The 287,726-nt window shown below is 43.6% G+C and overlaps 3 protein-coding genes across 12 annotated transcripts; 1 reads left to right on the forward strand and 2 right to left on the reverse strand.

Moving 5' to 3' along the window:
- Positions 1–5,732: 5,732 nt before the first annotated feature.
- RPP21 (ribonuclease P/MRP subunit p21) lies at positions 5,733–66,605 on the reverse strand. Of its 6 annotated transcripts, none has more exons than XM_033941331.1 (6): positions 66,456–66,605; positions 65,500–65,577; positions 53,767–53,867; positions 37,834–37,916; positions 27,820–27,951; positions 5,733–6,506 (listed from the first exon to the last, which is right to left on the reverse strand). In XM_033941331.1, the coding sequence occupies exons 2-6, from the start codon at positions 65,554–65,556 to the stop codon at positions 6,439–6,441; spliced, it is 441 nt and encodes a 146-aa protein (XP_033797222.1). In that variant the 5' UTR covers positions 65,557–65,577; positions 66,456–66,605; the 3' UTR covers positions 5,733–6,438. The 6 variants fall into 6 exon arrangements, with proteins under 6 accessions (XP_033797222.1, XP_033797227.1, XP_033797226.1 ...); XM_033941336.1 differs by lacking the exon at positions 66,456–66,605 and adding an exon at positions 66,239–66,363; XM_033941335.1 differs by lacking the exon at positions 66,456–66,605 and adding an exon at positions 66,225–66,361.
- On the forward strand, positions 66,025–192,528 carry ZBTB11 (zinc finger and BTB domain containing 11). 5 transcript variants are annotated; one of them, XR_004539163.1, is made up of 11 exons: positions 66,025–66,490; positions 77,475–77,713; positions 83,490–83,721; positions 124,687–125,450; positions 130,369–130,539; positions 132,956–133,195; positions 133,778–133,922; positions 141,949–142,066; positions 154,937–155,133; positions 174,837–175,012; positions 191,885–192,021. XR_004539163.1 is itself a non-coding variant. In XM_033941326.1 (11 exons), the coding sequence occupies exons 1-11, from the start codon at positions 66,181–66,183 to the stop codon at positions 192,391–192,393; spliced, it is 3,063 nt and encodes a 1,020-aa protein (XP_033797217.1). In that variant the 5' UTR covers positions 66,025–66,180; the 3' UTR covers positions 192,394–192,528. The 5 variants fall into 5 exon arrangements, 4 of the variants coding, with proteins under 4 accessions (XP_033797217.1, XP_033797218.1, XP_033797220.1 ...); XM_033941326.1 differs by having other exon boundaries at positions 154,937–155,095; positions 191,885–192,528; XM_033941327.1 differs by having other exon boundaries at positions 124,966–125,450; positions 154,937–155,095; positions 191,885–192,528.
- Positions 192,529–223,339: 30,811 nt separating this feature from the next.
- PCNP (PEST proteolytic signal containing nuclear protein) lies at positions 223,340–270,800 on the reverse strand. The gene is made up of 5 exons (XM_033941760.1): positions 270,665–270,800; positions 264,443–264,654; positions 255,606–255,677; positions 245,777–245,832; positions 223,340–224,062 (listed from the first exon to the last, which is right to left on the reverse strand). Exons 1-5 carry the CDS (start codon positions 270,717–270,719, stop codon positions 223,930–223,932), a joined length of 528 nt encoding a protein of 175 aa, XP_033797651.1. The 5' UTR covers positions 270,720–270,800; the 3' UTR covers positions 223,340–223,929.
- Between the last annotated feature and the right edge of the window lie 16,926 nt (positions 270,801–287,726).

The raw sequence follows: 287,726 nt of genomic DNA on the forward strand, positions 1-287,726 counted from the left end.
AACATACAATTTATTTGTCCCCAGATCAATTTCCAAAAATTATTAATAAGAGGACAATAAAATAATAAATGATCTAGGGTTCCAGCCTCAAGATGACAATGCCAACATCTATTAGACTTGGAGCAATCCAATTTTTGTAAACGAACAGGGGTCCAGAGTGCTCTATGCAATAGGAAAAACCATGTTTGCCTCATAGACGCAGACAATGTACATCTTATCCTCCAAGACCAAATACGTGGCCATTGAGATGTGCATAACAATATTAACATAAAAATAATTTCAATATAGTGCAAAAGAAAGGTAGCAATGATAATTGAGTTTTCTAGTGCAAATGTGTCTAGTGGTCCTGAATGTTAGGGTTAGGTATCTGAACCTACAAGTTGCTCAGAAGTGTTTCTGCTGTGCTTTGTGCTGTTATTATTTTCAGATATTTTTTCGAAGTGTTTGGAGGTTCTCTGCCTGGGAGAAGACGCAGACTCACACTGAGGAAGTCTGCTGCTAGCAGAATCAGCCCTTGGGACTAACAAGCTGCTATCATTGCTCCATTCCTATGGAATAGTATGCCCTTACACCTTTGAGAAGATTCCTCTTACAAAATTTAAATTAAATTTATAAAACATTTCTGTTTAAGGATGCTTTTGACTGCTAATATCACTCTAAGCTCTTATCGGACAGGATTTTAATACCTTCTCTCTTTTGTTTCTCTTTTAATATCTTTTCTATTGAATATTGTATTTCTCTCATTATGATTATCTTTTAATTTTATAATTTTAGGGTTTTTTTTAATTATGTACACCACTTAAGACAATTAAGCTTGAAATTTTAATAAACTTGAAACTTAGTAATTTTTTTAGTTCAGGGTCCATACCCTGTATCGATGGCTTGCATCCCTGATTTATCTTGAGTGGAGGCTATTTGGCTCTGTCACAGCTTGGCCAGGATTAATAGTGGGCCAGCTGTGTGGTCATCTCCCCTTCAGCCGGAAGTTTACCAGTGGTTGAGGCTCAGTCTGTGAGGCAGAATTTTTCTTCTGTTTATCCCAACTACATTCCTAAGCTGCAGCAGGCAGACACATGCTAATTAGTAAGGCTACTATAGCCTATGGGGAAAATTGGTTGGATGGAGGATCTCCAAAACTGATATTTAAAGGTTCCTGCAGCCAGAGCCAAGGTCTCTCACCTCAAAAACCCCTTTCCCTGCAATTTCTATACTGTAGGGAAGTTCCCACAGGCTATTTTTGGTGAGATTTTACTTGCGGTGGTCATCTTGGATTTTTTTTTTTCTTCTAAAGCCCCAGGCTGCCTCAAACCTGAGTAAGAAGTCCTGAGGCATCCATCCTTGTTGATTTTAAGTAAAATTGAGGGGTTTGAGGCAGACTGGCTTTAGAAGAAGAGAAAAAAAAAAAAAAGATTGTTTAAAATCCAAGATGACCACTGCCAGTAAAATCTCTCCAAAAACAGCCTATGGGGACTTTCCTGAAGTATAGAAATTGCAGGGAAGAGCCGAAGAGGGTCCATGTCTTGTGTGCAGTTGAACGTATGGGGAAGGGGCAGGAGCCAGGGGCTTAGCATCATCTCAAGTCCTGCAGGGCTGAGGAGGCATGTTCCCAAGGGAATAGACCCTTTCCAGCGCTCTCTGAAGGTGCATTAGCCATGCACAGTGGCAGTGGAGCCCAGGAGGACTGGTGTCCATGCTAGGATTCTTCAGAACCCCCCCTGATGTGGAATGTCTATTTAAAGTGCCAAGAGCCTTCAGCATCTGTGTTCAGCGCGATGGAGGTAGTGGCACAGGAGAACATCCTCAATTTGCACCGCTGACCAGATGAGAACACGGAACTGGTATAGGAGGTTCAGTTTGACAGAATGGGAGGATGGAAAGTCTAATTCCATGTCCTTATTGTCCCAAGATGCAGTTTACTGGCAGAGTCTGGTTCTCTGCAAGAGAACAGTAGTGGCCCTGGACCAAAGTGAAGGCCCATGATGCGCTGGCTGTTTAAAGCCTCTGCACACTCACATTTTTTCTACCTCACGATGAGAACTGAAGCTGGACGTTCTTCAATCCCCCTCATTGCAGTGTTCAATTATGAGTATCTCAGTTGCTTTGACATTCTTGTCCTCTCATCCAGATATCACTAAACTATTGATGGACCATTGGGAGTCTAGAATGGTCCTTTTGAGTGGCTAAGACTTGCTCCAAATTTCTAACAGCTTTTCAGTCGGTGAATTCTCTGGTGGTGCAGGTCACCAAAGAAGCCACCCCGTCTAGTGAAGGTGGTGTGATGTTAAAGGATACTAAGGACCATAGAGAGGAAGTAGTCCTCAAGAAGCAAGCTGAAGCTTTGGCTTCCTTTGTGGCACATGCTTGCCACACCCATCTGTCTCAAATCTCAGCCTCGGAGGACAACTCTGATAATATCATACATAGTGTCCACTATATAATTCATCCTAGATAAGAGCATACCTGTCTGTCTTTAGTCCCAGACTCTGAGGGCAACAAAGATCCAACTGTTCCTATCTGGGATGAATTATTTAGTGAACACTGATATCATCAGCATTATGAGCAAGGTGTTAGCCTATGCTATCTCTGCCCAGTGGATGTTCTGGATCAGACAACAGGCAGGAGATTCAGCCTCTAAAGCAGGCTTCCCTTTCAAGGGCATATGCTATTTGGCAAGGATCTGGATGGCCAGTTACAGACTGCTGCCTAAGGCCTTGCTGAACAGCAGACCTTGGACAGCTTGGGGTAGGGATGTGGGAATTTTCAAGACTCTCAAAGATTCTATACTTATGCAGGAGGTCAAGTGGCACAGAGCTCCTTACAGGGGTCATGGCAGGGATTCAGCGGGGGCAGGAGACAGCAAGCTTCTGACTCTAATCCCTCCCTGACCTCCAAGAAATCACAATGGTGCTAAGCCTCCCCCAGATAGGGGGGGGGTAGGCTGTCAGCCTTTTGGTCAGTCTAGGCTCAGGCATAGACAGTTTGATCCTAGAAGTTGTTTGAGAAGGTGAAATCAAGCTGTGCCCTGTTGTAGATTCTGTAGCCAGCCAGCCTGAGCGAGCCCTCAGCGTCCAGTCAATGGTACAAAGGCTACTGGAGCTTAGTACCATACAGCCGGTACTGGACAAGGAATCTGGCTTGGGCAGACACTCCATATAATTTCAGTACCATGGGATGTGGTCCAGGTGGTTTATCACTCTAGCTTATCACCAAGATTTTTCAATTCCTCTACATCACCCTTCTTGAAAACCATTCTCAATTTAGGTAGATCTCTTACATATTCTTCCATAAAGACCAAAGAAAAGAATTCATTCAGTCTCTCTGCTATGGCTTTATCCTCCCTGAACACCCCTTTTGCTTCTTCTATAGCTTCTCTTACAGGTTTTTGTCTTTCTGATGTTTCTATGAGTTTTTGCCTCTTTAGTAAGTTTCTTTTCATATTCTTTTTTAGCTTTGTATCTAACTTACCCTTACTTATGTCTCTTAGTTTGGCTTCGCTCTGTCATGGCCCAAAATTAGATCAGTTACCCACACTCATTCCACTACCTTCTGATCCCACACTGCAGATCGAATTCTCAAGCAAAGTTTTGGGCATTATTATTGACTACACTTTCCTTTAATGATCATCTCCACTCTCTGGTAAAAAAAATGTTTTTTTTAGTCTTCACATGTTGAGGAAAGTGAGATCCTGCTTCTGCCAACAACATTTTGCTGTCTTTGTATTACAATCGATCATTCTTTCCAGACTGGACTATTGTAATTCCATCTATTTCTAACCAAGAAAAATCTTCAAAGACTTCAGCGGATCCAGAACACTGCAAATAGGTTGATCTTCGCATAAAGCAAATTCAATCATGTTTCCCCGCTTCTGTCAAAACGTCACTGGCGTCCGGTGATTTCTAGGATTCACTTTTAAATGTACCTGCCTAATTTTCAAGCTCCGACATGGCATTCTTCCTCCCCTAATCCCACTATCCTGGAATTCTTCGAGACTGACACTACCAGATCTGCCCACATACTCAAACTATCTTTCCCCTTGTTAAAAGGTGTCATGTATGCAGGTAAATTAGGGAAATCCCTTTTCTTAAAATTCACTGAGCTTTGGAATAACTTCCCTGCCCCGCTGCAGAACCTAGACTCATTCCAATTATTCCAAAAGCATCTGAAAACCTTGCTTTTCTCCAAAATGTAAAGCTACCTATCCTCTTCAAAACCTCTAATTTATTATTATGTCCTTCCCTCATTTATTGAATTACCTGTAAACCGTGTCGAGCTCTATTTTTAAAATGGAGATGATGTGGTATACAAACTTAAAGTTTAGTTTAAGTTTTTTAATTTGGATTCTTTTTTCATTCTTCAAAGGATGTTTTTCTTATCTCAACCTCTTTCACTTCAACTTTTAGGCATACCAGTTCTCGTGTTCTTTTCTTTCCACCTTTGTTAATACATGCTGGCAATGTAGACTGAGATAGGGTAGGTACTTGGATGGTGTGCAAAGCAAGAAGTTGGAAAAAGCTCTTTACTTTTCCTGTTGTGGCTAGTGAGCAGGATTTTGTGGACTTCAATCATATCACCCCGTAGCCATCTCTTTTCCAACCTAAAGAGCCTTAACATTTTTAATCTTTCCTCAAATAAGAATTCCATCCCCTTTATCATCTTGGTTGCTCTTTGAACATTTTCTATAGTACTGCTATATCTTTTTTGAGATAAGGTGAACAGAATTGAACAAAATCTTCAAGGTGAGTTTGCACGCTGGAGCAATAGAGGCATTATAACATTTTTAATCTTATTTACCATCCATTTTCTAATAATTCCTAGCATCTTGTTTGCTTTTTTGGTTACTGCTGCACATTGGGTGGATAATATCAGTGTATTGGCTACAATAACACCCAGGTCTTTTTCTTGGATGCTGACCCTGAAGGAGGACCCTAGCATCTGTTAACTGATTTCAGATATTCTTCCCAATGTGCATCATTTTGCATTTGTTCACATTAAATTTCATCTGCCATTTGAACACCCAGTCTTCCACTTTCCTAAGGTCTGCCTGCAATTTTTCAGTCTGCATGCATTTTAACAACTTTGAACAGTTAGTGTCATCTGCAAATTTAATCACCTCACTTCTTCCAATTTCCAGATCATTTAAAAATAAGTTAAATAGCACCTGTCAGAACAGATCCCTGCGGCACTCCCATTACCCAACTCCCTTGAGAAAAATGGCCATTTAACCTTACCCTCTGTCCAATAACCAATTCCTAATCCACAAGTAAACATTGCCTCCTATCCCATGACTCTAATTTTCTTAGGCGCTTCTGAGGAACTTTGTCAAAAGCTTTCTGAAAATCTAGATACACTATGTCAGGGATCTCAAAGTCCCTCCTTGAGGGCCGCAATCCAGTCGGGTTTTCAAGATTTCCCCAATGAATATGCATTGAAAGCAGTGCATGCACATAGATCTCATGCATATTCATTGGGGAAATCCTGAAAACCCGACTGGATTGCAGCCCTCAAAGAGGGACTTTGAGACCCCTGCACTATGTGAACTGGTTCACCTTTCAAAAAGTCAAGCAAATTGGTGAGACAAGACCTCCCTGAACGTATGCTGACTCTCTCCCTTTAACCCCCCCCCCTTTTTTTTACAAAAGCATAGCATGGTTTTTAGCAGCAGCAGCAGTAACAGCTCAGACACTGAGGAAGCCTATAAGCATCAGAGCTATTACTGCCACTAGACTTTTGTAAAAAAAGGGGGGGGGGGGGGGCAGGAGTCATCATGTCTGTCTGCGTGTTCTACAATTTTATGTTTTTATAATTGTTGCTACTATTTTACTTGGCACTGAAATCAGGCTTACCGGTCTGTAATTTCCTAGATCGCCCCTGGAACCTTTTTAAAATTGGTGTAACATTGGCCATCCTCCAATCTTCAAGTACTATAGCTGATTTTAGGAGGTCAGCAATTTATGTCTTTTTCTACTCCCACCACAGCCAAGTTTCACTTAAACTTTAATAAAAAAATATTAAGAGCATTTTATTTTGTAAAACTGATACAAAACTAACCCCCTCCTTTACAAAGCCTCACTAGCATTGTTAGCGCTGGCCGCAGCAGTAACAGTTCAGATGCTGATAGGAATTCTATGAGTGTCAGAGCTGTTACCGGAGCAGCCAACACTAAAAATGCTAGCACCGTTTTGTAAAGGAGAGGGTAAACACCAAATATATAAAACCAAATAACAATGTAACAAAAGAAATATGGAGAACTATATAAACTTTCCATCTAATGTGCATTTTGAAGCCCAGAATTCTCAGAAAACAGTTTTGGGAGTGTATTATATTACTTTTAGCTCAAATTGCAGTAGTGACTACCATGCAGCTGGATTAAAAGCATTCAGTCTGAGATGCATCGTCTCATTTTATGCAGAAAAAGGCTTTATCTGTCTTCAGTCTTGATTATTTGGTATCAGACTTTACATTCTTCTTTTCTTTTTGTTGGGTTTGCTGGACATTAGGGCTCTGTGCTATAGAAAAGCAAAGCATACACTAAAGTTACAACTACAAAATCAAAGGTATTCCTTACATAAATAAAAATGATACCTTCAATAACATCCAACAAGGGAAACATCAAGTAAGATCATCCTTGCTTCAGTATGAGTTTGTAAAATAACTATGCCTACATAGCTTGTTCACTATTTCCTCCTATGGACTTCTCAGTTTCAAGTTTCTTTTCCAAAGAAAAAAAGGCATGTTTCTTGTGTAGTCTCTTGTTTGAAGTACTAGGAGATCTGTCTCTATACAAATTAGGTTAAATGATTTTTTTTTCCAAACATAAATGGAAAAAAATAAAATAAGGCACTCTGTTCATTAAAGATATTCAACTTCATTTAAAAGATCACCTGAATCTATTTTTTTTCTCCTTCTACAATAGTGGTGTTACTCCTTTGATTCTACAGGTGCCCAAAAAGGGATCAGTTGGTTTAAATCGTGGTGGAAAAACTTCAAAATACAGCATACTAGTTTCCAAAATACAACATAAAAGTAAAGCATTTGCTTATCTATTGAATGAAGAGTCAGCACACAAGTGGTAGGTAGATGATATCTTACTGGACTAACCATATATTTGGAACTAGGTTTTTGAAAAAAAAAATCACAAAAAAAACCCACCCCAAACAGGGGTGAATGAAAATGAAAATAAAAATGAAATGAAAATAATTGATCAAGATAATAGTAGATCTGTATGGAGATTTGATAAAACATTGCTTACGGATCCAAATTTCATTGAGGAAATTCAGTTAAAAATAAATTATTTTCAAATTAATAATATGGAAGAAATCTCCATTGAGACTATATGGGATGCTTTTAAGGCAACCATGAGAGGCCAAATTATTTCATTTTCAGCATATATTAAGAAGCAAGTTAAAAAACAATTTTCCAGTTTGGAAAAAGACATTAAGGCATTAGAATCAAAACTGATTGATAACTGGGATTTTCCAACATTACAGGCTCTCTTGAAGACTAAAGGTAAATATAATGAGATTTCTTCTAAATTGATAAGGAAAGACTTATTTTCTCAACAAGCTTTGTATTATGGAAATTCAAATAAGGCAGGAAGATTATTGGCAAATTAAAAGCAAAAAAAAAAATAATAATAATAGCAGTAAATGATGAGAAATACCTATTCTCATATTGGACCGATTCTAAAACCATTTTTAAATTTTTATAAAGACCTGTATCCTGAGCCTTATTTAGATAAAGAAACGGATGGTTTAGAACTTTTAAAATTAATTAAGGGACCAAAAATTCCTGAGCATATAAAAGAAAGTTTAGAAAAGCCAATATCACTAAAAGAGTTGCAAACTGCGTTGAAGTCCCTTAGAGTTGGATCTGCTCCAGGTGGTGATGGCTTTACAGTAGTATAAATAATTTCAAAATACCCTATTACCTTATTTGTTAAATTTATATCAGGTCCATCTAACTAATGGTTGCATCACAGGTACTATGGCAGAATCTGTTACTATAGTTTTGCTGAAGCCAAATAAAGATCCCACATTGGTTTCAAATTACAGGCCTATTTCATTAATTAATGTAGATGGCAAACTTCTAGCTAAAACACTGGCTTTACGCTTGGCCAAAGCTCTCCCTTTTATTATTGGTATGCACCAAACAGGATTTGTTGCTCAGACATTCCTCTAACACCAGATTGGCTTTTCATATGTTAAATTTAACAAAAGCCATGAATGATCCAGCCTTTTCTGTATCCTTAGACACAGAGAAGGCCTTTGATTAGGTAGAATGGGCCTTATGTATCAAGCAATGGAATAGCTTGGTATAGGTTCAGGATTTATACAAATGATCCAAACATTATATAGCTCCCCTGTGCTAGATTATATATTAATAATAATTTCTCAGAGCGTTTTAGTCTGCAGAGGGGGGTTAGACAAGGCTGTCCTTTGTCTCATTTGCTTTTTGATTTTGTATTAGAACCCTTGTTATTAGCTATTCAGCAAGTGAAGGAGATACAGGGTATTCCTTATTCAGATCGGGAATATAAAGTTTCTGCTTATGCAGATGATATATTGCTTCATTTGAGAAATCCGGAAACAACCATTCCAAGCTTACTAGAATTGATAAAAAATTTGGAAAATTTTCAGGATACAAGATAAAATTGGAGTAAATCAGAAGTTCTTCCACTTAATGTCCATTGTACAAAAGGCTTATTTGAAACATTCCCCGTTTTATGGAAAGAGAAAGAAATAAAATATTTAGGAATTTGGATAAAAAACACGTTGGAAGAAACAATGAAAGTGAATGAAAGATTTTTAATACAGAAGGTAACAGAAATGTGTGAGCAATGGAATCCTTTACATCTTTCTTGGTGGGGGAGAGTTCAAACTACTAAAATGATGATTTTGCCTGTGGTTTGTTATTAAATGGGTATGTTACCAGTTTTTTCTCAGGGGTCCTTTTATAAAAAGTTAAATTGTATTCTTACAAAATTTATTTGGCTGGGTAAAAAGGCTAGAATTGCTTTAGTATCTCTACAAAAACTGATTACAGAGGGAGGGGTAAATTTTCCCAACTTTTATATGTATCAATCCTATATTATGCGCCAGGGTATGTATTGGATCCTCCCAGAGCCTGTTGATAATATCCCGGATTGGTTATGGTTGGAATAGTGCCTCATCTTTCCTCTGCGATTATGCCATGTACTTAGTATCAAAATGCCTAGATTATATAAAGAAAATAGATTATTTGTAGACACATGGAAAACAATAAGATATGTGAACAATTTTAACACCTATTCCAATTAACAAATCAAACTATATGGCTGAACTCCAAGATTCAAATTGGCGGATTTAAAGTCATCTGGAAGCATTGGATGATTGCAGGAATACGTGTATTAGAACAGTGTTCTTCAACCACCGGTCCATGGACCAGTGCCGGTCCACAGAAATTTCCTGCCGGTCCACAGGGCCAGCACATGCATTCGGCCCAAAACAGTATTCTTCAACCGCTGGTCCACGGTGCGATCGATGCGTGTTATCTTCGAGCCAGCTCCCTCTTTCTAACACAAAGCCATTACACAAAGTCATTACACAAAGCCACGGGCAGTGGCTCCAACGGGCATCCTGCGCCTGAACCGGAAGCCTTCTCTCTGACGTTGCAATGTCAGAGGGAAGGTTTCCAGATGAGGCACGGGACGTACAAGGTGCAATTAGTACTATTATGGGGGCAGGGTCTGGGGTGGAGATTGGGTAGAGATGGGGGGGTCTGGCCCATAACTTAGCCCAGTGTTCTTCAACCGCTGGTCCATGGACCGATGCCGGTCCACAGAATAATTATTTTATTTCTGCTGGTCCATAGATGTAAAAAGGTTGAAAAACACTGTATTAGAAGATGTTATTTCTAATGGTAAACTGCTTGAATTTTCACAGTTGCAACATAATTATGGCCTTAATAAATCACAAAATTTTAGATGGGGTTTCCTAAATTAATATCTGGATTTATGAATAAAAAAACAAAGACTGGTCTTCGGGACATTTGGAGTATTGAGATTAAGCATCAAATTACTGCGTCTCAATGGCCACGAATTTCAAGATGTGTGGGGGCCATTAACAAATTATTGCAATGAATAGGTATCATTTTCCCTGATTAGTACAAATGAAATAATGGGGGGGGGGAGGGAAAGGGATAAATTCTATTTAATAAGAAGAATTGAAGAATTTCAAGTGATGTATTTAAGTTGAAATAGTGTTATTTTTTGATGCAGTTGATGTAAGTTATAAAAATGAATAAAGAATTATAAAAACAAACCCAAAGATACTTACCGGTAGCATATATTCTCAGAGGAATATATATTCTCAAATATGGGCAATATCAACAGAACCTTGCACAGACATTACCACGGGAACTGTCACTTTATTTTCTCTGAGGACAAGCAGGCATAATATTCTCACATCACAAATAGGTACTACACATGCTCCAGAGCATCATTTAAATATCCTCAGGGCATCAATGCACAGGAGGAAGGTCTCTCAGCTGAAAGGAAGCTCTGGAATGAGAGGGCATAAGATGAAGTTAAAAAGGGTCAGACTCAAAAGTAATCAAAGGAACTACTACTTTTCGGAAAGGGTGGTGGATGTGTGGAACGATGTCCCGAATAAGGTAGTGAGACTTCAAGGGCTGTATCTGAATTCAAGAAAGTGTAAGACAGGCATGTGGAATCTCTTGTGGGGGAGGAAGATTTAGAATTGTAGGATATGCGGAATATAATTTATTTATTTATTTTTTTTAAGATATTGAGTGTAATATAAATGAGCAGACTGGAGAGCCTCTATCTGCTCTCATTTTCTATGTAGGACTCCCAAGCTGCCAAAATCATGACTCTAGACAAGGATAATGGATAAACAAACATGAGACTGGTGAAACCCAAGTGGATTGGAGGAAATGTTGGCGCTCAGGAAGTAAAAAGCTACTTGTCCAAACCAACTGTCTCTTCTGGAGTTTTGTTCCAAACAGTAGTAGTGAGAAGTAAAAGGTCTGGATTGAAGACCAAGTAGCCAATTTGCAAATGTCCTTAATAGATACAGAATAGAAATTACTTACTGAGGCAGACATAGCTTAGACCAGTGTTTTTCAACCTTTTTTGGGCAAAGGCACACTTGTTTCATGAAAAAAATCACGAGGCACACCACCATTAGAAAATGTTAAAAAATTTAACTCTGTGCCTATATTGACTATATATAAAGTAATTCTCTTGAATAGGAATCAAATAAACACAAAGAAAGTATTTTATAATGCTGCCACCGCCAACAACACCGTTGGCGGCGGTGGCACTCAAGTGGCTAAAGAGCCGCAGTTTGCCGGCCTAGGGACAACACTGGAGGGTGACCAGCTGTGCACCCCCTTGGGACGTAAACCCGGGGTGGGGCAGACTGCCCCCCCCCCCACCCTGGTATGCCACTATCTGTACCTCACTCCCTCCCTATGACCAAAAATTCTCCTTTCTTCTATTCCCCGTGTACACAACCATCTCTTTCCCTCCCTTCCTCTCTCCAAAGTCCATGCCTTCTGTGTCCAAACACTCATTCCCTCCCCCACCTCAGCATCTCTTTCCCTCCCTTCCTCTCTCCCAAGTCCATTTCTTCTGTGTCCAAACACTCATTCCCTCCCCCACCTCAGCATCTCTTTCCCTCCCTTCCTCTCTCCCAAGTCCATTTCTTCTGTGTCCAAAAACGCATTCCCTCCCCCACCTCAGCATCTCTTTCCCTCCCTTCCTCTCTCCCAAGTCCATTTCTTCTGTGTCCAAAAACGCATTCTCTCCCCCACCTCAGCATCTCTTTCCCTCCCTTCCTCTCTCCCTCCCTTCCTCTCTCCCAAGTCCATTTCTTCTGAGTCCAAAAACGCATTCCCTCCCCCACCTCAGCATCTCTTTCCCTCCCTTCCTCTCTCCCTCCCTTCCTCTCTCCCAAGTCCATTTCTTCTGTGTCCAAAAACGCATTCCCTCCCCCACCTCAGCATCTCTTTCCCTCCCTTCCTCTCTCCCAAGTCCATGCCTTCTGTGTCCAAAAACCCATTCCCTCCCCCACCTCAGCATCTCTTTCCCTCCCTTCCTCTCTCCCAAGTCCATGCCTTCTGTGTCCAAAAACCCATTCCCTCCCCCACCTCAGCATCTCTTTCCCTCCCTTCCTCTCTCCCAAGTTCATGCCTTGTGTCCAAAACGCACTCCCTCCCCCCTTTTGTGTTCCGTGTTTGCCTACCAGCCCATCTTTGCAACTTTCTCAGCAAAACGAAGCTCAAGCCGCGAGGTTTGTCTTCTGCTTCCTGTCTGCCCTGCCGCACACAAATAGCCGAACGGAAGTATTCTCTGACGTCAGCGCTGACGTCGGAGGGCAGGCTTTGCTTAAGCCCTCCCTCCGACGTCAGCGCTGACATCGGGGAACGCTTGCGATCGGCTATATGTTAGCTGCAGGGCAGGCAGGAACAGAAGACGAGCCTCGCGGCTCGAGTTGTATTGAACTCCGCGGGTCCCCCGTCCAGCTCTCTCCTGTCCACGTGGAGAGGACCGCCCCTCTCCCTAGACTGGTGGTACTGCCCTGATGGCGGCCCTGACCGTACGGCACACCAGGCAACATCTCGCGGCACACTAGTGTGCCGCAGAACAGCGGTTGAAAAACACTGGCTTAGACACTGTGGGCTGTTACATGGCCCTGTAACATAAGCCCTGACTGAATATACATCAGGGAGATACTATCCACCAGCCAAGTGGAGATGGTTCTCTTGGTAACAAGAACTCAGAGTCTGTCAGGGTCAAAAGCTACAAAGAGCTGAGAGGAGCTTCTGATGTTTAGTCTGGTTTAGGTAATAGGTCAGAGCAAGTTTTGAATCCACAGAGTGAAGAGCTGCCGCCCCAGGTTTCAAATGCAGTTTTTGAAACAAAAAAAAAACAAAACCCAAAACAGGCAGTACTATGGACTGGTTAAGGTGGAATTCTGAGATGATTTTGGGCACAAATTTTGGATGAGTTTGGAGCACTACTTTGTCATGGTAAAGTCTTGTGAAGGATCAGACACAAGTGCTTTAAAGTTCACTCATATGGTGTGCAGACGTGAAAGCAACGAGGAAAATGATGCTCCAAGTGAGAAGTTTGAGAGAGCAAGTTGTAAGTGGCTCAAAGGGAGACTTCATAAAAGTAGATAGTATCATATTAAGATCCCAGGCAACAGATGGAAGCTTGCACCGAGAAGGGGCCTGAGGCTCTGATTGGCCCATGTTGTTTAAGGCTCCTTCTTAAGGCTCTGGCCCAGATGCATAAGGCCCCACCCATAGGAAGGGCCTTAAACAACTTGGGCCAATCAGAGCCTCAGGCCCCTCCTCAGTGCATCTCAGGATGCACTGGGGAGGAGAAGGCTCGCCATTTTGAAGACGCAGGCCAGCTGGCCGGAGGGAATAGGCATGTCAGCTAGGCATCTCTCCCACTGCAGAGGGGAGTTGGTTGGCAGCATCTCTCCCGCTGTTGGGAGAAGTGTCAGTTGGGCAGGAGAGATTGGGCATCATTCCCGCTGTTGTTGTTAGGGGGTTCATTTATTCTGCGCATGTGCCCATCACTATCACCAGCGATGGGCACATGCAAATTTAGCGAGTCTTCACTATTCTCCGCCAACATCATTTGTATGAGCGTTTTTTGGAGAATGATTCGCTTTTTTAAAAATTGCTACTATAACAGCTGCGATAGCAGCCTGTTGGTTTTTTACACTTTTTTTTTTTTTTTTTTTAAATCTAGCCCTTAGATCTTTTAGCATTTGCAGGATATCAAACATTTTTTTAAAACCCCTATAAAAACAAAGAATTATGAAGGAAACTATGAAAAAGAACAGGAAGACACAAAAATTTTGGAAGGTTTGATGCACTTAAAGAGAAAACTGGACACTCAGCTTCTCAGTTCTGTAGAAAACGAAGAGCTGACGCCAGATAGGAAAGCACCGGCATGTGTGCAGTATGGGCACTGCCTAAAAATTTAAAGCAACAGTGCAATTGGTAGTAGAGAATGACATGGGGAAAAAATTTGTCCCCTCCCCGCGAGCTCGGTCCCCAACCCATCCCCGCAAATCATCTGATCCCATCCACACAAGCCTCAAATAGTTTTATACTGAACATATTTTATTAAAGTATAAAAAGAAACAATATTCTGTACAATTGTCATTTTATAAATCAAAGTTCTGGCTGCTGAACTAGAGAAAGATGTTCAGCTGACAGGGCTTTGTTTATAAATTTTTATCAACACAACTAATATACTACTTTATCCTAAAGCAAAAAAAAAAACAACCAAAGACGAATAGAAATAGAAATTTTCTACCTTTGTTGTCTGGTTTCTGCTTTCCTCATCTCCTCATTCAATTCCTTCCATCTGCTGTCTGCCTTCTCTCTCCCTCTTCCATTTGCTCTGTTACTGTGCCTCTCCCTTCCATCTCTCTCCTCCACCACCCCCTCCACTGGTCTGGCACCCATCTTCTCTCTGTCTTCTTCCCTTCTAGCGGCTTCTCCCCACTATCTCTTACCCATTTCACTTCAGCATCTATTCCTTTCCACTCCTCCCCTTCTTTAGCATCCTTCGCGCGGTCTAGCAGCCTCCTCCCTACCGATCGCTGCCGTCCATCCTGGCATCTACCTCCCTCCCTTTACCTTAGTTGCGCGTTTTAATTTTCTTTCTATAAAGCAGCTGGAGCCTTGAAGTTGCATGCATCTGCCGGCAGCTTTTCCTCTGACGCAACTTCCTGTTTCCAGTTGTGTCAGAGAACTTCAGCAGTCACATGCGACTACAAGGCTCCTGCTGCTTTGTAGAAATAAAGTTAAAACTGGCAACGAAGGTAAGGGGACGGGAGGGAGGGAGATGCCAGGAAGGGCAGCAGCGATCGGCAGGAAGAATGGATGGGGGAGGGGGCTTCCAGCGACGTCACCAACCGAGATGGAGGATTAGAGACTGAGCTCCGACTTCTCACAGTGTTTAGCCTCCATTTTCCCCCATCTAGCAGCGCGCATTGGGCCTTGGCTGAGTCCCGGAGAGTAGTGGGGCAAGCCACGATATCGCTAAGACAGCGAGGAAAAAATCTGAGGTGGGCAGAGCGTTGGAAGGCGGCGGCAAGAAAGGAGGAGTTGGGGCATGAGTCCGGCGAGAGCGCGTCTGAAGAGGATTCAGAACATGGAGCATCCCCGCGGCTACGACGGGCGGATCAAGCAGGGGCTATTATAAAAGCAGACCTGCAGAAATGGGCTGCTGATATCAAGCTGAAGGTTGTGGCTGTAAAAGGGAAGATCAAGGAGGCAGTTAAGGAGATCCAGCAGGACTTTGCTGACTTGCTTGGTCAGGTGGAGGACATGGAGAGGCGGACTGGTGAAAATGAAGAGGTGGTCCAGGCACTCTCAGACTCTGTAGGGGAAGCACAGAAAGACATTGGGGATTGCTATTCCTGGATTGAAGATCTGGAAAAATCGCTCCATGCGTAACAATGTGTGCATCCACGGTGTCCCAGATATAGAGAAATTCAGAGACGCCATGCAAATGGTGCAGGAGTTGTATCAGTATGTTTTGGGGGCGGAGGAAGAATTGGTGGCAGGGGTGGGGGCCTTGAAGATGGACAGGGTGCATCGGATCCTGGGGCCCAGAAAGTATGACCATCCTAGAGACATTATTGCCTGTATCCATCATTTCCTGGAAAAGGAGCGCCTGGTGCGGAAGGCGAGAGACATGGGGACTATCCAATGGAAAATTGACCAGGTCGAAATTTTTCAAGACATTTCAGCCATCACCCTATAGAAACTTAGGGAATTGAAGCTACTTTTGGAGGTGCTAAAGAAAGCTACTGTACGTTATTGCTGGCTGTTCCCTTCGGCCTTCTGGTCACTATCAATGGGGTGCATGGGAGAGTGACCAAGGTGGCAGAATTGAGAGCCTTACTGCAGAAGGAGGGTATGCTGGCGCCGGGAGAGTCTACGCCGGGGTTGCAGGCAAGGCAGCAGATGGAGTGGTTCCGGTGGAGGAAGAAGAACTCGAGGCGGTGAGTGAAGACCAGTGTGGGGCGGCTAGAAGCTGTGGCAATCTGGAGCGAGCGGGCCCCAGTGGTACCTGAAGGGCAGCCCGCCTGAGCACTGTTTATGATTATGTCCTGGCCGGGATCTGGACTGAGTTATGGACCTGTTGGAGTGTGTGGACGTCTGTATGGAGCTGCATATTTGGCAAGGAGGTGGCTGTTGGGGGGGGGGGGACAGTTTTTTAGAGAGTGTGTATTGGTGGTGTGCTTGTGGAGCTGATGGGTGGGTGGGGGGCTTGTGTGGTGACAAGGGTTGGGGGAGTCGCTTGAAGCCATGGTAGGAGGCGGGAGTGAGGGGCTGGGGTTTGTTGGGGGAGGGGAGGGAAGTGTGTGGGGGGGGTTGGAGGGCGGAGATGGCTGGGGAATTTAGTGGTACGCAACCAGGGTGGGGGACTTTTGGTTTTGAATGGGGGGGGGCTAATAACTTGAGATGTGGGAGTTTCAATCTGAAGGGCCTCAATATGCCGCTTATGCAACAATTGTTGTCGAAGGAGGTAAAGAGGCTCCGTTTTGATATTTGTTTTATCCAAGAAACGCATTTTATTAAGACGGGGGGAAAATTAGTTCAGTTCAGTTCAGAGAATATCCTGTCCAAGCTTGGGCATCTAATACAGTGGAAAAGAAGAAAGCAGGGGTGGGTATTTCATTTTCTAACCGTCTGAAGGTGGTACCAGACCGGGAATGGAGGGATGTAGGGGGAGGTGGTTAATCTGGACAGGGGAAGTGAATGGGGAACAGGTGACCCTAGTGAATTTTTATGCCCCAAATTCCCAACAGGGGAAGTTTTTTGATGTTTTGTTGGAAAAAATACTGTTAGTTAAGGTAGGCCACTTGGTGGTAGGAGGGCACTTTAATTTGGTGCTTCATCCGGGTTGGGATTATACAGGTAAGGGGGGGGAATCGCCTTAAGGGGGACCAGAAACATTTGATACGTTTTTTTGGATGTGCTTAATGTGGTGAATAGGTGGAAAATTCAGGTGGATGGGACGGGATTACACGTTCTACTCCCCTGTACATGATGTATATATGCGCATTGACATGTTGAACGTGGATAAGGGGGGGGGGGGAACTCGTAGATACCCGAATAGATACTATTGGATGGTCAGATCATGCTCCTATCTGGCTGGATTTGAGCTGGGGGGCTCCGCGGGTGGGTGACATCTATTGTAAATTGAATGATAGTTTGCTGGGAGACCCTCATATTGTCCAGAAGCTAGAACAAGGGATTTATGAATTTTTTTAACATAATAGCATTGATCAGTTTTCTCCAACAACGATTTGGGAGAGTCTTAAGGTAGTATTGAGGAAGAGAGAGGATCAGCGCTTATGGGAGACTTTGTCTAAACTAGTGGAACAGCATAAACGGGGACAAGGCAGCCCGCAGATTCGGTCACAGATCCGGGACAAGCGTATGGCTCTGGGAAAATTGGAAGATGAGGTTATTAAGTTTAATTTGGATAAGCTCCATCTCCAGTACTTTGAAACCGGAGACAGGGCTGGCAAGCTGTTGGCCCATAGAGTTAGGCAAACGCAAGCGAATATTATGTCCATCAAGGCTTGGGATGAATCCACTCTTTTGGATGAGGCTGGCATTCAAAAGCGGTTTCGGGAGTTTTACCAGGAGCTGTATACTCCGGAGCATCAGGGCTCTTGGGAAGCTATTTCTCACTACTTGCAGGCCTTGGGTCTGCAGTCTTTACCGGGCCAGGTTTTTCAGGGACTGGATCAGGACATCACGGTCGAGGAGATGTTGCAGGTAATTCGATCGTTGAAACAGGGTAAATCCCCCTTGCTGGCCAGGCTCTTTAATTCTCTCAAAGAGGGGGAGCAGCTGCCTTTTTATATGCGGCTTGCTGGGATTACAGTATTACACAAACCGGGGAAAGATGCTACCTTATGTGGCAGTTATAGACCCATTTCCCCTTTTAGGAATTGATACCAAGATCATGGCTCAGATCCTTGCGGATCAGCTAGCTATCCGCATGCCAATGCTTATCCACCCTGACCAAGTGGGATTTATTGGAGGGAGGCAAGTGGCGGACAGGATACGTTGGGTGCTGAATTTGGTGTGGCAGGCGAAGAGGTCAGGGCAATCTTGGGTGGCAGTTGCAGTGGACACGGAAAAGGCGTTCAATCGGATTGACTGGCATTTTATGGACGCTGTTCTGAGACAGATGGGTTTGGGTCTGCGCTTTATCTCTTGGATATTGACTTTTTATATCATAGCCCAAAGGCCTGCATCAAAATTAATGGGGCTTATTTGGCTCAATTTGAGCTAGGTAGGGGGACGTGGCAGGGATGCCCGCTGTCACCCTTGCTGTTTGCTTTGGTGATAAAACCTTTAGCGCAACAGATCCAGCTATTGCCTCGAGTATGGGGTCTGGTTATACAGGGGAAGGACCACCAATTGTCCTTATTCGCGGGTGACACTTTAGCTATAGTAGAGGGGACGGAGGGGTCCCTGGTGGGTCTTTAGGATCTTATGCTGGAGTATAGGCAGTTGTCTGGTTTTAAAGCTAATTTAACCAAAATGGAAATCCTGAATATCTCAGTGCCGGTTGGGGCTATTCCAGATATACAGCGCAGAGTTCCCTTTCGGTGGGTGCAGGGTCCCATTCGATATCTAGGGATTCAATTGGGGGAGGGGGGGATTGGGAATTCCCAGCTTAGAATGCTATTATCAGGCAGCGCAGCTTCGGGCAGTGGTGGATTGGCATGCCGACCCAGTTAAATTGTGGGTGACCGTGGAGCAAGGGCTCTTAGGGGGCACTAGAAGTATTAGTGTGTTTGTGTTATCTTCCGTGGGTGGGCTTGCAAGACCAGGAAATCCTTGCCATACCCAATCCATTCACTAAGGACAACCAGACCCTGTACTGGAACGGCACTTTATCGAAGCTTGTGGGCAAGGGTAGGGGAGTCCATTTCCTTCCGATCAGGCACACAGAAAATTTATTACCAGGTAGGGAGAGGGTCTTTTAGACGGGGACAGGATTAAGCCGTTCCTGGAGGTGCAAGCTCAATTCCAGCTGGAGCCGGGGGACTTGTTTCCCTATTTACAAGTGAAAGACTTTCTTATTCGGGCGATGGCGCCTATAGCTGTCCTCTGCTCCCCATTTGAATCCATGTTGGGGGCACCGATATGTAGGGGGTGTATTTCGGCTTTGTACCAACTGCTACACATTGACCCCTCCTAGAAGACCTCATACATGAGGGCGTGGGAAGAGGATCTGGGGATTGTTTACTCGGAGGAGGAATGGGAGCAGATTAACTGGAGAATACATCATGTAGCGCTGGCACCGCAGTTGGTGGAGAATGCCATTAAGCTCTTGGTGCGCTGGTATCTCACGCCTGCAGTGCTTAGTAAAATGTATACATCATAGAAACATAGAAGATGACGGCAGAAAAGGGCTACAGCCCATCAAGTACAGATCTGTGCTGGAGGGGGGATGGGAGGGCATGGTACCTTTTTTCATATGTGGTGGGAGTGCCCCAAAATTCAGAGTTTTGTGTCCAGGTATTTGAGTATGTCGGTCGCCTCCTCCAATGCCAAGTGGCTGTGCAAACGGCCACTGCTTTATTGGGAGTGCTACTGGGGGGGGGGGGTGGCTGAGGATCAGGACAAGTTAGCCCGCCTCGATTTCACAGCAGCCCGGCTCATCCTGGCCTATTAGAAGAGCCCTACAGTGCTTACTTTGTTGCTGATGAGAGAGAAACTGGGCTGGGTCTGTGAGAAGTATCGGCTGTCGGCCATGCTGATGAGGCATAGACAGCAATTTGAGGATATGTGGGGATGCTTTTTGGAGGTAGAGGGTGGGGACTAGTGGGGACTCTGGCTCTGGCATGGGGGGTGCTGTACTGGGTTGCACTTTGAGGTTTAGCTACTGATTTTTCTTTTCCTCTCCTTGGGGGGGCCCTAGGTTTTGGGGTGTTGGCTGTTTCCGTTCTCTTCTTGGGGAGGGGATGAGAAGGGGGAATTTGGTTGGGGGGATTGTTGATAACACTGCTTAACACTGCGTTGGCATTTTTGGGTTGTTGGCTGCCAAGGGTTGCCCCTGCGTAGGCATTGTATTGATGTTTTTCATGTTTGTGTTCAAGTGTTTTAAATAAACAATTACAAAAAAAAGAAGGGATGGGGGCTGCAGACCACACAGTGATCACGCGTGTTCCACGGGCGGTGAATGACCTTGTCCCCGTCGCAACCATTTTTTCCCCACTGTTTTGGCAGGTAGCAGCCACTATGTCATTTTCTACTTGGTAGTGTCCGTACAGGGTTCCTTGGATGATACCCACATGTGAGAATATTATACCTTAGCTGATAAGTTTTCTTAGTGTAGTGCCTATGGCAACTCATTGGGTTTGTTGATAAAAAGAACTATCAAATCTAAAATAGTTCTTGGTAAGCACTAGAGAAGCCAAATGCATGGCACTAGAGAAGCCCTTGCATAGCTTTCACCTGGGGTAAAAATCTTTCTGAATACCTAGTTTACTCTGATTTTCAAATAAAATCCCAGTACATCTGGGGCTCTGGTTACCATTCCCCTTGTTGCAAATGCTCTGTATGTGACATTTCTTTCTCAGGAAATCAGTGGGTTCATCCCACCACTAAGAAAACTTATCAGCTAAGGTCTAATACCACTTGTGAGTCCAGGTTTGTTGTCTATGTAATCTCCTGCCCTTGTGGACTAATATATGTCGGATGTATCACCCACAGCATTCAGACCAGGCTAATTGAACATCGTAGCTGCTTGAAAATGGGCAAGACTACCGTGCCTATGGTGGCTCACAACATGACTCACCAACATGTCTTTTCACAATTGGAATGGTGCATTCTGAAACAAATTCCCACAAGTTTTGATGGTGATAGACATACCTTTCTCAAGCGAGAAAACTTTTGGATTTATCTTAAATCATATGTTCCTATTGGTCTGAATGAAAATGTAGATAAATGCTTCACCAGCTAATTTTGTCATGTACGTTTGAGGTTTCCCTTTTTCCTTTTATTTTTATATTTTTTTCCTATCTTTTTCACTTTTTCTTTTTTGAAGCTCTGATGGCTAGTAGTTGAGATGTTGTTTTGTTTTGTTCTGATCAATACCTATTTGTCTTAGTTATCCCTTTTTGATTTTTCAGCGCATCATGCACCTCATTTTTTTCACGCTTTTGCATGGTCACGTCATTTCTGACGTTCCCCCGGACATTTAGGTGCGCTGCTCTCGCGGGATCTCCTAGACGTTCTTAATTTCCTGAGACGCCATCTCTATTTCCTATTCTCCAGCGGTTTGATTTTTACACTCTGCGGAAGTTTCGGCAGACAGGTCTTATCAGCCTCTGTCGCCGTGCTAAATTATCATTGGTAATCTCCACTCCTGACGACGATGGCGAAACGGAGCTCTGTCGAGTGGTGATCAACATTTTGTATGGCAATAGATGTTTTCAACAAACTTCAGCTAAGTACTTTTCAGTGAATTATAATTGCAGATGAATTTTTCTTAGTGAATCTCAATTGCAGATGAATTTATTCTTGAATTAAGTGGTGATTATTCCAAAAATCTACTGCCACTCGAAAAATTAAACTTTAATACAAACTTTAGCCAACCAATCATTTTCTAGTGAATCTCAATTGCGGATGAATTTATTCTTGAACTAAGTGGTGCTATTAATTGTAATAAAGAATGAATTTTACATAGGACATGCATTTTCTTTAATTCTATTTATGAACTATGGTTGGGTATATTTATTTATTTATTCACTTCTCTATGAATGTTGTATAAATTTGTTTAATGTGAGGGTTTAGGACAAATTTTTTTTACTACATCACCCTCTCTTTTTAACATCGTCAAACATATTTTGTGTCACCATGGTATTAATTTTTTGTGAGCACTTTGCACTTTACATCGCAATATATTTTTTTAAAAATTGTTATACTGTGATTTTGTGACGGGTCTTGGGAGTGTATTTATTGATCCTGTATTTTTTCCTTTTTGAATGTTTGATTATGTTTTAATGGAATTATGATTAGATTGATAATACCAAAAAGGACTAAATGATGTATGGGGCAGTTCTCATGTCCGGTGCTAGTCACCTATAAGTTACTACCCGAGCCCACATTCCCTCGTTTGTCCACTAAGGGCTCATACTGATGTCCATTATTTAAAGAGTTTCAGTAATCATTGTAGTTTTTCAATTCAAGGATTCTCCCCAAGGGATTAAGAGTGTTAGCCAATTGTACGTTGGAGTTGAGATTGGACTTATTGGCTTCTTTTTTTTTTAATTCTTTATTCATTTTTCCATCTTACAAGTGCACAATACTACATCATATTAACTTTTACATATCACTTGATATTCATACAATTATGATTTTACATACATAAAATTTATTCCCCCCATCCACACTTCCCACAAGTAATTTAATTCATCCTTTATATATTATATTTCAATCTATTAATCAGACCTTACCCTCCCCCTACATGTAAATGTACTTTCATTAGGAAAATGATGTCTATTCCTTGCAATCATTTGTTAATGGCCCCCAAATCTTTTTAAAATTATTATAATTCCCTTTTTGTATGGCAATTGATCTTTCCATTTTATAAATATGACATAATGAATTCCACCAAAATGTATAGCTAAGCCTATTGTAATTTTTCCAATTGTTGGTAATATGTTGTATGGCGACTCCTGTCATAATTAATAAAAGCTTGATGAAATTTGACTTTTTGCTCTCATTGACATCCCAAACAAAATTTTATCATATGATAAAGCAACATGGTTTTCTAGTAAACAATTAATTTGAGACCAAATTGATTTCCAAAAAACCATGATTCAGGGACAATAAAATATTAAATGATCCCAAGTCCCTGCTTCCAGATTACAATGCCAGCATCTATTAGACCTAGAGCTATCTAACTTTTGTAATCTAACAGGGGTCCAAAAAGCTCTATGTAACAAAAAGAACCAAGTTTGTCTCATAGATGCTGACACTGTACATCTCATTCTCCAAGACCAAATTCTTGGCCATTGAGACACAGAAATTTGATGCTTAATCTCAATGCTCCAAATATCTCTAAGACCATTCCTTGGTTTTTTATTCATATAATCAGATATCAATTTGTACCACTATGCGGCTTGGTGTCCCAAGAAATCCACCTGAAAGCATAAGAATTCCAGACTATACTGATTATTAAGAATTTTCCATTCAGGGAACCCCTCCTGAATAGCCTGCTTCAGTTGCAACCATTTAAAGCTTTGTGATTTATTAAGACCAAATTTATGTTGCAACTGTGAAAAATCAAGCAGTTTACCATTTGAAATAACATCATCTAAAGTCCAAATACCTGCAATAATCCAATGCTTCCAAAAGATTTTAAATCCGCCAATTTGAATCTTGGAGTTTACCCATAAAGATTGATTTGTAGATTTATGTAATGGATTAGGTGTTAAATTATTGACATAACGCAACGTTTTCTTTATATTTCCTAGGCATCTTTATACTAAGAACATGAGATAAATGTAAAGGAAACATGAGCCGCCATTCCAAATACAACCAATCTGGGACATTTTCCATGAGCACTGGGAGGACCCAATACATACCCTGGCGTAAAATATAGGCTTGATGATACCTATAGAAACGGTTATATTTTTTGTGCAGCTTACTGTTGACCATTCATCAAGGGTTTGGGGGTATTGTTAGATTCCATGTTAACTTACATGATGATTCCATATTAACAACATGATGAAAAAATATTTCTTTAAACTGAAACAATTAAGCTCTATCATTCCACCATTCTCATTTCATGGTTTTGACACAGTACAGTCATGTGAAAAAATTAGCCCATGAAATATTCAGTTCTTTCTTAAGAAATGTTCACATATCTATGTCAAATCTTTTTTTTTTTTTTATCTGGGAAAGAAAGTGATGTAATTGCAAGTAAACAACAAAAATTTTCCTTGATTTACCCATGAAACAAAAGATATCCACAAAAATGTGTATTCTAACTGAGGATAAATTAGGACACCCTACAACCTAATAGCTAGTATTATCTCCTTTGGCTGAAATAACTGCAGTGCTTCTTGTAGCCATCTACCAGTCTCTGACATCGGTCTGAGGAAAGTTTGGCCCACTCCTCAATGCAAAATTCTTTCAGCTATGAGATGTTTGAAGGGTTTCTTGCATTTACAGTCCATTTCAAACCACCCCAAAGCATCTCAATGGGATTAAGATCAGGGCTTCAACTTTAATTTTCTTACAGATGGTCTCACATGTTCCTCAAGCACCCTCTGATACATGGTAGAATTCATGGTGTATTCTATGATGGTGAGCTGTCCAGGTCCTGCTGCAGCAAAGCATTCCCAAACCATAACGCTTCCAGCTCCATGCTTCACAGTTGGTATGAGGTTCTTTTCCTGGAATGCTGTATTTGGTGTACGCCAAACACATCCTCTTTTCTGGTGTCCAAATATTTAAAGGAAATCTCTTTTCGTTTGTTAGTGCAGTCTTCTGTCTTAAGCATCCTCGACTACAGTAATATTATTTATTTAGGTACCTATAAGAAAATTCTCAAAAAATTGAGAGTGGTTCAAAATACTGCAGTTTGACTCATTTTTGGTTTTAAAAATTGGGAGCATATTACTCCTTTTTATCAGAACTAATCTGAATGTTTGGTCTGGAAAAATTATGCTAGAGGTTTCTTCTTATTTTGATTTTAGAAAATTGTTAAAGACACAACTATCTGATAAGTTTGTATCTTAAAGCATCGTGTTTCAATCTCTTAGAGTTTTTATATTTATAATTTGATGTATTTCCATTTGTATTGTAGTTATCTCTGTATGTTTCAGCTCCATTTGTTGTGAACCGCCTAGAACAGGGGTGTCCAATGTCGGTCCTCGAGGGCCGCAATCCAGTCGGGTTTTCAGGATTTCCTCAATGAATATGCATGAGATCTATTAGCATACAATGAAAGCAGTGCATGCAAATAGATTTCATGAATATTCATTGGGGAAATCTTGAAAACCCGACTGGACTGCGGCCCTCGAGGACCGACATTGGACACCCCTGGCCTAGAACCATCCTGGTATGGCGGTATATAAGATTAAAATTATTATTATTCTTCCAGAAGTCCTGGTGTTTGTCTACGTTCTCTCTGGCAAACTTCAGTCTGGCCCTGATGTTTCTCTTAGAGAGCAAAGGTTTCCTCCTTGTACACCTCCCATGCAAGTTAAATTTGTGCAGTCTCTTTCTGATTGTAGAGGCATGCACTTTTACATCAACAGTAGCAAGAGCCCACTGTAGGTCCTTTTGGAGACTTCTTTTAGCATCCTGAAGTCTGCTCTGGGGGTCAACTTGCTTGGACTGCCAGACCTGTGCATGTTGGCAGTTGTTTGGAAAATCCTCCACTTGTACACTATTTTCCGGACTGTGGAATGGCTATTGTCAAATTCTTTCGAGATCTTTTAAAATCCAGACTTTTAAGCTGCTACAATCTTCTTTCTGAAGGCCTCAGACAGCTTTTCATCTCACCATTTCACTCTCAACACAGCAGTCATGAGCATACCAAACTAAATGTCTGAGGTTTAAGTAGGGCAAACCTCCTTCAAAATGCTGAGTAACAATGTTCTAATCATGTGCACCTGATATGATACACCTGTGTGTGATTTGAGCCACTTTAAATAGGATATGTGGGGGTGTCCTAATTTATTCCTCCGTTAAAATACACATTTTTGTGGATATCTTTTATTTCACGAGTAAATCAAGGAAATTTTTTGTTGTTTACCTGCAATTACATCACTTTCTTTTCTAAATAAATAAAAACATAAGAAGTGCCTCCGCCGGGTCAGACCATAGGTCCATCCCGCCCAGCAGTCCGCTCCCGCGGCGGCCCAAACAGGTCCGACCTGTATGAATCACCAGAAGGGGCCCCCTTGCCACCTTGGTTTCCTATTGAGTCCTATCTTCCCATCGAAGTCCTAACCCTCCGGTCTTGCACATGCACGACCTGGTTGGGTTTCTATACTTATTACCTGGTTAGCTTTCTCAGTATCTCACGATCCCTTTATCCCTCAGGAATCCGTCCAGTCCCTGTTTGAATCCTTGTACCGTACTCTGCCTGATCACTTCCTCCGGTAGCGCATTCCAAGTGTCCACGACCCTTTGTGTGAAAAAAAACTTCCTTGCATTTGTTTTGAACCTATCTCCCTTCAGTTTCTCCGAATGCCCCCTCGTACCTGTTGTCCCCTTCAGCCTGAAGAATCTGTCCCTATCCACCCTCTCTATGCCCCTCATGATCTTGAAGGTCTCTATCATATCTCCCCTGAGCCTCCTTTTTTCCAGAGAGAAGAGCCCCAGCCTATCCAACCTCTCGACGTATGGGCAGTGTTCCAGCCCTCTTACCAATTTTGTTGCTCTCCTTTGGACTCTCTCAAGTACTGCCATGTCCTTCTTGAGGTACGGCGACCAATACTGAACGCAGTATTCCAGATGTGGACGCACCATCGCTCGATACAATGGCATGATGACTTCCCGCGTCCTGGTTGTTATGCCCCTCTTTATGATGCCCAGCATCCTGTTGGCTTTTTTTCGAGGCTGCTGCGCACTGTGCAGATGGCTTCAGTGATGCATCCACCAGCACACCCAAGTCTCTCTCAAGACTGCTGTCTCCCAACAATGCCCCCCCCCAATTTGTAGTTGAACAACGGGTTCTTTTTCCCTATATGCATGACCTTGCATTTTTCCACGTTAAAGCGCATTTGCCATTTGTTTGCCCAGTCTTCCAGCTTGTCTAGGTCCCTTTGCAGGTCCTCACACTCCTCCCTGGACCTAACTCTGCTGCACAGTTTGGTATCGTCTGCAAATTTTATAACCTCTCACTTTGCCTCCTTTTTCAGGTCATTGATAAATGTGTTGAAGAGTAACGGCCCCAGCACCGATCCCTGTGGCACACCGCTCGTGACTCCCCGCCAGTCAGAATATTGGCCCTTTACTCCGACCCTCTGCAGTCTACCCGACAACCAGTGCTCAATCCATCTGTGCACATCCCCTCCCACCCCGTGGTTTCACAGCTTCCTAAGCAGCCTTTCATGTGGCACCTTGTCGAAAGCCTTTTGAAAATAAAAAAAGATTTGACGTTGATATGTGAACATTTCTTAAGAACTGAATATGTAATGGAATGTTCTAATTTTTTCACATGACTATATCATCCTCTTACAGTTAGATTATTGTAACTCTCTATTTGAGGGAGTATCTGTACGCCTTTTAGGTAGACTTCAGTTGATACAAAATACAGATGCTAGAATGATATATGGTAGATTCAAGATTGAACAGGTTTCTCCTTTGTTGACAGAACTTCATTGGCTTCCTGTTCATAAGAGAATCCAGTTTAAGGTATCTTGTTTGATCTTCAAGGCTTTCCACAATTAAATTTTCCATCAGGCATTTTTGCCAGTAGGCAAATTCAATTTTGGACTTTGATACTTTCTCTCCACTAAATCTTTTTGCTTTAAAAAGATACTTAAACATTAATTCTTATTTATGGCGATTTCGATTTGGAATGATTTACCAGTGGAAATTCAGTTTGCAATCTTATTTTTTATTTCACCGTTATCTTAAGATTTTAATTAAAAGACCTAGAAAAATATAATGTTCATTTTTCAAAATGCTGTAAAAAGAAATTGTGAACCACTTCGGATCCTCATAAGAGGATAAAGACAGTATACAAATCTCACATATAGAACAGAATCTTAGTTCCATTACCTGATTTTGGCTGGTTCTCCAAAAGAGCCTCCAGCTGTTCAGCCCATAACTTATAGTTAGGATTATTCAGGAATCTTTTGGTTAAGCCACAGCTTAAGCATCTCACAACAGTTCGACGCTGTCCATAGTGTCCTTGAGTAAACATTAAAAATAAATTGCTATTGGAAAATGTCCTACAATATATCATATACCTATAACTGATAGCATTGATGAAGAGGTAACAACATGTTTCATAGGTTCCATTGCTCTAATGCAGTGTTTCTCAGGTCATAATGATTTTCAGGATATCAACAAATATGCATGAGAGAGATTTGCATACATAGAAACATAGAAGATGACAGCAGAAAAGGGCTACAGCCCATCAAGTCTGCCCACTCTGCTTACCCACCCCCTGTCCATGCCCTAATGACCCAATTTCCTTATCTTGAACCTCGTAGGGATCCCACATGGGTATCCCATTTATTCTTAAAGTCTGGCACACTGTCTGCCTCGATCATCTGCACTGGAAGCTTGTTCCAATGATCAACCACTCTCTCTGTGAAGAAATACTTTCTGGTGTAGCCATGAAATTTTCCACCCTTGAGTTTGAGCGGGTGCCATCTTCCACTTCGACACGTCCCATGAGGTACTTAAATGTTTCGATCATGTCTCCCCTCTCCCTATGTTCCTTGAGAGTGTAGAGCTGCAATTTGTTCAGTCTCTCTTCGTATGAGAGACCCTTGAGCCCCGAGATCATCCTGGTGGCCGTCCGCTGAACCGATTCAATTCTGCACACATCTTTACTGTAATGTGGCCTCCAGAATTGCACACAGTACTCCAGATGAGGTCTCACCATGGCCCTGTACAACGACATTATGACTTCAGACTTTCGGCTGACGAAACTTCTATTGATACAACCCAATATCTGCCTTGCCTTAGATGAAGCCTTCTCCACTTGATTGGCAGTTTTCATGTCTGCACTGATGATTACTCCTAAATCTCGTTCTGCTGAAGTCCTAGTTAAAGTTTCTCCGTTCAAGAAGTACGTCCTGCATGGATTTCCGCTTCCAAGGTGCATGACCTTACATTTCTTAGCATTGAAGCCTAGCTGCCAGGTTGAGGACCAATTTTCCAATGTAAGCAGGTCCTGCGTCATATAATTCTGTAAACTGCATTCCCTTACTATATTACATAGTTTGGCGTCAACGGCGAATAGTGTTATTTTACCTTGAAGCCCTTGAGTCAGATCCCCTATGAATATGTTGAAAAGGAGTGGACCCAGGACTGAGCCCTGCGGCACTCCACTGGTCACCTCCGATGTTTTAGAGAGGGTACCATTAACCACCACCCTCTGAAGTCTGCCACTCAGCCAATCATTGACCCATGCAGTTAGTGTCTCTCCTAACCCCATCGATTCCATCTTGCTTAGCAGCCTGCGGTGTGGGACACTGTCAAAAGCTTTACTGAAGTCCAGGTACACGACGTCCAAAGACTCTCCCAAGTCCAACTTTCTTGTTACCCAGTCAAAGAAGCTGATGAGATTGGATTGGCAGGACCTACTCTTGGTGAATCCATGCTGACTGGGATCCCGAAGATTCCCTTCATTCAAGATCGTGTCCAATTTGCTTGTAATTAGTGTTTCCATGAGTTTGCACACTATTGATGTGAGACTCACCGGTCTATAATTCGCAGCCTCTGCCCTGCAACCCTTTTTATGCAGAGGAACAACATAGCACAGTTACTTACCGTAACAGGTGTTATCCAGGGACAGAAGGCAGATATTCTTGACTGATGGGTGACGGCACCGACGGAGCCCCGGTACGGACACTTTTAGAGTGATTGCACTCTAAGAACTTGGAAAGTTCTAGAGGCCGCACCGCGCATGCGCGAGTGCCTTCCCGCCCGACACAGGCGCGCGGTCCCCAGTTATGATAAGCCAGCTAAGAAGCCAACCCGGGGAGGTGGGTGGGATGCAAGAATATCTGCCTGCTGTCCCTGGATAACACCTGTTACGGTAAGTAACTGCGCTTTATCCCAGGACAAGCAGGCAGCATATTCTTGACTGATGGGTGACCTTCAAGCTAACAAAAAGAGGGATGGAGGGAAGGTTGGCCATTATGAAAACAAATTTTGCAAAACAGATTGGCCGAAGTGACCATCCCGTCTGGAAAATGCATCCAGACAATAATGTGATGTAAAAGTATGAACTGAGGACCAAGTGGCAGCCTTGCAGATTTCCTCAATAGGTGTAGAACGGAGGAAAGCTACAGATGCTGCCATAGCTCTAACTCTATGGGCCGTGACGGAACCTCCCAGTGTCAGTCCGGACTGAGCAGAGCAGAAAGAAATGCACGCTGCCAACCAATTCGACAGCGTACGTTTAGAAACAGAATGACCCAATTTATTAGGATCAAAGGACAAAAAGAGTTGTGGCGCTGATCTGTGGGGCTTAGTACGATCCAAATAGTAAGCTAAAGCCCGCTTACAATCCAAAGTATGTAGAGCCTGTTCCCCAGAATGAGAATGAGGTTTCGGAAAGAAGACAGGCAGAACAATGGATTAGTTGAGATGGAATTCAGAGACAACCTTAGGGAGAAACTTTGGATGTGTACGCAGAACCACCTTGTCATGATGAAAGACCGTAAAAGGTGGATCTGCAACTAGTGCATGTAGCTCACTGACCCTCCTGGCAGAGGTAAGAGCAATAAGAAAAAGTACCTTCCAAGTGAGAAACTTGAAGGTGGCAGTCGCCAAAGGTTCAAACGGGGGCTTCATCAAAGCGGAGAGAACCACATTAAGATCCCAGATCACAGGAGGTGCTTTAAGGGGTGGTTTAACATTGAAAAGACCTCGCATGAATCTGGAAACCAGGGGATGAGCTGTAAGGAGTTTCCCATGGACTGGCTCATGAAAAGCAGCAATAGCACTGAGATGGACGCTGATGGAGGTAGATTTGAGGCCAGAGTCAGACAGAGAAAGCAGATAATCCAACAAGGTCTCCACTGAAAGAGATGTAGGATTATGATGATGAAGACGACACCACGAAGAAAACCTTGTCCACTTCTGATGATAACACTGCAGAGTGGCGGGTTTCCTGGAAGCATCCAGAATAGAACGAACGGGCTGAGAGAGAAGAGAGTTGTTTGAAGTCAGCCCGAGAGATACCAAGCTGTCAGGTGTAGAGATTGAAGGTTGGGATGCAGGAGGGTCTCCTGATGCTGCGAAAGCAGAGAAGGAAATAGAGGAAGTAGCAAAGGCTCTCTGGAACTGAGTTGAAGAAGAAGGGATAACCAATGTTGTCTGGGCCATCGTGGAGCAATCAGAATCATGGTGGCTCGTTCCTTCTTGAGTTTGAACAAGGTCCGCAACATGAGCGGCAGAGGAGGAAAAGCATACAGGAATAGATTGGACCAATTCAGAAGAAATGCATCCGCTGCCAGACGGTGAGGAGTATAGATTCTGGAGCAGAATTGGGGCAGTTGGTGATTGTGAGGAGCTGCAAAGAGGTCCACTTGAGGAGTGCCCCATTGATTGAAGATGGACTGTAGGGTTGAAGGATCGAGAGTCCATTCGTGAGGTTGGAGAATTCTGCTGTGCTTGTCCGCTAAAGAATTCTGCTCTCCTTGGATGTAGATCGCCTTCAGGAATAGGCTGCGAGCTGTGGCCCAAGTCCAGATTTTCTGGGATTCATGACACAAGAGGCGAGAGCCTGTTCCACCCTGTTTGTTGATGTAGTACATCGCAACCTGATTGTCTGTGCACAGCAGGAGAATTTGAGGAAAGAGAAGGTGTTGGAAGGCCTTGAGGGCGTAAAACATCGCTCTGAGTTCCAGGAAATTGATGTGATGCTTCTTTTCCTGGGCTGTCCAAAGGCCTTGAGTTTGAAACTCGTTCAAATGAGCTCCCCAGGCATAAGGGGATGCGTCGGTGGTGATGACTAGTTGATGAGGAGGTAGATGGAGCAGAAGACCTCTGGAGAGATTTGAGGATATCAACCACCATTGTAGAGACTGACGAAGAGATGATGTCACAGATATGTGTCGTGAGCAAGGATCCGTCGCTTGGGACCACTGGGTAGCAAGGGTCCATTGAGGAGTGCGCAGGTGAAGACGTGCGAGGGGTGTGACATGAACTGTGGAGGCCATGTGACCCAAGAGTATCATCATCTGTTTGGCAGAGATGGAACTCTGAAGAAGTACCTGCTGAGAGAGAAATTGGATAGTCTGAAGACGGTTGGCTGGTAGAAATGCTCTCATGAGGACTGTGTCCAGCACTGCTCCAATGAATTGAAGTCTTTGAGTGGGGATGAGATGAGATTTGGGAAGATTGATCTCGAACCCCAGAAGTTGTAGAAACAGGATGGTTTGGTTGGTGGCCAGGAGCACTGACTGAGATGAATTGGCCTTGATTAACCAATCGTCCAAGTAAGGAAAGACTTGAAGGTGGTGAGAGCGTAGAAAGGCAGCTACCACAATCAGACACTTGGTGAATACTCTTGGAGAGGAGGCAAGACCGAAGGGTAGTACCTTGTATTGGTAATGACAACGGTTGATCATGAAGCGGAGGTACTTTCTGGAAGTCAGATTGACCGGTATGTGAGTGTATGCCTCTTTGAGATCGAGGGAGCATAGCCATTCGTTTTGATTGAGAAGAGGATAAAGCGTGGCTAAAGATAGCATTTTGAATTTCTCTTTGACCAAGCATTTGTTGAGATCGCGAAGATCTAGAGTCGGTCTGAGGTCTCCTGTCTTTTTGGGGACCAGAAAGTAACGGGAGTAGAATCCCTGCCCCTTTTGATCTGGAGGAACTTCCTCTATAGCGTTCAGAAGGAGGAGGGATTGAACCTCCTGGAGAAGGAGGGAAGACTGAGGAGAGTTCAAAGCAGACTCTTTTGGTAGATTTGGGACCGGGAGGTTCTGAAAGTTGAGAGAGTAGCCGTGGTGGATGATTTTGAGGACCCATTGGTCCAAAGTGATAACTTCCCACCGGCTGAGGAAAAAGGAAAGACGACCTCCTATAGGTTGAGGTTGCAGGGAAGATGGTTGGACTCTGGCTATGCCCTGGAGAAGTAAGTCAAAAGGGCTGCGTGGATTTCTGTTGAGGAGGCGGCTTGGCAGGCTGTTGCTGTTGTGGTCTAGGTGTCTGCCGTTGCTGCTGACGCTGCCTTCTAGCTTGTTGTGGAGCTGACTGCAGAGGACGAGCTACATAACGGCGTTGGTAGGCCGATTGTTGTCTGAAAGGCCGTGCCGATGGTGGTTTCTTTTTTGTCTTGAGGAGAGTATCCCAGCGTGTTTCATGGGCGGAGAGCTTTTGGGTAGTTGAGTCCATAGACTCTCCAAACAGCTCATCCCCTAAGCACGGTGCATTAGCCAACCGGTCTTGATGGTTGACATCAAGCTCAGATACCCTCAGCCAGGCAAGGCGGCGCATGGCCACAGACATAGCTGTTGCTCTAGAGGTAAGTTCAAAAGTATCGTAAATAGATCTTACCATAAATTTTCTCAGCTGGAAAAGTGAAGAAGAACATTGGCGAAACGCCAGTCGTTTTCGCTCAGGAAGGTACTACTCAAAAGAAGCCATGGTGGTAAGGAGATGCTTTAAATAGAATGAAAAATGAAAAGCATAGTTGCCAGATCTATTGGCGAGCATTGCATTCTGGTAAAGACGCTTACCAAATTTATCCATGGCTTTACCTTCTCTGCCAGGAGGGACAGAAGCATAAACACTAGCTCCTGATGACTTTTTAAGTGTAGATTCCACAAGAAGGGACTCATGTAGAAGCTGGGGTTTGTCAAACCCTGGAATAGGGATGACTTTGTATAGAGAGTCCAATTTGCGGGGAGCTCCCGGAACAGTAAGAGGAGTCTCTAGATTTTTGTAAAATGTTTCCCTCAGGATGTCATGGAGAGGGAGTTTCAAAAATTCCTTTGGAGGCTGGTCGAAGTCAAGGGCATCAAGAAAGGCTTTAGACTTTTTAGACTCAGCCTCCAAAGGAATAGAAAGAGACTCACACATGTCTTTTAAAAAGGAAGAAAAAGACAAAGAGTCATGCTTGGAGGATGGGTCAGGAACAACAGGATCATCCCCATCCGAAGAACACTCACCCTCTGATAGAAAAGGTTCTTCGGAATCACCCCACAGATCAGGGTCCCTAATATGGGAACTACGGTCCCGAGACTCAGGGGTGGATGGTTCCAAGTGTCGAGACTTGCGCAGTGACTTACCCGACCTCATCGATGCGGTACCGGGAGAAGTCACCGGTCGCATCGGTGCCGAAGTTTGTACCGACTGGTGGTGGGATGTCGGCTCCGGTGCGAGGAGTGGCATCGATACCGATGAGGCCGAATGCACCGGTACCGAAACAGTAGATGCAGACAATACAGGCTGTTCCACTGCCGGTACCGGTGGCTCAGTACGGACCGGCACCGGGAGATTCGGAGCCAAGATAGCCGCAAGGAGCTGTTGTAATTGCTCCTTAAGCTGCACTTGGAGGATGGCCGCTATGCGATCATCTAATGAAGGCACCGGTACTGCCTTTTTCTTTTGCGGTACCTGCGGTGCTGCTCTACACCCCGGAGATGAGGAGCCCGATGTCGAGGGACTCACCTAAATAGGGGCGGAGCGCTTCCGCTGGCGCCTCACGGTCGGCAGGACTGGACTCGCTGCAATCGAGACCGGAGGACGCTCCAGCGGGGAAGGCTTCTTAGCCGGCTTACCTGGGTGTTGCGACGCCGGCGCGGTGTCACGCGGTGTCGATGATGTAGGTGCCGACTGTACCGGAGCTGATACCGGTGTCGATGTCGCGGGATCGGACATCTCGGTACTGAAAAGTAATCGTTGTTGAATTTCACGATTCTTTAAAATACGTTTTTTCAACGTGGCACAGCGGGTGCAGGTGGACGCCTGATGCTCCGGACCCAGGCACTGTAGACACCAGTTGTGCGGGTCCGTAAGGGAGATAGGCCGTGCACACCGCTGCACTTTTTGAACCCTGGCTGAGGGGGCATGAAAGGAAAAACGGCTTCCGCCAAATCGTAGGCCAAGGCCTCGATGGTGGCAGAAGGCCCCGCCGGGGAAAAACCAAAAATGAAGAAAAAAAACAAAAGTTTTTTTTTTTTACAAAAATAAAAGAAAAGAAAAGAGGCAATAGAGCCAAAGGGGTTTTCGCGAGCGGGAAGGCGTGGAGAAAAATTTTCAACGGCTGTTGAAAAACGCGTCTTCTTAGCTCCGCGGAAACTAAGAAACTGGAGACCGCGCGCCTGTGTCGGGCGGGAAGGCACTCGCGCATGCGCGGTGCGGCCTCTAGAACTTTCCAAGTTCTTAGAGTGCAATCACTCTAAAAGTGTCCGTACCGGGGCTCCGTCGGTGCCGTCACCCATCAGTCAAGAATATGCTGCCTGCTTGTCCTGGGATAATAGCTAATTTCCAGTCCAGGGGAACTTTCCCCTTCTTAGGGAGAGATTGAATAGCTCAGCCAATGGTTTCGCCAGGACATCGCTCAATTCTCTGAGCACTCTTGGGTGCAAATTGTCTGGTTCCATGGCTTTGTTCACCTTGAGTCTTGCCAGTTCACTGTAAACTTAATCTTTCACTGTAAACTTCACCTGCAAATCACTCTAATGCATATTTCAGGATAGAAACCCAAACATGCTAGGGGATTACTCCAAGAATGGCTTGAGAAAACACCACTTCAAAGGGCACATTTCTCAGGCTAGACCGAATACTGTTTTGTAACAGAAACAGGCAAATTTAAATAGGACTCTGGATTCCAATGGCAGCCAATGAAGTTTGTGGTAAAAAGGGGTGACATGTTCCCATTTTTTTAGGCCAAATATAAGGCGGACAGCGGTGTTCTGGATCATTCTGAGTCTTCTGATAGTTTTCTTCGTGGAGCTCAGGTAAATGATATTACAGTAGTCCAGTATGCTGAGAATGGAGGATTGTACTAGCAGGTGGAATGACGTGTCGTCAAAATATTTTTTTATGGTGCGTAGTTTCCAGAGCACCGAGATGCTTTTCCTAACTGTAATGTCAGTGTGTTTCTCCAGGGATAGGTGTTTGTCCAGTGTGACTCCCAATATTTTTAAGGTTTGTTCGAGGGGAAAGGTTGATCCTTTTACTTGAATTGTGGTGTCTTTGATTTTGTCTTTGGGACTAGCCAGGAAAAATTTTGTTTTGTCGGGGTTTAGTTTTAGTCTGTAGGATAGCATCCAAAGTTCTATCTGATTAAGTGTATTTGAAAGGGAGGTGAGGAATTCTGGTGTGAAACTGGATAGCGGGATGACTGTTGTGATGTCATCTGCGTAGATGAAAAATTTGAGCTTGAGGTTTTGCAGAAGGTTACCCAGGGAGGCAAGGTAGACATTAAACAGGGTGGGTGACAGGGGGGAGCCCTGCGGAACACCACAGGAGTTATCCCAGCTGTATGAAAAGGAGTCATTCTTAAATACTCGGTATGATCTGTTGTTGTGCTATAGTCTCCGAGGAAGAGGAGGAAGAATGACTCTTCGGCTTGGAGGCAGCGAGGCAAGCGTCTCATCAGATTTACTCGAGGACCCGCCGAACGAGGATGGCTTGATTATAGCTGAAGCCGAGGTCGAGGCAGAAGGGGGAACTCCTGTAAGCTTGACCGGATTCGAGGTTGAGGTCGAGACCGGGGCAAGTGGATCCATACCTCCGAAGAGTTTTTCCACCTGAACTCGACGATGTTTGCGGACACGAGGTTGAAGGGTAGCACAGTGAAAACACAACTCCGGACAATGGTCAGCTCCCAAACACTGAATACACCATCGATGTGGGTGAGTGAAGGAGATCGCATGCTGGCAATGGCTACACTTCTTGAAGCCTGTTACTGGCCGGGACATAAACGGGAAGACAGCTGCAGCTAAGTCGAAACCCGCCGGCTAGGCCGCGAGACAGGCCCCGCTGTGACTGAAAGAAAAAATAAGTCTCTCTCTCTTTTTTTTTTTTATGAAACGCGCAAGAAATACACAGAAACCCTGAAAAGAAAGAAACGCGAGCCGCGGTGAGAGAAGGCACGAAGTAGAACCGAGTCTAGCGCGAAGCATCGAAATAGGACTTCTCGGCTTTGTGGAAAACTGAGAACTGAGGAGACACGCCCTGCGCTGGGCAGGAAGGCACTAGTTAATGCGCGGTGCGGCAGTTGAGAACTTTCTGAAGTTCTACAAGCAAGTCTGCTTGCGAAGCTGTCCGCATCCGGGCTCTGTGGATGACATCACCCATATGTGAGAATATGCTGCCTGCTTGTTCTGGGATAATAATTATTTGTTGTGGCGAGTTGGTATTAAGGGTGTGATATACAATATAAGATAGTTTGAACATAATTCTAGCATTTGTGGGAAGCCAGTGTAGTATATAATAAGAGACAGAGTCATATTTTTTTAAGCCGAAGATCAATGTGATTGCTGTATTCTGAATCATTTGGAGTTTGTGCATTTGAGAAGAGGTTATGCCAGCACAGAGTGAGTTGCAATAGTCTAGTTGTGTTAGTACTAGCATTTGGACCAATATAGCAAAGTGATTGTTATAGAAGTAAGGTTTTATCAATTTTAGTTGTTTCAAACTGTTAGAAAGGTTTGTTTTTCAAAATTTGGAGAATTGGAGTTCCTAAGATAGTGTGGAGTCTAGCAGGATTCCAAGTACCTGAGGGTAATGACAGGCTTGTGGAGACAGACTGTGTGGCATTGTGGAACCAATATAATTTGGTTTTGGTGGTATTTAATTTTAGTTTGTTGGATAATGCCCAAAAGTAAAATTTTGTTAATGCCTTTAAAGACTTTTATGGAAACTTCCTTAACATCTGCATTGAGTGGAATTAAGAGAAAGATGTCTGCGTAGGATAGCAAGCATTCACTGCTGGTGAAGGAGAGGTGTGAAATGATTTTGTCACAACTAAAAGATTTAGGGCTCACTTGAGTTAAAGAGTGAAGCAGCTATGGTTCTTTAACAGGCAGTGATTTGAGAGAGGAGTGAGAAAAAATACAGAAAGGGCTGAATGATCAATTTTGAACTCACTTCTCTGTCGTATTGTTGCTGTGATTCCAGGAAGGAGAAGAGAGCAGCATCTCTTGCAAATTGTTCTTTTCACTGATGGATCTCTGCAGAAAAAATAAAGACAATTGATAGATAATTATGCCAATGCTTCAAAATCTTGTTGACAGCTATCTAATGCTGAAAGGTTGTTATGCAAACATGATCATTTTATTTGATACAGACACAAGAATATCTCTGCCTCTCCTTAAATATATTTGAGATGATGTTCTAATCTCGACTGGCATCAAATTACATAAAAGAACCCATTTTGGAAACAAGTGCAATAGTACCTTAAGTGCAGACTACACCATCTCATTATTTGAAATCCTGATGAAGTGATACACATAAAAAAAAAATGAATAAGATTTTACATCACAGCTTCTAGAGTATTTTATTGGAGAAGTTGACAATTAAAACATGTCAAAACAACTTTCAAAGAACCAAGAAAATGTGGCAGAAAGATACAGAAATATTTCCCATCATTTTGGGTGCCATAGACTACACCAAAAAAGGATTTTCAAACACACCTGGTTAAGTTACAACTTATAAACTCCAGAGGGTGGTTTTCTTTAGGATGATGCGAGTTTTACCACAAGAGTTAGCAGTAAATTTGAGAGACCAAAATCATACTCTACAAACCCTGATTAGGAGTGAGGTTCTTACAGTTATGGTATGTACAAAAATACACATCTGGAGTAACTGACCCAGAGAGAAACCAACAAATAAGGATATTATAGGCAAAAATTATATAAATGTTACACCTTTAAAAACCTCTGATCTTTACAATTTTGTGTACCCCAATCCCCAATTTTATCCACTAGGCAGGCAACAGTGAAATGAAATTCTAAAATACTAATAAAGCAAATTCCCATTTAAGAGTACCAAGTTTGAAAAGGACTCAAAATTTTCTGCCACTTGGCCACTTAGCTGTTGGTTACTCCTTCTTACAGACGAATCATAGCCTACCCAGCAGAAATTAGGTTCTTACCTGCTAATTTTCTCTCTTTTCCCCAGGTACGTTAGATAGATTGTGAGCCCACCGGGACAGAGAGGGAAAAATGCTTGAGTACCTGATTGTAAAAACCGCTTAGATAACCTTGATAGGCGGTATATAAAATCCTAATAAACTTGAAACTTGAAACTTTTTACTCAAGACTGGCACAAAAACTGATGGGTGGAGCAGCAGGTGGAGACACACAAACTTTTGGCTGTAGTATAAGAGGGATGTGCAATCCCCAAGTACAATCAGTCTGACGAATAGCCAAGTAGAACTAAGAAACTAAGAACTGTGAACTACAACAGCAACAACACACCCAGAAGGAAAATAGTAACTAATAGACATACTGTTGAACATTGAATAGAATAAGAACCTTCAAAAACATCCCCACAGCTTGCCAGCTACACCAAATCTCCCCTAACAACCCAGACAAAAAGAAACCGTACTCTTCGCACAAAACTCCGAATAAAAATGACATGGCAGGGTCTGTGCCAGACTGGAGGAACTAAAAGAAAAAAAATTAGCAGGTAAGAACCTAATTTCTCCTTCTTTATCGTCTCTCCAGAAACTGATGGGATGTACCAAAGGGCCACCACAAGAACATGCTCACTGAACACCGTGTCCCGACACACCTATAGTAGTGTCACACAAAAGAATGGAGAGAAGACCAAACCACACCTTTACAGATATTTACCGGAGGCATAAGAGAAGACTCAGCCCAAGAAGCCGCCTGACCCCAAGTGGAATGAGTTTTGAGAAATTCTGGAATAGGCTTCTTCTGAAGATAAGCAGAAGCGACAGCCTCCTTAATCCAGCGCGCAATGGTAGCCTTAGAAGCACTGTCCCCCTTACGAGGGTCAACCACGAGGACAAAAAGACAGACTAACAGAACTCCTGGGTCCGCTGAACAAAAGAGCAAAGGACCCAACAGACATCCAACTTGCGCAACTGCCTCTGATCCAAAGAGTCCTCCTGACTAGAGAATGACACGGGGAAAAAATTTGTCCCCGTCACCAGCCGACTATCCTCTGCACCGCCCCGTCACCGCCATTCCCTTCACCGCCCCGTCACCGCCACCGCCATCCCTTTCACCGCCCCGTCACCGCCACTGCCATCCCATTCACCGCCCCGTCACCGTCACCGCAGCATGCATAAAAGCCTCAAACAGGTATGATTTTATATACTTATCTTTATTAACGTATAAAGGAAACATTCTTTACAACTTTACAACTTAGTTAACTATACAAAAACAAAACACAACCTGTACTTTTTAATTGTCCTTATTTTTTAACCCGTATATGAACAACAAATCATCCACAATCTCTGGATTCAGTCTAGTTCTCCTTTCTTCCACTGTCCTTCCTGCAATAGAGAATGCCCTCTCTGAAGATGTGCTGGTAGCTGGAATGCACAGTATCCCTCGTGCAACTTTTGCTAATTTTGGCCAGCATTCTTGTTTATTTCTCCAAAATCTTAAAACATCAGCATCACTACTGTATATAATATTAATTCATTATGGCAACCACAAAATTAAAAGAAACACAAAGCACACTGTATGCAGAGAAAATATTAATTAATATTTGTTTCAAAGAGGTCAAGACAGATGACTAAAATATGCAATGTCACTTCAGAAACAACTATAGAAAAATAGACAAATATAATGCAAAATATAGATAACTGATATAAATTCTCAAAACTGACACATTTTGATCACTAAATTGAAAATAGTCATTTTTCATACAATTTTTCTATCACTAATCTTCCCCCACCTCATATATATTCCGCAGGTTTTCAAAGAGATCAAGGCAGATGATTTTATGCAATGTCACATCAGGAACAACTATACAAAAATAGACAAATATACCCCCCCTCCCCTTTTACTAAATCGCAATAGCGGTTTTTAGCGCAGGGAGATGCGCTGAATGCCCTGCACTGCTTTCAATGCTCATAGGCTCCATGTGCTAAAAACCGCTATTGCGATTTAGTAAAAGGGGGCCATAGTGCAAAATATAGACAGCAGATATAAATTCTCAAAACAGACACATTTTGATCACTAAACTGAAAATAAAATCATTTCTCCCACAAGTGGACATGCTCTATGGCTGCTTTAACTGTAAGGCGCCTGAATCTAAGGCTATATGCTACCATTCTGTAATGGAACCTGGGAGCCCATTCACTGCTATAGAATAGGCGTTCCCTGTACAGTCTCAGGGTGCCTACGAGGAAGAACCCACTTGGAAAATTGCCCCTTATTTTTTAAGGATTATAAAAATAGAAGCAATAATATGAAAAACAAAACCCAGCCTTAAAACAGGCTGAATTAATTTGTGAACCATTATTTAAAGGATACTCAGAAAAAATATTGTTTTCCCTTAACTTAAATGAAATAAACATATTCCTATCCATCATTTGACTATAGCTAAGGGCAAAAGAACCTCTTAGAGCTGCAGTGAAATAGAAAAGTGATTTTGTTTTACTGTAATCTCTGCATTAAGTAGATTTGCACACCCCAAGCTCCTTAAATCTTGATGCACTTCTAGCTTTTCCTGTATCAGACTTTGCAAGATTAATAAAATGGAGCATTCTTCTGCCTGCCAGTTAAAGGATGAAAAAAAAAAGCCTATAAAGTTCAAATCACAGCTTGACTAAACTTAAAGAAATTGAAGATTAAACTCAAACTTTTTTGATTTCATTCTTCCTGGCTGACCACAATAAACACCAAGGTTGGGGAAGGGGTAAAACGCGGACCTCACGGACCTGATGGACCTCGCGGACTTGACGGACCTCGCGGATCTAAACCTGTACCGCCTTAAAAATCTGAGGTCCATGTCGGTCCGTGTCCGTGGCGAGAGCAAGCAGAATCAGGTCCGACGTCCGTGCATTTTTTTTTTTTTTTCCTCAAATGGTATACCACTACACTTGCTGCTTTTACTTGCTTCGGGCCTTCCTCGTTGCCGGGACCTGCCTACTTTCTGTTTCCGCGAAGGCAGGACCCGGCAGCGAGGAAGGCCCGAAGCAAGTAAAAGCAGCAAGTTGTAAGCTTCCCTCCGGGGCTCTATTGTGTGCGTGCTGGCTTCCCTTCTCTTCCCTCCGAAACCAGAAGTAGCGTCCCAGAGGGGGGAGGGGGGGAAGAGAAGGGAAGCCGGCATGCACACGATAGAGCTCCGGCCCGGAGGGAAGCTTACAACTTGCTGCTTTTACTTGCTTCGGGCCTTCCTCGCTGCCGGGTCCTGCCTTCGCGGAAACAGAAAGTAGGCAGGATCCGGCAACGAGGAAGGCCCAAAGCAAGTAAAAGCATGCTGGCAAAAAAAGGCAGGCATCAAGCAAAATTTTCGGCGGCGAGTTAGCCCGGGAAGGAGCATCGGCGGCAGCAGCAGGATTAGCTGGGTGGTCATCTAAATCAGCCGGGGAGAACACTTACTTGTACCTGACGAAGTGAAACGAGTGAATCCAAGCGAGGCAGCGACTGCAAACAAAATTCAAATCCTGGGCTCGGCTCCGAAATCCAATCGCTACTGCTGCACTACAACCCATTAAATATCAGGTGTGGCAGTAGCGATTGGTCCTCTTCTTTGAGCAAAAAGAACCGACCAATGAAGAGCCTGTATATTAGGGGGCGGAGTCAATGCGGCAACGTGCAAGTCAGGTTGAGGAGACAAACCACGCGGAGACAAACATGGCCGCCGGAAAAAATCTGACACCCGGTCCCGAACCAAAGACTCACGGTGAAGACAAGGTAAATAGCGGTACATAGAAGGGGGTACATTTGCCTGCAGGGACAAATCTTTTCACCGTTTTTGCGTGCGGTGAAAACTTTTGACCCCGTGTCTGCGGCGATTTGGCTATGGAGTCTCCATAGCCCGCAGCCAAACCGCAGCCACGCCGCGGCTCCCTGCGGGGATCGCTCCCCGTGTCATTCTCTACTCCTGACTACCCAAGATTGGTTTACATGAAAAGACAAGACCACCTTCAGCAGAAAAGAAGGAACCGGCCGCAGCACAACCTGCTCCCTAGAGCACTGTTCTTCAACCGGTCCGCAGGAAATTTTTGCCGGTCCGCGCAGGGCCGGCGATATTGACTCAATTCAATTTCCTGCCGGTCCGTGCAGGGCCGGCAAGATCAACAGCTGAAGTACGCTGGGTCGGAGAGATCTTGGGGAGCCTCCGACAGTGGCTTTCTCCCCTCTCTGCAGCTCTCCTTTACTTCCCAGCGTAGCGATTCACGAAGGCAGCCTTGGGGCTTTTGCCGAGCCGTGGCTGCCTGATGATGCAACTTCCTCTTTTCTCAGAGGCGGTGCGACCCAACAAAGGACCCGAGGCTGCCTTCCTGAATTGCTGCACTCGGAAGTAAAGGAGAGCTGCAGAGGGGAGAAAGCCACTATTGGAGTCTGGGAAGCTGCTGGGCAAGGGGAAAAAAGGGACTGCTGCTACTGGAGAGGGAGAAGAGATGCTGCTGGGAGGGGAGGAGGGAAAGGAGTCTGGGAAGCTGCTGGGCAAGGGAAAAAAAGGGATAGCTGCTACTGGACCTGAAGGGAAGCTGCTGGGCAAGGGAAAAAAAGGGACAGCTGCTACTGGACCTGAAGGGAAGCTGCTGGGCAAGGGAAAAAAGGGACAACTGCTACTGGAGAGGGAGAAGAAGAGATGCTGCTGGGAGGGGAGGAAGGGAAGAGAGTTACTGTTGGACAGGAGGAGGAGGGAAGGGAGAATGAAAAAAGGAAGGAAACAGCTGGCAGGGAGATTAGAGGAGGGGAAGGGGGAGACAGGCATGAGAAAGTAGAGATTAATGATAGGAAAGGGTCAGCAAAAAAATAAGCAGAGAGGGACAACGATGGTAGATCTGGTGTAGGAGAGATAAAAATGAAGAGAGCACTGAAGCTGGAATGACTCATGTAAAAAGGAGAGAAGAGGGAGGATCTTCGGGCACCGGCACTGGTGCCAAGACGGGGTAAAGTTAGTGTCACTGATGTGCTCGGGGGGGTGGGGGGGGGAAGTAGGATCGCGGTGGAGGGGGGGGCAACGCGAGCGGGGGAGATGGCGGATCGCGGGGGCGCTCGTACAGCGAGGCAAGCTCGGTTTACGAGGCACCAAGTTTGCAAATGTTTTGCTCGTCTTGCAAAACACTCGCAAACTGGTGCACTCGTAAACCAAGGTACCACTGTATTTTGCAAGACAAGCAAAACATTTTATTAAATTTTTACTTGATATACAAGCAATGTCTTGCAATACAAGTACATACAATATACACACATCACAACTGAGCCGATGGTTCTTCTCTTTCTGACGCTGCAGGAGTGTAGTGACTGTTCCAAATGAACAAGGTCTTGCAATACGAGTACATATAGTATGTTGTATTAAAGTTTTTGGGTGGTGGAATGAATCGTCTGAGTTTCCATTATTTCTTATGGGGAAATTCACTTTGATATATGAGTGCTCTGGATTACAAGCTGCTTCTGGAACGAATTATGCTCGCAAACCAAGGTTTTACTGTACAAGAAAATTTAAACAATACTCTATATTCCAGATCTGCATACTAGATAATGACACGGGGAAAAAATTTGTCCCCTTCATTGCCAAGTCCCCGAGACCACCATCCCTGTCACCGCCCCCTGTCCCTGCGGCCACTGTCTCCGCGACTACTATCCCCACAGCATCCATACAAGCCTCGGTACTGCAATATTTCGCTTATTCCTTCCTTATAAAATCAAAGTTCTGGCTGCTAAACTAGAGAAAGAGATGCTTAGCTGGCAGGGCGAGATGATGCAAGAATGTAAAAGCAGTAACACAATTGTTATGGGAGACTTCAACTATCCCGGGATAGACTGGAGTCTTGGAATCTCACAATGCGCTAGGGAGACCGGATTCCTGGAGGCTATACAGGACTGCTTCATGGAGCAGCTTGTCAGAAAACCAACGAGAGGGAATGCCACTCTGGATCTAATCCTTAATGGGCTAAGAGGACCTGCAAAGGAAGTGGAAGTAGTGGGACCGTTGGAAAACAGCAATCACAATATGATCAAGTTCAAAGTTAAAGTAGGAATAACGAAGGGAAAGAGAACCACAGCGACAACTTTTAACTTCAAGAAAGGAAACTACGAAGCAATGAGAGTAATGCTAAGGAAGAAACTTAGGAACAGATCAAAGAAATCACAGACTATAGAGCAAGCCTGGTCATTATTCAAGGACATGGTAAGCGAGGCACAAAATCTGTATATCCCCAGATTTAGAAAAGGATGCACCTCGTGGTTAGAAGAGCAAAAAGAGAATATGAAGAGAGGCTAGCCAGGGAAGCATGAAATTTCAAACCGTTCTTCAAATATGTTAAAGGGAAGCAGCCGGCAAGGGAGGAGGTGGGACCGCTGGATGACGGAGATAGGAAAGGAGTGGTGAAGGAGGAAAAAGAAGTGGTGGATAGACTAAACATGTTCTTTTCGTCAGTATTTACAAAAGAGGACACATCCAACGTGCCAGAACCTGAAAAAATCTTCAAGGGAGATCAAGCAGAAAAAATGAACATCCATGGAACTAAGCCTTGAAGACGTATGCAAGCAGATAGATAGATTAAAAACTGACAAATCTCCGGGCCCGGACAGAATCCATCCTAGGGTATTGAAAGAACTAAAGGAGGAAATAGCGGAACTACTACAGCAGGTTTGCAATCTATCCCTGAAAACAGGCGTGATCCCGGAGGATTGGAAGATAGCTAATGTTATGCCCATCTTCAAAAAAGGATCGAGAGGCGACCCGGGGAACTACAGACCGGTAAGTTTGACTTCGGTTCCGGGGAAGATGGCAGAAGCGCTGATAAAAAACAGCATCGATGAGTATCTAGAAAGGAACAAACTGATGAAAACAAGCCAACAAACGGATGGACAAAGGGGACCCCATAGACATCGTATACTTGGATTTCCAAAAAGCCTTCGACAAGGTACCCCTTTGACAAGGTACTGCGGAAACTGAAGAACCATGGGGTGGAAGGAGACGTACATAGATGGATCGGAAATTGGTTGGCAGGTAGAAGGCAAAGGGTGGGAGTGAAGGGCCACTACTCTGAATGGAGGAGGGTCACGAGTGATGTTCCGCAGGGGTCGGTACTCGGACCGCTGCTGTTCAATGTATTTATAAATGATCTAGAAACAGGTACGAAGTGTGAAGTAATAAAATTTGCAGACGACACCAAACTATTTAGTGGAGTTAGGACTAAAGAGGACTGTGAAGATTTACAAAGGGACCTGAACAAACTAGGAGAGTGGGCGAAAAGATGGCAGTAGAAGTTTAATGTAGAGAAATGTAAAGTCTTGCATGTAGGAAACAGGAACCCGATGTACAGCTATACGATGGGAGGGCTGGTAATGGGTGAAAGTAGCCTAGAAAAGGACTTGGTGGTACTAGTGAACAAGACAATGAAGCCGTTGGCACAGTGCATAGCGGCCTCTAAGAAGGCGAACAGAATGCTAGGTATTATCAAGAAAGGTATTACAACCAGAACGAAAGAAGTTATCCTGCCGTTGTATCAGGCGATGGTGCATCCGCATCTGGAGTACTGCATCCAGTATTGGTCTCTGTACCTTAGGAAGGATATGGAGATACTTGAGACTTCAGAGGAAAGCGACGTGACTGATAAAAGGTATGGAAAACCTTTCATATGTTGAAAGATTAGAGAAACTGGGGCTCTTTTCCCTGGAAAAGCGGAGACTTAGAGGGGACATGATGGAGACCTATAAGATCATGAAGGGCATAGAGAAAGTGGAGAGGGACAATTTCGTCAGGAGGGACAGTTGTGTCAGTAGAAGCTTCCGCCCACACACACGCGACTGCAGGCAGGCAGGCTCAACAAGTTACTTTACTAACGTGCCGCAAAAGTAAGGGGGAGGGAGATAACATTCGGTAGGTAGGAAGGAGGGAGGGGGCCGCGCGCGATCTGTGACCGTGCACTTTCCCTCCTTAACTGCGTGGACAAAGCCATTCACCACTCCATGGGGCGGTGGATTGCCTTGTCCTGCAGTGAGCAATTCCTCCCCCCCCCCCACCGTTTCGGCGGGTTACCCATGGCTAGCCACGGGTAACAGCCACCTTGTCATTCTCTACTGCATACCACTGGCACCTGGGCCAGTCTAGAGCTAACAAGATCATGCGGCCAAGGTAACGAGCAATGCAGAGAACGACTCTGCCCATCGGCCACAGGGGAAATATGTACAGGAGGCTAGCACCAGAGCATCCAGCCCATCAGCCTGAAAATACCCTGCACCAACTGAAAAACCATGGTGCTTTGGTGTTGACACTCGTGGCCATCAGGTCCACGACAGGCTGGCTCCAAGCCTGCACAATCAACTCGAAGGCTGCGGACCCAAGACACCACTCATTGACTAATGAAGTTTGCCTGGATATTCTCCACTCCTGCAATGTGGGAAGCAGAGAGGTCCAGAAGATGAGCCTCTGCCCAAGCCATGAGCAGAGAAGCCAGACGACTCTTGGTTCCCGCTTGACAATTGACGTAAGCCACCGTTGTGGCATTGTCTGAGAGAACCCGAACCAACTTGCCAGTTAGCAACATCTGGAACGCTAGTAACCCTAACCAGATGGCTCTGGTCTCCAGAACATTGATAGACCAGGATGCCTTCTCCAGAGACCAGCTGCCCTGAGCTGAGCGACCGAGACACTGAACTCCCCAACTGAAGAAACTGGTGTCCGTGAGAAGTACTGTCCACTGAGGCTGATCCAGACTCACTCCCAGCACAAAATTGGAAGCCTGTAGCCACCAGTGGAGGCTGTGACAAACTAACCCCTGAAGAGGAATGGGAAAGTCCAGATCGTGCCATCTGAGGCGACCACTGCTGAAGAAGAGCATACTGAAGTGGGCGAATGTGAACCCGAGCCCACCTGACCACATCCAGGGAGGCCACCATCGACCCCAAGACCTGAAGAAAATCCTGCATTCAAGGACACCAACAATTCATCAGAAATCAAATCTGCAACTGCAACTTGCATACTCAGGCCTCTGGGAGGAATACTCTCCCCAAGCTGGTGTTGAAGAGAACCCTGAGGTACACCAGGCGCTGAGATAGTCAACCAGCTTTTGGACAAGTTGACCGCCCATCCCAATGACTGCAGGAACTCCACAATCCGAGTCATAACCCTGGAGCTCTCCTGAAAAGACTTTGCTCGAATCAACCAGTCATCCAGATAGGAATGAACCAGGATGCCCTCCTTGTGTAAGGCCTCCAGGGATCTTGACCCACCCTTGGTAAAACTCCCGCAACTGGGTACCCACCAGCACCAGGGAATGGGCCCACAAGGAGTCATTGGGCTGGGCGGGCGATGGAGGGGGTCTCTAGAGGAGTCACAACCCCCCACCTCCACACAGGCACCCCAACTGGAAGGAAAAGAATCCCCGACCAGGGCAGTATTGACAAAAATCACACAACTGCCCCCAGGCAACACCACCCCCCACACACAGGCGAGAATGGTCCTCAGGAAAATGAGTTAATCAAGAGTTAATCAAGGCCTGAACCAACTTGTAAAAATTTTCGCCAAAAAAATAAAGCACCCCAAAAGGGAAATTTAGTAAGCTTAGCCTTAGATGCCACATAACCCTGGAGCCACAGAGAACGGCGAGCTGAGACAACAATCCACCCTGGACTGAGCAAACAGCTGGTGACATACCTGTGCCATCAGATACAGCCAAGCCATAGTTCTGGCTATTTTAAGGGACCCTTCTGTAGCATCCCAATGCTCTGTGACCAATACATTGATATCAGGATGCCAAGGAAACTTAGAAGACTGAGCTCTCACCCCAACAAAACAGAGGAGGGAGCTTGGAGTCTAAGTTTAACTCCCATAGAGAATCAATAATAAGATCCAACAGAGACAAGGGTTTGAACAGTTGGAGGACCGTAGATCATTCTCTTGATCGAAGGCCACTACGGGGTCTAACGTACTTGAACCTATCTATAGCCCTGCATCTCCTGACAGGGAGGGCAAGCCCTGAGACAGCAAGGGCATAGTAAGAGACCATCCTCTGAATCTCCCTTGGAAAGGTCCTCTAGATCTTGGCCAGCAACAGTCAGTGAAGCAGACGTACCCTGGGTGCCCCTGCCCCCACTTGTGCCTTCAAAAGTGCTGCTAGACTTCCCTTTGGAAGTTCAGCTGTCCTGAAAGGCTCTTCACATCAAATTAACAAATTCTGGAGGAAATGCCGTACTAGGGACGGGGAAATTTGGGGGTGGGGAAATTAAATGTATACTATTTTTATTAGTTCATTATTATTATTTTCCAATGCTCAATATGACTTCCTTTTTTAAGGTTTGACACTTGTGCCAGAATAGTTTTACTAAATTTAAGAAGTAACCAATTCTAGAAGTGAATAATTAGATATTCACCCTCTTTCAAATGGTATAGAGGTTTAAAAAAGGGAAATGCGTTAATGAAGTCATTAGGTTCAATCTAACCATTTATTTCTGCATGAATTTAAACAAATAAAAAAAAAAAGAAAAAGATAAAGATAAATATAGCACATCCAGTCATACAAGAAATGGCTGTACAACACCTCTAATAATGTTTTGATCACTAGGTCCCTTCCTGAGATCTCACTTCCAGACCTCTTCCACATAATTTATGGAGAGGTGTTACTGAGCCTTGAAGGACACCTGTGTGATTGATCTTTATCTGCTTCTTTTTTATTTTGCTATAGTGCAAAGTAAGAACTAGGGCAAAACAGTATAGGTAAATTGCAGGTAATAATTAGCAAAGTATTAAAATATTTTATTTTTATTTGCTTATAATGTCATTTGAAAGCTGCTTGATTATAATACAACTTTAATTTAATTCTTTATAATGTGTGTGTCTGTGTATTGGGAGGGACAACACCTACGTGACACTAAAGTTAGAATAGGGTCATTAAATCCAATGGTGTACCATGTATATACGACAGCCAGTGCTGATAATTTTTTAACAACCCCCTCTATATAAAAAAATATATTTTTAGTAATAATCCATGAGTCACACAATAAGGGTGCATCTAGGAAAAGGCAGCATCTTAAACACTGCAGTGAGCACTAGAACACCAACACACGCATTGTAAAACTAAACAAACCAGATCCTATACAGTCAATTGATTCTGTAGTCGATGCTAACAGAAAGCCATGTCCTTTTCATACACACAGAACACAGATACACCCTCGCCCAATATGGAATAATCACAAACTAAAAATAGAAATATGTAGACAAAAGTTAAACTGAACCAAGAAACCAGACTCTGCATACAATGCAACACCACAGAAACAGTGACACATCCCCTAATACTGTGCAAAATATAAAGACAGTTGATGTAAATTTGAAAAAAAACTTCTACATAACAATCACCACTTTACAAATTAACAAATAGAAATAAAACAAATAATGAGAAATATGAAAATACCATTTGTTATGCCCATGGCTGGCCAGGGCATGGCAAGTAGTCACTTTGGATATTAGGTATGAATCTTCAAGTCTGCTTGCTTTTTAGCTGCAAGCCTTGCCTTACATCTGTGCCAAGCTCTTGTACTAGTCCATGTTTTACTGGGGAAGGGCCGAGGAAAGTTTCTTATGGTACTGCAATTAGGGAGGGCCTGAGTAGCATATTCCATCTGTGAAAGTTAGGAGATAAGGGAGACACCTGTTGTTACATAGAAACATACAAACATAGAAATAGACGGCAGATAAGGGCCACGGCCCATCTAGTCTGCCCACCCCAATGACCCTCCCCTACCTTTCTCTGTGAATAGATCCCACATATCTATCCCATTTGGCCTTAAAATGAGGCACGCTGCTGGCCTCAATAACCTGAAGTGGAAGACTATTCCAGCGATCAACCACCCTTTCAGTGAAAAAGAATTTCCTGGTGTCCCCGTGCAGTTTCCCGCCCCTGATCTTCCACGGATGCCCCCTTGTTGCCGCGGGACCCTTGAAAAAGAAGATATCTTCTTCCACCTCGATGCGGCCCGTGAGATACTTGAATGTCTCGATCATGTCACCCCTCTCTCTGCATTCCTCGAGTGAATACAGCTGCAACTTATCTAGCCGTTCCTCGTACGGGAGATCCTTGAGTCCCGAGACCATCCGGGTGGCCATTCTCTGGACCGACTCCAGTCTCAGCACATCCTTACGGTAATGCGGCCTCCAGAATTGCACAGTATTCCAGGTGGGGCCTCACCATGGATCTATACAATGGCATAATGACTTCAGGCTTACGGCTAACGAAACTCCTGGGTATGCAACCTATGATTTGCCTTGCCTTGGATGAAGCTTGCTCCACTTGATTGGCAGTCTTCATGTTCTCACTGACGATCACCCCTAAGTCTCGTTCTGCTTCAGTTCTTGTTAGGATCTCGCCAAGGGTGTAAGTCTTGCATGGATTTTGGCTGCCCAGGTGCATGACTTTGCATTTTTTGGCATTGAAGCTGAGTTGCCAGGACCTAGACCAGCGCTCCAGTAGGAGTAGGTCGTGTATCATGTTGTCGGACATTGAATTTATGTCTGTTGTGCTTTTGCCCACTACATTGCTTAGTTTGGCGTCATCGGCGAATAATGTTATTTTACCTCGCAACTCTTCTGCCAAGTCTCTTATAAAGATGTTGAATCGGATCGGGCCCAGGACCGAGCCCTGCAGCACTCCACTGATTACCTCCGTCATTTCGGAGGGGGTGCCGTTCACCACTACCCTCTGAAGCCTACCTCCAAGCCAGTTCCCAACCCATTTCATCAATGTGTCGCCCAATCCTATAGAACTCATCTTGCTCAGCAACCTGCGGTGTGGTACGCTATCGAATGCTTTACTGAAGTCCAGGTATACGATGTCCAAGGACTCCCCAACATCCAGCTTCCTCGTCACCCAGTCAAAGAAGCTGATCAGGATGGATTGGCAGGATCTCCCCTTAGTAAATCCATGTTACTGCAGAAGCAGCAGTGTTTGTGAGAAAGAGACAGCCTGGTATTCAGCACTTTCTGTGCTATAAAAAACTGAGAGTCACAGACTGGACTTTGAATCTTGCTGCGGCCTCGGGAGTGCCATGGGTTGGGTCTCTTCCCTTGATTGATTAGATTCCCAATCAGTATTGGAAGGAGGCGTGCCAATCATGGTGAAGTACTTTGTTTATCTGATCATTTCTTGTATATTATCCAATGTCTGTCTGCATTGCTTGGTATTATCTGATGTATTATTTGATGTATATTCAATAAAGTATCTTATTACTCTGGAGCTTTGGTGGAGGTTACTTCTATATACCCTTGCTAAATAAATACGTGGGCAATACACCATTTTATTGGACTAATCCATTTTTCAATTAGCTTTCAGAGGCCAAATCTTTCTTCAAGACAGTACAGTATACAGCTGTTATGGTATCCTGTCCTGACCTGAGGAAAGGGGTTTAGTCCCCCCAAAAAATTGCCTTATTTCCATTTCCTAATGATAAATTTTAATCAATACAGTTACAATACTACTTGATTCTACGTAAAGCAACAAAAATATTTTTTCTACCTTTTGTCGTTTCTGCTTTAGTCATTTTCTCTTCTTTCTATTCAGCATTTGTCCTCGCTCCCTTCCATGCAACATCTGTCCTCTCTCTTTGCCCCTTCCACCCAGCCTCTGCCCTCTCTCTACCCATTCCATCTACTGTCCACCCTCTCTCTGCCCCTTGCATCCGCTGTCCATCCTTTCTGCCTTTTCCATCCAGTGTCCGCCATCTCTCTGTTCCATATGGTATCTTCCCTCTTTCTATGTCCCTTCAATAAACTCTATATCCTGTGCCCTTTCTCTCCTTTGTACATGATTTATTTCAGCTTCACCCCCTCTCCATTTTTTTGCTCTGGCATCTCTCTCTTCTCCTTTCCTTCCTTCCCACTCCACCCCATGGTATGACATCTCTATCTCCTTCCCTTCTCTCCCCCCTCTCCAGTATCTGCCTCCTGTCTTTCCCCTTTGGTCCAGGCCTCTCTATTTCTCTCCGTCTTTCTTCTGTGAGGAGATCATGTTGATCTTGAACACTGAATAATTCTTCCACATTCTCCATATCACTGTACTGTAGTCTTTTCCAGCATACTGCTTTGGCACTATTACATGGGTAATAGCAAATTCATTATGCATCAGCTTTCCACAAGTCTCTATTTCTTGTGCTGTGTTTTCATATTCACATTGTCTTCCCAATCCTTCTATCCTTGGAAGTATTGTCTTCTGGATTTTCCCATTCTTGTCAAGAGCCTGCTGCAAGGTCTATTCTTGAGAAGCACACGCGAGAGTAACGCTTCTAGCTGGTGGTTCCTGTTAGTGGGAGAAGCTGGCACGGTCTGAACCCCAACAAGCTCCAAAAACACTTCTGCAGGCTGGCCTATCAGCCACACAGGCAGAGCTCTTAGCACTGAAAGCGATGAGAAAATCATTAAAATACCAAAAAAATAAATAAGCAGAACAGATCAGAAAGACTCCTTCTAGCTTGCATGCATAAGGAAAAAACTGAAGGGGGCAGCAGAGTCCTCTGGCAAAGTAGGAGGGATTCAACAACTGGAATGGATTCATTCTGCACGGTTCGTGGGCACTGGGATATTACCCGTCGATCCAGAATGACACCTATTGCACTATTGTTCTAGTAAGTAAGATTTGCTCCTTAATGCCACTGGCCTAACCGTCCCAACTGTTCCATGTATCACAGTCCTGCTAGTAGACAGTAAACAAATCTTCTTGCTAGGAATTTGTAAAATAAAGTGTATTAAAAAGGCACGCTTTCTATGTCTTCATTGCCTTTAGTTTGAAGAGAGGTGATCCAGTATAGAAGGAAAAAATACTTTAAATTTGTAAAAGGCTGAACTTTTCTTTGGGTTCTCTCCCCTTTTACAAAGAGATTTATTACCAAATAAAAACACTTTAAAAACAGTGAAAAAGTCAAAACTTACTGCCTTAGCACTAATCGCTTGCTGATGGTCTTCTGAGTATGACAGTAGAATCGAGCCAGTCCCACATTCTCTGGATTTTGGGCCAGAACACAGTGGGCAGCCTATTAAATAAAAGAAAAATCACTAGAAACAACTTCCATGTAAGGCCGAATAATTACTGAAAAATATCATCTTGGAAGCTGTACTGTAAATATTCAAAACAGCAAAGTAACAAAACCCTTTCAAAATATATAGCCAATATAAACCTAGAAAAGATGCTACTGAGAGATTGGCTAAAACACCTTAAACCTGAAAGTGGGAAGTCTGACAAAACAATTACTCAATGGGAAGAAACAGGGTTTAGAGTAATGGACATCAGTATGAACCCATCGCAGATCACGTAAACCTCTGGCTCAGGCAGAATCTCAAAGGTGACCAGCACCAGACATCAGTCTAAATGAGAGTTGCCTCGTACATCATATAGTCCATAACAAAATTCACCACCTGTGAAAATAATAACACTCCCAAAAGAAAAAATGTCAGACTTAGCACTCAGGAAGAAGGGAAATGAAGGCATATAAACAACATACATTCCCTAAAGACTAAACCAGTATAAAATAAATAAGGTAAAGTGTGTGGGGTGGGAATGAAAAAGAAAATTAATAAACTGATGAATTAATAGATTAATCACACATGATTTAGAATTTTTTAGTGAATAAATACATAAGAACATAAGAAGTTGCCTCCGCTGAGGCAGACCAGAGGTCCATCTTGCCCAGCGGTCCGCTCCCGCCTGAAAAGTGGTCCCTGAACACTGAATAATTCTTCCACATTCTCCATATCACTGTACTGTAGTCTGGTCCAGCATACTGCTTTGGCACTATTACATGGGTTATAGCACTTTTTCCCTTTCATTCAAGTATCCCCACTCTACCTGTACGCATCTTGAGCGCAGCACAGGCCGAAAGCCTCTTCCACACTCGCTCATAAATCTCTTACTCTCTGCAGGGGACATCAATTCAATACAGGTCTTCCCAATCAGCTCTCGGCCTATTCACGGGGATCATACCACAACCAATCATTTCTGTTCCTATCCTTCCTCCCCCTTCCTCTCTGCCCTTCTCATGCACCCTGTGGAATGCCAACTCTATCTCCAACAACCTTATCTTCATCCATGACCTCTTCATCTCTAGAATTCTCTGCCTGTTAGCACTAACTGAGACCTGGATCTTTCCCAAAGACTCTGCTTCAGCAGCTGCCCTATGTCATGGAGGGTAACTTTTCACACACACACCTCGCCCAGATGGTCATGGAGGTGCTGTTGGACTCTTACTCTCACCATCTTGTGAATATCAATCCCTTCTTCTCCAGTTGTGCTCCACCACCCCTACACACCAGAAAGGCTACTGCCTTGACCTCGTCTTCTCCTCCAACTGCTCTACCGGCAAATTCTGCACCTCGACCCTTTTCCGCTCCGACCATCATCTGCTAACCTTCACAACTCATCACCCTCTCCCCCAAACCCAACCAATCACTACCCATACATTTAAGAACCTTCAGGCTACTGACCCTGATGATCAGTCTCATCCCTCCTTTCAACTACTATGTTGCATAAGTCTGTCAATGAAGCTGTTCTCTCCTATAACTTCATTCTCTTTTCTGCTATTAATACCCTCACCCCTCCCATTTTAGATCCTGTTAAGATGTGCCAAACCCCAGCCCTAGCTGACCTCCAACATCCATTACCTATGCTCCTGTGCCCAAGCTGCTGAAGTCTTTGGCTTAAATCTCACACACATGCCGACTTCATACACTTCAAATTCATGCCGACATCCTTCCAATCTACCCTCATGCTTGCCAAACAAGAATACTACAACCATTTAACTAACTTAGTGCCAACCCTCACCGTCTCTGCCATACTCAACTCTCTACTCAAAGTAGCATAACATAACATGTTCCTTTCTTATCCAAAACTTATTGAAAAACTGTTTTTTCATCAAGTTACTGACTTTATAGAAAAAACCAATGCATTACACCCAAATCAAACAGGATTCTGCAAACGCCACTCCACTGAACTCTCGCTCATCAGCTTGACCACTAAAATTCTTTACCATCTCGACCATCATCAGTCTGTTCTGCTTATCTCCCTGGATCTTTCCTCAGCTTTTGACACAATTGATCACAAACTTCTTCTAGCTCGTCTTCATAAAATTAGTACCACTGACCAAGTCTTGAACTGGTTTTCATTCTTCTTTCTTGAACGCACATCTAAGGTTGTTTTCAACGCAACATCCTCCGAAACTTCCATGACCAAATATGGTATCCCACAGGGTTCTATACTTTCACCTTTACTTTTCAACATTGTCACAACACCTCTCTTAACACTGGGTCAGTCAATCGGCTTTACAATGTTCGCTTATGCTGACGACGTACAGCTTATCTATCCCACTGATTTGAATAACCTAGGTGAGGTAGCGATCATTAACCAAAAACTCAAAAAAAAACCCCAAATTTTGGCTGGATTCAAATATGCTGTCGCTAAACACTGACAAATCAAAAGTTATGACTTTCCCTTTTAAAGAAGAATTAGCTTCGTAGGCCCCATTGGAATTTAATGCTTTGCCCATTAAAACTGTATCTTCTCTAAAATTGTTAGGGGTCATTTTAGACAGCAAATTTTCTTATCACTTACATATTAGTACTGTGGTGCAGCGCTGTCTTCATCAGCTAAGAATGATTAGATCCCTCTCCAAACTTTTGGATGAAGCCTCCATGAACATCTTAAACCACTCCTTAGTTACTTCATGCATTGACTATTGTAATGCCCTCTTCAAAGGCATAACAACAAAAAAAAAGAAATAAGGGGACTGCAGGTTCTGCAAAATACAGCAGTAAATATAATCTTTAACACAAAGAATATATGATCATGTCTCTCCCCCTTCTGCACAAGGCGCACTGGTTACCCATCAAGCACCGAATCAGTTACAAAATCCTTCTTTTAACTTTTGGGTTGTGTTGGGTTTTTTTTTTTGGGGGGGGGGGGTTAAACCCCTAATCCCACCATCCCATCCCAACCAAATCCTACTCGTACCCTATTTCTAGACCCAGATCCGGCCTCCAGGCAAAAAAACCCAGAGGTCAGGTCCACTTCCAGATGTCAGGGTCGGAGAAGGTTAACCCTATCCCGGATTCTCCACAGCCTTATTAATTATCTACCCCATTTCTACTCCTTTTTTCCCCCTTGGATCTTACAAACATTGTCAAATTTATTATCAGTTCCTCTCACTGTTTGTATTAGTATTCTTAATCTACTTGACTCTATAGTCACTTTTTCGCTAAACAACTATTGAGGCAGAAATTACTTAATAATATTTATTTTCCTTCAATTTCTAGTCTTTATTATATATTAGTTCTTCTTAGTATTGAGCTAAACACATTTATACTGGCTGTCTTTGTAGTCTCTTCTTTTGATCCACTCTATGCCATCTCTGGCTTGACAGTCCTGCAGATATAAGTTGTAGTGACTCCTTTTGCTGCTTCTCAACCTCAGTGGGCCACAGTTTAGCCTGAATAAGTAGCTTTTAGGCCTCTAGGGCTGATGTAACTTTATGCTTTTTGCCTTCGAGCGTAAAAGAAATCCCAAAAAATAGTGTCATTTATAACGGATGTTATTTTGTTGTAGACATCTAGTTACTTCCCGGCAGTCTTGTCAGCGTTTCAAGGTCGCTGAAGAGATGTCTGCAAAGAGTTTCACTTTGGCATCATTCCACATCGGATGTCCAACTTTTCATGCCGTTTGTAGCACTCTCTCTTTCTTTGGATATCTTAAAAAGCACACTATTATATCCCTTCGTCTCTCAGGTTTACGTGGCCCCAGGGCTCGTTTTCCGTTTGTAGAAACTTATGACAAAGATTGTATAAAAGCCGACGAGTCTTTAAGTTCTTCTGATTCAGGAATTCCGCGAAATCTCAAGTTATTTCGTCTTGCTTCGTTTTCTCTATCTTCAACTTTAAGGAGTAATTCCTCTATTGACAAATCAATTTGTTTACAATAATTTTGGATTTCAGTTATCTCCTGTTCATGCACTATAACCCATTCTTCAAATTCCTGCATATTCTGAGACATTTCATCCATTTTTTTTTTAATATAAACCATCAATATTAATTTTTATACCTGAGGTAAATACTGCAAGTGAAAGTTTAATATCAGCCATCTAGTGTTGTAAGTCCCCTTTGCTAGCTCATACTGAGTCAGCTGGAGGCGAGTCTTTTTTTTTTTTTTTTTTATAATCTTTATTCATTTTCTTTTGTTACAACAAGTGTTTCAAATAAACTTATTAGCTGGAGGCGAGTCTAATGTCTCTAGTGTTTCTTTTACAAGTACATTTGGCTCAATTTTTTCTTGTGTTAAATTTTGTTTAGGAACTGGTACTTCCAGATTCACTAATTCTTCTGCCCGGTAAGCAAACATTTTAAGATCAGGTCTTCAAGTTTAAGTTTATTAAGATTTGTTATCTACGCAATATCATATATTTCAATGCGTATAACAATTTTTTTAAAAATAAAAATGGAGGAGGACAAAATAAGACATTGTATACAAATTATATACGTTCTAATACAAACTGGTACAAAAGGGAAGGGGGATGAACTACAATCTTTAAGGAAAGAAAAATAAACATTTAAGGAAGACACATATGGTGGGAGCACATAAGAAAATAAAGTAAAATAAGAAAATAAAGTAAAATAAAGAATAATTTGGTGACCTACTCATAAGATTCATTAAAGTCTAAAGATTTAGTACTTGGTAAGTTATGCTGTCTATGTTTTGAATGCGTCCTTGTACAGAAAGCTTTTTAAGGAGCACTTGAATTTTTCTAAAGAAGGTTCATTACGTAGGTATAGTGGTAAATTGTTCCAAAGCTGGAGTGCTATGACTGAGAAAATAGTAGATCTCCTGGTCCCTATTATTTTTAGAGAAGGAATAGTTAATAAATGTTGTTGTGTTGATCTGAATGCCCTAAATGAAGAATATGATATCAAAAGACGAGCCAAAAATATTGGCGCATGTGATTGTTGATTTTAAAAGTTAACAGTAAGATTTTTAAAAAGTTATTCTATGTCTGATTGAGACGCTCCTCTCCACAGCTTAACAGAGTCATGGTGCGGGCACCAGAAAAACAGCTTTGGCACAGCTAGGAATTAGTGGGGTAACAGGCTGATTTGCTCCTCAGCAGCGTGGAGTCCGGGTGAGTTTGAACGCTAATCGGCCATCCACTTCTGTTAGAAGTCACTCCTTCTTCTAACTTTCAAAACCCATCTAAGCAATTCACCAGAATTTATTGAAACTTCTCATTCCTTACAACCCCTCCTGATCTCTTCATTCTGCAGCACAAAACCTTCTAAATATTCCATCCTTAAAACATATCAACACTCTTCTCTATCCTCAACTACATACGGGAAAAAACTTCCTTAGGCCCTTTAAATGCAAAGTTAAAGACATTTTTATTCTTAGACGCTTTAGATTTATAACTGCTCTTGTAAGGGCAAAATCTCTTTCGTGTTCAGTTGTTCCCCATTCCCCATCATTTTTTCCTTTATTGGTTATTTTCTTTGCATATTGTAGTTCTGCCCTCTTTCCCTCTTGTTTTTGTTTGTCCAATGAATCTTGTTTGTTTGTTACTTAATATCCCCCCCCAGTAATGACATACAGTGGTGCACCGGTTTGCGAGTGTTTTGCAAGACGAGCAAAACATTCGCAAAATTGGTACCTCAGAAACCGAGCGTGCCTCGATTTACGAGGGCCCCACCGTGATCCGGCACCCCCCGCTCATGTCGCAACCCCCCCTCCGCCGTGATCCGGAATCCCCCAGGCACCCTCCCACCCACCCGATCACATTCCTTACCCCTATTTGGCACTGGCACCAGCGCACAGGATATGTGGGTGCCGGTGCCCGAAGATCTGCCTTCTTCTTTTTGCTGGGCCTTGAGCATCTGCGCATGCTCAAGGCCTTTGGGTTCCCATTTTCGGATCTCCGAGAATCTCGGAGAGAACGGGAACCTGAAGGCCTTGAGCATGCACAGATGCTCAAAGCCCAGCACAAAGAAGACGGTAGATCTTCGGGCACCGGCATGTCCTGTGTGTTGGTGCCGGTGCCAAATGGGGGTAAGGAATGTGATCGGGTGGATGCCTGGGAGATGCCGGATCGCGGCGGGGGAACGAATCAAGCGAGTTTCCCTTAAATCCTATGGGGAAACTCGCTTTGATATACGAGTACTTTGATTTACGAGCATGCTTCTGGAACGAATTATGCTCGTAAACCAAGGTTCCACTGTATTTTAATATTTAAATTGAACTATTGTACGTTGTATATGTTTTTATTGTACACTGGTTTGTATTTCTGATTAAGCGGTATAAGAAATTTTTAATAAACCTTGAAACATAACAAAATTTCTTATATACCAATAATACCTTGCTGTTCTGTGCTGTTAACCAAAATTAAAATACAAGGTAAACACAAATTAATTAAAATATTTACTAGTCTTCATAAATTTTCTAAATGCCAAATAAGAAATAGAGATAGAAAGATACATAATTTATTTATCCCATAATGCTGCTTGATACGCTAAGATCTTACAAAAAAAGCATTTATGCATACATCCTTTTACAGAAGAAAAATCAAAGAGCTGAAGATCACGTAGACAGTGTATGTAACGGTGGATCATCCTCCGTTGCCATCCCACTGTCTATCTGTGTACCTCAAGGCACCATCTTGGGCCCTCTCTTCTCTTCTCCATATATACCCGCTCTCTTGGTATACTGATCTCCTCTCAAGGTTTTCAATATCACCTCTGTACTGATGACTCTCAGATCTACCTCCCCATATCAGATATCTCTACAAGAATCTCAGTTTGCCTGTCCAAAATTGTTGCTTGGATGTCTCACACATCTAAAACTGAATATGGCTAAAACCAAACTCCTTATCTTTCCGCCTTAACCCCCCTCCCACCATTCTCTATTTCTGTGGACAACACTCTCCCCCTCCCTGTCTTGTCAGCTTGCAACATCGGGGTAATCTTTGACTCCTTTCTCTCTTTCTCTACTAAGATCCAACAAACCACTAAAACCTGTCACTTCCTCCTCAATAATATTACCAAAATCTGACCTCTCCTCTCCAAGCACACTACCAAAATCATCCATGCTCTCATCACTTCTCACTTAGACTGTTGCAACATACTTCTCTCAACTGTTGCAACATACTCAACTCTCTCTCCCGCCTTCACTGCGTTCAAAATGCTGCTACATGACTCATATTCCGCAAGAGCCGTCATGCTCACATTACCCCTCTCAAGTCACTTCATTGGCTCCCCATTCATTTCCAGATAGTTCAAACTCCTCTTACTGACTTACAAGTGCATTTACTCTGTAGCCCCTCAATATCTCTCCTCCCCACCCCCTTTGAACTCCTTTTGTTGGGTAAGTCCCTCTTGTCTGTACCCTTCTTCTCAACCACCAACTCTCCATCCCTTCTTTCTTGCCATGCCATATACCTGGAACAGGCTGCCAGAGTCAATATGTCATGCTCCATCTGTAGCAGTCTTCAAATCCAAGCTAAAAGTCCATTTTTTGAAGCTGCTTTCAACTTAAGTCAAGATACCTATACCCATCATATCATTCCTTCTACTAGAAGCTCCAGTCCCCAACTCTGAGATGTCCTGTCTGTCTGTCCAAATTAAACTGTAAGCTCTTCTGAGCAGGGACCATCTATTGAATGTTAAATGTATAGCACTGCATATGCCTTTCAGCACTATAAAAATGATAAATAGTAATAGTAGTAAGAAGTAAATGTTTACACTTTTATAAACAATCCAGCCAATGTTCTAAGTAATTTAAGTGAGAAAAGACTCCTGAGGCCACCTAATCACTAATATTCAGCAGCACTTAACCGGGTAGTGCCTGTTGCGCGTATACACCTCATGCTTTAAAAAAAAAAATGTTTTCTAAGTTTCTCCAAGGGGAACATGTTTGGAGTGGAGAGAAAGTGACAGCGCTTGCTTAGTACAGTAGGGGCTCATACAGTAACTTTTTTTAATAGCTGCATGCCAATGGCAAAATTAGCACACGAAACACACTAGAGAAGAAGCTTCAATATAATTACCACACATAACAAGCATCTGTAACTTAGTGAAAAAGCTCTCTGCCAACACACTCAAAGTGGAGAAAAAAAAAAAGACCCCAGCTACTTAGCATATTAGCATTAAGCTTTATAGGCAGCTGTAAATGCCATCATAGGTTCTGAAAACAAACTCCACTCATATTTCCAAACAAAGTCCAAAAAGCATAGGCAGAGAACTTTACTCACTAAATCCATAGGAAAAAAATAGATATTATAGAAACATGATTCACGTTGACTTTTTTTGTCTATCTTCAGTTGCCTCCAGGATTCTTCACAAGGTTCACGCAACTTGCCAAAATATCAATTCTCCAACAGAGAATCCCTGTTTTGTGTTAGCTGCATCAGAGAATTTAAATTCCTGTTCCATGACTACAAAAAGGAGAGTGACCAAAATTCATATAATATATAACATTATCATGCTCTGCCTTCAATACTCAGCTGTCAATCACTAATGAAAGGAGGGGAAAAAAGGGGAAAAACCAATCAACAAGACTTGACAAAAAAATTAAAATTATTAGATCACCCTTTAGATTATCAAGCTCTCAGAAAAAGACTGAACATTCAATGCATACATTTTAACCATTCAGATCCAGTGTCTAGTCGATAGATCCACTTTTGTTCACATTGTCTCAACAGCCTACTGAAGGTAAAATTTGCTCTAAAGCACAACGTAAATTCTCAAACGTGTGTAAAATCTGCTTGCAACATGCTACTTGCAGAGCTTCCATTTTACAAGCATTTAAAGAACAAGAATTGAGCAAAAAGAATACTCCACATGCTAGAAAAATGTAATAACTAATTTCGATCAGTTTGCTTTGAAAAAAAAGTTGTAAAAAAAATTTTCCTTTAACCCAGTAGTCTCAAACTCGCGGCCCGGGGGCTACATGCAGCCTGCCAGGTACTATTTTGAGGCCCTCAGTATTATAAAGAATGAGTCTTTATGAAAAACTTGTGTCTTAAGTGTCCGGCGGTTGTATTCTGGAACGTTGCCCACCTCACTGCTGTAACCTCATGCAAGCGCTTTCCTGCATCTGTACGCGATTGTCCTCTCCACTCCACTTTATAATCAAGTATAGGCGCAGGAAAGCGCTTGCGTGAAGTTATAGCAATGAGGCAGGCAACGTTCAAGAACGTAAGGTAACCACTGGAGGCAGTGCAGCTTGTGCGTGTGTCCTGTGCTGGAGGAGGTGACAGCTGAAGGCGGTTGTGGACGTGACCACCGGACACTTAAGGCACAAGTTTTCCCATAAAGAATCATTCTTTATAATACCGAGGGTCTCAATATAGTTGGTCCAAAATCTTCTCTTGCAGTTGATACTTTGATAGTTTTTCACTTTCTGCATGTTGCACTGCTTTCAGGTGTGTATAACTGAAATTATCAGAAGCTTCTGATAATTTCAGATAATCCACATTTTGGATTTGTAGGTACTTACCTCATGCAAAGTTGTCATTTCTTTAATAAGACATTAGCTATTTTTTCTGCGGCCCTCCAAGTACCTACAAATCCAAAATGTGGCCCAGCAAAGGGTTTGAGTTTAAGAATACTACTTTAACCAGTTCTACTTGCACATCCAAAAATGTTACCTCTGTAGCATCACTCTTCATCTCAAATGTAATTGCTGGATGACAATCAATTAAATAAAGCAAAAACTGCATGAGTCCTTTGTTCCTTTCCAGCTACAGAAGATGTCATCAATGAAACACAGCCAGCATCCCAAGGATTTAAAAAAAAAAAAAAAAAAACCCACAAACTAACCCAGAAGAGTAAACTCATTTCTCTTCAAATGCTGCCAAAGAGTTGCTATAGTGGGAGCAAAGGAAGCTCCCATAGCAATCCCAGATCGCTGCTGGAAAAACTTACCAGCAAAAATGAAATAATGTCAAGCAATTGACATAAAAACTCAGGAAAAAACTGCTGAGGACCTGGTAGCTGAACTAAAAAAATGAGAAATGCCTCTTTTTGGGACATGTTGTATAAAGCAGGGATGTCAAACTTAATCACATAAGGGGCCTAAATCTAAACCACAGGCTAAGTCGCGGGCCAAATTTTTAACAAAGATACTTAGGGGTTCTTTTATTAAGGTGCGCAAAATGCTAAGATGCACATAGGAATATAATGGATGCATTCGCATTTAGCATACACTAATCTTTAGCACGCGCTAAATCGTTTAGCGCACCTTAATAAAAGGAAGTATAGGGTTACAACCTACCCAACTCCACGCCGGCTCTATGGTATAAACAAAATAATTTTTTAAAAACAACTTTTCCTCTCGCTTTTAGGTCCTAGTTCACACTTGCTGTCTAACACCAGCTTCGACAGGATACACATTTCAAATCTGACATATTATAATCACAAAATAGAAAATAAAATTATTTTTTCTACCTTTTGTCTGGTCATTTTATTTTTCCATTATCTAGGTCCCAGTTTTGCTTTCTGCCTATCTTCTACTAAGACCAAAGGAACCTGGCAACTTAACCATGGGGATGATGCTGGAGGACCTTACCAGACTAGCACAAAACCAATCTCTTTTTAGATCTGTAATTCAAGTCGCTAGAACTTGAACACAAGTCAATGGCATTTAACTATAATAATTCAAGAACTTAAATTTCTATCAGTCAAAAAGTCAACAGATCTTCCCTGACTTGTAACATACAAAATAAGTTGAGCAATTTGATCAGAAGGATCACTATCAAGCTCCACTTAACTGTTAACATCCTGAAGTTGCCTATAAGGTTTTTGTAGATAATCCTTTTTATTCCAAACAACCACAGCTCCACCCTTATCAGCATGCCGAATCACAATTGAAGCATCAGCTCGTAATTACTCCAGAGCTTCTCTTTCTCCTTTAGTTAAATTAAATCAATGAGAATATCTCTATTGTTCAATTTCTTTAATGTCATGTAATGCCAAAGATCTAAAAGTAGAGAAGACCTGACCAAATTTTTTTGGGCTGACCATTAATTCAGAAAATGAGAAAATCAGCCATTTTCCAGCTGCGGGCCACAACTAGCCTTAGCACGTGGGAAAAACATACTTAAGTAGCACACCAAGGCCACATTTGTCATGATTTTAGAAAAAGGACCCCTAGATTTCCCAGCTTCCTTGTACCCCTCCTGATATTAACCATTCTCTCAATCCCTTTCTTCCCAATGCCCTTTCTGTCTCTAATTTAAATATATCTGAAACAGATACAAAACCATAAGAGAACTCAAAAAAGCAGGAATAAACACAGGAAATCCCTAGTGAGCAGTTGGTGAAAGGAAAGCAGAGAACCAGCTAAGGTCTGTGATGTTCTTCAAGCAATAAGGTGGGATGGACTAAATGGGCCTATTATCCTAAAAACAGATGGATAAGCCAATTGGTCTTTCGCTTCCATTGTCTACTTATAATTCAAATATCATAGCAAGCACAAACGGATTAAAATACCTGTACAATTAGACTTGAAGATAAGGTAGTAACCACTTAAAAGTCTCTGCACTATCTCACATATAATGATCTACAAACAAATTTATACTAACTTTTACTTATCAGAAAAAAAACCCCAAAAGCTTACCGTTTCTTAAATAGTACAGAAAATACCTGGTATAGAAAGTTGAGTCTCTGAAAAGCGTCTTTATCTTTAACGTGGGCCGTCATTCTTCTTTAAGTCGTATCAACCTATTAACAACAAATGCGCTATTTATCACAGGACTTGTGTTTGGTATATTTTCTCTGAATCTATTACTTATTTTTCGCATAAACAGTTTTCAAATTCATTTAAAAAGAAGTGAAAGGAGTAAACCCATGAGTAGAAACAAGGTTCAAAATAAATACTGTACTGTTCTTCACACAAACCCACTATCAATAATCAAGAGCGGGTCACTGAATCTAGAAAAAAAAAACTTTACTTAAACTATAAAGTCTGCAGCGCAGATCACAGCCCAGCCCGAATGCAATTTGGTAGACAACGACCTGCTTCAAGGTACAAAATACACGGTAGAACGAAAAAAGATAGCGTGAAACTTCTCTCTTTCAGACCTAAGACAATCCCAAACGACACATCGCTGAAGAAATAGCGGAAGCCCCGTCGCAGCGCGATAACGCCACTTCCGACTGTGCAGCAGCCATTTTGTCTTCCTGCAAGTCGGGCCCGCTCGCTGAGGAAGAGCAGTTCCCCCTCCTACTCGGGCCACGCAGAATTGCATTCGCTAAAACCGCCCGAGTTCTCTTGAGCACTTAACCTTAGGGTGGTAGCGGTAGCTTCCTTCCTCATTTTGGGACATGTCGAGCGAAGAGAGCTACCGCGCCATCCTGCGCTACCTTACCAACGAGCGCGAACCTTACGCGCCTGGCACGGAAGGCAACGCCAAGCGCAAGATCCGCAAAGCTGCCGCGTGCTACGTGGTGCGCAACGGCATCCTCTATTATCAGCGCCGTCAGCGCGATGGCAACCGCTTCGCCGAGTTAGAGGTAGTGCTGCAAAACGCTCGCCGGCGGGGGCTTATCGAGGCGGCGCACGTCGGGCCCGATGGCACCCACCAAACCCGCCATCAGACCTGGCACCAGCTCTCGCAGAAGTACTGGTGGAGAGGTGGGTGACAGAGGGCGACCCCGGTTCATGTCTGTGCTGCTTCCTCTGCTGCTGTGTTCCTCAGTGTGCCCGGAGGGACAGAATCTGACCGGGCACAGAGGGAGGGACACGGAAAAGGCCAGTAGCCGGCAGAGGGCGCACTCAACTACGTGTCTGCTCTGTCTTTTTACATGCTTGCATTCTCATATCTAGAAGAATACCGTTTACATTCGGTCCGCTGTGAGCTGGCTTAATTAAGAAAGGCTGATTTTAGTCCAGGCTGTCTGCCAGCTCTTGGACGTCTATAAAGAGCTGCTTTCTAATTAAAGGCATAAATAGGGTCTGCATTATTCTGCTCTCTAAAAGAAAGGGAATCAGTTGATACGCTTGTGTTGATTTTTTTATTTTTTTAATACACAATTTTTTTACATTCCCTGCAGAGTTATTAGTTGGCTTCTGTTTGTGCTGGGTAGTGAAATCTTGATTAGGTTTCTCTTTTGTTCCTGGCAGTTACAGGTGTTAACATTTTAAAATGATTGAGGGTGTCAATCACAATAAAATACAAATTTTCTCCCCCGTTTAATGACCGGGGGAATTTGCGACCAATGAAAGGTAAATCCTACTGCACAGGTTGATCCGGTCCTGGTATGCGGACACTTTTATTTCAGTTTTTCTTAGAAAAATCAGAACTGTGCTGCTACTATTGGAGCCAGCTCTGTAGGTGCTGAGAACCTCTAATATCAAATGGGGGAAAATTAAGGAATTAGAACTTGTATACATACTGCCTTTTTGTTGTTATACAGCCACACTCAAAGCGGTTATGAGGGGCGTTCAATATTTTATCTATCTCAATAGGAAAGAAAAGTGTGTGTGTGTGTGGGGGGGGGGTTAATTGTTTTATTTTTCAATATAATCCTCTGATAGCTCCATACAATTCATTCATCCACGTTTCCTGCAATGGCTTTAACCCCTTTGAAAATAATTTTGTTTGAACTTCAAACCAGGAAGTTACAACTTCCTTGACATCTTCATCACTTGAAAACTACTGTCTATGGAGAGATTTCTTCAAAAATTGGAACAGGAAATAATCCAAGTGAGCCAGGTCAGGACTGTCAGCTGCTGAAACCCACATTCTTGGATGGCAGCCTATGATTGTCATGACATGTGCACCGGCGCATTGTTGTGAAGAAGCAAAACACCTACTGTGAGTGTTCCACATCTTTTCTCCTTGATTGACTCCCGCAAAGCAATCATTGTGTTGGCGTTAACTCTGCCTGGTTATGGTTGTCTTGTGTTGCATGAACTCCAGAAGCAAAAGTTCTTCATCATCCCAGAAGATAGTTGCCATGGCTGTTCCTGCAGATTTTTCTGTTTTGAATATTTTTGGGGTGGGGAATGACTTTGCTTCCATTGCATTGACTCCATTTTGGACTCTGGATCTCTGTGATAGACCCAAGTTCATCTCCAGTCATCAAATGATGAAAAATATTCACTTGGTCTTCATGGAGCATCTCCCAAGTTCTCCTGACAGCATTGGAGCCTCATGGCCTTCTGACATGGTGTCGGCATTCTTGGAACCCAACTTGCACTAACTTTGGACATGCCCAACTTTTCATGAATTATTTTCCAAACTGTACTTGCTGAGATGCCAATTTCTTCAGCTATTCGGAAAACCTTAATTCATCTGTCTGACAAAATTAAATCCTCAACCTTCTTGTATATTTATGTAGAAGTTGCTTTCACAGACCATCTAGTCTAGTGTGAGGGTCAACAGGGGATAGCTCGACAGACCCGTTTTGCAGCTTCGAGTTTACGCCCAGTAGTGTCTACAGTGAACTATCCAAACTCAAGGTTCACAAAGCTATGGGGCCAGACAACATATACCCCAGAGTACTCAGGGAGTTAAGAGACACCTTGGCGAAACCACTATCAACACTCTTCATCTCTCCCTTTGCAAAGGAAAAGTCCCGCTAGACTGGAAAACGGCTAATGTCATTCCACTCCACAAAAAAGGAAGCAGGACGGAAGCTACGAACTACAGACCAGTGAGTCTCACATCAATAGTGAACAAACTAATGGAAACTCTAATCGAACACCAATTGGATATGGTCCTGAACGAGGGGAATCTGCGAGATCCCTGTCAACATGGGTTCACAAAGGGGAGGTCTTGTCAATCCAACCTGATCAGCTTCTTTGACTGGGTGACGAGGAAGCTGGATATTGGGGAGTCCCTGGACGTCGTGTACTTAGATTTCAGCAAAGCATTCGATAGCGTACCACACCGCAGGTTGTTGAGCAAGATGAGCTCTATAGGTTTGGGTGATACCTTGACTACATGGGTGGGGGACTGGCTAGGAGGTAGACTTCAGAGGGTGGTGGTGAATGGCTCCCCCTCCGAAACGACAGAGGTGATAAGTGGAGTACCGCAGGGCTCGGTCTTGGGCCCAATCTTATTCAACATCTTCATAAGGGACTTGGCTGAGGGGCTTCAGGGTTAATTAACGTTATTCGCCGATGACGCCAAATTATGCAATATAGTGGACAAGAACACAACAGGACCTGACAACAAATCCAAGACCGATAGTATGGCATACGACCTCCTCCTACTGGAGAATTGGTTAAATGCAAGGTCATGCACCTTGGCAACAAAAATCCATGTAAGACTTACACTCTTAATGGTGAGATCCTAGAGAGAACTGTAGCGGAACGAGACTTGGGGGTAATCATCGGTGAGGACATGAAGACTGTGACTCAGGTGGAGAAAGCTTCATCTAAAGCCAGACAAATCATGGGTTGCATACGCAGGAGTTTCGTTAGCCGTAAGCCCGAAGTCATAATGCCATTATATAGGTCCATGGTGAGACCCCATCTGGAATACTGTGTACAATTCTGGAGACCACATTACCGCAAAGATGTGCTGAGACTTGAATCGGTCCAGCGAATGGCCACACGGATGGTCACGGGGCTCAGGTATCTCCCGTATGAGGAACGGCTGAATAAATTGCAGCTCTACTCCCTAGAGGAATGCAGGGAGAGGGGGGACATGATCGAAACATTCAAATACCTCACGCGCCGTATCGAGGTGGGGGAGGATATCTTCTTCTTCAAGGAACCCACGTCAACACGAGGGCATCCATGGAAAATCAGGGGAGGGACATTGCATGGCGACACCAGGAAATACTTCTTCACCGAGAGGGTGGTGGATCGATGGAATGGTCTTCCAATACAGGTGATTGAGGCCAGCAGTGTGCCTGATTTTAAAGCTAAAGGTGGGATCTCTTCGCAAAGGGAGGTAGGGGAGGGTCATTGGTGTGGGCAGACTTGATGGGCCTTGGCCCTTATCTGCCGTCACTTTCTATGTTTCTATCTTCAATAGACTACCCCACTTAAACTGCTTACTCCAAAATTTTACTTTGTAGGATAATGGGACAGACTCACCATAAACTGCAGTCATATGTTCATGGATGTCCTTTGGCTCTTTCCTTTCTTTTGTGAGAAATTTTATCTCTAAACAGTGCTCCAAATCGAGCAGTTTCTTACTTGATTCACAAGAGGACTCTCCTGACATCTAGTCTTTTGGAATATTAGACTCACACTGAGCCACAACTGTACAAGAGTAACCTTGAGATATGTCACAACATACACTGACTTGTTTCAACATGCTTTCTATTTTCTTTCATACTTGGGTAGATAAATTATCCCAGGACAAGCAGGCAGCATATTCTTGACTGATGGGTGACGGCACCGACGGAGCCCCGGTACGGGCAATTTTAGAGTGATTGCACTCTAAGAACTTGGAAAGTTCTAGTAGGCCGCACCACGCACGCGCGAGTGCCTTCCCGCCCGACAGAGGCGCGCGGTCCCCAGTTTCTTAGTTTCCGCGGAGCTAAGAAGACGCGTTTCTTTCAACGGCTGTTGAAGACTTTTTTCATATCGCCTTCCCGCTCGCGTAAACCCTTAAGGAAATATTGTTTCCTTCATTTTCTTTTATTTTCTTTTCTTTAAAAAAAAAAACAACTTTGGGGTTTTTTTTTTTTTCACTTCTTTCAATTTCGCCCCAGCGGGGCCTGTTGCCACCATCGAGGCCTCGGCCTTCGATTTGGCAGAAGCCGTTTTTACCTTCATGCCCCCTCAACCCGGGTTTAAGAAGTGCCAGCGGTGTGCACGACCAATTTCACTCACTGACCCGCACAACTGGTGTCTACAGTGTCTTGGTCCTGACCATCGAGCGTCTACCTGTACCCGCTGTGCGACTTTAAAAAAGAGAACTCTGAAAAATCGGCAGATCCAGCAGCAATTATTGTTTGGTGCCGAGATGTCTGACTCTGCGGCACCGGCACCGACATCGGCCCCGTCTCAGTCGGCACCCAGCTCGTCGACACCGCGCCGGCGTCGCATCCCTCAGGTAAGCCGGCTAAGAAGCCTTCCCCGTTGGAGCGTCCTCCGGTCTCAGTAGCAGCGAGCCCAGTCCTGCCGACCTCGAGGCGCCCACGGAAGTGCTCCGCCCCAATAGAGGTGAGCCCCTCGACCTCGGGTTCCTCATCCTCGGGGTTTAGAGCGGCACCGCAGGTACCGCAGAAGAAAAAGGCGGTACCGGTGCCTTCGCTAGACGAGCGGATCGCCGCTGTCCTGCAGGTGCAGCTTAAGGAACAGTTGCAACAACTCCTTCCTGCACTTTTGGCACCGAGCCTTCCGGTCCCGGTCCGGTCTGAGCCACCGGTACCAACAGTGGAGCAGCCCCTTCTTTCGGCATCCACTTTGTCGGTACCGGTACATTCTGCTTCCTCGGTCTCCATGCCAGTCCTCGCACCGGAACCGAGAGCTCAACACCAGGCTGTTCAGACTTCGGCACCGATGCAGCCCTTAACGTCTCCCGGTACCGTGTCTATGAGGTCAGGTAAGTCGGCACGCAAATCCCGACACTTGGAACCCTCCACACCGGAATCTCGAGACCGCAGTTTTCAGGTTCGGGATCCTGATCTGTGGGGTGACTCAGAGGACCCTCTTCTCTCTGAAGGGGAATGTTCATCTGGTGATGAGGATCCTTCTGCTTTAGACACATCCTCTAAACCAGATGTAACCTCTTTCTCATCTTTTTTAAAAGAGATGTGTGACTCTCTCTATTCCCTTGGAGGCTGAGTCAAAGAAATCCAAAGCTTTTCTTGATGCACTGGATTTTGACCAACCTCCAAGGGAATATCTCAAATTACCTCTCCATGACATCTTGAGAGAGACATTTTACAAGAATTTAGAGACACCTTTGACCATCCCTGGAGCCCCCCGCAAGTTAGACTCCTTATATAAAGTCATCCCGATTCCTGGGTTTGACAAACCACAGCTCCCATATGAGTCTCTATTAGTGGAATCCACTCTAAAGAAATCCACGGGAGCTAGTGTATACGCCTCAGTCCCTCCTGGCAGAGAAGGTAAAGCCATGGACAAATTTGGCAAGAGGTTGTACCAGAATGCGATGTTAGCCAACAGGTCAGGGAATTACGCTTTCCACTTCTCATTCTATCTCAAGCATCTCATACAAAATCTGACTGCTTTTGAGAAGTACCTCCCTGACCGTAAAAAATCTGCCTTTCGCCAAACTTCTTCATCGCTCTTACAACTTCGAAAGTTCATGGTCAGGTCGATCTATGACACCTTTGAGCTGACCTCTCGGGCCACAGCTATGTCGGTGGCCATGCGCCGACTGGCATGGCTCAGAATGTCAGAACTTGATGTCAATCATCAGGATCGACTGGCTAATGCACCTTGCCTGGGGGATGAGCTGTTTGGAGAATCCATGGACTCCACTACTCAAAAGCTTTCGGCTCATGAAACTAGGTGGGATACTCTCCTCAAAACAAAAAAGAAGACCCCACCTACCAGGCCTTTTCGTCAGCAATCGGCCTACCAGCGTCGATTTGTGGCTTGTCCCTTGCCACCGGCAGCTCAACAACCCAGGCGTCAGAGGCAACAACAAAGGCAAAACACTAGACCTGCACAGCAGCAACAACAGGTGAAGCCTCCTCCTCCACAAAAACCTTCACAACCCTTTTGACTTGGTTCTCCAGGACATAGCCAGTATCCCTCCATCTGCCCATCTTCCGCTGCCTATAGGAGGACGCCTTACTCATTTCATAAGTCGTTGGGAAACCATCACCTCGGACCAGTGGGTCCTCAACATCATCCGCCACGGCTACTCTCTCAACTTTCAGACTCTTCCTGCCCAAGGTCTACCAAAAGAGTCTGCTTTGAACACTCCTCAGTCTTCCCTCCTTCTTCAAGAGGTTCAATCCCTCCTCCTTCTGAACGCCATAGAGGAAGTTCCTCTAGATCAAAAGGGGCAAGGATTCTACTCCCGTTATTTTCTAGTTCCCAAAAAGACAGGAGATCTCAGACCCATCCTAGATCTTCGCGATCTCAACAAATGCTTGGTCAAAGAGAAATTCAGAATGCTTTCTCTGGCCACTCTTTACCCTCTTCTCAATCAAGGTGACTGGCTATGTTCCCTCGATCTCAAAGAAGCATACACTCATATACCGGTCAATCTGGCCTCCAGACAGTACCTACGCTTCATGATCAATCGTTGTCATTACCAATACAAGGTGCTACCCTTCGGTCTTGCCTCCTCTCCAAGAGTGTTCACCAAATGTCTGATTGTGGTGGCTGCCTTTCTACGCTCTCACCACCTTCAGGTCTTTCCTTACCTGGACGACTGGTTAATCAAGGCCAATTCATCTCAGACTGTTCTCCTGGCCACCAACCAAACCATCCTGTTTCTTCAACTTCTGGGGTTCGAGATCAATCTACCCAAATCTCATCTCATCCCCACTCAGAGACTTCAATTCATCGGAGCCGTCTTGGACACAGTCCTCATTAGAGCGTTCCTGCCATCCAACCGTCTTCAAACGCTTCAATCTCTATGTCAGCAGGTGCTTCCACAACGTTCCATATCTGCCAAGCAAATGATGATACTCTTGGGTCACATGGCCTCCACAGTTCATGTCACACCCTTCGCACGTCTTCACCTGCGCACTCCTCAATGGACCCTAGCTACCCAGTGGTCCCAAGCGATGGATCCTTGCTCACGTCACATATCTGTGACATCATCTCTTCGTCAGTCTCTACAATGGTGGTTGATATCCTCAAATCTTTCCAGAGGTCTTCTCTTCCATCTACCTCCTCATCAACTTATCATCACCACCGATGCCTCCCCTTACGCCTGGGGAGCTCATTTGAACGAGTTCCAAACTCAAGGACTTTGGACAGCTCAGGAAATGAAGCATCACATCAATTTCCTGGAACTCAGAGCGATGTTTTATGCCCTCAAGGCCTTCCAACATCTTCTCTTTCCTCAAGTCCTCCTGCTGTGCACAGACAATCAAGTTGCGATGTACTACATCAACAAACAGGGTGGGACAGGCTCTCGCCTCTTGTGCCAGGAAGCCCAGAAGATCTGGACTTGGGCCACAGATCACCATCTATTCCTGAAAGCTATCTACATTCAGGGAGAACAGAATTCCTTAGCGGACAAACTCAGCAGAATTCTCCAGCCTCACGAGTGGACACTCTATCCTTTAACTCTGCAGTCCATCTTCGCTCAGTGGGGCACTCCTCAGATAGACCTCTTTGCAGCTCCTCACAATCACCAGCTGCCCCTATTCTGCTCCAGACTCTCCTCTCCTCACCGTCTGGCAGCGGATGCATTTCTCCTCGATTGGTCCAATCTGTTCCTGTACGCTTTCCCTCCTCTGCCTCTCATGTTAAGAACCTTGTTCAAGCTCAAGAGGGAACGAGCCACCATGATTCTGATTGCTCCACAATGGCCCAGGCAACATTGGTTCTCCCTTCTACTTCAACTCAGTTCCAGGGAACCCTTTCTTCTTCCACTGTTTCCTTCTCTGCTTACGCAACATCAGGAGACCCTTCTACATCCCAACCTCCAGTCTCTGCACCTGACAGCTTGGTATCTCTCGGGCTGACTTCTCATGATACTCTTTTGTCTCAGCCCGTTCGCTCCATTCTGGACGCATCCAGGAAACCGGCCACTCTGCAATGTTACCATCAGAAGTGGACTCGATTTTCTTCCTGGTGTCTTCTTCATCATTTTGATCCCACTTCCCTCGCAGTGGAGACGTTGTTGGATTATCTCCTTTCTTTGTCTGACTCTGGCCTCAAGTCTACTTCCATCAGAGTCCACCTCAGTGCTATTGCTGCTTTTCATGAGCCAGTTCATGGAAAACTCCTCTCAGCTCATCCCTTGGTGTCCAGATTCATGCGGGGTCTTTTCAATGTGAAACCACCTCTTAAAGCCCCTCCTGTAATCTGGGATCTCAATGTGGTTCTTTCCGCCTTAATGAAGCCTCCATTTGAACCTTTGGCTACCGCTCCTTTCAAGTTTCTCACTTGGAAAGTACTTTTCCTTATTGCTCTTACCTCTGCCAGGAGGGTCAGTGAGCTACATGCACTAGTTGCAGATCCACCTTTTACTGTCTTTCATCATGACAAGGTGGTTCTGCGTACACATCCAAAGTTTCTCCCTAAGGTTGTCTCTGAATTCCATCTCAACCAATCCATTGTTCTGCCTGTCTTCTTTCCAAAACCTCACTCTCATTCTGGAGAACAGGCTCTGCATACTTTGGACTGTAAGCGGGCTCTAGCTTACTATTTAGACCGTACTAAGCCCCACAGATCATCTCCCCAACTTTTTCTGTCCTTTGATCCAAATAAATTGGGACGTCCTGTTTCTAAACGTACGTTGTCTAATTGGCTTGCAGCGTGCATTTCATTCTGTTATGCTCAGACCGGGCTGACACTGGAAGGTTCTGTCACGGCCCACAGAGTTCGAGCTATGGCAGCATCTGTAGCTTTCCTCCGTTCCACTCCTATTGAGGAAATCTGCAAGGCTGCTACTTGGTCCTCAGTTCATACTTTTACATCTCACTATTGTCTGGATGCATTCTCCAGACGGGATGGACACTTCGGCCAATCTGTTTTGCAAAATTTGTTTTCCTAATGGCCAACCTTCCCTCCATCCCTCTTTTTGTTAGCTTGGAGATCACCCATCAGTCAAGAATATGCTGCCTGCTTGTCCTGGGATAAAGCACAATTACTTACCCTAACAGGTGTTATCCAGGGATAGCAGGCAGATATTCTTGTGTCCCACCCACCTCCCCGGGTTGGCTTCTTAGCTGGCTTATCCTAACTGGGGACCTCGCGCCTCTGTCGGGCGGGAAGGCACTTGCGCGAGCGCGGTGCGGCCTACTAGAACTTTCCAAGTTCTTAGAGTGCAATCACTCTAAAATTGTCCGTCAGTGCCGTCACCCATCAGTCAAGAATATCTGCCTGCTGTCCCTGGATAACACCTGTTACGGTAAGTAACTGTGCTTTATTGAACGCCCCCTCATTCAGTTACTTCATGTTCTGGGAGTAAGTACATAGCACAATGTCTTGCAAACTTTGTCGAGCTGCAGCACACTAAACGTAATGGCCACGGCTCGAGGCATCCGGAAGTGCACGGAAGTTGATGCGATGACATCACACACATGTGCAAAGGCCCTCCAGACAGGCTTTGATCCGCCAGTGGGGGGTGCTGGCATTGAAGATGCACTGGCACCAGCTGATTGCCTAGGGAATGTGCCTCTTGTCATGAGAGGTATGTCTTCTATGCAATCAGCCGGCGCCTCTCCCCAGCATCTCGCAGCACACCTGAAATTTCAGGAGGCACACAGTTTGCGATACAGTGAAATAGCAGGATCTGGAGAGTACCACTTTATTTCCCCAGGAGAAAGCAAGTATACTATATTAAAGGTATTTCTGTAGTGCATGAAGGGGATCTGGTCACATCTTGATTTTCTCTGATTAACCCCCTCCCCCTCCCTTTTTCAAAGCTGCTGCTGCTGTATCTTCACTGAAACCCATAGAGATTTAAAGGGCTTTTGCTGTGTGGTAGCCACTAGTATGGCTTTGTAAAGAGGAGTGGGGGTAAGTTCACTGCCTTGGAAGTTAGGTTAGCAAAAGTTGAAGGAGGTTTTTGTGCTGCTTAGAAAATAAAAGTTGTCAGGCAGCATGTTTGATATACGTTACTCATAAAAACAGAAAAGCAATTGGGAGTGTATACTCTTGAAGAAACTTCTTACAGAATCCATTAGTAATTTCTCTGTTGGTTTAGAAAAAAAGATGCTAGCGAGTTCTGACATTTTAGTTTGACAATGAACACCACTTTTAACTAGCATTTATTATAAATTATTTTTACATAACGTCATCTGCTTTATACTCGGTGGTGATTATTGTATCAGAAAATGTCAGCACAATAGCACTCACTGTTAGCACTGAAAATGTAAAGCCTTATTAAGAACTTAACAACTATAATAGAGTAGCTTTATGTAATATATATACTACTTTGGTTGTACAACTGAAAAGCGGCATATTAAGAATTTTTAAAAACCCAGAAACAAAATTAAGTTAGTTTGATATCTTTTAAAAAGCTGGGACTGTTCTAAGTGATTTTTTTTTTCTGTCAGACTTATGCATTAATCCCCAAATTTTATAAATGGTGGTTTGAATTGCATGTGCAGATTTGAGCATCCTCCCAATTTGTACACACAATTGAATAAAAGCCAATTAATTCTGATAATTGGCTTAAGCATTTAGCGTTAATTGTATTTACGTTAAAATGTGGACATTCACACATGGCATCAAAAAGGGGACACAGAAATGGGAAGGTCATGGGTGGATTGGGCTGTTCCTCAAAGTTACGTGCATAATTATAGAATAAAGGGCATCTGTGCCTAACTTTAGTCATGTGATTATGCACCATGATTTTGTTGGTCACACCTAAAGCTAGGCACTGCTCCTGGACATAAACACTATTCTACAAACACCTAACTTTAGGTGCCATTTATAGAATAGTTTTTAGGCATTTTTTTTCAGTGCAATATATAGAATTCAGTCCTAAATTAACATCTTGGTTAAAACCAGATAAGCAAACTTTGCTTTTGTTGCTTTTTATTAGGCATTTTAAAACAAGTGAAAAATTACATTAAAGAGTGCAACAAATGTCAAGAGAAGCTTGATCGCGCACGCTCTTTGACTGTTCCTGATGATATGTTGGAAGAGCTTGGACTAGAAACCAGATCACTTGATGATAGTAATGAAACTTGTGAGGAATCTAGCAACCCTGGATCTCTTCCCACACCATTTCCTAAACCACCTATCAAGATCCAGCCTGTAGCAAAACATGAAATCATATATGTAAGTTCAGTCTACATATGCTGTTTCAATTGACTTGTGTGTTTGATTTTGTCTTTTATAAGTTTGCCAAACCTAATAAAAGATTGTATGGTATAGATGAACAAAACTTGCATGTTTCCTGCTTAGTAAAGTACCAGCTGCTTTTGTGTGTATATATGTGTGTGTGTGTGTGTATTTGTGCTCTGTGAATCATAAAGTGAGGAGCGACGTAGTATGTTTTTGTTTTCACTTTGCACAGCGGAGCAGGTACAAACTTAACTACCTTTATGGGCAGACTGGATAAGCCATTTTATTTACTATGTTACAGTGGCCCTTATTTTAGAAGCTCTACTGACATTTAGACATTCAAATACCAATGTTCATATCGTGCTTTTATAAAGCTAAAACCACAATATGTCCATATATAAGGGAGTGTGTTTTGGGTAGGAATAAGGAGGGTACAAAATATGGACACCAACTCTGATTTCTAGTGCAATGTATCTAGTGGTCCTTAACCAAAGTGTTTTGCATCTGAACCTGCAAATTGCTTGCAGAAAACTGTCAATCATCTTTTCAACTCCACCTCCTTCCCAGTGAGCTGCTCCTGCTCCCCACCCCCACCCCCATTCGTTTTCTGCAAGCAAATTGCTCAGAAGTGTTCTGCTCTGCAGTTTTATTATTTTCAGGTATTTTTCCAAGTGTTCAATTGGAGGTGCGGTGCCCAGAAGTTTCCACTTGTTGGGACCTCTACCTGGGAGAAGATGCAGACTCACAGAAGTTTGCTGCTAGCAGAATCAGCTCTCGGAGACCCCTAGATAGCCAGCCTTCTTTTGTATTTTTGAAGCTCAGGGACCATCCCTTCATAGCTGCTCGCATCCCTGATTTATTCAGGAGCTTCAGCGCAGGCTGTTTGGCCCTTATCAGCTTAATAGTGGGCTGGCTGTGTGATTCTTCCACCCCTTCATGATGAGGTTTAGTCCAACCTCAGTCCAATTGGCAGCTTAAAGACCAAGTTCATCCAGTGAATCTGTGAAGCAGATTTTTTCTCCATTTGTTCCAGCTGAATTCCTGTGCTGAAGCAGGCAGGCATCACATGGCACAATGAGTAAGGGGTCATTCCATGTCAAGTGGTCCAGAACTCCCCACTCGACCATCTCCGAAATTGCTGAAATATTTTCAGGGATACGTTGGGACCTCTAATGAAGGTATTCAAAGGTTTGGGGCATGATCTCAACCAGGTCCAGAGTTAGGGGCCTCTTCACTTGGGCTTCCTTTTTTGTATCCGCGGAAGATGTCAAGCATGGACTCTCTTTGAAATTGGACCTTTTGACATGGAATTACCCTAAGGCTATTACCCTAAGGTTTCTACATCCAGAGCCTAGGGCTATTTTGTCCTACAGAGGAGTCTCCATGGGCCATTTTTGGTGTGATTTTGCTGGCGATGGCCATCTTGAATTTTAAACAATCTTTTTTTCTAATGCCTTCGTCTCCTTGATTTTACTTAAAACCAACAGGGATGACTGGATGGCCAGCCAAGGAGCGTCCCATGTCCCACTGAAGCAGAGTGCACATGGGGGTGGGGGTGGCAAGAGGCTTGGGGATCTCCAGAAGGTGCACTCCCAGGGGAAAAAAACATTTCCAGAGCCCTCTCCAAACACAGATGCGTGGGGGCTACAGAGCCTAGAAGAGCCAGCAGGAGGTCCCTGCCAGAGTCCTTGAGGCCCCCAGGACAAGGCTTCACCCCTAATTTTGTGAGCCTAGTATGGAATGCTTACTTGAACTGCTGAGGGTTCTCAGCATCTGCTTGCAGTGCACCAGAGGTGGTGGTGCAAGGGAGCTCTCCTCAGCATGCTACCCAGTCTGATGAAGACACAGGCTTGGACCAGGAGGAAGATGGAAAGATGCTGCAGTTGTCCCAGGATGATGTTTTGCTGGCAGCGTCTGGTTCTCTGCATGAGAGCGGCGATCAGAAAGAGGCAGTGGTCCTGGACCAGGGGGAACACCCCATGTTGTGCCTTTTTTTCAAAGCCTCTGTGCTCTTGACCATTATTTCCACCTCGCTGAGAAAACTGAAGCTGGAAGTTACTCCAGTTCCCTCATCTCAGTGCTCAGTTATGAGAGTTCTGTTGCTCTGACCGCATGCTTTCCCTCTCATCTGGGCATCACAAAGCTGGTAACGAACCACTTAGAGTCTCCAGAGGGGTCCCTGTGTGTGGCTGAGGCTATAGCCAAGCTTTACCCAATGGCTCTGGATTTCCAGGAGCTGTTTGTTCAGCTAAAGCTGGATTCGCTGGTAACACATCCCTGCCCAGTGAAGAAGGCTTGATGTTAAAGGATTCTGAGGACCGTAAAGTGGACTTGCTCCTTAAGAGGCAATTTGAAGCCTTGGCCCTAGGGATTGAGGCAGCAGCCGCAACTTCTTTTGTAGCATGTGCTTGCCACACCCAACTGACTCGAGCCTCAGACCCAGAGGCCGATGAGGATCCACAAATGCTCCTATCTGGCATGAATTATATATTGGACATTTTGTATAATATTTATTTATTCAATTTTCTATACCGTTTTCCCAGAAGAGCTCAGAACGATTTACATGAATTTGTTCAGGTACTCAAGCATTTTTCTCTGTCTGTCCCGTTGGGCTCACAATCTCTCTAATGTGCCTGGGGCAATGGGGGGATTCAGTGACATGCCCAGAGTCACAAGAAGCAGCATGGGCTTGAACTCACAACCCCAGGGTGCTGATCCTGTAGCTTTAACCACTGCACCATTAAGTTATGAGCAAGGTGTCAGCCTATGGGATATCTGCTTGACGGATGCTCTGGATCAGACAGTGGGCAGGAGATTTGTCCTCTAAAGCCACGCTGAGCAGGCTCCTTTTTCAAGGGCAAATGCTTCTTGGCAAGGATCTGGATGACATAATGGCAAGTGTTGCGGACCATCCTCCCAGGGCCTTATCAACAGCAGACCCCGGATGATTCGGAGTCTGGAACATAGCAGGTTTTGAGGCTTTCAAATAATCTGTCCTTATGCAACAGACCAAGCAATGCAGAGGTCCTTTTAAGAGATTACATTAGAGGTCCAGCAGAGGCATGAGACAGCAAACCTCGGGCTATCACTCCTCAGCCTCTAAGAAATCACGGTGAGGCATGAGACACGAGACACTGGTAACAATGAATTTCTAAGGAAATCATCTCGACCCTGAAGAAGAATCAAAACGTGGATAAATGTTGGAGGGGTGAAGCACTGCTTTAAAGATAAGTCACTTCAATAAGTAAACTAATTTATGGTCAAAGAGAAAGTAAATGTTGGCAGATGATAAGAAAATAAAATAAATGGATCAATGTAGATAAAGGCTGGAAGAACAGAAGTCATACACCCTGTCAGCCATCTGAAGATCCAATTAGAAAAAAGAATGAAACAAGCAATTTAAAATCTGTTTCAAGAAAAGTAGTTATATTGAATGCCTCATATTGATATTGCATCAAGGGCAAAGGAATAAGAAAATAAAGTATTGCTTTAAATGAAAAGTTACCTGAATCCCTACGGTGGGCTCCGTCTCTGGCAGTGCTCAAGGCCCAGTTAAAAGCCCACCTCTTTGAGAGTGCTTTCAACTCCTAACTCCTTTTATCTTGGGTTCTGCATCCCCAACCCTATGCCATGTTTGTCTGTTCAAGTTAGATTGTAAGCTCTTCTGAGCAAGAACTGTCTATAAATGTCAAAATGTACAGTGCTGCGTACGCCTTTCAGCACTATATAAGTGATAAGTAGTAGTAGTAGTAGGTGTTTGAGGATTGCGAGGTATACCTTATTGACATATGGTAAGAAGGGTTTCTGTTGTGGGCTTTGTGGAACTCAATTTCACAGTTTCAGTGGAGCCAAGTCTCTTCACTTCTCTGTGTAATGCAGTTGCTGGAGTGCTAGCATAATATATGGCCTTGGGTCTGTTCTTTAGCAGACAGAAAGACTGTCGGGCAGTAGGACTGGATGCGTTGTTTCAGCTTTGGTCTTCATGGGGGCTCCTGTGTGGGTTTCCATGGCCCCAACTAGGCAGTCATCCAGCGGATCGAGTGGCATGCCGGTCTTGTGGTGTTGGTGTCTCCAGATTGGCCATTCGAATTATGGTATAGAAATCTCATGTGACTACTAGTGGAGGATCCCCTGCCTGTTTGTGGAGATCTGTTAACTCAAGGTCCAGTGTGGATGGGAGGAACTGGCATGATTTTTGCTTCTGCCTTGGCTCTTGAAAGGACACAGCTGATTAAAAAAGGGTTGTTTCTACTCTTTCTTTTTTAAGAAGAGGTCAACTTTACTAATTTATGTGTGAGTTTGGCATATTTTTAAGAGCTGGTGTGCTGACCGTCGCCTTGCTCCCCTAAAAGGCTTCATTGCTGAATGGTTTGTATTTTATGCAGAGTGGTTTAGACAAGGGCTTGTCCCTGTCTTCTCTGAAGGTACAGTTAGCAATCTTGTCCTGGTTTTGGGTGTTTCTCCACGGTTGCCCACTAGTTTCCCCTATGAATGTTTGTTTCCTTTGTGGGGGTCTACCTTATTTGTTCCCTGGCCAAGCCCTCCATCTACCTTGGGACCTCAATGTGGTCTTATCAGTGTTGAATGTAGCCCCTTTCGAACCTTTACCCGGTGGTTCATTGAAGGATATCACCTTACAGATGGTCTATCTCATTGTTGCATCTCAGAATTGCAGGCACTTTTTTGTTGGGAAACTTTCTTGATGTACTTTAAGGAAAAGGTGACACTTTGGATGGTTCCTTCCTTTCTCCCCAAGATGGTGTCAACTTTCCATGTGAATCTGGCTTTTTCTCTTTCAGTCCTCGCTGATCGGTTGGGGTCAGAGGAGCAGAAGCATTTACATTGCTTGAATGTCCAGAGAATCCTCCGCCACTACTTGGCCTAGACCCAGAATTTCAGCATACAAACCACCTGTTTGTTTTAATAAGGAGTCTTTGTAAAGGCAAGCCAGCATCCAAGGCTACTATTGCTCGGTGGATTAAGGAGATGATGGCATCAGCTTATATGGTACGGGGCAAGGCAGTTCTGCCATTTTTAAGGGCTCATTCTACCAGAGCTCAGGTAGCTTCTTGGGCCGAGCACCATTTAGTTTTGCCTTGGAACATCTGTACTGCAGCAGTTTGGTCTTCACTTTATTCCTTTTTCTCATCATTACAGGCTGAATGTTTATGCCCCTGGTTTTGGAGGCAGGTTTGTACTTTGCAGAGTCATGCCCTTGATGGGCACTACTTTAGTACTGCTGGTCTAGAGGGACACTATGGAAGGAGAAATTAGGTTATACCTTCTAATTTTCTTTCCTTTAGACCCTCTAGACCAGCACAGAGGCCACCCTGTTCTTGAATCTCCTGTTTATTTTTCTCGTCTGTACCTCGGTTTGATCTGAACTATGAGGGGTTAGTTGGTAGGCCAGAGTTTAAAACAAACAGGTTGAATGATAATTTGGCCATGTGAGTTACAATGCTACTCTCCTACTTTGCTTCTGTACAGAGCACATCAAGTGATCTCTTATGTAGTCAGGGATTCCCTTTGAAGGATTGTCCAGACTATTCTGGAATTGGCCAGGTCAGGCAGCAGCATCTGCTTGGCTATTCATTGACTGGCTTCCTGCACATCCCATTTCTAGGTTAAGTTGAAGCTCAGTGGGTCTCAGTCTCCATCTTCTGGTAGGAGTGCATAATACCCATCAGTGCTGTTATAGAGGGTCTAAAGGGAAGCAAATTCATACATGCAAGCAAAATAATGCTTTGTGCTATTATATTTTTTAACCCAGGTTGATAGCAAAGGCATTGTGAAGCAATCTTCCACAAAGCATGCCCAGGCAGTCCTGAACCATCTGAATCTACAGAGGCTTTCAAGTCAGTTCTGCGATGTGACTCTGCTGATAGAGGGAGAAGAATTCAAAGCACATAAAGCGGTCCTTGCAGCCAATAGCGAGTACTTCAGGGAGCTATTCATTGAAAAGGGAGCTGTATCTAGTCATGAAGCTGTTGTGGATCTTTCAGGTAATTCAACCAAAGAAAGTTTGTACTTTGAGAATGACTAGAGACTTTGAGAATTCCATGTCAAAAGGGACAGAATGAACCAGATCTACACTATGAACCAAAAAAAACCCACCAATATGTTTTTTTGTCATATCTTCTACAGAACTCAGCCAATTCTTATGAAATTTAGTATGTCTTGTCCTGAATGAAGTTGATGAAAACTATTATAAATATTTTCCACCGCACCACAAACACTACCTTGTGAAAATGAATTGTGAACTGAATAAGAACACATCAAAAGGTTTTATGGCATATCTTGCAGAAAAATGTAATGTTAAAAAATAATGTTTTCAATTAAGCAGATATTCAGAGTGCCCTTCTCTTTGCACAAAGGCATGTCCTAAGCTTTGGCTGCCACTGATCTACGGACTTGTCAGTGGTGCTCTGCTTCATCTCAGCCCAAACAGAGATGAGGTGCTGTTTAAAGTCTTTGACATCAGGTATCGCTGTCTGGTAGATGCATTTCTGTATCAGCCCCCAGATTCAGTAGTCAACTGGGTTTAGGTCTGGTGAATATGCAGGCCAGAGGTCTGGAACAATGAAGTCTGGGGTCTCCAGATGTAGCAATTCTATGGTGTCCTTTACCCGATGTGCTGGGAAATTGTCCTTTTGGAAGATAAAGTAGTCTCCCGACATGCGATGAATCACTGGGAACAGCTTGTGTCACGAGGACATCCTGGTAGTATATACTGAAATAATCGATAAAGAACAGATCTGTGAATCCAAGTTTCAAGATTGTGACTGAGACCATGACTGACTGGCTGAAGGTTGGCCAGGTCCATAGTAGACATTTGACATTAATTTCACGCTTCAGTGTTGCTGAAGGCACGTACAGGCAATCATTCCGATGCTCCGGGTACTTGGTCAAAAGGTGCTTGCATCTTTTCAGGCATGTGACTTTGTGTAAAGTTAACTCTCGGGCATGAAGCTTTTTAAGACATTTTAATTTCAGATAGTCATGAATTATCCTAGCCACAATTGTCTGACTTATTCCTGCTTCTCTTGTTATTTGGTGAGTTGTTTGGTGTGTTTGTGGCGCATCCTCCTGGCTTAGTACAAGACCGCATAAAATGTCAATGTGCTCTTCTGTGCGAATCAAGCGCGGTCATCCACTTCCTGACTTATGATCCACAGTGCTCATTGCTTGGATCTTGCGTAGCCACACATCAAGGCTGTTTTTGTTCCAACCCTTCTGTCAGAATTCTTTCAACAATCGTTGACTGCTATAACCTTTATCAGAATTTGGTCTTCTGCAGTGAAAACCATTTTGATACAGAAACTGTTTACAAACTATCGTCTGCTTCTGCATGTATCCCATAGCAACAATTCATTTTCACAAGATAGTGTTGTGATGCAGTGGGAAATATTTACATCATTTATATCAACTTCATTCAGGACACAACACACTAATTTATTTATTTATTTATTTTTTATTAAACATATGTTTTATTGAAAGTGGAAAGAGTACAAAAATCTCAAACTGCACAGAACAATTGGCCGAGTTCTATGGAAGATACTACAAAAAAACATTTTGGTGTGGCTTTTCTTCGGTTCACAGTGTAGTGTAGCCTTATTGCATATGTGGAGATACTTTTGAAATTTCTTCTGAAGGTGACACCCTTAGTTGTATAGTGCCACCTAAAAATGCTAAACTACCTATATAGCATAACTGCTTGCAGTACAAGAAATTTATTATCTATTGTTGACGAATCGAGTTAGCAAGTACCGTATTTGCCGGCGTATAAGACGACCCCCCCCCCAACTTTTACAGTTAAAATATAGAGTTTGTTATATACTCGCCGTATAAGACTACCCCTTCTTCCGATTCGCGACCCCCCCCCCAAGCCGGCAAAAACAGCTTTGCACTGCAGGCCCAGCCGCCCAAGACGAGTCGGAGGCCCCTACCCGCCGCATCCTGCACGTGGGCAGACTCAGCACAAACGCTGCTGATGGCCCCAATCGACACGCTGACCTCCCCGCGCACGCTGACCATCTTCTCTCTGCCTGCACTTTCCCCGCGGCCCTCTTCGGCGACTCAGCAGGGGCAGCGATCAAGACAGGCTGCAAACGTCGGGACCTTCCCTCTCTGAGTCCCGCCTATTTTGTTTCAACTTCCTGTTTCCGCATAGGCGAGACTCATAGAGGGAATGACCGCCTGTCTTGATCGCCCGAGGCTGGGAGGAACAGAAGATTTCTGCAAACACCATCGGGGCAGAAAATTTAACGGGTCCATCTCGCCGGTCCTGTGCGGACCGGCACCGCGGACCGGCGGTTGAAGAACTGTGATGTAAACAGTACCCGGCGTATAAGACGACCCCCGACTTTGGGGAGGATTTTAAGGTACTGAAAAGTCGTCTTATACGCCGGCAAATACGGTATTTATTGAACTAAATGTAGTTGTTCCTGGAGAAACCACTACAGTGAAAGAGACAGCTATATTAGGCTTTAAAAGATAGGTTTTTCTATGCTTGCAAAATATAAGATATCTTATTGTTTTTCAAAAGTCACAAAGGCAACATTTTTACTATTATTACTGCTGTGCACAATTTCATGAGGCTTTTTGATCAGTGATTAATATGTTGCAAGGCTCCAGTCATGGATTTTCAATGACAATAAGCTTCCGAGGTCCTTTTCCTCCTGTATGCAAACAGCCGTTGATTATTGAAGGGTACTATTTTACTTAAGAATTTTTATGCCCAATCATTTTTACTAGAATTCATTGTTCCATCAATTTGTTAGTATTTTGTTCTGATAACTACATGTAGCACACTTTGAGCTCTCTATGGAAAAGCACAAAAAAAATTATGATGATTTCAAAAGGAAAGAAGGCTATATATATATCGCCATTTTCTATATCATCTAGTACAGAGATTCCATTTGAAACTCAAAATCGTGTCATAGAAACAGGATGTTCCCTATCCCCCTGTTAGTTTTTATTATTAGGAAAACTGTCCCCAAAATCTCATTAATCACCTTTTGTAAGCTATGGGACTCATAATCGAAAGAAAAATGTCCAAAAACTGGCCTAAGTGCCGATAATCAAACCAGGTTTTGGACATATTTCTAAACGACCTAGACCTTCATAGTGTCGCTGAACGACCATAGCTAAACGGGGTGTGTCAGGAGGAGTGTCGAGGGCGGGATTTGGGCGGGACATGGGCAGGCTTAGACTTAGTCGTACTGCATGTATAACCGAAAGTTATACAGCAGAGGATTGACGGAACTTGGACGTTGTGACTTAGACCATTTAAAACATGGTCTAAGTCGCAAAAACCCACCTAAAGTCACCAGATAAGCACTGCAAACACATAATACCGACCCCCACACAATACCCCAGTGATCACCGACCCCCCCCCCCCCCAACCTCATAAAAATCGCAATCACACCTTTGAAATTCAGCCTCCAGAACATCATCACCTGGCAGCCTGGCATAGGAAAGCCTAGTCGTCCTGCTCAGAGGCGGCTTAAGTCATCTTGGGGGTGGGATAGGGACCCATGGAGAGGAGGCCCCATGCCCGTAAGCCCTTGTAATCACTGCATTGTTACTGAAACATGTGCACTCCCCTATACACCCCCAAAACTCTTTTGTACTGGCATATAAGTGGCTCCTGCAGCCATAAGGGCTATTAGGGTGGTAGATAAGTGGGTCTAGGTGATTCTGGAGGTGGTTTGTGGGGCTCACCGTGACGTAAAAGGGAGCTGTAGTGAGATGATGACATGGCACCCTTTTTGTGAAGTTCACAGTAGTGCCCTATAAGGTACCCCACTATTTAGGTGCCATGTCTGGGTGTTCAGTCCATCACTTTGCAGACCCCTCCCATGTCCAACAGTGCTTATTCTAGGCGGTTTTGACTTGGACGAAAAGTTGGGTGAAAATGTGGTATAAAGATGGACGATTTAGAGGCTTGGACGATTAAATCAGCAGGACGTATAGTTAGACGATTTTCGAAACGAAAAAAAATTTGGACGTATTTTTTGAAAATGTGTCCTAAGCTGTTTTTTTACTTTGGACAACTTGTGACTTAGATATTCCTCTCGATTATGCCCCTCCACGTTCCCCCAGAGGTGACAAAGAAAACAGAAGTGTAACTTGGAATAATTAAATTGGTTTATTGTAAGAATTCAATAAAATTACAGAACAAAAATAATTTGGTACAAATGGTTAATATATAACTGGAGGCAAACATATATTTCAAAACCCGATCACATATCTAAACTTTCCTAAGCCCATTTGATCTTCTATCTTACTTAAATGTGTGTTCACATAATTTAAAAGTACACCATTTCCTCAATTCCAATCTCTAACTATAAACCTTTAAATTTAATTTAAAGGAAAATATATTACCCAAGTTTCTCACCCTGACTGTCTCTCAAAATTCACAGAAGCCTGCTCATAAGATGGAGGAGAAAAACAGCAGCCCCCCTTTCCCTTCACACAGGGCTTTTTTTTCATTTAAATCATATTTCAATAAAATACATATTGAACAAATACAAGAGTCTTGCACATTAAAATAAAAAGAAATTATCTTTTATAATAAAACCCTAAGCGCGCATGCACACTTAGGGTTTTGTGATCCCTGCAGCATGCTGTGTCCTTCCGTGGCCATATTCTATTTGGCAAATTGAATACGGCCATGGAAGGTCACAGTTTGTGGCGTGTGCACCATCTTGGAGCGGCTTGCGGCAGCCCCCCGAAAGCAAGAGGGCAGTGACCAGGTCGATGGCGTCCTGCAGCACGTCCCCTGCGGGGAGGCAGAGGGGCTCGCAGGTGTGCTGGATGAGGAGATCGGGTCGACCGTGAATTTCATTAAGTCCAGTCCACCCCCAGCGAGAGGTTGAGCACCACTTCAGCCTCGAGGCCCGAAAAGTGCAGGTCCAGGACGTTGCCGCCGCCCAGCAGTAAGGGGACGCAAAGGCAGACGAGGAGGAATAGCGGTAGCCGCTCTTCCAAGCTTCCAGTGCCTCATCCGGACAGGGGGAACAGGGAAGAGGTGCTGCTGGACAGGGGGCAGGTAAAAGGGAGAAGGGCTGCTGTTGAACAGGGGGAGCAGGCAAGGGATGGTGGTGGACAGTCGAGGAAAGAGAGAGACAGAAAGAAAGACAGACACAGGCTTAAAGACTAGTAAACAAATAAATCAACAGTTCCCTTCATTATATCAATACTCTTGTGTAGTCCTCATTATGGAGAGAGACAATTTCATAATCAGAAGGAATGATACTATGAGCAAAAAGTTTTATTAAGAAAAGTAGTGACATCCCCATTTATAATATGGACTTGCATACTAAGGCATGCTCTTGGAAATCTGTGGTTACCCCTTTCCCCTCTAAAACGAATTGTAACTGGGAGGGCTCATAAAATATATAGGAATTATGATCCAAATAGATATCGTAATTGAAATTTCACTCCAATGCTTTCATGCTATCTTTCATTTCCAAGAATCTTTTTCTTCTTGTCTGTGTAATTCTTGATACATCTGCAAACATTGAAATTTTACTATTCAGTAAATAAACTTCCTTCAGCCTAAATAAAAGGCGAAGAAGTGCTTCTTTATCTTGATGAAATACAAATGTTACAAGAAGCATTGAACACATTACATTAGTGACTTATATTCCGCCTTTACCTTGCAGTTCTAAGCGGATTACAGTATAAGACAGCTGGACATTTCCAGAAAGTTACAATTTAGGGGATGCTTACAGTTCTAAGCGAGATATAGTATAAGATAGCTGGGATTTTCTAGGAAGTTACAATTGGGGGATGCTTACATAATAGATGCAAGGAATTATAATTTAGGGGACGTTTACATAGTAGATGCAGGGGGATTACTGTATAGAGAAGGTTTAATAGAGGAGGCAGAGGAGAGAAGTTGGGGAAGGGAGGAGAATTGAGGAATACTAGTAGGGAGGAAGAGTTTAGGCTTGGTTACTTGTTAGGGTCGGTTGGGAGGTTGTATAATGATTTCCTCTTGAGAATTCACCAATATATTTGATATATCCAGTGGACCTGCTGTCATTGTCTGAGGAATAACCTCAGGATCAGAAGAGGAAGGCTTTTTTTGTGAAACTGGCAAAAAATAAATTTTATGTAGAGGAGGCAGTCCATTATTGGGATATTTGAAAACTTCTTTCAGAAACTTATAAAAAGTTTCTTTAGGTGTCATAGTCAGTGTCTTAGGGAAGTTTAACAATCTTAAATTCAATTTTTTAGTATAGTTCTCTAGATTTTCTATTTTTTTTTACATCAAAAGTTTGTCATGCAGAATAATTCCAGTAGTAGATTTTATTCCCTGCACCGACTGTTCTAAGGAATTAAATTTTTCTCCCTGGGACTTCAAATCCTCTTCAAATTTCTCTAACTTTAAAGATTGAGCCTTGACAAGAGGAAAGATTCCCAGAAATACTTTGTAAAGGGGTCCAAAGAGTCCAACGCAGTCTAACGCAGTCCAAAGAGTGTCCAAAGTAACCTCAGCGGGTCTAACAAGGGGCTGTAATATTGGTAATAACCTTCTCTCTGCTGGAGCTCTGTTGTCTAAAGATCTTCCAGTCACGAGTTCTGGTGAAGCCGGCGAGCCCGATAGCTCCAGGGGCGGCGGAGAATCCACTGCCGACATTGCTGCCGAAATTCCCCTCTCTCACGGCTGCAAGGGAGGTGCAGGTTTTGCGGGACTAAGCGAGATCTCACTTCCTAGTGCCGATGCTTCCTTTGTGTCTGGCTCAGCAGGATCACCCCGAGGCAAGGATGTGAAGAAACTCGTGAATAGTCCTTGCCTCGTTAAGTTAGGTTTCAGCTGTCGGGTTGAATTAGCCACCCTGCCTCATCTCTTAAACATAACAGATTCACTCGAGAGCTGTGATATGAAGAAAAACTTTTCTGGCAAAAAAAGAACTCTGAGCGTCCTTCCACCACGATGCCATGTTGTCTCTCCACACAGGGCTTTTTATATTTTAACCACATAGCTATTTGAATGGAAAGTCCCCAATTCTCATGTTCTTGTGTTCTAAGACCAGTTGATGTTATAGTCTTCTTTTGGAAGGGGAGGGGGGGCCTTTATACTTAGCCCTTTTCCATTAGCCTAGGCCAGTTCTTCCCCTGCACTCTCCTAGTCCTCGGTACCTCATTGGTCAAGCTCAGCACAAACCTCAGCCCCTTCCCAGAAGTTATCAACATAACTGGGTCACTCTGAGCCTCATAACCTTTAGATACTGGTTATATACAGGGACCAATATCACAATTCCCTGCAGCATATGTCCATGTCAACCGGGCCTGGTCCTCTTCCTGAACTTGTTCTGAAAGGGGGCTCCAAGTCAAATAGTGTGACTTGAAAAACAAACAAACAAAATCAAATGGGCTTCCATGTAGGCCTGTCAGCCATCTCAGAGAAAGACACTTCCCCTGTTATCCATTTTAAAATTAACATCTATCTATCCCCTGTTATCCCAAAATTCATAAAGATAAGATATATATATATATATAAGAAATTTAGTCCTAACACCCCTACTACTAATCATTTCTATAGCACTGCTAGACATATGCAGTGCTTTAAATTAAAACATTCAAGAGATAATTCCTGCTAAGTAGAGCTTACAATCTAGTCAAACAGGATAAGTAGGGGGTTAGGGAAATTCTCAGGCATGGGTAATATACAAGCGAGTGGGGGTGAGGAGTTAAAAGCAGCTTCAAAAAGATGGACTTTTAGTCTGGATTTGAATACTGCCAGGGACAGAGCTTGATGTACTGACTCAGGCTGACATGGTAAAACGGGGAGACAAGACATTTTTTTAGATACATTAGTGATAGGAAGAAGTGCAAAAGTGGCATTGTGAGACTCAAAGGTGAAGGGGCGGAATATGTAGAAGCTGATACAGAAAAGACTGACTTGCTGACTTGCTTAACAGTTATAGGAGTAGAGATAGGTTATAGAGCTAGTCAGGGACCACTGCTCAGGCAATGGGCCTGATGGGCCGCCGCGGGAGCGTACCACTGGGCGAGATGGACCTCTGGTCTGCCTCAGCCGAGGCAACTTCTTATGTTCTTAAATATTTTTGTTCTGTGTTCACGGCTGTAGCGCCAGGAGCTGGACCACAAAAGACAAACCTGAATAGGGATGGAGGAGTAATAGATCCTGATCGATTTTCAGAGGGTTGTGTTTGTGAGGAGCTAGCTAAAATAAAGGTAGACAAAGTGATGGGTCCGGATGGTGTACATCCTAGGGTGCTGAAGGAACTTAGGGAAGTTCTGGTAGCTCCGTTGACTGACCTTTTCAACAAGTCTCTGGAGTCAGGAGGACTGGAGAAGGGCAGATGTGGTCCCTCTCCACAAAAGTGGAAGTAAAGAAGTAGGGAATTACAGGCTGGTAAGTCTGACTTCTGTTGTAAGCAGATTAATGGAAACACTTTTAAAACAGAGAATGGTCAATTTTCTGGAATCCTTGGATTACAGGATGGAAGGCGACATGGATTCACTAGAGGTAGAGTCTTGTCAGACAAATCTGATCAATTTCTTTGACTGGGTGGCCAGAGAATTAGATAGAGGGAGTGTACTAGATGTGATGTATTTAGATTTTAGCAAAGCCTTTGACACAGACATCTAATAAGTAAACTGAGTGCCCTCGGGATGGGTCCCAAAGTGCCGGCCTGAGTCAAGACTGGTTGAGTGGAAGGTGACAGAGGGTAATGATCAATGGAGAACGCTCTGAGGAAAGGGATGTTACTAGCAGTGTGCCTCGAGGTTCTGTTCTTGGGCCTGTTCTTTTTAACATTTTTATAAACAATATTGCTGAAGGGTTGTTTAAAATTTGCCTCTTTGTGGATGATACCAAAATCTGCAATAGAGTAGACATGCCGGATGTTGTGAATAACATGAAGAAAGACCTACGATGCTTGAAGAATGGTTGAAATTTGGCAGCTGAAATGCAAGGTCATGCATTTGGGCTACAAAAACCCGAGGGAACAGTACAGTTTATGGGGTGAAGAACTTATGTGCACGACAGAAGAGCGGGACTTGGGTGTGATTGTATGTGATGATATTAAGGTTGGCAAACAGGTTGAAAAGGTGACAGCGAAAGCTAGAAGGATGCTAGGTTGCATAGGGAGAGGTATGGCAAGTAGGAAAAAGGAGGTATTATTGCCCCTGTATAAGACTTTGCTGAAACTAGAGAATGACACTGGGAAAAAATTTGTCCTTGTCTCCCCCCATCCCCATGAGCTCTATCCATGTCCCTGTCTCATCCCCACAAGCTTGGTCCCCTTCTCCGCCCCCACAAACCATCTTCTCCCATCCACACAAGCTCTAATAGTTTTATACTGAACTTATTTTATTAAAGTATAAAAATAAACAACATTCCATACAATTGTCATTTTTTTAAATCAAAGTTCTGGCTGCCGAACTAGAGAAAGAGATCTTCAGCTGGCAGGGCTTTGCTTATAAATGTTTATCAACACAACTAATCTACTACTTTATCCTAAAGCAAAAAAAAAAGAAAATAAATAGAATTTCTTTTTATCCCAGGACAAGCAGGCAGCATATTCTTAACACATGGGTGACGTCACCGACGGAGCCCTCGGTACGGACCTTTTTAACTAGAAGTTTCTAGTTGGCCGCACCGCGCGTGCGCGAGTGCCTTCCCGCCCGACGGAGGAGTGCGTGGTCCCCAGTTTCTTCGTTTCCGCGGAGCGAAGAAGACGCGTGTGTTTTTTCAACGGCCGTTGAAACCACTTTTTGCCTTCCCGCTCGCGCTTTTTTCCATTTTTTATCTTCCTTTGCCTTCGGGTTTCTTTTTTCTTTGCTTTGTAAAAAAAAAAAAAAAAAACTTTGCTTTTTTTCCCCTTTTTTCGTTTTTGCCCCGGCGGGGCCTGTTGCCATTATACAGGCCTCGGGGTTCGATTTTGCGGAGGCCGTTTTCCCCTTCATGCCCCCGCAGGTCGGCTTTAAAAAGTGCCAGCGGTGTGCACGCCCGATCTCCCTCACTGACCCACACAATTGGTGTTTGCAGTGTTTGGGTCCGGAGCATCGGGCGGACTCCTGCACCCGCTGTGCCACTCTTCAAAAGAGAACCCTTAAAAACCGAAGAATTCAACAAACTCTCCTCTTCGGCACCGGGTCGGCGATGGACTCCTCGACATCGACAGCGGTACCACAGAAATCGGCACCGTCTACCTCGACACCGCCCGACCCCACATCGGCGTCTCTGGCGCCAGGTAAGCCGGCTAAGAAGCCTTCCTCTTCCCTCGAGCGCCCTCCAACTACGGTGGCGACGCCGACCTTGCCGGCATCGCACCGGTCCCGCAAGCGCTCCGCCCCGATCTCGGTGAGTGCCTCGTCATCGGCCTCCTCATCGCCGGGGCGTGGAGCGGCATCTAAGGAACCGAAGAAAAAGAAAGCGGTTCCGATGCCACCCCTAGATGACCGTATCTCGGCCATCTTAAAGGTTCAACTCCAGGAACAGTTACAGCAGCAACTCAAGCACCTGTTGCCCACTATCCTGGCACCGCTCCTTCCGGTACCAGACCGGCCCGAGCCCCGTACCGAACCCCCGGTATCCACCCCTTCGGTACCCATCAACACTTCCATGCCGATTCTTTCGGCTGAGCAGCTTCATGCCCATCCAGTGGTTCACTCCCATACCACATCGGATCCTCCTCGGCACCAAGCAGTGCGTCATTCTTCCCGGGACTGGGATCGACGCCGGTCTTCCTCTCCTGGTACCGTTTCGGTGCGTTCTGGGAAATCTTTATCCAAGACCCGCCATACCGCACCTTCCACCCCGGTGTCTCGACATGCACCAGAGGTCCGGGACCCTGACTTATGGGAGGAAACCCCTCTCGGTACCGAGGAGGATCCCTCCTCATCTGATGAGGACCCGTCGGCACCCGATGCCACCTCCAAACCGGAGCAGTCCTCATTTTCTAAATTTCTGAGGGAGATGTCTGCAGCCCTGTCCCTTCCTTTAGAATCTGACTCAAAGAAGTCTCAAGCCTTCCTGGAGGCTTTAGATTTCGAACAACCTCCTAAAGAGTTCCTCAAGCTCCCCGTGCATGACATCCTACGGGAGACCTTTTACAAAAACTTGGAGAATCCCCTTACGGTACCGGGGGCTCCACGTAAACTGGACAACCTCTATCGAGTCATCCCTATTCCAGGGTTCGACAAGTCTCAATTGCCCCATGAGTCCCTTCTTGTTGAATCCACCTTGAAAAAGACTCAGGGCTCCAGTGTCTATGCCTCTACCCCTCCTGGCAGAGAGGGTAAGACCATGGACAAGTTTGGCAAGAGGCTCTACCAGAATGCCATGCTGGCCAACAGGGCGAACAACTATTCCTTCCATTTTTCGTTCTATATGAAACATTTGGTCCAACAGCTGTCTGCCCTTCAAAAGTACCTCCCGGAGCGCAAGGTCCCACTGTTCCAGCAGCACATCTCTGGCCTTCTTCAGTTGCGCAAGTTTATGGTCCGCTCGATATACGACTCATTCGAGCTCACCTCCCGTGCCTCTGCCATGGCCGTTGCCATGCGCCGCTTGGCCTGGTTGAGAGTCTCCGACCTGGACATCAACCACCAGGATCGTCTAGCCAATGCCCCCTGTCTCGGGGATGAACTTTTTGGAGAGTCACTGGATTCCACCACCCAGAAACTCTCCGCCCATGAAACAAGGTGGGACACCCTGATCAAACCAAAAAAGAAGGCTCCGCCTGCCCGACCTTATCGACCTCAGTCATCTTATCAGCGCAGGTTCTCAGCCAGGCCACTCAATCCGCCTCCTCAACAACCTCGGCGGCCCCGTCAACAGCAGCACCATGCCCAGGCTCGTTCTCAGGCCACTCAACCCTCCAAGCCCCTTCAGCCTGCTAAGCAATCCCAGCCCTTTTGACTCTTCTCTCCAGGGCATAGCCAGTCATCCACCCTCGCTACCTCTTCCACAACCAATCGGAGGTCGTCTCACCATATTCTCCAGCCGTTGGGAGGTCATCACATCGGACCAGTGGGTCCTCAACATCATCCGCCACGGCTACTCTCTCAACTTCCAGACTCTTCCACCGGACAACCTTCCCGTAGAGTCTGCTTCACACTCATCTCAAACCCCCCTCCTCCTGAGGGAGGTTCAATCCCTCCTCCTTCTCAATGCCATCGAAGAAGTACCTCCAGATCAAAGGGGTCAGGGATTCTACTCCCGCTACTTCCTGGTTCCCAAAAAGACAGGAGACCTCCGTCCCATTCTCAATCTCAGGGACCTCAACAAGTGTCTGGTCAAGGAGAAGTTCAGAATGCTCTCCCTTGCCACGCTCTACCCTCTTCTTTCTCAACACGACTGGCTATGTTCCCTGGACCTCAAAGAGGCCTACACTCACATCTCCATCAATCAGAATTCTCGCCGCTACCTGCGGTTCCAGGTGCTGCACCACCACTATCAGTACAAGGTGCTACCGTTCGGCCTCGCTTCCTCACCCAGGGTCTTCACCAAGTGCCTTATAGTGGTAGCGGCCTTTCTCAGGTCTCACAACCTCCAGGTGTTCCCCTATTTGGACGATTGGTTGGTGAAAGCACCTACGTCTCAACTTGTGCTACAGGCTACTCATCACACCATCTCTCTCCTCCACCTCCTGGGGTTCGAGATCAACTACCCCAAGTCGCATCTGCTTCCCACCCAGCGACTTCAGTTCATTGGAGCAGTTCTGGACACCACACTAATGAGGGCTTTTCTCCCCTCCGATCGTCAGCGGACCCTGCTCCACCTCTGTCGTCAGGTGCTCATGCATCCCTCCATTCCTGCCCGTCAGATGATGGTCCTCCTGGGTCACATGGCCTCGACGGTGCATGTCCTTCCTCTGGCACGTCTCCACCTTTGCACGCCTCAGTGGACTCTCGCCAACCAATGGTCACAGACTACGGATCTTCTTTCTCATCCCATCTCTGTGACATCATCTCTTCAGCAATCTCTCCAATGGTGGTTGAACTCCTCAAATCTTTCCAGGGGTCTACTTTTTCATCTACCCCCTCACTCTATGATCATCACCACGGATGCGTCCCCCTATGCGTGGGGAGCTCACCTAGGAGATCTACGCACCCAGGGACTTTGGACCCCACAGGAGCGTCGTCATCACATCAATTTCCTGGAACTCAGAGCCATGTTCTACGCCCTCAAGGCTTTCCAACATCTCCTCTGTCCTCAAGTCCTCCTCCTGTGCACAGACAATCAAGTCGCCATGTACTACATAAACAAACAAGGCGGCACCGGATCTCGCCCCCTTTGTTTGGAGGCTCTGCGCATCTGGACCTGGGCCACGGACCGCAATCTCTTTCTCAGGGCGGTATATATCCAGGGCGAACAGAACTCCCTGGCCGACAATCTCAGCCGCATCCTTCAACCTCACGAGTGGACGTTGGACCCTCCGACTCTGCTCTCCATCTTTGCTCGATGGGGCACGCCGCAGGTGGACCTCTTTGCAGCACCTCACAATCATCAACTGCCCCTCTTCTGTTCCAGACTCTTCTCTCCTCACCGTCTGGCCCCGGATGCATTCCTGCTCGATTGGAGGGACCGGTTCCTGTATGCCTTCCCTCCACTTCCTCTGATCAAGTTTCAAGTTTATTTGGTTTTACTATACCGACCATCAAATAAATATCTGGCCGGTGTACATTACAAAAAGAATATAAATTAAATAGGGAAGGGGAGTTAAAATATTCTACATTTAGAGGTACAAATAGTGTATATTAAGACATAGACTAGACAAACTTGATTGTGAGGGAAGAGGTTTATGGAAGGGTAAAGTTACAATGTAGAGAGAAAAGGGAGAAAGAGGGGATGGGAAAACAACATTTGGGAAGGGAAAAGTCATTAGAATAAAATTTGTGATGCTAAACGAGTGAAGATGACTGAGAGTTAGATACTAAACAGAAATAAAAGCATCACGGAATAGGAAAGTCTTTAAGCCTGTTTTAAATTTATCTAATTGTTGTTCATCACGAAGAAGTTGTGGTAATGAATTCCATAGCATTGGGGCAGTAACAGAGAAATTTATTTTCCGTGTGTAATAAAAACTTTTGATGGAGGGGATCAGAAGAAGATTTTGATTTGTGGATCTTAAGGTACGAGATGAACATTGAGGGATGAGAAGTTTATGTAGAAATGAAGGCAGATGGGAGGATTTTATTTTAAAGGTCAGGAGAATAATTTTGTAAGTAATTCGATGGGCCACAGGAAGCCAGTGGGCATCTTTCAGAATTGGGGTAACGTGATCATATTTTCCTAATTTATAAATGAGTTTTATTGCTGTATTTTGAATCAATTGAAGACGTCGGATTTCTTTTTGTGGAAGACCGTTGAAGAGGGAATTACAGTAGTCAAGATGAGAAATGATTAAAGAATGGACTAGAATTGTAATAGATTCGGTCGGTAGGATTGAAGTCAAAGAGCGGATGATACGAAGTTTGTAGAAGCAAGTTTTTACTATAGAACTGATGTGATCGTGAAATGACAGATCTTTATCGATGATAACCCCAAGAAGTTTTATTTTTGTTTCCATTTGGATTGGAACTGATTTAATGGCTATTTTTTCAGGTAAGGTTTCAAAATTTTTAGTTGAGAATAAAAGTCCACGAGATTTGTTAACATTAAGAGAAAGTTTGTTAGTGTAGAGCCAGTCGTTTATGGAATCCAGTTTATTGTTGATATTTTTAATGTCAGAAGTATTAGAAGTGTCAATTGGATGAAGGAGTTGAATGTCATCTGCATAGGCGAAAATAGTAAATCCAATAGATTGAGCTATAGTTAGAAGTGGAGATAGAAAGATATTAAATAGTAAAGGTGATAGGATAGAACCTTGTGGAACCCCATAGGTTTGAACTAAAGAAGTTGAAGTTTCGTTCATTGCCTGAACTTTGAAGCTGCGGTCTGTAAAGTAAGATTTGCGGACCTTGTCCAAACTCCGCAAGGACAACGCCACCATGATTCTCATCGCCCCTCGGTGGCCTCGCCAACACTGGTTCTCCCTCCTGCTCCAACTCAGCTCCAGGGAGCCCATTCCTCTTCCTGTGTTTCCTACTCTACTTACGCAGCGGCATCAGTCTCTGCTGCATCCCAATCTGTCCTCACTCCACCTGACAGCTTGGTTTCTCTCGGGCTGACCTCTCCAGAGAATCTATCTCAGCCGGTCCGCCTCGTCTTGGACGCCTCCAGGAAACCGGCCACCCTCCAATGTTACCATCAGAAATGGACCAGATTCTCCTCGTGGTGTCTCCGGCATCATCAGGAACCCACCTCCTTAGCGGTGGAAACTGTATTGGAATATTTGCTCTCGCTGTCCAATGCTGGCCTCAAAACTACCTCCATCAGAGTCCACCTCAGTGCCATCACTGCGTTTCATGAGCCTATCCTCGGAAAACCCCTCACGGCTCATCCTCTGGTTTCCAGATTTATGAGAGGGCTCTTCAATATCAAGCCACCTCTCAAGCCTCCTCCTGTCGTCTGGGACCTGAATGTGGTTCTCTCAGCACTCATGAAACCTCCGTTTGAGCCTCTTGCCACAACTTCGCTCAGGCTTCTTACCTGGAAGGTGCTTTTCCTAATTGCCATCACCTCTGCCAGGAGAGTTAGCGAACTGCATGCACTGGTTGCTGACCCACCGTTCACTGTTTTTCACCATGACAAGGTTGTTCTGCGTACCCACCCTAAATTCCTTCCCAAGGTGGTCTCGGCTTTTCACCTCAACCAGTCCATTGTGCTGCCCGTCTTCTTCCCTAAGCCTCACTCGCACCCTGGGGAACAGGCGCTGCACACGCTGGACTGTAAGCGTGCCCTTGCTTACTACCTTGATCGTACCAGAGCTCACCGTGCATCCCCTCAGCTGTTTTTGTCTTTCGATCCCAACCGTTTGGGTCGCCCTGTCTCCAAACGGACACTTTCGAATTGGCTTGCTGCCTGTATTGCATTCTGCTATGCTCGGGCCGGTCTCTCACTGGAAGGTGCTGTCACGGCCCACAGAGTCCGAGCTATGGCTGCTTCTGTAGCTTTCCTCCGTTCCACGCCCATCGAGGAAATCTGCAAGGCTGCCACTTGGTCCTCAGTTCACACGTTCACTACTCACTACTGTCTGGATGCCTTTTCCAGACGGGATGGTCACTTCGGCCAATCGGTGTTACAGAATTTATTTTCATGATGGCCAACCATCCCCCCTCCCTCTTTGTTAGCTTGGAGGTCACCCATGTGTTAAGAATATGCTGCCTGCTTGTCCTGGGATAAAGCACAGTTACTTACCGTAACAGGTGTTATCCAGGGACAGCAGGCAGATATTCTTACGTCCCACCCACCTCCCCGGGTTGGCTTCTTAGTTGGCTTATCCTAACTGGGGACCACGCACTCCTCCGTCGGGCGGGAAGGCACTCGCGCACGCGCGGTGCGGCCAACTAGAAACTTCTAGTTAAAAAGGTCCGTACCGAGGGCTCCGTCGGTGACGTCACCCATGTGTTAAGAATATCTGCCTGCTGTCCCTGGATAACACCTGTTACGGTAAGTAACTGTGCTTTTTCTACCTTTGTTGTCTGGTTTCTGCTTTCCTCATCTTCTCCTCATTCAATTCCCTACATCCACTGTCTACCTTCTCTCTGCCTCTTCCATATGCTGTTACGGTGCCTATCCCTTCCATCTCTTCCTCCACATCACCCCACCCAGTTGGTCTGGTACCCATCTTCTTCCCTCCGCTCCCCCCATAGTCTGGCATGTCTGTCTTCTTCCCTTCCATCTTTCCTTCCCTCCCCCAGTTGATATTTAGCATCTCTCTCCTCCTTTCCTCCCCTCAGATCTGGTATCTTGTCTCCCCAATCCAGCATTCAGGATGTGCTTTTTTTTTTTTTATCCCCTCCTTCCATTCAGTTCCCTTCAGTGTTTGTTCCACTCTCTCCTACCCACTTTCCTTCAGCATATTCTACCCACTCTCTCTTCCCCATTTCCCTTCAGCGTCTTCTCCCCACTCTCTCTTCCCCATTTCCCTTCAGCGTCTTTTCCCCACTCTCCACTTCTTTTCCCCATTTCCCTTCAGCGTCTTTTCCCCACTCTCCACTTTTTTCCCCATTTCCCTTTAGCGTCCTCTTGCCACTTTCTCTTTCCCATTCCCGTCCTTCCCATTTTCCTTCAACATCTATTCCTCTCCCCCCCTTTAGCACCCTTTGCGCGGTCCAGCAGCTCTCTCCCTCCTGCTCGCCGCAGTCTGAGCATCGCCCACCTTCCCCTCCCTTACCTCCGTTGGCTTATTTTAATTTTCTCTTAACAAATAGCCAGAGCCTTGAAGTCGCGTGCGGCTGTCGGAAAGTCCTCCTCTGATGCAACCGGAAATAGGAAGTTGCGTCAGAGGAGGACTTTCCGACAGCAGCACATGACTTCAAGGTTTCGGTTGCTTAAAAGAAAACTAAAATAAACCAGGTAAGGGGAGGGTGGGACATGAAAGGACCGTGATTGGAAGGAAGGGGGCTGCTGACCGCGTGATCTGAGATTTTGCATGCAGTTAACTTTAGGGACAAGGCCATTCACCGCTCCACGGGGTGGTGAATGGCCTTGTCCCCATACCTGTGGCGACCATTATTTTAATGTCCCCGTTTCGGCGGGATACCCTCGGCTAGCCGCGGGTAACAGTCACCTTGTCATTCTCTAGGTGAGACCTCATTTAAAATATTGTGTACAATTCTGGAGGCTGCACCTTCAAAAAGAAATAAAAAGGATGGAGTCAGTCCAGAGGAAGGGTAGTAAAATGGTGTGTGGTCTTCATCACAAGGCGTATGGAGACAGACTTAAAGATCTCAATCTATGTACTTTGGAGAAAAGGCAGGAGAGGGGATATGATAGAGACATTTAAATACCTATGTAATTCAAATGCACATGAGTCCAGTCTCTTTCATTTGAAAGGAAACTCTGCAATGAGAGGGCATAGGATGAAGTTAAGAGATGAAAGGCTCAGGAGTAATCTAAGGAAATACTTTTTTACAGAAAGAGTGGTAGATGCATGGAACAGTCTCCCAGAAGAGGTGGTGGAGACAGAAACAGAGTCTGAATTCAAAAGGGCCTGGGATAGGCACGTGGAATCTCTCTGAGAGAGAAAGAGATAATGGTTACTGTGGATGGGCAGACTAAATGGGCCATTTGGCCTTTATCTACCACCATGTTTCTATGGAATGGCAGGTGGGGTCCAGTGAAGGTTTTTTGAGGAGTGGTATATTACGGCACGTTTGAAGACAGACCTCCTCTTTGACCTGTGCCTAGTAGTGGCACTCAGTTTGGTGTCTGTGAGTCTGAGCATTCATATGTCCTGCTCCCTTCTCACATGTGGGCTTCCTTTTAAACTGGAAACCTATGCTGAGTGCTGGGATCTTTGAGTATACAGTGATGCGCAGGTTTCTGTGCTGATTACTGCTATTGTTGCAGCTAATATTTTTATCCTTTTAGGTAAGTATAGGGAGAGAAGAAAAAGAGGGATTCTGTTATTTGTTTTTATTATCAACTGAGGGGCATATTGGATAAAACTTTGGATGCACTGTTTTCCAATCTGGTTTTCATAGCCAATCTAGTACTGAAACGCTACACATTATTAACAGTAGCTGCAAGATCTATTTTGGTAAAGTGTCATCAAGTCATATTTTTACAATTTGATGCAATATCAGTTTTTATTATTATTATTATTATGCTTTATTCTTATATACCGCCATACCCAGAGAGTTCTAGGCGGTTTACATCAATTAGCAAATGATCTGCATTGAATAGCAGATTTACAACAAAATTAGAAGTAGGTTTACAAAATTAGAAGCAGATTTACAGCATAATTAGAAGTAATTTTTAACAGTATTTTTAACAGCAAATTGCAGGCTGAATTACGATAAATTACAGTGATTTGCCGCAGTCAGCCGTGAAATTACAGCGATTCTTAACTGTCTGCAAAGAGTGCAGGTTTACAACAATATTACAGAAATTGCAGGTTTGATCTAGCTAGGTAGGGGAGGTAGAGAGTGGGGGAGGGAGGGACTGGTGAAGGCGGAAGGGGGCAGGGGTGGGGTAAGTGTCATGTGAGGTGAATGGATTATTAAGGGTCGTGTTTGCTGAAAAGGTACGTTTTTAGTAGTTTTCTGAATGATAGGTAAGTGGGGGCCTCGAGTATCATCTGTGCTAGCCATGGGTTCGACTTGGCTGCTTGGAAGGCAAAAGTTCTATCAAGGAATCTTTTGAGAGGACAGTGTTTAGGCGAAGGGAAGGCGAACAATTGAGTTCTCCGTGATGTCCTGTTGCTGCAGTAAAGGTTAAAGTGTGTGTTTATGTAACTTGGGGAGGAGCCGTTAACCGATTTGTAGCAGAAGCATGCAAATTTAAAAAGAATTCTAGATTCAAATGGTAGCCAGTGTAGTTGGTGATAGAAAGGGGTGACATGTTCCCATTTCTTTAGGCCAAAGATGAGGCGCACCGCGGTATTTTGGACTATTTTTAGTCTCCTGGTAGTTTTCTTAGTGGCGTTAAGGTAGATGATATTGCAGTAGTCGAGGATGCTGAGGATGGAGGATTGTACAAGTAGGCGGAATGCATTGTCATAGAAGTGTTTTTTTATGGTGCGAAGTTTCCAAAGTACCGAGAAGCTTTTCCTAATTATGAGGTCGGTATGGTTATCTAGAGATAAGTTTTTGTTCAGCGTGACTCCCAGAATTTTTATGGTCGGATCAAGGGGGAAGGTCTTTCCTTTTAGTTGAATTGTGGTTTCCTTAATTTTATCTTTGGGGGAGGCTAAGAAAAATTTTGTTTTGTCTGGGTTTAATTTCAGTCTGAATGAAAGCATCCAGAGTTCTATCTGGTTGAGAGTGTTTGAGATGTGGTCGAGTAGTTCTTGTGAAAAGTTGGTTAATGGGATGGTTATTGTGATATCGTCTGCGTAAATGAAGAATTTGAGATTTAGGTTGTGTAAGAGTTTACCTAGTGAGGCTAGGTATATGTTGAATAGGATGGGGGATAGGGGGGAGCCCTGTGGGACCCCGCAGGTGTTGTCCCAGCAGTATGAGAAAGAGTTATTCTTGAGTACCTTGTATGATCTATTTTGTAGGAACCCCTGAAACCAATTGAGGACCTGGTCTGAGATGCCTATGTGCGCTAGGCATTCCAGGAGAATGGTGTGGTCGACCAGGTCAAAAGCACTGCTCAGGTCGAGTTGTATGATCAGGGCACTTGAGCCCTGACTGAAGAGTGTGAGGAGGTGGTCGAGAAGGGAAGCTATGATGGTTTCAGTGCTGTGGTCCGCCCGAAATCCTGATTGGTTGTCACTTAGAATGTTGAATTTTTCAAGGTATGCGGAAAGTTCCGCTTTTACCAATCCTTCCGCTATTTTGGTAAATAGGGGGATGCTGGCGATCGGCCTATAATTAGATGGGGAGTTTGGTGGTTCTTTCTCATTTTTTAAAATTGGGGTGATCATTATTTGACCCTGCTCCGACGGGAAGTTACCTTTGGATAATAGGTAATTAACCCATGTCATCATTTTTGCTTTAAAATGGGGGGGGGGCCGTTCTCATGATTTTTGGTGGGCATGTGTCCAGATGGCAGTAGGAGTGAGTATACTTGTTGTAGTAAGTATTGAAGGTTTGCCAATCGGTTACTGCGAATTGTTTCCAACTAAGGTCGACTTTGGCTCCCGGGTCTGGGTTTGGTGGATTCATGTCTGTGAGGATGGGGAAGAGCTCGAGGGGGTTGGGGCTGGCTGGTAGAGTTGTTCTTATTTTTTGGATCTTGGTATTGAAGAAGTCGGCAAGGGTGTTGGCGGTTAAGGTGGCTTCTTCGTGTAGGTTTGTGTAGGTTTCTATGTTGTAAAGATCGTTGACCAATCTGAAGAGGTTATTGCTATTGGTTTTAGGATTACCGATTTTGTGGGAGTAGAATTTTTTTCTTTTTTCACTAGTGAGGGTTTTGTACTGTTTTAATTTTTGTCTCCATGCCAGTCTGTGTTCTAGCGTTCCGGATTTTTGCCATGATCTTTCGGCTTTTCTGAGGTCCTTCTTGCATTGCAGCAGTTCAGAATCGAACCAGCCCTCTTGGTTGGGGGTTCTTATTCTGCGGGTTTTTTTGGGGGCAATCTCGTTTAGTATATTGGTACTATCTTGTATCCAGGAGGTCATGATTTGTTCCGTATCTTCTATTGGATTGGTGTTGATTTCGAAGTGGGACCAGAATTCCATTGGGTCAATCTTTCCTCTGGTATTGTGGGTTTTGACGGTTCTTGTTTTTTCGCTTTTAGGAGGTTTAAGTTGGCATCCAATGGTGAAGCTACATAGGCGGTGATCGGACCAAAGGGAGTCTGACCAGTTGCCTTGTTTCCAATAAAAAGTGGGATAGGTCTGTTCCTTGGAGGATAGAATTACCAGGTCTAACTGATGTCCTCTTTGGTGGGTTTTGATCGGGGGGTGTTTGTCAAAGCCTAGTTGTGAGAGCAGTGACCAGAAGTCCGCGGTTTCAGGTTGGTCAGTTTGCTCGAGGTGTATGTTGATGTCCCCACACAGTAGGTTGTATGGGCTTGTTAGAGAATTGGTAAGAAGTGATTCAGCGAAGTCGTCTTTGGTCGTGGTCCATTTTTTGGGGGGTATGTAAAATAGAGTGATGGTTAGTGAGGAGGGCAGAGATGTTGATGCTAGGGCGATGGTTAGAATTTCGGAATTAGGTGAAGAGGTTGTGTTAAGAACGGAAGCATTGAGATGGTCTCGGAAGATTATTGCTAGTCCTCCTCCTCTTCCCCATGTTCTGGCTAGGGAGAGTATCTTGAATCTTGGTGGTAGACAATCTTTAATAATGATGTCTTTGTCTGAAAGCAACCAGGTTTCTGTGAGAAGGACAAAGTCGGGGTTGTTTTCAGTTAGCCAGTCTTTGATTAGTGTGGATTTATTTCTCATAGATCTGATATTCAGGTAAAAGCCCTGCAGGGACTGGTGGTTGGTGTGATTGGGTGGGGAGTAGTGGGAGTACGCCAGTTTTTTTAGGGTTCTTAGTTTTTTTGGGTGGGGCTTGGTCGGTTTGTAGTGGTGAGGGGGGTTGTTGGGCAAGTGGGCGTGCGGGTGGTCTTGTGTGGTGTGGAGAGTGTATGTAGTGGTTCTGGGTTTTACCGATCGGTGCAGCGTGATGTGGATGGGATTGATCTTGTGGGCACACTAGATAAACCATGCCATCTGTATTATGTTACCATATCGATCATTTATTATTAAGGGTGTTGGATGAGTTGGGTGGGTTTATCTGGTAGAGTTTATAGAGTTAGTGAATGATATTCTGTTTACCCCATGGCATATAGACTGTGATGTAATTTTGTTTAATATTTATATTCAATCTTTGGGTAAAACCCTAGCTGATTTGGGAATATATTATAATACAGATGGTTTCACACTATTCCAGAAGCCTTTACTGTTAGCAATTATTTGGAGATTATTGTTACTTTTTTTTTTTTTACATTTTTTACTTTATATAGTTAAACAAGGAAAAGACAAATTCTTTGGTTAGAAAAACACTATTCAGAATATACACTATTCAGAATAAAGAGGTAAAGAAATAGGCATTGGTGGTCTTTGCCTTCTCCATGAGCCTTTCCTGAAGGTATTAGGAGTATATTTGTATCCACTTCTTTCTATGGAAACTCAGCTCAAAATCTTAATTATAAAGTTGTTTTAGAGAATGAGACAGCTTCAAAGGATTAGACACGGGTTCCATCAGGATCAGTTTTAAATTTTGACTCAAGCTTATGTTTTGTTGCAACATGATTATTGAAACAACCTATTTCTAGTGCAATGTGTCTCATGGTCCAGCTGAATCCACAAGCTGCTTGTAGAATGCTGTCAATCTTCTTTTGAACTCTGCCTCCTTCCCAGGGAGCTGCTCCTACCCCATCAGTTTTTTTTTTTGTGTGCAAGGAAGTTGCTAAGAAATATTTCTGCTCTGCTCTGTGGTTTTATTATTTTGGGGTATTTTTTCTAAGTGTTCTATTGGAGGCTTGGTGCCCAGAGATTTCCACTTGTTGGGACCTCTGCCTGGGAGAAGATGCAGACTTGCACTGTGGAAGTCTGCTGCTAGCAGAATCAGCCTGCTTTTGTATTTTTTTGAGCACAGGGGCTGTCCCCTGCATAGCTGCTCACATTCCCTGATTTATCAGGAGGTAGAGTGCAGGTTGTTTTGATTCCTTCCTGGTTTGGCTGGGATTAATAGTGGGCCAGCTGTATGATCATCTCCCCCTTTGCGGCGCAAGATTTTCCGGAGTTGAGGCTCAATCCAATCTTGGTGCAACTGGCAGCCCAAAACTGAATCAGGCAGGCACATGGCATAGTGAGTAAGGCTATTATAGCCTATGGGGAAAATCAGGTGGGTCTTCAAAATTGAAATTTTAAAGGTTTTTACAGCCAAGGTCCCCCATCTCTAAATCCCCTTCCCCTGCAATTTTTGTTCTTCAGGGAAGTCCCCACAATCTGTTTTTGATGCAATTTTACTGGCAGTGGCCAGCTTGGATTTTAAACAATCTTTTTTTCTAAAGCCTCCATCTGCCTCAACCCCCCTCAATTTTACTTAAAATTGACAGGGATGATCCCTCAGGCCTTCCTACCCGTATATCATGCCAGGTTTGCACTGGATGGCCGGATGATGAGCGTCCATATCCTGCACACAGCCTAAGGGCAGGAACCTTGGGCTCAGCCTCCTTAAAGTCCTCCAGGGCTGGGGATCCACAGGAGGCACGTTCCCAAGGGGAGAAACCCTTTCCAGAGCCCTCTGAAGAAGCGTTGGCCAAGCGCAGACGTGTGGTGGCCATGGAGCCCAGGAGAACTGGCAGGGGGGTCTCTTCCAGGGTCCTCGAGACCCCCAGTACAAAGCTTCACCCTGGGTTTTGTGAGCCTTATGTGGAATGCCTATTTCAACTGCTGAGAGTCCTCGGTGTCTGCGTTCAGTGCAATGGAGGCAGTGGCATAGGGGATATCCGTTCAGCATGTGCCCCAGCCAGACGAGCTGGACCAGGAGGTTCAGTCTAACATAGATTAGGAGGATAGAAAGTCCAATTCAGTGTTACTGTTGTCCCAGGATGCAGTTTCTCTGCCAGATTCTGGTTCCTCTGAATGAGAGCAGTGATGAAGAAGCAGTAGTGGCCCTAGACCAGGGGAAAGACCTCACAGTGTGCTGGCTGTTCAGAGCCTCTGTGTTCTCATGCATTATTTCTACCTCATTATGAGAATTGAAGCTGGAAGTTCCAACCCTCTTCTTGCAGTGCTCAATTATGAGTGGCTCAATTGCTCTGACAGCGTTCTTTACCTCACATCCAGACATCACAAAACTGGTCACAGACAACAGAATTACCAGAAAGTACCCTGTGGGTGGCTAAGACTATGGCCAAGTTTTAAGTGTAAACAATTTTATTGATGAAATTAGTAAAACAATCTTAAAAAGATTATACATGTCAAAGTCGAGTAAGAAACAATGGAACATTATCAACAGCAAAGAGAAACAGTGATCATCAGTTTTATACATAAAATCAAACAGCACCTATCCAACTATTCCCCACTAACAGACCTAGGTCCATAAATTCCACAAAGCCTTCCAGGGCCCTGGACTCTTATACAACCCCCCCCCACCCCCCTGAAACAGAAAACACCTCCTCCTCAAAGAGCGCTGTCGCATGGCCAAGTTCAAACAAACTATAATCTTCCAGAGCTATTCTCCCCTCCCCAGGTATTCTCCACCCACTCACCCCCGGTACTCTCCACCTAGTCAACTGCGAACAGCCTAAATTAGGATAGCCACATAAGTAGTGCACTACGGCCTTGGAAGACAGCAAATAGGGTTCCCAGATGCGCATGAACAAAAGCTTCCGCTTCCATGACCTCTTGGCATCCCTTGCCTCCCAGGTAGCCAACTGATGCAACTGACTCTGCCAATGCCAGAATGCCGGGGGGTCCTGGACTATCCAATATTGTAGGTTACATTTACGGGCTAACAGGCTCATTTTTCTACATGGCCAAGCTTTAACTGATAGCTCCGGATTTCCAGCAGCTGTTCAGTGAAGGTGGATTCACTGATGGCGCAGATCACAAAATGAACCTCCTTGCCTAATGAAGGAGATGTGATGTCAAAGGATACTCAGGGCCATAAAGTGGATATGGTCCTCAAGCAGCAATTTGAAGCTTTAGACCTAGGGATTAAAGCAGCAGCAGCAGCTCCTTCCTTTATGGCATGTGTCTGCCATACCTGTCTGTCTTGAGTCCCAGACTCGGAGGGCGATGAAGATCCCCAACTGCTCCTAAATGGGGTGGATTTTATAGCGGACACTCTGTATGATATCTGAGTTATAAGCAAGGTGTCAGCCTATACTATCTCTGCCCAGTGGATGCTCTCGATTAAACAGTGGGCAGGAGATTCAGCCTCTAAAACCACTCTGAGCAGACTTCCCTTTCAAGGGAAGATGCTATTTGGCAAGGGTCTGGATGACCCGATGGACAGCATTATGGACCATCACCCTAAGGCAGACGTGTCAAACTCTGGCCCGCGGTGTCATATAATTTGGCCCGCCAGACAATTAACCATTTGTAATTAAGCTGGCCCGCCAGGAGGACGAGGCAGCCGGGAGGAGTAGGCAGACCCGAACTGCACCGGCAACCGGGAGAGTGCAGACGACCGCGAGCGGCAGTAGAGAGCGTCGGGAGCACAGCATCGCACAGTGTGGTGGCCGTGAGACTTGCCCGCCGGAAGGCATCAGCTGTAGATTCACACGCCAAGTTTGAGGCACATGAATCTACAGCTGATACCTTCCAGTGGGCAAGTCTCGCAGCCACCATGCTATGCTCCCGACGCTCTCTACTGCTGCTCGTGCTCCCAGTTTCCTCTCTCCCAACCTTCCCCATTATGGTCCAGCAATTCCTTGTCCCCTCTCTCTTTCCTTCCACCCCTATGGTGCAGCAGCATCCTACTCCTCCCTCCTCTCTCTCTCTTCCCCAGCCCTCCCCCCCCAAAAAAAAAAAAATTGCAGCTTCAATGTTCAGCAGGACAGTGGCTCTGAGAAGACAGCCTACTTGAGAAAGTCAACCTGCTCCAAGAGACATAGCGACAGAAATCCCAATGCTGTGTGCCTTCCCAGATTGTGTAAGCAGCAAACTGCAGACCAGAAATAAAAACCTGCTAAGTGTGTTCTACCACCTATATAACCCATAAAGGAGCATGGAGACCAAAAAAAGGAAAGATGCCAGACCTCCGAGGGAGGGAAGGGAAACGGAAGGAGAGGACAGAGATGGAAGATGGATGGTTAGCATGGAGAAAGAAGGAAATGACAAATGGGCAGGAGACAACCAGAGCCTGGGACCAACAAAAGGTAGAAAAAATAATTTTATTTTCTGTTTTGTGATTACAATATGTCAGATTTGAAATGTGTATCCTGCCAGAGCTGGTGTTAGACAGCGAGCATGAACTAGGACCTAACAGAGAGAGGAAAAGTCTTTTTTATTTATTCTGTTTACACCACAGAGCTGGTATGGGGTTGGAGATATTGTAACCCTATACTTCTACTAAAACTAAGCCTTAGTCACTTAAGGGTCCATTTATTAAGGTGCGCATTTAGCATGCGCTAAATCAGTTAGCATACCTTAATAAAAGGACCTCTGTGTATCTTAATTAAAAATATGGCACGCCACTTAGCCTTTTTTTCAGATTTCGACTCCTTATGTGATTGAGTTTGACACCCCTGCCCTAAGGCCTTGTCCTACAGCAGACCCCAGGTGACTCGAGGTCCAAAATGTGGAAATTTTCAGAGCTCTCGAAGATTCCATCCTTATACAGAATCCCAAGTGACACAGATGTCCTTTCAGTGGGGGTAAGAGACGGAAAGTTCTGGCTCTCATTCCTATACAACCTCCAAGAAAGCACAATGATGCCAGGGCAGGGGCCATCCCCACCAGACAGGGGGTAGACTGTCGACCTTTTGGTCAGTCTGGGCTCAGTTAGACATTAGTAACTTAGTAAATGACGGCAGATAAAGACATAGACCATTGAGTTTTAGAAGATGTTCAAGAAGTTTACAAAACCGAGTTTTGTGCCCAACTTCCAGATTGTAGATGCTTTGGCCAGCCAGCCAGCTGGAGAGAGCTCTCAGAGTCCAGACAATGGTACAAAGGCTATTGGATCTTCCTGACATAGAGCTTTTTTTGGACGAAGAATTGGGCTTGGGCAAATACTCCCTGGGAGTTTTGTTCAAAACGACCTTGGGCCAAGTCTTTCATCCAGAACCACAAAGACTTCGAACCTCCTACAGATGCCATCATCTGTGACTCAGGAATCCTGCTGCTGCCTGCCAAGCTTGGCAAAAGGTATCCCCGGCCAGCTTCAGAGGAAGTCCTCTGCTGACATAGCTTGAGGGTCCTCATTAGCTGGAGTTTATATATTTTATATTTACATTAGAAGCTCTGGCAGAGACTCATTTACAAAGTATGTGTTCTTCCCAATTAATATTTCCAAATTAATCAAGTTCAGGTTTCAAGTTTATTAATTTTAATATATCGACCATTGAAGAGCACCTGGCCGGTTTACAATGTTAAAAAAATTAAAAGGTTAAAATTAAATTATTATGAAGGGAGGGGAAGTGTGAATGTTAAATGGACAAATTACAAGTCCGAACATGAGCTTGGGGGTAAAGGGAGAAGGGAAATTTAATAATTACATCATTAAAAAAACAAATTAAAAGGAGAGGAAGAGAGGGGGAAGATATAACATTAGGAAAGGGGATCGCTTCTAAAGAGCAGTTCGTATTTAGTTTGCTAGCTGTTGGAGAGGATATATTTAAATGCTATGGTATGGGGCGTGGCTTTGAAGCGTATCGGGATGGTCGGGTGAATGATTAGCTCTGTGAAGAAAGGCTAATTATAGCATTATAAATTATTTAAAGTTATTAAGAGTCACATCGGAGTACTTAATTTTGTCATTGTAATGGCTTCGGGTAAGCAAAATAAAAATAGTTCAGCAGGATCAGGATCGGGAAGTGTTAAGAGGTCGAAGCTGGATTCGGCATCCACATCAACGGTTCCACTACCAACGGAAGAAATTGTAGCTGATTAAAGAAATAGTACTGGACAATGCAAAAAGTATACGGGAAGTCAAGGAGGAGGTGGCAAATCTTACAAAAAGAATGCAGTCAGTTGATATAAAAATAGATCAGCTAGAGAAACGTGCCGAGAAATCAGAGGCAGAAATGGTGAATTATAAGAAAGATCATAAAGAAATAGATTTATTAAGGAGAGAGCTGGAGGATTTGTCTAACCGAGAAAGAAGGAATAATTTAAGACTGATTGGGATTCCAGAGGGGATTGAAAAGAATGACCCAATAGCGTTTCTTGTTAATTTTTTGCCGAAAATCCTGCCGATTAAAAGTACATATCCGCTGGAGATAGAAAGGGCACATCAGATCCCAATAAGAAGATCAAATAGTCAGAAGGGTCCACGACCACTGATCTTTAAATTGCTTCGTTATCAGCAGGTTGCAGAGATTATTAAACTAGCAAAAGAAAACAAGAACCTTAGGTGCCAAGATTCAAAGATCTATATTGTGCCAGATTTTGCAAAAGCGACAGCGTATAGAAGAAAACAACTTTTAGAGTTACTTCCGCAGTTAAAATCATTAGGAGCTAGGTATGGATTAATATACCCGGCAATTATGAGGGTTACTTATGAGAACAAAACTTTGAATTTTGAGGATTCAATAAAACTGAAGGAGTTCTTAAATCAGTGTGAGATGCCTATGGTTTCTTAAAGGTAAATCCTGGTTTCTGTAATTTTTTATATATATATATATTGATATTTTTGCTTCATTTATTTTAACTTTAGTACTTTTGAGGAATTGCTAATGAGAGATTTTTAATACACAAAGCCAAAGTTCTTTAATTTGGTATTGATACAGTTAAAATTTGAAAGGGCTCAACGTTCTTTTAATGGCACGTGAACATCTGAAACAGTTACATGGATCAGAGATATATTCGAACGTTGGTTCATAAGGAGAAATAAATACTTGCTTCATGTTTGTGCATATAAGTATAAGTTTAAAGATGATTGGGAATTAAAATGAAAATATTGATGGATATTTTCGATTCAGTGATATGCTGAAATGGTAATGATACAATTGATCAGAGTTGGATTTTGGATTCCAATTAAGAAAGTTCTGGAGGCTGATATCCTTTTTGAAATCAACTTATGCAGACTTTGAATATATGTTGGTTCTAGTCCTCTCTTTTTGGCTAGAACAGATCCTCATAAACATAAAAAGAGATTGAAGTGTTGTTGATTTATTAAGGAGATATTAAGTTCTATATAAATGGAAGGTTGGATTCAATATAGAAAATATTGATAAACTATTGACTGTTAATGCAATGCAGAACTGTGAGTGGGAGGATCTGCCTGTATGATACGGTTTGATCCTTGCCTTGTACCCTACCTTTAATCTATTACCCACCAAACCTAAATAATTTATGTACTCAGTCAAGGTCAATGGATGGTGATGTATGGAAACGTTGCATCACAAGGCTGCACACATTACACCTTGAGACTGAGTTGATCTGAGGGCAGGTTCAGAAATTCAGCCTAATTGCTGCATCGTGAATTCATGGGATAGAAAGTCATGACTTGCCATTGTTTGCAGCGCTTTGGATAAGTTTATTCAGATGCTGTATTTGTGCAAAATGGAAACTATATTGGCAACATTTCAAGTCGCTTGCAAACTGGGACTTTTTGTTTTAAGCCATACTATGATTCTTTTGTGATGGTATGAGCCTGGAAGTCTCATAGAAATTGGTGTATTCTGGTTAAAAAACGCAACATTCTATATGTTATACAATGGGGCTGAAAGATCAAAATAGCTTTGAGATTGCACAGGTCTGCATGGATTTAATAAAGCAGAAATTGAATGTTCTAACTGCCTCCTAACAAGGATTTTATTAGAAGAGCTGTGCAATCTGTCCAGATGTAGACTTCTGAGTGCGTTTCCAGGGTTATGATTCAAGTAACATGAGGAAATCTGTGCACTGTCATCAAAGAAAACCGAGAAGATGGAAAATTGTTGAATACTGTAATTGTCAAAAGAGTCCTTGTATGAGACTTTTGGTTTTAGTCCTATGTCAGGGTATGGAAATAAGGTGGAGAGAAAAATAATTTAATTTCTTTGTTATTTTCTTTTCTGTATGGGTATTAGTAAATATTTTTTCATAATTAAAAAAAAAAAAAGAGGGAATATAATTTATGTGATTTGTATTATATTATTGGGAAGCTTAGTATATTTATTAGAACTGTTTATTGTCTTGGCCTGAGGGGAGTTTTTCATTTACTTGATTTTGCATGTGTGTTTCAAAGTTTGCATTATTAATTTGGGTGGGGTGGGATGGGGGAATAGGGGGAGGAGTTTGGGAGAAGGGGAGGGGATTAGTTTAGATTTTCAGATTGGGGAAAAAGATTATATAATAACTATTTTGTGGATATATGTAGATATTGTAATTAATCGGTATAATGGATTTTAAAATTATTTCATTAAACGTTAATGGCCTCAACCGTCCGATCAAAGGAAAAAAGACATTATTGTACTTAAAACAACAGAATGCGGATGTTTGCTTTATCCAAGAGACTCACCTGTCTGGGGTAGATTCTAAAAAATTAGTGGGTAATTGGGTGAAGTATTGTTTTTTTGCACCTGCGGCAGGGAAAAAGGCTGGAGTAGCTATCCTAATTAATAAAAAATTTTCTGCAATATTCAATATGGTGGCTGCAGATCCTTTGGGTAGATGGTTGCATGTAGACATAAGTATGGGTAATACTACCATGGCGCTGTTTAATGTGTATGCCCCTAATTCAAATCAAATTGAGTTCTTTAAGACTCTGCAACAATTAGTTCTATCACTGGCTGCTACCAGTTTAGTAGTGGCGGGGGATTTTAATGCTCTTATGGATCTTTTAATGGATAAAAAGCCTAGTAAAATTTTAAAGTCATTAGGTTTAGATAATTTTGTACAATCTTGTAATTTAAATGATATTTGGCGAATAATTCATTTTAATGATTGAGAATTTTCATTCTGTTCACATGTTTATAAATCCTTTTCTAGAATTGATTATTTTTTTGTTTCTGATCAATTAATACAGCAGGTTACACAAGCCTCCATAGACCCAATAATTTTGTCAGATCATTTCTTTATTACTCTAATTGTCATTTTTCCAGGTACTTTAGTTAGATTGTGAGCCTTCGGGACAGTAAGGGAATTTCTAAGTACCTATCTTACTTCTAATTTTAATGCACCCTAATGTATATTTTCTGTAAACCACTTAGAACCTAACGGAATTAGCGGTATATAAGAAATAAATTACATTACATTACATCATGGTGGGGTGTGGATTGAATTAAATCTTATTGATCAAGATAATACTAGACCTGTTTGGAGATTTGATAATGCATTGCTTGTGGATCCAAAATTTTGTGAGGATTTTCAGTTAAGAATGAATGAATATTTTCAAATTAATAACACGGAAGGAATTTCTATAGAAACCTTATGGGACGCTTTTAAGGCAACCATGAGAGGACAAATTATTTCATTCTCAGCATATACTAAGAAACAACTAAAAAAGCATTTTTCCACTTTGGAACAAGAAATGAAGGTCTTAGAGTCGAAATTGATTGAGAAGTGGGAACATTCTACGTTATAAGCTCTTTTAAAAGCTAAATGTAAGTATAATGAGATTTCTTCTAAATTAGTAAGGAAAGATATTTTTTCTCAGCAAGCTTTGTATTATGGAAGCTCAAATAAGGCGGGAAGATTATTGGCGAATTATCTTAAAAAAAAAAAAAAAGAAAGACAAAAATAAGTGTAATTAAAGATGATAAAGGTGATACTCTCAAATTGGACCTATATTAAAACAATTTTTAAATTTTTATAAAGCCCTTTATTCTTCTGAGCCTTATTTAGATAGAGAAAAGGATGGTTTAGAATTTTTGAAATTAATTGAAGGTCCAAAAGTTCCTGATCATATAAAAAGAAGTCTAGAAGAGCCGATATCACTAAAAGAACTACAAACAGCATTGAAGTTCCTTAGAGTAGGGACCGCTCCACGTGGTGATGGTTTTACGGTAGAGTTCTATAAATCATTCCAAATTACCCTAATACCTTATTTATTAAATTTGTATCAGACTCAACTAAATAAAGGTTGTATTTTAGGCACTATGGCAGAATCATTAACAATTGTTTTCCGAAGCCAAATAAAGATCCTATGTTGGTTTCAAATTACAGGCCTATTTCTTTAATCAATGTAGATGGTAAATTGTTGGCTAAACTTTTAGCCATGCGTTTGGCTAAGGCTCTTCCTTATATAGTTGGTATGCACCAAACAGGTTTTGTTGCTCAGAGACATTCTTCAAATAATACCAGACTGGCCTTTCATATGTTATATCTAACAAAAGACATGAATGATCCGGCTTTCTCTGTATCCTTGGATGCAGAGAAGGCCTTTGATCGCGTAGAATGGACCTTTAAGTATCATTCTGGTTTTCAAGTGTAAGTTGGATGCACACCTCCTTGCAAATCACATTGAGGGATACGGGTAATCAGGGTCTCCATCTGGGAGCACCTGGCTTGGCCTCTGTGTGTGCGGGTCGCCAGAATAGATGAACCTAAGGTCTGATCCGGTGAAGGCATTTCTAGTACAGTATTGGGGTTCAAGAAGGGATTTGGCAATTTTCTGAAGGAAAAGGGGATAGAAGAGTATGGATAGAGGATTACTACACAGGTCCTCGACCTGATGGGCCTCTGCGTGTGCGGACTGCTGAGCATGATGGACCTCTGGTTTGACCCAGCGGAGGCACTGCTTATGTTCTTATGTGTGGTTTGGTATTGGTTCAGGATTTATTCAAATGATTCAAACATTGTATAGCTCCCCTGTTGCTAGATTATATATTAACAATAATTTTTCAGATTGCTTCAAGTTGCAAAGGGGGGTTAGACAAGGCTGTCCCTTGTCTCCTTTGCTTTTTGATATAGTACTTGAACCCTTATTATTATCTGTTCATCAAGTAAAGGAAATACAAGGTATTCCGCATTCTAGAAAGGAATATAAGGTATCGGCTTATGCAGATGATATATTGCTTCATTTGAGAAATCCTGAGACAACCATTCCATGTTTACTTGAATTGATTGAAAATTTTGTCAAATTCTCAGGTTATAAAATAAATTGGACTAAGTCAGAAGTTCTTCCTCTAAATGTACATTGTACAAAAGGTTTATTTGATTCATTCCCTTTTATTTGGAAAGAGGAAGGAATAAAATATTTAGGACTTTGGATAAAAAATACACTCGAAGAGACAATGAAAGTGAATGAAAGAACTTTATTACAAAAGGTAACAGAGTTAATGTGAGCAATGGAATCCTTTATATCTATCTTGGTAGGGAAGAGTCCAAACTATTAAGATGATGATTTTGCCTGTTGTTTGTTATCAAATGGGTATGATACCAGTTTTTTTCAGGGGTCTTTTTATAAAAAGTTAAACAGTATTCTTACTAAATTTATTTGGCTGGGTAAAAGTGCAAGAGTTGCCTTAGTGTCTTTACAAAGGCCAATTGCGGAGGGTGGGGTAAATTTTCCCAACTTCTATAGATATCATCAGTCATATATTATGCGCCAGGGTATGTATTGGGTCCTCCCAGAGCTCATGGATAAGCTTCCAGATTGGTTATGGTTGGAATGGCAGCTCATGTTTCCTATTAGGCTTCGTCATCTTCTTAGCATCAAAATGCCTAGTTTAAGTAAAAATAACAGAATATTAATGGACACATGGAAAACTGTATGATATGTTAATAATTTAACACCTATTCCAATTCAAAAATCTACATATCAAACTATATGGCTAAACTCCAGGATTCAAATAAGCGGTTTCAAGATTGTCTGGAAGGATTGGATTTCAGCAGGAATACGTACCTTAGATCAGTGTTCTTCAACCTTTTTACACCTGTGGACCGGCAGAAATAAAATAATTATTTTGTGGACCGGCAAACTACTAAGACTAAAATTTTTTTTAAAAACCATCGCTGCCCCATCCCCGCGAGCTCGGTCCCACAAACCATCTGATCCCATCTGCACAAGCCTCAAATAGTTATGATTTTATATTGAACATATTTTATTAAAGTATAAAAAGAAACAATATTCTATACAATTGTCATTTTATAAATACAAATAATACATGGCAAAGATCAACAAAAATCCTGTCTCCCCTCCCCTTCACATATATCCCCTCTACTATCAAGAAAACTGAATAAGCTAAATTATTACTGAATGCTACACAAATATCATGTAATAGAATACCACAGTCACACATGACAGGAATGTTAGGGGAGTAGAACTAGGGCAACTGCCCCCTGGTCAGAGAGAGCCCTAAGCCAGCTGGAAGCTAAAGAAGTAGTGCCTGGGCTTTGCACTCCCCAGTTATGTCTAATAAGATACATACTTCAAATCTGATATATTTGAATCACAAGATAGAAATAAAATTATTTTTTTCTACCTTTTGTCATCTCTGGTTTCTGCTTTCATTGCCTTTTCACTCTCTTCCATCCAGCGTCTGCCCTAAGAATATAAGAATTGCCACTGCTGGGTCAGACCAATGGTCCATCATGCTCAGCAGTCTGCTCACGCGGCGGCCCTCTGGTCTAAGGCCAGCACCCTAACTGAGACTAGCTCTACCAGCGCACATTCTTGTTCAGCAGGAACTTATCTAACTTTGTCTTGAATCCTTGGAGGGTGTTTTTCTCTATAACAGCCTCTGGAAGAGCGTTCCAGCTTTCTACCACTCTCTGGGTGAAGAAGAACTTCCTTACGTTTGTACGGAATCTACCCCCTTTCAACTTTAGAGAGTGCCCTCTCGTTCTCCCTACCTTGGAGAGGGTGAATAGTGTTTTTCTCTACTAAGTCTATTCCCTTCAGTATCTTGAATGTTTCGATCGTGTCCCCTCTTAATCTCCTCTGTTCGAGGGAGAAGAGGCCCAGTTTCTCTAATCTTTCGCTGTACGGCAGCTCCTCCAACCCCTTAACCATCTTAGTTGCTCTTCTCTGGACCCTTTCGAGTAGTACCGTGTCCTTCTTCATGTACGGTGACCAGTGCTGGACACAATACTCCAGATGAGGGCGTACCATGGCCCGGTAAAGCGGCATGATAACCTTCTCTGTCTCTTCAGTCCAGCATCTGCCCCCCCCCCACCCAATTTGGTCTGGCATCCATCATCTTCCTTCTGTTCCCCTCAAGGTCTGGCATCTCTGTCCTTCCCTCCCCCCTGTGGTTTTTAGCATCTCTCTCTTCTCATTTCCTCCACTCAGATCTGATATCGTTCTCTGCTCTCTCTTCCCTTTTCTTCTCTGGTCTTCCTTCTCTATTTTCTGCCTCCATCTAAATTAAATTCTTTCTTACTATTTAGTCCTTTTTCACTCTTTTCACTGTGTCTACCCACAGCTTGTCACTCCTTTCCCTCACCCCTCCATTATCTTACTATTTTCTTCCCCCTTTATTTATCTCCTTCCATCCAGTATGTGTTCTTTCCTCACTTCCATTCAGCATCTGCTCTCCCCTCTCAACTGACATCCATCTGCCTTCTGCTCTCTCTCCCTTCTTCTCACTTCCATCATCTGTCCCCTTCTCTCTCTCATTTCCTCCATTCCATCATCTGCCCCTTCTCTCTCCCCCCCCTCCAACTTCCATTATCTGCCCCCCTTCCCCTCACCTTTGCGGGTCACTTTCTTTCCCCTGAGGTGGCTCATATCAAAGGGGAAGCTTTGGCCGAGCAGAACCGCTTGCAAGGAACAGTGGAACTTACTTGATTGATGTCGATGCTGGGGCCCGTTGCCGTTTGAAGATGAAAAAAAAGGTAGAAAAAAGGGACCTGCAAAGGCGAGAGGAAGGGAAACCTCCAGGACAGCTGCTCTTTGCCCTCCTTCAGTGGCCCAAGAATCCAGACCAACAGCGGCAGCTCTGTGTATTTTTAACTTCGGCACAGAGCTGCCCCTAATCAATAGTTTAGCGCGGTTTCATGAGGCAGCCTCGGGGCCTTTGCTAGGCTGGCCCGCTTCGATGATGCGATGTGGGCCGGCCTAGCAAAGGTCCCGAAGCTGCCTTATGAAACCGCGCTAAACTATTGATTAGGGGCAGCTCTGTACCGAAGTTAAAAATACACAGAGCTGCCGCTGCTGGTCTGAAGGTGCGGAGACAAGGCAGGAGGCAAACGCGGTGGAAGGCAGGAGTCCCGGCACCGCAACTGCAACAGGAAGTTGCAAGTCAGCTGACGCCGGCCTTTCGTTGCAGCGTGGACCGTATACTTCGCGGATCGGCAAGATTTTTTTGCAGACCATCACCGGTCCGCGGACCGGCGGTTGAAGAACTGTGCCTTAGATGATGTTATATCTAATGGTAAACTGCTTGATTTTTCACAGTTGCAACATAAATTTGGCCTGGATAAAAAACAAAATTATAAATGGTTGCAACTGAAGCAGGCTATTCAGGCAGGGTTCCCTGAATGGAAATCTCTTAATAATCAATTTAGTTTAGAATTCTTATGTTTCCAGGCAGACTTCCTGGGGCCCCAGGCCGCACAGTGGTACAAATTATTATCTGAATATTTGAATAAGAAACCAAAATCTGGACTTAGAAATATTTGGAGCATTGAGATTAAGCATCAAATTAATGCATCTCTATGGCCACGTATTTGGTCCTGGAGGATGAAGTATGCAATGTCTGCATCTATGAGGCAAACATGGTTTTTCCTGTTGCATAGAGCACTCTGGACCCCTATTCGTTTACAAAAATTGGATTGCTCTAAATTTAATAGATGTTGGCATTGTCATCTCGATGCTGGAACTTTAGATCATTTATTGTTTCACTGTCCATTTATTAAGGCTTTTTGGCAGTCGATTTGGGATCAAATAAATTGTTTGTTAGAAAATTATGTAGCACTGTCGTATGACACAATTTTATTTGGCATTTCAGTGAGAGCTAAGAGCCAAATATCTACTAATAATAACAAACTTTTAATGATTTTGACAGGAGTTGCCATTCAACAAATAACATATAATTGGAAAGATTGTACAAGATTGAATTATAGTTTTTGGTGGAATTCAGTGTGCCACTTGTATAAAATGGAAAGGGCGTTAGCAGTTCAGAAAGGTTATTTTAATAAATTCAAGGATGTGTGAGGGTCATTAATAAATTACTGTAATGATTAATAAAATACTGTAATGAATAATATATCTATTCCCTACTTAACATAAATATGAATATGGGGTGGGGGGTGGGTTTCTAAAATTTAATTATTGATTGTGATGGGAATGTTATAAGGTATATATGATATTATATATATAATTTAATATTAATCTGGTGGGGGATGGGGTTAAATTTTATTTTCGAGAGAAGTTGTAGAATTTCAAGTGATGTGTTATTTTAATTGTTGATATTTTTTGTGCACTTGATGTAAAATATAAAATGAATAAAGAATTTAAAAAAAAAAATGCTATGGTATGCGTCTTTGAATAAGAATGTTTTTAGTTTAATCCTGAATTTGTCGAGGTGGCATGGCATTCCATAGAGTAGGAACTACAACGGAGAAGTTAGTTTTCCTAGTGTCTTTGCTTATTTGTAAATGGGTCTCTACCAAAACCTTTAATTCAGTAGCATAATTAAATGAAATAGTTACTTCTGAAGTTTAGGGGGAATGGGCAGGGACGGAGGAGATTATTTGTAGGTACTGGCGGCGATGGATTTGATTCCAGTCTAGACGGTGTTTCTGGTGGCGATTTACATCAGTGAGACTAGTTTCTGAGTTACAAGCTCTGTCCTGCAGGAAACTGTTCCTTAAATTTATGGAAGCAGAGCTCTCCTTGCACACAGTTCTGTCCTTACCGAAAGTAGTCTTGGCCTTTTATATCAATCAGGAATCCCGTTTGCCCACTTTTCACCATAAGGGGTCTAACAAAAAGGATAAAGCGTTGCATTTGCTGAATGTCATACGAGTGCTTCTCCGATACCTCAAGGTTACCAATGATTTGTTTTGACCAGTCATGCCAAGAAAGGGAGGCTGGCGTCTTAAAGCCTCAATTTCCAGATTTATTAAAATGGCCATTTGTCCGCGTATGTGGGCTGCTGTAAGCAGGTGCCAATTGCATTGAAAGCGCACTCCACTGGAGGAATCATTGCCTCATTGGAGGAAACTGGCAGTTTCACCTGAGGAATCCTGTAGAGCAGCTACTTGGTCTACCCTTCTTACCTTTACCAGGTTCTATAGTATGGATGTAGCAACCAGGAAGGACGCTGCTTTCAGGTCCTCCGTTTTGAAGGCAGGCTCAGCGGGCCCACCCTAAACTCCAGTGACTGCTTTGGTATGTGTCTAGCTTTTAGGACCACTAGACACATTGCACTAGAAAGAAAGATTAGGTTCTTACCTCAATAATAAGAACATAAGCAGTGCCTCTGCTGGGTCAGACCAGAGGTCCATCACGCCCAAAAGTCTGCTCACACGGTGGCCCATCAGGACCAGGACCTGTATAGTAATCCTCTATCTATACCCTTCTATCCCCTTTTCCCTCAGGAAATTATCTAATCTATTCTTGAACCCCAGAACCGTACTCTGTCCTATCACACCCTCCAGAAGCGCATTCCAGGTGTCCACCACCCTTTGGGTGAAGAAGAACTTCTTAGCATTGGTTCTGAATTTGTCCCCTCTTAATTTTTCCGAATGCCATCTCGTTCTTGTAGTTTTTGAAAGTTTGAAGAATCTGTCCCTCTTCACTTTCTCCATGCCCTTCATGATCTTGTAAGTCTCTATCATGTCCCCTCTAAGTCTCTGCTTTTCCATCGAAAAGAGCCCCAGTTTCTCTAATCTTTCAGCATATGAAAGGTTTTCCATACCTTTTATCAATCGTGTCACTCTTTTCTGAACCCTCTCGAGTATCGCCATATCCTTCTTAAGGTACGGCGACCAATATTGGACACAATACTCCAGATGTGGGCGCACCATCACCCTTTACAACGGCAGGATAATTTATTTTGTTCTGGTTGTAATACCTTTCTTGATAATACCTAGCATTCTGTTCGCCTTCTTAGAGATCGCTGTGCACTGTGCCGACGGCTTCATTGTCTTGTCCACTAGTACCCCCAAGTCCATTTCTAGGCTACTTTCACCCATTACCAGCCCTCCCATCGTATAGCTGTACATCGGGTTCCTGTTTCCTACATTCAAGACTTTACATTTCTCTACATTCAATTTCATCTGCCATCTTTTCGCCCACTCTTCTAGTTTGTTCAGGTCCCTTTGTAAAGCCTCACAGTTCTCTTTAGTCCCAACTCCACTAAATAGTTTGGTGTCGTCTGCAAATTTTATTACTTCGCACTTCGTCACTGTTTCTAGATCATTTATAAATACATTGAACAGTAGCAGTCCGAGTACCAACCCCTGCGGAACATCACTCGTGACCCTCCTCTAGTCCGAGTAGTGGCACTTCACTCCCACCCTTTGTTTTCTACCCGCCAACCAATTTTTGATCCATATATGTACGTCTCTTTCCACCCCAATCTTCTTTCTTGTAGATTTGTCTAGTGGTCCTGAAGCCCCACCCTGTCAGTAGGCTTTGCCTGCCTTCTACCTTAAGATCAGTCTGACTCTGGAGAATTTTCTGTCTCTCAGATGAACTAAGCGAATAAAAAAAAAAGGATAACAACTTCAGTACAGAATCCTATGTCTTCTAACAGAAAGAAGTTTGCTTAGGTAAGAACCTGATCTTCCATTAGCTTTGGAAATGTTTTGAGATCAACTCCAGTGTGGTATTGCTGCAGACCGCAGTCTTACGTTCTTATCACTTTTACTTGAACACAGTAATAAAATGAGGTGTCCTGTAAACAAAAAGTCCTTAATTCTGATTTCTACTTACCTTTTCAACTATTTTCTTATGGGTCCTTTTACTAAAGTTGACAGTGCGGGCCGGCGCAGTAAATACTCTGACGCCCAAAGGAATTGACTGGACATCGGAGGATTTGCTGCGCAGCACTTGGCTGCATAGCTTTGTAAAAGGGGAGGTTAGTTTCTTAGTTTGTGCCATTTCTATTAATGTCCAAAGTGTATCTAGCTTTTGCTAACACAGATTAAAAACAAAAACGTTTCATAAATATTTTACATTAATTGTTAAATGTTTGTAGAAGCAAAATTCTTTGTGATCAAAATGGGTGTTTTCCCTTTTAGGGACAGGTTGGGAGAAAATACTTTGAAACAAGTTCATTAATATTTTAATCACATTTTTACTGCAAACATCCACATGCACCTTTAGGTACAAAAACTTGCCCCCTCTTTTACTAAGGCGTGCTATCCGATTTAGCCCAAGCTAAATGCTAACGCACCCATTATATTCTATGGCCACGTTAGCATTTAGCGCGTGCTAAATCTGTTAGCGCGCCTTAATAAAAGAACCCCATAGATTGTGAACCCATTAGGGAGAGAGAAAATACCTGCAGGCAATAAATGTGAACTGCTTTGGTTGCACTAGAGATAGGTGGTATATCAAATCCATGACCCTTTATTTTTGGCATGTTTCAAAAATATGAAGAAAGCTGAATAGAGTTTGCTGTGGACATCTTTTTGGAGATGGTCCAGACTGTTTCTGACCAGCAGAGAGAAACACTTTTTAATAGGTCCCTATGATAGGTATATTTTGGTTCTTCCTGGAATAATAAAACCCTAGGTTTGATGCCTAAGGCAGAATGAAGGTAAAGAATAAAAATAATTACAAATATAAAATTACCAGGATGTTTCTAACACAATAACTTGCCCTGATAATCAAATTATGAAGGAGTCTGTAGGGTGCAGAATAACATTTTAGAAAGAATATCAGTAGTTTACAATTTTTCTTCCATTGTTTTTCTGTGTCTTTTGTTCAGGTTTCTGCAAGGCCAGTTTTCTTCCATTACTTGAATTTGCTTACACCTCTGTACTAAGTTTTGACTTTCGCAGCATGGCAGAAGTTGCCATGCTAGCTCGTCACCTCTTTATGTCCGAGATCTTAGAAATCTGTGAGCATGTGCACAAGCAGATGGAGGCAAAGCGACTCACAGTCTATCAGAAGGGCAATGTGCAAGTTGTTGAATCATCAAATAATGTACAGAAAGAAAATGGGGAGCAGATGGGACCTACCAGTGACAAAGATGCTTCCCTTTCAGGTGTGATCAGTACTGAAGCTGAAGCAGCTGTAAGCACAGAGACTACAAGTGAAATAACACAAGCTGAGCCTACCTTAAATGTAACTGCAAATTGTTCAGTGTCAGCATTGCCTGTCAGTTCAGAGTCAAATGGAACTGAGACCATACCTACAGAAGTCTGTGTTAATCCAGTGGATACAAGATCTGAAATGGTGAATGACATCACCACTAACTTTCAAAATGAAAATGAGAGGAGTTGTGATGCAACCTCCAAAGCAGCTGAAGCTGTTCAGGAAGCAACCAAACGAAAGCGGCGTAGAGGTGCCAAATGCCATAGCTTGGATGAGGCTATAGTCCGAGAACCCAAAGATTTCACTGTGGATAGCATGTACAAAAGCCGCCTTCGACAGCGCACTGTTCTGGAAGGCGGATACATCCGACTGCACAAGGGCCTGGAAAAAAAATTACAAAATAGAATGGCAGCTCCCAAATCAGCAGTACAGCAGGTAGGACAACTCAACTTCTTCTGTCAAGCAACAAGTTTTCATTTTGGTTTGGTGTGTTTTCTTATTGACCATTTCACAAATGAAGATGATTGAAACCATTTTTCTTTTACTGTGAGTTTTTCCCCTCTTTTGTTTTTTTAAAAATTTTAATTATTTATTTTTATTTAAATGAATTATCAAGAATGAACTTCTTGTACAGAATATGATTAAGACATCATTAATATCAATCAAAGAAAAAATAATGATTAAATACAAAGTTATTCACTTAATCATTTAAAGTTCCAAATATGGAGATCCAAGATGTAGTCATAAGTGAAAAAACAAAGGGCTCCTTTTATCAAGCCGCATTAGCGGGGATAACGTGTGCGACTTTTCATCACACGTTAACCCCTGCGCTGGCCAAAAACTACCACCTGCTCAAGAGGAGGCGGTAGCAGCTAGCGTGGCCGGCAGTTTAGCACGCGTTAAACCGCTAGCTCAGCTTGATAAAAGGAGCCCAAAATAACGAGAAAAGAGAATGTCTAATTACCAATTAGGCGGATAGCTGAGAATGTTACAAGAGTGTCTAATAGATTACTTTGTAACTATCTCCCCTTCAAGGCGTTTCCTAGAGAGAAATCCCGTTAATTATGAGGGTTCGAAGAAAATGTAATTACAGGACTTATATACTTTACAATACATTTGCATGGGTATCGTAAGAATTATTTCCTTAATTTCTGAGTTTCTTTTGTCACATTAGGGAATATCTGAACTTTGAATCCAAGAAATTCTTTGTCTATTCTTGAAGTACAACTTTAATACCCAGTTCTTATCCGGTGATAAAACCACCGTAGCTAATAAGGTAGCTGGACTAGCTACTTCCTTCATTGAAGATTCCAACATCATTGTTAAGTCCATCTGTTCACCCTGTTCTTGTTGTTCTGAAGGATATTGTTCTTCCAATCTTTTTGTTGGTAAATAGTATATTTTTGAGAAAGAGGGGAAAGTATCATGTGGAACATTAAGAACTTCAAGAAAATATTTTTTTAAGACTTCTTTTGCGGATAGTGAAGGTACTTTTGGGAAGTTCAAGAATCTAAGATTATTTAGATATTATTATTATTTTCCATCATTTCCACCTTTCTCCTTAAATTAAGGTTGTCTCTAATCAAAGTAGTTTGCACTTGATTTACTTCAGATATCTTTTTTTCCACATTAGTTTTTACCAAAATATTGTCCTGTTTAAGTCCATTTAATTCATCTCTTTGTTCTAAGAATTTCTTTTCTAAGTCCTTAATTTGTGGTGACAATGTCTGTCCCAGAGTAACTACTAAATCCAATATGGAGTCTAGGGTGACATTAATAGATTTACCAACAGAAAATATACTTGCAGATATTGTTCCAGCTTCCACAGGTTTAGAGATCTTCTCCCCCTGAAAGCCTTGCTCCTCTCCATGTTTCTTCGCTGTTTCCACCGCAGATATATTCTCCTCAGGTGCTTCACCCACTTCAGCCTCCCGGGAAATGGAATTTGCCTCTTCGGACTGACTACTTCCCCGTGGAGAGCTAGCACTCTGCGGTTGACGGGACGGGGTCCTGGCGTCGGGGCTCAGCGTCGACTCTAGCCCAAGGAAAATCGCTGCAGCCTCACTCATTGCTAGCGGTTCCAGTGGGCGACTCCCCGGCGGCGTTGACTCTTGCCGTAGGCGCGTCAAAAAGTCTTCCATGGTCGTCTTCAGAGGAGTCTCCAGGCGTCTTGAGGCTCCAGAGGCGCTTTTCCTTCTCTTCGGCATCAGAAAAGGTTAAGAGGCAATTATTTGCCGAGTTTCTGTAAGCATCTCACATACCCTCAGCGACTCGCGGCCATCTTGGCATGAAATCCTCCCCTTCTTTTCCCCACTTTGTTATCTTGACTGTTTTGAAATAGTTCACCCAAAAAGTTTTAACAGTGTGAGCTATCTGTTATTTCTACTTTGCTTGCTAGCAAAATCAAATGAAGATGCTCTAAACTTGGGAGCCCTTTTACAAAGCTATGCTTAGAAATGGGTTTAGCACATCCTTACGCAGGTTTTTCCTGCATGCTCAGCCTATTTCTAGTGCTGCCATAAATTTGGCCTTTTTCTATTTTATCTTTTTCGACTGTGCACTAATATTAGCATTAGTGTGTGGCAATTTATGTTTAAATCTTTTTATTAAAGTTTCAAAATACAAAACAGAAAAAACATATGCACAGTCTCAAAGCATAAATACAACCCCTCCCACCCCCACCCACCCCCCTTAGGAACAACAGCTCAAGTAGTTCAGAACCATGGTGAATGTATCAGTTCAAAAGTCTGCTTCTGGCAGTTGGAGTTAAAGTAGAACAAAAGGGAAACCAGCACCGAAGAAACAAAGTGCTAGGTTTAGATTCCATTGCAGAGATTGCGTGGCGCTCATACCCTGCCAGTTGAATCATTTGAGTACACCAATGCACTATCGTAGGAGTATGAGGAGACAGCCAGTACTGAAGAATAGTTTTCAGTCCCATAAAAATAGTTTTCTGAACAAAAGCAGCACAACCTGGACGCACTGGGACTATCGAAAGTTTCAGAGTAAAAAGAAATTTATCTGTGGGCACCCAGGCAATTCCACATTGATGCTATCTGAGAACAAAGTCTTTTCCAATAAGCCTGGATACCAGGTCAAGACCAAAACATATGTCCTAAGGTAGCTCGGGAGGCCGCACACTTAGGACAACAATCTGTTGTACTGATATGCGTCCTGTATGCTCTGTGACGGGCAAAGTAAGCCCAAACCAAAAATTTGTAATATCGTTCTTTTTCAACTGCAGAAACTAACAAGCGAGCACCCAACTTGACACCCCGCTTGATCAAGTCTGCTGAAATCAGAAAGTGAAGATCTTGAGACCAACTAGTTGCCAGTGCCTCATAGTCCAAATCGCCAGCCAACTCCTGCAAAATGCGATGATGGAAATGTAGTGGAATCGGCACCTGCGCAGTTAAACTAAGGAATTCAGATAATTTCTCTTGAATGTCCTTCAACAATGCAATTCTGGGGAGAGAATATACATAGTGTTGCAATTGTCTATAAGGATACCAACCCTTGTACTCCAACTTAGAGGACTCTTTCAACAGCTGAAAAGAGTGCATAGTACCATCAGATTGTAACACTTGAGATAAGTAAATTAAACCTTTCTTAGACCATATATAAAAGGACCCCTGACCTATCCCAGGAACAAAATCCCCATTACCCACAATAGGCAAACAGGGAGTCACATCCGGTGTAACAGATAACTGAGCACATAAATGTTTCCAGGTTTTGCATGTGGGAGATAAAAACAAATCTCCATAGGGACAGACACGTTCCGGCAGTCGCTTAGCATAGAGCAAGTAGCTAAAATGATGAGGTAAGAAGGCGAGACACTCAGCCTTTGTGGCTGAAAAATAGTCAGTCCTACAGAACCAGTCTTTCACATGTCTAAGTTGGCCAGCCATATTAAATCTGCCCAAGTGTAATAACCCAAGTCCCCCTTGTTCCTTAGGAAGGAAGAGCGTGTGTAAAGAAATACAAGGATGTTTGCCCCCCCCCCCAAAGTACTTGGACAAAAGTCTATGTAGAAAAGTCAAGTGACGAAACTGTAGAAACAAAGGTAGGGTCTGGAGGAGGTAAAGTCACTGAGGCATCACCATCATATTGTACAGCGCAATTTTTCCAAGGAGAGACCGCGGGTAAGCCTGCCAAGTCTGCAGCTTTTGCCTCTTTTTTTGCCAGCAATGGATGCACGTTAAGTGCATAAAGCTGGGTCAGGTCCTGTGGTAACATAACACCCAAGTATCGTAGGAAAGAGGAGGCCCATTCCAAAGGGAAGGGCCCTGTCCAAGAGTCCTTAACCTCCACTTGTAACGGAAGCACCAGGGATTTTTGCCTATTAAACGTTAATCCCGAAAATAAATTAAACTCTTCTAGAATCTCTAGAACCCTAGTGAGAGATTGCTGCGGCTGCACCAACGTAAGTAGCAAATCATCAGCGAACACTAACTGGGAGGATCCCTCGAAGACCAACCAACTCATCTCTTTTGATAGTACACATAAGGGGTTCTAAATACAGTAAGAAGAGTAAAGGGGACAACAGGCATCCCTGACGCATCCCTCTGCCAACCGCAAAAGAGCTAGTTGGAATCCCATTCACCAGGACCCTAGCTGTGGGGGCTGAGTATAAAGCCCTCAAGGAAGTCATAAACCAACCCCCAAGGCCCACATTTTCCAACTTGTGAGAGAGGTAATACCAATTAACTTGATCGAAAGCTTTGGCTGCATCCAAGCCCACTAAAATGCCCAAGGTTTGAGTGGATTGCACTCTAGCCATGGCCAATAAAGCCCACCTGCTCCAAAGCTATTATAAGCAGTAAAAGGGGAGTTAATCGATTAGCCAGCAGGCGAGCTAAGATCTTCAGGTCCACGTTTATTAAAGAGATAGGATGGTAAGACTCTACCTCATAAAATGTGGCAATTTAAAATATTACCACATAAGCATTTACCACTTCCAGTGTTATGGAAGCGCTAACCAGGTGGTGCAGCAGTGTAATGTCAGCGCACTGATTAGCACATCCATGCCCATTCTCTGACCCACCCACCCCCAAAAAAATACTGCACACTTAGCATGTACAGATGTCAAAACTAATGCATAACACTTTAGCATGTCCTGCAGTAGGCCATTTTTGCTGCATTAGGCACGTGTTGGCGCCTAATACAGCTTATTAATGGTTTTCATACAATTCATGAATTTAACATTTCAGAAGTTGTTTAATTTGGTGCTAGAATTATTTTGAAAATATGATAATGTAGATGCTTTTTCTGTAAATGAGTCCATGTTACTATATTGTATGTAGAGTGCTGTGATGCATGTTTTGTTTTTTTTCTTCCACTCTGCAAATATTAGGTGGCTATGAAGTTAGTGCAAAGGGGCAAGAAGATGAAGCAGCCAAAAAGAGAGAAAGTGGAAGCAGAGACAGAACATAAGTGCAACAAGTGTGAAATGATTTTCCAGAGACGATATGCGCTTATAATGCACGCCTTAAAACATGAAAGAACAAAAACCTGTAAATGTCCGGTAAGTGCAGTCTCACATGAGGACAGCAGTCAGAGGTACAAGCTATGAGGCAACAAGGGAGCTACTTAGTTATGAGGGAAAATCTAAAAAAAAATAAGTATCAACTCCCTCTCTCCTCCTACATCTGAAGTCATGCTTCTTAGGGGCCCTTTTACTAAAATTTAGTGTGCGCTGAACGCTAAGAAGCCTATAGGTACAAAATGGTCTTATTAGTATTTCTAGTGCAAAAGACATAAGACTCTTCAACCAATGTGTTATTCACCTCTACTCTTAAGTTTTGTAGAAGGCATCTGTCACATTCTTTTTCGGTTCTGCCTCCTGTATCAGTGAGCTGTGATGCAGCTCCTCCGATTTATCTTCTACACATGAATTGAAGGTATCTGTCTTATCTGCTTTGATCTCAATGTATTATTTTTGGTCTTTTGTCATGAATTTTGAGGCTTCTCAGTGCTTCAGAGGTTCCCAATTTTACTGTGACAGCTCTGCCTGGAAGAAGACGCAGACTCTTGTCAGAAGTCTGTAGCTGGGGTGCAACCTTTTTACAGAGTACCTGCCTGGCCAGTCTGCACTAATTCTTCTGTAAGGCTCAGGGACTGTTCCTCTGGAAGCTTGGTTTATTCCTGATTACTACCAGAGCTTGAGCACAGACTGTGTGACCCTGTGCCAGTCCTGAGGGTTTTATCAAGTACCAACTGCCTTTTTTCCTACCCCTGACGACACGTGTGGGGGTCTGAGATCTCAGTCCATCTGATGGTCTGGCAGTCTGAAGAATCAAGCATTTTGGACTTTCTTTCATGCTTGTCTAAGGCAGTAATCTTCTGCACATTCCAGCTGCTTGTTTAAGCAAGAAGTAGGCACTGCACTAGCATAACTGTGAGTACAGACCATTCTCTGGAGACAAGCAGGGGATATTCAAGCACACTTGTTGGTGAAGTCCTCTGACTGAGCCTGTGTGTCGGTGCCTTCCCCTAGCTATAGTAAGCTTTAAGCTTACTGAGTATGTGCAGGATGCCCTACTCCTCAAGCCCCCTCCTCTCATCTTGTCAGTTTTTTCAGTGTTGAGTCAAAACCGCAGGAGACAATCATGCGCGAACAATGCCAGGCAGACAATCGCATGCAGGATGTCGGCGCACTGGATTAAAACAGTATTTTAAAGTGCTCCGAGGGAGGTGTACTTAGAACTGTTGGCGCTCCCGGTGGGGTGGGATGGGGGGAACCCCCATTATAGAGGAAATTGTAATTTTTCCCTAAAAAAATAGGGGAAAAGGCTGTTTCCTCTGTAAGGGGAGGTTCCCCCCAACATCCCCCACAACTGTAGTTTTGTTGTAAGTAGGGATGGGTGCACTGAAGAAACTATTGCTCTTATCTGATTTGTTATTGGATATATTATTTTGTTATATTCTAGACTTGTCTTTGAACTTTTATATTTATAATAAAAGATATTACAGTAGTTATAAAATATTAATCAATCTGTGCCCCACTTTATTTCACTGCCAAATTCTCAACCCAGCAGAATGAAGTGGCTTGTATTTTATTATTAATATGAAAACATAAGGATGTGAAATGGGACACTGTGGTGAATTTTTGTCTTTCTGATCAGTGGTAGTCTGAGGCTGGAACCTTCTCCCAAAGAATTAAACTTATTTCAGATAGATGGATGTCCCAGGTTTGCTCATTTTTGACATATCACTTTGTGGGAAAGGCCTTCCTACATAGACGGGATAATAGCTGATCCAGAACAGTACAGCTCCTCCCTGAAGGAAGGCCAAGAATCAATGTAATTAGAACTGGTTCCAGTATTACTGAAAACAACAGTAGAAGAAGCAGTGCTTATAGCAACATTGTGGCTTTACCACAGTGGTTCCCAATCTTTTCTATACCCCCATTCCTAGGAAATGTTTGATTAATGTTCACATCCCCTACAAAAGTAATATCACAACCACCTACTACCACTGCTCAAGGCACACTGACTGCTGACTGAGTGATTACTCGTAGTTCGTCACTAAGGGCACTCTGTCACACCCACTATAATTCTATCTCTCACCCCAGGTTGGGAACCCCTGCTTTAGCAGAATGTTGGTTTGAAATGGAGCAAATGCATACAAGCTTGGAAACCAGATGAAGGGTGGAGCCAGGACACCTTTCATACTCATTGTGCTTGTATAAAATAACCAGAAACACTAATCCTGTGAAAAGAGAAATCTACAGTGTAGGATTTTCTGACTTAGAGTAATCAGCTTTTCTCTGTTAAGGGTGTCTGATTTGCTGAGCTCAGGCTAGGCTTACCAGGGTTTTCAACTTCAGTTAGATAGCAGTCTAAAACTCCTTTGGATTTTTGCATCTGCCTCTATTCAAGCAGCACTTATAATGGCAAGATCATGCCAGTGATTGTGCTTCATCTGGTTTTCTCTTGCAGCTATGTAAGAAAGAGTTCCAGTATGCCACTTCCTTACGAGCCCATCTTATTAGACACTTTCGGAAAAATGAGGCACCACCTTCAGCTGCCACAGCTATGCAACAAGCAGGAGTAGAAGAGATCAAAGGTCGAACAAAACGTCAGTTTATTTGTGATATTTGTGGAAGTATTCTCCCGAAGCTGTACTCTCTGCGACTACACTTGCTTAAGCACACAGGAGTAAAGCCACATGTGTGCAAGGTAAAACAACAGCATTTCCTGCCCTTCTGGCTTAACGTTGAGGGAATCACGTAAAAGGTCAATTTAGATGATGATCTTTGGTCCTTTTTTATGCATTTCTTGACTTTGTTGTTGCTTGAAAATGACTTATTCTATAATGGAAATTATCATTTCTTTTCAGTTTCTTTCATTGTTAACAGTGTTATCAGCATTCTTGAGATCGGAGTTCTTTAATGTTAAGTTGAAAGTAGTAAGCAGGGCGAAACACTTCCACAAAGGTGCATACTTCTGATAAGAAGCTCTGTACACATCACAATTCCAATAAGAACATAGATTTCTCCATAGACATAGCTTAATATCTGTTTAGCCTCCCCAGGACTCTTGCTGTGCCGGTTAAAGCCTTCATTAAATGGCACCAGCAACAAACTGGAACACAGTAAGGAGCACCATATTCAGCCCTGTCCCCAAATCACAAAGCAAAAGATTTTTATTTAAAATATATCTTTATATGGTGTATAATGCTGTATTTTAGTGGTAAATTTCATTGGAAGCATTTCAGCACTATTCAATTACACTTTTTGTGTGGCAATTTTTTTTTTGCAGATTTGTAGGAAGACATTTACATATTTGCATGGCTTAAAAATGCATATGGTGCTTCATGAAGCGCAGAAGCAGTTCAAATGTCACTTATGTGAAAAATCTTTTGTTACAAAACGGAGTCTTCAAGAACACCTGAGCATTCACACAGGTAACTGAAAGGAATAGGTTTGTAGGCTTTATATACTGTAGCTAGTATAGTTTGTGTTTCCCAAGGAGCTTTTGTTATAGGACAAAGCTATACAGTATTTCCTTATCCCACTGGACGCAGTGCAGAGGAATGGGTTTATGCTCTCCTGCCAGCAGATGACGGAATCAGTAACTCTGTTGACTAGGAGATTTGCTAGTATTCTCTGTCTCAAGTAAATTGTGGCACATGCTGTGATAGTGAAGCGGGATTGAGGTTCTTTGCACTTACAAGTCCCAGTCCATCTCCTCTGGTCAAGATCTCATAGGGCACCATTTTTAAGACTTGCTCCATTGATGGAGCAAGGGCTGTGTCTCTTGGATTAGCAAGCTAAGTGCTGTCTTCCCAGGTCAAGTTCCTGTAATAAAATTGGTCTTATCCTTTTTTTGAGCAGGTGTTTTGTGATGTGCTGTTCCTCCAGGATTTGGCTTGGGATGGGGCGTATTCTGGCAAAGGAACCTAGGGCAATTTGAAGGTTGCATAGCTTCAGTCTGTGATTTCACCCCCTCCCTTACACACAAACACTTTTCAGCCAGAACCCTTTAGGCTAGGACTTGCATGCATTCCCTGCAACAAGCATTGAGGTTTTGGTGACCTCTTTGGTTCCAAGATTTTGTGGTTCATCTTCTACTGATGGATCAAGCATAGGGCAAGCCTTGCGTGATGGCTTTCTATCATGAATTGAGAGCAGGGCAAAAACTGGAACTGCCACAGTAGATGGTTCTTATGACTGATGCAAGCTTGCAAGGATAGGAATTCCACTGTAGGGGATTGGGGGCAGTTGATTCAGTCTGTGGCTTCCTAGGGAGGCCAGATTGTTCATCAACTGGCTTGAAACGAGCCATCAGGTTGGTGCTCAGGGATTTTCTTCTTCTTAGAGGCAAGGCAGTCTGGGTTCTTTTGGACAATACATGATGCATTAATAAGTCTGCTTCCTGAACCACCAACACACTTGTAGGTCTCTCCCTACTTGTTTATATACAGTGGAACCTTGGTTTACAAGCATAATTCGTTCCAGAAGCATGCTCGTAAACCAAATTGCTCATATATCAAAGCGAGTTTCCCCATAGAAAGTAAGGGAAACTCGCTTGATTTGTTCCCACTCCCCCACCCCCGAGGCCAGCAGCACTGCTATATCCCCCTGAGAACTGGCATTGCTCCCCCCGCGTGCTCACGAAGGCCCCCCCCAGCGTGATCCGCCATCTCCCTGCGATCCACCATCCCCCCCGCTCGCGTTGCGCCCCGCCTCCGCGATCCGGCATCCCCACGCACCTATCCACCCACCTGAACACATCGTTTACCCCCATCTGGCACCCAGCACTGGCAGCAACGCTCAGGACATGCCGGTGCCCGAAGTTCTGCCTTCCTTTTTGCTGGGCCTTGAGCATCTGCATATGCTCAAGGCCTTTGAGTTCCCGCTCTCTCCGAGTTTGAAAACTGCTTTGTTGGATGATTCTAAAAGTGATCTATGAAGTCTGTTAAACTAAACTTACATCTTCAACCTGCCACACATTCACTATTCTCTCTAATGAAATATTTCCTTACTTTACCCCCGAGTCTGCACAAATTTACTTTCGGCTGCCTAACCAGCAGGTTGAAGATGTAAGTTTAGTTTAATAGACTTGATAGATCACTTTTAAAACCATCCAACAAAGCAGTTTTTATGAAATAAGAAATAATAGAAAAGCAGAAGTTACAAAAAGAACAAAAAAAAAGAAAAGCTTAAGCAGAGAAGACATGATATAGCAGCAGCAAACCCAAGAAGAGTATTCTGGGTATCAGTCAACAGGTGTGTCTGTTTCTGGACCAGCAAGACCCCTGATGCAGGCTAGAATCCAAAACACTGTCAGTGTCTGGTCGTGTATTTTCACATGATCAGGATTCTCGAAGTCACCAATGATTTTAGGAAATATGATCACCTCTTTAGTGGCCCTTACAAAGGCCAAGCTACCTTTCTACTAAACTAAACCTTAGGTTTGTATACCGCACCATCTCCGCAAGCGTAGAGCTCAGCACGGTTTACAGAGTTAGGATAGAAAGGAACTCCAATGAAGGGTTATAGGATAGAAACTAAGATGGTATAGAGGGGCCAGGGTACCAGAGAGGGGGTACGTGTTACATTTTTGAAAAGAACCAAGTTTTCAGGTGGAAAAGTTGGAGGGAGCTTGAATTTCTGAGCGGGGATATAAGGTTGTTCCAGAGTTCTGTGGTTCTAAAGGGGAGGGATGTTCCTAGTTTTCCTGCACAGGATATACCTTTTGTAGAAGGGAATGATAGTTTTAATTTTTGGGAGGATCTGGTGGAATTAGGTTTGAGGAATTCCAAAAGAGTGGAATAATGGGAGGAAGGATGCCGTGTAGGATCTTGAAGACTAAGCAGGCACATTTAAAGAGGACCCTGGAGGGTACTGGAAGCCAGTGAAGCTTGGACAGGAGTGGTGAGATATGGTCAAATTTGCTTTTTGCGAAAATAAGCTTAGCCGCGGCATTCTGAATCTGCTGAAGTCTATGGAGGTTTTTCTTAGTTAGGCTTAAGTAGATGGAGTTGCAATAATCCAATCTGGAGAGGATGGTGGATTGAACAAGGATGGCAAAGTGATATTGATGAAAGCAGGATCTCACTTTCCTCAGCATATGAAGGCTAAAAAAGCATTTTTTTTTACCAAGGAGTTGAGGTGGTCATTGAAGGAAAGAGAAGAATCTATGATGATGCCCAGGACTTTGCTTGAAAACTCAAGCTGAAGAGTGGGGCCGGAAGGCAATGGGATGGAGGTGGGTAAATGGTCTAATATTGGGCCGAGCCAAAGTAATTTTGTTTTGGACTCATTCAGTTTCATTTGTAGAGTGGGCCCAGGAATGGAGGTTCATTATACATGCAGATATGTTCTCAGCGAGGTTAGTGAGGTTCGAGTCGGCCTTGAGGAGGATAAGGATGTCGTCGGCATAGGTGTAGAGAGTTTCTAGGGGGGATAGATGGAGGAGTTTCAGAGAGGACATGTAGATATTGAAAAGAATAGGAGAGAGGGGTGAGTCTTGCGGGACTCCACATATCGGCTTCCAGAGGGAGGATGAGGTACCGTTTATGTTAATGGTGTAAGAGCGTGAGCGTAGGAATTTCGAGAACCAATCTAGGACTGTGGAGCTTATGCCTATTTTGTAGAGTTGAAAAATTAGAATATCATGATGGACGACGTCGAAAGCTGCGGAGAGGTCGAATTGTAGAAGAACAGCGAATTTGTTGTGAGAATGGAGTTGTTGAACCTTAGAGATTAGTGAGGCCAATAGGAATTCGGTGCTGAAGTTGGCTCTGAAGCCGAATTGGTGGGGTAGGGTAGGAGAATAGCGAATCTTTCTAAATAGGATGAAAGTTGAGTGAATAGATTATAACATCTTGGTTAGGAGAGGGATATTTGCTATTGGATGGTAATTGGATGGTATGGAGGGATCAAGGTCAGTCTTTTTCAGTAGAGGGGTCAGAGCAATGTGTCCCATTTCAGAGGAGAAAAGGCCCGATGTTAGGGCAGAGTTTATAAGTTTGGCAAGGGGAGCAATGGCCTGTGCAGGGATTTTCTCAAATAGGTAGGAGGGGAAAGGATCCAAGGTACACTTGCAAGTTTTTAGTTTGAGGCAGAGTTTGGAGACTTGCGATTTGGAAACAAGTTCAAAGACAGTCCAGGACCTGTCGGCTGGAATGGGATTGGAGACAGGTAGGGTAGGGTTGAAGTCAGTGGAAACCAGGGAGTTGTAGGAGACTGTAAGCGGGAAGGAGCATCTTAGGATGGTAACCTTTTCATTGAAGAATTTGGCTAGAGCGTCAGCTGATGGAGACAAGGGGAGCAAGGTGGGGTCCTTTTTTGTAGTTAAGGAATGCCAAATGTTAAACAACGCACTGTTCTGGTTGTTGGATCTGGAAATCTTATCACCAAAGAAGTTCTTCCTGGCTTTTTTTTAGTGTTGAATTGTAAAGCTTAATATTGACCCTCCAGGTCTGTCTATCTGAAGGGGATTTACTAAAACATCATTAGCCACTCCATCCACTTGATTGCTGTAAGGGCATTCAGTCCTGGTTGGGTTTAGGAGACATTCAGCTAGGCATCACTTGGACAGAGGCTCGGGTTGTCTTGCCTGAAGACATTTGCAAAGCGTCGATATGATCATCTGTAGTTTTTGCTGAGCAATAGAGGTTTGAAGTTTGAGCTAAGAAAGAGCCACCTTTGGAATACAAGTTCTCAAAATGGCTCTGACCTTTTTCTGCCCTCATTTTTAAAAAAGCTTTGATATTCCCATTGTTCTGGACTGGTCTAGCAGGATAAGGAAGGTTACTTTTAGCCTTTCCTTTTCATTTTCTTTCTTTGAATTGTATTAGGCCAATCCAGAACCCGGGATGGTGGGCTCTGTACAAGTCCAAGTTAAAAGCCAACCTCTTTAAGAGTGCTTTCAACTCCTAACTCCTCTCATTTTGGATTCTGCACCCTAATCCTATCTGTCATGTCCAAGTTAGATTTTAAGCTCTTTTGAGTAGGGACCGTCTATTAAATGTCAAAATGTACAGTGCTGCGTACACCTTTCAGCACTATATAAGTGATAATTATTAGTAGTAGACACTCCATTTTCAGGAGAGAGGTGTTCTGTTGCAGTTTGATACTTGGTTTTTGGTTTCTGGCTTTATAAAGGAGGCTGTGGCCTAGTACATAGAGCTGCTGCCTCAGCACCCAGAGGTTACAAGTTCAATCCCTGTAGGAACAAAGCTTCACACAAGGCTCAGAGTGGGATGAGGCGACACTAATGGATGGCCTCTCACCCTTTTATGAAAATCTTAGCTCCCTTAATTACTTAGTTAATGCTTTACAAGGTTACAGTTTCATCATGCATATACAGTTTCATCATGCATATACAGATACCAAGGTAACTCCTTGTTTACATATTTAATGTGGTTCTCAAAGTTACTATCTCACTTGACATCTGAATACATCATAACAGTTACAATAAAGTGATTCCCAATGTGTACACTTCTGATATGTCTAAAATCTTACTATAAATGAGTAAATGATACACATTTTTTCACACTCAGCACTTTTGGGGTGCACTTTATTTATTAATTAGCACGGAGAGAGCCCGGGGATGTTTCACAGTTAACACCCTTTTGGGTGTAAGCCAGTGACAGCCTTTCCTCTGGGAGTCTCCAGTGAGTGGCTGTGTGACTGAGGGCTCTCCCGATTCAACAAATTACTACTAGTGTTGGTAGATTTACCTTCTTGTTCTTGTCTCTCACTCTTATCCATTTTTATTCTTGGGGTTTGGGAGGTTTTTGTTTTTCTTGTGATTTTTTACCTCCCTTACTTTTTTTGGGTTCTATTCTTTAAAATCTTACTATAGCATGTGACAGTCCAAAGGTTATAATGCATGCTCCTTAAGCACCTCGGGATTAGCCTTAAACTCAGGGCCTGCTTTTGCACTTAAGCAGAATCTGATTGCTGCCCATATAAGGAATACTTTAAACAAGATAAGGGATAAAATAAAGGTAAATGTGTGTCAGGTTAATATGTGACAAAAAGGGAGGGGGGAATGCCTCAGCATTCTGTCACAAGGTGCTAAGCATGTTCCTTTGCTTAAGAATGGCTGCATGGCATGTAAGGGGGAGAGAGGGAATGAGGAATGATTCAGTATTCATTCATAAGGGCTTAAGTTCTTTCACAGGGCCTCAGATCAGTGTGCTGACCTTGCCTTGTAACAGAACTTATCAGACCTCCATCCCAGTCTGCTCCTTGACTTTTTTTTTTAATTTTATTCTTTATTCATTTTTCCATCTTACATCAAGAACACAATATTACATCATTTAAACCTTGTAAACATCACTTGTACTTCTTTTAACATCATCTTAAAAACATACATTTATACCCTCCCCTCCCACCCTTCCCACAAATATTTTAATCAAAAATATCACATAAATATTATCAATTGATCAAATCTTAATATAACTTTATACCCGCCCCCTCCCCCTATGTATAAGTGTACTTTCAATGGATAATGGTGTCTACTCAATGTATTGTAAACTGCTTTGGGTGAATCTTTTGATGAAAAGGCAGTTAATAAATCCCAATAAATAAATAAAATACTAGCAAGTTTCTTAGTAATACAGCTGCTTATAGGAAGTAATGATATCCCTGCAAAGCAGCATTCTGGCTCCACCATCTGATGGCAGGGAAGCATAAATTCATTTGTTTGGATTGGTCTAGCAGGGTTCAAGGAGAGGAAATTAACTGGTAAATATATGTGAAAAAATTAGGATACCCCATGAAATATTCAGTTCTTTCTTAAGAAATGTTCACATATCAATGTCAAATCTTTTTTTTTATTTATCTCTGGAAAAGGAAGTGATGTAATTGCAGGTAAATAACAAAATTTTCCTTAATTTACTCATGAAACAAAAGATATCCACAAAAATGTGTATTCTAACTGAGGAATAAATTAGGACACCCCACATATCCTCCCACTTAAAGTGGCTCAAATCACACACAGGTGTATCACATCAGGTGCACATGATTAGAACATTGTTACGTAGCATTTTGAAGTAGGTTTGCCCTACTTAAACCTCAGACATTTAGTTTGGTGTGCTCATGACTGCTGCAGTGAGAGTGAACACTATGGTGAGATAAAAGAGCTGTCTGAGGCCTTCAGAAAAAAAGATTATAGCAGCTTATAAGTCTGGTAAGAGATTTAAAAAGATCTCAAAAGAATTTGACATTAGCCATTCCACAGTCCGGAAAATAATGTACAAATGGAGAATTTTCCAAACAACTGCCAACATGCCCAGATCTGGCCATCCAAACAAGTTGACCCCCAGAATAGACTGCAAGATGCTAAAAGAAGTCTCTAAAACCCCTAAAATCTCATCATGGGACCTATATCAGACTCTTGCTACTGTTGATGTGAAAGTGTATGCTTCTACAATCAGAAAGAGACTGCACAAATTTAACTTGCATGGGAGGTGTGCAAGGAGGAAACCTTTGCTCTCTAAGAGAAACATCGAGGCCAGACTGAAGTTTGCCAGAGCGAACATAGACAAACACCAGGACTTCTGGAATAGTGTTCTATGGACAGATGAGGCTAAAATTGAATTATTTGGACACCAGAAAGAGGACATGTTTTTGGAGTACACCAAATACAGCATTCCAGAAAAAGAAACTCATAACAGATGTGAAGCATGGCGGTGGAAGTGTCCTGGTTTGGGGATGCTTTGCTGCAGCGGGACCAGGCCAGTTCACCATCATAGAATCCACCATGAATTCTACCATGTATCAGAGGGTGCTTGAGGAACATGTGAGACCATCTGTAAGAAAATTAAAGTTGAAGCAGAACTGGACCCTGCAACACGACAATGACCCAAAACATACCAGTAAATCCACCAAGGATTGGCTGAAAACTAAGAAATGGAGAGTCCTGGAGTGGCCAAGTTGAAGCCCTGATCTTAATCCCATTGAGATGCTATGGAGTGATTTGAAATGGGCTGTACATGCAAGAAACCCTTCAAACATCTCACAATTGAAAGAATTCTGCATTGAGGAGTGGGCCAAACTTTCCTCAGACCGATGTCAGAGACTGGTAGATGGCTACAAGAAGCATCTCAATGCAGTTATTTCAGCCAAAGGGGGGTAACACTAGCTATTAGGGTGTCCTAATTTATTCCTCAATTAGAATACACATTTTTGTGGATATCTATTGTTTCATAAGTAAATCAAGGAAAAATTTATTGTTTACCTGCAATTACATCACTCTTTTCCAGAAATAAATAAAAGATTTGACATCGATATGTGAACATTTCTTAAGAAAGAACTGAATATTTCATGAGGTGTCCTAATTTATTCACATGACTGTATATATGTACCATTTTTCCCCCATGGATGGGTTGGGGGGGGGGGCCTTAAGCAGAACAGATATAGTACTGCCAGTGTATACCCTCTTTTAATATTGCTTACCAATGTTTTTCCCAGGAGAATCCAAGTACCTTTGCTCTATCTGTGGAAGCTCTTTCCATAGAGCCTCTGGACTCAGCAAGCACTTAAAAAAACATAAACCAAAACCTGAAGTTCGAGGATTTCAATGTAGCCAGTAAGTCTGACATTCAGTTTCTACAGGTGTTACAGTATGTAGTATTTTATCTCTGTATTTAATATTCCATTTGGCCATTTGAGCAATTCAGTTTTGAAACTGATCCATATTTTCTCTTTCCAGTGCAATAAGGATGGCATGCTGAACTAAGGGTCTTACTTCCTCCTCCTCTCCTGCTCTCTGCTGCCCCCAGTCAGTTATTTCTTATGCAAGTGAGCCTGCAGGAGTAAATTTGATCTGCTCGGTCTTATTTTTGTTTTTCATGTAATGTTTGCATTTTTTTGTAAGATTTTGTGTTCCTGTTCAGCTCCAGTAACTGCCTAGCCTGCGTGAGAGGAGTAGACTTCGGTCTGCAGCTGACAGGGGGGACCTGTTCAGCCAGCCTACTGGAATTGGGGAACTCAGGGGTTTCAACTCTATTCTCTTGAAAACTTGAAAAATAATTCTGTACCTTAGACAATCTTAAAACAAGGAGGAAAAAGCCTCAAATGTATTATGTGCATCAGATAGAACCTATTTATTATGTGCATCGAATAGAACCTATTCTCCTGCATTTTGTTTGATAGAACTCAGGGATTTCCCTTGTAATTTGTTCACTCCTTGACTTGATCAGGAGTGCAGCGCAGGCTGTATGGGCACCAATTGCATTTATTTAGAGTGCACATGGTGTCGGCTGCATTTTCCTCCCTCCTCTTTGCAACGTTTGGATCCTGGTCCCAGCTCAGTCTGTCAAGAACAGGAAGCTTTCCTGATGGCAGAGGTCCTTACCTTATTCCAGCTACCCTGAGAGGAGCTATGGCAGACAACAATTAAACTAAACTAAACCTTAAGTTTAGATACCGCATCCTCTCTATAGAGATAGAGCTCAGCACGGTTTACAGGAACTTTAAAATAAGGAAGGGATAACATAATAAGAATTAGTGATTATAAAGAGGGTAGAGAGACTTACATTTTTGAGAATAGCCAAGTTTTCAGATGCTTTTGGAATAATTGGAGGGAGCCCAGATTCTGCAGCAGGGCAGGAAGGTTATTCTTAATTTTCCTGGATAGATGATGTCTTTTAACGAGGGGAAAGATACTTCAAGTTTTTGGGTGGATCTGGTAGTGTCAGGTCTTGAAAAATTCCAGGATAGTGGAATTAGGGAAGGAAGAGTGCCATGTAGGCAGTGGCGTACCAAGGGGGGGGGGGGGGGGGGGCGGTCCGCCCCGGGTACCAAGCCCTGAGGGGGTGCTCCCGGTCCGGTCCAGTTCCCCCCCCCCTGCGCCGGGTGTCGCGTCTGGAAACAGCCTGCAGCAAGATCGCGATGCCAGAGATCTTTGCCTGCTTCGACTGTTTCCTCCGCCACGGTCCTGCCCCTCCTCTGATGTCAGAGGAGGGGCGGGACCGCGGCGGAGGAAACAGCCGAAGCAGGCAAAGATCTCTGGCATCGCGCGATCTTGTTGCAGGCTGTTTCCCCAGGGCAGTAGCGTACCAAGAGGGGCGAGGGGGAGGTCCATCCCGGGTGCCGCCTTAGGGGGGGTGCACAGCTGGCCCGGTCCCTATCGCGCTCCTACCCTCCCAGCGAAAGCAGCATCGGCGCCATTATCGAAAAAGGTAATGGCGCCAGGCCTTGGAGCACCAAGGCAGACCGCTTCTCCCCCCTCCCAGCCGAAACCCCGCTGACCATCCTATCTCTCCCCCCCCCAAGTGAACCTTTCCGACCCTCCCAGCGAAAGCAGCAAACCTCCCTCCAGTAGCGTCGGCTTTATCCTCCCTCTGCTGCATCACTGATGACGTCATCAGTAACGCGGCAGAGGGAGGAGAAAGCCGCGAAGGAGGTTTGCTGCTCTCGCTGGGAAGGTCGGAAAGGTTCACGGGGGGGGAGATAGGAGGGTCGGCGTGGGTTCGGCTGGGAGGGGGGAGAAGCGGACTGCCTCGGTGCTCCATTACCTTCTTCGGGCAGCAGCAGCGTTTACAATTCGCTGCTGTTGCCGGCTTCAGGCCTTGTTCTCTGCCGGGTCCTGCCTACTTCCAGTTTTCATGAAGACAGGACCCGACAGAGAGGAAGGCCTGAAGCGGGCAACAGCAGTGAATTGTGAATACTGCTGCTGCCCGATGAAGTTCAGGACATCAGGACATCGGGGAAAGAGCAGGGAGAAATCGGCTGCTGGCTTGGGGGTGAGGGTAGGGAAAGAATCGTGGAAGTGGAGAAATCGGCACGATGGCTTTGTGCAGGCTAGGGGGAGAGAGAAAGAAAGGAAAAAATAAAGAGGGGGGGGCCAGGGGGAGAGAGAAAGAAAGGCAGAAATAAAGAGGGGTCAGGGGGAGAGAGAAAGAAAGGCAGAAAGAAAGAGGGGGACCAAGGGGAGAGAAAGAAAGGCAGAAATAAAGAGGGGTCAAGGGGGAGAGAAAGAAAGGCAGAAAGAAAGAGGAGGGCCAGGGGGAGAGAGAAAGAAAGGCAGAAAGAGGGGGACCAAGGGGAGAGAAAGAAAGGCAGAAATAAAGAGGGGGGTCAAGGGGGAGAGAAAGAAAGGCAGAAAGAAAGAGGGGGGCCAGGAAGAGAGAGAAAGAAAGGCAGAAATAAAGAGGGGAGCCAGGGGGAGAGAAAAAGAAGAAGGATCAGAAGAAGGACCAGAGACTCATGAAATCACCAGACAAAAAAGTAGGAAAAATGATTTTATTTTCAACTTAGTGATCAAAATGTGTCCGTTTTGAAAATTTATATCTGCTGTCTATATTTTGCACTATGGCCCCCTTTTACTAAACCGCAATAGAGTTTTTTAGCGCAGGGAGCCTATGAGCGTCGAGAGCAGCGTGGGGCATTCAGCGCAGCTCCCTACGCTAAAAACCGCTATCGCAGTTTAGTAAAAAGGGAGGGGGAATATTTGTCTATTTTTGTATAGTTGTTACTGAGGTGACATTGCATAAAGTCATCTGCCTTGACCTCTTTGAAAACCCGCGGAATATAAATGATAATTAACATTTTCTCTGCGTACAGCGTGCTTTGTGTTTTTAAAATTTTATTGTTGGTAGATCATTTTGACTTGGCCACAAAGGTAAGAGGGAGGGAGGGAGGGGAAACTGCTGAAAGACATCTAATAATAATAATAAGGCTTGACTGCAGGGAATTATTTTTGTAAAATCATGTTTTGTTATGTGACTGGCATTATCTAGACTTTAATTTCTATGAATGAATAGAATGAAAATGATATAAAATTACTTACTTGTTTTTATGTGCGTGCGCTGAAGGAAGTGGAGAGAGAGTGGGCTGAGGATGCTGAAGGGAAATGGGGAAGAGAGTGGGGAGAAGACGCTGATTTATAAATTGACAATTGTACAGAATATTGTTTCTTTTTATACTTTAATATAAACAATTCAAGGCTTGTGTGGATGGAATCAGGTGGTTTGCGGGGATGGGGACCGAACTTACGGGGATTAGTCCAATAAAATTGTATTTTTTTATATCTCATTATTTGTTTTATTTATAAAGTGGTGATTGTTATGTATCAGTTTTTTCAAATTTACATCTACTGTCTTTATATTTTGCACTGTATTAGAGGACATGTGTTACTGTTTTTTGTGGTGTTGCATTGTATCCAGGGTCTGGTTTCTTGGCGGATCAGTTTAACTTTTGTCTACATATTTCTATTTTTAGTTTGTGATTATTCCATTTTGGGCGAGGGTGTATCTCTGTTCTGTGTGTATGAAAAAGACATAGTTTTCAGTTGGCATTGACTACAGGACCAATTGACTGTGCGGGATCTGGCTTGTTTAGTTTTACAATGTATGTGTTGGTGTTCTAGTGCTCACTGCAGTGTTTAAGATGCAGCCTTTTCCTAGGTACACTCTTGTGGTGCGATATGTAGATTGGTACTAAAAATCATATTTTTCATATAGATGGGGGGGGTGTCAAAAAATGATGGGCCCCGGGTGCCACATACCCTAGGTACGCCACTGCATGTAGGATCTTGAATAATAATAACAACAGATTATATACCGCAATACCGTGAAGTTCTATGCGGTTTACAGAAGATTAAGCAAAGGTAACACATTGAATTGACTTTAAGAGGGGAGGAAGAAAGAGAATTAATAGGACAGGAAATTCATTGTTGAGGAGAGAGTGATCAAAAGGACAAGTTAATTGCTATAGAGGGGAGAGAGAAGAGAGGATCAGTTGTCTAGATGCTTTAGGAACAAGTGTGTTTTTAGACGTTTCCTAAATTCCCCATAAGTAGTGGGCGAAAGCAATTGTTCTAGGTCTCTACCCCACGATGCTGCCTGGTGTGAGAGAAGGTGTTCATGGTGTTTTTTCAGTTTACAACCTCGAACTGGGGGGGAAACAAAATTGGAATGTGAACTTCTCTTGTGTCTGTTGGCCGAGAAGAAGAAAAGGTCAGTTATGTATTTAGGGGCAAGTCCGTGTAGTGCTTTAAAGCAGAAGCAGGCAAATTTAAACTTTACGCGCGCTGCCATTGGCAGCCAATGCAGCTGCCGGTAGTAGGGTGTCACGTGGTCAAACTTCCTCAGCCCAAAGATCAGCTTGACTGCCGCATTTTGCATCAATTGTAAACTTTGCATATTCTTTTGGGAAATTGCTAAATAAGCGATGTTACAGTAGTCAAGTAGACTTAGTACGAGGGATTGGACTAGGGTTCAGAATGTCGATGTATCGAAGTAAGCTTTAATGGATCTGAGTTTCCAGAGAGTAAAGAATCCCTTTCTGATTAAGGAGTCTACCTGGTCTTTCATGGTTAGGCATTGATCCAAAGTTACACCTAGTATCTTAATGGTGGGCTGGATAGGGTAACTAAGTTTATTGATACATAGTGGTGATTTGGTGTCAAGCGGATGTGGCGAAGCAACGAAGAAAGTTGTTTTTTCTGAATTAAGTTTGAGCCTAAAGTTTGTCATCCAGTGCTCCATCATGTTTATGGCTTCTGAAGCTTTGGGAATAGTTTCAGAGACAGAATTAGCGAATGGGATGATAATCGTAAAGTGATCTGCATAACTAAATAGTTTTATTCCCAGCTGGGTTAGCTGCGTGCCCAGTGAGGACATATAGATGTTGAAGAGCAATGGAGATAGTGGAGACCCTTGTGGCACACCGGATGGATTGCTCCAGGTGTTTGAAAGCTCATAATTAAAACGTACCTGATAAGTGCGGGATATAAGGAAGCCACGGAACCAGTTCAGCACCTGATCCCTGATACCAATGGCGTCTAGGCATTGCAGCAGTTTCTCGTGGTCTACTAGATCAAAGACAGAACTCATATCGAATTGCATAACCAGGGCATTAAGGCCCTTACTAAACAGTAGGTGCAGATTGTCTAAGATAGCCGCAATTACTGTCTCAGTACTGAATAACTGTCTAAAACCGGATTGAGTTTCATGTAGGAGAGAGAACTGATCAAGATAATCCATCAGTTGGATGTGTACCAATCCTTCCATTATTTTTACAATAAACGGAATGGATGCTACCGGTCTGTAGTTGGATATTAGGGCTGAAGATTCTTTTCGATTTTTTAGAATTGGGGTTATTATTATGTGACCATTATTAGAGAGAAACTTCCCAGTTTTTAGGTTGTGAGCCAAGTATTGCATCAGCGATAGTTTAAATTTTAAAGGTGCCGCTTTCATTATTTCTGGGGGGCATGAATCCAGAACGCAATAGGATTTAGAGTATTTGTTATATAGTCGGGTGTAATTATTCCACTCTAAATCTTGAAAGGAGCTCCAGATCATGTCTGCCGGTATATCATTTCCTTGGGTGAGAGCTATTTGATGATCACTAGGGTCGTTAGTTGAACAATGGATTCTAAGGTTTTTAATTTTTGAATCGAAGTACAGTGCTAAGTCATTTGCAGAGGGTAACTTAGTGTTGTGTGTGGATGTGGTGTAGTGAGCGGTGTCAAATAAATTTGTGATCAGGTTGAAAAGCTCTTTTGTATTGATTCCTTGTGAGCCATTACAAGATGAGTTGATTTTAATTGAGTAGAATGCTTTACTTTTGTCTTTTATCATTTGTTTGTAGATTTTGAAGGGTAGGCAGGCACATTTAAAGTGCACCCTAGAAATTGCTGGAAGCCAGTGAAGTATTGACAGAAGCGGGGAAACATGATCAAATTTACTTTTTGTGAAAATCAACCTAGCCGCAATGTTCTGGATCCACTGAAGTCTTTGAAGACTTTTCTTGGTTAGACTTAGATGAAGTTACATCTTCCAAACATTTGGTCTGTGAATAGGGCTGTCCCAGCCCACAGGACAGTTCGGGGTGGGGGTCTGAAATTGTGGTTTTTGAGGTTATATTTTGTTGTAGCCTAGTTCGTCCACCCCAGAAATCTTAAAATTGCTGGGTTTTTAGGTCCTCTGGTGGAGTTTCAGTTGTTTTTTCAGCGGGAAATCCTGGCAGAGGCCATCTTGGATGTTTCTTGATTTGAAGTCTAAGTTCTCAAACTTCTTCAAAAAGCCTCATTTTTTATTCTATCAGTGATAGAGTCCTCATGCTTCAATGACTTGAATTAATGCAAAGTTTGTGCCGATTGGGTACCCGAAGAGCACCCTTGTGCTGTGTGTTCCACACATGCTGGTGAGGCAGGAGCCTCGGGTTTAGCCTCTAACCACCTTATTAATGCTGTCAAATGACTGTTGGGACAGATTGGGGATGAAGTTACCCCCTTGGGGTCCTGTAATGCAGTGCCAGTGCCTAATAAAGGTTCTGAATGTCCCAAAGCGAAAAGAAAGCACTCTAACCCTCTTCTTGAAGGGGGTTCTCAATCCTCTATGCCCTTTACACCTGACTTTGTGAACTTGCTCTGGCAAGCCTATGTCGGCAGCACCTTTTGGGTCAGCTAGAGAGTGACCATCTGTGCAGCCTCCGCGTGTTCCAGCATCTGCTTCTCCATGGAGGCTGAGTCTCCCCCAAACACCGACAGCTGGTAAGACTGGGTTCCTGAAGAGGATGAACTGGATGCTTATCCCCTCTCTCAGGGAGAAGCCTTGGTCAAAAACAATGCAACACTGGGCGAAGTAGATCAGGGTCTGAATGATGTGGATGTGAAACAGAGTGAGGACCCCTCAGTTCACAGGCTGTTCAAGTCTGCTGCTCTGACGGATCTTCTTATTGAGTCTCTGAAGGAGCTCAAAATTGATCCTCCTCAGTCTTCTTCCCACTGTTCACCCTGTTGACTTGGGTCTGCTCTCAGCCTACCACCTTTCTGTGGCACCTGAATATGAAAGTTCTGATTTCTGAGCACTGAGAGAACCTGAAGGTCTCCTTAAATTGGCAAAAGCAATGTCCAAGCTATATCCTATGGATCAGGAGTTCCAGCAAATGTTTGCTATGCCTAAAGTGGACTCTCTGGTGGCCAAGTGCACATCCCTTCCCAGTGAGGGGGGCATAGTGCTTAAGGATCAACAAGATCACAGGCTATACATGAATCCATCCTTCTGGTTCCTTCTCCTACTCATCTCACCTCTCTATACTTCCCTCTGTCTGAAACCTCCCTCTCCCAACCTACTCGACCCCGCAAACACCAATAACATCTGCCCTGGCCTCAGAATCCCCACACTGATACGCACCAGAAATCCCCCTTTTAAGAAAAACCCCCGAAAAGTCAACCAGGATTCACTAAACCCCTTGCCCCCTGCCAATCTTCCCAACACTGCCTCTGACTCTCTCACCCCAGTCACAACATCTTGCAATGCCAGATCTGCATGTAACAAGACCCAAATCTTGAAGGACCTTCTAGACGAGCTCGACCCTGGATTCCTGTGCATCACGGAATCATGGATCGCCAAAGACGACCTATTCACACAAAACGAACTCCTCCCCCCCCACCGGTTATCAAGGTCTCTTCTCTCCCAGATCCAATCGAAAAGGAGGAGGACTGGCACTCCTTTATAAATCTTTCTTCGACGTCCAGCTCCTCGAGAAGGGCACTCACGCCTCTCTAGAATATATGCTTGCCTCAGTCAATGATGAACTCCGCACTCACCCATTGGGCATATTGTTACTATACCGCCCACCTACCCCTTGGATCAACTCCTCCAATCTCGTCTTTGAGGCCATAACAAATGCCTTCCTTAAATTTCAAAGACTATTGATTGTGGGTGTTAATTATTTCCACCTTGACGATACCTCCAGCAAGGACACGATTGAATTTAACACTTTCCTTACCTCTCTAGGTTTCCCCTCACCTACCTCTTCTCCAACCCACGAAAAGGGGCACACACTCGACTTCACCACTTTCCTCGATCTTACCGCCTTCAAAACTTCAACCGATGACACTCGGGAACAAGTCCCTTGGTCTGACCAATTCTTAGGAGCTACCTGTCTCCCCATTTTCATGTCACACCTTGAATCCCCATCCCGCTCCTCCCATTCCATAACCTTCCGCAAAAAAACTTTGAGCAATCTATTCTGGTCCAAATTCCTCAACAACTCTCCTCCAATCCTAAGCCTACAGACTCCGAATCCTACTGGCGCAACTGGATCTCCCTCTCCAAATCCATCTACCATTCCCTTGCTCCACTATCCACTAAAACCATCTCCTACCCCCGAAAAGCCCCCTGGTACCTACCGCTTCACAGAGAACTGAAACAGAAATGTCACGCTCTGGAGCGCAAATGGAAAAAATTTAAATCCCATTCAGATAGACAGATCTGGAGGGTCAATATCAAACTCTACAATTCAACACTAAAAAAAGCCAGGAAGAACTTCTTCAGAGATAAGATCTCCAGATCCAACAACCAGATCAGTACGTTGTTTAACATTTGGCGCTCCTTAACTACAAAAAAGGACCCATCCATGCTCCCCTTGTCGCTATCAGCCAATGCCCTAGCAAAATTCTTCAATGAAAAGTTTACCACCCTAAGATGCTCCTTTCTTCCTACAGTCTCCTACAACTCCCTGACCTCTACTGACCTCAACCCTACCCTACCTGTCTCCAATCCCATTCCAGCTGACAGATCCTGGACCGTCTTTGAGCTTGTTTCCGAATCGCAAGTCTCCAAACTCTGCCTCAAACTAAAAACTTGCAAGTGTACCTTGGATCCTTTCCCCTCCTACCTATTTGAGAATATCTCTACACAGGCCATCACTTCACTCACCAAACTTATAAACTCTGCCCTAACATGGGGCCTTTTCTCCTCCGAAATGGGACATATTGCACAGACCCCCCCTACTGAAAAAGACCGACCTTGACCCCACCATACCATCCAATTACCGCCTAATTGCAAACATCCCTCTCCTAACCAAGATGTTAGAATCTATCATATCCACTCAACTCTCATCCTACCTAGAAAGATTCTCTATTCTCCTACCCCACCAATTCGGCTTCAGACCCAACTTCAGCACCGAATCCCTATTGGCCTCACTAATCTCCAAGGTGCAACAACTCCATTCCCGCAATAAATTCGCTGTTCTTCTTCAATTCGACCTCTCCGCAGCTTTTGACATCGTCCATCATGATATCCTAACCTTCCAACTCTCCGAAATAGGCATAAGCTCCACAGTCCTAGATTGGTTCTCGAAATTCCTACATTTCCGCTCCTACACCGTTAACATAAACGGTACCTCATCCTCCCCCTGGAAGCCGATATGAGGAGTCCCGCAAGGCTCACCCCTCTCTCCTATCCTTTTCAACATCTACATGTCCTCTCTGAAACTCCTCCACCTATCCCCCCTAGAAACTCTCTACACCTATGCTGATGACATCCTCATCCTCCTCGAGACAGACTCGAACCTCACTAACCTCGCTGAGAACATATCCGCATGTATAATGAACCTCCAATCCTGGGCCCAATCTGTACAAATGAAACTGAATGAATCCAAAACAAAATTACTTTGGCTCGGCCCAATATTAGATCATTTACCCACCTCCATCCCTTTATCTTCCGGCCCCACTCTTCAGCTCGAGTTTTCAAGCAATGTGCTGGGCATCATCATAGACTCCTCTCTCTCCTTCAATGACCACCTCAACTCCTTGGTAAAAAAATGCTTCTTTAGCCTTCATATGCTGAGGAAAGTGAGATCCTGCTTTCATCATTCTCACTTCGCTGTCCTTGTTCAATCCACCATCCTCTCTAGACTGGATTATTGTAACTCCATCTTTATAAGCCTAACTAAGAAAAACCTCCATAGACTTCAGCTAATTCAGAATGCCGCGGCTAAGCTTATTTTCGCAAAAGGCAAGTTCGATCACGTCTCTCCACTCCTGTCCAAGCTCCACTGGCTTCCAGTACACTCCAGAGTCCTCTTTAAATGTGCCTGCTTAGCCTTCAAGTTTCTACACGGTTATCCTTCCTCCCATTATTCCACTCCTTTGGAACTCCTCTAACCCTAACTCCACCAGATCTTCCCCAAAACTGAAACTATCATTCCCTTCTGCAAAAGGTATATCCCGCGCAGGAAAACTATGAACATCCCTCCCCTTTAGAACCACAGAACTCTGGAACAACCTCACATCCCCGCTCAGAAATTCACACTCCCTCCAATTCTTCTGCAAACACCTGAAAACTAGGCTCTTTTCAAAAATCTAACACCTCCTGCTCTCTGGGACCCTTGTCCCTCTCTTTCTTCTTGTTCCTTTCCTATAACCCTTCATTGGAGTTCCTTTCTATCCTAACTCTGTAAACCGTGCCGAGCTCTACACTTGTGGAGATGGCGCGGTATACAAACCTAAGGTTTAGTTTAGTTTAGTTTAGTTGATCAAAAGGCAGTTTAAGGCCTTATCTCTGGCGGTGCGGGCTGCTGTGGCAGCCTCCTTTGTGGTTCAAGCATGCCATTCTAAATTGTATGACCCAAGCAGTACGCATTAGGATCCCTCTTACCATCTGTTGCTGGTGGAAATGGACTATGTGGCTGATGCTTTGTATGATCTGCTTTGGGTAATGGACAAGTCTCAGCTTATTTTGTATCTGCTCGCAGAATTCTGTGGATCAGAGATTGAGCTGGGGATCTACTTCCAAAGACACACAGCAGGCTTCATTTCAGGGGCAATATGCTGTTTGGCTAGGGATTGGATGAGCTCATGGCTAGTGTGCAAGATCGCTGCCCAAAGTCATTCCCAGCAAGCATAGGACCTCTATAGAGAAGCCTGTAGGTCCTTTTGTGGCTCCAACCATTCCTGCATTTTTTCCCCTGTGGCCTCATCCTAGAGGTTTTTTCAGAGGCCACAGCAGAGATTCTCTAGAAATTGAAAAGCACAGGGCTCTGCCTCCTGTCCAGGGGGTCAATCCAAGAAATTGCAATTTTGCTTGGGGAGGCTGTAAGCCTGGGAAAATCGGAGGCAGGTTTCAGGACTTCCTGACAGCTTGGGAAGCTATCACAACTGACCAGTGGGTTCTGGAAATCATGGATGGCTACAAGTTGGAGTTTGCTTGTCCTCTCTCTGCCTGGTTCCTGGATTCGCCTATGGGGAAGTTATGTGTTTCTATTAATGAGCAAATCAAAATCTTGTTGGAGAATCTCTCCATTCTCCTGTTCTCTGCTCTAGGGCTGTCGCCGGTTTTGAAACTAACTGACTGAGGGCAGCAGGAAGAAGGAAGAGGTACTGAAAATAGTGAGCAGTATCTCCTGCAATGGACTCGCAGAAGTGGATGCAAGACTCTTGGTTCAGCATACCATCCCTATCTACTGGAAAAGATATTATATAGGTAAGAACCTAATCTCTTTTTTTATAACACAAAGACTGTGGACCATCAACTATATTTGTTCTAAAAGGGTTTGTTTTCTAACATAAATTAACTGCTTTAGCAAAGAGAATGTAAAGTTGTTGGTTTTTTTTCATGGAATAAACATGGTTTGGAGGTAATGGAACAAAACCAAAGACACACAATTCAAGAAAAGCTGGCATAAGCACTGAAGAGCTGGCTGCTGAAGCCCTTCACAGGCTGACTCCAAAAACCATACAGACATGCAGTGTATTCCAAAGTCAGACAATATTTTATTTGAGCAGAGTATAAAAATAACAACAGCAAAAGCGTGTTAACAAAATATATTCTCTCAGTGGAAATACATTTGAGGGATTAATACAGGTAGATGCCAAGGCAAAAAATATCTAGTTGTAAGTAATTATCCCTAGCTTACGCAAAGGCATGCATCAATTTTTATAACCTTCTTTCATGGTGGCACCTTTTATTCTTTTATTCTTGTGTCAATCGAGATTTGTCTTGTCATATTGCAAAGATGCTATTATCTGCCCTGTCCTATCATATCCTGTGATTCCTTATCCACAAATGGCCATTCCTTACACAATTCCATAGTTTTTTCTATAGTTCTGTCCTTCCTTATTTGGCAAGTTGTTGACAGCATGGCTACCTGTTTTTCTGTGCTATTCAGTGTCGGCTCTGTCCTAGGTAAAATATTCAGTACATTCCTTAGACCTGACATATGATCACTTGATCCAAGTTCCAGCAGTACCTTGGGCTCCAGCAAGATCATTGCCTGTTTTTGGTAGATGAAACTTAAGCAGATTGAAAATGAACTGCAGGGCAAGCCTGCACATAAAGTCTTGATATCAGTTAGTTAATAAGAATTCTACTTCATGGGGACAGAGAGGCCCTTCTTCAGCACACAGGATATTTTTTGCACAGCAAGAGGAAAGCCAAAGATTGACCGAGGTTTATGAGTTTTATAGCCTTACACTAGGAATGACATTGGGCAGACAGGGTAACATCCTTGCCTGTTGTCATGATTGAGTTTTGCTATAACCAAGCTTTGTTACAGAGAGGTAAGTGGCTTTTAAGGAGATTTGCTGAATGTCAAGTATATTCTTTATTCTTTACTGCTTTTGAGAAAGCAGTGAATCATTTATAAAATTGACAATCATAGTTTTCAGTTAGGATACTTTTTATGTATGTGTTCTGAATGCATTTGCTTCTCATGGCAGGTGTGAGAAGAGTTTCTATGAAGCTCGGGATCTCCGGCAGCACATGAATAAGCACTTAGGCGTGAAGCCATTCCAATGCCAGTACTGTGGGAAGTGCTACAGCTGGAAAAAAGACTGGTACTCCCACGTGAAGTCCCATTCAGTCACAGAGCCATACAAGTGCGTATGCAAGGATTTATTAGCAACAGATTGCAAGAGTAAGGATCTCAAGGGATTGTTTTATGGGACTGTCACTTGCAGATAAATTAGTCAGTGGCTATATGTGTTTTTTAAATAATATGGACTAAATGCATGCTTTGAAAAGGTTAACATTTTTAGCCTTTAATTATTGTTTTCTTATGTTGCTGCTTGCTTTCAGATAGTCTTATCTGGAAGACAATGTGAAGCACAATACTATAACTAGGTGCTAACATTTACACACATTATCCCAGGACAAGCAGGCAAGTATTCTCACATATGGGTGACGTCATCCGACGGAGCCCCAATGCGGACGCCTCACAAGCAGACTTGCTTGAAGAAACTAGAAGTTTTGAGTCGCCCACACCACGCATGCGTGAGTGCCTTCCCGCCCAATGCACAGGGCGCGTCTCCTCAGTTCTTAGTTTTCCGCGGAGCCGAGAAGTCAGTCTTTTTGGCTTTCTCCGGTAACTTCGTCATTCGTGCCCTCTCTCACCGCGGTTTGTGTTTTATTTTTCTCACGAATCGCTGTGTTCTTACTTTTCTTTCTTAAAAAAAATAAATAAATTTTCTTCCGTTCGTTCGTCCGGTACAGGCCGCTCGGCCGCAGCCCGAGGGCTTCAACTTTGCGTCGGCTTTATTTTTGTCTATGCCCCGGCCTGTTACAGGTTTCAAAAGGTGTAGCAAGAGCAAGTGCACGATATCTCTCACGGACCCTCACGGACGCTGCCTCAAGTGCCTTGGGCAGAAACATCATCCTACCTTGTAGCTGCCTTGCCAAACACTTAAGCCTCGTGCTTTTAAGCGTCGCTGCATCCTAGTGGACAGCCTCTTCAAGATGGAGTCTACTAATCCCTCAACATCGAAGGTGTCTTCGGCCTCGACTCCCATCGAAGCCTCTGCCTACTGCTTCCACCACGAGCTTCATCAGACCTTCGTCGTTTGGAGCGGCTCTTGCTTCGATGCCCTCTGCTGCGATATCTTCTCCTGTCTCCTCAGGTCAGATAGCTCAGCACTCAGTTCCGCCAGTGGTGATTAAAGTGTCAAAGCCTCCCAAGTCGAAACACTCTCACACCACTGTGCAGGACCCTTCAGCCAAGGCAGGTGGGCCAGTTTCAGACGCGGTACCCTCCTTGCCGGCTTCGTCCCAGACCTCTTTGGAGGAGCAGATTATTAAGGTCCTTACTACCATGGGACCCACACTGCTCACTCTTCTCCAGCTTGGGCATGCAGAAGTCTCCCGCGAGGTCGAGCCACCTTTGCCCCGGTCTGATCCTCCACACTTGATGCAGGGAGCGGAGCCTCTGCGAGTGTCTGGTGTGGTTTCCAAGCACGAAACGCATGGAGTAGATTCTTTGCGAGTGTGTCGACAGGATACCTCACACTCTACAAAGGCTGTCCAGTCTTCGAAAGTGCTTCGAGGCTACTCCTCCACGCCTATAGATCTTCGATCTTCTGCTTCCGAGGCGACCTCTGCTCGGTCCTCGAGATCCAGTTTGAGACACAGTTCTCGACACCACTCAAGGCCTGCTTCGAGGCATTCTTCCAGACATCATTCCTCGAAGCCTCGATCCCCTCCGGCCTCGACAAGATCACCAACTCCTCGTTCCAGGTCTCCGATGCCGGCCCTCGAGGATATTCCGATTTCCAGTGCCTCGTCCAAGTCTCCAGGTTCCTTCGCAACATGGTTTCCTGCCAAGGCTTCTTCTTCGACTTCAGCTGCCTCGACGTCCTCGAGTCCTTCTCGAGGCCGTGCAACTGCAGATCAGTTATCTTTCTCCTCTTTTTTGAGACAGATGGCTGTGGACTTAAGCGTTCCATTGGACACTGGCTCTAAATATTCTAAAGAATACCTCGAGGTCATACATCTTCTTCAACCTCCGGCTGAATCTCTTAAGCTTCCACTACATAAGCTTCTCGATCAGACTTTTACTAGATGCATGGAGACTCCTTTTTCCATTCCAGCAGTTCCAGGAAAGTTGGATGCCAAATATAAAACGATGCATCATAAAGGCTTTGACAACTCCCAGTTGTCTCATCAATCCCTCCTTTTAGAATCCTCTTTAAAGAGATCACATCCTTCCAGGGTTTATGCCACAGTTCCTCCTGGCAGGGAAGGAAAAACCATGGATAAATTTGGACGTCGCATTTACCAGAATGCTATGATGTCTTCTAGGGTCTTTAATTATAATTTTTATTTTATCACTTATTTTGAATTTCTTTTGTCTCTTTTGCCAAAATTTTTGAATTACTTGGATGATAACATGCATTTTGAGTTTCAAGAAGTCATTGCTTCTTTCTTTCAGTTACGTCTCCATCTTCTGCAATCATCTTATGATGTCTTTGAGCTCTCTGCCTGAGCAGCGGCTTGCTCTGTGGCCATGCGTCGTCTAGCCTGGCTTCGCACCATCAACATGGACTCTAATCTTCAGGACTGCCTGGCGAACATTCCTTGTGAGGGCAATGACCTTTTCGATGAATCCATCGAGGCAGCCACCAAGTAATTGTTTGACCATGCTAAATCCTTTGACTCCATAGTCAGACCTAAACCTAAGCCAGCTCCTTCTAGGCCTACACGCCCTCCTGTTATCTACCAGAGGCGTTTTCCTCCAAAGCCAGCGCCTTACACTCGCCCTCCTTTGAAGAAATAGCCGCCTCAGAAACCACAGAAGCCTCAACCTCCTGCACCTAAGGCTTCTCAGCCTTTTTGAATGTTTACAACAGAGCATAACCTCCATCGTTCTGTCTCTGACTCCTTTTCCACCTATAGGAGGTCGTCTCCATCATTTTTACAACAGATGGACAGTCATTACATCCGACCTCTGGGTACTTACCATCATAAGGGAAGAATATTCTCTTCATTTCACTCAGGTTCCACCAGAGCTTCCTCCAAGAGAGTATCCTTCCAATCCATCCCAGACTGCCCTATTTCTTCAGGAAGCTCAAGCTCTGCTTCGTCTCCATGCCATCGAACCAGTTTCCTTGGAACAGCAGAGCAGGGGGTTTTACTCCCGTTACTTCCTTGTTCCGAAGAAGACGGGCGATCTGTGACCCATTTTGGATCTCAGGGCTCTCAACATATTTTTGATCAAAGAAAAGTTTTGAATGTTGTCCCTGGCATCTCTCTATCCCCTTTTCGAGCAGAACGACTGGTTATGTTCTCTGGATCTCAAGGAGGCCTATACTCATATCCCCATTCATCCGGCCTCCCGTCAATACCTCAGATTTCGGGTGGGGAATTTGCATTTTCAATACAGAGTACTACCCTTCAGCCTGGCCTCGTCTCCCAGAGTGTTTACCAAGTGCCTGGTTGTGGTAGCGGCAGCTCTAAGGAATCATGGTCTTCAGGTATTTCCCTACCTCGACGACTGGCTCATCAAAGATTCCACATCAAGGGGTTATTGTAGCGACCCAACGGACTACATGGTTCCTACAAAGTTTGGGATTCAACCTCAACTTTCCCAAATCTCAACTTCAACCCTCTCAGAATCTACAATTCATTGTAGCTGTTCTGGACACTGTCCAACTCAGAGCATTCATTCCACAACAACGTTTGGAAGCTCTGCTTCACCTCTGTCACACAGTGTCTTCTCACTCTTCCATCTCTGCGAGACACATGATGATGCTTCCAGGTCACATGGCCTCCACAGTACATGTGACTCCTTTCGCCAGACTTCACCTCAGAATTCCTCAGTGGACCCTGGCATCTCAATGGACGCAGGTTTCCAATCCTCTTTCTCGACACATCACAGTCACTCCTTCTTTGAAGAAGTTTCTCCGTTGGTGGATACTCTCTTCCAATCTTTCCAGAGGCTTGCTTTTTCAAATGCCCCCTCATCAGAAGGTCCTCACGACAGACTCATCGACCTACGCTTGGGGCGCTCATCTCGATGGTCTCCGTACTCAAGGCCTCTGGACCAGTACGGATCGTCAGTGTCATATCAATCAGTTGGAACTCAGAGCAATCCTCAAAGCTCTCCATGCTTTTCAACATCTCCTTCACGACACAGTAGTCCTTGTCTGAATGGACAACCAAGTCGCCATGTATTATGTCAACAAACAGGGAGGGATGGGGTCTGCCTCCCTTTGTCAAGAAGCTCTGGAAGTTTGGGACTGGGCAATCCATCACAATACCTTCCTCAAAGCTGTCTACATTCAAGGGGCTCAGAATTGCTTAGCGGACAACTTGAGTAGTCTTCTGCAACCTCACGAATAGACTCTCCATTCCTCGTCTCTTCATCATATTTTCTCACAGTGGGGAACGCTTCAGATAGACCTCTTTGCAGTTCCCCAAAACTACAAACTGCCTCAGTTCTGCTCCAGGATATACTCTCCTCACCGCCTCGAGGCAGATGCTTTTCTTCTGGAATGGACAAATCTTTTCCTCTATGCATTTCCTCCATTCCCTCTCATTCTCAAGACTCTAGTCAAATTGAAGAACGATCATGCCACCATGATTCTAATCGCTCCTCGGTGGCCGAGACAACCATGGTACTTCCTTCTACTTCAACTCAGCACCAGGGAGCCATATCTTCTACCAGTTTTTCCTTCTCTGCTTACACAGAGTCAAGGATCTCTGCTTTATCCCAACCTGCAGTCTCTACACCTGACAGACTGGTACCTCTCAACATAACTCCTCTTCAGTTTTCTCAATCTGTAAGAGACGTTTTAGAAGCTTCTAGAAAGCTTACCACTAGACAATGCTATCACCAAAAATGGACTAGATTTTCTACATGGTGTTCTGCTTATCATAAGGAGCCTCAGCATTCCTCATTATCTTCTGTTTTGGACTATCTTTTGCACTTATCCAATTCTGGCCTCAAGTCTACATCCATACGAGTTCATCTCAGTGCAATTGCGGCTTTTCATCAGCCTATTCAAGGGAAATCCCTCTCTGCTCATCCGTTGATTTCCAGATTCATGAAAGGACTTTTCAATGTCAAACCTCCTCTCAAACCGCCTTCTGTGGTTTGGGACCTCAATGGTGTCCTTTCTCAACTCATGAAGCCTCCATTTGAACCAATTGATTAGGCTTGTTTGAAGTATCTCACTTGGAAAGTGGTGTTTCTCATTGCCCTCACTTCTGCTCGATGAGTCAGTGAGCTACAAGCTTTGGTTACTGATCCACCATTCACTGTATTCCATCATGACAAGGTGGTTCTTTGTACTCATCCGAAATTCCTACCTAAAGTGGTCTCAGAATTTCATCTCAACCAATCTATCATGCTTCCAGTGTTTTTTCCCAAGCCTCATTCTCACCCTGGAGAATCAGCTCTTCATACTCTGGACTGTAAATGTGCTTTGGCCTTCTACTTGGAATGCACCAAACCACTGCTCCTCAACTTTTTGTCTCTTTTGATCCAAATAAGTTGGGACATTCAATTTCTAAACGCACCATCTCTAATTGTATGGCGGCTTGTATCTCTTTCTGCTATGCCTAGGCTGGATTACCACTTCACAGTAAAGTCACAGCCCATAAAGTCAGAGCAATGGCAGCTTCTGTAGCTTTCCTCAGATCGACACCAATTGAGGAGATTTGCAAGGCTGCTACTTGGTCCTCAGTTCATACCTTCACTTCTCACTATTGTCTGGATGTTTTCTCCAGAAGGGATGGACAGTTTGGTCAAACAGTATTACAAAATTTATTCTCCTAAATTGTCAACTCTCCCACAATCCCATTCTGGTTAGCTTGGAGGTCACCCATATGTGAGAATACCTGCCTGCTTGTCCTGGGATAAAGCACAGTTACTTACCGTAACAGGTGTTATCCAGGGACAGCAGACAGCTATTCTCACGACCCACCCACCTCCCCTGGTTGGCTTCTCTGCTAGCTATCTGAACTGAGGAGACCTGCCCTGTGCACTGGGCGGGAAGGCACTCGTGCATGCGCGGTGCGGGCGACTCGAAACTTCTAGTTTCTTCAAGCAAGTCTGCTTGTGAGGTGTCCACATTGGGGCTCCGTCAGATGATGTCACCCATATGTGAGAATAGCTGCCTGCTGTCCTGGATAACACTTGTTATCCCAACTCTACAATGGCCTGAACTGAACCGACTATATAAAAAATACAGCCACACCTCATGCGACTTGAACAACTGCCCATCGTATCTACTCACAAATGCCTCCCCTAAATTCAAAACCAGCCTCATGCAGTGGATACAAAGCACTCTCATAGAAGGCCAATTCCCACAAGATCTAGGAGAGATCATAATCACACCCATACTGAAAGACCAAAAAGGTCCTGTAGACACACCTACCAACTACAGACCGATCGCTTCAATCCCACTCTATGTCAAACTGATTGAAGGACTTGTGGCTCAATACCTCTCTAACTACCTAGCAGACCACAATATACTTCACTCATCCCAATCAGGATTTAGATCTTACCACAGCACGGAAACTCTACTAGCAATACTACTGGACATAGCCCGACAACACCTCAGTAAAGGTCACAGGATCCTAATTATCCAACTAGATCTTTCCGCAGCCTTTGATCTAGTTGATCATACCATACTACTCCAGATACTTGATGCAATAGGAATCTCAGGGGTGGTGTACAACTGGTTCCAAGGATACCTTAAAACAAGAACTTACAGAGTTAAGATAAACGACACGAAATCCAACACATGGTCTAATCCATGTGGAGTCCCTCAGGGCTCTCCACTTTCACCCATTCTATTCAACCTCTACATCTCTTCCCTTGGTACCACTCTAGACAACCTAAATGTAACATCCTTCAGTTACGCAGATGACATAACTATCCTCCTCCCCTTCGAAACCCAAGACAACTCCGCTACCGGACACTTGGAAACAATACTGGACGAAGTAGAAAAATGGATGACAAATCACAAATTAAAACTAAACTCGGATAAAACCAAATTCTTAATGCTTGAAACGGACAAAATCCCATCCATAACAGACCTGGAAATCAAAACTACCAAATACCCAATCCAGACCTCCCTCAAAATCCTGGGAGTGCTGATAGATAGATGCTGCACTATGCAGACTCAAATCAACAAAACTACCCAAAAAGCATTTTTCACAATGAGCAACTTACGAAAAATAAGGAAATTCTTCGACAAAGAACACTACAGGATCATTGTTCAATCCCTGGTACTAGGACTTGTGGACTACTGCAATATCCTATATCTACCATGTCCTACAAAAATGATCAAAAAACTTCAGACCATTCAGAACACGGCTCTCAGATTAATCTATTCCCTCGGAAAATATGACCACATAACTAACGCCTACCTAGACTCACATTGGCTACCGATCAGAGCCAGAATCCAATTCAAACTATACTGTCTAATCTTCAAAGTACTCAACGGTATAGCACCTGCCTATCTAATCGATCGCCTACACCGGAACCTTCCACCCAGAATAAGAAGAACACTGACACCATTCTCATACCCACCACTCAACGGCACTCATCGTAAAAAGCTTTATGATAACCTCATAGCAACGCATGCAGCAAAACTCGAACCCTCCATAACCAGATTATTAACCTCAACATCTGACTTCAAAGCATTCCGCAAAGAACTCAAAACGCTACTTTTCAAAAAGCATATTCATAACACCTAATCTCCTCTTCCACATACACCGACCAGGTTACCCACTCCCTGACACCAAATCCTCAACCGACCAAAAATTAAAAAAAAAAAAAAAAAAAACAACCTAATTCTTCCTACCGATTCATATTACCTACCAACGCCTGGAAAAAGATTTGATATGTAATGTAATATAACTGCTCTCATCCAATGTTACCAAGCCTATACTCATTCTGTAACTATGTCTTAACCTAAATGTCATGTACCCTCCTGGAAATGTCCAGCTTCTTCTTATGTAATCCGCTTTGAACCGCAAGGTACAAGCGGAATAGAAATCACTAATGTAATGTAATGTAATGTAACTGTGCTTTATGCACATAAACTTTTAGAATGCTAGTTTATACGTGCATATAAACCTAATTCGTATAAACACACAATGAAAGATAAGTGGTTATTTGCAAGTGAGCTTACACATGAGTGGGATTAGGCGAGGCTCCTATTTATACTATAAATTATGTGCATTGCTGCCACATTTAAGTGCTTGCCCTTACATTGGCTCTATGGCTTGTGTAAGTACAGGAGCCTAGATGTTAGGCATGCAGATACTGGATTGTGTTTGAACTCTAAATGGAAGCATCACAGTTATAGAATTAGCCTTCTTAATGAGACAGAACTGTCATGAAAAAGGGGACAGAAAGAGCCAGACTAGAAGAAGACAGGAGTGGGGAGATATGATAGAGACTTTTAAAAACCTAAGTGGCATAAATGCACAATTCGCAAGTCAATTGAAAAGAAGCTTTGGAATGAGGGGGGATAGGATGAAGATGAAAGGGGTCAGATTCAGAAGTAACTTGAGGAAATACTATACACTTCTCCCTCCGGATTCGCGGGGGATAGGGGCAGAGCCGGACCGCGAATGGCGAAAAACCGCGAATATCCGGCTCTGACCCACCCCCGCCTCCCTCCCGCCTTCCCGGCCTTACCTGGTGGTCTAGTGGGCTTTCGGGGCAGGAACGATCTTCCCACGCTCCTGCCCTGTGCAGATCGCCATTAGGAAATGGCTGCTGTGAGTTCCTGTAGTCTCAAATCCCACTTTAACCTCCTTTTTTATTGTGAGCCCTCCCAAAACAGAAAAATAGCTATTGTTCTTAAATATATAAACCACTTGCAAGTGTGAAAGCAATTAAAGTGGTATACATTCAGGTACAGTATGTTTTGGGGGGTTTTGTTCCTTAGGGATTTTTTTTTTTGTTCCTTTGTTTTTTTTTTGTTGCTTAAAATAAATTTAAAGTGGGATTTGAACCTGGGTCCACTGTAGTAACTACTAGGCTACCCCTCTGCTATTCAGGGACATCTGTGTGGCTTTTCTTTTAAGAATTCTGTTTGACGTGTCCTTGTCTCTGCTTTTCTGCAACTCATATGTTGGACATTCCAGTTTATACAATGGCTAATCTTGTACAATTCCTCTGGAGTCTATACATTAGGGTTGTTAATCTCTTCCAGCCTTAAACTGTAGGGAACTTAAAACCAAATTCTAGCCCCTCCTCCAGTGGTTATCTCCTGTTACCCCTGGAATTTCAGTTTTGTTTCCTACAGCTTAGCTGTAGGGCGCTTATCTTTTCTGCTCGTGCTTTATTTATTTATTTATTTTTCTTAGTTCTAGTTAATTACTTTAATATTTGGTGCGGGTATTGCCCTAGTGCTGCTAGGGGCATCCTTCGGCGGGAGATTGCAGACTCTTCTATCTAAAATTGTCTGCATCCAGGGGGTTCTCTGCCGCAGCAGTAAACCCCCTGGACAGCCTGCAGGTCAGATCAGGTCTCCAGGATAGGGAGCCATCTCTCCCCAGGTTCGTCCACTAAGGGATAGAGCGCAGGCTGCGCAGTTCCTTGAAGGGACCAGACTTTGTGTCTTTCCTAATTGCCCTGAGAGGTTCTGGTAGTCACTGACAGAGGTGACAGGGAAGGTGAGGCGGTCAGAAGACCTGAAATCCAGTTTTCTCAGCTCCTGAGGTATTGCTCTCCTTGCATGCTTAGTGTTTAGCTTGCTTGCCATTGATTTCTATTGCAGCACATGCCACTGTGAGTATCTGTGTGCATGCTGGGTTAGCGATTTGGGGGGGGGGGATTCAGAAGTGGTTTTTGGGTGATTTCCCTGCATGCCCTAGCTCCTTCCCCCCCCCCCCCCCGTAAAATCGCAAAATTGCCATTTTCCCAGGTTCCCTGTGATTTTCCTGGACCGTTTTAGGGCAAAATTGGCACCCGCGGCGGCCATCTTGAATTTTTTTTAAAATTTTCAAAAGTGGTGTGTGTGGGGTTTTTTTTTTTTTTTTTTTTTTTTTTTTAACCTTAGGAGCTTTGTTTTTGCTCCAAATTTCACAGATGGCCTCCTCAAAACAGGATGGCATGGATTCTTGCCTTAATTGCGGCAGATGGCTGCCAGATTTGCAGACGTGTATTATGTGCGCCGCAGCCCGCGAGGGGGGTGAAGCGTTCGCAAATTCCGCATTCCCTCCTCTGGAGAAGCCTTGCTTATATCCACTTTCCCCGGAGAAGCAAATGGAGAGTCCAGTGCACCTAAAAAGGGTGCAGAGGGCGCTTCAGCGAAATGCAAGCGCAACTTCGGGGAAAAGTCTCATAAAACATCTCAGCACTCTAAAACCGATGCATGCAGAGCAGCCCTTGCTGCCGGTGATTTCTTTCCCCCGGAATTTGTGACCATTTGTGACTGGTTAAAAAGGCTATGCCTGTTTCTTCCACTCAGAATCCAATGTAGCAGATGGGGGGTCTGTCTCTCCTCTGGATTCCGGCATGTCTCTGTTCTATTTCAGGGACATTGGAGAGCAGATGGGCGGTTCCCGCTATAGATTCTGCTTCGGTCTCTGTCCCTTTGCTATCGCAGGTTTCATCGGCAGAGTCAGCCAATGTGGCTAATCTTGCGGATCTTAGTGATCCTCATGCCAGTGGGTCCCCAGTTCTTGGAAATGACCCGGCAGTGCGCCGGCTATTTAAGTCTAACTGCCTGACTGATATTATTTCTGAGTCTCTAAGGAAGCTGAACCTGAATTAAGACCATCCAGAACTGGCAGAATGTTCCATCAGGAGTGATCAGCATCTGCTGTCTGCTTCTTTTCCGGACAATCCGGACTTGGCTAGGATTCTCTCAGGGGTCTGGGAGTCCACGGAGGGTCCCCTTAAATGCGCTAAGGCTATGGCGCATTTATATCCCATGGCCCCAGAATTCACTTTAGGCCTGGCCCCGCCAAAAGTGGATTTGGCTGTGGCGCAGGTTACTAAGTGCAATTACTTGCCCTCCAATGGAGGGGTAGTCCTGAAAGATGTTCAGGACAGGCAAGTGGATTTTGTCCTCAAGCATCTTTTCGATTCCGTGGCAGCAGGAGTGAGAGCTACGGCGGCCACCTCTTTTGTCACCTGTGCTTGTCACTCCAAGCTACGACATGATCCCAAGGAGGTTGTCCTAGATTTCCTGGTCTCCGGGGTCAATTATTTGGTAGATGCCTTCTATGACATGATGGAGGTCTTTGTTAAGCTTGGAGCTTATTAACTGTCAGCACAGGAAATGCTCTGGATTCATCAGTGGTCTGGTGATTCTTCTTCCACTGCCACACTGAGCAGATTGCCTTTTACAGGTTTGCTCTTGTTTGGCCAGGGTCTGGATGACCTCATGGCTAGTGTTAAGGACCGTAAGCCAAAGGTGCTGCTTGGGTCTAAGCCTCGCCCAGCTCGGGGTTCGGGACGGCTGAATTTTTGTCCCTCCCAACGCCCCCCACTGGACCTTTGGCGGCAGGCCAATGATTTGGAGCCTCATTCAGACCTCACTATTGAGGTCCAGCCCAACAACAGTCCTCCAACAAATGTTCTCCTGCCCCCTTTAAGAAGCAGTTCTGACACCAGGCCTCTGGTGCCTATCCCTCGGGTTGGGGGGTGGCTTTCGGCCTACCTACCAGAGTGGCAGAGGGTGACTTCAGACCAGTGGGTCCTCAAAGTGCTCAGAGTGGGTCTCAGACTGGAGTTTTACTGACCTCCATCAGACTTCTTCCTGGATTCGCCCACAGGACATCCAGTGAGAGCCCCACACGTGCAGGCCACTGTTCGCAGGGTGCTAGATCTGGCAGGAATAGAGTCAGTTCAAGAGGACGACTTGGGCTCCAAGAGATACTCAATATACTTCATTGTGCCAAAGAAATGCTCTTTGGAGACCTATTCTGGATCTCAAGGAAGTGATTGCTTTCCAGCGAGTTCTGCTTATCCGGATGGAAATGGTAGTTCGGTTATAGCGGCAGTGGCGCCTGGGGAGTTCTTAGCTTCCTTTGATCTCACAAAGGCATATCTCCACATTCCAATCTTTCAGGAACACAGGAGATTCTTGTGTTTCCATGTGCTGGGTCTGCGGCTCTGCCTTTTGGCCTAGCTTCGGCGCCCAGAAATTTCACCACGATCATGGTGGTAGTGGCTATTCACCTATGCTCACAGGATGTTCTAGTTCATCCATAGCTGGACAACTGGCTGATAAGAGCCCCCTCGCTGACGGAGGGTTGCAGGGCAATCGTTCAGGTGGTGCAACTGCTGGAGCATCTTGGCTGGGTGATCAACATGAAGTAGAGCCACCTTGACTGATACAGGAATTAGAGTACCTGGGAGTCCGGTTTCATATGGCCAGGAACCAGGTGTTTCTCCCGGATCCCAGGAAGCTCAAGTTGCGGAGTTCCATTCAGGCCATGTTGGCAGTGCCGGTTCCGTTGGCCTGGCAGTATTTGCAGGTCCTGGGTCTCATGGTGTCAACCATAGATGTGATTCCATGGGCCAGAGCACAGCTCCGGCCTCTTCAGCAGTCCCTTTTGACTCGGTGGAATTCCCAGCGAGATTCGCTGGGTATGCCACTTCATTGGACGGCAGCGGCCCGTGGCAGCACACTGTGGTGGTTGAATCCGGTGACTATAGACAGAGGGCTTCCTCTGAGAGTCTTGGACTGGGTGACTCTGGCAACGGTTGGGTCACTGTTTGCAGCTCTGTCCCGGCACAAAGCCGGTGATCTGCTTTGGAGAGCAGATGGTCAATCAATTGCCTTGAGTTGTGAGTGATCTGGCTGGCCTTGTTGCGATTTCAGATGTGTCTCCATCAGCAAGCTGTTCGAGTGTTCTTGGACAATGCGACGGCAGTAGTGCATGTCAATCGCCTGGGAGGCACAAAGAGTCCCCTACTGAGCCTGGAAGCTCGGATGCTCTTTTTCTGGGCAGAAAAGCATCTGGTGGCCTTATCCGCGGCCCACGTGGCGAGCGTCGACAATGTTCAGGCAGTCTTTCTAAGACTCTGGACCTGGGGGATTGGTCCCTGTCGAGGCAAGTGTTCAAGTATATAGTCCGGCGGTGGGTCTATCCATCCTTCGATCTGATGGCATCATCCAGGAACCAGAAGGCAGAAAAATTCTTCAGAGAGGTTGGCAGGGAAGGGTTGGACAGCCTTGGCCCCAGGGTGAGCTCCTGTATGTCTTTCCTCAGTGACCCATAATAGGGCACGGTCTGCGCCGAGTGGCCTGTCACGTGGGCCAGATGATACTGGAGGCCCTGGACTGGCCCAGAAAACTGTAGTATGCAGACCTGGTGTGGTTGAGCATAGAGAGGAGTCTGCAACTTCCTAGTCATCTGTGACTGCTCACGCAGGGCCCCATAGCACTCCAAGATCCGGACTGTTTTGGCCTTTCGGCTTGATAGATTGAAACAGTTAGGACTGTTCTCCCTGGAGAAGCGGAGACTTAGGGGAGACATGATAGAAACCTTCAAGATCCTGAAAGGCATAGAGAAAGTAGACAGGGACAGATTTTTCAAATTAAGGGGAACCACAAGTACAAGGGGGCACTCGGAGAAATTGAAAGGGGACAGGTTTAGAACAAATGCTAGGAAGTTCTTTTTCACCCAGAGGGTGGTGGATACATGGAATGTGCTTCCAGAGACTGTGGTAGACAGGAGCACATTACAGGGCTTCAAAGAAGGTTTGGGTAGGTTACTAGAGGACAAAGGGATTGAGGGGTATAGATAGATGTAGAGGTAGGTTATAGGGATAGGAGCAGAGGTAAGTTATAGGAATAGGAGTAGAGACAGGTTATAGAGCTAGTCAGGGACCACTACTCAGGCAATGGGCCTGATGGGCCGCCGCGGGAGCGGACCACTGGGCGAGATGGACCTCTGGTCTGCCTCAGCAGAGGCAACTTCTTATGTTCTTGGCTCTTGAGCGCGCGGCCTTGACGGCTAGGGGCTATTCGTCTGCGATCATCGCTACACTCATACAGAGTACATGGAAATCCATTGTATCAGCTTATGCGAAGACCTGGAGGTGCTTTAAGGCTTGGTGTGCGAGGGTTCAGGTGGATCCTCGGCTCCTTCAGTAGCACAAGTCCTGGACTTCCTGCAGGCTGGACTCAGGATGGGACTCGCGGTGTCTTCGCTCCATGTTCAGATTGCAGGACTCTTTTGCTTGGGTCCTGCTACTCTCAGGGGTTCACTGGCGTCTCACCTGGACGTTGCCCGTTTCTTGCAGGGAGGCTGTGGCTTCCTTTGTGGTTGCTTTGTCCAACAAGGAATTTGAAACTGATTCTCTACTGGCTGGCTCTTCTGCCCTATGAGCCCCTGGATCAGATCTCTCTGAAGGATCTCACATTGAAGACTGTTTTCTTTGTTGCAGTCATTTCTGTACATAGAGTTTCGGAGCTCCAAGTACTTTTGTGCAGAGATACTTTCTCCACATCACAAATTCTGCAGTCTCTTGAGGACAGTACCTTCTTTTCTTCCGAAAGTGGTCTCAGTTTTTCAGTTTCAAGTGTCTTTATTTTTGATATACCGTCTATCAAACATGTGTCTAAATGGTGTACAATAAAATGAGATTAAACAGAAATAAAAAGGGGTGAATTAAAAGAAATGTCTTATCAAATGTTAGCACTGACGTACATGGAACGAGAGGAAAGTAGGGGAGGGAAAGTTTTTAAATACATCAAAGTAAAATAATAAAAAAGGGAAGTGAATGGAGACACAGCAGGGAGGGGATCGCTTCAAGAGAAGCATTTTGGTGGGGGCATGGCTTGGCAGCGCACTGTAATGGACGTGTAATCACAGTGCTCCTCAAACCCAGGCATATTAAGGCTTATTTTTTTTGGCAATCAGCACTTTTTCCTTCCCACAGATTTTTTTTTCATTAAGTCTGGTAATGGCTTCAACGAGACAAACGAAGTTGGAAACAGCGTTTGCAACAGGAGGGAATGCAAAGAGATTAAAACATGACTAACTGACCCCTTCGAAGACTCCACTTCCTAAAGGAACAGCTGATAGTTTGGATAATATGGATATGATGGAAGAATTGAGAAGTTTACACCCTAAATGGCGAGATCCTGACAAGAACTGAAGCGGAAAGAGACTTAGGGGTGATTGTCAGGGAAGACATGAAATCTGCAAATCAAGTGGAGCAAGCTTCATCCAAAACAAGGCAAATCATAGGTTGCATACGCAGGAGTTTCGTCAGCCGCAAACCAGAAGTCATTATGCCACTGTATAGATCCATGGTGAGACCGCACCTGGAGTACTGTGTGCAATTCTGGAGGCCGCATTACCGCAAGGATGTGCTGAGACTGGAATTGGTCCAGAGAATGGCCACCAGGATGGTCTCGGGACTCAAGGAGCTCCCATACGAGGAGCGGTTAGGGAAGTTGCAGCTCTACTCACTCGAGGAACGTAGAGAGAGGGGAGATATGATCGAGACATTCAAGTATCTCACGGGCCGCATCGAGGTGGAGGAAGATATCTTCTTTTTCAAGGGTCCCGCGACAACAAGGGGGCATCCGTGGAAAATCAGGGGCGGGAAACTGCACGGTGACACTAGGAAGTTCTTCTACACTGAAAGGGTAGTTGATCGCTGGAATAGTCTTCCACTCCAGGTTATTGAGGCCAGCAGCATGCCAGATTTTAAGGCCAGATGGGATAGACATGTGGGATCTATCCGCAAAGATAAATAGGGAGGGTCATTAGAGTGGGCAGACTTGATGGGCCGTGGCCCTTATCTGCCATCTATTTCTATGTTTCTATGTAAGTATAAAATTATTACTGCAGGATACAGTTGGAAAGTTGGTAGAGGTAAAGGAGGAGGTACTTTAGTATTTTTACAAAAACCAATTGCGACAGGTGGGATAAATTTTCCCAATTTTTATAGGTACCATCAATCCTATATTATGCATTAGGGTACGTATTGGGTCCCTGAGCTCATGGAAAATCTTCCCGTTTTGTTATGGCTGGAATGGCAACTCATGTCTCCTTTGAGACTATGTCACGATCTAAGGGGTCCTTTTATCAAGCTGCGCTAGTGGGGTTGGCACGTTGGACATTTCATCACGTGCTAACCCCTGCGGCCGGCTAAAAAACTAATACCTGCTCAATGCAGGCGTTAGCGGCTAGCGCGGCAGGCAGTTTAACGCACGGTATTACGTGTGTTAAACACCTACCGCAGCTTGATAAAAGGACCCCTAAGTATCAAGCTACCTAGATTATATAAAGACAATAGAATTTTAGTAGATACCTGGCAGACACTAAAATGTGTGAATAATTTAAAACCTATTCCAATTCATAAATCCACCTGGCAGTCCCTTTGGCTGAACTCCAAGATTCAAATTGGTGGGTTTAAGGTCATCTGGAAACATTGGATGAAGGCAGATTTACGTACTTTGGATGATGTTATATCAGATGGTAATCTGCTTGACTTTTCACGATTGCAACACAAATTTGGTCTTAATAAATCACAAAATTATAGATGGTTGCAGTTGAAGCAAGCCATTCAGAAGGAGTTCCCTGAATGGAAAAATCTTAATAATCAGCATAATTTGCAGGTCTTATGTTTTCAGGTGGACTTCCTGGAACACCAGGCCACTCAGTGGTATAAATTAATATCTGGATTTTTGAATAAGAAACCAAAGATTGGTCTGCGTGACATTTGGAGCATTGAGATAACGCATCAGATTACTGCTTCTCAATGGCCACGGATTTGGGCTTGGAGGATGAGATGTACAGTGTTGGTATCTATGAGACAAACTTGTTTTTTCTTGTTACCTAGAGCATTTTGGACCCCAGTTTGTTTACAGAAATTAGACAGCTCTAAGTCTAATAGATGCTGGCACTGTCATCTTGAAGCTGGGACATTAGATCATTTACTATTCTATTGTCCATTAATACTTGCCTTTTGGGAGTCAATTTGAGGTCGGATAAATAATTTATTGGAAAATTTGGTGGCATTATCATATGACACACTGTTATTTTGTACATCAATGAGAGCTAAGAGCCAAATATCTTCTAATAATAATAAACTTTTACTCATTATGACAGAGGTTGCTATACTGTATATTATGAAGAATTGGAAAAATTGGGACCATCTGAATTATAATTTTGGGTGGAATTCTTTGTCACATTTTTAAAATACTGTACTTATTGTAAGTTTTAAAAATGAATAAATAATTTTTTTATTTTTTTTTAAAAAAGAAGTGTTTTGGTGTTTCAGGGCAATTCAGCATATTGTTTTCTAAGGGACTTCATGAGAAATAAGGGTATTAGAAGCAAGATCTGGGACTAAAGAATATAGGCGTCTTTAAAAAGAAAAGTCTTAAGTTTAGCTTTGAATTTTTCAAGAGAGGTCTCTAATTGAAGATTTAATGGAAGGGCATTCCACAGAGAGGGAGCGGTAACTGAGAAGATTGATTTGCAAGTAGTGTCTTAGAACAGTTCACGGATTGATGGTATGGAAAATAAGTTTTGATTGGAAGATTGGAGAGCCCTGGATGATGAATATGAGATCAGTAGTTTGTCAATGAATTCTGGTTGGTTGGAGATTTTTGTTTTGAAAGTGAGGAGGAGTATTATATAGGTGAGGCGATGAGTGATGGGTAACAGGAGAGGAGTGACATGGTCAAATTTTTTTGCATGATAAATTAACAGCAGTATTTTGTAGGAGTTGTAAGTGACGGATTTCTTTCTGGGTTATACCCTGATATAGGACATTGCAGTAGTCTATAGTCGAAATAACGAGTGAATGATTCAGGATGTTGATTGAGGGAGGATCAAGGAAAGAGGAAATGGAGCGGATGAGCCTAAGCTTATGAAAACATTCCTGCGTAACTGCACTAATTTGTTGATGGAAGGTAAGGTCCTGGTTGAGGATGACCCCAAAAAGTTTGACTTTACTGTCCATTTGAGTAGGGGAGGAATCAATGCAAATGGGTGAACATAGATGTTCATCTGAGGAGATCGAGAAAAGGACACCGGTAGTTTTAAGGATGTTCCATGTGAGTTTGTTATGCCGGAGCCAGGAGCTAATTTTGAGTTTATGATTGATTTTAGTTATTTCATCAGGTGATGTAGGATTTAGGGATGAAGCAGTTAGATGTCATTGGCATATGTAAATACAGTGAAACCTATAGATTGGGCTAGAGTTAAGTAGAGATGTCAAGAAAATATTAAAGAGAAGTGGTGAGAGAATTGAGCCTTGGGGGACTCCATAACTTTGATAAACGGTGGAGGAAGTAGAGTCATTGAAGGTAACTTTGTAATTTCGATCCTGGAAGTAAGAAGAGATCCATTGCAGAACTGTACCGGAGATGCTAATAGATTCTAATGTTCCATGTTAATCAGGAAGTTAGGCTACCCGCTTTTGTTCCTTCGGGCTCCAAGTCCAAGGACCGTATTTTGCAGTCTCTGGATGTGAGGAATCTTCTTCAGAGATACCTGGAGGCCATGAATGACTTCTGTCTTTCGGACCATCTGTTTGTGCTGGCGGGTTCTGCCCGGTGGGGCAGGCTTGTTTCTAAGGCTGCCTCCTCTTGATGGATCCATGTGGCGATTGCCACTGCCTATGTGTCAGCGGGAAAGAAGCCTCCACTTGGGGTGAAGGCTCACTCTGCCAGAGGGATGGCTTCCTCTTGGGCAGACTCCACAACTGTTTTTCCTGAGGAGATTTGCAGGGCAGCCACTTGGGCCTCTCTACATACCTTTACAAAGTTCTACCGATTTGATGTGGCAGCAAAACATGATGTAGCTTTTGGGGCTTCTGTCTTGGTGGTGAGCTCATCAGGCCCTCCCCTACCCCCCCCCCCCCCCCGATGTGCTGGGACTGCTTTGATACGTCCCTAATGTGTAGACTCCAGAGGAATTGTACAAGAATGAAAGATTAGGTTTCTTACCTATGCTAAACTTCTTTCTTCTGGAAGTCTATACACCCACCTAGATTTGTCTGTCCAGTTCGCAGGTCCCCTGATCAGTAACTGGTAAGCTGGATTGTTGTCTTTGACCAGCCCTCACTAAGAATTCCATTCTTATTCCCTTAGGTAAGATTTTAGGGGTTCCTGGGTGGTTGTCCCCTTCTGAACCCTCAAGCTGTGTCTCCTTTAGCCAAATTTATTCTGTTTGCAATTTGTTTCTTGTTCAAATTTGATATTTATGCAAAGTTTGGCCTTAGGCCTCTGATTGTTATTAGAATTGCTTATCATGAGCAGAATTGATATGTTATGGGGAATTCCCGCACCCCCTCTCTCTTTTCTTTGTTTCCTGTTTTTTTTATATAGATCTACCTGGCTTGTGGTCTACCTGAAATTCCAGGGGTGAGTAACAGGAGATGACCATGGAGGAGGGGCTAGAATTTGGTTTTAAGTTCCCTACAGTTTAAGGCTGAAAGAGATTAACATCCCTAATGTATAGACTCCAGAGGATATTTACAAGAAAGAAGATTAGCAGAGGTAAGAAACCTAATCTTTTGTTTATTGCTGGATATCCTCAGTATATAGACATCTGTCTCACATATTTTTGAACAGCAAATAGTGATGTATTTCCTGTTGGAAAATACTTACAAGATGGACATCTATTTTGGATGTTATGAACTGGATGTCTGTGTTCTGATTTAGACAACCTTTCAGAAATGCCTCTCCACATATAAATGTTACTGCTCTTCAGTTTGATTTATATGTTCAGATTAAACTAGTCGATATTTCTTTTTTTTTCTCTTGTATCTTTTTCTAATTAGTCACTTTACTAAAGATTGCTGGAAATGTCCTTTTTTGATGAGGCTGGGTCTAGGATTTTTTGTTTTTATTATGTATGGTTGTTTGCTTTAAAATGCTAATACAGTAGTCATTACAGGTGCACTGTCTGTGACAAAGAGTTCTTTGAAAAGGCCTTGTTCAGAAGGCATGTAAAGAAAGCAACTCATGGGAAGAAAGGGAGAGCAAAGCAGAATCTGGAACGTGTCTGTGAGCATTGTGGAAGAAAATTCACCCAGCTGCGGGAGTACAGGCGACACATGAATAACCATGAAGGTATGGCACCTACAGCTTTGACTGTGAAGTTACTACTGGTTTATATGGTTCTTAGAGCAGCTAAGGGTATGCAGACACATTCTAGGTCAGTGGTCTCAAACTCAAACCCTTTGCAGGGCCACATTTTAAATTTGTAGGTACTTGGAGGGCCACAGAAAAAATAGTTAATGTCTTATTAAAGAAATGACAATTTTGCATGAGGTAAAACTCTTTATAGTTTATAAATATTCCCCCCCCCAAAGGCCTGCATGTTCCTCCCATCTTTTCTTTGCAGCGTCCTCCAGCTTCCCCCCTGGCCTCCCAGTCTTAGTTTCAGCTAATTACCGCAGCCTGCAGAGAAGATTGCCGGTGCTGTAACGTTCCTTGCAAGCTGCCATTGGCCTCCGCAGCACATTCCCTCTGCCGCGGTCCTGCCTCTCTTCTGACTTCAGGGTCAGGATTGTGGCAGAGGGAACATGCTGCTAAGAACGACAGCAGCCTGCAAGGATCGCTACAGCACCGACAAATCTCTCTGCAGGTTGTGGTAATTATCTGAAGGTAAGAGCGGGAGGCCAGGGGGGAAGCCGGAGGACGCTGCAAAGAGTGGGCAGCACTAGTACAGACAGCACTAATACAGACTGCGGGCCGCAAAATAGTACCTGGTAGGCCGCATGTGGCCCCCGGGCCGCGAGTTTGAGACCACTGTTCTAGGTGATATCACTGATGGAGTCTTGGCGTGCTGGATCAGTCTTCTAGCTCTGAAAATTTTTGCAAAATCTTCTCTGAACATCCCACACTACCTTGGCCTGCTCCCTCCCCCTCAGCCTTAACCATCTGTACACATTAGAGAATGATGTGAGGATAAGGACAGAGCCCGCAGGGACAGGAACAAGGACAAACTTTGTCCTCGTGTCATTCTCTAAAAATCTGAGACTAATGTCAGTGTGCACTGACTTGGATCACTTTCCAGAGAACCTTGGTGACTTAAGCGAAGAGCAAGGTGAAAAATTTCACCAAGACATAAAAACAATGGAAGCCAGATACCAAAAAAGATGGGATGCACACATGATTGCAGACTATTGTTGGAATCTTATGCGGAATTGTCCTGGCAGATCCCACTCTCAGAAGTCTTACAAAAGGAGCTTGTGTGTCGAATAACTGGAAAGTTTCTATCATAAACTTGTGCTTTTGTAGATTTTCATGCTGTACACTTTTCTTTTAATTTTTAATATGTTTCCTTCATGCTTAAAATATATTTAAACACTATATTAAAATATCCTGATTTTTAAATGGGCTAGTAGAATGTATATGGCACATGTTCTGTATCTCAAAAGCTGGAGCTGATAGGAGAAAACTAGTGCCATTTTTGGAATCAGCAGGTCAAATATACCAAGAAACAGGCCTAACATTTGAGGCATCAGTGTAATTCATACATTTTAAAGTCAGCATCTCTGCTGTAGTCTTACCACATGCTTGTATGCTATGATATGATGCTCCGTGAAACACTGATGAATGTGCAAAATTTTCAAGTTTATGTATTAATGAAGTAATCACAGAGCTTCCCATCATAAAAAAGTATTACTGCCACAACTCTATTTTGTATTTCTGTGTTTTTATATTGAAGAAACAAATCCCACTGGGCATATTTAGCCCGGAGATAAGCTTTTTCAGTGACATGTGCTGGATACCCCTTCTGTGAAAACCACCTTTTCATTTCTAATGCCTGCTGTTCAAACTCAATCATAGTGATCCAAATGCATCCTACTCTCAAGAACTGGCTTATGGGTAGGCTCATTTTCAGATTTAATGGGTAGAAACTTGAGAAATGCAATAAAGTGTTTCTTGTTACTCCCTTCCAGCATATAGTGGTATTTAATGTGTGATCTTTCTTGTATACATGAAAACTAAAAAATCTGTATTATTTCTGTGACAGGTCTTGGTGAATTCTAAAGCATTTGAAAGGGAATTCAACCAGTTTACAAATATATGTAGTTGTCTTAGAGACCCCTCTCACAAAAGGAAGATACCATCCAGAAACCTAATCCATTTTTTAATTCTAATAATAGAGGGAATCATAAAGATATATTGTTCCTCAAATAATGCTACTGTAGGGGTTGTCCCCATGGCTACACCATGGGTTTGTTAAAAATATTGACTAAAGATGCCAAATCTATAAGAAAACTTGTACAAGACCCGAGGAGGAGATGAAGCCCGAAACCTTTAGAGACCCGAGCCGAGAAGGACTGTCATCTGAGCTGAACCCCCAAAGGCCCAGACTAAGAGAGGAGGAGGAGACTGGAGTAAATGTTACACTGCGTTGTGATAGATCAGGCATGAGAAATAAATCCTGGCACATCAGCACACATAAGGCTAGACATAAGGCGACTCCTCAGCTTTCCATTAAATTTTATCGAAGGCACCCGAACTTGTTGCAGTTGAAATATTGATACATATGCTGGTAATGGTTAACTTTTGTCCCTCAGTGATTCTTTTCAGCAGAGAACCTAGCCTTAAGGAATTTGGTTTTTTTTTAACCTTACAAGAAAAATACTAACGCAAGCTCTATGGAGGCGTTAGCGTTTAGCGTGTGCGGTATTGTAGCTAAAACCGCTAGCACACTTTAGTAAAAGGAGCCCTTAGTTTTTATCAAAGGCACCCGAACCTGTTGCAGTACACTCACAATACATATCACAATAGTACTGACTTTGGTGTCAACTTATCTTTATGCATTTTTGAATATTTATGATTTTTTTGTAAGGAGAAAAATTGTGTATATACTTTCTTTTGGAAGATAATCTAATCTAATCTAATCTTCTATTTCTGCATAGCACATACCTAAGCAGGCTCAAGGCGACTTACAAAGAGAAGAGAGGGGAGTGAAGAGAATAGAGAAGGAGAAAAGGGGAAACATGGGGCAAGGGATAATTCCTTTAACCACAGACTTTAACCATGGCTCACTCAAAAAATCAAAACTTTCTGAAGTAACTGTTATGGGGTGCGGGTGGAGAAACAGGGGGTTCTCGCAGGGATGGGTGGGGACGGAGGGGATTCTCACAGGGACGGACGGGGAAGGAGGGATTCTTCGCGGGGCTGGTGGGATTTTGGCGGGGATGGGTGGGATTTCTGTCCCCTTGCAACTCTCTACTAAGCAGGTGACTAAAAAGGAGGATATTTTCGGGGTTTGTAAAGCTGACAGTCCTGTGCAAAAGGATACAGACACTGCAGCCCAGAAAGCGCAAGGACTCTAGGCTCCATACTTCAGATGCTTTTTCAGATTTCATAATTTTTTGTGGACTGTCTATCATGAACACCGTGCTTTGCCTGCGCAGTCTAGCTGTGCCTTGAGCTTGTCTCCCGGTGGTCTTGCCTCAATGGGTGCATTACGTCGCAGTCAGCTGCTGTTCTTGATTTGTGAGACCCTGCTCCTGCAGATACTGATGATGATAACCATCATTTTGCAGATCCCTTATATGGAGACCCGGGCATGTGTGCTGGCTCTCAACATCCTACGCTGATTTCTGAACTAGGGAATGATCCTTTGGTTCTGTGCTTATTTAAGTCTGCGGCCTTGATAGATTTTAACTCAGTCACTGTAGGAGTTACATTTAGACATGCAGCCAACTCCATCTGTTCCTCTTATTTCATGTGTGGAGTGAGAGCTTAGTCTGGCGTGTTTCCCTGGTATCCAGATATTAATATTCTCATCTCAGAGCACTGGGATGCTCTGGAGGGGGCTGTCAAGGTAGAAAGAGCCATGTCCCATTTGTATCCTATGGCACAAGAGTGTCAGCAACTTTTCAGTCTGCCTAGGGTGGATTCCCTGGTGGCTCAAGTGACCAAACGCACCTCCCTGAGTGAAGGTGGCGTGGTGCTTAAGGATATGCAGAACTGCCACTTAGATGTTCTCAAGAGACTTTGAGGCAGTGGCTCTGGGAGTCAAGGCAGCCTTGGCAGTGTCCTTTGTCACTCATGCTTGCTTATCTGGACTGCGCACTTTGGAGTCTGAGATGGTCAAGCTTCCTCCCCAACTTTTGTTAGTTAGAATGGATTATGTGGCTGACGCCCTGTATGACATTCTTCAGATCCTAGGCAAGACATCTGCTTACTCGATCTACTCGCAGAATGCTCTGGATCAGACAGTGGGCTGGTGATTCTACCTCTAAAGCTACTCTTGTGAGACTTCCCTTTAAATGGCAGTTGTTTGACAAGTGCCTGGATGATCTTATAAATTCTTTAGTGGACAGATGCCCCAAGACCTTGCCTGACAGCTGACCTCTAGATGCTCCAGGAGGTCTAATTTTCATGGCTCCAAGCGTTATTGGCAGTATTCTAGCTCCACTTCACAGAGAGCTTCCCGGGGCTATAGGCAGAGATTCTCGGGACCCAGACATAGCCAGTCCTCTGTTTCCCGACTGGCTTCCTCAGTCCAAAAGTCACAATGATGCCAGTTTGGAGGCTCCCCCAATGCATATAGGGGGCAGACTCTCCGCTTTCCTGCCAGCATGGGTCCGAATTTCATCCGACCAGTGGGTCTTGGATATAACCCAGTTTGGTTACCGGCTGGAATTTGCCCGACCTCTGACAGATTGATTTGTGGACTCTCCAGCGGGATGCCCAGACAAGGCTGTCAAGGTGCAAACCGCAGTGCAGTTGGACATTCAGGCTATAGAGCCAGTCCTGCCTGAAGGCTCGGGCTATGGCAAATACTCCATATACTTAATTGTGCCAAAGAAAGGCTCAGACAATTTGAGACCCATCCTGAACCTTATGCACATGAACACAGCATTCAAAATGCCGTGCTTCCACATAGAAACAGTTCGATCTGTCATAGTGGTGTTTGCTCCAGGGGCATTTCTAGCCTCTCTGAATCTGACAGAGGCCTACTTGCACATTCCCATCTACCCAAGTCACAGAAAGTTTCTCAGATTTCATGTGCTGGAGAATCATAATCAATTTTTCAGCCCTTCCCTTTGGCCTGGCAATAGCTCCTTGCACCTTCACCAAAGTGATGGTGGTGGCAGCAGCTTACCTGCGCAAGATGGGTTTGCAGGTCCATCCTTAATTGAATGACTTACTGATCATGGCTCCCTCATTGTGGATTGGGTTCTCCCTATCGTTTTTTTTTCCTTACATGTTCTCTTTCTCCTTGCTTATTGTAGTTCCAGCCCTTCTTTCCCTTTTGTTCCCGTTTGTCAATGTTTTTATATGTCTCTGAAAGTTGTTATTATTCCTGGTGATGTTTTGTCTTTTTAAACTGTATTTTAGGTAACAAATGTTTAACAATTTTATACACAGCCTAGAAGGTTTGATTAGGCGGTATAAGAAATTTTAAATAAACTTGAAACTTGAAGACATGGGCTAGATCAGGAGTGTCAAAGTCCCTCCTCGAGGGCCGCAATCCAGTCGGGTTTTCAGAATTTCCCCAATGAAAATGCATGAGATATATTAGCATACAATGAAAGCAGTGCATGCAAATAGATCTCATGCATATTCATTGGAGAAATCCTGAATCTGTGATTCCATTTTCTGGGGCAACATTTCCAGTTTACGGTACTGCCCTATGGATTGGCGACGGCACCCCGGACCTTCACCAAAGTGATTGTGGTGGTGGCCCATCTCTGCACCCTGGGTGTCCTGGTCCATCCGTATCTGGATGACTAATTGATCAGAGCTCCCTCTCTGTCTGAGTGGTGACAAGATGTCTGGCAGGTGGTATAGTTGCTGCAATGTCTGGATTTGATGATCAACTTCAAGAAGAGTCACCTCGAGCCCACCCAGGATTTGAAGTACCTGAGAGTTCGATTTCACATGGATGTTTCTACCTGTGTGTCATGAGGAGAAGCTACAACACGTTATCAGGGACCTTCTGGCCACTCCGATCACAACGGCTTGGCAGTGTCTCCAGGTTCTGGGGACCATGGTGGCAACGATCAATGTGGTCCCATGGGCCAGAGCCTGTATGCGTTCACTGCAGGAGGCTCTGCTATCATGCTGGAATCTACACCGGAACCCGTTACATGCACTCCTGCCCTGGACGATGATGGCTCAAAACAATCTAGTCTGATGGTTGCGTCCTCTCTCACTATGCAGGGGACTTCTGCTCCGGAGCTTGGTCCTAAGGGCTGTAATGGGTGCAGGCTGTATTCTTCCTCTCCCCCCCAAGATAATGATGAGAAACTGTAGGGGTCTGGGGTCTCAGGTGGTCAGAAGGTGCTTCAGGTGCAGGCTACAGTCCTCAGACTTTTGGATATTGTGGCAATCGAACCCGTGCTGGAGCAAGACTCAGGCTCTGGGAGATACTCGATATACTTCATAATTCCAAAGAAAGGAGCCGACGATTGGAGACCAATTCTAGACCTCAAGGCGGTCAATGCAACCCTGAAAGTCCCTTGATTCCGTATGGAGATGGTGCACTCAGTGATCACTTTGATGGCACCAAGGGAATTTCTAGCCTCCCTGGATCTGATGGAGGCATCTCCACATTCCCATTTTCCCGGACCACTGGAAGTACCTGCGATTCCGTGTTCTGGGGCAACATTTCCACCCGTGTGTTTTGAGAAGCTACAACACGTTATCAGGGTCCTTCTGGCCACTCTGATATCGATGGCTTGGCAGTATCTCCAGGTTCTGGGGACCATGGTGGCAACGATTCATGTGGTCCCATGGACCAGAGCCTGTATGCATCCACTGCAGGAGGCTCTGCTTTCGCGCTGGAATCTACACTGGGACCCGTTACATGCACTCCTGCCCTGGACGATGATGGCACAGAACAGTCTAGTCTGATGGTTGCATCCTCTCTCGCTATCCAGGGGACTTCTGCTCCAGATCTCGGATTGGGTGATCCTCTCAATGGATACGAGTCTCAAAGGATGAGGCATAGTGTGCAAGACTGTCCCTGTTCAGGGCTGGTGGCCACCCTCAGAGCACAAATGGTCGATCAGTCACCTGGAACTGCGGGCGATTCGGCTAGATCTTCTCCACTTCAAGGATTGAGCCATCCGTGTGTTTTCAGACACTGCCATGGAGGTGGCTTTCGTCAATCGTCAGGGGGACACAAATAATCCCTTTCGGAGCGTGGAGGCTCAGCTGCTCTTTTGGGTAGAGGGGCACCTTGTGGCACTGCCTGTGGCACATGTGGCAGGAGTGGACTACGTTCAAGCAGATTTTCTGTCGTCAGACACTGGACCCTGGAAAATGGTCACTCAAAGAGCATTTGATTGCATATTAGATCAGTGGGGGTGCCCCACATTTGACCTCATGGCAACTGCGGCCAACAGGAAGGCCAATCAGTTCTTCAGTCATCATCGAGAGGCCGGCAGCAAAGGCCTTGATGCTCTGGTTCAGCTCTGGCCTTGAGAGGGTCTTCTTTATGTCTTCCTTCCGTGGCTCATAGTAGGGCATCTGTTGAGGCAGATAGAAGACCACGAGGGTCCGGTGATTCTGGTGGCAACCGATTGGCCGAGGCAGCCATGGTATGCCAACTTGATTTGGCTCCAGCAGGATCTGGGGCTCCAATTACCTTGTCATTCTTGCCTCCTCACACAGGGTCTGATTGCGATGCAGGATCCAGACTGCTTTGGTCTTACTACATAGCTTTTGAGCGCGCGGCCTTGAATGGCCGGGGCTATTCTTCAGCAGTGAGCCAATTAGAGCCTTAGGCCCCTCCCCATGCATCACATAATGCACTGGGGGAGAGGCCTAAGGCCCTGTGTTGTAGTCAGTGGGAGGAGGAACAAGAGGTGTCCTCAGTACCTCCTGCTCCCAACTTTTAAGAGGTACGGAGTAGGCCTGGAGGAGCAGGGAGGTCTCTGGTGGCAGGAGGAAGTGGGCATCCCTCCTGCCTTTTTTTCGAGGGGGGGAGGGAGTGGGCATCCCTCCTGCCTTTTTTAGCAGGGGAGTTCTTTTGTGGCAGGAGGGAGTGGGCATCCTTCCTGCCATTTTGCCATGGGTTGAGAGGGTAGATGGTGGCTCAGCACAGAGTGTGAGGGCATGGTCCAAGGGGCATTTTTTTTTTTTTTTAATGGGACCGGTTGTGTTTAACACATGCACAACATCTGTGTCATTAAAAGAAAACAAAACACAGAAGCCTTAACAGCAGTGACAGGAAGCAACTTTCCCTGTCACTGCTGTTAGGGCTTTGTGTATGTGTCAGTTGCTCATTGAGTGATTGAATCGGTCCTGCTTGCATGTGAATTAGTCGCATTTGCATGCAAATGATTTGCACCTCCCTGCAAATCATTTTCATGCAGACTTCTTAGTGCATTGATCGCTGTTGGGGAATTGGCCTGCAAATTGGCCAACAGTGATCCAGTCAGTAATACCGACTAACTTTTGTGCATCTAGGCCTTAATCCTCAAAAGACTGAGGCTGCATCTTTAGGGTTGAAGGCAACGGCATCAGCTTCTTTCATGGAATGTGTCTGCCATTCTAAATTGCATCAGGCTCCAGCAAAGCAGAAAAACACTCCTACTTTCAGGGGTAGATTATGTAGCAGATGCCCTATATGACATGTTCAGGGTTATAAGTAAGCTGTCTGCTTATTCCATCTCCACTCGCAAATTGTTTTGGATTAGGCAGTGGGCAGGAGATTCAGCATCTAAAGTAGCTTTGAGCAGGCTGCCATTTAAGGGCCAAATGTTCTTTGGCAAGGGGCTGGATGATCTTATGGCCAGTGTGGTGGATCATCACCTTAAGTCTTTACCAGACAATAGACCATTGGTCACTGAGAGGATGAGTAGAGGTAATTTTCATGGTTCTCAACAGTTTTGTCGGTCCTCAGCGGGGTCTACTTTTCAGAGATCGTACTATAGAATTCGTTAGAGGTTTTGGAAGCTCCAGGAGAGTTCAGCCTTCAGGTTCCCGATCCTCAGCAACCTTCAAGAAATCACAATGATACCAGGCCAGTCACCGATCTCCCACAAATAGGAGGACGGTTCTCAGCATACTGGGAGGCTTGGGAGAAGATTTGCTCAGATCACTGGTGTAATGAACATTATTCAAGAGTTCAAATTCTTTTGTCCTCTTTCAGGACTTGTTTGTGGACTCCTGGCCAAAGGAAGCAGTCAAAGTCTGAGTAACAGGAAAGCAACTCATGGATATTCAAGCCATAGAACTAGTACCGCCCGAAGAGTCAGCCTTAGCCAGGTACTCTGTATACTTTATAGTACCCAAGAAAGACTCAGATGACTGGAGACTAATTATGGATCTGAAGTCTGTCAATACAGCCATGTTCAGAATGTAGACCGTGTGGTCATAGCCTCAGTGGTGCTGGGGGAATTTTTAGCCTTACTGAATTTGACAGAGGCTTATCTACATCTTCCCATCTTTCTGGCTCACAAGAAATTCCTGAGGTTCCATGTGCTGGAGAGACATTTCCAGTTTGCAGCACTTCTGTTCGAGCTAGCAATGGCACTTTGCACCTTTACCAAGTTGATTGTAGTCACTGCAGCACACCTGCACAAAGCAGGGATCCAAGTGTAGCCTTACTTGGACAATTGGCTGATCAGGGCCGATGGCAAGAAAGCAGTGAACCTGGGCTGGATCTTTAATTTTCAGAAGAGCCATCTGGAGCTGACACAACCCCTAGAGTATTTGGAGATTTGTTTCAGCATGAAAGAAGACCAGGTTTTTCTTCCAGAGCCATGCCAACTGAAACTAAGGCATCAAAATGTGGAAATCCTAGCAATGCCCACTCCTAAGGTTTAGCACTATCTCCAGGTACTTGGGTCGATGATTTTGAGCATAGATGCAGTTTCATGGATAAAGGCTCATCTATGTCCCCTCCAGGAATTGCTGTTGTCCCACTGGTCTCCACAGATGGATTCACTTCAGATACAGATGACCTGAACAGCGTAGTCACAGCAAAGTTTGCAGTGGTGGCTCCAGCTGGAGTCGTCGTCCAAAGGTTTGCCTCTCCGCATTTCCTCTTGGGTGATTCTGCCCATGAATGCAAGTCTCTACGGATGGGAGGGTTATTGCGAGGGTCATCCAGTATAGGGTGGCTAATGTTATGCTGATTTTTAAAAAGGGCTCCAAGGGAGATCCAGGAAATTACAGACCGGTAAGCCTCACTTCAGTGCTGGGCAAAATGGTAGAAACGATTATAAAAAAAATTGTGGAACACTTAGACAAACATGATTTAATGAGACGGAGTCAGCATAGGTTCAGCCAAGGGAGATCTTGCCTCACCAATTTGCTTGACTTCTTAGAAGGTGTGAATAAACATGTGGATAAAGGTGAGCTGGTTGATATAGTGCAGGGATCTCAAAGTCCCTCCTTGAGAGCCGCAATCCAGTTCAGTTTTCAGGATTTCCCCAATGAATATGCATTGAAAGCAGTCCATGCACATAGATCACATGCATATTCATTGGGGAAATCCTGAAAACCCGACTGGATTGCGGCCCTCGAGGAGGGACTTTGAAACCCCTGATACAGTGTATCTAGATTTTCAGAAAGCTTTTGATAAAGTTCCTCACAAGAGGTTCCTGAGAAAATTAAAGTGTCATGGGATAGGTGACAAAGTTCAGTTCTGGATTAGGAATTGGTTATCGGATAGAAAACAGAGGGTAAGGTTAAATGGTCATTTTTCTCAATGGAGGAGAGTAAACAGTAGAGTTCCGCAGGAGTTTGTACTAGGACTAGTGCTATTTAACTTATTTATTAATGATCTGGAAATTGGAACAACGAGTGAGGTGATTAAATTTGCAGATGAGACTAAATTGTTCAAAGTTGTTAAAACGTATGTGGATTGTGAAGAATTGCAGGCGGTCCTTAAGAAATTGGAAGACTTGGCATCAAAATGGCAGATGAAATTTAATGTGGACAAATGCAAAGTGATGCACATTGGGAAGAATAACCTAAATCACAGTTACTAGATGCTAGGGTCTACCTTGGGGATTATCGCCCAAGAAAAGTATCTGGGTATCATCGTAGACAATACGTGTGGCGGTGGCCAAAAAAGCAAAAAGGATGTTAGGAATTATTTAAAAAAGGATGGTTAACAAGACTAAAAATGTTATAATGCCCCCTTTATCGCTCCATAGTGTGACCTCATCCGGAGTATTGCATTCAATTCTGGTCTCCTTTCTCAAGAAAGATATAGTGGCGCTAGAAAAGGGGATGGAATTCCTCTCATATGAGGAAAGACTAAAATGGTTAGGGCTCTTCAGCTTAGAAAAGAGACGGCTGAGGGGAGATATGATTGAAGTCTACAAAATCCTGAGTGGAGTAGAACGGGTACAAGTGGATCAATTTTTCACTCTGTCAAAATTACAAAGACTAGGGGATACTAGATGAAGTTACAGGAAGGAAATTTTTTTTTCACTCAGAATAGTTAAGCTCTGGAAGTAAAACCTATCAAAACCACCACACTCACCAGACCCATCACATCCACTTCTTTTCCCTGCGCTTACCTCAACACTAGATCGGTAAGGAACAAAGCTTTCTTAATCAAAGATTGGATCATCAGCAAGCAAATAGCCTGTCTCTTTCTAACAGAAACATGGCTATTGTCTGAAGAGAATCCAATATTAAATGACCTTATACTAGATAACTTTAAAATTCACATGTTAAATCGTGAGGACAGAAGAGGGGGGGATTAGCAGTTATCCTTAAGGAAGAACTCGAACTTGACATAGTAGATTCCAAAATAACCAACCAGTTAGAAATACTAGCCTGCAAAATTAGTAACAAGGATCTAGAAGAATCCCTCTCTTGTATTCTATTTTATGTCCTACCAAAAAAGCTGGTCAAAAGCCAGAGAGGACTTCTACGAATTTGTTCTACATAATTCAATTACTCCTTCATATAATATTATAGCAGGAGACATAAACCAACATTTAGAGAACGAGGACAATCCAGACGCAAAAGATTTTAAAAACTTCCTATCCTCGCTCAATTACAATCTCCCTTTACCCACACAAACACATAAAAAAGGCCATCAGTTTGATTTGGTAGCTATGTCCACAAAGAAAATCCTAGATCCTTCCATCTCTTTATCTGATGGTATATGGTGTCATGATATCTGGTCCGATCATTTCACCTACTATTTTAACTTATCTGGAATCATCCAAAAGCAAAAACTCACCCAAAGATGAAAAAGAACATCTCACAAGGGGCCATATCAATCCAGAGGAATACAGGGCACATTACGAATTACGTGAGGAAACAGAAGAAGGGGATGATTTTTGGGATCATTGGACAAAAACAAGCACATCCATTTTAGATAAAATTGCCCCTAAACGAAACAGTAAAAACTGCTCAAATAAATATAATAAATGGTTCAACTCTGAACTATTAAAAATGAAACAATTAGTAAGACGACTAGAAAGGATCTGGAATAAAACAGGAGAAATATCAGATCGGAACAATTGGAGATCCAACATAAAGAACTACAAACAATTGATAAAAGAAAAACAAAAAGCACTCTACTCATCCAAAATTAATACATCCAATACGAGTTCGAAAGGAATCAACACTAAAGAACTGTTCAACTTGGTTACAAATTTATTTGACACCACACGCCACAATCAATCCATGCACAATACGAAGCTACCGTCAGCAAACGATCTAGCACAGCATTTTGATTCAAAAATTATAAACCTAAGAAACAATTGTTCGACAAACAACATACGTGAACATCAAATAGCCAACATACACGGAAATGAAATACCAGCGGATATGATTTGGAACTCCTTTCAGGTCTAGAATGGAATAATTTCATCAAACTATATAACAAATATACTAAATCACATTGCATTCTGGATCCCTGTCCCCCTGACATTATGAAAGCAGCCCCATTAGACTTTAAACTAACACTGTGGAACTATCTGACCGATAATTTAAAAAATGGAAAATTCCTAACAAATAACGGTCACATTATAATCACCCCAATTCCCAAAAATCGTAAACAATCTTTAACATCAGTAACCAACTATAGACCAGTAGCATCCATTCCACTCTTCGTAAAAATAATGGAAGGTCTAGTACATACCCAGTTGATGGACTACCTCAACCAGTTCTCTCTATTACATGAAACCCAATCTGGCTTCAGACCTCTGTTTAACACCGAGACAGTAATTGCAGCGATCCTAGATTACTTACGCTCCTTATTTAGCAAGGGCCATAACGCCCTAATCATGCAATTTGACATGAGCTCGGCCTTCGACTTGGTGGATCATGACAAATTGCTGCAATGCTTAGACACAATTGGCATCAGAGGAGAGGTATTTGACTGGTTCTGAGGATTCCTTATGTCCCGCACCTATCAAGTACGTTTCAATTATAACCTCTTTAAAACCTGGAGAAACCCATCTGGTGTTCCACAAGGGTCACCATTATCCCCACTGCTCTTCAACGTTTACATGTCATCACTAGGCGTGCAGCTGGCCCAGCGGGGTATAAAATTATTCAGTTACGCCGATGACTTTACAATCATTACCCCGTTCACTACTTCTCTCTCTGAAACTACCCACATGGCAACAGAAGCACTAAACTTGATGGAACAATGGACAACAGAATTCAGACTGAAGCTTAATTCAGAAAAAACTAAATTCTTTGTAGGCTCGCCACACCCACTTGTCACTACAACACCACTATGCATCAACAAACTCAGCTACCCTATTCAACCTACAATGAAGGCTCTGGGGGGTAATACTGGACCAAGGCCTAACCATGAAAGACCAAGTGGACTCCCTAGTCAGAAAGGGTTTTTTCACTCTCTGGAAACTTAGGTCCATTAAAGCATACTTCAATGCTTCATCATTCAGAATTCTGGTACAATCCCTAATACTAAGCCATCTCGATTATTGTAACATCGCCCATCTGGCATTCTCCCAGAAAAACATGCAGAGACTGCAACTGGTACAAAATGCGGCAGTCAAGTTGATCTTTGGGTTGAAGAAGTCCGATCACATAACCCCTTCCTACCAACTCCTACACTGGTTGCCGATGGAAGCAGGTGCGACAGCTGGGATGCTTCTGCTTTAAGATACTATCCGGTCTAGCCCCTAAATATATAACTGACCTCTTCTCCTTCTCAACCAACAGACATAAGAGAAGTACACACCTGAAATTCGTCTCCCCATCGGTTAGAGGATGTAAATTTAAAAGACACCATCAACATATTCTATCTTATCAAGCAGCCTTATGGGGCATAGACCTGGAAAAACTAATTATACACGCAAATAACTATGGTGAATTTAGGAAACACCTAAAAACATACCTGTTCTTGAAGTACCTAGGTAACGAATCTGTACAATCTCTCCCATAACAACTGATCCCTTAAACTGTTAGCCACTAATCGTGTCTGTTAGCTACCAATCTCTAACTATGTATGTTCCACTCAATTTGTAGGATCTTTCTAATTACTTGTCCTTTTTTTGAGGGTACGATGTCTTCTGTTGCTTGTGATTACTTTAATATAATTTACTCTTTCTTCCTGTTGGTTAATTAGAAGCCTAATGGGTGCGTCAGGGTAATATATAGAGTGAAGTTGTGGATAGAGTGCGTTAACGTTCTTAATGTTATTGCTCATTAAATAGATTAATAGGAGATTCATGTTTGTAGATTGTTATGATTCCTTCCTGTGGTAATAGTTATGTTGGTTCCCGTCTTTTCCAGTATTAAGTTTGGTACAAAGCTGAGGGGGCGTCGGGAGGCGGAGCTGGTCTCCTACGCCGTCCCAGTCTCTCTCCCCTGCCGCGGGATGCTGGATTTTGGTTGAGGCAGCTCCCGATACCAGTGGAGCTTCCCTGAAGTAGAAGAGAGTGAGTTAGAGTCCGCGGGGGGGGGGAGGGGGGCGTTGGGAGGAGGAGTTGGTCTCCAAATCCGACCCGGTCTCTCTCCCCTGGGGAAGCCGGCTTCTAAGGCTTCCATTACAAGATGGATTAGACTGGCCAATTTCTTCAACATGTAGCAGGTGTGGTAAATAACCCCCAATTTTTTTTTTGGAGGGGGTTTGAAAGCACACACTACAAGTCAGGATATCCACAATGAATATGCATGAGATCCATTTGTATGCAGTAGAGGCTGTGTATGCAAATGTATCTCCATGTAAATTCCTTGTGGGTATCCTAAAACCTGACTGACTGATGCTCCCTCGGATTAACCGTGCCCCTAACTGTCTCCCAGAAGAGGTGGTGGAGACAGAGACTATGTCTGAATTCAAAAGGGTCTGGGATAGGCATGTGGGATCTCTGAGAAAGAGATAATGGTTACTGTGGATGGGCAGACTAGATAGGCCATTTGGCCTTTATCTGCCATCATGTTTCTATGTATTCATGACATCCTGTTTATCTGACTTGTCTGTTTAGATTGTAAGCTCTTTCGAGCAGGGGATGTCTTCTTTGTGACTACAGCACTGCATGCATCTGGTAGAAATAATTTATAGTAATAGTAGTAGTTCTGCCTGAGATTTGTAGGGCAGCTACATGGTCCATCCTCCATATTTTTACAAATTGTTACAGGGTGGATGTAGTGGCATGATGGGACGCCACTTTTGTGCCCTCAGTGCTAGCAGCAGACTCATTTGCCCTGCCATAGACTCAGGGGATTGATTGTTTTGGTATACCCCATTGCTTCAACACTTATATGCCTTTTGCATTAGAAGGAAAGATTAGGTTATTACCTCAATAATCATCTTTCTAGTAGAAAGGCATACAAGTCTTGAAGGCCCACCTTGTCAAATTATATTCTATCCTGCTTATTGACTCAAACATGTATATACTTTCTTGATGCTTGACCTTCACCTATTAATGAGGTCTGAAGAATGAGTAAATCTGGAAGGTCTCCATAGTATCCAAATGGGTGTCTTTCTCCTGTAACACAGGTTAGGAAAGGTTTACTTGCTGTTCCAAAACTATAAATCAATTTTGCAGAAGTGTTAGTGCTTGTTGTACTGAGGTAGGTGGTTTGTTGAGTTCCACCTTATTTCTCACTATTGTTGAGGGATTTTTTTTAATTGAATGCATTCCAGAGCAAAACAGACTTGATTTTGTCAGGGAGTTTCTTGTGCCCCTCCTTTTTTATTTCTCCTCTGATAATGATTAGCAACTGCTTTGGTATGAACTGAGGAGAAACAACACAAGCTTCTGAGGCAGGAGCCAAAAATGTAGACAGCAGCTTTCTATACCAACTTGTGAGTAGAGGTGAATAACCCACGGTTCAAGACTCATATGCCTTTCTACTAGAAAGAAGTTTATTGAGGTAAGAACCTAATCTTTCCTTCTTTATTTCCTCTCCTCTGCATCCATGTGTAGCAGTTCCTCCCTCTTCCCTACCCTTCCCTCTATGTGCAGTTCTTTTCTCTGTTCACTTCTCCATGTATATCCCCTCCCCTCCAACCAAGTGCAATATTCTTTTCTCTTCTTTCAGCATTGGCCCTCTGTGTGTCTGCTCCTATTCTCCCTCCCTATCCAGCATCTTTTTGCTGTGTCTCTGTCCCTACAATGTCCAGCTTGTCCTCTCTCTCTTCTTTTCCTCTCCAATTCCTCATTCCCCACACCAGAACCAGCATTGGTCCATAATTTTTCACCCTCTGTCCTGTGGGTCCAACATCTATTCTCCCTCCCCTATATTCTGCCTTAAATTGCCAGTGCTGTTGCTGCATGCCACCACTAGTACCTCCACTCAGTTTGCAGACCTGCTGATGACAGTAGTGATCAAACACTTTCCACTCACTTGCTTTCAGCTCCCAAAGAATCTCCCTGTTCCTCCTCCTCTGACTCAATTTAATTATGTAAGATATAAAAGATATGATTGCAGTTATATTTTTGACAAGCATCATGTCATATACAGTAGGTTGTTTTTTTTTTGTTGAAGTTTTGTTTTGCTGAGATTTCAAAAGATCTATATTAAAAAAAAAAAAATCTTAACACATTTTTTTTCTTTGTACAGGAGTTAAGCCTTTTGAATGTTTGACATGTGGTGTATCCTGGGCAGATGCCCGTTCCCTGAAACGTCATGTGAGAACACACACTGGAGAGCGGCCCTATGTCTGTCCAGTGTGCCATGAAGCCTATATAGATGCTCGTACGCTACGCAAACACATGACCAAGTACCATGGTGATTATGTGCCTTGCAAAATTATGTTAGAAAAGGACACACTCCAGTTCCATAACCAGGGGACTCAAGTGGAGCATGTGGTTAGCATTGTAGCAGCAGAACAGGAAGCAGAGGTAGTGGGGGAAGAGATTGAAACTGTATTAGTGACTGAAGAAACATTGGATGCCATTGAAGCTGTTGCCACTGAAGAGAACCCAGCAGTCTCCACTCTTTCTGACCAAAGCATCATGCAAGTGGTTAACTATGTGCTAGCACAGCATCAAGGACAGAAACTATCTGAAGGAGCGGAGAACATTGAAACAGTAGAAGTAGAAGTGACTCAGGTTTCAGAGACTGAGTGAACACAATTACAAAGAAAAAGAATCGTGTACTATATCCCTTTAATGTGCAAACAACTTGAATCATAGGCTTAAATTTTGCTGAATGACCAGGTTTACAGGAATATATATTTCTATTAAAAGCATACACTAGATACACAGAAGTTTTGGGTTGTGTTAATCGTTGCTACCTTATGTTTATCATACTGATGAGCAGCACTATGCACCTTGTAACTGGAGAAAAGTTTCTACTAAGTGATAGAACACAGTACCAATGCCAAAGTCTCTAGCTCCTCCTCTGTCTTATCCCATTGGTAGACATTAAGGAGACAGTTCTATAACTGAACACCACCATTTAGGTACCTCAAGGCCATGTGGTAAGAGGCTATTTATAATGGAACCTAAACACCTATGTTTCATTGTAGATTATTATGGAACCAGGTATCAGAATGCCTAGCATTTAGGCACTGCAGTTAACACCAGCCATAGAGCACTCAAATGTGGCAATGATGTGTGGAACATACAGTATTCTGCAAGTTACATCTGTAAGTGGTAGCCCTGCTACACAATGCCCGTGTTCATTTGTTTGTTCTCATTGTACACTTCCTTGCAAATACATGTTCTGGTGCATATGGCATACCTTGTGACCCTGGGCAAATCACTTAATCCTCCACTGCCCCAGGTACATTAGATAGACTGTGAGCCCACCGGGACAGATAGGGAAAATGCTTGAGTACCTGAATATAAACCGCTTAGGCTATAAGTGGTATATAAATACTAAAATAAATAAAAATAAATTTTTAAAAATGGGTTAAAAGTATGGTGTTTGCAATCCCACTTTTTTGTGGTATATGTCTAGGGCTCTCTTGGTTCACTTATTGATGATTGGGTTAACTTCCCCTAACCGCAAGCCTTGCAGAAGGTATCAAACACTTTTTCTTTAGCTCTGCTTCCTTCCTCAATGGGCTGTACTATCTCACTTTAGTTTTTTCCTTCTGAATGCGAGCTGAAAGGTGTCTTTCTTGATCTGCTCTGATGAATTTTGTTATTTTGGGGGGTTTTATATCAAAATTTTTGACTTTCGGTTCTCAAATCCCCAGTCGTCCTGTGGCAGCTCTGCCTAGGAAAAAACACAAACCCTCTACAAACACTTGAGGAGCTTGGAGACCGTTCCCCTGAGAGCAAGGCTCACTCCTGATTTATCAGGTGCTTGAGCACAGGCTGTTTGCTCCACAGCAGTCCACGAGGACTTAGATAGGTGCCAGCTGCATTTTCTTCCCCCTTTTGTCATGTACAGGTCTTTGGGTTCTGAGTTTTCAGTCCAGCTTCCCACTGGCAGCCTGAACATTATGGCATCCTGGACTGGGATATGTTTGAGGCAGAGGTCTTCTCCTTTATCCAGTTACTATGGGAGCTGAAGAAGGCTATAGCACCAGTGCAACACAGCACAGTGAGTACAGGCTATTGTAGCCTATGGGAAAATTGGGGGGAGGGGGGTCCCAAAATTGAAGTTTTGGGGGTCTCTGGGGCTAACTAGAGTCCCCACCTCCAAAAAAACACCTTCCCTGAATTTTTTGATCTTTGATGCAGCTTTCCCAGACCGTTTTTTGGCACCAAAATGTTGCTACATCTTGGATTTCACTATTTTATTTTAAAAGCCTCTTTCTACCTCAAAACTCCTTGATTTACCTAAAATTGATTATTATGGACTTCTCAGAACTTTTCTACCCCTATATCATGCCAGGTTTATGCTGGATGGTCAGCTGAGAAGCATCCATTTCCCACTTGCTGCAGTGCACGTGAGGATAGGGTGGGAGCCTTGAACTTGGCCTCCCCTGGTACCGCTAGGGCTGAGGAATCGTAAGGATTCCGCTATTCAGGGAAAAGATCCTTCTAGCGATTTGGTGAAACACAAATGCATGGATGTCACAGAGCCTAAGAGATGACAAGGCAAGACCCTGAAGGGATCCTCTGGGCTTCCTGCTCAGGGCTTTACCCCTGATTTTATGATTCTTATGTGGAAAGCTTATCTAAATTGTTGGGGGTCCTCCTGTGTCTGTTGAGAGCACGTCTACAGCTGTGCAAGAGGATCAGCCCTCTCAAAGCGCTTTTCCCACAGAGAAGATCTCCTATCAGGAACCAGATAACCAGTTGGAAAAGGTCTGGGGGTCAGAGTCCATGTCTTTGCTGTAAGCTTCACTCTTAGGAGATTCGGAGTCCCAGGCTGAAACTGTTAGCCAAGAGATGGTGGTGGCCCTTGATCAGGGGGAGGACCTGACTGTAAGCCACCTTTTCAAACTAATATCACTGTGGGGATTAAATCTGGAAACCCCACAGACTTCAGCTACACAATGCTGTCAATGTAATTATTTGCCTGCCTAATGTCTCGAACAAGTATGTCTATCCACAACTTGGGATCTTCTCATACTAGTCAGGTATGAAGAGTATATTTCTATGTTACTGTTACAACTGCATTGAGAGTTATATATTCCAAAAGTGTTAGTGCAGGTCTGTTTTTCTTTGCTCTGTTTTGATTAACATTGTTCATTATACTTGTTACAGAGCAGAATACTCCTTATGTTTCATATTGTGGTTATCGACTGCTTTGGTACAAACTGAAGAGAGACAGTACAGTGCACTGAGGAAGGAGGCATAGCTGAAGAAAAAGTGTTTGATTCCTTCTGCAAGGCTCGTGGTTAGGGGAAGTTGACCCAGTCATCATGACTTGTAAGCCATTCTTTCTGCAAGGCTCGTGGTTAGGGGAAGTTGACCCAGTCATCATGACTTGTAAGCCATTCTATCAGAAAGAAGATTATCAAGGTAAGAACCTAATCTTCCCCTGAGGAAGTTAAGCACTCAGGTATGCATCAGTGCTAGTATTCTAAACATTTTCATATGCAGTGTGCACATAAATGTAAGTGCTCCCTTTAGAATTTCTCTTATATTTGCATATTATTTGCTGCACTTTGTGAGCTTTAAGTATTTCCCCTCAATAAATGTGTGTATTATGACTTAATTTAGCTATACACAGAGCAACAAGTTTAACAGCAAAACAGGCATTTGTAAGAGTTCTATTGTACATTTATTTTACAGTTTTACATCTGCTAGTAATTCAGTATGGACCAAAAATGTGGGGCTTTTATTACTATTAGTAGTAGTATGGTCTGTATACCAGTTGTGGCCACCTAAAAGGACAAAGCTGATGATACCACCACCTGATTTCCATTTTGGTGGAATTATGATTGTTAAAATTTATACAAGCAAAACAGTATAGCTGAAATGTTAAATTTCAAAAAGCTGAGAAAAATGCAATCCTTGTGGTTCTTAACCATATTGTTGGTGAAAGATCCTATTTGTGCATGTGTATTTATATAAATGCAAAGGAAGAAAAAGGAGAATTTATTGAGGACTTTAAAGGTAAAGTAACAAAAATTTCTATAGAACCTTGTTCTTCCTAATTAACTTGCCCCCTTTTTACTAAGCCATGGTAGAGGTTTCTACTGCAGCCTGGAGCATTTAGCGTTCCGGGCTGCGGTAGAAACCTCTACCATGGCTTAGTAAAAGGGGGGATGTGAATGAGGGAGTTGGTCTATCCCCTATATTAGGGTACATATATTTACTGTTAAAACTGTATGTGTGAAAGGAGATTGAAATTTTATTTTCCCGCTGGCAGAAATTGGTTGTATATTACAAATAAATGTATTTAGATACATAGGCAGAATATTTTTGAACATAAAGCATTTAATTTCATGTACTCGCCTTTTGGTGAAGTATCCACAAATTAGTTTTACAGTTAAAATTAATCAGAGAGGGAATAAGAACCAGTTCCTGTACAATCCCACTTTATTCCAGGACCAGTAGGTTATTTTTGTCCACCTGCCAAGACTTTGTAGGAAGCCTCAAACTTCAGAGACCCCTCCCCCTCTTACCTCATCGCTGTCCCTGTGGCTCTGTTTTCCTTCCTATAAGCCAGGCTGTAGGAGCTTGTTTTTTCTGTTCGTGTTTTATTTTGTGTAAATTCAGTCTTTGCATTTGTGGTTTTTGCCCTCATGCTGCGGAGGTTTCCTGTGGGGACAGCTCTGACTGTGGGAGATCGCAGACCTTTGGAAAAATCTGCTTCTGTGGGGTTCACTGCCTGTCAGTACACCCCCTAGACAGCTTGCACATCAGATCGGGGCCATTCCCTTGGGAGCTTGCTCACCCCAGGTTCGTCCGCTAGTGGGTCAAGCGCAAGTTGCATAGCTCTGTGGAGGTGTGCCTGGGATTGATGCCAGACTGCATTCCTCCACCAGGCATCTGCACGGCATGTCCAAGGGTGGCGGAGGTACCCGGCCATGGAGGTTTGGCCAGTGGGGCAGTCAGAAGACTCGAAGTCCAGCTTTCCAGCTCTTGGATCTCCCTGTGAGCCGTTTCAGCTCTGACTGCAGTGTTTTCTATTCAGTACATGTCACTGTGAGTACAGGCTGACAGCCTGAATCAGTAATTTTTTTTTTTTGGGGGGGGGGTTAAAAAGGGGTTTTGGGTGGTTTCCCTGCATGCCCTATCCCCCCCCCCAAAAAAATCCTAAAATTGCCTTTTTGGGGAGTTCTCTGTGGTTTTCCCAGGCTATTTTTAGTCAAAATCAGCACCGGCGGTGGCCATCTTGGATGTTTCCCAATTTCATTTTAAAGTTATTTTTCATTCTACCAGCTTTGTTTTTGCAAGAAAACCACATAGATGGCCAGGGCAGGATGTGAGAGATTCATGCCTTATTTGTGATGGATGGCTATCGGATGCACAGCCGTGTTCCATGTGTGCTGCGACCTGCGAGGGATGCAATGCCCAGACTCAATGCCTTTGACCTCTAAAGAGGGTCTTTTAGCGCCTTCTGCCCCGACTCCCGTCAAAATGACATCGTGGGGCTCTGGGGAGTGCACAGGCGACACTACAGTGAAACACAAGCATGTCTTGGGAGATAAACCTCGTAAATCCTCCAAACATTCTAAAACTGGACCACCGGGGTGAGCTCCTGCTGCAGAGAATGGGTTTTCCACTGATTTTTATTAATATGCTGTAAAAGGCATACTTAGCTAAAAAGTTTCTGCCTATCTTCCTTCCGCTGATCTCTGTGCCAGCCAGAAGGAACCTGCTCCTGTGGACCAGGGTCTTTTCTCTTGTTTTCCCTCGGGGGTACTGGCAGGTAAGCCAGTAGTGCCTGTGATTGCGCCAGATATATTTTCCATATCTCTGCTTTTGTAGGGGAGCACCGTGGTGGCCGTAGATGTGGCAGATCCGACAGCTCTCCAGGATCCGGATCAGTGTGGAGCCCCTGATTTTGGGGGAGGATCCTACTGTGTGAAGGTTTTTCAAGCACACGCATCTTGTGGATCTGATATCTCAATTTCTCCAGGAATTAAAGCTGCAGTCTGAGCAGCCTGTCACTGCACAATATTCCCTCATGGGTGACCAGAGGCCTTGTTCTGCCTCTTTTCCTGATCATCCTGACCTACTTTGGGTTCTTATGGATATCTGGGAGAATACTGAGGGTCCCTTGAAATGTGCTCGCACCATGGTGCGGCTTTATGCCATATTGGATGCCTTTAACAAGCGCTTTGCTTTTCCGAAGGTAGATTCCTCAATGGTGCAGGTCACCAAGTGCACCTCTCTCCCCAGTGACAGGGGAGTGGTCCTGAAGGATGTTCAAGACCGAGGTGTGGATTTCAGAAACATCTGTTTGATTCTATGCCATGATCCTGACACTGTGGTGCTTCGTGAAGTGGATTTCTTAATCTCAGGAGTGGATTATATGGTGGATGTCCTGTATGACATCTTGAAAGTCTTCATTAAGATTTCCACCTATTCTGTTTCGGCTTGCAGGATGCTTTGGATTTAGCAGTGGACTGGCAATTGATCTTCTAAAGTGACCTTGGACCAGTTGTCCTTTAAGGGGCAGCTGCTTTTTGGCCAGGGTCTGGATGACCTCATGGCCAGTGTGCAAGATCGCAGGCCCAAGTCGCCTATGAATATATCCCGCCCTTCCAAGGATTCGGGGCATCTTAATTTTCATCCCTTCAGATGCTCTTGTCCATACATGGGCCCTTCCGCTGGCCAGCGGTTCTCAATGCCAGTCATCCACAGAGAGTTGTCCGGTGACTCCTGCAAAGAAACAATTCTGATGCCAGGTCAATGTCTCCCTCCTCTTCCCCCTCCTGCATCAGGGGCAGTTGTCGGCCTTTGACCACTGGGTTTTGGAGGTTTTTAGTGATGGCTACAAATGAGTTTTTTTGGATTCCCTGGTGGGCCACCTCGAGAAGGTGGCTCGGGTACAGGCTACAGTCTGCAGATTACTCAATATTGTGGTAATGGAACCCGCTCCAGAGCCAGACTCGAGCTCTTGGAGATACTTGATATACTTCATCATTCCAAAAAAAGGCTCTGATGTTTGGAGACTGATTGTGGACCTCAATGCAGTCAATGTGGCGCTGAAAGTGCCCCACTTCTACTTGGAATGGTGCACTCAGTGATAGCATCGGTGGCGCCGTAGGAGTTCCTAGCCTCCCTTTATCTAATCCACGTTCCCTTTTTTCTGTACCACCGGAAGTATCTGAAGTTCCACATTTTGGGGTCAACAGTTCCAGTTTGTGACGATGCCTTTTGGGTTGGTGACAGAACCCAGGACTTTCACCAAGGTGATGGTGGCCCATCTTCGCACCCTGGGTATTTTGGTTCACCCATATCTGGACTGGTTGATCAGAGCTCCCTCAGAGTCCAAGAAAGCATATCAATTCTTCAGTCGCCGTAGTGAGGCTGGCAGCAAAGGCCTGGACGCTCTGGTTCAGCCCTGTCCAAGGGAAGGTCTCCTTTGTCTTCTCTCCATGGCCCATGGTCTATTGAGGCGGATAGTGGCCCATAGAAGTCCGGTGATCCTGGTCCCACCTGATTGACAGAGGCAGCCGTGGTATGCCGACCTGGTTCAGCTCCAGCAGGATCAGGGGCTCCAGCTACCTTGTCATCCTCACCTCCTCACAGAGGGTCCGATTGCACTTACGGCATGGCTCTTGACAGTGCAGCATTAACTAGCTGGGATTATTCTTTAGTTGTGATTGCCATGTTGCTGCACAGCAAAAGGAAATCCACAGTGGCTGCCTATGCGAAGGCTTGGAAATTAAATCAGGCCTGGTGCATTCTGAGATAGGTGGACCCATCTGTTCCTCGTGTTCTGGAGTTTCTGCAGGATGGCCTGAAGGCCTAGTGGATACTCTCCGCGTGCAGATTGTCAGTCTTTCTTGTATGGGCCCTCCTCCTTTGAGGAGGCTCATTGGCAGCTCATTGCACTTTCCCTGTCCGACTTGGAATCTTAACCTGGCTCTTCATTCTCTGGCTCGTCAGCCATATGAGCCTCTGGAGCAGGCATCCCTTAAGGATCTTACGATCAAGATGGTCTTCTGGTGGCTATTACCTCAGCCCGTAAAGTTCCAGAACTTCAGGCTATCTCCTGTTGGGATACTTTTCTACTTATTACAGATTCCGGTGTGATGCACAGTTCCTTCTTTTCTTCCAAAAGTGGTTTCCACTTTCCATGTGAATCAGGAAATCTGGCTTCCTGCTTTTGCTTCCTCTAGCTTGAGGGAGCAGGACCTGGTGTTGCATTCCTTGGACGTGCACAGCCTCTTATTGTGGTACCTGGAAGTCACAGAGTTTCACCTCTCTGATCACCTGTTTGTTCTGGCGGGTCCTGACACCAAGGGTAGGCCAGCTTCTAAGACCACTATTTCCAGGTAGATCAGTTTGACCATTTCTGCAGCTTATGTGGTGGCTGGAAACAAGGCCCCCCTCAGTGCGGGCTTCTTTCTCTTGGTCAGAGTCGGCTGTTTCTCTGGATGAGATTTACAGGGCCAGTACCTGGTCCTCCTTGCACATTCACCAAGTTTTACAGGATTGATGTGGTGACCAAGCAGAATATTGCTTTTGGTGCCTGTTTTGGCAGCGGGCTCATCAGTCCCACCCTGATTTTCTGGGACTGCTTTTACATCCTACTTGTCCTGGAATAAAGTGGGATTGTACAAGAACGAAATATTAGGTTCCTACCTTTGCTAATCTTTCTTGTAAATCCATACTTTATTCTGGGAACCTGCCCTATACCTTGCTGATTGTCTGCCTTTCCAAGTACTGGTAGCTGGATTGCTGTTGTCTGACCATCCGTTATAAGAGTTTCATCAGAATGGGTTTAGCACTTAGTTTTTTTGGGGGATCCCTGGTCCAGGCATCCCCTTCTGACAGTGCAGGCTATGTCTCTTTATAGCACTTGGTTTTGTCGTTCAGGTTTCTAATGTTTCATGGCCTGGTTCTCTCGTTTTTCATTGTTGCTGTTTTGCATTTGTTGATATGAGCAGAATAGACTTACTTGTGGGGGAGTTTCCCCCTTCCCTTCTTTCTCTTGTTCTTATCCTCTACAGATGTTCCTGGCTGCTTTAAGACTGAGTTCCATAGGAACAGTGATAAGAGGGGGAGGGATTTAAGAGTCTGAAGTTTGAGGCTTTCTACAAAGTCCTGGCAAGTAGATGGAAATAATCCACTGGTGCCGGAATAAAGTGAGGATTTACAAGTAAAAAAATTAGCAAAGGTAATCTAATCTTTCGTTAGTTATATAGATGGGAGATATATCTTTCTCAAATGCTACTTGAGCCCAAAGGGGAAATTCTAAAACCGGTGTCTAAACATAAGTGCCCTACTGACACCTAAGTTAATTGAAGAATGCTGTAAGAAATGGCAAGGTCAAAGTGCCTACTGCCACCTAAATAAAAGGTGGCGGAATCACGCCTACTTTGGCAGCCTAAAGTGCCTAATGCTAAAGTAGGCATGGCCAATGCCGGAAGTGGCGTTAGATGGCTTAAAGCGCCTAGGTAGATGGCAATTCACACAAAGATAGGTGCCAGAAATGTAGGTACCTCAAAAACTGCTTAGTTCTATGAAAATGCACTTTCCTATACCATTATATATTTAGTAGTGGTATGTTCAAAACTGAAGGGGAAAGGATCTCAGAACTCCAAACCATAGACAATATTGATAACCAATAGACAATAGTTGATTGTCTATTGGTTATCAATGGATTGTGATATCTTTCATTGATCCTAAAAAAACCTTCAAGAATTTTCAAATTTATCAAATATATTAATTTATTAATTTTTATCTTTTCAATATGTGATCCCATTCAAGAAAAAACTTTAAATAAAAAGTGAAAAAACCTTTGACAAAACAACATTTATATCCAAATGAGATGTTTTGTATCTTATACATTTATATCAATGGCACACAATATAAACAAACGCAGGAAAGAGATTCAAAGAAAGGGCTAGGGTTCTCTTAACAACCCATGGCATACAGAGATTTAGTTGGATGCAACATTCCCATTAGCCATAAAATATTGCCAATCTTCAATCATATGCCTATTTTATATGGTAACTAATTTTCAAGCATAAGATGAAAAACTTATCTTAATCATAACATTTTCTGCTGTCTCCAAACTGCCTGTAAACTGAACCACTTTGGCTTCTTCTGGGTTTATGCCGTTCAAATAATTGCATTCATTCAGTACAGCTTTCAGAATGATAACCAATAGACAATCAACTAGTTTATGGTTTGGATTTCTGAGATCCTTTTTCCTTCAATTTTGAGCATACCACTCCTAAATGCATAATGGTATGAGAATGTGTGTTTTCATAGAACTAAGCATTTTTTGAGGTATGCTTGTTGTGGTTTGCCAGAAATGTAGGCCCAGAAACCCTGGCCTACATTTGTGGCGCCTATCTTTGCTGGGGAATTACAATAGTCCATAGCCTACCATCAGCTGATTGCGGCAGAGGAATCCCCAATCAGTTGAGACAGCAGGACTCCCTGCAACCAGTTTTGGGGATTTCCCTGCCACGATTAGCTGAATCAGCAGGGAAAGTCTCTATTCCTCTCTCTCCCTCCGATCCCCCAGTACCTCTCCAAAGAGATACCCTGAGCCCGACCTCTCCACACACACCCCTTGTACCTTTGATGGAACATCAGCAGGAAGGATGCCCACTCTGGGATGCACTGGGAGGGGCCTAAGACTCTGATTGGCCCAGGCACCTGTGCCTGGGCCAGTCGGGGCTTTAGGCTCCTCAGTGCATTCCAGAATGCACCAGGCAGGGGAGGGCATGAGCATTCCTCCTGCCAATGTTCCATCAAAGGTACAAAAGGGGGAGGGGGGGGTTGTGGGAATGTTGGGCTTGGCCTATCTCTTTGGAGGGGTGAGAGGAATTGAGGATCAGGTTCAACTAATGACAGGAGAATCCCCGATCAGCTGAGCTGGCAGGACTTCCCTAAGCTGCAGTTTCAGGAAGGAGTCCTGCTGGCTCAGTTGATCAGGGATTCCTCTACCATGATCAGCTGATGAGACTGTAGATTATTGTAGTGATCCCCTAGGAAAGATAGGTGTCAAACGTAGGCCAGCGTTTTCTGGGTCCTACATTTCTGACACCAACATTTGCATGAATCGCGCCTATGTAAGTGCTTGAGGCGTAATTCTCTAATTGGTGCTGTTACGTGATTGACATATAGAAATTGTATAACCTCCATCAGCAGACTGTTCATTCAATCTAAGGAAGCCCCAAGAGCAGAAAGAAAAAAAACCCTGCTAATTACAGAAAAAGTTGTTAAAACAATCAACCCTAGATAAAATTTTTAAAGTTGAGCACATGTGTGCAATTAGAGTGAATTCCTTCATTTTCAAAGTGCCTGAGCAGACTAGGTGGTCACATCCTGAACTGTGAATAAATTGTTTAACTTGTATAGGCAGATTGGTAATGTTTGAAATAAAACTGTCCACATTAATTAGAACTGAATGGGTAGTTCTCATTTGAAGGTTTGCAACCCTCTAAAATTAACTTATTTGAATATTTAAACTCTGCTATCACAGAAGGCTCAGTTCTCTGTTCAGAAGTAATTCTTTCATGAAATAGAAGTCAAGCACTTGTTTAAAGTGTCTATGCAACTGACTTTCATTAGAAGTGTTGAGCAGTTCAATCTGATTGTGGACAGTTATGAGGTTTTTCCCAAGTAAAAGTTCTGTACCTTATCCATCAGTTTTTCCATTAGGATTCCCATGTAAACATATTGTATTGCCTATAGCAAATGCTGATGTTTTAAAACTGGTAGATAAGTCGCCCCATGGTATTAGCCGTGGCTTTAAATCAACCCTCCCCCAATCTCGTGGCCAGTAGTGCAGGGCAGGAGCGATCTTTTTGATCTCCAGCCTGGCCCCACACCACTTCCTGAATGGCTGCCATCAGTTCTTACGAGAACTGACGGCAGCCATTCAGGAAGAGGCACAGGGCCAGGCTGGAGATCGAAAAGATTGCTCCTGCCCTGCACTGCTGGCCGCGAAATTGGAGGTAGCCAGCAGTCATCCAACATGGGAAGTATTTAAAGGGATTTTAAAAGGTACTGGGGGGGAGGAGGATGCCCCATTGAAGCAAGCCGCATCGGTTTGCAAAATCGATGTATAAGCCATGGCCCATGTATGGGGAAATAGGGTATAGACAATAGCTCAGCCCCATAACTGAGAATAGTAAAATACATCAAAAAGGCAGACAGCTGAAATGAACAGCAATCAGAACTATCATGTAAATTATGAAGAGCAAAATGGGCATACTAAGAAGGCGAGATTTCTCAACACTCACATTGTTGCTTGGATGGCAGTTTGAGAATCTACCTGTGTGTGTGTGTGTATATATATATATATATATATTTTTTTTTTTTTTTTTAATGGTACAGTAAAACCTTTAAAAAACTAATTTGTCTTGTTTTTTACATCAATTTTTTTTATCATTGACCCTCGAGCAAAAATTAATTTCTGTAGTCTAGGAAATACAGGGGGGGGGGATAAATCAGATGTACAGTAGAGCACAGTTACTTACCGTAATAGGTGTTATCCTGGGACAGCAGGCAGCATATTCTCAACATATGGGGGTGGCATCATCCATGGAATCCCGATGCAGACAGCTTCACAAGCAGACTTGCTTGAAGAACTTTTAGAAAGTTTGCAACTGTCTCCTCAGTTCAGATAGTTAGCTAAGAAGCCAACCAGAGGAGGTAGGTGGGTGGGTTGTGAGAATATCTGCCTGTTGTCCTTGTATAACACCTGTTACAATAAGTAACTGTGCTTTATCCCAGGACAAGCAGGCAGCATATTCTCAACATATGGGTGACCTCCAAGCTAACCAGAATGGGAGGGTGGGAGTGTTGGCAATTCAGGAGAATAAATTTTGTAATACTGCCTGGCCAAAGTGGAAAAAGAATCCAGACAATAATGAGAGGTGAATGTATGAACCAAGTGGCATCGTTGCAGATTTCCTCAAAAGGAAAAGATCAAAGAAAACTACAGATGCCGCCATGGCTCTAACTTTATGGGCTGTGACTCGACCCTCAGTCTAAATGCAGTCCAGCCTGAGCATAGCAGAAAGAGATGGAAGCAGCCAATCAGTTGGAGATGGTTCTCTTGGAAACTGGATGTCCCAACTTATTTGGATCGAAGGAGACAAAATTGAGTAGATCTTTGTGGCTTAGTCCTTTGTAAGTAGAAGGCCAAAGGATGCTTGCAGTCCAGAGAATGAGGCTTTGGAAAAAACACTGGAAGTACAACGGATTGAGATGAAATTCTGAAACTATTTTTGGTAAGAATTTAGGATGAATACGGAGGACCACCTTGTCGTGATGGAATACTGTGAAAGGTGGGTCCACTACTAAAGCCTGTAGCTCACTGACTCTGTGAGCAGATGTGAGAGCAATAACAAAGACCACTTTCCAAGTGATATATTTCAGATGAGCCATAGATATTGGTTCAAATGGAGGCTTCATCAACTGAGCAAGAACAACATTGAGATCCCAAACAGGAGGTGGCTTGACATCGAAAAGTCCTTTCATAAATCTGGAAACCATAGGATGAGCAGATAAGGTTTCCCCTTTAAGGGCTGATGGAAAGCAGAAACTGCACTGAGATGGACTCTAATGGATGTTGATTTGAGACCTGATTGAGATAAATGCAACAGGTAATCCAGAACTGAAGACAAGGAGATAGATTGAGGCTCCTTGCGATGAAGGTTGCATCAAGCAGAAAACCTAGTCCATTTTTGGTTGTAACATTGCCTAGTAGTAGGCTTTCTGGAAGTCTCTAAAATGTCCCTGATTGAAACAACTGGGAATTGGCAGTTATGTTGAAAGGTACCAAGCTGTCAGATGCAGAGACTGCAGGTTCTGATAAGAACATAAGAGTTGCCGCTGCTGAGTCAGACCAGCGCCCTGAGACTAGCCCTACCAGCGTACGTCCTTGTTCAGTAGGAACTTGTCTAACTTAGTCTTGAATCCCTGGAGGGTGTTTTCCCCTACGACAGCCTCCGGGAGAGCGTTCCAGTTTTCCACCACTCTCTGGGTGAAGAACTTCCTTACGTTTGTATGGAATCTGTCCCCTTTCAACTTTAGAGTGCCCTCTCGTTCTCCCTACCTTGGAGAAGGTGAACAACCTGCCCTTATCTACTAAGTCTATTCCCTTCAGTACCTTGAATGTTTCGATCATGTCCCCTCTCAATCTCCTCTGTTCAAGGGAGAAGAGGCCCAGTTTCTCTAATCTTTCACTGTACGGCAGCTCCTCCAACCCCGTAACCATCTTAGTCACCCTTCTCTGGACCCTCTTGAGTAGTACCGTGTCTTTCTTCATGTAAGGCGACCAATGCTGTACGCAGTACTCCAGGTGAGGACGCACCATGGCCCGGTACAGCGGTATGATAACCTTCTCCAATCTGTTCGTGATTGCCTTCTTTATCATTCCTAGCATTCTGTTCGCCCTTTTTGCTGCCGCCACACATTGTGCAGGTGGCTTCATCGACTTGTCTATCAGAATTCCCAAGTCCCTTTCCTGGGATGTCTCCAAGTACCGCCCCGGACATCCTGTACTCGTGCTTGAGATTTTTGATACCGACATGCATCACTTTACACTTATCCACATTGAACCTCATTTGCCATGTCGCCCATTTCTCGAGCTTGATTATGTCACTTTGTAGATCTTTGCAATCCCCCTGTGTCTTCACTACTCTGAATAACTTTGTTTCTTCTGCAACTTTAATCACCTCACTCGTCGTACCAATGTCCAGATTGTTTATAAACATGTTGAAGAGCACAGGTCCAAGCACCGAGCCCTGCGGCACCCCGCTGGTGACACTCTTCCAGTCCAAGTATTGTCCATTTACCCCCACTCTCTGTTTTCTATGCTCCAGCCAGTTTTTAATTTTCATATTTCACCCTCAATTCCATGGCTTGCAATTTTCTGAAGTAGACGTTCATACAGAACCTTGTCGAACGCCTTCTGAAAATCCAGATATACAATGTCGACAGGGTCACCTGTTTACTCCCTCAAAGAAGTGCAGCAAATTCATCAGGCAAGATCTGTCTTTGCTGAAACCGTGCTGGCTGGTCCTCATTAAACCGTGTTCGTCAAGGTGATCAATGACGCGGTCCTTTATCAGCGCCTCTACCACCTTTCCCGGTACCGAGGTCAAACTCACCTGTCTGTAGTTTCCCGGATCTCCCCTTGAACTTTTGAAGATCGGCATAACATTCGCCACTTTCCAGTCTTCCAGGCTCTTTCCCGATTTGATTGACAGATTGGCTATTAGTTGAAGCAGTTTAGCTATGGTCCCTTTCAGTTCCTTGATGACCCTCGGATGGATGACATCCGGTCCCAGGGATTTATTGCTCTTAAGCCTATCAATCTGCCTGCTACCTCTTCTAGACTGACTGTCGACCCTGTCCGTTTCCCTTCTTCATTTCCTCCATATAGCCTGATGGGTTCCGGTATGCTGTGTAGATCCTCTTCGGTAAATACAGATGCAAAAAATGTGTTCAGTTTGTCTGCTATTTCTTTGTCCTCCTTTAGCACTGCCTTTATGCCATGGTCATCCAATGATCATCCCACCGCTTCCTTTGTGGGTCGTTTCCCCTTAATATATCGAAAGAACGGCTTGAAGTTTTTCACCTCCTTGGCTATTTTTTCCTCATAGTCTCTTTTAGCCCTTTTACGGCCTTATGGCACCTGCGTTGATGCTGCTTGTGCTTATTCCAGTTCTCGTCCGTTTTTGACCTTTTCCATTCCTTACATGAAGTTGTATTGTCTCTGATCGCTTCCTTCACCTCTACAGTGAGCCACGCCTGTTCTTTGTTCTTTTTCCTCTTGGATCCTTTGTTGATAGATTTTGCGCCTCGGTGACTGTGTCCTTAAAAAGGGATTCAAGCTTGCTCTAGCGTTTTTACAGTGCTTATCCTCTTCTCAATCTTCTTCCCTACCATGAGTCTCATCCCTTTGTAATTCCCTTTTCGGAAGTTCAGTGCCGTGGCCATCATTCTGGACCGATGTTTCTCCCTTGCATCCAGGTCGAAGCGGATCATATTGTGATCACTGCCTCCCAGCGTCCCTTCTACTTCTACATCTTGTGCTGGTCCTTGCAGTCCATTTAGAATTAGATCCAGAATTACATTTCCTCTTGTATTTTCCTTTACAAGTTGTTCCATGAAGCAGTCGCCTACAGCATCCAGGAACTTGGTCTCCCTAGCGTAGCCGGAGGTGCCTAGATTCCAGTCTATCCCCAGATAGTTGAAGTCACCCATGATAACTGCGTTGTCTCCCTTGCAGTTGCGTTTAATCTCATCCATCATTTCTCCTGACTGCCCTGGGGGTCGGTAGTAGATGCCAATCTTCGTTTCCAGTCCATTTGTTCCCGGAATTTTGACCCATAGAGACTAACTTATCCGTCAGTTGTGGTGTACTCTCTCCAGTAGATTCGATTCCCTCTTTGACGTATATGGCAACGCCCCCACCTTTTTGAGCCACTGTCTGCAGTATAGTTTGTATCCCGGTAGCACAGTGTCCCAGACATTTTCCGCAGTCCACCATGTTTCCTGATGCCGATGATATCCACATTATCTTTTTGTGCCATAACTTCTAATTCGCCCATCTTATTCCTTAGGCTCCTTGCGTTCGTGTACATACACTTGAGTTTGCGGCCTGTTCTTTTCTTGTATTTCCTTCCCTCTTGCGTTTCTTTCGGTATGTCTTGCCTGTGATCCAGTGAGTCTTCCCCTCTATCTTACTGCACAGTATCCTCTGGTGAGTCTTCCCCTCTATCTTCCTGCACGGTATCCTCTGGGTATACCGGTTCCCGAACCATCGACTCTCTCTCGGCCAACTATTGGCTGAAGCAGAGATGGAAAAACTGGTAGAAGTACTGGCTCCCTGCTGCTGAGTTGAAGTAGAAGGGAGAACCAAGGTTGTCTGGGCCACCGAAGAGCTATGAGAATCATGGTGGCATGTTCGTATTTGACGAGTATCTTTAGAATGAGAGGAAATGCATACAGAAACTGGTTTGTCCATTCTAGAAGAAAAGCATCTGCCTCGAGGCAATGAGAGTATATTCTGGAGCAAATCTGAGGCAGCTTGTTGTGGGGCGACACCAAGAGATCTATTTGAGGAATTCTCCAGTGAGAAAAAAAAATGATGTAGAGGTGACGAATTGAGTATCCATTCATGAGGATGACCCAATTTGTCCGCTAAAAAGTTTCCTTGAATGTAGATGGTTTCAGATAGATATTGTGAAGAATTGCTCAATTCCAAACCTGAGCCTTCTGGCAAAGGGGAAGAGATCCTGTTCCTCCCTGCTTGTTGACATAGTACATGGCAACTTGATTGTACGAATGAGGACTTGATTGTGAAGATGCATTGAATATCGCTTCCAACAGATTTATGTGACACTGACAATCTGTGCTGGACCAATGTCCTTGAGTACGGAGACCATCGAGATGAGCCCCCCAAGCATAGGTCAAGGAATCTGTCGTGAGGACCTTCTGATGAAGGGGGTTTGAAACAGCAAACCTCTGGAGAGATTGGAAGAGAGCATCCACCAGTGGAGACTGAACGAAGAAGTCACTGTAATGTGCTGAGAGAATGGGTCTAAAGCCTGCACCCACTGAGATGCCAGGGTCCACTGAGGGATTCTGAGGTGAAGTCTGGCCAAAGGAGTCACGTGAAGTGTAGAGACCATGTGACCTATGAGAACCATCATGTGTCTCGCTGAGAGTGACGTGAGGGATGAAACTTTTTGGCAAAGTTGAATGAGAGTATCTTGACATTGAGGAAGGAATGCGATGAGTTGCAGTGTCCAGTACAGCTCCAATGAACTGTAGAGTGTGAGAGGGCTGTAGCTGGGATTTTGGAAAGTTGATTTTGAACCCCAAACTTTGGAGGAAACAAATAGTCCGTTGGGTCGCTACAATAACCCAAGATGTTGCATCTTTGATGAGCCAGTCGTCCAGGTACAGGAAAACCTGAAGATCATGGTTGCGCAGAGCTGCTGCTGCTACTACTAGGCACTTGGTAAACACTCTGGGAGATGATGCCAGCCAAAGGGTAGCACTCTGTATTGAAAATAATGATTTTCCACCCAAAATCTGAGAAATTTACGAGAGGCTGGGTGAATGGGAATGTAAGTGTAAGCCTCTTTGAGATCCAGATAGCATAACCAATCATTGAGATCTAGCAGGGGATACAAGGATGCTAGAGACAGCATCCAAAATTTTTCTTTGACAAGAAATTTGTTGAGAGCTCTGAGATCCAAAATAGGTTGTAGATCCCCTTCTTCTTTGGGACAAGGAAGTAACGGGAGTAAAACCTTGTGCTCTGCTGTTCCAGAGGAACTTTCTCGATGGCATGGAGACGAAGCACAGCTTGAGCTTCTTGAAGAACAAGGATGGTCTGTGACAGATTGGAAGGATACTCTCTTGGGGAAGATCTGAAGGAAGTGAAGACAGTAACCCTCCCTGATTATTGTGAGGACCCAGAGATTGGATGTAATTAGTTTCCATCGGTAAAAATGATGGAGACGACCACCAATGGGAAGAAGACAGAGGCAGAACGATTGAGGTTATGCTCTGTGTTAGATGGTCAAAAAGACTGAAAGGCCTTGGGTGCAGCAGGGGTCTTAGGTTTATGCTGCTGCTTCTTAGGAGGCAGCCTTGAATAAGGTGCTGGCTTTTGAGGAAAACGCCTCTGGTAAGATGGAGGAGGCCTATAACCCTTAGCGAGTTATAGAAAGCAAACGACTTCTCATGCTCAGATAAGTGCTTTGTAGCTGCCTCAATAATCATCAGACAACTCATTGCCCTGGCATAGGATATTGGCCAATCGATCTTGGAGATTCGGGTCCATATCTACAGTGCAGCGCCAAACCAGACGGTGCATCGCCACCGAGAACGCAGTGACTCTACAGCTGTGGTTCCAAATCCTGTCCTGGAGAACCCCCAGGCCACTCGGGTTTTCAGGTTAGCCCTAATGAATATGCATGGAGCAGATTTGCATGCCTGGCACCTCCATTATATGCCGATCTCTCTCATGCATATTCATTAGGACTATCCTGAAAACCCGACTGGCCTGGGGGTCCTCCAGGACAGGTTAGGGAACCACTGCTCTCGAGGACATTTCAAATGCATCATATGCAGCTTGAACCATATGCATGCGAAGTTGACCCAGAGTGTGATGCATGTGTTGAAACTCTGGAAGTCGATGTTGATGAAGATACTTGAAAAAAAATCAGGCATGGCGTTGACCAAATGCTTCAGATAAAAAGTAAAAACAAAGTTATAGTTCAAAATTCAGTTTGTCGTCATCGAATTTTGATACAGCAGCCAACACCCAAACTTGTCCTGCTCTCTCGGCCAGGAGGGACAGTGGCATAAACTTTGGCAGGATTGATTCTTTTTAAAGAAGACTTCACGAAAAGAGATTGATGGGATAACTGAGACTTCTCAAATCCCTTACAAAGGACCATCTTATATCGAGATTCCATCTTTGCTGGCACAGCGGGGACAGAATATGGTGTATCAAGATTTCTTTTGGAAAAAAGTTAAAGAATGCCATTCATGGGTAATTTGAGAGAATCCCTAGGAGATGGAGACATACCCAGTTCTTCCAAATACTCAGAGTATTTTGAGTCAGATTTCAAAGTGATGTTAAGATCTTTACTCATTTGGCATAGAAATTTTGTAAAGGACGCCATATCAGAAGAGGTTTAACCTCGTTGAGAAGATGAATGGGAACCCCTCGAGGTATCTTTCACAGCAGAGAACGAAGGTGAAGCCTCTCTGAAATATTGATACTTGAGATGAGAATCCATAGGCAAAGATGAAGACGAACGCCTACTTCTGGAATGTGAAGAAAACCTTGCAGAAGAACTCGACCGACGAGAATGGTTAGGCTCTACAACAGATCTCCTCGCCAAAGGAGTTGGTGATCTTGAAGAGTCTCGATGCCTCAATAAATAGGGCCTCGATGAATGCCTTGTCAAATGATGTGGGGAAGAACTATGCCTCGAATCACGGTCTCATGATCGAGTCAGATCCAGCCTCAAAGATGAATGTAGAGGAGTCCTCATCCTGTGCCTCGAAAAGGGCAACACCTTATGGGAAGAGGTAGGACTGGAAATCAGAGAACATCAAGACACTGAAAAGGACTCAACTCCTTGTAATACTGCTGAGTGCTCAGGCTGGACTGCAGGAAGTAAAGTCAAGGCAGGAGTCAATTTGGCAAGCATGTTACCAAACTTCTGATGGAGAAGTTTCCAACATATTCTGCTAAGCCAGCACTGAGACCACTGTATCTGGTACAATTGGTGTGGCTGTAGACTCCAAGGAAGATGACCTTGAGGAAGAGTGTTGCCTCGATTTTGAGACACACTTCCTGGGTAGTCTGGGACCCACCTGTTCTAAGGGTGGCATGTACAGAGGGATTGGCTTAGCTATCTTACCTGATGGAGACACTGAAGATAACGGTGTTTCGGGAGATTTAGCTGATTTCCCCAAAGACTTCCCCATCGAGGAAGGTTTGAGCAAGGTCGAGGTTGAAGGTTTTGGCCCCTTAGAAGACTTTGATGGAGTCGAGGTTTTAGTTGAAGACAAATCCATTCTTCCAAAGATTTTCTCAATCTGAACTCGACGACATTTAAGGGCTCAATTTTGAAGTGTAGCACTGCGGACACACGACTCCGGACGATGGTCAGGTCCTAAACACCACTTATATGGGTCAGTGCTGGAGATCACGCATTTACACCAGCTACACTTCTTGAACCCCGTGACCGGCCGAGATGTGGAATGGAACATGGCCGCAGCGAAATCGAAGCACGCAGGCTGAGGCCGCGGAGTAGGCCCCACCATGACACGATCGAAAAACAAAACAAAACTTAAAAAAAAAAAAATCAAACACACAGATAACACAGCGACCCTGTAAAGAAAAAAACACAAGCCGCAGTGAGAGAAGGCACAAGTAGAACTAATTCTCGCGCAGAGCCTTGAAACAAGTGCTTCTCAGCTCCGCGGAAAACTTAGAACTGAAGAGACGCTGAGGAGATGTGCGCCCTATGTTGGATGGGAAGGCACTTGTGCATGCACGGTGCGGCAGTCATGAACTTTCCAAAAGTTCTTCAAGCAAGTCTGCTTGTGAAGCTGTCCGCATTGGGGTTCTGTGGATGACATCACCCCATATGTTGAGAATATGCTGCCTGCTTGTCCTGGGATAATATAAATACCCATCTATACTTTATCCAGTCTGATGTATGTTGATCCATGATTCTCACACAGCCAAACTCTCTCTCCTAAATATCCTAGTTTAGTTTTTCTTAACAGAAGCATAGTAGGTACTGTAGAAAATCAAACTCATCCTTGAAAGGCAAATGTACATGTCTGCTGGACAATTCCTGTATAATTAGCTATTTTGTTAGTGTATCTGAGATTTTTATCCTGCTTCCAAGTTTTTCCATGGGCTACTAGATTTCTGCTTGTTAGATCTAAACTGCTTCTGACAGATTTTGTGCTTGGTAACCTCTGTTAATAATTAAATCAACTGTAGAAATACAATAAGGAATTGGAGGATAGCCCAGAAGGATGGGAGGTGGAGCAAAAGAATGCTGATGAAGCTCCCTACAAGAATTCTCACACTAGTTCAGGAATGGAATGTCTGTCACACTAGAAATGTAAATACAACTATGAAAATGGTTTGGATAAAGATTTTGTTTAATATTTTCCACTTAAAAGTCTGTTAAGAACATTCTTATATTTCATACCAAGTACAGGTACAAGATCCTTTATCTGAAATACTTGGGACCAGGCACATTTTTTTTTGGAACTTTTCAGATTTTGGAATGGAAAAAGATGTGACCATAAAATTGTCACCAAACCTTTTTATTTCAAAATAAGGCAAACGTTAAACTCTTCAAGCACTTCAAACACAAACATGTTCCAAACTATGGGACTGGAGCAATACCTTAAAACATAAATTGTCAAATTTTGGTTTTCAGAATTTTGGATAAAAGGATCTTGTACCTATATAACCATCCCTTCCTGATGCTCTTTACAGGATAAAAACTATCCTAAACTTAAGTCTGATCTTCATTCTTTTGTTGATTGGACAACCAATTTTTGCAAAAGTTTTGTTTCCTTAAACTGGTGATTATGATAGACCCCTTCAAAATAAACACAAATATAATTTCCACTGACCATATCATGTAGGAATTTTGAGAAATTAGCTATAACATGTTTTAATGCACAAAGTTTCTGATACGCTGTGATAGTTTGCTGTGGCTAAAAGTGTGTTCCCTGCTGATTTTCATTTGTACTCAGTATGCGGTGCATCACGTTGCAGTGTCCAACAATAGTCAGCCAACATTTATGGATTCTAGTTACCCTGATATCTTTTTTGTATAGTGGCAATATCCTGGTGAAACCTTTTGCCATGTCACTGACTGCACAGAGATTTGCAGGGAAGAAGCCCAAGTGTGAATGTAGAAAGTGCATCTTCAGTGACACATTGCACTTCATGGTTTTGTATGCTCCAAGATAGGGTTGGGCAACTCTGGTCCTTGAGGGCCAGAATCCAGTCGGGTTTTCAGGATTTCCCCAGTGCAAATAGATCTCATGCATATTCATTGGGGAAAACCTGACTGGATTCCAGCCCTCAAGGATCGGAGTTGCCTACCCCTGCTCTAAGAAGTTTGTGAACCAGATGATTATAGTTTGGTGCTCTGTAACTGCCAAGAAAATTCTCAATGACATCTTGAATGCTGGCCTAACAGATCCGTTCAAATCTCTTGTCAGAAACCCAAATACTAGCATTATTCCATGCTACTGCTACCAGGGTAAGCTTTGGCTTTGCCCATGTCTCTCTCAATAGCAGACTATGGACTTTTTCTCCATAAACATATCCAATCCTTTTTTTAAAAAAAACACAAAAAAAACCAACAGGTATGTTAACTGCTCTTTCCACCTACTCTGGCAGTGTTCCAGAGCTTAGCTATTGTTTAAGTAAAAAAAAATATTTCCTCTTGCTGTTATAGGTTTCCGAGACTCGCTGCATATTGTCAGATAGGAACCAACGTTTCAGCCATCATGCTGGGGCTTTCTTCAGGGTATGATGTGAGGTCTACAGTTAGTCTTTATATAGCAGATCTTCAAACCTGATTGGTTGGGGCTTGAGGTGATTGAAGGAGGAAAGTCCTTCCTAGCATCTTGTTTGCATTTTTGATCACTGCAAGGTACGATTTAATAATAAGATGAGTATAGAGAGGGCTTATTCAAAAGTAAAGGTTGTAGACTTTTAAAAAAACTAACTTTGCTCGGATGGGGAATTACATCAAGGAATTGTTGTCTGGATGGGAACATCTGGAAGGAGTAGAAATGCATGGGCAAAACTGAAAGGAGTTATTATAAAGGTGACAAATCTTTTTGTGAGGCAAATAAGTAAAAGTAAGAGGAAAAGTAAGAGGAACAGGCCGCTTTGTAGAAGCTGAGAAAGTAAGGAATAAAAGATTAGTTTTCATAAACTACAAAAGATCTCAGAAGAGGAAGGCAATCAAAAAAATCTGGAAAAGTTAAGAGAGGCTGGTCGAGAAGTCAGGAAAGCAAAGAGACTAATGGAAGAAAAAATAGTTGACGCAGTAAACAGGGAGGCAAAAACATTTTTTAGATATATCAGTGATAGGAAGAATTGCTTAACAAATATTTCTGTTCTGTGTTCACAGCAGAAGATCTGGGAGCAAGACTGCAGAAGACAAATGCGAATAGGGATTGTGGAGTGGTAGACCCCAATCAATTTTCAGAGGGTTGTGTTCGTGAGGAGCTAGCTAAATTAAAGGCAGACAAAGCGATGGGGCCAGATGGTGTACATCCCAGGTTGCTGAAGGAACTTAGGGAAGTTCTGGTGGCTCCGCTGACTGACCTTTTCAATGAGTCTCTAGAGTCGGGAGTGGAACCGGAGGACTGGAGAAGGGCGGCCGTGGTCCCTCTACAGCAGGGGTGTCCAATGTCGGTCCTCGAGGGCCGCAGCCCAGTCGGGTTTTCAGGATTTCCCCAATGAATATACATGAGGTCTATTTGCATGCACTGCTTTCATTGTATGCTAATAGATCTCATGCATATTCATTGGAGAAATCCTGAAAACCCGACTGGACTGCGGCCCTTGAGGACCGACATTGGACACCCCTGTTCTACAGTCTACACAAAAGTGGAAGTAAGGAAGAAGTGGGGCATTACAGGCCAGTAAGTCTGACTTCTGTGGTAAGCAAATGAATGGAAACTCTTTTAAAACAGAGAATGGTGCAGTTTCTAGAATCTGGTAGATTATAGGAGCAGAGGCAAGATGGATTCACTAGAGGTAGGTCTTGTCAGACATATCTGATCCAATTTTTTTGACTGGGTGTCCAGAGAATTGGATAGAGGATGTGCGCTAGATGTGGTAATTTTAGATTTTAGCAAAGCCTTTGACAATGTTCCACACAGAAACCCGAAGTACAGCTATACGATGGGAGGGCTGGTAATGTGTGAAAGTACCCAAGAAAAAGACTTGGGGGTAATAATGGACAACACAATGAAGCTGTCTGCACAGTGTGCAGCGGCCTCTAAGGCAGCGAATAGAATGCTGGGTACTATCAGAAAGGTATTACAACCAGAACGAAATAAGTTATCCTGCCGTTGTATCGGGCGATAGTGCGCCTGCATCTGGGGTATTGTGTCCAATATTGGTCACCGTACCTTAAGAAGGATATGGCGATACTTGAGAGGGTTCAGAAAAGAGCAACACGATTGATAAAAGGTATGGAAAACCTTTCATATGCTGAAAGATTAGAGAAACTGGGGCTCTTTTCCCTGAAGAAGCGGAGACTTAGAAGGGACATGATAAAGACTTACAAAATCATGAAGGGCATTGAGAAAGTGGAGAGGGACAGATTCTTCAAATGTTTGAAAACTACAAGAATGAGAGGGCAAAAATTAAGAGGGGACAGATTCAGAACCAATACTACGAGTAATTCTTCACCCAAAGAGTGGTGGACACCTGGAATGCACTTCCAGAGGGTGTGATAGGACAGAGTACGGTTTTGGGGTTCAAGAAGGGATTAGATAATTTCCTGAAGGAGAAGGGTATAGATAAGAGAATTACTATACAGGTCCTGGACCTGATGGGCCGCCACGTGAGCGGACTGCTGGGCATGATGGACCTCTGGTCTGACCTAGCAGAGGCACTGCTTATGTTCTTATGACATGTAATCTATGGATCAACAAAATGCCTAATCTTGGCGTTAGTTATTCTTGGAAACATCTGTCTTCGATAAAGAAAACTTTTCTCTTCTTTGTTCATCGCTTTTATGAAATTTTTCATCAGTCCAAGTTTTATGGTAAGAGGAGGCAAAAATATTGGTCGGTTCAACAAGTGGTTCATGTACCACATTTTTCTGACCGGGAACCAAATTCTTACGGAAGGGCCAGTTCTTTTGAATGTAATGCATCTCCTCAGCACGGCTGTCCCATTCACAAATAAAATAACAGTACTTGGTATAGCCAAGCTGCATGTATTTGTTTTCTATGCTGTTGTCCCTAAAGAGCTCAGCATGAGTTACAGGTTAAACATACATAAATTCAGTACAAGATTACAATACAAGTTTTTATCGTAACTAGGGGTCCAATAATATACTGTTTACCAGTTATGATTTGCCATAGTTATCCTTACAATACAAGTTTTATCCTAATTTGACACATATGGACAGTTTTCAGGTTAGATTTGCTATAGTTACAGTGCAAGATTATATGTAAGTTTCTCCTTACATGACACATACTGGTTCTGGTACTAATATACATTTCGGTGTAGTCCATAGGGTAAGAAAAGGGGGTTAGGTGGAGGTATGTTTTTATTGCTTTTCTAAAGTTGAGGAGTCTTTCAAGGGATCAGATCTGTGGTGGCAGTCGATTCCAGTGGCTTGGAATAAAGTGAGAGTAGGACCATTGTTTGGCGGGTTGCAGTTGGAGGGCATTCCACGTAGCAGTATTACTTTAAGATCACTGAAGATGTTCCAGTTGTACTTTGTGTACTGGATATACTTTAACAGCAGTTCCATATGTTTCTTTCATATATGCAGCATAGCCAATAAGTATCGATGGGTAGACATTTACCACTGTGTAACAAAACAGCCTTGAAGCTTAACACTGATAAATCAATAAAAAGACGCCACTCCTGTGGGGCATGTGTACAACCCATCAATGTCAGTGTACATAGAGATTTTCAACCTGTGCAAAGAAATTTGTTAAATTGTCTTGGCGGTTTCAAAAGACAGAAATTTTCATATCTAGGGAGAGTAAACACCATCCCTGCAGTCTTAAATGCAATAATTTTGCTTTTGATCAACCTACGTCCCTGACCAGGTTGTTTAATTCGGACTATGTTATGAGGCTCACCAGATGTAAATGGTTCAAAATCTGGATCCCTGTCAGTGCTTGGCTGGTGCATTGCAGATTCTTTGTCGGTTTCATTTAAGCTCATTTCTCTGGTGGCTTTGGTACCAGAAGACTCATTATGAGGCAGTGGTCTCATGGCTGAAAATTGGGGTATTCAATTGATTTCTTATTTTTACCAGAAAAAACACAGATCCATTTGTCAGACAGAAGTAACAGTCTGTCGAGTGATCTCTCTGTCCTCACCATATCATTGAGATAGCAAATGGCACTGACTTCCAATTACCTCGGAGCCATGTTCCAAGATTGATGGCACAACAAATGTGAGGCACCAATGGTTTTGATCACCAATCTTGCAACTGAAGTACAGCTCATATGTTTTCTTAACAAGTCGAATCATGGTGCGTCTGAGGTTTTAAGTCTGTACGCGCCACAAATGTAGTAGACTGTATCACAGCTGTTGCGACATCAGCAAGACATTTCTGCTGTCACAAATCATCCTATAGCAATTACTAAGTAACTGGCTTACTAATTAAGTTATTTACATAGACAATACTATGACTTGAAGCATCAAAATACACCCGAACTGACAAGACACTTAATGAAGATTATCCCTGTATGTGAACTGCTTTTATACAGCTTTTTCAGGCAGGATCCATCAACCCCATGTGCAAGCAAGCCCAGACTGCATCATTTCCATAGACATTATGCAACCTGCCCTGAATGTATGCCTGGACAAGGTATAATGTGAGTAATAGGCCTATATTAAGAATTAGGCTAAGAATTAATTGCAATAGCTAAAAATAGAACAAGAAATTGTAAAAATGTACCTTTTTGTTAAAATGGTACATGATACGTAATTTTAAATGTGATTTTTGTGATCAGCAGCCCAAAATCTGTAAGATACACTCAAAAGTGTTGAAGAAGCAAAAATTTTGTTGTCCAGTGTTTAACTTCCCATCTCTTATCTAAATTTTGTTTTAATATCATATCCACATAAGTAAATTTATAAAATACATTTATAGCCATATCATAGTGATAAGACATATCTTATATCAGTGTTTCTCAACTTCAAGCCAAGTACCCCCTAAGTCTAACAAATATCAACCAAGTACCCCACCCAAGCTCTGCCCCAGACCCAACCAAGCTTCATCCCAATAATAATAGTATTAATTGTAATGCAATTTCTTCCATTCATTGTTCATATATACAAAATATAATCTTATTAACAATACATAATGGTAACCACAAAATTAAAAAACACAAAACATATTGTACACAGAGAAAATGTTAATCATCATTTATATTTCAAGTTTTTTTTCAAAGAGGTCAAGGCAGATGACTAACATATGCAATGTCACCTCAGGAACAGCTACAAAAAAGACAAATATAGTGCAAAATATAGATAAGATATAAATTCTCAAAACTGATGCATTTCAATCACTAACAGCCTCTTTTACAAAGCCACACTAGCGGCTGCCGTGCAGCAACAGCCCCAAAGCCCTTTAAATCTCTATGGGCTTCGGGACCATTAGCGCAGCTTTGTAAAAAAGGCCGTAAATTGAAAATAAAATCATTTTCCCTACCTTTGTTGTCTGGTGATTTTATTAGTCTCTGCTTGCACTTCCTTCTGACTGTGCATCCAACATGCTTTCTCTCATCTGGACCTCATTTCCTTCCTCAACCAATATCCCTCCACAAGTACAACTTTTCTTCCTCTCTCCTTTACCCCGGGTGGCCCTACAGTCAGGGCAACACCAAGCTAACTCCAGCAATGAAGAGCCCTCTGTCTTCTGCCACCCTCTCGCTGCCTGTCAGGGATTAGAGTATATACAAGGCCTGGGGCTAGCTTAACTGGCACAGAGTCTTCGAGCCTATCGCTTGAGAGGCCCTGTTGGTACCACCCCTCTGCCACAAACATGTCAAAGTAGGTGGAGCCAACAGGACCTTCCCTAGTATGTGGACGTGATGGCTCTTCAGCGGAGGGGGTATGCCGCTGGAGGAAGGGGGATGGGAGACCCACATCACTGTACCGCATGTTGAGAAACACTGTCATATATCTTTTATCTTCTATATTCAGCCTGGTGAAACGTTCTAAGACCCTAGCCATAAATAGCAAATTTGTCTGTTTCTATTATTCCTTTTAAAGATGCAATAAAGACAATTACAACTGTCAGTAAATTAAAATTTAAATCTATGAGAATGCTAACCATATATTAACTTTCTTTATTCCTTCTAAAAGCAGGATGATAAACTTGCTGCAAGTAGAAGCATAACTACTGAAGTATGTTGAAGTTGCTATTAAGACTGCAAAAATTTGCTTCAATAACAGCAAATGCCCCTTCTCTTTCCACTTCAAAAGAACACAACTGGTGACTTAAAATATGGGAGTAATGGATTAAGCACCTTTACTAGAGACTCAGAATAGGTGAAGAGATTCTAGAACTACTATGTTTCCCCCGAAAATAGTCCCTACCATGATTTTCGAGATAGGTCCTAATATAAGCCCTATTGACCCCTGATGCCCCTCCCGAATGTTGACACTTCCTGATTCGCCGGGGCAGCAGTGCTCCCCCCCCCCATGTGCAGCATCTTTCCTCCCCTCACCCATCCCTTTGTGCAACATCTTTCCATCGTGCACATAACCCTGCCGACCCACCCACCGCAAGACCGACATACCTCCATTTTGCATCACGGTTCATGCGGAGCTTCTACACATTGGTACTTTTGGATTGTTTAGCTTTTCCACATATTTTTCTACCCTAGGACTAGCAGGGACCCCTGAGGAAAACTCTGGTCGAAACACTGACCATGTTGGGTCTGACGCTCCCAGCAAAATAGATCGGTTTTTATGTGGATTGCTATTGACTTTTATATATTTTTTTTAATAATAAAGTCCATTTCAACAATCATTTGGCATATCAAAGTCTCAAGGTTATAAATGGTTGCAGTTGAAGCAGGCCATTCAGAAGGGGTTCCCTGACTGGCGCAACATAAAAAATCAGTACAGCTTGCCGGGTCTATGTCCAGACAGATTTTCAAGGGCATCAGGCCACTAAGTGGTACAAATTAATATCTGAATATTAGGTGAAAAAACCAAAAACAAGTTTAAGAGACATTTGGAGTATAGAAACAAAGCAGCATATTTCTGCTATGCAATGGCCACGGATTTGGACTTGGAGATACAGCGTCAGCATCTATGAGACAAACTTGGTTCTTTTTGTTATATAGAATTTTTTGGACACCTGTTCGTTTACAAAAGTTGGATAATTTAAAGTCTAATAGATGCTGGCACTGTCATCTTGATGTAGGGACACTGGATCATCTTTTATTCTATTGTCCGTTGATACTCAATTTTTGGAAATCAATTTGGGGCAAAATTAATAGGGTATTAGGTGTCTCTATTCCTTTGTCTTATGATGTGGTTTTATTTGGGACATTGTTGAAACCTAAGAGTCCATCTGATACACATAAAAACAGACTTATTATTATGACGGGGGTGGCCATGCAGTTAATAACTAGAAATTGGAAGAATTGGGATAGTTTGAATTTTTCTTTTTCATGAGAAACACTTTGTCTGTACTGTAGATATGAAAGAATGATAGCGGAACAATCTGTAAATAATAAAAGGTTCAAAGTGATTTGGAGTCCATTGGAGGAATTTGTTAAACAGCAGAATGATTGAATCCTTAATTCCTAGATTTTCTTAGATTTCATCCAGGTAGGGAGGGAGGGAAAGGGGGAGAGGGAATAGGGTAATTTGTTTCATTGTTTGTAAGAATACAAGTGCTGTTATTCGATATATCTGAATGTATATTTGTTTGCACTTTTTATAAGTTTTGAAAATCAATAAATAATTTATTTTTTTTTTAAAGTCCATTTCAGGAACATTGTCTTTCCACAGTGTTTATTTGTTTTTCTTGCCACGTCACTGATGATATCATCAGTGAAGTGGCAGAAGGAAGGCCCCGGTGGGGAAGGCCACGTAGCAGCCTGTTCAGTGCTACCGCTGTTTGGAATAGAGGTGTGTCGGCCTCGTGGTGGGAGGGTCGTTGGGGGTTCTGCTGCCTGGGGAGGATGGGAGGGAGAGATGGAAAGATGCTGCGCAGGGGGATGGGTTGGCAGGGTCATCGGGGTTCTGCTGCACAGACATCTGAAATTGTTTAAGGATTATCTGTAATTTGTTTAATAGTTAACCATTTAAAGCTCTATTTTATAGGGCAGATGTGGCATACAAAAACAAAGTTTAGATGAGATCTATCGCAACATAATGAAATTGCTTTCAGGGTTCTGTTGCACGAGGGGAAGGATGAGAGGGATAGAAAGATGCTGCACAAGGGGATGGGCGAGAGATGATCATTGTACACAAAAATTTTTAAGACATACCCCGAAAATAAGCCCTAGTGCATTTTTTGGACCCAAAATTAACATAAGACAGTGTCTTATTTTTGTGGAAACACAGTAGCTGATCATTAGCAAGGGATTTTCATTAAACACAAAATTGCAATTGCCTGTACTTCAGGATGGTTTTAGTCAGTCAGTTCCCTCTTCTTTTAGGCAACAGATTTTAATTTTGGAACAAATATTTTAAGTGCTCTTTTCATTGACAAATATTTTTAAGAGATTCCATTTAAAGAGAATAGTCTACTTTTTCAGTGCTGACAGTCTTTGGTAAACAGTGATTTGGGTAAACAAGTCACAAAGAAGAGTAGTGAAACATTGTGCTATATTTGAAATTATTTTTATTATACACTGAAGCCACTATCACCACTCAGCAATGTAATACTGAGTCTGGAAAAACTACTGAGCAAAGGGAGAAAGTCGGTAACAAGAGCATAATTTAAAGCTGTAGGGTCTCACCTCTCACCACAAAACTTGTCTGATGAAAGGAGGATACAGAGCAAGAATAGGAAATTTAGCTATTCTTGCTGTCTTTTTCTTAAAAGTGTAAAATTAAAATAAAAAAAAGCTCTGGACTACCCCTTTCAAGTGCAATACTGAGCCAAACCACCAATTGTGGAAGCAGTGTTACAGGTTCCAACTGGTGCTCAGCTGGCAGACAACCCCCAGAGGTGGGAACAAAGGGAAGCAACAAATACTACTGATGGCCATCTGACATATTTGTATTTAATTCCACAGAATTCCTTTTTGGGTTGTTTTGTGGTTTTGTTTTTTGTTTTTTTGTTTTTTGCAAAACAGGTCCAATGTAATATTATCAATTCACTGCCATAACAAAACAAAACCCAAACAAACAAAAAAAAAGAGGCACCGATGCCAGGATGTTTAATCAATATAATTTAGATTGGTTAAAAATACACTTCAGTGAAAATTAACTTTCTTAAAGATAGCAAACCTTTCCTCTTCTAAAAGATGCAGTTGCAGGCATGTCTATCAGACAACAGACTGCAAAGCTAGAAATCAGAATCACCTTCATCACTCCCCTCTTCTGGCTTTGAATAACAAGCACTTCTGAAAAAAAGTACTACTTCCAATTTCTTTAATTAACTAGCAACAACATTTAGAACTAATCATACCAAACTACAAAATAAGCCAAATCTCTTCAAATTTCTATAGAAAAGAAAATTACTTTAAATTCCACAAAATTTATTTAATGTAGCACTCGTTTCCCCCCCCTCCCCCCAAAAAAAAAAAAAGTGGCCTTAGAGTTGTCATTTCATATTTAAAAAAAGGGGGAGGGAAGGTGGGAAAGAAACAGATCATTGCCTTACACATAAGCATATAAGCTTATTCATTGGGTGTGTGTGAGGGTGCATCTTCGAGACGATGTTTCCAATTCCTCTCCCAGAGTTTCTGGTTATCAGAAAATCCATGCTTTCCTTTGTTAAAGGAGTTTGGTCCTGCTGATGTTGGTGTGTCTCTGTGAATCAAATACAACAGTATGTTAGCTACCTGTTTCCTGGACATTGAAGGTTTTCCACGCAGAAACCTTGTCTCCCCCCCAAAAAAAAAAAATACTAAAAGTAGGTTTAGTTTTCACAATATCCAAAACACACTACTGACTCCTAAGCTGAATGCATGTAAATTTTATCTCATCCATATTTACTTGGACAACTTGACAACCAACCCTTCTAGGTAATCATAACGAGCAGTCTAGAGAATAATAAGAGGCTGACACTAGATTCAAACAGCTGGACAATTTTGGAAAAAGAAATTATGTACCATGTTTCCCCGAAAATAACCCTAGCATGATTTTTAAAGGTGTTCCTAATATAAGCCTTACCCCAAAAATAATCCCTAGTTAGATCGACCCCTAAAGCCCCTCTCGAATGTAAAACTCCATCTCTGACAATAGTGCTGCCTGATTCGCCAGCGGCAGGGCTTTCTCCCCACCCCCATGTGCAGCATCTTTCCTCCCCTCTTGCCCATCCCCTTGCACAGCATCTTTCTATCCTTCCCTCCTATCCCCCTGTGCAACAGAACCCCGCCAACCCTCTCACCCATCTCCTTACGCATCTTTCTATCCTTCCCATCCCCCTGCACAGCAGAACTATGTCGACTCATCGCGAGACCAACATACTTCTGTTCCAAACAACAGTGGCAGCAGCAGCATTCTGAACACACTACTTTGCGGCCTTCCCTGCCGGGACCTTCCCTCTGCCTCATCGCTGATGATGTCCTCAGAAGGAGGGACTCGGCTGGGAGAAGGTCCCGGAGCAGCTCTGCATGTGATATTGCCTCTTCTTCCACAAAGCTTCTATGAAGCTGGTAGATCCACCCCGGGAGGTCGACCCATGGAAGTCACAGGTTTATTTTTTCCGTTTTTGACCTGCGATCGGGAGCGAGGAAGGGGCGCTGTTGGATTCACAAAGGGGGGCTGCTGCTTCACCTGCAAAGGGGGAGGAGTTGCTTTGGCTACTGGACAAGCTGGAGCTGAAGGGAAGGGGGGGACAGTTGCTGGATATGGACTAGGGATTGGGGGAGAGGAACAGGTACTGAGCCCATGTGGTGGGTGGACTGGAGCTAGAGGGAAGGGAGAGGTGCCAGACCCACACCTGGGCACAGGACCTGCAAGGAAGAAGAGAGAAAGGAAGGGAAAGAGAAAAGCTGAACCAAGGGGATGAAGGAAGAGAGTGAAATATTTAACACAGCAGAGGGAGAGAGGAATGAGTGTGAGAGACACATTGGTGTAAGAGAGGGGAGAAGCTGGACATAGGGAGATATACAAAAAGAGGGAAGATGGTGGGTACGGATGGGAGAATAGGAACAATCACAGAAGGGGAATGCTGCATGGGGGTGGTATATGGACACAGAGGGGTATTGCTAGACATGGGAGAGAATAAAAACGCAGAAGGAAGATGCTGGAAAGGGTGGGCATAGGATATAGAGGAGTGATACTGTACATAGGGGGAGTGGAACATAGAATGGTGAGATGATGAAGGCAGGGAGATGGGCACAGGGGCAATACTAGAAAGAGACCTAGAGGAGACAGAGAAGGGAGATGCTGAATATGGGGAACAATACATACAGAGACAGAAGATTGATGGTTAGCATGGAGAAAGAAATGTCAAATGGTCAGGAGACCTTGACAAGTGAGTTAAGAGAAGACAAAAGAAAACAGAGACCAGTGCCTGAGACCAAACATGTTTTGAAAAATAAAATGATGAGACAACAAATGTACAAAAAAATAGTTTTAATTTCTATTTTGTGATAGAATATATCAGATTTGAAATATGTATCCTGCTAGAGCTGACTGGGGACCGCAAAGCCCAGGCTATGCTTCTTTAGCTTCCAGCTGGCTTAAGGCTCTCTCTGACCAGGGAGCAGTTGCCCTAGCTGCACTCTCCTAACACTTTTCCTGTCATGTGTGACTGCGGTATTTTGTTAGCATGATTTTTCTATGTAGCATTTTCTAGTAATTTAGCTTATTCAGTTTTCTCAATAGTGGAAGAGCTATTTGTGAAGGAGAGAGGAGACAGGATTTATGTTGACCCTTGCTCCGTATTATGTGTGTTTATAAAGTGACAATTGTACAGAATATTGTTTCTTTTTATAATTTAATAAGTTCAATATAAAATCGTAACTATTCGAGGCTTGTACGGATGGGATCAGATGGTTTGCGGGAATGGGGCAGGAACGGGGACGGAGAACGAGCACGTAGGGTTGGGGTGGATATGAGGACAAATTTTTTTTCCCCATGCCATTCTCTAGTGTGGACAAAGATCATGTTGTCTCGTCTCTGCAGAGATCCTAATGTTTGATGCTCTCTACAGTGTTCTCCCTAGGGCCTTTTAGCCGGGCGGTCCGCCCGGGTAATTTAGATGACCGCCCATTCTGCTGTTGCTCAACATTAAAAAAAAAAAAAAAAAAAGCCAGCTTGGAGATTTCATGCCTTAGCCCATAGCGAACTTATGCTCCGGGGCTCTAACGTGTGTGTGCCGGCTTCCCTTCTCTTCCCTCCGAAACCGGAAGTTATGTCCAGGTGGGGGGGGGGGGGAAGAGAAGGGAAGCCGGCACGCACATGTTAGAGCCCCGAAGCATGCGTTCGCTACGGGCTAAGGCGGGAGACAGGCCAGTGAAGCTTACCATTTGCTCTTCTTGCTGCCGGGTCCTGCCTACCTTCAGTTTCCGAGAAAGAAGGATCCAGCAGCATTTCTCCCAATCGATCGTGATCTTGGGCCGATCAGCCTTCCTCTCCGACGGCAGAATTGACATCAGGGAGAGGAATGCTGGTCGACCCGAAGCAGGGAGAGCTTGGGGCAGCGGCTATGGGGCTTGTTATTCGATGGCGGCGGCTTGGGGACCTGTTCCCCGATGGCAGCGGCATCGGCAGTGGCTTGGGGGAGGGCAAGGAGAAAGAAAGAAAGAAAGAGGGCAGGCAGGGAGACAGAAGTAAAGAAGAAACAGAAAAAAAGAAAGGGGGCATGAGAAAGAAAGAAAGGGCAGGGAGGGAGAAAGAAAAAGTCGGGGGAGAGAATGAGGTCTGGAAGAGAGGAAGCATACAGGCTGAAAGAAGGGAAGAAAGATTGGATGCACAGTCAGAAGAAGAAAGTGCAACCAGAGACTTATGAAAAATTATTTTATTTTAAATTTAGTGATCAAAATGTGTCTGAATTTATATCTGCTGTCTATATTTTACACTATGGTCCCCTTTTACTAAACTGCAATAGCGGTTTTTAGCAGAGGGAGCCTATGAGCGTCGAGAGCAGCGCTGGGCATTCAGCGCAGCTCCCTGCACTAAAAACTGCTATCATGTTTTAGTAAAAAGGGACAGGGGTATATTTGTCTATTTTTGTATGGTTGTTACTGAGGTGACAGTGCATAGAGTCATCTACTTTGACCTCTTTGAAAAAACCCCGGAATAGGAATGATTATTAACATTTTCTCTGCATACAGTGTGCTTTGTGGTTTTAAAAAAAAAATTATTGTTGGTAGATCATTTTGACTCGGTCATTTTAAAAGTAGTTCGCAAGCCCAAAAAGTGTGGGCACCCCTGCTCTAGAACATCGCTCCTTAGTTTTATCAAATGGTACAGTGAGGGGCCAGAACTTTTACATCTTATCACCTCATTCTTTCTTTTTTCTCCTCATGTACAGCACGGTTCTTTATTCTAAGCAGCTCTGGCACTAACAGTACTACGGGTGCCTTATGTTACTTTCACTACCACTTGCAGTCAGGTTCGGCATTTTATCATGGTTTTGGTTTTTTATTTAGTTTTTCACCAGTATTTTCATTTATTTATTAAAGCAGCATTTTTTAACAGCCTGATGCCCCTCCCCTATCAGTGTGCATTCAATCCACTGCCAACACTTTTTTGGCACCTCTTTCAATGGATCAAATATCATAGCCCCACTGTCGCGTGTTCACATTTATTCTGCGTACGAGTTTATCTCATCAGTGCAGAGACCTTTTTGGTGAGTCCATTTTCCTCTCCCTTTTTTACTTTCCTGAGTGCTGTGGTTTTAATAGAAGCTCATTTGTACAATAATTTAGATCTTTCCCAGGTTCACTTTTCATCTACCCGGTCGGCTTGTCTTTGAGCTACTATCGGCTTATGTTTTCAAGATACACTGTATTATCAGCTGTTCATTTCCCATATGTTTACTTTTGCCCTGTTTAGGTCTATATAGTCTAGGCATACTGTTTGTAACCAGCCATCATTTTAAGTATGTATATGCCCTATTTTAGGGGGGGGGGGAGGGTTAAGTTCTTTTAGCATGTTATTTCATTAATTCTGAGTTCAGTGTTACAATATGTTGTTCTTGGTTTTTAGTTTACACATTATTTATTCTTTTCTATGACATGTTCGCATCGCAATTTTACTCAAAAGTATAAATAGGTATCCATATTCAAGTTTCATCACGGTGCTCTAGTTTTGGCTCCAGTATTTGTCACTTCCGTCCACCAGGTCTGGCTATCCATTACCGTCTCATATTTTAAAGACTCACTCGTTATAATTAGCGGTGATCCACATGTCTCTTAGTAATGGACATGTCCGATTTTAGCATTTGGATCTTAGTACTATGGGTTTGGTCTTTTCTGGTTTCCTTTGTATAGTCTGCATTTTGTCTGGAGTCTTTTGAGTTTAGAATTACATTTTATGACATATTTTTGTGGTTATAATTGTATGACATGTCTAAATCGGTCAAGTTATCCATTCTTTTTATTATTTTTTATCCCCTCATACAGTGGCAGACCGCCCTGGGTGCCAGCCCTAGGGGAGCACACAGCCGGCTGGATCCAGAACCTTCCAAGCTGCTCTAAATGGCACCTGCACCTCAGCACGGCTGCCGTACTTATTCTTAAGCAGAGTCGGTAACCGCACTGAAGTGCAGGAAGGTCCCGCGATGACTGCATTTGCCGCCTCTGCCTCTGGAAGATGTAAGTGATGTCGGAAGGGGTGGACCGGCAGCTGCTGTCATTACAGAACCTTGCCGCAACTCCCTGCGTCTGCCGGCCCACCCCCTCCAACATCACTTACATCTTCCAGAGGCAGAGGCAACAGAAGCAGTCATCATGGGACATTGCTGGTTTAGAGGGAGAGAGGAGCATAGAAGGGTGGTGGAGGGAGAAAAAGGAGGTCAGGGTGGTATGGAAGGGTGGTGGAGGGAGAGAAAGGGGGCAGATGCTGATGGAATTGGTGTGCAGGGAAAGGAGAGACATAAGGGGGAAGGATACTGGATGGAATTGGGTTGGAGGGAAAGAAAGGGGGCAGATGCTGATGGAAGTGGGGGGAAGGGAGAGGAGAGAGTGAAATGCCAGACCATGGGGGTGTGGGAGAGGGAAGGGACGAAGAGGAGAGAGATGCCAGACCATTGAAGGAGGGAAGGGAATATGGATGCCAGAATAATAGGGATGAAGGGAGAGATGGAAGGGGAATACAAGGAGAGAAAATGTCATATAGAAGGGGCAGAGAGAGGGTAGACAGTGGATGAAAGGAAGAGAGTGACAAGACTATGAGGCAACCAGAAACCAGAGAAGACAATGTAGAAAAACATTATATTTATTTATTTTTTTGCTTTAGGGGAGATGCATCGCTGTTTCTGTGGTGTTGCATTGTATGCAGAGTCCAGCTTCTTGGTGGTTCAATTTAACCTTTGTCTACGTTTTTCTATTTTATCCCCCCTTTACAAAACTGTAGAGTGTTTTTTTAGCACCGGCCATGGTGGTAATTGCTCAGAATTCTATGAGAGTCTGAACTGTTACCACCATGGCTAAAAACCACATTACAGTTTTGTAAAAGGGAGAGGGGTTAGTTTGTGATTACATATTCCATACTAGGCGAAGGTGTTTTATGTGTTCTGTGTGTTCGAAAGACATGGTTTTCAGTTAGGATTGACTATGTAGGATTGATCTGTTGTTTAGTTTTACAATGGGTGTATTGATGTACTGCTCACTGCAGTATGTAAGATGCTGCCTTTTCCTAGGTACATTCTTGTGTGATGTGTGGATTGTTACTAAAATCATGTTTTTCATACAGATGGGGGGTGTCAAAAAATGATGGGCCTCGGGTATCACATATGCTAGGTACACCACTGCCTTTATAGTTTATATCTAATCCACAAGCCTGCTTTTAGGACCTACAGGGTATGTATCCCTCTAATTCATGACAATTTCACTTCTCATGTTATCTTATCCATTCTTTTTATTATACAACTGCCCAGATAAGCATCATTCTTTGACGTGATTGGACCTTGAAAACTAACGGCAACAGTGTTCTCCCAGAAATTTTTTCCAGCCATGAAAAACATTTGATACATTTAGTGTGACACAAAAAACATTTGCTCCGTTTAGTGTGCCGGAGTTAAAAAAGTTTGAGAGACGCTGCTCTATACCATTTGAAAGAGGGCAAATATCTAATTACATTACATTACATTACATTAGGGATTTCTATTCCGCCATTACCTTGCGGTTCAAGGCGGATTACAAAAGGTTAATTTAAAAAAGACAGAATTACAATGATTAGCTAGAGAGGTAAGTTGTAGATCTTAAGAGCATTTAGAGGTCGTGTTGTTATTGCTGTTTCAGGAATTTCTTGAAAAGTGTGGTTTTTATTTCTTTTCTGAACGTCCTATAGTCTGGGGTGGTCATCAGAAGGTTGGAGATCTGGTTGTCCAGTCTTGCGGCTTGAGTGGCTAGGAGGCCGTCGTGTAGTTTTGTTCTTTTTACTTCCTTGATTGGGGGGGGTATGAATGGGGAGTGCGTTTTTCTGTGTCTGGTACTGGGTGCTTGGATGAGGCGATTGTTCAGGTATGATGGGCTGTCTCCGTGTAGGGTTTTAAATAATATGCAGTAGAATTTGAATTGGATTCTTTCTTGGATTGGGAGCCAGTGTGAGTTGATGAAGGCTTCAGTGATGTGGTCATGTTTTTTCAATGAGTAGATGAGTCTCAAAGCTGTATTTTGGATTGTTTGGAGTTGTCTTATCGTAGTTGCAGGACATGGAAGGAAGAGTATGTTACAGTAGTCTAATATACCTAGTATTAGGGATTGTACTATAAGTTGGAATTGTGTTCTTTCAAAGAATTTTCGGACTTGTCTCAGGTTTCTCATGATTGCGAATGATTTTTGAATTGTTTTATTTATTTGCGGTTGCATTGTGCAGCATCTGTCTATGGTCATGCCTAGTAGTTTTATGGTGGTTTGGATGGGATATTTGGTTGCGTTTATGTCTAGGTTGGTTGTGGTTTGGATCTTGTCATTTTCTAGGAGGATGAATTTGGTTTTGTCTTGGTTGAGTTTAAGTTTGTGATTTTTCATCCAGGTTGTGACTGCTTCAAGTGTTTGGTGAAGTTTGTCTGTCATGGTAGGTTTGGAATGATCGTATGGGACGAGGATGGTGATGTCATCCGCATAACTATAGGAGGTTATGCCTAGATTATCCAGATGCGTTCCTAGAGAAGCAGTGTAGAGATTGAAGAGGGTAGGGGACAGTGGAGATCCTTGTGGTACGCCGCAGGGGTTTGACCAGGATTCTGACTTTTCTTTGTTTGATTTTACACTATAGGTTCTGAGTTTTAGGAATCCTTCAAACCAGGAGTATACTTTATCTGAGATGCCTATTGCATCTAAGATCTGTAGAAGGATGTTGTGGTCTACTAGGTCGAATGCCGCTGATAGGTCCAGTTGTATGAGTAGCATTTTTTTCCCTGTACTAAGTTGTTGTCTGACGGTATCCATAAGGGAGCCTAGTAGTGTCTCTGTGCTGAAGTTTGTTCTGAAGCCTGATTGCATGGGGTGGAGTAGGTTGTGGTCCTCTATGTAATTGGTGAGGAGTTTGGCTACTAGGCCTTCTATAATTTTGACATATAGCGGAATTGAGGCTATAGGTCTAAAGTTTGATGGGAGGTTTTGTGGTGCTTTTGGGTCTTTTTGGATTGGGGTGATGACAATTTCGCTGAGGTCAGCAGGGAATGTGCCTTCTGTGAGCGTGAATTGTATCCATTGTAGAGTTATGGTGCGGAATTTTACACTAGAGGTGGTAAGGAGATATGAGGGGCAATGGTTGAGGTCACAGGAGGCATGGCTGTATTTTTTGTAGAATTTGTTGAATTCTGACCATTGTATGTTAGGGAATTGAGTCCAAATTCTGTCTGCTGCGATTGCCTCTTTTCCTGTAGGGTGGATTGTGATTGGATTTTGATGGGATGGGTTAAGGATGAGTGTGGCTCTGGTGTTGGTGATTTTGTTCTTGAAGTGTTCTGCTAAGAGGGTGGGTGATGGTGGAGGTGTGTTCGTGGTGGTAGTGTATGGTTTGGTGTCTGTTAATTCTTTCAGGATTTGGAATATTTTTTTGGAGTCTTGGGTTTCTGTGCCTATGAGATTAGTATAGTAGCTTTTCCTCTTATCTTTTAGTAGATTTTTGTATTGTTTGTTGATTTTTTTCCAGTCGGTTTTTGTTTGATCTTGGTTCTTTTTTCTCCATTTTCTTTCTAATCTTCTACACTGTCTTTTGAGTTGGAGTAATTCATTATCAAACCATTGGTCTGATTTCCTGCTGGTTCTGGTTTTGGTTTGTAGGGGTGCCAGATCATCAAGGATGTTGGTGGATACATTTTTCCAGTGGGAGATGAAGTTTTTTGGGTCGCAGTCTTGGATAGTTTCGTCTACATTTGACCAGAAAATGGTTGGGTCGATATGTTTGCGTGAGGTATATGTGGTTTTTTTTTTATTGAGGTGTGTGTTTGGTCTTGGTCCAATTGATGTTGAAGTTATAAATGTAGTGGTCTGACCATAGGGATGGGGACCATGTTCCGTTAGGAGTTTGGATTGCTGGATTGGATGGTTGGTGAGACATGAATGCAGCAATGTCCAGTTGATGACCTTTTTCATGAGTGGTTTGTGGGTTTAGGATCTGGAAGGATAAGGCATTGAGGAAGGATAGACAGTTATTTGCTGGTGTGGAGGTTGTGTCTTCTAGGTGTAGGTTTAGGTCTCCTAGGATGAGGTTATATTCAGCTGTTAGTGAGTTTTGGTAGATGAAGTTTTCAAATTCAGGTCTCACTGTGGTCCAGTTTCCTGGTGTTATGTAGCAGAGCAAGCAGTTTAGAGAGTTTTTTAGTGTTGGGTTTGTGAGTTGACACGCTAGGAAATCCATTTGTGGAGTGGATGTTTTCTCAAGTATGTTTAGAGTTAGGGAGTTCTTGATTATTATTGCTAGTCCTCCTCCTCTTTTTTTCTCTCTGCAGGTTACTGTTATTTTGTATCCTGGCGGGCATACTTCTTTTATTCTAGGGTCTGTGTCTGAGGTTAACCAGGTTTCAGTGAGGAATAGGCAGTCAAGTTTTTCTGTTTTTATCCAATTTTTTATGTTTTCTGTTTTGGGTCCTAGAGATCTGATGTTAACATAGGCACATGTAAGGGAGGTCGTGTCGGTCTGGGGAGTGTAAGTTGTTTCCGGGTATATGAGTGTTGTGGGAGTTGGATGAGATTTTGTTTTCGGAGGTGTTGATCTTCTTCTCCAGATAACAGTGATGGGGTGTTGAGTGCTGGTGTGGTGGTTCGGGTTTCTTGATGTGAGTATTCTTCTGTTGGGAATTTGGAAGTTGGTTGTACTGGCGGTTGAGGTTGTGGTGGGTAAGTTGTTTGCTGTTGTTTTCCAGCTAGAGATGAGGAGGATTATCAGAAGGGTGGCTAGTTTGTGTGTATGCAGGGAGAGCTTCATGTTTGATGTCTGGTTCGGAGTGTTCGGAGTGTTAGGTAGAGGGAATGGTTCTCTCTTAGAGTCCTGGTTGGAGGAGGGGGAGGAGCGGGGATCTTTCGCTCCTTACCTTATAATGGAAGTCGGCAGGAGGTCCGGTGGAGTGGTCTCTGGGGCGTTGGTGTTCCCGTTTCCAAGGTCCGCTGGTGCTCCTCTCAGGTGCTCCTCTCAGGTGCTCCACGAAGGCGCTCACTAAGGCGCAGGCGCCTTTGTCGTGCGCCTTCGTCGGCACGCCGAACGGCGGCGCGCCGTTGGCGCTGTGTCTTTTTATTCTAATTGTCCTCCTGCGGGATCGGGGGGGCGGAGCAGGGCTCCCACGCCGGCCCGGTCGTGCTGGAAAATGGCGAGTGCTGGCGCTGTGTCTTTTTATTCTAATTGTCCTCCTGCGGGATCGGGGGGGCGGAGCAGGGCTCCCACGCCGGCCCGGTCGTGCTGGAAAATGGCGAGTGCTGGCGCTGTGTCTTTTTATTCTAATTGTCCTCCTGCGGGATCGGGGGGGCGGAGCAGGGCTCCCACGCCGGCCCGGTCGTGCTGGAAAATGGCGAGTGCTGGCGCTGTGTCTTTTTATTCTAATTGTCCTCCTGCGGGATCGGGGGGGCGGAGCAGGGCTCCCAAGCCGGCCCGGTCGTGCTGGAAAATGGCGAGTGCTGGCGCTGTGTCTTTTTATTCTAATTGTCCTCCTGCGGGATCGGGGGGGCGGAGCAGGGCTCCCACGCCGGCCCGGTCGTGCTGGAAAATGGCGAGTGCTGGCGCTGTGTCTTTTTATTCTAATTGTCCTCCTGCGGGATCGGGGGGGCGGAGCAGGGCTCCCACGCCGGCCCGGTCGTGCTGGAAAATGGCGAGTGCTGGCGCTGTGTCTTTTTATTCTAATTGTCCTCCTGCGGGATCGGGGGGGCGGAGCAGGGCTCCCACGCCGGCCCGGTCGTGCTGGAAAATGGCGAGTGCTGGCGCACATAAGCAATGCCTCTGCTGGGTCAGACCTGAGGTCCATCGTGCCCAGCAGTCCGCTCACGCGGCGGCCCAACAGGTCCAGAACCTGCGTAATAATCCTCTATCTATACCCCTCTATCCCCTTTTCCAACAGGAAATTGTCCAATCCTTTCTTAAACCCCAGTACCGTACTCTGCCCTATTAAATCCTCTGGAAGCGCATTCCAGGTGTCCACCACCCGCTGAGTAAAGAAAAACTTCCTAGCATTTGTTTTGAATCTATCCCCTTCTAATTTTTCCGAATGCCCTCTTGTTCTTTTATGTTTTGAAAGTTTGAAGAATCTGTCTCTCTCCACTTTCTCTATGCCCTTCATGATCTTGTAGGTCTCTATCATGTCTCCTCTGAGTCTCCGCTTTTCCAGGGAGAAGAGCTCCAGCTTCTCCAATCTTTCAGTGTATGAAAGGTTTTCCATGCCCTTAATCATTCGTGTCGCTCTCCTCTGGACCCTCTCAAGTATTGCCATATCCTTCTTAAGATGCGGTGACCAATACTGAACACAGTACTCCAGGTGCGGGCGCACCATTGCCCGATACAATGGCAGGATGACTTCTTTCGTTCTGGTCGTAATACCATCTAATATAATAAAATGCTAGCCGCGCATGCGCACTAAAAAAAACGTGTTCCCTGATCCGTCCCGAAAACACGAGTGCGCATGCGCACGTTTTACGTCATCACCTACTCTCCACCTCGCGCCACCTATTCATCACCTGCTCTCCACCGATCACTGTTCCTCCTGCACCATGCCACACCAGGCATGTCCGCAGCCGGCCTCGAGCTCCTGGGGGCCGGCGGCGCTGTGCTGAGGTCCCGCCTCCCGCTTCCGCACTATACGGCGCCGCCAGACCCGGCCCTACACTGAGATCCGTGATCGGGTTGCCATGGAAACCCCGCCGCAGCCTCGCAGCTAGGTAGGGGGACAACAATCGCGCTTATGTTCAAGCCGCCGCCACGACTCCCCTCTCGAACCGCACCAGGATCGAGAGAGGAGCTGCGGCGGGGGCTTGAGCATAAGCGCCATTGTTGTTCCCCTACCTAGCCGCGAGGCTGCGGCGGCCTTCCTCACCCGGCTCACATTGAATCCAAGTAAATAACTGGGGCTGCCTAAAGAAACAAAGTTTCACGGTGCTTGGCCCGTAAAACAATTCCTGCCGTTGCCAAAATTTGACCCACCGTTCCTTCCCTTCCTCCATCAGGTACAGTTTACCTCCGCCTATGTTAAAAGGAGTTGCTTTGAAATTGGAGCCCTGCCCCCACCGTAACACATTCCCTCTGCCGCGGTCCCATATGTCAGAGAAGGGGCGGGACCAAGGCAGAGTGGAACGTGCTACAGCAGTGGCAGGCCTCCGATTTCGACGCGGCTCCTTTTAACATTGGTGGATTCACTGCACCTGATGGAGGGAGGGAAGGAAAGGTGGATGGACGCTGTTGAGCCCCTCTTTAGCCTTAGACCCTCTCCTAACTGCTCCCTCCTGTCTCAGACCACTGGAGCACCTGATGGAGGGAGGGAAGGAAAGGTGATTGTGTGCTGTTGAGCCCCTCTTTGCCCTGAGACCCTCTCCTAACTGCTCCCTCCTGTCTCAGACCACTGGGGGGAGGTGCCTGTCTTCAGCTGCAGGGATGGAGGGAGGGAAGAAGAAAGAAGGGGCCCTGGCAAGCGAGTTATCAAAAGCCAACCATAGCCTGGGACCCCTACATGATATGAATAATGACCAGACAACAAAAGGTAAGAAAAATAATTTTATTTTCTGTTTTGTGATTACAATATGTCAGATTTGAAATGTGTCTTGAGGGAGGCTTCCGCCGCGGCTTTGGACAGAGGGGTACCATTTTCGTGGGAGCCGGCCTTCGGAGAGGCTTGGGACACGGGGACGGATGCGGGAGGGGCTGCCGCTGCGAAGGGCTTTGGTGGGGGAGCCAGCCAGACCACAAGTGTGGGGACGTTGTAAGCGCGGATTGGTCAAGGAGCCGCCGATGCTGAAGCTTTGAAATTGCTCTCCCACCGTCACTCCCTCCCGCCCCGGCTCTGCCTCTGCCCCTGCCCAGGTTCAAAAGCAGGAGACATCTAGCACCCGTTAATCTAACGGGCTTAAACACTAGTTTTTAATAATACCCAACATTCTGTTCGCCTTCTTCGCGGCTGCTGCGCATTGCGCCGTTGACTTCATTGTTGTATCCACCAGTACACCCAAATCTCTTTCAAGGTTACTTCCCTCTAATACTAATCCCCCCATTTGGTAGCTGAACATCGGGTTCTTTCTCCCTATATGCATGACCTTGCATTTCCCTACATTGAATTTCATCTGCCATTTATTTGCCAACTCCTCCAGTTTGCTTAGGTCTCTTTGTAGGGCCTCACACTCTTCTGTAGTTCTGACCCTTCTACAGAGTTTAGTGTTCTACAGAGTTTAATTATTCACTTCTAGAATTGATACTTCTTAAATTTAATAAAAATATTATGGAACAAGAAAGGCAGTCATATTGAGCATTGGAAAATAACTAATAATAATTAACTAATACAAATAGTACACATTTAAGGCTCCTTTTACTAAGCTGCGATAGCAGTTTTACCGCGTGCTTAGCTCACGCAGAATTGCCACTGGCGTTAGTTCTAGCCGTGTAGCGCGGCAATTCTGCATGTGCTAAAAACGCTATTGCAGCTTAGTAAAAGGAGCCCTTAATTTTCCCCACCACCAAATTTCCCCGTCCCACCCCACCCGGCTACTTTTTCATGCCACCCGGCTGGAAAACATTTCTGGGGAGAACACTGCTCTAGGTGACATCGGTGCACACGTCATTGATACCAATGCCAGTGGAGGTTGGGTATCAGGTGCTGAATCTCCTGCCATGTTCAATGTCTAACCGAAAAGTTTATCGAACTGGATTTCTTTGACTTTCGGTGACCTGTTTTTTATATATATAATAGGCTCACAACAAATGTCCCGATTTTCAGGACCTAGACAGTGAACACACCAATTAAGAAAACCTGGCTTTTTTCTAACATAACATTTCTTCTCCTGTTTACATCCCCTCTATCCATATGCTCTTGTAAATCTTTCTACTATCTCTTCTTATATTTTTAAGCTTTATAAACCGTGTCGAGCTCCATTTCCGTGGAGATGATGCGGTATATAAACTTAAGGCTTAGTTTAGTTTAGTTTAGGGTCAGAGCCTGAAATGGTTCGATTACATAAAGTACGTTTCTTAAAGCCACTTGGCATCCTCTTTGACATGGAGGGAAAAACGACCAAGAAAGTCAAAAGGTTCGATGGCCCAGGAGCTCAAAAACGTTGATACACCCCGAGTCAAAAAAAAAGTTTTGAAGTGACCTGAAGGCCAAAAATTAAAAAAACTGACAAAATTTAATCAAACTCGAATAAAATATGGAAACATTAAAAAATGAAGAACAATAAAATAATAGGGAAAGCACAAAAAAGGGCTTCATAATCTGACACGCTGAAGAGAAACTAGACACAGCTTCATGGCTCCACGAAAAACTTAGAACTGTTGGTCCTATGTGCCGATGTCAGATAGGAAGGCACCTGTATGCGCACAATGTGGGCACTGCCTAAAGATTTAAAGTGACAGTGCTCTTGGCAGTGTGTGTACTGGGTTCTGTGGATGACATCACCCACATGTGAGAATAATATGCCTGCTTGTCTAAGGAGAAACACAGATTTCCATTCCCAATACTTTTCAGGATTTGCAGTAATACAGATACTGCTTTTTCTTCTGCCTCTCATAGTACTGAGAGTTAGGGAGTCTACCCACCCATGCCATAAGTTTTAATGCTTTTGAACAGGAATAAAAAAAACATTTATGCCTCCAGATGGATGGGCTGAACTAGTGCTGCCCGATTCACGATTCAGCAGCAGCAGATGAAATCATCCAGAGACCAATGGGATGTAGCAAAGCAATCCTCAATCTGGGTGGGAAGCAAACGCCGCCTCCGCAACAACCGAAGCACTAAACGCATCTACTGCATGTGCCCCTACATCCAACCAGTAATGCTGAGAGAAAGCACTCTCGGAAAGAGAAAGCACTCTCGGAAGACCAAGTAGCCACGAGACAAAACTCCTCCAAGGAAATAACCTCTGGACTGAGTCCAAGAAGTAGCCATTGTTCTGGCGCAATGGTCATGAAGTTCTTTCACCAACCGCTTCCTTGCCATCAAGCAAGCATAAAGAATGTCCTCCTGGACCTATTGAGCGATGGAGGCTTTGGACGACACCATACGTTTGAGGAGTCCCGTGAAGAATATAAAAAGGTGATCTAAACAACTAAAAGTCGTTAGAAACCTAGCTCGCGGAAAATGCTACGCACTTTCAAAAAAATGTAGTGAATAAAAGCAGTGAATAAAATCACGTCTCCCCATTTCTCCTCCCAGGAAGAAGGAAGGAAAAGTGAGAGTGTCATAAAAGAAAGGAGTACATCCTTAGAAAGAAATTGTGGTACCGTCCGAACTGACACCCCAGATTTTGTAAATCAGAAATAGGAATCCCCGCCAAACAAGGCCTGCAACTCAGAAAACCACCAAGCTGAAGTCATGGCCACAAGAAACCCCGTGTTCAACAGCACAGCCCTTTAGAGTCTCAAAAGACAAGGATGAAATGAAGCCTTCGGTAAACTGCGAAGAAGTACCTTAATACTTTACTCCGGAAAGGGCTTTCTAAGAGGTGTACATTTAGGAACTGAACTATATAAAGCTGAGAAGTAATCGAAGAGCAATATACCTAGCCCTTGTAACAAGCTAAGAATGGCACTTGAAGCTGAAGGGAATTGAACGCTAAGCCTTTGGCAATACACTTGTGCCAAAAAAGAACTCTGGAAGGGTGCAAATGTTGAGAAGTACCCAAGAAAGGAAAACCTCCAAAAGGAAGCAGAAGCCACATATGAAGACGTCTGTATCGCCTGGATAAGAGAAGAAACAACCTGCTTTGCATAACCCTTACACGTCAGCCATGACTTTGCAAAAGTTAGGTCACAATACCAAAGTAGTACGAATATCCATGTTGATCGGACCCTAGGTGAGCAAATCCAGAGATACCAGGAAACTCAACAGTCCGGCTGTCAAAAGACTCATCAGATCTGCATAGCAAGGATGGCGCAGCCAATCCAGAGATTCTACAAATACTGTGTCCTGAAAGCGAGCTTGAGATGGCAAATCCAAGCCATCATCAGCCAGGGGAAAACACTGAAAAAAGAGAAACCAGAGGTGAGAAAAAATGCCACGCTGCTACCTCCTCTGACTCCCACTCCCTGTGCCCACCGAAGAAGCTAGGAAGCTTAGAATTTTGAGACGAGGCCATGAGGTCTAGTTCCAGGAGATCTCACTTCCATAAAAAGAGATGGAACGTCTGAGCCAAAATTCTCAATATCCAGGATGAAGAAGATTTCACTAGTACTAACATTTACACTTTCTAGAGCGTACACAGCGCTGTACACTGTAACATACAATAAAAGGGCCATGCACAGATTTCGCGGAGAGAAAGTCTATCCAAACTCTTTTCCTGACCCATAAAATGATCTGGCAACAGAAAAGGAAGATGAGGGTCCACCCATTGAAATAGAACCACAACTTTACCTGCCAACTAAGTACATCATCTACTGCCCATGATGTAGAGAAATACCCCCATCATAATACTGACTGAAAAGACCTTCAGCGTCATTCCGGAAGAATGGTCTGAAGCTCCAGAAACGGTAGCCTGACCATGCTCCAGAGTAGAAGAATGAACAAGTACTGAGTCGCCTCTTAAGACCAGACTCCTGGAGCTGAGGATGGAAGGCACCAAGCCCCCCAATCCGACAGCCCGGGATTATTGGTGGCCATGAGCTAGTCCAGCAAAGACCGAGGCATGCTTTTGAAAAGAGAAATCTCACCGAGCCACCAAATCATACAGAGTGATGCTTGAGGAGCCTACCAAATAATTGGAGCCCTGAGATACCGGGAACCACCGGAACAAAAGCGACTGCTGTAGCGTTATAATGGGAAAGCAAGCCAAAGTTCCCAGTGGAGTCAGCAATATGGATCCTAGAACCTGCACAGAATCCCATACTCTTGGTCATGGTGACCAAAGAAGAATGCAAACCTGAGACTGTGACCCATCGTCCTTTCTGGGAAGAAACACATTTCTCTCCTATATGAATAAAAACATCTCCCTGATATACCTATAAATAGTACAGGAGAAAAGAGCACTGTGCAAATTTGAAGATTCACATCCAAAGAACTGAGGAAACCACCCTTTTCGTGTCAGTCAAATGGCCCAACTGGAAGATGTCAGAATCAAGCATTCAGTCAAGAAGAAATTAGGTGCATCGCCTTGTAGCGCCAAAACGGCACCACTGCCCACATTTCCTAAAATGTTCGTGAAGCCTTGGGTAGGCAAAATGGCATGTGCCAAAACTGAAAGCGCTGCTCCAAGAGAGGCAAGCAAACCGGAGTCCATAGTGAAATGTAAATATTCTCCCAGTTTTTCTGCAGAAATGTGTAACCCTGAGAAACTAATTCAGCAGAATGGGATACAGCCTGCCCAATGCCCCCGACTTGGGCACCAAGCATTAAGTGGAACAACGTCCCTTAGTTCCTGAAGAACTACAAAAACTACCCTGAGGACCAGTAACACTTAAAAGGGAAACACAAAACATAGAGACTCCAAGAACAAACCGGAAACCTGAGGAGGATGCAAAGTTGCAAGCATCCTGAAAAATGTTCACAGCCCCCTGACCTGACATTATAGCGTCTTCTCCCTCATGAGAAAGCCTGAAGAATCATTGGAAGAAGTCAAGATCCCCTCAGAATGAAGTGCAGAAGGTCAGGGAACGGCAGGATGAGAACTGTAGGATCTGTAAGAAGAAAGAAATTCTCCTAGGAAAAATCAAGTTTCGCAATGTAAAGAAGAGTATACTGGAACCATGAAAACAGTACTAACTCCATGCAAAGTGAGCGAAATACATATGTCCTTTAAAGTGAATATGTACTAGACGCAATCAAGATGCTGCATCTACCGCCCTGTGGAAAACAGCAGCATCCTAACAGGTATCAGACAAAGCTCACATTGCTAATGAGAGCTTCAGGGATGAGGCTAACTGCCACATAGCGTGCGCTCCTCCGCGGGTTTGATAGAATAGGTAACTGGCACCTGGTTAGAAGGAGATGCACAGCCCTTCCTGTCTGGTCAGGGGGTCCGTCTAGCATGTGCCATGAGAAGATGGCAACAGGAGAAACCAGCGTGATAAGCATGGAAATCTGAAGTCCAAGCTCTCTCAGAAATAGAGAAAGAGAGTCCTGGTCGCAGGAAGATGTGAAGTGTCATTATGCCCATAGAGACAGCCCGAACTTGGAAACTGTTAGTACTACCTTTAGACATATATATCCTATGCCACTACTAGACACATGCAGTGCAACACAGAGGCCCAAATAAGAAGGACATTTACTAACAGACAAAGGCTCAATCTGCAGGGACCCCAAGAGAGACAATGAGATACCCGTGTGAAATACAGGGCACTATCTTACTGCTGATCTCACTGTGCCGTGAGGTGCCGTATGTCAACCCAGAACGGAGACAAACCGAGACTGGGTGACCTAGCACAGGTCAGAGTCTCTCTGGTAATCCCCTTGAGTGCTAGCCCCAGAATCCGATTAAACAAGCAGCTTCCTTCAAGGGAATACAGCAGGAACACAGACATAGACATAAATCTGCCCAAGCTTGTCCCAAATATGGTGAAACATGTACAACTTGTCTGAACTGGAAAGGAGCGAAGCCGCAGCATACCCTGACCAAAGTCATCTGGAAATAAACTACTGGAATGCTGCAGCTCTCCCGCCATTGCCAGAGACCCAAGAGTGCGCCTGATTCTCGCCGACACTTGGCCGCTGAATCAACGCTCCTAGAAACATAGTCAGATTCAAGCCCTGAAAAATTTACCCTGCCGCGGCCTGTATATAAAGAAAATCAGACTCGGGAAATAAATAGAACAGTGCGGTGCTTCCCAATCTGCCCAAGCTTGTCCCAAATATGGTGAAACATGTACAACTTGTCTGAACCGGAAAGGAGCGAAGCCGCTGCATACCCTGACCAAAGTCATCTGGAAATAAACTACTGGAATGCTGCAGCTCTCCCGCCATTGCCAGAGACCCAAGAGTGCGCCTGATTCTCGCCGACACTTGGCCGCTGAATCAACGCTCCTAGAAACATAGTCAGATTCAAGCCCTGAAAAATTTACCCTGCCGCAGCCTGCATATAAAGAAAATCAGACTCGGGAAATAAATAGAACTGTGCGGTGCTTCCCACAGCACCGAAAAAAAAAAACATGTCCTATCTCATGCGCGCTGCTATAAACTGACACCTGCACAATCAGCTGCACATGGCCGCAACAAACACAGACGAAAGAGAGCCTCGGAATAAACAGGACTACTACTGCTGCACTGAAACCCAACAAGGAGTACGAGCATGAATTCGCACTGCTACTGCTGCGCTGTAACCAACAAGGAAACCAAGTGTGTGCATGCAAAGGGCGGGAAAGTCCCGGCTCCCTCAACGGATTTCTAGTCATAAAACTTCGCCTTAATAAAATATCCATTCCTTAAACATACGTTGACTGAACCCACAGTACTAAGACTCCCAAACAGAACCTGAAGTTCAAACAGTAAAAACCACATACATACTCACAAGCTTGTTGTTAGGGCCGATTGAAGCCAGTTAGAGCTGGATGTGCAGCACTAACAGAGCAGAATGTAGCAACTGAGTTATTTTATTTTTTTTTTAACAGAGAAGGGAAAGAAGAAAAAATTGAGACCCAGTCAGACCCGCTAGTAAAGGAGGGAGGGTGAGGCAGGGACCTGGGGGGGCCCAGGTGTAACCCCTAAAGCCGGCACCGTACAGCCGGACACCCCTGTCTCACTGAAGAGAAAATCTCAACAGGAGAAATAGCACTGCCAGCTCACTGAAGAGAAAACCTCAACAGGAGAAACAGAATGGCAGTCTCACTGAAGAGAAACCTCAACAGGAGAAAATAAAGTTCCAGTCACAGTCAGAATCCAGGAGCTATTCGAATAGCGACCATCACCTGCTGGGAGATAGAGCATACTGGAGATACAGGAGGCGTGCCAGCCAATAGGACCACCTGTTAATCAGTTTCTCTATCTCCGCCTGCTGGTAGATGTGTGCTATCCCATTGGTCTCTGGATTCATCTGCTGCTGTTGCTAAGGAAAGAGAGTGATAATCTGGGCCATCACACATGTGGCAAATGCCAAATGTGTGCAATAATGTTTTGCACCCAAAAGTTTTGCAACCCAAAGGATAAAAAAGAGTACATTTTGAAGCATACATCTAACTGTAGAACTCAGGGGGTAGTGTATGCCCTTAAATGCCCATATGACCTTATATATATAGGGCAAACATCTAGGAGATTCAATGTATGCTTAGCCGAACATAAGAGTAATATTAAAAATATGGTTGTGGGTGCCCCTCTTGCAAAACATTGTATTGAAAACAACCACACATTTTTTTCATTACGTGCTGTAATTTTAGAAGTGGTTAAACCAGGGAATAGAGGAGGTAACTTTAGACGTTTCCTAGCCCAACGTGAACAGCGCTGGATTTACCGTTTGGATACTTTATACCCTAATGGTTTAAATAAGAACATGGAGTGGCAACATTTTTACTAGTTAAAAAACTTTATTAGTTAAAAAATTCTTTATCAGTGAGTTTTGGGTTAAAGATTAGAATAACAACTTTTTAGTAGGTATTTAAATCTGGAGAACCAATAGTATCTAAGTAAATGATGATGTCAGTACACTCCCGGGTGTATCAAATAGAGGCTGTCGCCATTTTGGGTCCATCTGAAATTAGTTGACGGAATAACACAGTGCAGTAAGTAAGAGTGGTTTGGGATCTCTGTTTGGTTTTTCTTTTGATAACATAGAAATAAGAATTTTTTATGCATGTAGGAATTTTGGAATGCCCAGAACTCGGCCCTGAAGCAGCGGTTTCAGTCATTTCCGCTAAAAGTCGGCCGCGTTGGCATTTGTGCAGAGTCATTCATGAGACCGAACACTGTGTTGAAGCTAAGTAACAAATGAGTCACTCTTTTCAGTGTAAACAGAGTTGTGCATGAAACAAATGATAAACTATGAAATTAGATAAATGAAGTAGTATGTGATAAAAAGTAAAAAGTACTAAAAAACCATTAAAAAATATATTTTTGAGTAATATAAGGTTACAAGTTTTTATAAAATTTAAACATTCTAAGTTAATTAAAGATTTAAAGGCAACGGGTTTTTATGGCCAATGACTGGAGCAAGGAGTGTGGTAACTACGCTGATCAATCCAGTCTATGACTGTGCGTAGGCTCCATATCTGAGGCCTTTTCTCGTTTAGAAAGAAGTCACAGAGTTAATGCACTTCTCGAGAATAGTGGGAGTAATACTTTTCTGAGTATAAAATAAACCCACCAGGATGTTTTAAAAAAAAAAAAAAACCAGCCAATTGGGCAGGAAAATCGAATTGAATTGAAAAATCGATTCAATAGGCTGAATCGAATCAAATTTTTTTTTTCCTGAAATCGGGCAGCACTAGGCTGAACTACTGCATAGAGTTGCTAATCATACTGATTGGCTGGAAATTCAAGTGCTTGGGTTTTGTAAGAAAATCCAGTATAACCCTATAAGTTACTTTACTAAAAATGAGTGAAACCTGATGGAACAGAGAATTTTTAATACGTTAAAGTTGAAAAATGCTAGAAAATCAATGCATAAATGTTGGTTTTCATAGCACCCTCCCTCCCCATTTTAATAGTGGCAAACAGAGTACAGTACAAAGCAGGAGGTTACACTAATGAAATGTTACAGAACAACAAAGAGCTCAATGTCCAAGTAGCAGCCAATGCAGATTTAAATAGCCTCAAATTTTTATTCTTCATGAAATAAAAAGTGACTGCTGTTTTACCTTCCAATGTTCTTCATACGCATCTTTGCTTCTGGAGGCATCTCTTCTGGTTCACTCTATTTAAAACAAGTGACAGGACACAAAAGATTACTAAAAAGGCATAACAGAAAATGGAACTTCTTTAGCTCCAAGCTGAAGGGTGCTTAGTAATGTTGGGTTTCAAGTAACAACAGATTCTGTTTTGTGAGTATGTTTGTATGTATAATAATTGTTTTACCATGAATGTATCTGTTGTAATCCATCTTTGACAAAGGCGGACTAGAAAAAAACTGAAACTGAATTGAAATTAAAATGTTTAGTGCGTAACCAAATAGTAATATGTATTTGCTGTGTTTTATACCTGGCAGAATTCTGTGTGACTGCGCAATGCACAATAACCGCAGAATTGCAGTCGCACAGAATTCCCTTATCCCACGCAGAATCTCAACCACATAAGCTTCTTTGGGACGCAGTATCAGCAACAATTCCCACACGCTGATGATACCACAACCCGAAGAAGCAAGCCTTAGAGTACAGGGAGAAGAGGAAGAAAAGTTACTGGCTCTTAACACCTGCATTATAGCAAAGTGGAAGGAAGGAAAGTTGTTGCCACAGGGGGAGGGGAGGGAGGCATGTATGGTGAGGGGAGATGATGAAATTGCACTTAATGGAGGGGAGGAAGGGAGAGATGGTCCATAGAGGGGGGGATAGAGAAATCTGACACAGGGCACAAGAAAGGGAGAGGTGTTGGACATGGGGGTGGATGAAAAGGAGGAAGAGTTACAGAGGAGGTGGAAGGGGAGGAGAGAGATGTTGGTCCAGGAGCAGAATGGAGTGATAGAAAGATGCCTGGAAGTGGGAGAAATGCTAGACCATAAGGAAGAATGCAGCAGGGAAGAAATAGGGAGAAGTTAGGCTACAAGGGTGGGGAGGGAAGGGAGTGCAGATGCTGGGCTATAAGGGTAGAGGAAAAAAGATGCTGAGAATGATAGAACCCCGAGGAGGAGGAGAGAGTGGAAGGGAAACAGATGAGAAGAAAGACATAACAGAGGGTAGAAATATGGTAATGGAGGTACACTGTTTTTATTTAACTGCTATAAACCGAGTTGAGCCTTCTTAGAATGATGACTCGGTATATAAAGTTAAGCTTTACTTTAGTTTACACTGAAAATGAAAGGGAATGGAGGGCTGAGGAAGGAATAAGATGGGGAAACATCAGGGGAGAGAACGATGAGCCCGCTGCCAGAATCAAAGCCCCAAAAGCAGCATCCTGCTTGGCTGTTACATCAATCCAATAAAACTTGTGCAGGGAAGACCAAGTAGCCGTCCTGCAAATCTCTTCAGGCAAACTGCTGTAGATTCTGCCCAAGAAGAAGACATACCTCTAATGGAGTGGGCTTTTTCCCCACTGCCACACAGGCAGCAGAAATGGCTGCACAAATCCATCTGGAAATAGTAGCCTTAGAGGAAGGCCTACCCTGACGAGCAAGACCCGAGAGAACAAATAGATGGTCCAAGAGACGAAACTCACTGGTGACCTCTAAATAATGCAAAAGGCGGGAATGGATGTCCAGGGACTGCAAGATCTGGTCCCGGGCCTTGGAACCCGAGGGTACAAACGTCAGAAGACAGACTTCCCGATTCACATGGAAGATAGAAACCACCTTCGGGAGGAAGGAAGGTACCATCCATAAGAATACTGCGGAATCTGTGATCCGCAGGAAAGGATCCCGGCAAGAGAGTGCCTGAAGCTCCGAGACCCTACGAGCAGACGTCGTTTACTTGGACTTTAGTAAAGCTTTTGATAGCGTTCCGCACCGCAGACTATTGAACAAGATGAAATCAATGGGACTGGGAGAGACGTTAACTACATGGGTCGGTGATTGGCTAAATAGTAGACTTCAGAGAGTGGTGGTAAATGGTGCCCCTTCAAAAACGTCGGAGGTGATCAGTGGAGTGCCTCAGGGCTCGGTCTTGGGCCCGATCCTCTTCAACATATTTGTGGGAGATCTGACTCAGGGGCTTCAGGGTAAAATCACATTATTCGCCGATGACGCCAAACTATGCAACATAGTAAGTGAGAACACTGTACCAGACAGTATGACGCAGGACCTACTTCTATTGGAACATTGGTCCTCAACTTGGCAGCTAAACTTCAATGCTAGAAAATGTAAGGTCATGCACCTCGGCAGCAGGAATCCATGCAAAACTTACACACTAAATGGTGAAACCTTAGTTAGGACCAAGGCGGAACGTGATTTGGGGGTGATCATTAGCGAAGACATGAAGACTGCCAATCAAGTGGAGAAGGCTTCATCAAAGGCAAGACAAATGATGGGTTGCATCCGAAGAAGTTTTATCAGCCGGAAGCCCGAAGTTATAATGCCATTGTACAGATCCATGGTGAGGCCTCATCTGGAGTATTGTGTACAATTCTGGAGGCCACATTACCAAAAGGATGTGCTGAGAGTTGAGTCGGTTCAAAGAATGGCCACCAAAATGGTCTCGGGACTCAAAGACCTCCCGTATGAAGAAAGGCTGAATAAATTGCAGCTATATTCACTCGAAGAACGTAGAGAGAGAGGAGACATGATAGAGACGTTTAAATATATCACCGGCCATATTGAGGTGGAGGATGATATCTTCTTTTTTAAAGGTCCCTCTGCCACAAGAGGCCATCCGCTTAAAATCAGGGGTGGGAAATTTCATGGCGACACCAGGAAGTTCTTCTTCACCAAAAGGGTGGTCGATCGTTGGAATGAACTTCCACCTCAGGTGATTCAGGCCAGCAGCGTGAAGGATTTTAAAAGGAAATGGGATACACATGTGGGATCTCTAGGGGGGTAAATTCAAGGGGGTAGGGTTGTTGGAGTGGGCAGACTTGATGGGCTGTGGCCCTTTTCTGCCGTCATCTTCTATGTTTCTATGTTTCTATGACTGCAACCAGGAAAACAGTCTTGATGGTGAGATCCAACAATGAGTCCTGTTCAAGGGGTTCATAGGGCAGATGAGCCAGCAAGTGGAGAACCAGATTCCATGTCTGGCATGGGTGGGAGATGCAAAGGAGGCCTTAGCTGAACTGCACTCCCCTCAAGAAACGGACAACGTCCGAGTGCAACACTAGTGAGCCCCTGAGCAATACAGGACCCAAGCAAGAGAGACCCGCTGCACCCTGAGGGAAGACACAGCAAGACTCTTTTTTCAGGCCATCCTGCAGAAGTCCAGAACCTGTGCCAACGAGGAACCTGAGGGATCCACATGTGAACTTGAACACCAAGCATGGTAACACTTCCAGGCCTTTGCACAGGCTGCAAAAGTAGACTTCTGTTTGCTATGCAGCAACGTAGCAATGACCATGGTCGAGTAGCTCATGGCTGTCAAGGCTACACGCTCAAAAGCCATGCCATAAGACCAAAGCGGTACAGATCCTGTGGAGTCATTGGACCCTGAGTAAGATGACAAGGGTGGCAGGGAAGCCAAAGTCCTTGACCATGCTGGAGCCGAACCAGATTGGCATACCAGGGTCTTCTTGGCCAATCTGGGGCCACCAAGATCACTGGGCCCCCTTGTTGTGCAATGCGATACAAAACACATCCTATCATGGGCCATGGAGGAAAGACGTAGAGTAGACTGCCCCGAGGCCAGGATTGCACCAGAGCATCCAGTCCTTCGCTACCGGCTGCAAAATCTATCCGCCTTCTTGTTCTTGGCAGTCACCATGAGGTCAAACGTTGGACAACACCACTGATGCACTCGAACACTCTCCAGGATTGAGACCACTCTTCGGGATCCAGGGTCTTTTGACTGAGAAAATCCGCTTGAATGTTTTCTACACCTGCCACATGAGCCGCAGACAAAGCTACAAGGTGCCATTCTGCCCAGGAAAAGAGCAGCCAAGCTTCCATGTTCAGATGAGAACTCCTGGAGAACACCTGGTGCCTCCTTGCCTGTTGACATAGGCCACCACCATTGAATTGTCCAAACACACTATGACAGCTTGTCGATGGAGACGCTCCTGTAAATGCAGCAAGGTTAGGTGAATCACCCTCAGCTCCAGGCAATTGATCAACCACTTGCTCTTCGAGAGCGACCGCCGGCCCTGAACCAGAGCATACATACAGACTGCTCCCCAACCAGAGAGACTCGCATCCATGGAGAGAATCACCCATTCCAAAATCTGAAGTGGCAGGCCCTTGGACAGAGTCAGAGGATTCCGTCACCACTGCATGCTGCTGCGAGCTGCCACCGTCCAAGGCAGCTGTGCAAATAGTGAGTCCTATTGCAGGCTCCACCAGGACGACGACGACTCCTGAAGGGAACACAGCCGAGCCCTGGCCCTCGGAACCACATCGATCGCCACCACCATGAGCCCCAGGACTTGGAGATATTGCCAGGCTGATGTAGCTGGAATGGTTGACTCGAATTGTATTTTGAATCTTCTCTCTTCAAGACTACGGAAGAAATACTTTGCTCTGGGATGTGTGGAACCGAACCCCCAGCTCCTGCGTAGGTTCGAAGTAGCTCTTTCTCAGGTTGATCACCAAACCCAGGCGTTGCAGTAGATGGACCACCTGCTGCACTGCCCAGTTCCCCTCCGCCAAGGAGGGAGCTCTGATCAGCCAGTCGTCCAGATATGGATGAACCAGGATACCCTGAGAGCGAAGGTGGGCTGCAAACACCACTGTTATCTTGGTGAAGGTCCTGGGCGTCGTCGGCCAGGCTGAACAGAAGAGTCAAACTGGAAGTGTTGATCAGAACATAGAATCGAAGGAATTCCCTGTGATCCAGAAAGATGGGGATATGAAGATACGCCTCCGTGAGATCCAGGGAGGCCAGAAACTCTCCTGGTACCACTGCCGCAATGACCAATCGTACAGTTTCCATTCTGAAGTGTAGAACCTTCAGTGCAGCATTGACCGCCTTTAGATCCAGAATCGATCTCCAATCTTCAGAGCCTTTCTTTGGAACGATGAAGTCTATCTCCCCAAGTCCAAGTCATCCTTAGGCACAGGTTCGATAGCCGCAATATCCAGCAGTCTGTGAACCGTGGCCTGCAACCTGAGCGCCTTTTCGGCACACCCCTGTAGATGAATCCAGAAAGAAATCCGACATAGGCTCATAAAACTCCAATTTGAGGCCATCGCATAGGACCTCTAGGACCCAACAGCCCAAGGTCAGTCTCCCACTCCACTAGAAAAGTCAAGTCGTCCTCCAATTCGGGGGTGGGGAAGGGCCAGAGGCCCGATGGTAGAACTGCTTCTTCATGAGAGTGGGAGGACGTCTGTTTGAGGACTGCTGATGGGCAGCGCCTCCAAAGCGGAGTCTTGACGAAGAGTTGAATCTTTGACCTGTTACTGGAGGACCGGCATACTAATGAGGGCACTGAAATGGATGAAAATTAGGATGCCCCGAACTCCTAGTGGGGTGAAGCTCATTTCCCGGCAGAGCCTTAGGCTTACGGTCCTGAACAGTGGCCATAAGGTCATCCAGGCCTTGGCCAAACAGGGGTAGCCGTAAAAAGGGCAACCTACTCAAAGTGGCCTTAGAGGAGGAATCCCCAGACCACTGCCGTATCCACATCATTCTCCTGGCGGACACTGAATAAGCTCCCAACTTGGCAAAGACCTCATCATGCCATATAAGGCATCCACAAGATAATCCACTCCAGAAATCAGAAAATCAAGATCCCGGAGGACCATGACATCAGGATCATGAGGAAGTTTGGAATGGCACGCCCAGGCTACAAATGATGTGACCACAGTTGCTCTGACCCCGGCCGCCACAGAATCAAAGAGGTGTTTAAGGATAAAATCCACCCGCCTGTCCTGAACATCTTTCAGAACCACCCCTCCATCAGAGGGTAGGGAGGTACGCTTGGTGACCTGAGCCACAGTCGAATCCACCTTAGGAGAAGCAAAGCGCTTGGAAAACTCTGGTGTCATGGGGTAAAGTTTTGCCATGGCTCTAGCGCATTTCAGGGGACCCTCCGGGTTATCCCAAGCTTCCGAAAGAATCCGGGCCAGATCCGGATTATCAAGAAAGGAGGGAGAAAACAGTCTTTGATCACTGATCAAAGAACATTCCTCCTGGACCAGCTGATCCAACTGCAGGTTTAATTCCTGCAGGGATTCCAAAATGAGATCCTCAAGACAACTAGGCTTGAAAAACCTGCGAACAGACATATCATCTGCCAGATCTCAGGACCCACACGAATCTTGATCACAAAGGTCAGCTAGGTTAGCCACATCAGCAGATGCCACCTAGGTGCCCTGAGGCAACAGAGGGATGGAAAGAGATGCGGACGCGATGGCAGGCATCATCCGCCTGTGTTCCGGGGTCCCTGGCTGTGAATACAGAGACAGACTGGAGTCCAGTGGAGGGGAAGAACCAGCAGGCTAGATTGGTTTCTGAGGTGGAACCACAGGCATGGACTTTTTAACCAAATATGCCTGGTACATCATGTTCACAAATTCCGGAGAGGAAAAATTCCCCGCAACCAGGGCCACTCTATGCACCTCAGATTTAGAGTGCTTAGAAGATATGAGGCTTGTCCCCGGAACTGCGGTTGCGCTTCACCGAAATGCCGCTAGCACTCTTCTGAGGGTCTCCTTCTGAGGTTTGCAGCAGGAGATTCAAGAAAGACCTCTTCAGAGGTGGAAGGCACCGAATCCGTGCACACCTCACCCACTTCGCGGGCCGTGGCACACATGGAACATGGTTACAAATTCGACAGCTATCCACTGCAAACGAGGACATGAATCCATGCCATCATACCTTGAGGAGGCCATCTGAGAAGTCTGGAGCAAAAATGAAGCTCCTAAGTGCAAAAAAATATACTTTTTAAAAGTTTGACAAAAATCCAAGATGGCCGCTGCGGGTGTAGATTTTGCCCTAAAATAGCCCGGGAAAAACAAAATGGTGATTTTGCGATTTTAGAGGGTGGGTAGGGCATGCAGGGAAACCACCAAGAAACCTCTTTGTAGGACCCCCCAAAATCACTAAACCAGGTAGGCAAGCCTCTACTCACTGTGCTCTGTGCTGTAAAGGAGAAATGGCAGGCAAAACTGAAACAGTATGCAGGGAGATCTCAAGCCTCAGGAAGCTGGAAAACTGGATTTCAAGTCTTCTGACTGCCTCACCTGCCCGGCCACCTTGGTCAGTGACTTCCAACACCTCCAGATTACTCAGGGAAAGTATGCAGTCCAGTCCTGATCCCAGGCACGTCTCCACGGAACCGCGCAGCCTGAGCTCCACCCACTAGTGAGTGAGCTAGCTCTCGATCCCGGAGTCCCAATTTAACATGCAGGCTGTCCAGAGAGCTTACTGCAGTGGCAGGTAACCCCTCAGAGGCAGACTTTAGACCAAAGTCTGCGATCTCCCGCCGTAAGGATGCCCCTGCAAGGTATTTCCACAGCACAAGGGCAAACCCGTGAAAAAGAGTAAAATATACACTAAATTTAAACACGAGCAGAAGAGATGAGTTAACTTCCTACATATTGGGAGCATGCTCCAGCAGATGAGGGCTGGGGGGAGGAAGGGGTGGAGCTGAAACTTCTATCAAGTGAAGTTCCTACAGACTTTGGCTGGACAAGGTACATAACAACCCATCTGTCCCTAGCATAAAGGGGGATTGTACAATAACATTAAGTTATGCAGTTTATTTCTTCAGAACCAGTATGAAAGTAATACTTTTGTACCCAATGCTAAATGCGTTTCCTTCCTATCACATAAGCCTTCTGAATGTATTTTCAAGTTTTAAAAGGCTAACATTTATAACTTTTTTTTTTTTTTTTTTTTGCAAAGTAGAATGGCATAAAAAAAGAGGAAAAATATAAAAAGCTCTGGAGTTAGTTCTCACTAATGCTTTAAAAATGGTCACCATGTGGGACATTTGAGTTCTCTTGTCACATAGTCAGAACATAGACTGACAACATTCTTTTCTAGGCCATGAGAAAAATCTCTATTGTTTCATGGATCCCATTCCCTTCTCTGGGCTGAAATAGAAGATAAAAATCAACGTTGGATGAGCATTTCCTCCCAGGAAGGAGAGATCAGTCTGCATGGAGTGAAAAGTTAAAATAAATCACTTTTCATTCCATTCTATTTGTGCAAATATATTCAACTTATACCATGTATTTTAATCTAATGCTTACTTATATTAAGTAAATATCAGGCCTGAAAACTCAGTGCCATGGTACTATACTGGTTACCCTGCAAACCAAACCTTCAGGGGGATTTCATGGTTCAGATATAGGTTTACATTAGTTTATTCACACTTTATATACCACCCATTAAGAACAGCTGAGCTATAGGCATCATTGATCTAACAAACAGCCAACATTTATTTTAAAAAGTATTTCTTGCCGTCACTTGGTAGACAAACCCATTTGAAATTTTGTCCCTAGCCACTCTCAAAAATGTATTTGATAGAAGCTCCACCCTGTTAAAACAAACACTGTATTTGGTTTTCTGCAAAAGTGTTTAAACTTCTATTTTGTCAGGAGGTGCTTTTGAGGTAATTTTTAGCCATGAAATAGTCTCAGCAGAAAAACTAATACAGACTGATTAAATTTGAGATGTGACAGACATGAGTTGAAAATACTTCAACAGAATAACTGAATTAGAGGGTCTGGCAGGGAGCTTTGTGGTTATGATAGCTCTTAAAGAGGTGGAGGAGTTAGTGGGGTAAAGATGAGTGGATTAAGTACTAAAGGACACCTTTCTACAAATTGTGCAGTCCAAGGGCAGGATTCACCAAAGTCCCGAAATCTATGCTATTCGTATCCTATCCGTTTCTGAGTCATTGTAGCCGATGGATTCAGTAAAGCTTGTCCATGCAAATGATCTAATCGTAAACACACTGCTATTAGCGCTGAAACATCTATCGACACGTGTGCACACTGTATTCTTGTTGGTTTTGAAGCTCATAATGCATGCGCTAGCTCTTTTGGACTTCACTGCGTAGAATTGGGGTGTGGTTTAATCGCGGACGTCATTACCTATATCTGCCGTGAAGCACAAAGCAACAACTAGCAACAATCTAGCTGGGGTAGGGATTGCTAGCCCTTAAAAGTTAGATTTGATTTAGGATTTTTTTTTGTTATTTGGCATTGATATTTGAAATGTACAATGCGCAAGGAGAGCAAGGGTTTAATCCACGATTTTCTCGCCTTGCGCATTAAAAAGCCGAGATTCACTCCCACACTCACTATACGCATTCCCAAAAAAATTTTATAAATATTTCTAACACTTATGTACATGAAAGTTTACATATATTTAAAAGTTTAGATATATTTTGGATTTTTGTAGGGAAAGATATATATATATATTTTTAATGGCGTTCTTAACATGCACGCGTCAGTTGCTAGGCAGAAATAGCCGGTGAGGATGTAAACGACTGGTCCTCAGCAGTTGTAACTTTTTGGACAGCAAAGGCCAGTCGATTTGGACGAAATGGTTTCATAAACTGACGCGTTAAGAAATTTACATGCCTTTTTACTCATTTGCATGCGCAGATCGGATGGGGTGCGGATGGGGTCTGGAGGAAGGTTAGTGAATTGAGCAGGAGTCGGAAAGTGAGCGGTACATGATCGGTTTGCCTAGTGAATCTAGCCCCAAGTGTCTTTACAAGTTTGTTAATTACTAGCCCTATGTCCAAGATAAGATGACATTTTGATAGTCTGCTAAAGACTGAATTAACTTAACACCCCACTATTTACAATACATCAAGCCACAAGGTTGGAAAGGGTCCAGGGATCCTGCTCAGCTCAATTGCTATCACACAAGAGAATGTTAAATCCATTTGAGTGTGTTTAACTATTGTATACATGGTGAAGTTGCATTCACTTACATCATCTTCGTTGAAAACTGACGCTACAGGGATGGGTTTCTGTGCCTTAGTCGAAGATGTTTCCTTAGGCTTCTAGAACAATAAGAATTTGGATTCAGTACTGCAGCCATTATGCCGAAGTATACTGAATGTTAAAACATCAACTAAAGCAAAGCACATGCTGTTTTATTTAGAAAAATCTCTCAATTTATAAACATAAATAAAACAAATTCTGGGTACAATTAACATTCCTAGTACTGTGTACAGTTCTTGCTATACTGCCCTACTATTAGCTTCCTTATTTTCATCCTAAGTCACCTTTTTAATTCTATATATTTTAGAATATATTACAAATATTATACAATAGAATATTTTTATATAATTAACTCTTCAAATTATCCTTTAATTAACACAGGAAAAACACAAAAGAACCAAACTCCACAAAGAAATGTAAACCAAAAACAGTGGAGAGGACATGACGCAAGACCTAAAAAAATACCAGTCTTCATTATACTTCAGACCACGTTTCGGCTATCTAGCCTGCATCAGGAGTCTTGAAGTGATGGAAAAATAGGAATATATCTTAAAAAGTCAAAAGTTCTATGCTCTACAACTTCCAAGCATATCCAGTATCAAAGATGTATTTTTGCTTCCTTGTCTTGGTCAAAGCCTTTTGTGACTTCTGAACACGAGTGAAGACTATATGATATTGCATATATAAAACTTTGTTACTTTGGTTGGTCTGTGTGAATGGTTCTTTCCTACTGAATTTTGTATTTCCTTTGCTTATAGATTTTGTTTTAGAGTTGTACATTTCTTTGTCCTGCTTTGACAGCTAAAAGCAATATAGTAAGTCTTCAACAAATAAAAATAAATATAACAAAAGATTGGTATTTCTTTACGTCCTGTGTCTTATCCTCTTCACTGTCCTTCAACTGACATGGCTCCATATAAAAATAGATTTGGCATCTCTCCTTCAGATCATTTTGACCCAAACTGGCCCTGAATTAAAATTTAAAGATGACCACTGCAGTATGGGGTAAAAACCAGTTTGGCAACAGCGAGAATAATAATCAGAATAATTGCATTGGGATTAATGAAATTGTGAGCAAAATTAAATAGTATAAAAAAATAATTTAAAGCACACACACTAGATGCTCTCCTAGAAGAGAATTATGCTACTCTATTATAATCTTAGCAAGAATAGCATTAGCACATTTCCCTCAAATACAAGTAGGCATGTGCTAAGCCCCATTTTCTTTCCTTCCATATTTCTCCACTTTTGGTTGCTATCTTCTTTCATCCAAGTACCTTAAGAGAACAGCTCAGGAAAAGCAAGTCAGAAAAAAAATCTTAAATGTTTGCTATAGATGATGGATAACTATGCACTGCTGGGTGAGATTCTACATTTCAATCTATCCTTTCTAAAAAATAAATTCTTCCAAATGAGGACATTCTTGCAAACCATTACCGACACACTAAAACTAACTACTAGAAAGTATGCTACAGTCTACCATCTAACTATTACACTATTAACAGATACAAAGTTACTGGAGAATAAAACAGTTTTCAACATGAAGATCATATCTTTGCTTGTCTATGAAGACTGACAATTAAGTTTGTGAACTCATCCTAGAAAAAGTGCTACCGTGTTTCCCTGAAAATAAGACATATTAATTTGGGGCCCAAAAAACATGCAAGGTCTTATTTACGGGGTAGGGCTTATTTTTTTCATGTACATGATCATCTCTCCCTTCCACTCCTTCACCCCAATTCTTCATCTTTCCTTTCTCTCCCCACATGTGCAGCATCTTTCCTCCCCTCTTACCCATCCTCTTGTGCCTTCCCTCTGCAGCATCTTCCTATCCTTCCCTCCCTCCCATCCCCCTGTGCAGCAGAACTTTTGCCCAGCTTCTACCCTTCCATCCGTCCCATTCCTTGTGCATAACCCTTGAGCACCCCCCGCACCACGCAGCCGAACCCCCGCTGACCCTCCCGTCCTTCCATCCCATCCGAACACCGATGACCGTGAGCCCTAAATACCTCCTTCCAGAGCAGTGTCAGGCAGGCAGCACTCTAACCGTAACGCGGCACATAGAAGGCCCTGACAGGAGAACGCCACCAAGCAACCTGTTTAGAGTGCTGGAGGGAGGTATGTAGGGCTCACAGTCAGCGGGGGTTCGGCTGCGTGGTGGGAAGCGCTGCTGCCAGTAAATCCAGAGACTAGGGCTTACTTTTGAGGTAGGGCTTATATTAAGACCTACCCCGAAAATCATACTAGGGCTTATTTTCAGGGTAGGTCTTATTTTCGGGGAAACACGGTACATACCTCATTGCTGAATATCACTAGTGTCACCTTCAAAGTACTCCCCTTGGGAAGCTGTGCACTGACGCCAGTGCCTAGTCCACCCTTCAAAGCACTTTTTGGAACTCTTTTTCTGGCATGCTCATCAGAGCTGTCATCATATTACCCTTGATGTCCTGAATGTCATCAAAATGTCTTCCTTTCAATATTTCCTTTATCTTCGGGTAAAGAAAAAAGTCATTGGGGCCAGATCAGGTGAGTAGGGATAGTGTTCCAATACAGTTATTTGTTTCCTGGCTAAAAACTCCCTCACAGACATTGCCATGTGAGCTGGTGCATTGTCACGATGCAAGAGCCCTGAGTTGTTGGCGAAAAGTTCAGGTCGTTTTCATCTAACTTTTTCACACAGCCTTTTCAACACTTCCAAATAATAAACTTGGTTAAACTGTTTGTCAAGTTGGTACAAATTCATAATGAACAATCCCTTCAATATCAAAAAAGGTTAGTAAAATCATTTTGACTTGATTTTTTGGTCATGAAGAATTGGCTGATTTCCATTGTGCACTTTAAAGTTTTGTTTCAGGATCGAAACCCATATTTCATCACCAGTGATAACACGGCCCAAAACATGTCTTGCCTCTCCAAAAGGTCTTGGCAAACTTCAATTCTCCTTCACTTTTGTTCATCGTTGAGCTCCTTTGGGACCATTTTTACACACACTTTTCTCAAGCCAAGATTTTCAGTTAAGATTTTTCTAACTGTTTCTCTATTGATGTTTACTTGGTCTGCTATGCTTCTCATAGTTAGCCAACAAATTTTTGCAATGTTTTTGTCAGTTCTGCTTGTTACTGGCCGCCCTGACTTTTCATCATTGATGTTTTCTCTCCCCTCAGAAAAACATTTAATCCATTTGTACACTGCCATTTTCTTCATGGCATTATCCCCATAAACGTGGACTATCGTGTCCCTGATTTCACTTCCACTCTTACCAAGTTTAACAAGAAATTTAATATTTGTTCGTTGCTCTAATTCAAGCTCTGACATTCTTGTGACGATACACAAAAACATGCAACAATAATGAACGCCACTAAGCAAGACACCACCACACGTCGATACGAACACAGCTGTAAAACACTAATATACCAAGGTTATGAAACTTTACCCAGTTGTTTGTACAGTGCTGACAACGTAAGCACATGGAGGCAAGTTTATGAACTTAATTGTCAGTCCATGTATATTTAAACAACTTGGCAAGGCCACCTCTTCAAAAACATCTCCAGTTATTTGGGCATGTTTATTTTACCTTTCCCAGCAAAATCTCTCTCCTTCCTATCCATTCCTCCCACCAAAAGCAGTGTTTACAATTCTCCCCATATATGAAATGCTTTCTTTTTCTATTTCCAATGCTGTCATTTCTTAGAGCAAGATGATCCCTGGCATTCTTGCCTCAAAGTTTCCACTTTTATGAGAATTCAACACTGCTCCTAGACAAAGCCCTGTGTAGAATCCCCACATGACATAAATAGCATCAACAACCTGGATAATCAGGTGGACACAAATATTTTGTATTTTCTTATTGTCCAACAGCCAGAAAGCTATCAAATTAGAGTTCCCCTTGGGATGCACACCACCACATATTGACGATTACAAGTAAAAAAATTGTATAGTTTGAACTATAAACCAGACATGTTGTTTAGACCAGTGTTTCTCAACACGGTCCTGGAATACCCCTCCTTGCCAGTCAGGTTTTCAGGATACTCACAATGAATATGCATAAACTTGATTTGCATACACTGCCTCCATTATATGAGAATCTCTTTCATGCACAGTCATTGTGGATATCCTGAAAACCTGACTGGCAAAGGGGTACTTCAGAACTGAGTACTGCTTTCAACTCTTAACTCACACTCACTGCTATCAAGATACTTATACCCATTGTATCATTTCCTCTACCATAATCTCCCCAACCCTGAAATGTACTGTCTAAATTAGATTGTAAGTTCTTCTGAACAGGGACTATCTATTGTATGTTAAAATGTATAGTGCTGCGTACACTTTTCAACGCTATAGAAATAATAAATAGTAGTACTAGTGAGTTGAGAAACAAAGGTTTAGATCACTGTCTCCCAAATTTTTATCCAATGTGTTCCCCAGATGATGATTAAAAAAATAGAATTTACAGTTGGAGGGTTGAGGAAGTATTACTTCTTTCTAAAAACTGGGATCACAATATGGGTCATTTGATCTTTGGGACAGTTGTTATGTCCCATATAGTGCTGAAGACTTCTGTTGCTGAATGCTTCTCAGCACAGCGACTGTAACTTCCCCCTCCATTGCTGGAAGAAACAGTCTTAGTTTCCACAGAATTTTTTGCCTTTTCTTTAGATCCTGGCGAGGTCAAACTATTTACCAAGATGAGCAATTTTTTACCGAGCAGATTGATTAGCGTAGCAAACCTTACAAAGTCCCATTGACGGATAAGGTAACTCTGCCGCTCTGCATTTACTGACCAAGTTTGTTAGATATAGTGCTGTAGCTCATTCCATTGTTTGCTTTTGGTGTGCGACTGTACTTGATGCTTATGATTCAGAACAAAAAGCATTTAAACTTAAAAAAACCAAACCCAAACAGAAAAATCTCTGCTCCTCAATGGCCCTCTCATCATCTACTTACTTCTACCCTTATTATCCAAACAATGAAGACAATAGCAGTAATGAGCACAGGGCCCTGTGTGTCAGTGTGCACAGACAGAACCCAGCATTTTGCATGGGCCAAAGCCCATACAGGAGGAAATGGAAAGGCCTGTGAATATTCATTGAATCACAGGCCCCACAGTGAAGGGGGACATCAGCCTCATTTGTGACCCCTTATGATTTGAACTCCATCTCAGAATTCTGACCCATTGTCTAGCAACTACTGAGTCATCAATATTATACAGCATAATCCATAGCTCTAGCTCTCACCGAAATGTAAATATACAACATAGAATTGCTAAAGGAAGAGAGGTCTGAATTCCAACAGGCAGAAAAACAGGAGCAAAAAATCAAAGTTCCCAAAACCACACACTGAAACTCCAGGAAGGAAATACAATCCTATTATTTGAATGGCGTCATCATTTCTACTGTATACCATGAGTTGACCTGATCCTAGGCTACCTCCACTCTCAAGTATATTCTTCATGACCTGATATATGGACAATTTTAACTCCAAAAGGGTGGATTCAAACAGAGGTCACTGAGAAAAATGAACAATCACTATCCAAATAGTTTAATTCAGAGGTGTCCAACCTCAGCCTTTGCCTAATCAGGTTTTCAAGATTTCCACAATGATTATGGGTTCAGCTAAGGGAGATCTTGACTCACAAATTTGCTTGACTTCTTTGAAGGTGTGAATAAATATGTGGATAAAGGTGAGCCGGTGTATCTAGATTTTCAGAAAGCTTTTCATAAAGTTCCTCACGAGAGGCTCCTGAGAAAATTAAAGTGTCATGGGTGGCAAAGTTCAGTTGTGGATTAGGAATTATCAGATAGAAAACAGAGGGTAGGATTAAATGGTCATTTTTCTCAATGGAGGAGAGTAAACAATGGAGTGCTGCAGGGATCTGTACTAGGACCGGTGCTAGTTAACTTATTTATAAATGATCTGGAAATTGGGACAACTAGTGAGGTGATTAAATTTGCAGACAATACTGAACTGTTCAAAGTTGTTAAAATGCATGCGAACTGTGAAAAATTTCAGGTGGACCTTAGGAAATTGGAAGACTGGGCGTCCAAATGGCAGATGAAATTTAATGTGAACAAATGCAAAGTGATGCATATTGGGAAGAATCACAGTTACCAGATGCTAGGGTCCACCTTGGGGATTAGCGCCCATGAAAAGGATCTGGGTATCATCATAGACAATATGATGAAACCTTCTGCCCAATGTGTGGCGGCGGCCAAAAAAGCAAAACAGGATGCTAGAAATTATTTTAAAAAGGTATGGTTAACAAGACTAAGAATGTTATAATTCTCCTGTATCGCTCCATGGTGCGACCTCATTTGGAGTACTGCATTCAATTCTGATCTCCTTATCTCAAGAAAGATATAGTGTTGCTAGAAAAGGTTCAAAGAAGAGCAACAAGACGATAAAGGGGATGGAATTCCTCTCATATGAGGAAAGACTAAAATGGTTAGAGCTCTTCAGCTTTGACAAGAGACAGCTGAGGGGAGATATGACTGAAGTCTACAAAATACTGAGTGGAGTAGAACCGGTACAAGTGGATTGATTTCTTACTCTGTCAAAAATTACAAAGACTAGGGGACACTCAATGAAGTTACAGGGAAATACTTTTAAATCCAAAAGGGCAAATTTTTTTTTCACTCAGAGGTTAGGTTCTGGAACGCATTGCCAGAGGTTGTGGTAAGAACGGAAAGCATAGCTGGTTTTAAGAAAGGTTTGGACAAGTTCCTGGAGGAAAAGTCCATAGTCTGTTATTGAGAAAGACATGGGGGAAGCCACTGCTTGCCCTGGATCGGTAGCATAGAATATTGCTACTCCTTGGGTTTTGGCCAGGTACTAGTGACCTGGATTGGCCACCGTGAGAATGGGATACTGGGCTTGTTGGACCAATGGTCTGACCCAGTAAGGCTATTCTTATGTTCTTAGGTTCAAAAATTTTTATTCATGCAATCAAGAATGCAAACAGACAACGGAACACAAAGGGGTCAGAATACAAACAGTGATGCATCATATACAACACAATGCAAGGAAACATTAGAGATAAATACAGGAACAACCCCCCCCCCCTCAAAATGACTCATGGCCAACGAAGCCAGAGCCGGCAGAATGGCCCTACGGGACCCTAGACTCTGATGAGCCCCGAAGTTGCACTCTACCACCCTCCTCCCACTCATCCCCAATATAGAACCTAAGACAAGTGCAAGAATGTTAGGAACCCCCCTGTCCCAACCCCCCCAACCTCTCCCCCCCCCAACGGTACTCTCTGCCCCATCTTATGTTCTTCATATGCATGAGATCTATTTACATACAAGGGGAAACGGCCCGTGAAGGAAGCGGTGGAGTCACTGGATGACCATGGAATAAAGAGAGTGCTAAAGGAGGACAAAGCCATTGCTGACAAACTGAACACATTTTTTTGCGTCTGTATTTACCTAAGAGGACATACACAACATACCAGAAGCCAACAGGCTATATGCAGGAAATGAAGACGGGAAACTGATAGGGTTGACGGTCAGTCTAGAAGAGGTATGCATGCAGATTGATAGGCTTAAAAACGATAAATCCCCTTGACAGGATGGCATCCATCCGAGAGTAGTCAAGGAACTGAAAGGGGCTATAGCTGAACTGCTTCAACTAATAGCCAATCGCTCGATCAAATCGGGAAGGATTCCGGAAGACTGGAAAGTGGCAAATGTGCTGATCTACAAGAAAGGTTCGAGGGGAGATCTGGGAAACTACAGACCGGTGAGTCTGACCTTGGTACCAGGAAAGATGGTTGAGGCACTGATAAACGACCACATCATTGATCACCTTGATGGACACGATCTGATGAGGACCAGCCAGCCCAGCTTCAGCAAAGGAAGATCTTGCTTGATAAACTTGCTTCAAGGGAGTAAACAGGCAGATAGACAAGGGTTACCAGGTCGATATTGTATATCTGGATTTTCAGAAGGCGTTCGACAAGATTCCAGATGAATGACTACTTTGAAAAATTGCGAGCCATGAAATTAAAAACTTAAGAAATTCTCATGTGCTCCTCACACACCACTGCAATAAAGATCGCTATTGCAGTGGTGTGTGAGAAGCACATGAGCATTTCTTAAGTCCAAGCAGACAAAAGTGTGTTGGAGCAGAGCTACAGCCCCTAAGGAAACTTAGCAGTGAAACGGCTGGGTAGCCATCAGGCTTTAAGTTAAGTGGTCTTCTTTACAAGAATTTTCAACCACAATTAAGCATACAATTAAATATTTATTTTGTTAACTAAAAATTCTACACAAGACCGATGATAAACACTCCACCCTAGTAAGGACACAAAAAAATAATCACAAGTAGTGTCTTGGGTGTATGAAGTCTTGAGCATAATTAGAACTCAGTCAAGTTTGTTCATAGTCAGTTGTAAATTAATCAATTGAACAAACGTTTTTTCCATATCCAGTCTGCAAATAGATATTGTGCATATTCATTGTGGAAATCCTGAAAATCTGACTGGGTTGTGGCCCTCGAAGACTGAGTTTAGACACCATGGTTTGGTTTTTAATATAATTTTATTAATTTTCCATTGGCAAACATCATAAAAGGAATACAGAGGTATACAAAGAACAACCAGCATCAGTAGAAATGTAGAGCTATCTACGTGGTTTATTCATGGAAGTTTAAAGGAATGTAAGACAGAACTGTGAAAAAAGAAACCCCCAACCCCATAAACCCAACCCCTTAGAACTCCAGCAGACAAGACAGACACCATGGTTTAATCCAAAGAAAAGCTGCAACATATTTTCTCTAGTACAAGAGAAACTCTAATAAAGTAAGTATTAATAACAGCCCCACTTACATTTGCTCCAAGTTTGATGGATATTGCAGACTGCTTCTTTAATGACTGACCACCGCTGATAAATCCCAACTTGGACATTTTGGCAGGCGCAGACTTTGAGCTGAAGTCTTCTGTTGCTGAACGCTTCTCAGCGCTGCGACTGGAACTTTCCCCTCCATTGCTGGAAGAAACAGTCTTAGTTTTCACAGAATTTTCTGCCTCTTCTTCAGATCCTGGTGAAGTCGAAACAACTTACCAAGATGAGCAATTTTTTACCGAGCAGATTGATTGGAGCAGCAACCTCACAAAGTCCCGTTAAAGGGTAGGGTACCTCTGCAGCTCTGCATTTACTGACCAAGCAGTCTCTTCCACTGTTTGTTAGATATAGCAGACACAGCAGCAACTAAGAACATGTTTCACTGTGGAAGGGACTCTGCAGAATCAACTAGTACAATACACATGTTATTTACACACTTAATTCCACTTATGTACACATTTACTTTTCATGGTCTCAAATTTACTAATGGTGGATGCCAAGTTATGCCTTATATAAAAAGAGAGAATATATCTGAACATGATCATTCTGAATGGTTCTTCCATAACTCATGCATACATATGAATATGTAACAATTTCTCAAAATCCAAAGCACATACACGGAAATTCTATAACCAGCACCTAAACTTAGGCGTCAGTAGGCACCCTGCTGATGCCTAATTTAATTGAAAAACGCCGTGAGAAATGGCAAAAAATGGCAGTGTTGAAGAGCCTACTGAATCCTAAATAAAAGGCACCTGGCATTGTGGCTAGGTAGCCTCTTTAGGCTGCAGAACACCAAAGTAGGTGTGGCCAACAACAGAAGTGGCGTTAGTGGGCTAAAGCGGCTACCTAGCCATGATTCATGGCAAGATAGGTGGCTGAAATGAAGGCCTGGAAAACCCTGGCCTACATTTCAGCCGCCTATCTATGCCGCCGCGGAATCCTGAGGGAATGTGTCAGTGACAGGGTTGTTGACTGACTCCAGGGTTTCAGAATAAGCAGATCCAGCCTGGTTCTACCCCACTACATGCAACAACTTTTTCTCATGCTTTTCATGGAAATACAATAGAAGTATTTTCAAATGTAAAGCCTGAGAGTACTCGCACTAAGATCAACTTTTGGACTCTTCCCTTGGCACTTTCTCCCCATCCAGAACAACTAAGAGCATAAAAATTGCCATAATAAGTTAGACCAAATTTTTTAAAAGTGAGTTCAAACTAGAAGTCTGCACAGGAACAGGGATTGCGGGAATCCCATGGGTCCCCTGCAAGGATTCTTCCCCGGGACTACAGGACTCACACAGGGATCCCCCCCAGGTCCACAGGACTCCCACGGAGATGGAACCGGGGTTCCCGAGGCCTACCTAATGTTCCGTCGATCCAGTTGCTGATCGCTGTACATCCAGTTGGGAAGACAGAGCTAGAGCTTGTATTCTATTCAGTGGCATAGCCACACAACTAATTTAGGGGGGGCTGAAGCTCAAAATGGGTGGACAGGGGCTGTTCTACCTTGCATTGAACTAACGTAATATTCATCCAGTGGTGATGATGATGTTTATAATCTTTGAGGCTACATAGGGCATTTTCAGATGTGACTAGAGATAGCAACCAGATATAAAAATAGCTTTCACTGGCTAAACATTTGTACTCCTTTGAGGTCTTATGTAATTGATTCTTCTTATTCCAAGAATTGTTGGATTTGTAATACCCATATTGGTACCCTTAAACACCTTCTTTTTGAGTGTCCCACCATCTCCAAATTTTGGACTGAAGTCTGGAATATGATCTGCTCAGTCACTTACTGCACATTTTTCTTATGCAACCATTGTCCTGAAAAGTGCCTCTCTCAATTCTGCTTTAAATGATTTTGATGCTGTATTGTTTGATTCTTTACTCATTGATGCATTAAAAATCATTTGTGGATCTTGGAAGGACCCTCACAAGTTACCTATGCCAGATGGTGGAACCAGATTTGTTTGCTCTACAAATATGAGCTTTATATTGCCAAAAAATCCAACTCATTTCTTTTAACAAAAAACAGTCAACCCTACAGTCTTACTTTGTCACCTGACCTAATGTCTATTCTAATTCTTTTCGGTGATGTATGCATCTCTTATTTGTTTATATTGTTGGTTTAAATAAACTAAGACCTTAAAAAAATGAAATCAAAACTGTCAGAAGTAATTGCTGCTTTTTATGGGGGGCGGGTGGGGATTCCTCGCAGGGACAGGCAGGGATGGAGGAGATTCTAGCAGGGACAGGCAGGATACTGATTGGGACGGGTAGGATTTCTGTCCCTGGAGCAACTATCTAGTTCAAACCACTCCAAGTTTAGTTAATGAAACATACCAAGGTGACTCGACATGGAGCTGTTTCTACAAGGAACCACCATCCTCAGTGTAGAGAATTTATCAAAATATATGTGAAATGTCAATAAGACACTGTGCTTTACAGGAACCACATATACATGTGCATGTAGCATAAAAGACCTGTAGATAAAAGGAAATGTTAGAAACACATAGGGCTCCTTTTACAAAGGTGCGTTAGCGTTTTTAGTACACGCTATAGCCAAAAAACTACCGCCTGCTCAAGAGGAGGCGGTAGCGGCTGGCGCGCGTTAAGGCCCTAATGCACCTTTGTAAAAGGAGTCCATAGTGTACTGCCATTAATGTAGGTCTTTTACTTTACATGCATAATAAACGTGGTTCTTGTATAGTGTCTTATTATTAACATTTGACACATATTTCAATACATTCTCCACACTAAGATATTTTGGACTTTTGAGGAAGGTGGTGCCTCACTAAAACACGGCTCCTTTTATTTTTATGAAATGTATCCCATTCATTTCTCTTTTGTAGCATGTATTACCAGTTATTTGTTGTATTTTATGTTGGCTTTTCCCTATGTTACTTATATTTTAAAATTTTTTATTTTATTATAAATTTTGTACAATGTACACCGCTTTGGTAATTAAACTTGAAACTATGGTTTGAGGAAGAATTAAAAAAAAAGGGGAGTTGTTTAGAGTTTTTGTGTTTGTGAATAAATATTTTTTGTTGTTTTTCCTTTGTCATCCTTATACTAAATTGTTCCCACTTTCTTGCTGTGGTTCTGGGGGGGAAATTTAACAGTGTATGGATTTTTCCTCCAGGAACTCATCCAAACTTTCTTTAAAAATCCAGCTTTTACTATATCCTCTGGCAACATTTGAGAGCTTAATTATGCACTGAGTAAAAAAAATAATTTCCCCCAATTGTTTTAAATGTAATTTACCCCTCCTTTTACTAAACCATGATAGAAGTTATTGGAACTCTATGAGCGTCGGGAGCAGCAAAGAGCATTCAGTGTGGCTCCCTTCGAGCATTGAGAGCAGCACAGAGCATTCTGCGTGGCTCCCTGTGCTAATAACCGCTATTGCAGTTCAGTAAAAGGGGGGTTAGTGTCTTTATAACATGTCCCTTAGTCTTTGTACTTTTTGAAAAAGAAAATGATTCACATTTGCCCTTTTCTCCCCACTCAGGATTTTATAGACCTCTACCATATTTCCCCTCATCCTTTCTTCTCCAAACTGAAGTCAAAGCTTCCCTAGCCTGTCCTCAGGGCTTTCAATGAGTTTGAGCCACATAAGAGCAAATTCAAGAAAGGCTACCTACAATTAGGTGCTAAATATTGTGCACCAAGCATGTAATTACCTTTATAGAATAAAAGGAAAGAGGATGAAGATGGGATTTGCTATATCACCACACAATGAAAGTGGTTTACATATTATATACAAGTTACTCATTTTGTACATGGGGCAATGGAGGGTTAAGTAACTTGCCCAGAATAAGAAGTGGCTGCAGAGGGAAACAAACTCAGCTCCCAACATTCTCAGGCTACTGTGCTAGCTAGGCATGGCACTTTGTCCACTTCATAGAATACTATCAGTTAAGCACATACAGACTGCCTGAGTCAGTACATCCAGCTCCTTCCCTGGCAAAATTCAAATCCAAGCTAAAAGACCACTTTTTCAAAGTTGATTTTAACTTTTAAGCCCTACTCGCTTGTAAAGCATCCATACCTGAGAAAGTCCTTATACCACCTACCTCTCTTGTTTCTCTGTTTGATTAGACTGTAAGCTCCATTGGGCAGGAACTCTCTCTTGAATGTTTTAATGTACAGTGCTGCATATGTCTAGCAGCACTTTAGAAATAAGCAGAAGTTGGAACTGTCCATGCGCCCCCCCCTCCGGAGTTACATGCTAGACAATGTATGCGCACATATAGGAAAGGATCATAACTCACATGCATTAACTGTGAATTAGTGCTACTTACAGCCAGTTATTGAGAGTTATCACCAATTAAGTAACTATGTTACAAACATAAATTATAAATTAGACTAATGTCTCTCAAACTATGTGCCACGGCACAGTGGTATGCCCCAAAGAGATTCCAGAATTTTACTTTATTTTTAAAAAATCCCTTCACTAGAATAGATGCAAGAGTCTGTCGATGTTATAAGTGTCTGCGTGCGTAAGGATACAACCACTCAAACAAGCATCATTCTTTGACGTGATTGGTCCTTGAAAACTAACAGCAAGTAATTTTAGTTTTATTTTTTATGTTGTAGTTATTCTAACTTGAGCAACAAACAATCAATGCTGTGGATCTTCTTATCACCACTCTCTCCTTCACTTTTCAATGTTTGCATGGTATCATTAGGAAACATTTTATCCACAATCTAAATTTTAAATCATACGTCTATGCAGATGATATTAAACTGTAATTCCAATTATCTCACAGTTCTCAGAAACAAAACAATTTATCTCATCTGTATTTACCCAGGTAGAATAATGGACTGCTGAATTTAAGTTAAAATAAAATTCTGAAAAAAATAAAATATTTTTGGCAAGTCCAAATAATAAGATTAAAGGAAACTTCTCTGAGATTGAATGGTCTGGACTATTCAATAAACTCCACTACTAAAATTCTCAGTATTATTTTGGATCACTATCTTACTTTTGAGGACTATACTAATTCTTAGGTTAAAAAATGCTTTTTCACATTGTGGAAAACTTCATATCATCAAACATTATTTTGACTTTCCATCTTTCAGACTATTGATCCAGTCTTTGATTCTAAGTACCTGTATTTTAGATTACTGCAATATTGTATATTTAGGATGTTCCTGATTTAATCATTACCTGTTGGTGGTTTATTTCATTTACTGAGCACCTTTATCATTTTTTTTTTTAATTTATTGTGTTTATGATTATTATTGAGTGAATCTATAGCATTTTGAATAGTTTTTTCCTGATTTTTTTTTTTGCGGATAGAGATTAACTGACATGGAAAGAGCTGGGGGCATGGAATATGGAAAAATAAGCCAACATAGTTCATGGAGAAAAAGTCCATAGTCTGCTATTGAGATAAACATGGAGAGAAGCCGTTGTTTGTCTTGGGATCGGTAGCATGGAATGATGTTACAATCTGGGTTTTTGCCAGGTACTTGTGACATGGATTGGGCACTGCTGGAAGCAGGATACTGAGCTAGATAAACCACTGGTCTGACCCAGTATTGTTTTATATAACTACTGGGGGTGTTAAGCTCAATCTAAATTCTCTCTCCCTTGACAATATCCGCGTTTGTTCAATACTGGGGGTGCTCAAGCACCCACGGGATATGAGCTAAGAAAGAAAGAATGTGGAATAAGAATATTCTTGGTGCACCTGAACAGTTTAGCCACCACAAGATTAAAAGTGGCACACCACTATAATCACCTCTGCAGAGAGCGCAAGCCGATTTATCAATCAAAAGTCCTTCCTCTCACACTTGTTTTTCGCTACAGAAACTTTCGGGAAACAAAGCCTAAAGCTCGAAAACTAGTTGGTAACCTCAGTGGGCTTCCTCGCTACACAGACCAATTAACAGGTTAAACACTAGACCTGCACGAAGAGCTCTAAAATCAAGACTTTGCGCTATTTTGTCAGACATAGATAATCAGCCTCTGGGAATAGCCCTGCGCTACTGAATTCGTCAAGAGAGATTAGTTATTACGGCGCAAAGATGCCCTATAGACCGAAAGACTAGTGTGAAGGCGCCCTGTATACCGCAGAGGGCCTTACACCGCCCTAGTCCTGGCACTCTTCCTTCGCGCACCACCTCACCCTACCGGCTCAGAATCTTGTTCCAGAGAAACTAAGAGATGGAAAGAAAAGCCTGCATCACCTGCTGCTGCTGCCTCCTTCTCTTGCTCCAACTCTGCCGTTCCGTGTTCCGCCATTATCGCCCAGCTCAGGCAGGCCGCGTAACTATTACGTCACGCCGTACACGTACGCACGCCCGGTACGTCTTCTCCGCGAGATTTTCTTTACTGCTTCCTTACGGCTGCCTACGTATCTGTTCAATAGCCAATAAAGCTGAGCGTTGTTTTTGTGCATGATTTTTACAGTATTATGAAATAGAAAGAGTGCATAGGGAGACCGGCATCATGCTCGAAACAGAGAACATGTAATTAGTGAAGCTAGAAACTCTATTTTAGATTTCAGCAAAGAAACTATGCCAAAATGGAGGGAGCTAATGAGTATAAGCAAATGCTGTACTGTAAATAGAGTGACCTAGTGCTTAGAGCAGCTGCCTTAGTACTCTTGAGATTGTGTGAGTAGAGAATGACACGGGAAAAAATTTGTCCCCATCCCCGCAACCACCATCCCTGTCCCCGCAGCATCCATACAAACCTCAGTACTGCAATATTTAGCTTATTCCTTCCTTATAAATCAAAGTTCTGACTGCTGAACTAGAGAAAGAGATGTTCAGCTGGCAGGGCTTTGTTTATAAATTTTTATAAACACAACTAATATACTACTTTATCCTAAAGCAAAAAATAAAATAAAATAAATAGAAATTTTTTTTCTACCTTTGATGTCTGGTTTCTGCTTTCCTCATCTCATTCAATTCCTTTTATTACATTACATTAGGGACTTCTATTCCACCTGTACCTTGCAGTTCAAGGCGGATTACAAAAGAGCTAACTGGACATTTCCAGTGAAGTTACAACAGTTTTTTTTTTTTTGGGGGGGGGGGGGTTTGGTTACAAGGTGAATAGCCTTTTCCCCGCAGTTAAGGGAGGGAATGTGCGGGGTCACTGATTGCACGCGGCCCCCTCCCTCCTTCCTACCTACACAAATCTATCTCCCTCCATCCTCCTTACCTTCACGGTCTGTTTTAAGATTGAGTAACTTGTTCAAAGCCGTCAGAACCTGTGAGCAGTCACGTGCATCTGTGAGTGTAAGCTTCTCCTCTGACGCAACCGGAAGTTGCATCAGAGGAGAAGGTTCCACCCACAGATGCATGCGACTGAACGCAGGCTCCGACGGCTTTGAACAAGTTACTCAATCTTAAAACACACCGTGAAGGTAAGGAGGATGGAGGGAGATAGATTTGGGTAGGTAGGAAGGAGGGAGAGGGCCGCGTGCGATCGGTGACCCCGCGCATTCCCTCCCTTAACTGCAGGGAAAAGGCTATTCACCGCTCCACAGGGTGGTGGATGGCATTGTTCCCATACTCGCAGTGAACACTTCCCCTCCTCCCCCCCACACCGTTTTGGCGGGTTACCTGCGGCTAGCCACGGGTAACAGCCACTGTGTCATTCTCTAATTGTGAGTTATCATAGATTTCCACAGCAGCTCCTTGTGATTCTGGTCAAATCATTTAAAACTTCATTGCCCCAGGTCCAAATAAATACCTAAAATATGTAAACCACTTTGATAATGTAAAATCGCATAGAAAAAAAAAAAAGCCAGCATACAAGTCCCATCTACCCTATTCCTGGAAGTGAAGAATGGCTTTCATAATTTTCTTATACAAAATTAGAGGTCCAACACCACCTAAAGAAGAACAAGATGATGCAGATAGAATTACAAGATGGGAGATCAGTAAACTTCCTCCCCTACTGCATATATACATTTACTTACTTACTTGTTTAGCCCTTCCTCCCAAAAGATCCCAGAACAGGTTACAGGAGTACACACACAGCAAAATCAGAACAAATATGTACAAGACATATTTGGGAAGCGAGTGATCCAAAGACTGAGTTATGATAAATAAAGAACATCAGAGATACAGTAGGTGATTTTACATGCTATAGTAGAGATAAACAGCCAAGATACATTAGTTGAATACACATGCTATAGTGCAGTGGTCTCAGGTACTATTTTGCAGCCCGCGGTCTGGCCTACTGCCTTGCTGAAGTCATTTCTCAGTTCAAAGCAGCGGCGGTGGCTCCTTGTGTGATCCGCACCTGGGTCGGAAGCCTCTCTGAAGGCTGGCTCCCTTTCTGAAGTCATTTTTCAGTTCAAAGCCGCAGGCGGTGGTGGCTCCTCGCGCAATCCACAGAAGCCCCTCTGATGTCAAAGAGAAGGCTTCTGACACAGGTACGGCTTTGAACTGAAAAATTACTTTAGCAAGGGAGCCGTCCAGAAACGAGGAAGAGAAATGCTGCTTCCTCTGCTACTACATAGGGAAGAGGGGGAAGAGAAATGCTGCTGCCACTGCTATTGCACAGGGAAGTGGGGTGGGGGAGGAGGAGGGAAATGCTGCTTCTGCTGCTGCACAGGGAAGTGGGGGGGGGGGGAAGGAAATGCTGCTGCAGCTACACAGGGAAAGATTTATAAACTAAAAAGAGTTTTACCTCATGCAAAATTGTAACTTCTTTAATAAGACATTAACTATTTTTTTTTCCTGCAGCCCTCCAAGTACCTACAAATCCAAAATGTAGCCCTGCAAAGGTTTTGAGTTTGAGACCACTGCTATAGTGGGTATAAACATCCAAGAATACTAAACGACTATAGTAGGTATGAACATCCAAATTATTCTAATTTACTTTCACATGGGCAGGAACTTGGTGAGTTTGTCTGAGATCAGTTTGGCTTGGGCTTTTCATGGTGACTCCTAATATCTTTAGGAACTGCACATTTGGATAAGAAGAATGGTTTTGGAATGTTGGAAACATATCAAGAGGCCAGAGGTGAATGATTGGGAGAAACTACAGAAGAGCAAAGACACCTGAGAAGATTAAAAACCCATGGAATAGGAATAAGTTTTCTGATGTGGAAAAGGAAAGGATTACAAGAAAACAGAGGGTAGGGTTACCTCCCCCTTTGACAAAACTGCAAAAGTGGTTTTTAGTGCCGACTGGTGCGCTGAATGCTCTGCGCTGCTCTCAACACTCATAAGAGTTCCTATGAGCATAGGGAGCAGCGCAGAGCATTCAGCACACCGGCCTGCTTTAAAAACCGCTTCCACAGTTTTGTAAAAGGGGGGTTAATGAAGGAAGGTGAATAGTGGAGTGCAACAAGGTTCTGTACTAGGACCAATGCTTTTTAACATATTTATAAATGATCCGGAAATGGGAATGATGAGTAAGGTGATCAAGTTTGCAAATGGCATGAAACTATTCAGAGTTACTGAATATGAAGGAGGACCTTGTGAGGCTGGAAGACTGGGTATCTAAATAATAAACAAAATTTAATGTGAACAAATGCAAAGTGATGAACATCTTAAATAATAAAATGCTAGCCCGCGCATGCGCACTTGCCTCAAGCGTGTTCCCTGATCCCTTTTCTGTCGGGATGTGGCAAGACAAGTGCGCATGCGCGCCCTTCCCTGCTCTCCACCTCACAATACAGACCGCACCACGCCGACCCTTCACAATGGCAACGGCCCAGCCACAAGCATCGCCACCGAGCGCACCCGAGGGTAGAGGCAGCCCACGCGCACGGTGGACGGAGCGCGAGGACGGCTGCCCGACCGCAAACTAAATTCAAAATCCTGCCGCGGCTCTGCCCCCGAGGACAGCAGCACTTCATTGACTGCCGGTGACCTGTTCAGCTACTCTCTAGAAACCTTCCCGCGGTCCTGACTCCAGCAGCACTGTACACACGCTGCTTCGGGGCCTTCTACTGCCCTGATTTACTCTGGCACAGAAGCAGAGCAAATCAGGGCAGTAGAAGGCCCCGATGCAGCGTGTGTACAGTGCTGCAGACGCTGCTGGTGTAGCAGGTTTGTCGGGACCGCGGGAAGGGAAGGGAGGGGGGCCAGAAAGGAACTAAGGGAGCCAACCAGACCGTGGGAAGGGAAAGGGTGGGGTAGGGGAAATGCTTCTGCTGCTGCACAGGAAAGTAGTGTGGGGGGAGGGAAATAGAGAGGGAGGGAATGCTAGTAATATACATTTAAAAAAAAAAAAAAAACTTACTCTGTGAAACTTCAGTTATTACAAAAAAAAAAAAAATAGGTGACATATGACACCTCCATATACAAACAGAGAGAGACACACACCGGGGAAAAAAAAAACCCTTAAAGACAAGGAGCAATAGAGAAAGATTGAAAGAAAGAAAAAAATAAAAGGAGAGAGAGAGACAGAAAAAAAAAAAAAATCCACATACATCAGCCAAAGAGACAAACACCAAAACAAACACAGGGCAGGGAAGCGCCAAAAAAAAACCTTCAGCCGCTCGCCGCTCAATGGGACCAGGCAGGCAGTCACGCGAGGGAGGGCAACAGAATGAAAAAAACGTAACATGCAGGGAGAAGCTGGGCCTGCCTGCGGGGAACACAATAAGGGAAGGGGGGGCCCTTGGAGCAGGCTAGACCGCGGGAATGGAAGGCGGAGGGGCCAAAAGGAGCAGGCCACATCGTGGTAAGAGTAGGGAAGGGGGTGGGGGAAAATGCTGCTACTGCTGCACAGGGACCTGGAGGGGGAGGGAAATGCGAGCAGGAAGAGGTGATGATGGACAGGGGGGAAAAAAGGAAGGGAGGCTTATTGCTGGACAGGGGGAACAGGAAGAGGTGATGATGGACACGGGGGGGGGGGAATGAAGGGAGGCCTACTGCTGGACAGGGGGAGCAGGAAGAGGTGATGATGGACACGGGGGGTGGGAAATGAAGGGAGGCCTACTGCTGGACAGGGGGAGCAGGAAGAGGTGCTGATGGACAGGGGGAGGTAAAACAAAGGGAGAAGTGCTGCTGCTGGATAAGGGGAGCAGTGAAGGGGTGGTGGTGGACACAGGGGAGGTAAAAAGAAGGGAGAATGGACAGGAAAAAGCGGCTAAGGAGACAGAGAGAAAGAAATCAAGACAGACACACACATATATTCTAGCACCCGTTAATTTAACGGGCTATAAAGCTAGTTGGGAATAATAACCCAAATTATAGCTACATGATGCTAAGTTCCACATTAGTAGTCACCATCAAGGAAAAGGATTTAGGGATCATTGTGAATAATACGTTAAAATATTTTGCTCAGTGTGCAGCAGCAGCAGCCAAAACAGCAAACATAATGTTAGGAATTAGGAAAGGAATAGATAAGATATAGAAAAAAATATCATAATGCTCTGTATTGCTCCATTCTGGAGTATCGTGTGCAATTCTGGTCAATGCATTAAAAAAAAAGATATAGGGGACCTAGAAAAGGTACAGAGAAAGGTGACAAAAATGACCTTATGGGGATGGAAGGATTCTTAAGTATGAGGAAAGGCTAAACAGGCTTGACTCTTCAGTTTGGAGAAGAGATGGCAGAGGGAGATATGACTGAGGACTATACAAATCCTTAATGGAATGGAATAGATTAACATTAATTGATTGCTACTCTTTCAAAAAGTACAAAGATGGGGACATTGCATGAAGTTACATAGTCTCAATCTTGCAGAAAACAAACTTATACAGAATATGATTAACTTCTTCAACAAGACCTCATACACCCAAGGCACTGACTACATAAACCTTTTTTTTCGTGCACTTGCTGGGGTGCTGTATTCATCATTGGTCTTTAAGGCATAAACATAATTAGTGATGATTCTTAATGGCAGGCTGAGAAATAACTGTGTATTATAAAGTGTAAAAGAAGAGCACTTAACTTCTGCCTGATGGTTAACCAACCGTTTCACTATGCAGTTTTTTCAGTGGTTGTGCTACTTCGATCATCTATATTTTCAACTACTCCACACAGCAGCCTTCATTTTAACTTGCTTATTGCAAATTTGAGGACCATTCTTCTTACGCCGCAACCATCTGACAGAAGTTAAGTGCTCTTTTTTTACACTTTATCACACACAGTTGTTTATTTCTCAGCCTGCTATTAAGAATTATTACTAATTATGTATATGCCTTAAAGACCAATGATGAATACACCACCCCAGCAAGAACATGAAAAAAATGTTTAAATAGTGCCGTGAGTGTATGAGGTCTTGTTGAAGAAGTTAATCATATTCTGTATAAGTTTGTTTTCTGCAAGTTTGAAATTTTGGTTCTCTTGAACAAACTGAAGTTTTCCTTTTTTGTTTGGATGCAGTTGCATAGTATCACATTTAAAACAGATAGGAGAAAATATTTTCTCACTAGTAAAGCTCTGGTACTCTTTGCTGGAGCAAGTGGTAAAAACAGTGCTACTGGATTTAAAAAAAGATGTGTGACCAGTTCCTGGAGGAAAAGTCTATAATCTGTTAAGGCAGACCTGGGGCCTGCCGCTGCTTATCCTTGGGATTAAGTAGCATGGAGTCTTGTCACTTTTGGGGATTCTGCCAAACTTATAACCTGGACTGGCCACTGTTGGAAACTGGGCTAGATGGACCCTTGGTCTTATCCATTAAGTCAACTCTTAGGTCAGTTTTGCAAGCTAAGGAATGGACCTATGAGACTAGCCTTTATGACCCAGATTCTATAAATGGCGCCTAAAATATAGGCACCAAGTAAGGTGTTGCTCAGCACAATTCTACAAGTTTGTAAATATTATCAGAATTAATTTTAGATAAGATTGAATCTATTATATTTAATTTAGTGAAAGTGGGTAATAAATAATACTAAACTTAAACTCCACTCTTTATAATTGAGAGCACTATCCCCACGGAAGAAAAAGCCTCAGGTTTTGTTATAGGTAGAGCCTGAATGCTCAAACCTCCTCCACCCACATCATCGGCAAAAACACTTCCATAAGGGGATGTGCAAGTGCCACCAACTATGTTAATGCAGGACTAAAAAACAGCTATTGCCTCTATATCGTAAGGAACTAAGTGATATTTAAATTAAAGCCGACGTTTCACGGTAGAGACCGCTTCTTCAGGGCTTGTAAACTTTCACTTTCCAATACGTTTTTCTGTGAAAATAAATATATAAATACAATTTGTGTCTGATTCATTCACCATAGTGTGTGCTAAGAATCATATAATGAATGTACTCACTGCTTTGCTTGCTTTTGCTCACCAGCATCCTGTCCGCGGGGATAGTGCTCTCAGTTATAAAGATATGATTGAATTAAATGTTATTTAATGTAATGTTGAGCATGCTATTCAAAAAAATGTAACTATTACGTCATTAGTTATATTAGGCCTGGTATTTGTCTGCTGCTGTTAGATATTTCTGTAGTATTGGTAGACATATGTTACCCTGTACATTAAATAATCTGGAGATAGTACTTGCTTGGAAGTGCTTACCATTTAGGTCAACAGTCCAAAAGGACAAGTAGGGGTTACAGAGGATAGGTGTAGCATGGGTTTTAGTGCCGGCAGCGGCAGTAACTGCTCCGATGCTCATAGGAATTCTATGAGCGTTGGAGCATTTGCCGGTGCTAAATCCCGCGCTATGCGTTAGTGAAGGAGGGGGTAAGATTAGTATTTACAAGTGTCACATGAGTAGTAAATATTTTATTCTTTATATATATATATTTTTTATTGTTCAGTTTTGGAAATTTTAAATACTGAAATCAAGGCTCAACTTGAAGGCAAATTCTGGAATCTGCCTGCTCCAGCATTGGCCAGTGGGTTTACAAGCGAGTACATAATCAAAAGTACTGGACTGGACTATTTTATACAGGCCCATATCAGATAGAGATCTGTACACCCATGCAGTCAAATTAACAGACTTTAATTGGTTTATTCACATTTCTGATATTAGACCAGCACCAGCTTCAAGGACTGTAGGTGCAGAACTGTAACACTATTTTAAAATGATTCACTTATTGGGTTAACACAGGCACGATTCATTTTTTTTAATATTTTGAGTTTGTAATTTGTATGTTGTGAAGATTTAAGCTAAGAATGTTATTATCTGATCATAGGATAGTAGCCCTTATAATGGGAGTAATACCTGCTACTCTGTATTGATAATAAATACTGTGGATGGGCAGACTAGATGGGCAATTTGGCCTTTATCTGCCGTCATGTTTCTATGATATATGTATGACAAGGGTTTTTAGATATGAAACTCACATTGACAATATTGATAGGTTTGTTTAGTTTTTTAATTATTATATCCAGTAATGCAGTTAAACACTGCTGGATACATTATTAGTATGTTTATTCTGCCTGTTGTAGGTATAGCACTAGCTGTAGTAGTATCGTTGCACACTTGTAAAATTCTGGGGGAAGTTATCGAATTGGGATTTTTCTGATATTAGATGGGATTACAGTAAAGTTGAAAATGATATGGGGGGGGGGGGGGAATTACATACGTGGGAAATATTATATTGCAGTATTCCAGTGCAATACGGATGGTATGCTGAACCAAGGGTCTTGTATCCACTCCAGCGAATCCATTGGAGATACTGATCTGTTTTTAGTACCTCCTCCTTCTCCCTGCTGTCCCCAGTCAGTTATTTCTTCTGCAAGTGAGCCTTCAGGAGCAATTTTGATCTGCTTGGCCTTCCTTTTTGTTTTTCAAATATTTTCTGCACTATTTTTTTTTCTTCTGGTCAGCTCCAATGACTGCCTAGTCTACGTGAGAGGAGTAGAGGTGGGTGTGCAACAGATAGGTGGATCCTACGGGGATCTGCTCAGCCAGCCTGCTTGAACTGTGAAGCATGAGGGTTTCCCCTTCTGTTTGCTCACTCCTTGACTTGATCAGGAGTCAGGGGTGCTAGCACAGGCTGTACGGGTACCAATTGTGTTTCTTAGGAGTGTACACCGTGTTGGCTGCACTTTCCTCCCCCCTCCTTGCGGCATTTGGATTCTGATCCCGAGAGTTGAGGCTCAGTCCGGCTGTGGTCCGACTGGCAGCTGAAGAATCAGAAGAAGCAGCTTTCCTGGTAGCAGAGGTCCTCTCAAAATTCCAGCTATTCTGAGGAGCTGTGGCAGGCTGCAGCACATCTTCCCAGCATCTGGTCTGTGAGAAGGGCTGTCACAGCCAACAGGGCAGTTTGGAGAGGAGCGGGTCTAAATTTGCTGGGTTTTTTCTGGTTATAACTTGTTGTAGCCTTATTCCCCCACCCCAAAATCCTAAAATCTCTGGTTTTGGCTCTCCTCTTTTGGAGCTACAGCCGTTTTTGTTCAGTGAGAAATCCTGTCGTTGGCCATTTTTTATTTTTTACCGATTTAATTTTTAAGTTCTCAAACTTCAAAAAGTCTTGTTTTTTTATACTAACCACCAGGGACAGAGTCCTCAGGCTCCAGTAACAAGAATTAATGCAAAGTTTGTGCCGATTGGGCACCAGAAGAGCACCCTTGCACCGTGTGTTCTGTTACGCAGGCTGGGGCAGCGGGGACCTCGGGTCCAGCCTCTAACCATCTTATTAATGCTGCCAGAGGACTGTTGGGATGATTAGTGAACAATTTTCCCCTCTTGGAGTCCTTTAGTGCGGCACCAGCACCTAATTAAGACACTGATGGCCCCAAAACAAAAGAAAGCACTCTAACCCTCCTCTTGAAGGGGGTTCTTGGTCCTCTATGCCCTTTACACCTGACTTTGTGAACTTGCTCTGGCAAGCCTATGTTGTCAGCATGCTGAATCTTCTGGCTTTGCTAGAGCTAGAGAGTGACCTTCTGCACAGTCTCCCTAAGCCCCGGCTTCTGCTTCTCAATGAAGGCAGATGGGGTACCTGAGAATGATGATCTGGACGCTTATCCTCTTTCTCAGAGTGAAGCCTCAGGAATGATGTGACTCTGGGCAAAGTGGATCAGGGTTTGAGTGCTGCTGTGGACCAGGGCAAGGACCCCTCTGTTTGCAGGCTGTTCATGTCTGCTGCACTGACGGATCTTCTTATATTGAGGGGCAAATTCTCAAAACTAAGATCTACCTTTAATGTGCTCACTAAACCGGTTCCAGCCGGTTTAGCATGCATGTATTTTAGTGGCGGATTATCAAAACAGCTTACCGGGGTCTTTTCCAAGTTTTCTGTCTCCGATAGTGCCATGCAAATGTAGTACAACGAAGTCATTCATATTAAAATGATCACGCCAAGTGATTCTCTAACCTCGTTGTGCCACTTTTTCAGCCAAAATTTGCTGACAGGTCTGATCTTTTGTTGCCTTACTTTCTGATCAGTGCCTGAGCGCTAATTGGCTTAGGCACTTACAGGAAAGTAAGGTTTGACAGCTCAAACCCCCCACCTATGCAAATTAAAATAATTTTTAAAATCTCAAATTGAAGATCAGCAGGAGAGATGCCCACATCACCCGGCAGGAGAGATGCACAATCATCCGACATCGCTTACACCCCCCCTCTCCATAACGGCAGAGATGCCCTCCCCCTCAACAGCAGGGGAGAATCCCACTCCCTTCTGCTGCCAACCAATGCAACCCCCAACACCAGGAGAGATGCCCACTCCCACTCCCTTGGTGTGGTTTTTGGTGTCTGCGGGGTTCAATCAGTGTTGGGATTACCCAGTGCAAGTGGTCAGCACCATTTATCATATGGTGACTTTATGATGGGACCATGTGTTCTGAGGGGTTATGTGATCTTCCATTGGGAGGGGTGGAGTAGGCTTTGGTTAATCTAGAGCTGATCAGTAGGCAGAGAATTGTTATATCAACTTTTTTTGCTTAGTTCACCGTAGAAGATAGATTGGATGGGTATTGTAGATGTATTTGAGTGAACTCACATTCAGAAATTAGTACCCTATAGCAGGTAAGTTTGGTTAGGCACTATAACTGTATCTGAGCTGGCACATGTTCAGGGTTGGTTCACTATAGCATATAATTGTAATTAATTGCTCTAATCATATCTGAATAGGCGCCACAAGTGACATCAGCATCAGGGCGTAGCAAGGAAGGTTAACAGTCAAGATGGTGACACCCAGCCTCACCACGCCGTACGCCTCGCGTATCTCCTTAAATGCTCACACCCATCTGTTTCCTTCTGATATCATGTCCTGATTCTTCAGCCAGAAAGTGACATCAGAAGGGAGCCAACACCAGTGCTATGAGCGTCCAAGCTGTTACTGCTGCGTCTGGCGCTAAAAATGCTAGTGCAGTTTTGTAAAGCAGGGGGTTAATGCGCATTAAGGCCATAACATCTCTTGATGAATTCCCCCTATATTAACTGAAAGAGGTTGCTACACAATATTTTAGCCTACTTTTTGAAGGATAGGTTTATGAGATCTGTGTGTTCGTTCCCATGTATTAACTGACTCACCCCCAAATAATTTCCTTAGTAATAAGGCTGTACCGAAGGTTAATACTCAGTTCAATTTGGCTCTAAATACATTATTTGTATTCAGCTGAATAGTGATCTAAATTTTAATATGATTAATCCGGGGCTCTACTGTTCTAAATCCTACAGCAATAAATACCTGATCTCTGATTTCATATTGCTTCTTTTATTATTTGTGTAATTAAAGCTGAATGCCCATTATTTGTATTCAGATGAATAATATTTTTCATTATTCGTAATCAGTCAAATAATAAAATATGCTATTCAGAGCAGCTCTAGTTATTATCCATCCCCTACCAAATTTTCTGGTCATATCAAGAGGACTCTTGATAGGGATATTTTTATTCACTGCTATGCATGTTCCAGAAAATAGACTCCATTAATTCTGCAGGGCCTTTTGTTACAGCAGACAGTTCACATTGTCTATAATCTCCTACAAAAGATCAGCATACAAAAACTTATATCATACTAACACTTTTGCAAATACTGTACTTATATTAATTTTTGTAAGTTACATAGTTTCATTCAGAGTTATTAAAGTTTATTAGATGAGCGAACATGCGATCATCCTGTAATTTACATCTCCATAGGACAGAAAATCTAAGCTTGTGCGGCCACAAAAGAGTTTTTAGCCAGGGTATATAGTATGTTAAAAGTCACTAAACAACAAACCCACTGGTCATAATGAGGGGAGGAGTCATACTATGCGCTCATGCATATTAGTCCTGCTGCAAAGCCCAGGTCTAGTTCAAGGAAGAAAAGCAGCAAGTTTAAGGCTGATGTGAACAGCTGGTGCAAGATCTACTTGGGTTGATGTATGGGAAAAATGAAACCAGGTATGACAAATGTAATAATGAATTCATTTGCATTAAAAGTGTTTTAGTTTGAATTCAAAATCATTGCTTCAAATTCTATAATTTTCTAGGAGCAGGCCTTATATAATTTATCGTGCTACGTTCAGAAAAGGCAATTATGTCCTTACCTTGATAATATATTTTTCAGGAGATAGGTGTGTCATTCTGGACAAGTGGGTTATCTTCCTATGGCTGTGAGCCATATGTACACTTCCCCCTCCCCATTCGCGGTTTCGACACTCACAATTTCACATATTTGCAATTTTTTGGGGGGGAGGGAGGAAACCCCCCATAATATAGTACATTTCCACCTCTCTCCAGCCTTCCCCCCCAGCATCCTGGCCTTACCTGGAGGTCTAGTGGGCTTTTGAGGCAGGAGCGATCTTCCTACGCTCCTGCCCCGTGTAGATCACCAATAGGAAATGGCTGCCCTGAGCTCCCTTTTTATGGATTTTATGCATTTATCTTTTATATATATCCCTATTGAGCGAGCTAATATCATGTCTTGCTATTCACCTCATAGTGCTTTTTAAATAGTGACATTAACACTTTTTCCTTCTTCACTTTATTGTGTCTTATATTGCCTGTCCGCTTCCTATGTTTTTTATTATAAGGGCTTTTTAGAGGTCTTTCATTAAGGGCTCCTTTTACAAAGCCGTGCAAAGGCCTTAACGCTCGGAATAGCGCACACTAAATTGCTGTGCGCACTACCCGCTACCGTCTCCTTTTGAGCAGGCGTTAGATATTCAGCTAGCATGCGCTATAGCGCACGCTAATCCGGTAAGTGCGTTAAAACCGCTAGCGCGGCTTTGTAAAAGGAGCCCTAAGTATCTTTTGTTTTGCTCTTTCATTCATTTTATTCATTTGTTTTGTATACTTTTCCACATTCCTTTTTATTATTCACCTTTGCAACCCTTTCACATTGATCTTTATGGTTGCACTATTCATTATGGCACGTTTTGAACACGCCCCTTTTTCATCCCAGTCCTCTGATTCTTTGCAGTATTTGTGGTTCAAGATGCACTATTTTTTTATATATATATATTATTTTCATATACATTTTATATGAACTCCGCTATATATATGCAACTTACAACAAATGTAACTTCTCTGCAATAGTAACCGACCTGAAAAATAACTTCACCGCAAATGTAGCGTCGCCGAAAATGTAAATGTAGCTATGCCAAAAAAAAAAAAAAAAATGTGTAACTTCGCTGTAATGTACAGTCTCTTCATCTGTTAACCGCATAGAACTTCCATGGTAATGCAGTAAACAAAAATAAAGTTATTATTATTATTATTTATACATTACATATATGCTTTTCAGCTTTATTTGATTTTTAATTCTCATTTTGTACTTTTATTCTCACTCGGCACTCTGTTGGGTTAGTTTTGCCTAACACGGTACTTTGTACATGCCCCCTGACCAATCAGTCATCCACAGCCTTGTGACTGCCTATAACTGTTTAATTCATTTCCCGTGGCGTTCTTGCTTCACCACGGTGGAAGTTTTTTGCTGAACTTGTTGGCGTGCTCTCCTTTTATGTTTTACAGGCTTATGGTAAGTACCGTCTTCATCTGGGAATATAGAATTGAAAGCAGAACAGCTAGCAACTGTTAAGTCAGTTTAATCTTACCTAAGGTGACCATAAGTCCTGTTTTGAACGGGACCGTTCCGTTTTCAGACCTCCTGTCCCGTTGTCCCCACACAGAGCTTCGGGATGCCAAAATGTCCCGTTTTCAGGGACAGCATCCCGAAGCTGTGTGCGGGGACAACGGGACAGGCGATAGCTTCCTGTCCCTCCCTGCCGCGCAAAAAGAAAAAAAAAAGCCTTCCTCCTTCCTTTCCCCCGGTCCACCGCCACTGCTGTCTTACCTCCCTGCTACTGCTAATCACCAACAAGAAGTCTTCTTTCCAACGTCAATTCTGACGTCAGAGAGGACGTTCTGGGCCAGACAATCGCTGCCTGGCTGGCCCGGAACGTCTTCTCCAACATCAGAATTGACGTCGGAAAGAAGACTTCTTATTGGCGATTAGCAGCAGCAGCAGTAGCAGGGAGAGGTAAGACAGCAGCGGCGGTGGACAGGGGGAAAGGAAGGAGGGAGGCTTTTTTGGCACGGCAGGGAGGGAAAGAGGTAGGCAGGCAGGCTGGCTTTGGCGCGGTAGGGAGGGAGGGAGGTAGACAGGCAGGCAGGCTGGCTTCGGGACATGTGGAAGGTAGTGAGGGGGACATGGGAAGGAGGCACTGGGGGCACTAAGGACATGGGAAGGAGGCACTGGGGGCACTAAGGACATAGGAAGGGGGCACTAAGAACATAGGAAGGAGGCACTGGGGGCACTAAGGACATGGGAAGGAGGCACCGGGGGCACTAAGGACATGGGATGGAGGCACTGTGGGCACTAAGGATATAGGAAGGAGGCACTGGGGGCACTAAGGACATAGGAAGGGGCACTAAGGACATAGGAAGAAACACCGAGGGCATAGGAAGGAGGCACTGGGGGCACTAAGGACATAGGAAGAAGGGAGGGAATAGAAAGGGACAATTGTTGGGCCTGAGTGCAGAAAGAAAGAAATGAAAGAAAGGATACACAGTCAGAAGGAAATGCAACCAGAGACTCACGAAATCACCAGACAGCAAAGGTAAGAAAAATGATTTTATTTTCAATTTAGTGATCAAAACGTGTCAGTTTTGAGAATTTATATCTGCTGTCTATATTTTGCACTATATATAGTTACTGAGGTGACATTGAATATTTTAAAGTCATCTGCCTTAACATCTTTGACCCCCCCCCCAATACAAATGATAATTAACATTTTCTCTGCGTATAGTGTGCTTTGTAGATTTTTAAAATTTTATGGTTACCATTATGAATTAATAAGATATTATGTATACATGAAAAATGAATTGAAGAAATTGGGGGCGGGGCTAGGGCGGGACTGACAATTAATAGATGTCCCCTTTTGATGAAAAAAAGAAATGGTCACGTTAATCTTACCCCTTATTTTCTTACTTCCAGAAAACGCTTCTGGGTGGATGGGAGGCTAAACTCACTACGTTGTAAAGGGCGAACGATCATCTGGTGAGCAGCCAGAGTGAGGTCAGGAACACTCTAACAAAAGCTATTGGAGCACTAGAATGAAGCTCAAGAGAAGCTATTGGAAATCCAGAATGAGGCTTGGATTAGTAGAAGCTATTTAGAGCCCCAGAATGAGGCTTAAAAATCACGGCGAGCCAACCGGAACTGCACTGCAGGCTGTCTCTGTGAATTCCAACAAAAATCAGAAATCGCTTCCCCCCCCCCCCTTAAAAAACCCCCTACAACCTGCATTCGAAACAGCCTAATTGTGCGAGAAAACCATGGATCTGGCAACACTGGTCTGGGTCGTCTTTCCCTGAAGAGGGGCAGGGTCGTAGAGTTTTGCCCACAATATACGTGTTTCCTGCTGCTGAGAGACATTAGAACGAGCTTATAGTTTTCCTCGTTCTGCGGTGTGTTGGTTTTCTATTAGGGTTGATGCTTTATGATGCATCTTGTTTAAAGGGGGCGGAGGCGGAATAGGTTATTTGTTTCTCCTACTCACTTAAATGTCTCCATTTTTGTGTCTCAAAGTAGGGCTCCCATGCATTTCTGTAGGATACTTAAGAAAGTTCTTTCCTATGCTTGTCAGAGCGACCATTAAGATGAGGTTTTTTTAACCAAAAGTCGTGCAATTTTTTTAGTTCAGGTTTCATGTTATTCAATGAGACCTTGTGCTAAAAATTAGCACTTTTGTGGTAAAGTGAGCCATCTAGTGGTAACTCGGATTAATAATCTTCCCCTTAGTGTACCTAACTATAGCGGCCAGCTGTGTGGGAGTGGGGATCAGTGTGATGCAGTGGTGCTTCAGCACTCCCAAAATTGAGAAAATAATTCCTTGACTTTGTCCATGGAGGGGTAATTTTCATTGGCTTTTGCACCTCAAATAATTTTTAAAAATTGGTTCCTTTGTCCCAAAACTCCTCAACACCTCTCCACCAGACCTTTTGTTTCTGCTATGTTGAGTGTCATAATTCTGGTTATGATTTTATTCCCTTCTCCTAACCTTAGAGAGCCAATATGGTATGTAAGTGTTTGGAACTCCCAGATTGTTTGAAGTAAGCACAGTGTCATGATCAGGGGTGGTGTTAACATTGCTCCCAGTCCCACACATCCAAATCTATAATCGGGATACTGTTGTGCTGCCACCATCTAATTCTAAGAGGCCCTTGGTATTTTTATTTGTGATTAAATGTTAAGGTGCATCCTTATTTTCTTGATATTAGAAGTAGCAGTGACATTTGGAAATCTGAAATCTTTTATTTAAGATGTTTCCTGTTGCCCAATTTAATAAGCAAAAGGGATAAAAAGCACAGCAGAGGAAAGTTTTTGTTCTTCAATTTGGAAGAGATGAGGATTCTATTTGTCTACAGCTGGATGATATACTGAGTGTGTTGCATTTTTATGCCTTTCCTCATTCATAAGATCTTTCTCCATTTTTCCTAATTTTCACATCAAAGCAGGCATATGTAATAACGTCTTAAACCTTTGCTGTACACTGTTATAAAAGCATATCAGCCAACATAAGTGTCCTATCAATTAAAAGCTTTCTAAAGTGTTCTACATTTAATTTTTATTTGTAAACATACTTCGTTAAGATTTCTAAGCATGAGAAAGGAAAATGGTAAAACCAGAGGACATAATTTGAGGTTGAGGGGTGGTAGATTCAGGGGCAATGTTAGGAAATTCTACTTTACGGAGAGGGTGGTGGATGCCTGGAATGCGCTCCCAAGAGAGGTGGTGGAGAGTAAAACTGTGACTGAGTTCAAAGAAGCGTGGGATGAACACAGAAGATTTAGAATCAGAAAATAATATTAAAGATTGAACTAGGCCAGTTACTGGGCAGACTTGTACTGTCTGTGTATGGCCGTTTGGAGGAGGATGGGCAGGGGAGGGCTTCAATGGCTGGGAGGGTGTAGATGGGCTGGAGTAAGTCTTAACA

Source organism: Geotrypetes seraphini, chromosome 4 (genome assembly GCF_902459505.1).
Source record: "Geotrypetes seraphini chromosome 4, aGeoSer1.1, whole genome shotgun sequence".
Taxonomy (NCBI): Eukaryota; Metazoa; Chordata; class Amphibia; order Gymnophiona; family Dermophiidae; genus Geotrypetes; species Geotrypetes seraphini.

Bases quoted from the DNA above. Each gene is read 5' to 3' on its own strand.
- PCNP (XM_033941760.1), bottom strand. From the start codon at position 270,719: ATGGCGGAACACGGAACGGCAGAGTTGGAGCAAGAGAAGGAGGCAGCA. The intron at 255,678-264,442 runs GTAAGTGGGGCT...TTATTGTTCTAG, and splicing joins CCATCAAACTTGGAGCAAAT to AAGCCTAAGGAAACATCTTC. The intron at 224,063-245,776 runs GTAAAACAGCAG...TTTGATTCACAG, and splicing joins CGTATGAAGAACATTGGAAG to AGACACACCAACATCAGCAG.
- ZBTB11 (XM_033941326.1), top strand. From the start codon at position 66,181: ATGTCGAGCGAAGAGAGCTACCGCGCCATCCTGCGCTACCTTACCAAC. The intron at 77,714-83,489 runs GTAAGTTCAGTC...TTTTTAACCCAG, and splicing joins CAAAACATGAAATCATATAT to GTTGATAGCAAAGGCATTGT. The intron at 133,196-133,777 runs GTAAAACAACAG...TTTTTTTTGCAG, and splicing joins TAAAGCCACATGTGTGCAAG to ATTTGTAGGAAGACATTTAC.
- RPP21 (XM_033941331.1), bottom strand. From the start codon at position 65,556: ATGACGGCCCACGTTAAAGATAAAGACGCTTTTCAGAGACTCAACTTT. The intron at 53,868-65,499 runs GTATTTTCTGTA...TTTATTTAATAG, and splicing joins GACTCAACTTTCTATACCAG to GCTGCCCACTGTGTTCTGGC. The intron at 37,917-53,766 runs GTAAGTTTTGAC...TTTTTTCTGCAG, and splicing joins AAGCGATTAGTGCTAAGGCA to AGATCCATCAGTGAAAAGAA.